General features: G+C 33.6%; 21 protein-coding genes and 2 long non-coding RNA genes across 37 annotated transcripts in view; 14 read left to right on the top strand and 9 right to left on the bottom strand.

The window, feature by feature from the left end:
• LOC140060646 (TNF receptor-associated factor 3-like) overlaps window positions 1–4471 on the top strand; it is a 14026-nt gene extending 9555 nt beyond the window's left edge. Inside the window, exons 7-10 of one of the 2 annotated variants that reach the window (XM_072106945.1) lie at window positions 497–668; window positions 1268–1587; window positions 1813–2076; window positions 2648–4471. In XM_072106945.1, the coding sequence (XP_071963046.1) occupies window positions 497–668; window positions 1268–1587; window positions 1813–2043 (723 nt within the window). In that variant the 3' untranslated portion in view covers window positions 2044–2076; window positions 2648–4471. Of the gene's footprint in view, window positions 1–496; window positions 669–1267; window positions 1588–1812 lie in introns of both variants that reach the window. The other variant, XM_072106944.1, reaches the window with a different exon arrangement.
• A 2023-nt stretch (window positions 4472–6494) lies between these two features.
• On the bottom strand, window positions 6495–52957 carry LOC140060645 (polypeptide N-acetylgalactosaminyltransferase 2-like). The gene is made up of 14 exons (XM_072106943.1): window positions 52703–52957; window positions 42550–42758; window positions 28983–29084; window positions 25438–25505; window positions 23583–23648; window positions 22886–23007; window positions 18387–18562; window positions 15903–16006; window positions 14185–14311; window positions 11649–11741; window positions 11016–11099; window positions 10453–10579; window positions 10115–10234; window positions 6495–9486 (listed from the first exon to the last, which is right to left on the bottom strand). The coding sequence occupies exons 1-14, from the start codon at window positions 52796–52798 to the stop codon at window positions 9331–9333; spliced, it is 1650 nt and encodes a 549-aa protein (XP_071963044.1). The 5' UTR covers window positions 52799–52957; the 3' UTR covers window positions 6495–9330.
• LOC140060647 (uncharacterized) lies at window positions 50529–51643 on the bottom strand. Its single transcript, XR_011847349.1, has 3 exons — window positions 51517–51643; window positions 51036–51155; window positions 50529–50845 (listed from the first exon to the last, which is right to left on the bottom strand). It is a non-coding gene; the product is annotated as an uncharacterized lncRNA (long non-coding RNA).
• Window positions 52958–54126: 1169 nt separating the features above from the next.
• Window positions 54127–90283, top strand: LOC140059764 (lysosomal-trafficking regulator-like). 7 transcript variants are annotated; one of them, XM_072105656.1, is made up of 48 exons: window positions 54127–54251; window positions 55713–55835; window positions 60364–60455; window positions 60654–60840; window positions 61847–61937; window positions 62172–64876; window positions 65223–65393; window positions 65586–65721; window positions 66713–66982; window positions 67733–67842; window positions 68139–68662; window positions 70863–70998; window positions 71339–71510; window positions 71688–71881; window positions 72041–72292; window positions 72535–72708; window positions 73008–73289; window positions 73459–73657; window positions 73814–74128; window positions 74311–74555; window positions 74737–74906; window positions 75199–75328; window positions 75926–76110; window positions 76229–76314; window positions 76603–76755; window positions 78922–78981; window positions 79133–79276; window positions 79654–79818; window positions 80073–80206; window positions 80450–80644; window positions 81076–81249; window positions 81380–81523; window positions 81620–81744; window positions 82080–82328; window positions 82441–82502; window positions 82666–82877; window positions 83182–83493; window positions 83860–84016; window positions 84190–84330; window positions 84550–84767; window positions 85159–85392; window positions 85714–85903; window positions 86246–86382; window positions 86643–86741; window positions 87115–87355; window positions 87998–88154; window positions 88344–88412; window positions 89010–90283. In XM_072105656.1, the coding sequence occupies exons 2-48, from the start codon at window positions 55737–55739 to the stop codon at window positions 89137–89139; spliced, it is 10827 nt and encodes a 3608-aa protein (XP_071961757.1). In that variant the 5' UTR covers window positions 54127–54251; window positions 55713–55736; the 3' UTR covers window positions 89140–90283. The 7 variants fall into 7 exon arrangements, with proteins under 7 accessions (XP_071961757.1, XP_071961756.1, XP_071961752.1 ...); XM_072105655.1 differs by having other exon boundaries at window positions 74308–74555; XM_072105651.1 differs by having other exon boundaries at window positions 74245–74555.
• Window positions 90284–94854: 4571 nt separating this feature from the next.
• On the bottom strand, window positions 94855–98920 carry LOC140060892 (uncharacterized). The gene is made up of 6 exons (XM_072107253.1): window positions 98914–98920; window positions 97929–98045; window positions 97478–97573; window positions 96289–96477; window positions 95623–96009; window positions 94855–95502 (listed from the first exon to the last, which is right to left on the bottom strand). Exons 1-6 carry the CDS (start codon window positions 98918–98920, stop codon window positions 95246–95248), a joined length of 1053 nt encoding a protein of 350 aa, XP_071963354.1. The 3' UTR covers window positions 94855–95245.
• Window positions 98921–99504: 584 nt separating this feature from the next.
• On the top strand, window positions 99505–107461 carry LOC140060463 (stress-induced-phosphoprotein 1-like). The gene is made up of 13 exons (XM_072106688.1): window positions 99505–99614; window positions 100243–100452; window positions 100694–100835; window positions 101215–101368; window positions 101816–101996; window positions 102769–102895; window positions 103002–103104; window positions 103417–103537; window positions 103706–103802; window positions 104092–104253; window positions 105061–105164; window positions 105522–105685; window positions 106488–107461. The coding sequence occupies exons 1-13, from the start codon at window positions 99594–99596 to the stop codon at window positions 106558–106560; spliced, it is 1659 nt and encodes a 552-aa protein (XP_071962789.1). The 5' UTR covers window positions 99505–99593; the 3' UTR covers window positions 106561–107461.
• A 2918-nt stretch (window positions 107462–110379) lies between these two features.
• LOC140060162 (2-amino-1-hydroxyethylphosphonate dioxygenase (glycine-forming)-like) lies at window positions 110380–111986 on the top strand. The gene is made up of 3 exons (XM_072106258.1): window positions 110380–110587; window positions 111133–111361; window positions 111484–111986. Exons 1-3 carry the CDS (start codon window positions 110390–110392, stop codon window positions 111708–111710), a joined length of 654 nt encoding a protein of 217 aa, XP_071962359.1. The 5' UTR covers window positions 110380–110389; the 3' UTR covers window positions 111711–111986.
• Window positions 111987–112088: 102 nt separating this feature from the next.
• On the bottom strand, window positions 112089–114205 carry LOC140060163 (acylphosphatase-1-like). Its single transcript, XM_072106259.1, has 3 exons — window positions 114042–114205; window positions 112729–112838; window positions 112089–112595 (listed from the first exon to the last, which is right to left on the bottom strand). Exons 1-3 carry the CDS (start codon window positions 114195–114197, stop codon window positions 112481–112483), a joined length of 381 nt encoding a protein of 126 aa, XP_071962360.1. The 5' UTR covers window positions 114198–114205; the 3' UTR covers window positions 112089–112480.
• Window positions 114206–114410: 205 nt separating this feature from the next.
• On the top strand, window positions 114411–135536 carry LOC140059885 (proteasome activator complex subunit 4-like). Its single transcript, XM_072105861.1, has 39 exons — window positions 114411–114793; window positions 115936–116076; window positions 116420–116536; window positions 116847–116891; window positions 117251–117400; window positions 117494–117557; window positions 117662–117736; window positions 117842–117961; window positions 118283–118372; window positions 118589–118647; window positions 118937–119143; window positions 119311–119497; window positions 119707–119861; window positions 120191–120344; window positions 120450–120548; window positions 120774–120911; window positions 121560–121775; window positions 122993–123147; window positions 123577–123672; window positions 124296–124467; window positions 124955–125053; window positions 125227–125385; window positions 125827–125955; window positions 126361–126552; window positions 127025–127164; window positions 127345–127398; window positions 127765–127894; window positions 128006–128247; window positions 128459–128528; window positions 128864–128989; window positions 129429–129581; window positions 130052–130380; window positions 130703–130923; window positions 131366–131442; window positions 131834–131962; window positions 132566–132718; window positions 132812–132965; window positions 133080–133225; window positions 133324–135536. The coding sequence occupies exons 1-39, from the start codon at window positions 114600–114602 to the stop codon at window positions 133456–133458; spliced, it is 5472 nt and encodes a 1823-aa protein (XP_071961962.1). The 5' UTR covers window positions 114411–114599; the 3' UTR covers window positions 133459–135536.
• A 611-nt stretch (window positions 135537–136147) lies between these two features.
• On the top strand, window positions 136148–145617 carry LOC140060891 (equilibrative nucleoside transporter 1-like). Its single transcript, XM_072107252.1, has 14 exons — window positions 136148–136222; window positions 138212–138360; window positions 138777–138858; window positions 141208–141341; window positions 141853–141944; window positions 142222–142272; window positions 142599–142684; window positions 142865–142913; window positions 143320–143417; window positions 143696–143815; window positions 144281–144395; window positions 144572–144657; window positions 144803–144999; window positions 145160–145617. The coding sequence occupies exons 1-14, from the start codon at window positions 136148–136150 to the stop codon at window positions 145281–145283; spliced, it is 1458 nt and encodes a 485-aa protein (XP_071963353.1). The 3' UTR covers window positions 145284–145617.
• Window positions 145618–147216: 1599 nt separating this feature from the next.
• LOC140060093 (equilibrative nucleoside transporter 1-like) lies at window positions 147217–168312 on the top strand. 2 transcript variants are annotated; one of them, XM_072106160.1, is made up of 14 exons: window positions 147217–147329; window positions 154403–154768; window positions 159554–159635; window positions 159894–160027; window positions 160870–160961; window positions 161849–161899; window positions 162280–162365; window positions 162492–162540; window positions 163340–163437; window positions 163677–163793; window positions 164157–164271; window positions 164425–164510; window positions 164863–165059; window positions 165273–168312. In XM_072106160.1, the coding sequence occupies exons 2-14, from the start codon at window positions 154482–154484 to the stop codon at window positions 165391–165393; spliced, it is 1515 nt and encodes a 504-aa protein (XP_071962261.1). In that variant the 5' UTR covers window positions 147217–147329; window positions 154403–154481; the 3' UTR covers window positions 165394–168312. The 2 variants fall into 2 exon arrangements, with proteins under 2 accessions (XP_071962261.1, XP_071962263.1); XM_072106162.1 differs by lacking the exons at window positions 147217–147329; window positions 154403–154768 and adding an exon at window positions 155484–156342 and having other exon boundaries at window positions 165273–168311.
• Window positions 168313–168540: 228 nt separating this feature from the next.
• On the top strand, window positions 168541–169810 carry LOC140061186 (uncharacterized). Its single transcript, XR_011847416.1, has 3 exons — window positions 168541–168612; window positions 169161–169315; window positions 169527–169810. It is a non-coding gene; the product is annotated as an uncharacterized lncRNA (long non-coding RNA).
• A 99-nt stretch (window positions 169811–169909) lies between these two features.
• Window positions 169910–183767, bottom strand: LOC140061184 (uncharacterized). 3 transcript variants are annotated; one of them, XM_072107674.1, is made up of 18 exons: window positions 183575–183767; window positions 183178–183254; window positions 182912–183022; window positions 182401–182649; window positions 182200–182271; window positions 181405–182020; window positions 181024–181127; window positions 179809–179943; window positions 178400–178950; window positions 178132–178297; window positions 177772–177906; window positions 173582–177535; window positions 173186–173379; window positions 172945–173108; window positions 172565–172768; window positions 172298–172379; window positions 171644–171860; window positions 169910–171391 (listed from the first exon to the last, which is right to left on the bottom strand). In XM_072107674.1, exons 1-18 carry the CDS (start codon window positions 183687–183689, stop codon window positions 171065–171067), a joined length of 7473 nt encoding a protein of 2490 aa, XP_071963775.1. In that variant the 5' UTR covers window positions 183690–183767; the 3' UTR covers window positions 169910–171064. The 3 variants fall into 3 exon arrangements, with proteins under 3 accessions (XP_071963775.1, XP_071963776.1, XP_071963777.1); XM_072107675.1 differs by having other exon boundaries at window positions 181084–181127; XM_072107676.1 differs by lacking the exon at window positions 179809–179943 and having other exon boundaries at window positions 181084–181127.
• Window positions 183768–184652: 885 nt separating this feature from the next.
• LOC140060888 (G2/M phase-specific E3 ubiquitin-protein ligase-like) lies at window positions 184653–186857 on the top strand. Its single transcript, XM_072107250.1, has 5 exons — window positions 184653–184859; window positions 184970–185071; window positions 185595–185719; window positions 186333–186501; window positions 186636–186857. Exons 1-5 carry the CDS (start codon window positions 184653–184655, stop codon window positions 186855–186857), a joined length of 825 nt encoding a protein of 274 aa, XP_071963351.1.
• Window positions 186858–187828: 971 nt separating this feature from the next.
• On the top strand, window positions 187829–214728 carry LOC140060425 (uncharacterized). 2 transcript variants are annotated; one of them, XM_072106619.1, is made up of 7 exons: window positions 187829–187865; window positions 204046–204107; window positions 208813–208924; window positions 210013–210279; window positions 210548–210637; window positions 210767–211941; window positions 213965–214728. In XM_072106619.1, the coding sequence occupies exons 1-7, from the start codon at window positions 187853–187855 to the stop codon at window positions 214073–214075; spliced, it is 1830 nt and encodes a 609-aa protein (XP_071962720.1). In that variant the 5' UTR covers window positions 187829–187852; the 3' UTR covers window positions 214076–214728. The 2 variants fall into 2 exon arrangements, with proteins under 2 accessions (XP_071962720.1, XP_071962719.1); XM_072106618.1 differs by lacking the exon at window positions 187829–187865 and adding an exon at window positions 196552–196754.
• Window positions 214729–214954: 226 nt separating this feature from the next.
• Window positions 214955–217933, bottom strand: LOC140060428 (EF-hand calcium-binding domain-containing protein 11-like). The gene is made up of 6 exons (XM_072106625.1): window positions 217757–217933; window positions 217188–217283; window positions 216955–216988; window positions 216063–216164; window positions 215588–215678; window positions 214955–215417 (listed from the first exon to the last, which is right to left on the bottom strand). Exons 1-6 carry the CDS (start codon window positions 217826–217828, stop codon window positions 215339–215341), a joined length of 474 nt encoding a protein of 157 aa, XP_071962726.1. The 5' UTR covers window positions 217829–217933; the 3' UTR covers window positions 214955–215338.
• Window positions 217934–217968: 35 nt separating this feature from the next.
• On the top strand, window positions 217969–226550 carry LOC140060427 (acid phosphatase type 7-like). 2 transcript variants are annotated; one of them, XM_072106624.1, is made up of 12 exons: window positions 217969–218076; window positions 219171–219365; window positions 219453–219632; window positions 219879–220002; window positions 220113–220181; window positions 220384–220498; window positions 220779–220883; window positions 221046–221082; window positions 221239–221306; window positions 221581–221652; window positions 221738–221875; window positions 226460–226550. In XM_072106624.1, exons 1-12 carry the CDS (start codon window positions 217980–217982, stop codon window positions 226469–226471), a joined length of 1212 nt encoding a protein of 403 aa, XP_071962725.1. In that variant the 5' UTR covers window positions 217969–217979; the 3' UTR covers window positions 226472–226550. The 2 variants fall into 2 exon arrangements, with proteins under 2 accessions (XP_071962725.1, XP_071962724.1); XM_072106623.1 differs by lacking the exon at window positions 226460–226550 and adding an exon at window positions 222037–222483.
• Window positions 223795–228328, bottom strand: LOC140060426 (acid phosphatase type 7-like). Of its 2 annotated transcripts, XM_072106620.1 has the most exons (12): window positions 228205–228328; window positions 227662–227801; window positions 226961–227158; window positions 226411–226593; window positions 226150–226273; window positions 225695–225763; window positions 225332–225554; window positions 225095–225131; window positions 224857–224924; window positions 224634–224705; window positions 224388–224525; window positions 223795–224256 (listed from the first exon to the last, which is right to left on the bottom strand). In XM_072106620.1, the coding sequence occupies exons 2-12, from the start codon at window positions 227774–227776 to the stop codon at window positions 224191–224193; spliced, it is 1293 nt and encodes a 430-aa protein (XP_071962721.1). In that variant the 5' UTR covers window positions 227777–227801; window positions 228205–228328; the 3' UTR covers window positions 223795–224190. The 2 variants fall into 2 exon arrangements, with proteins under 2 accessions (XP_071962721.1, XP_071962723.1); XM_072106622.1 differs by lacking the exons at window positions 223795–224256; window positions 225095–225131 and having other exon boundaries at window positions 224395–224525.
• A 377-nt stretch (window positions 228329–228705) lies between these two features.
• LOC140060429 (bifunctional protein GlmU-like) lies at window positions 228706–230195 on the top strand. Of its 2 annotated transcripts, none has more exons than XM_072106627.1 (4): window positions 228706–228790; window positions 229227–229379; window positions 229704–229799; window positions 229916–230195. In XM_072106627.1, the coding sequence occupies exons 1-4, from the start codon at window positions 228776–228778 to the stop codon at window positions 230078–230080; spliced, it is 429 nt and encodes a 142-aa protein (XP_071962728.1). In that variant the 5' UTR covers window positions 228706–228775; the 3' UTR covers window positions 230081–230195. The 2 variants fall into 2 exon arrangements, with proteins under 2 accessions (XP_071962728.1, XP_071962727.1); XM_072106626.1 differs by having other exon boundaries at window positions 229698–229799.
• A 95-nt stretch (window positions 230196–230290) lies between these two features.
• On the bottom strand, window positions 230291–237994 carry LOC140060423 (N-acetylated-alpha-linked acidic dipeptidase 2-like). Its single transcript, XM_072106615.1, has 17 exons — window positions 237499–237994; window positions 237104–237260; window positions 236087–236215; window positions 235815–235943; window positions 235391–235580; window positions 235208–235298; window positions 234888–234977; window positions 234197–234282; window positions 233982–234104; window positions 233520–233602; window positions 233268–233399; window positions 232884–232969; window positions 232702–232792; window positions 232098–232350; window positions 231763–231844; window positions 231479–231571; window positions 230291–230920 (listed from the first exon to the last, which is right to left on the bottom strand). Exons 1-17 carry the CDS (start codon window positions 237756–237758, stop codon window positions 230734–230736), a joined length of 2262 nt encoding a protein of 753 aa, XP_071962716.1. The 5' UTR covers window positions 237759–237994; the 3' UTR covers window positions 230291–230733.
• Window positions 237995–238078: 84 nt separating this feature from the next.
• Window positions 238079–244254, bottom strand: LOC140060424 (N-acetylated-alpha-linked acidic dipeptidase 2-like). The gene is made up of 17 exons (XM_072106617.1): window positions 244045–244254; window positions 243682–243838; window positions 243452–243580; window positions 242319–242447; window positions 241905–242094; window positions 241709–241799; window positions 241381–241470; window positions 241201–241286; window positions 240716–240838; window positions 240383–240465; window positions 240107–240238; window positions 239897–239982; window positions 239596–239686; window positions 239142–239394; window positions 238961–239042; window positions 238569–238661; window positions 238079–238478 (listed from the first exon to the last, which is right to left on the bottom strand). Exons 1-17 carry the CDS (start codon window positions 244224–244226, stop codon window positions 238283–238285), a joined length of 2193 nt encoding a protein of 730 aa, XP_071962718.1. The 5' UTR covers window positions 244227–244254; the 3' UTR covers window positions 238079–238282.
• A 2315-nt stretch (window positions 244255–246569) lies between these two features.
• LOC140060023 (putative N-acetylated-alpha-linked acidic dipeptidase) lies at window positions 246570–259481 on the top strand. The gene is made up of 17 exons (XM_072106058.1): window positions 246570–247192; window positions 248068–248236; window positions 250260–250391; window positions 251976–252104; window positions 252812–252986; window positions 253099–253189; window positions 253430–253519; window positions 254344–254429; window positions 254833–254952; window positions 255476–255558; window positions 256115–256243; window positions 256464–256546; window positions 256743–256833; window positions 256956–257199; window positions 257583–257661; window positions 257756–257854; window positions 258189–259481. Exons 1-17 carry the CDS (start codon window positions 246726–246728, stop codon window positions 258391–258393), a joined length of 2472 nt encoding a protein of 823 aa, XP_071962159.1. The 5' UTR covers window positions 246570–246725; the 3' UTR covers window positions 258394–259481.
• A 349-nt stretch (window positions 259482–259830) lies between these two features.
• On the top strand, window positions 259831–273567 carry LOC140060022 (cilia- and flagella-associated protein 61-like). The gene is made up of 24 exons (XM_072106056.1): window positions 259831–259898; window positions 260253–260419; window positions 260899–261049; window positions 261324–261400; window positions 261490–261684; window positions 262162–262294; window positions 262384–262525; window positions 262661–263038; window positions 263172–263232; window positions 263346–263409; window positions 263671–263840; window positions 264155–264263; window positions 264461–264658; window positions 264762–265046; window positions 265372–265500; window positions 265661–265788; window positions 266148–266333; window positions 266464–266720; window positions 267033–267374; window positions 267510–267639; window positions 268661–268901; window positions 271604–271705; window positions 272139–272333; window positions 272823–273567. The coding sequence occupies exons 2-24, from the start codon at window positions 260268–260270 to the stop codon at window positions 273021–273023; spliced, it is 4026 nt and encodes a 1341-aa protein (XP_071962157.1). The 5' UTR covers window positions 259831–259898; window positions 260253–260267; the 3' UTR covers window positions 273024–273567.
• The last annotated feature ends 14791 nt before the right edge of the window (window positions 273568–288358 follow it).

Below are 288358 nucleotides of genomic sequence, written 5' to 3'. Positions count from 1 at the left end.
GTTGTTATGTTAAAAGAAAATTTGTTTTGGTCGAGACATTGTAGTAGTAGATTTCACAATCTAACAAAAATCAATAAAAAAAGAAAATGATACATCATGAACAGCAGAACACTTCTTTGTTTGAATGAGAAATAATTATGTTAATGATATGTATGGGAAATTCCAGAATTAAAAAAAACCCCATTGTTTGGCTTAATAGGCCACAGGTGGCTAATGTGGTAATAGATGAAAATAGTTAATTTGGAAATTTTGTAATAGGTTAGTGCATTCAACTCAAAACAAAGGGTCCTTTATGTAATTCCTAAGCTGCAGTTTGTTATAAAAATATCTTTAATATATTGTGTAAAATGTGTCATTTTTCACAATTTTTAAATTATTTCCTCCCTTTCAATTCCATTCTCCCCGGAGTTTCATTTTCTAGATTCATTATGTCTTAAAAATCATTATTATCATTAATAACCTTTTCTGATAAACATAAAATATATTCATTTTTTAGGACCTAACAGAACGCAGATTCAATGACTTACAGAAGAAAACAGAACAATCATCCAAGGACCTGACAGAACAGATTGCAATTTTAAATGAAGAACAGAAAGATCAGCAACAATGCATAAAGGAAGTGAGTGCTAGAAGTGTGAACACAAGACAAGCTGCTGCTCCAAGAGCAGGTGAGATTATAGAGAATTTTATTTATTTTATATCAACAACATTTTACGAGTGTGGTCCATCCAGCCAAAGCTGATCATTAGGGACCCTCATAAAAATACAATATGACAAGTCATAAACATGAAACAATTAAAATAAATAGAATTTATAAAGATAAACAAAAGAAAACAATGCATAAAACAATTAGAAATAAAAAATAAATAAAAAAGAATTAAATTTAATGAATGATGATGTTGATGGTGGCAAGTTTGATGATAATGTTGTGTTTGTTTTTAATTGGAAAACTTTCAAAGATAACTGTAAGCAAACTAATTCCCATTCCTTCTTGGTGCTCTGCATAAATAAAGTCTTTAGCTCTGTCTACACTATCAAGCTAGTTTGACAAAGAAGTATGACGTGCCCAAATATGGTAGTGATAACATGATGTGTCCATATATGGGCACATTTTTGTTTGATCATGTAGACAGAGCTTTAAACAAATTGTCTTTGAGAGTGAAGTCAATAATGACTACAATGATTTTTAATAAGATATTTTAGGATGATGGGATAATGATGGTGATGAGATGGAAAAGATGATTAAATATATTCCTCTTTATTACAGATGTTAATGTCGAAACAAACATAATGAGAGTTGATATATCTGAGTTGCAATTCAAAGTGAATACATTGGAGCAAACAAGCTATGATGGTACACTATTATGGAGGATACCAAACGTTGATAGGGCAACAAGGGAGGCCATCAATGGCAAGACCAATTCACTCTATAGTCCACCATTTTATTCATCCCGCACTGGGTACAAAATGTGTTTACGATTGTACCTAAATGGTGACGGTATGGGCCGAAACACGCATGTATCGCTCTTCTTTGTTATAATGCGTGGGATGTACGACGCTCTGCTTCCGTGGCCCTTTAAACAAAATGTAAGTTTTTATAACCATTCTTCAATTTATACAAAATGTATCTTGATTTGATAAAACTGCACATACTAGAACAAACCAGAGTAAAGTCTTCTACTTAATATTGCAGAAGCATGTGTCCTCATAACATGTTAGGGTAAAAACAAAAGAGATAGTAGATTTGATTGGGGTTTTACTTGCCAATCCACATTGCAGACCAATAACAATATTTTTACTGTTTATTTGTAGGTCACTTTGATATTGTTGGATCAGGAAACTGGACAGAGAAGTTTAAGTGACTCCTTTCGTCCAGATCCTAACAGCAGCAGTTTCCAGAAGCCAAAAATTAACAGAGATATGAATGTTGCAACTGGTTGCCCGCTTTTTGTCAGTAAACAAATTCTTCGAGACCCGACTTACGTTAGAGATGATACAATGTACATTAAAGCAATTGTAGAGCAAATGCCAGTAATTTGGTAAAATGTGCCAGTTTAATTTCTAAAGTGGAATAAAGTTAGTATTAAGAAAAGATTTACTGCTGTATAATTAATTCAATTTAATATGGTAGACTGTACAACAATATCGCTTTCATTTTGCTCAATGATATGCAAATGATGTTTCTTGGTATTCCAGGTTTTTATTATCGTCTTAAAATCAGCATCCAAGCGTAAAGCCTTGTCTCCACTAGCAAGCTTCACCAAACTCCAAGTTTGCTGGTGTATATTTGCAAATTTGTCTTCTGCAGTTTGCCTAAGTTTATTAACGGTTCTACACTAGCAAACTTTGGAAGCCTTTTCTTGACAAACTTGGAGTTTGGCCAAGCTTGCAAATAAAGTTTGCTATTGTAAACTTATTCAATTTTGTTGTCTGCAGTTTGGTGTACACTAGCAAACTCTGGAAAACTAACATAAATATATTGTACCTTTTTAAAAACAAGGCCAACAGCCATAAGTCGCGTGCTAAAACGCATAGTAATACCGGACCGACAGACAGACCGACCGACATAGTGAACTAATTATTCATAATTATGTATTTTTGTCATGGAAATTAGATATAGATTTTAGATAATCTTTTTTAATTTTAGACACTCATGCAGACAGTTTGGAGGCAGTATTTAAAATTCAACTGTATTCTTATATTAAGAAATACATACCTGCTGACATTTGGGGGAATAACCAAGTCTCACTTTACCAAAAACCTGTCAAAGAAAATAAAGAAAACAACATGGTGGACTTTGTCAGTTTTTTACATTAACAATTTTGATTAAAAATGATACTGCTGCAGTTTATAAAAAATTAATGGGAAGGTAGTAAAAACATTTAATGAAATTGGTAGCATAAAGAATAGTTTGGCAGGTATGTTGACGTAGTATATATTATACATTTATTATTAAAGAAAATTGAAATATTTACGGTCCAATTTTTATTTTTTTCCGCTATGTTTTTCCAAGGAGAAAAGTCATATACTAAAAATTAAAAACAAACAAAACAACAGAAGATGGATATAAAGTTAATTCTAAAAAACGTTGTTACAGAGAAAAAACTGTTTACGTTAATGAGTTTAACAAAATTCTGATCCCAAAAATCTTGTAAACTTTTGATTGACGTTTTGAACATTGTTTTAACAAGCATTTTCGCAAACCAATCTAACCCTTAGATCTGAATCTAGACGCCCTAGTCTGAATAAGAGGCATTGTTTTCTATAAACATAATAACTTAACATAATCTCTGTATCCGACATGCTAGTAGGCGTACTGTTTACTGTCCTTATCAGTTGCATTATTATTGACGGCTACCTACAGTATTCTTAAGGCCAATTTACACTGACAAGTGGTAACGGTTAGAGGGAAAAAAAGGTATTTCTTATGACCATTTACACAAAATGCATTGTGGATGGGCAGAAACCCACTCGGGATAGAAACAGATTCTTTGAGATTTAGTATTTACCTACAGTAATCGCGCCTTTCAATAACCTTTGACATGTAAATAAACTTTCCTACCTTTTGGTAAATTCTTATCTTTCATGGACGTGGAGATATTTGAAAAAGAGAATATTGTATATCTCTGTATTAATTAATAATCTGTAAATAAATGATATGGAATATAATCAACCTTTCCAATATTGGACACATTTCAGCTGACCCAAAATGTTTGGTTTTCCGGAAAGTCTGGTTTTACTAATACAAATCGAAAAGTATTATAAAGTTTAGGGACCCTTTGGAAATTCTTGTTTTGGGTGAATTTTCTGATTTTCAGGTAATCCAGTATTTGAAGAGTTGACTGTGCACCATGTAAAAATATATAAATGTATATATTTAGTTTTTTTTTTTGAAAGGCAAGTCCTATTAATCAAAAACATTTATAACAAAAAAAAACCCTTAAAAAACATGTTAACAAAAAAAGTCTGAAAAAAATATTTGTGCATTGCAATAAACAAAAAAACATCTCGCATACCTTCTTACAGGTTGTATTTAACTGTACAGTGCTGCCAAGTTTTGTCATGGAGAAGTGGCTGGATCAATTCTGTCATGCTTAAAACTTGTTTTATACATACAGTATATAATTCAAATACATTTAAGGTTTTATGGTTGTCAATAATTTGTAGATTAGAGGTTTTGTTATTTCTTAAAGATGTATTGTCCCCCAAAAACCTGTAAAGATTAATTAAATCAGACTTTGAATAGTTTATTTTGTAGTTTAAATACAGTTAATTATCTTTGTAGAAAAAAAAATGTTTTTACTTATAAAATGACAAAATAAATGGTTAAATTCAATCAAAAATCTGCTGGTAGCCAATTTGACTATTTTTTCCCCATTAAATTACAGTTTTTTTTTCAGATAATACATTTTTTTTAAATCAATTTTTGGTCAAAGTGGATAATTTGTATGTGACATTAAAATGACATATTCATTTAAAAAAATTTAAGAATTATTTTTTTAGGGGGACAATACATCTTTAAACATTTTGTTTTGTTTTCATAGTTACCTCACTTATTTCAACATTTAAAATATTAATTGTCAATATGTTGCATAAATAAACTTTTTTTAAAGTAGTGTATGTATATAGAAAATGTTTTTAATTAAGAATTTAGATTTTAACGTTTTGTACAAAAGTGCGAATTTGTATATAAAAAGATCTTAGCAACCTATAACAACATAGGTCTATGCCAAGGTAAGTGAACATGAAGTATGTTACCTACAAAAGGCATTCATCAAAATGAATTGCATTATTTAGGTATGAATAAATGTTTGCAAAAGAAAGAAGACCTGATTGAAATAACCAATGCTGGCTACAAATTAACCAGCTGTTATATGAATTGGGTTTTACAAAACATTTGAACATTTAATATTTTAAGAGTTATTTTATATATTAGTATTATCATTTTTTTGTAGTTTTAGAACTAGATTATAAAATGCTAATTGTTAACATTGGTAAATTGTATTTAATAGAACCAATTGTTATATGAACTGAACATATTGTATTTTAATCATTTTTATGTACAGTACGTAATTCTTGTAAATGCTATTCCTTAATTGTAACAAAGAATGGAATTATAATGGAATACAAAATGTGTTGTAAATGATGTTTGATAAATAATGTATTAAAGTATTAATTAATGTAAGGTTTAAGTAGGTATACTCATCCAGTTCTATCTAAACTAGTGTATAGTTTTTAGACAAATTCTATGATACAGCAATGCATTGTAAATAAGATAGATAAAGCACTCTGTATCATATTTTGATTAGATACATTGGTAGGCACATACCATGTACTTTATTTATTTATTTTTTATTTATTTTTTTTTTTAATGTGAATTTATAAGTTCACATTTTAATTAGATACAGTGGTATATATTGTATTTGTTCTAAAAATGTTTAAATAAAACTTTCATCTTTTTAAAAAAGCATTTTTATTTTTTCACAGTTAAAAAAACATAGTTCTTTTTTTTCCCTCAACATTTCAAAAATGTTCACAATTAAAATATCTCCAATGATTCTAACTTAATGTTATCATTTATCAAGAACAAACATAAATTCATGACGTTGAGAAATCAGGAATTTTCTAAGTTGATTCTGACTTTTATCGGACATTTCATTAAGATAAGGAAATGATATACATATTACGTTGATTTCATGCTGTATAAATTCAACCATTGAAAAAATATGTATCTGGTTAATAATTAATATACATCATTAACAATTTCAGGGTAGATTTAATTTGAACAATGTTCTAATTTTAGACGATATGGTAATTGAGAAAGAACTTTTGGTTTTTAATAACCCGCATGTTTAAAGAACATAACACTGTAAATTCCCTTGTATTGTAATAATTACAGAAGTTCTTGACTTTCATTTTCAAAAATACACAATACCTTTAACATTTGAAGTTGTAAATTATACCGTATTTCCCCTTCTTTATAAATAAACACTGTAGAATTCCTACAAAGAGGAGACCTTTGAGACTGAAAGGTACTTTATAGGGGTATACCAAGGTAGTTCTATGGTAATAATGTGTTTCCTCAGTTATAAATAATAATAATAATATCTCATTAAAAAGATTCATCCGGTTGGAATTACAGATAAAATGTAATAGTTAATTATATCTCAACTTTATCAATAATTATCCTGGATTTATATAGCGCCTAATGTTGTGAAACCTCTAAACGCTGAACATTATTACCCTAGTCATGTTTTGGATCAAACATGTATGGAAACATACTCCCATAATGCAGCTAGTAATCAGCGCAAAGTTGTGTCTTGATCTAACCAGGTACCTATTTATACACCTGGGTGGAGAGAGTCAAACGTAATTAAACTATCTTGCCTAAGGATACACGCAATGCGGCGAGAGTTGGATTCGAACCCACGATCAGAAGTCCAACGTCTAAAACACTGCGCCACACATCCTCACAGTACATGTTTAAGTACGAATACAACTGACATAGCCACATTTAATTAAAATATACTCTACAGAAGTAATAATGAAATGGTGAAGATGCGAGACATAACATTAGTATAAAATGTAGTGTGAAATATTCACTGTGATATCTCTATACCTTATGAAGCACATTTATCCATTTTAAAAATGATATTCATTAACATATTTAATTACTGTTACAAATTATGTCCTTACAATCTAAATAATACAAATAAATTATATTTTTTTATTTCTTTTTTTAATAATATTAATATAGATAAATTGTAATAATACTAGCTAAAATAATTCTCACTTAAACACATACCTTTTGAAGGTGTAAATTGAATTTAAACCTCAAAAGATAAAAAACACAAATATTTCAATTAGTTAAGCAATTAATGTCCTAAAACAATATATTAATACATTTCAAAATATATATACAGAAACACTTATGTTTTTTTTAATTTATAAAATCATATGATCAATTTGCCTAATAATAAAGTGCACGTGAGTTATATAACAATACTATAAAAACCAAAAAAATGAGATATGTATTTTAAAATAACTTTTGTAAAAACAAGCTTCTACTACGCCTGTCCAAAAGTTAATTGATTGATTATGGACCAAACAATTATAGAGTGGGGGTGCTATACAATCAAGCTTTTTATATTGTTATCATTGAGGAAGTATAAACTTATTTCCTTGCTAGTTCGATCAAAGTGCACTGACCTCCGACTTCTCCCATAAACAATAACATTGAGATATAACATAGAAGCATTGACAGGTTAATGATGTGTGTGTGCAAGCGTGAATTTATGTCAAAAGCCTTCCGTATATGATACAAGTTTTAATGGCTTATGTACTATTGTACTACCAATCAGAGTGTATCATTCTTTAAGGCATACCATTCTATTCTTTGTGTGCAGCAAAGTTTTTTCAAATGGAAGGAATCACAAAAGCACTAGGCTTAAATACAACAAAATTGCAATCAACAGTAAATAAATCAAATATTGTGATAAATAATACAAAATCAATAAAACTGTGTACGAATACAGTAGAACTGTTGAGACACCCTTATCCAGGGACACCCTTATCCAGGGACACCCTTATCCAGGGACACCTTTATCCAGGGACACCTTTATCCAGGTACGCCTTTATCCAGGGATGCCCCTATCCAGGGACTCCCATATCCAGGGGCTCCCATATCCAGGGACACCCTTATCCAGGGATGCCCCTATCCAGGGACACCCTTATCCATGGACTCCCATATCCAGGGACACCCTTATCCAGGGACTTCCATATCCAGGGACACCCATATCCAGGGACACCCTTATCCAAGGACACCCTTATCCAGGGACACCCCTATCTGGGGATCAATTTGGCATCCCCTTAATATCAGTTCTACTATATTAACAATATGAACAAAAAATTATCATACAAGTTTGTTTTATGCTCTTTGATAATCTTTACCTTTCTTACTATGCTTGCCTATAGAAGAAATCAAATTTGACAAATTAAATATATTTTTGTGCCTAAATTTGTTTTATAATACTTCTTGATGACATAAGCAGTCTGAATATAAATATATATCAACTCGCTCAATACTGGACACACTTGGGAAGGTTTTCCAAAAATTGTGGTTGTCCGAATGTGTTTTTAAATGGTAACAAAAAATTGGACTTCAAGAAAAGTATGATTCTGGGAATTTGCAGTTTTCAGGGAGTCCGGTATTGAGAGGGTTGACTTTATTTACTTATGCTACATGGGTTCACACTATTAAATAAACACAGAAAATGTGTGTATCTGTTCTCTACACCATTCGCTACACCTTTGATATGATAGTTAATGCAGTACTGTTATCATAAAATTCATTTATTAAAAAAAGGTTGTAGCCAAAGGGAAATTCATAATATTAAAATCATGTTCCTCACATACACGTATTATCTTTTAAATCTTAAACCAAAATATAATCTTACTGCAGTTACAGCAGTAAAGGATTTTGTTTTGTATAACGGTGGGTGTATTTGGGATTACTTTGGTAAACAAGATTTGAAAGAACTATTATTCTGAACATTCACACTATTGTATATCGTTGTATTATAAAAGGTGGATTCATTTGCATACATTACCGTTGGTGGGTAGAGCCCTAAATGGGTTTATTTGTTCGAAAAAAGACCCCTGTAAAACATTGGCTTCTCAATTGAGTCCCAATAATAAAGTGATATGTTCTTACCAGTTTGTATATGCTTTATTTTGTACTTAAGCGCACGTTCAAAATGTAATAAATACTTAGGATCGCTTCTCTCTGGCTCCATAATCATCTATGATAACATATGAGATAAAATACATTAATTTCAGTTGATAATATTCTAAAATTAAAAATATTGACTACTTTTTATTTTAAGTTTAACATCGATGAGTTAAATCTCAGTGTTGAGATTTATGGTGAATCTCTGCAAACATCATCGAATGAAAATAAAAGCAATTGCCTCTTGGAAGTAACTATTTGCTTCAGGAATATGTCGTCTTCTGTGAATTGCGCCCTCTAGCAGTACATATCTTGCCATCTTGTGGAACATTTTATTGCATCAATAATATTTCTCCTAAATTATAGCCACAGAAAGCTGACCAATATCTTGGAATCAAATAAACACAGGAATTGACCTTTGTTCATGCAAACATCCAATACGGGCTGTAAACATTATAAATATAATTCTGATAAATTAATCTTTTTTTGTGTAAAATTTCAAAATGACGAGTTTCAAGAAATGTTTCATAATTTGTTAGTGGAGCAGCACACATTATCTCTCATCTTGGCATTCATCTCATATTTCATAATTTAAAAAAATACTATTGTTTTAAGTGATTCATGGAAAACTTCCAATTTTGTGTTAACGATGTACGATCACATTTTTGAACAACCAACGCTTGTCCTTTAGGGTTCTTACTATCAATACATAGATTACTGTTTAGGAATCGCAAATGACGATCTTGTCGCTCCCATTTCTGTTTGAAAATAAATATAAAAAAATTATATGTTATTGTAGTATTTCTTTAAAAAAATCAACTAACAGGAATAAGATTGAATTAAGTATTTTTACTATTTCGGCATATTAAATTTTTCTTTCTTTTCCCTTCCCCACAACAAAAATTTAAAAAACATATTCTGAAACTAAAAGAAGAGCACTAAATAAGACGTATGAGAAAGAGGACTGTCATGGACCTGGCAGATGACAAGGTAGACATAGAGTACTTACCTCATTCCAAGTTCTCTCTAAAAGACAATTACACATTTTTTTTTCGCTACGGTGATTGTTCGAGATCACCTACCTCATAAAATAAAGATCAAACTTCAAACAGGTATAAGTTCTTGTTTAATTTTCTTATTTTTTTTCCTCTCCCTTTTTACTCAATCTTTCCCTTTTTTCCTCCTCAACATACTACTTCTATAATACTCTATCATAGGCAAATTTTGTGATAGTGTCACATATGCATCACATGTGATGCCTGTATCATAGGCCATAAGCCTAAACATTACCTCATCATAATACAGGGTCATATGTAACACTGTATTACAGAATCTACCCAGTAATACAGGACATACAATGCCATAAAACACCAAATAACATCATACCTGGTTTTTATTTCCTGACTGGCAACCATGTAATTTTATTTCAGATCCCGGATTTTTGTCCAGTAATGTTAAACACAAATCTGCATGTTTTATAAGCTTATCTTTGGTTAAAGAAAATTCCTGCAAATAAAAAAAAAAGATTTTAGAACATACTAACCCTGCCAGTTCCCAAATTAAATCCAAATGGCTGTTTTGATCAGTGACATACTGCAGGGGGTAAAGGGGTCTGGTTTAGCACTCCTAAGGGGCCCTTCAATGCTGCTTGGTTGCATTGGGCTGCTAAATGCTGGGTGGTTGCATTGGGCTGCCATTATGCCACTTGTCTTGATTTGACTTACTTGATTTCCACCGCTATTGTGGCATTCATATACACCTATTGTTCCATCGTGTATGTGGCCTAATGTATCTATACATAAGTTGCCCTGTTGTAGAGCTCCAAATGCTATATCTGATTTATCAGGTACCCTAAAAACAAAACAAAAATAGGATAAACATTTGTTGGTTATCATCCCTATACATTGGGGCGTCAAAATGATCAATTGTACTGGGGAGGTTTTAAGGTACATTTAAACACTCTTCTGGCCCTAGTATTTTTCAACAATACCCGTATAATACCTGTATATTCTCTAGTATAATCCCATCCACTAGATTGGGCTGACTTTGAGGGTGGCCCTGGTTCAGGGAAAAAAATGATTGGCAAGCATTTATTTTAAAAAGTCATCTGAACTGGCTAGAGAGAGAGAGAGAGAGAGAGAGGCCTACATCAAGACCAAAAGTCAATACTGGGACTACACCCAGGGGTATTCCTGTTTGTGAAAGTAGGGGGTGGGATTAGACTCAAAGTGGGATTAAACCTAAGGATATACTGTATATATCTTGATAATTTAAATGTGAAACTTACCTTAATTCTGGATAGACATTTTCAAGGTACCATTTGAAAGGTTTGCAGTTTAGTTTTTTTCTTATTTCCAATCTACCTTGAATACTATAAGAACAAATTCAATCATTAATATTAGTAACCTTTTTTTATTACAACTACTACGACTACAAAATTTGAAACTGTCATCTGGTCTGATGTGTCAAAGCCCTGCCATTAGACCACTGGTTTTTATGTCACCTTTAAATTTGACTATAGTTATATCAGAGTTCTTGGTTGTATGATAGCTAGTTAAAAAAAAGGTGGAGTTAGCACTTTAAAAAAATTTCATACACACACAACAGCAAGCAACTCGCCAATTACAGGATGGATAAACTATTTTATAATTTGCTCATTTGAGGTTTAGGGAGTTGAAAGAGTCGTGAGCAACAACCCTGGCACTAGGTCAGGATTGAACCCTGGACCTTAGGATTGGAAGGCAAGCTAGTTATCACCAAGCTACAGCTCTAATACAAGCTACACTCCACTAAATTAAACACTACCATTTTCTTATTTTTTTCTTTAGTCATATATAAATTGATACTGCCATTTGTGTATACTTTCTACAGATACAGTATATTTATCTTTAGATTTTATTATAATGTAAAAACGACTTACTTTCCAAATTGTACATTACGAGCCGATGGGACAGCAGCGTAATAAAATTCTTTATAATCATCCATCCAAACTTCTGCCGCGCGTCTTGTGTTTCTATGGGAAATTAAACATTATTATTCCCCAATAAAAAAATAAAATTTAATTTTGTCATTTTTTGTGTTATGTTTTACACTTTTTTTTACACAAATGAAATCCGTTTTGCTTTTTTAAATTGGTTCTCACTGACTTGGACACAACGCAATGACATAGGCACAATGCAGGTGAGTTGACCTATCACAAAAGACAATTCTGGTGATCTTTCACGTCATGATTGACCTGGTCAAAGTACTTATGGTAGGCATACATCGTTGTCAAAGTGGGAACCGATCTTTAATGATTTTTTATTTTAAAAAACCTCTGCAAACATGTTAATGATTAAATTTGCTTATTTCTCTGAAATTCTCCAAAAAAACAGCCATTTCATCTTTTACAAAACTTAAGTAAAACTATGTTGACACGACCTTAAACATTTGTTTCATAAATAATGCTAATACTAAATTCTACTGAGCAAAATGGTTGTTGCTTAAGCTTTAAAAACTATCATATCTACATTTATTATGAATTATTATTCCTCTAAAGACCAAGGTTATGTCCACATGGACCAAAACAAGATCAAATGTACAATTAAATAATTCTGTATTCAAGTCGCAATGTAACATGATCAAAACATAGGCTATACATAATATAGATTTAACTAGAGGTAGAACGAATAAAGTCCAGTCAGGAATCCACAACATTAAGCTCTGTCTACACTATCAAACTAGTTTGACAAAGGAATCCACAACATTAAGCTCTGTCTACACTATCAAACTAGTTTGACAAAGCAAATGTGATGTGTCCCAATATGGTAGTGATATACTCAAATATAGTAGTGATATATGAGCATATCGCATTTTTTTTGTCATATAAAGTTTGATATTTTAGACAGAGCTTTAGTTTGTGAATCAGACACAAAATATAAGATTTTTTACTTGATTCCAATAAAACAGTATAGTACTGTACATTTTACTATGAGAATGAAAATTACAGTAAAAATTAAATTCATAACATCTATATACGAATCTGACACTTAATGCATACACTTTTTACATTTTAATGTAATATTTAACAAGCATTCTTTACTGGTCCACACGGATTAATGTAAAAATTAGATCTTTTCAAATAAATATTTCTAACTACCGCAATAAATTAAAAACTAAATTAATACGATACATTTGCTCTGCCTTGCACCGAAACATTCATTACAATACATTATCAACGCACACCTGATAATTATTAATAGTCAGCAAAGACATGTAATTAATGTGGAACTATATCCATCAACATGAACACATAACAAATGTCAATGGATTTATTAAACGTCAAAATAGATTATTAATTGAACACATAGACACAGAATGTGTACAACAGGTAACTCTTTAAAATAAGATATTGGTGTAGTCAACTTTGAACTACTTTAAGATGAATGACCAGTGTGTGTGAAGGCATACATCTGAGAGAATATTTGTTTATTTCTACAACCATACAATACAATACATCTAGTATCTGCCTCAGACCTCTGGTCAAGGTGGGCACTGGACGAGAGAAGCCCTTGATCAATGTTAGGACCAATCAAGGTGCTTTAAAAGTCCTGGCTTTGTTTGTATCAAACCTGTTTTAGTGGCGGTAATTATCGCTGTTGGTTTCGATTGAATAAAATAAAAAAATAAATAAAAATACTGAAATTTAAAAACCATATTGTATATATATTTATATTCCATACTTGGGCACATCACACTTTTTTTGTCAAACTAGTTTGATAGTGTAGACAGAGCTTTAAAGGCCAGGTGCGGGCAAAAAATTTCTATTGATCATACATTCCAATAATTATCGATCTATAGTTTCCCCTATGTTTCATAATTTTTGGGATTTTATTTGTGTTACACGAGCTTGTTGAAAATAAGCACTTTCATATCAGTGGGGGGATAGTTCAAATTACACAGTAAAATCTCTATTCTTTTGTACACACATTTTGTAAATAGAGAGGCATTTTAAAAAGCTATGAAAAATAAATGGTGAGGTAAAAAATGTTATCAGATGATCAAATATAGGTAATATAACTTGAATATTACATTTCTGATATTTTTATTCAACTTCAGATTTTTATTTTCATGCTATAGCAAAAATTATCCACCGTATATCCACCATCTTTTTTCACCGTCTAGGGAGTCACCAGACATGTTATTACATTAGGTTAACTACCTAACTACTGAAAAAAAGTCTTCCTGGTTTTTATGGAAGAATTTTGCCAAATTTTGTATTTGACCATATTAAGGGAAATTCATGTTTTTTCGTCTCGATTTCTGTTACAAATATTTCATTAATGTACAATTAACCAAATATTATATTTAAAATTCATGCCTGTACCTGAGCTTTAAGTGATAAAAACATTGTATTAGGCACTATCTATAAGACTATCGTTATTATTACATAGTCTGTTGTAAATTGCTCAACATACCTGGCAAAGACATTCCCACTTCCACCTGGGAATGTGTACGGATGTTGTTTACGGAAAACATGCCCTACACGACTGCACGGAATAATCTCTAATGTACCCCCACACTGCCACACACGAAATGATATTTCTATTAAAAAAAACAAACAAAAACCATTATTGTTGTTATAGTATACCTATACTTTTGAGAATTTTAACGCGATAAAAATCAAATATAATCCTTGCATTATATTCAAATCATTATATTCTGATTGAGAAGTCTAAATTCTATGTTGAATACTCCTGCACATACATTACTAATGTGCTGGGAGTAAAATGTTAAATTTAGGTTAATATGACATGTTTCCGCATCAATAAGCATCCAGAGAGGTAATTTAGGATTTAATGTGATCTCATCATCAACACATTCTACAGTAGTCTCTTCATCAATGCGTGTATTTTATGAATTAAAATTATGTTAACGCATTTTGCTATGGGATTTCTAATAAAATTAGGTATAGGGGTTTATGGGGAAAATGCCAAGATGTGGACAATTGTACAATTTGGAAATTTCTTCAAAAAATGACCGGATGACTTTGTCCAGCCATAAAGGTAATTTTCCATCAGTTTTTATAAATTACCCTATGTCTACACTATGAACCATTATCTGACAAAAAAATGTGATGTGCCCATAATATATAGACATGATAATGTCATATCAATATCATATTTAAGCATATTACTACCATTACTATTTGGCAACACCAAACCTTTTTGTCAAACTAGTTTGATAGTGTAAACAGAGCTTTAGTCCATGTAATTGGGCTGTTATCCTTTAAGAGTGGTTCTTGTATTAAACCAGCAAATAAATATTGCTTAATAATAAAATGTATTTTAAAGATTAAAAGACAATTTATATTGTTGTTAGATCAAAGGTAAATTTTGAGTAATGAATGATGATTATAATTCATTTTTATATGCATAAGAATTGCACATGTTATTTCTATTGATTTATCAGCATTATAGTGTATAATTGTTTTTGTTGTACTGCACTTTATGGATATAGATATGTAAACAAAAATTGAATTGAAGTAAATATCAAATTGACATGTAAATGTAAATAAAATAAATCAGTCATTAAAGCTCTGTTTACACTATCAAACTTATTTGACAAAAATAAATATGATGTGCCCTTATACTGTATGGACACGATGATGTCATATCACTACAATAATTGGTCATATATCGCTACAATATTTGGGCATATAACTACCACATTTGACTACCTAGTTTGATAGTGTAGACAGAGCCTTAAAACAAATTGTCATTGACTTTATACTATAACAAACAAGATATATGTATATATACCTCCTGCTGGAATGTATTCGTCAATCAACAATAAGTGAAATATAATAAATCTAAAATCAATATTGTTTTCACGGTCAACAACCATTTTATGCAGTAATGACAGTTTAGCTGTGTGAAAACAGATATCTATCATATACTATTGGAAGTAACTCATGTATGAATAAGGATGATTTACTAGGTTTTATTAATTGAAGAAGTAATATAGTCAAATTTGATAATAATACGTAAGATGATATGTATATCTGAGAATTTGATCAAATTTTGAAAAAGTGATGTGATGATACTGCAATAGATTTTATTTAGAGATATTCACATAAAAGTCTTACCAATACACCAACCTCCCATGACAATAAATTATTTGAACTAATGTTTACCTAAATTTTCACCGCCCCATATATCCATCATCATGTCGTATTTTCCGAGGTCGTCAAACCATTTTTTAGAAATTGTGAATAAACCACCTGCAATCATTGGTGTTCTGCAAGAAAATGTAAAAATAATATAAAAAATTGTATGAAAAATGTAAGAAAAATTGTTTTAAACATAAACACATAAAAAATACCTTTAAAATCATAACAAAAATAATGGATAAAGATTTACTTTTGGGACATCATTGGTGTTGAATTGTTATGGTTACAATAAAATATGTTTCTATCTAAAGCTTTGTCTACACTATCAAACTAGTTTGACAAAAAAAGTGTGATATGCCGAAATATGGTAGTGATATACCCAAATATGATAGTGATATAACATCATATGGGCACACCACATAGAGTTTGATAGTGTAGACAGAGCTTAATAAAGCTATTCACCATCACGCAGTAGCATAACACTTTAGATTAAAATTGTCAGAATATAATCTTGGCATTAAGTAGAAATACTGTTCATTGTTCAATTTTTTTAACCATCATATCATCACCAACCCAACCATCACAAGAAATCAAGTGTACACATATTGTGTTATACCTGCAACATAATATTGTACTTTAGCCTATAATACTATTATACTACTACAGTAGTACTATTATTGCTCTCTCTTATACACATACACTATACACAACAGGTGCAAACAATGTATGGCCGATAATGACCAGACTAAACATAATGTAATATAAGTAAACCCATTAAAAAAGAATCAATCATATGGTAGGCAGAATTTATGAGTTCTATGTTTCAAGTTTATTTGAATATAGATGCATTTGGAAATTTGCCATGATTAAATTGTAAGATTAATGGTATTATAGCTTGGTGTTTGTCTTGTAAGACCAAAATGCTTTGTTCAAATCATGACGGTGGTAGAACCAGTAGCATAGATCTACAGTTTCCCATATGTTCTCATGGTCAACAAAAAACTTTTAGTAAGGGGTCTAAAGCTCTGTCTACACTATCAAACTTTATGTGACAAAAAGTGTGATGTACCCATATATGGACATGATGATGTCATATCACTACCATATTTAAGCATATCAATACCATATTTGGGCACATCACTTTTAGTAGTCTACACTACAAAAGCAAATATTCAATTCTTGGCTGTAAATCTCTCTCACATCACTCGTCAATACCAAAGCTTTTTTATAACATTTGTTTTAAAAGCATATATACTGACCCTGTTAAACTGGCTATTGGACAGTTTCTGACTTAAATGAAAAAAATGAATATGGATGAAGTGAAAAAGTGCTGTCACTAATGTTTAAATGTTAGTATGATTGACTACATGACATTTCAAATGTGTTTGAATGCCAAAAGAACTAGCAAGGCAGGTACTCATTGCAATGTGGCCTATATTTTATGCAGAGATCCAAGACGCTGAATTTAATTTAACCAGAATTTTTGTCTTCTTAAGCTCTGTCTACACTATCAAACTTTATGTGACAAAAAAATGTGATATGCCAATATGGACATGATGATGTCATATCAATACCGTATTTGGGCATATTACTACCATATTTGGGCACATCACACCTTTTTTGTCAAACTAGTTTATAGTGTAGACAGAGCTTTAAACTACATCATTAAAAACTAACATTATGTGAATAACAATTTTAAACATTTTATTTTGTAAAAATAATTTCTGGTAAAATAAAAGAAAGAAATTAAATCTCCTTATGTTAATTTTGTTTAAAAATGTATAGTCCCACAAAAACATGACAAATGACAATATACTGTATCTCACAATGTACTTCATACTTTTTTCCATTGAATTGAACAACATTAATTTGGTATTTTTAAAAACTAAATATTGATTCATATTTACTATGACTTTATAGTTATTATTAAAGTCAAAATATTTACAAAATTAATAACTCACCAGAGCACATAAAATCCATCTACTAACACAATTTATTGATTAAATTAAGTATATATCATCTCAAAATAGATTTGAATTCATAGACATAAAAATTGTTTTTTTACAGTGACACTGTGACAAACAGTTTAATTTATTCAGGTGAAGAATTTGATAACAAAAATACTTTGTTGTCAAACTAGTTTGATAGTGTGGACAGAGCTTAATACAGAATAATCTTTTAAAGTATGTATCACTTTATTGTGGTTTTTATAGCAAGGATCAAAAGAATCAGATACCATTATGTTGTACAGAAGTACCAGTGGGGCCTGGGTACAACATTTGTAGGGGCTGGTATATACATCTTTTTTACACCCTGTTATTTATGAATGCATTTTCCTTTATTATGTATTATTGACAGAAATTAATAAATGGAATAATAATAATAATGAAATTGATCATAATCTTGTTTCCATAGCCTAAATTAGGTGGTGGGATTGATCTCAGGATAATACTTGAGTATTCGATTCAACTTGTTCATACCGCCTACAATATATTTAACACACAATACCTTATTGGTGCAACTGGATTTGATCGTCTAGAGTTTCTTTCCGTTGCTGTCATGTAATCCCACCGGAAGACTAGATTCCAATCAAAGCCTCCCTTCAGATCTGCAGAAGCTGCGACGTACTGGAAGGTATCCATGTTAATGACATCAATGATGGGGCTAACAACTGCTTTCCAATCCTAAAAAAGAAATTTTTGGTAGAATGTAATTTAATAGATAATATATAGAAAAAATAGATAATAGATAATAAAAACACTTGATATGATAATATAAATATATCTGGAGCAGCTTTAGAGAGAAGAAGTTTATACCAAAAAAGAAATGGTAGAATGTAATTTTATGCAATAGATAATTTAAATACTTTCATTGATGATATGAATATATAACTGGAACTGGTATTCAATGGTTTGCAGCCTTTGAAGAACTCCTCTCCCAAAATTGGAGCAGCCAGTTAACTTACCATATGGGAACCAAGCTCTGTCTACACTATCAAACTTATGTGACAAAAAAAATGTGATGTGCTCATATATGGACATGATGACATCATATCACTACCATATTTGGGCATATCACACTTTTTTGTCAAACTAGTTTGATAAAGTAGACAGAGATTTAGATACCCTAAAATAAAATAGCCAGTGATGAGTGATAATCAAAAAGCTTGTGGTTTGATGTCAACATCAGTAACGTTAATTTATTTAACATTTCAATCCTGATATCACCTTAGGCCTACACGAAATGATTATTAATCTATTATTTATACTAAATGAAGTGAATAGTTTAAATCATCTCCATAAAGGAGATACATTACATTTACAATAGCACATAAAAGTAGGTTGCACCCACTCATGTTAACCACATAAGGTTTTTAAAGATGCAAGATCCATTTAATACTAATGTACAGCAGAGAATAATTTCGCCAGTGTAGCATAAAAACAACCTTCTTGCTACAAATTCTACAATTGTGTAGCAAAATATACTATAGAAAACTATGTTTCTCGACTCAAACATCAGAAATTTTTCCCTGTACAGTATAACAATTAAGTTGTAATTTAAACATAAAGATCAATGACTTTAATTTAATTATTTAATTTTAAAATACTGTACTCCAGGCCTTGTCTTTTTAAAATTGAAGGTGTGCAACAAATTGCACTCCTCAATACAGCCAGGGGTGCTGTAGGTGTGCTGTTTGTATGTTGGTGTGTAGAAGTTTACCAAATTTAAGCGTGTTGTAAATCGCACTCCTAAAGGGCAGTTTAGGAGTGTGTTAGGCGAGTGATCGCACTCGCCTTAAAGACAAGGCCTGGTACTCTTGTAAATATGTAAAGTTATTTATCATAAATGTGCAATATTGAATAATTATTATAATATAAAATATAAGCAATTTTTAATCTTTTAGTCACTTTTTATCAAAGAATTTGTGTTGTGCTTACTGTATCTATGTTTGTGAAATTTTTTAAATTTATATATGATATTCCAGTTTTCAAAACAAATTTCTGTTAATTTTAAAAATATGGACAAATAAAGACATACATAAGACTATGATTAAATTTATAACAATACAAATAATACATAATTAAATGTGGGTGGATATAAATTCAAATTAAATTATAAACTATTATTATCATTGTGGGAATCTGGAACAATATTGTGTACTTTATTACAGCTACATCATGTCTACTATCGTTTACACAGGAAACAAATTACTGTAAGGTGATACCTTAGACAAATAAAATTAGACAAAATGATTGTTTATAGTGATTGATTTGGTATTAAACAGTCTTTATAATTGACGACATATTGACATAGCTGTGTTGTTGTTGTATCTCTGCGATTTCTACTACAAAAGGCGGTAAAGAACATTTCACTGTTTAAATATATAACTGTCAAAGCCAATTTTATATATCAATCCTAAAAAAAACAAGTTACTAAAAGAAAACACAAATGTCTCAATTTCCTAATCTCAGTAAAGCTCTGTCTACACTATCTAACTTTCTGTGAAAAAAACATGTGATATACCCAAATATAGTGATGACATAATGTCCATACAGTATATAGGCACATCACATTTTTTTTGTCAAATAAAGTTTGATAGTGTAAGGAACTTAATTTATTGTAAAATAGATATCTTTACATGATGTATAGTATTCGATAATAAATTTGAACTTGAAAGAAAAAAAGCAACAAAAAAACAAAAATTAAATCAAAAATCGAATCAAGTATTCAAAAGGCGATATATGTATTCCAAGAATATCTACTTTTCTATCATTACTCAATATACCAAGATAATTTATTCCAAAATTGATGAGATGGTAAAGAGGGGTTGCCTAATAGTAAATGGCTGGAAGGTGCCATTGACACAATAACACAAGAACGCTTACACCAGTTGATATGTTAAATTTGTTTACATAGACAATTTCTGACATATAAAGTGTTACTAAAATAAACTACATGTTGTATGCAGATTGAAGTGTTAAAATAACAGCTACCAATTAGCACTTGACAGCAAAGAGGGATGGCGTAATAATGGTAAAGGGATATCAGACTAACGCGTGAGAGGCATGGTTTGAGTAATATTTCTTGTATCATTAGGTAAGATGTATTACTCTCATTGTCACGTCCTTCAAATGGGATGTAAAGTGGAAATAACTTTTCTGTAATTCACAAGATCAATAAATATAGTATTACTGTAGTTCTTACATAGTATCACACAAGAGCAAACTAAAGCTCTGTCTACACTTTCAAACTGTAAGCTCTGTCTACACTATCAAACTGTAAGCTCTGTCTACACTATCAAACTGTAAGCTCTGTCTACACTTTCAAACTGTAAGCTCTGTCTACACTATCAAACTGTAAGCTCTGTCTACACTATCAAACTGTAAGCTCTGTCTACACTTTCAAACTGTAAGCTCTGTCTACACTTTCAAACTGTAAGCTCTGTCTACACTATCAAACTGTAAGCTCTGTCTACACTATCAAACTGTAAGCTCTGTCTACACTTTCAAACTGTAAGCTCTGTCTACACTATCAAACTGTAAGCTCTGTCTACACTATCAAACTGTAAGCTCTGTCTACACTATCAAACTGTAAGCTCTGTCTACACTATCAAACTGTAAGCTCTGTCTACACTATCAAACTGTAAGCTCTGTCTACACTTTCAAACTGTAAGCTCTGTCTACACTATCAAACTGTAAGCTCTGTCTACACTATCAAACTGTAAGCTCTGTCTACACTATCAAACTGTAAGCTCTGTCTACACTATCAAACTGTAAGCTCTGTCTACACTATCAAACTGTAAGCTCTGTCTACACTATCAAACTGTAAGCTCTGTCTACACTTTCAAACTGTAAGCTCTGTCTACACTATCAAACTGTAAGCTCTGTCTACACTATCAAACTGTAAGCTCTGTCTACACTATCAAACTGTAAGCTCTGTCTACACTTTCAAACTGTAAGCTCTGTCTACACTATCAAACTGTAAGCTCTGTCTACACTATCAAACTGTAAGCTCTGTCTACACTATCAAACTGTAAGCTCTGTCTACACTATCCAACTGTAAGCTCTGTCTACACTATCCAACTGTAAGCTCTGTCTACACTATCAAACTGTAAGCTCTGTCTACACTATCAAACTGTAAGCTCTGTCTACACTATCAAACTGTAAGCTCTGTCTACACTATCAAACTGTAAGCTCTGTCTACACTATCAAACTGTAAGCTCTGTCTACACTATCAAACTTTATGTGACAAAAAAATGTGATGTGCCCATGGACATGATGATGTCATATCACTACCATATTCAGGTATACCACTACCATATTTGGGCACATCAAACTAGTTTGATAGTGTAGACAGAGCTTTAGAGGCACATCATGCCAATGAACAGCCAAGACATTTAAAAATGAATCTAATCTCATTCATTATGCATATAATTTTATTATATGTATATCAATATAGCGAAAGATATATTTCATGTAATTAAAACGCATTGTTCTTTTTCAAACATGCTTTTTATATTTAAAATCTAGTGTTCAGTTACTGAATACATTAAATTTATATCAAGCATTTGAAAGAAAGAAAGGTGTTGTTTGGCATCGTTTGTGGTAACATGTTACTAAAATCATTTCATTTTAGGTGTTACAATCTATAAAGATTATTTTCAATAATAAATATAGACTGCAATACCAGTATGTAACAAAATATTTGTTTAATCTTTGAATATTTAATTATTCATATAAAAACAAAAATAGTTTTTATATAATTCAAATCACAAACTAATATTACAATATCATAGTATAAACAAACCAACAGTGTGTTGGTAGCCTATGATATGAGTGCCACTTACCTGGATAAAACAATATTATCCTTTCTCTCCATAGAGAGAGAACAATATTAAAAGAAGCACCCCTACCTGGAAATGGGACAATCCGCAAATTATCCTCTCTAGTATATAGAGGGAACATCATCATACCGTCATCATAATTTTTAGGCATGAGTACACTTACCTGCTGAACTCTTGAAAGGAGTGGTTCAAGCCAGTGTTGGTTGCACTCACAATGACTGTCTAGGAATGTAAGAATTTCTGCTGATGCATAGTCTGCTCCTCTCACTCGAGATCTCATTAAACCTGCAGGATACAAGAAAATAATTTTATTTTTTTATAAAAGGATTCAACAGCAAGTAACTCGCCAATTACAGGATGGATAAACTATTTAATAACTTATCATGCTTATAAACTAAGTCTCACTTGAGGCTTAGGGAGTAGAGTTGAAAGAGCCGTGCGGTACAACCTAGGTCAGAATTCTACCCTGGACTTTGGGATTGTTGGCAAGGCAAGCTATTAAGAACCTAGCTACAGCTCCACTACATTTGTTTTAAAAGTATTTTCTGAGCAAACAAGTGTGTATGGGGGAGGGGGGGGGGGGTAAGGTAAGCTGAGGTCACACAAAGGTCACCCAACTTGGCTCAATTTTCTAAGTGCTCTTAACTGTAACTCCTTTGAATCCTCTTGATAACATAAAGTAGACTGTTGTTTATGGTTATTTTATATTAATTTCCTCACAAATAAAGCAGCACAATCTAAAGGGCATGACTTTTATAGTTCTCTAAACTTGGATTTAAGAAAGGAAGATTATATTAAAATCATGATAAATGATTACAGTTATTATAATTCAATAAACATTTGATATCATTAATTCTTACCCTCCCTTCTCTCATTTCGTAATACTTTAACTTTCTCAATTTGTTGAAGCTGCTGGCCATCTTCAGCTGTAAGTAAACATAATTTAATGCATCATTAACAAGTTTGTTTTGACAGAATCTATACAATTTGTGAATTTAATTTGTTTGAAAAAAAATAACATAATAAGAATAATAATTAACTGTAGTCAGTGCTTAATGTATATTTTAATGTAATGACGTTATGTAATTAATTATGTAACACATAATTCATTACAAACTGTACACCTGAGACAACGTTAATTGTTTTAATATCATTTTTGTAGATTAAAGTTTGCATTCTTAATACATCTGTGAACATAGTACCCAATTATACTCCTGGTTGAAGGCGATAGTATGGCATGAACATAAGAAAAGGATTTGAACCTTTGACATTGTAAGCATAGGCACATATGTGGGTCAGCAAGGTAAGGGTCAAGAGTGTGATGGGTCAGAGTTCAACTAATTGATTGATTGGAATTTCCATTAAGATTGAAACATAAGGGAATTCACAGAGCGCATGTTCTACATTGTAAAAATAACATTCACATTTTAAAGATTTTGAAATATGGATTTATAATTATTAGAAAACAACATTTGTGAACATTTAATAAAATTGAAAAGTCTAAGTCATAGTGGCTTGCCTCACTTTTGGAGTTTGTTTGTTTTATATTATCATAATTAAGTCAAGATGAATCGATGCTTCTTAAACTAAACTGTATAAACGTTTGACCTTTTAAAAATTATTTTTCGCAGAAACTGTCTTTCTGGGGTTACGCTCTATAAAGTTGAATTTTAAAAAAACTTCAATACTTCAGGACATTATTTTTCCCTGAACCTACAACTAGGCTTTCTGTTTAATGCTTTATGTACCATCTAATTGGGATTTCTTTTAAAATTTAACCTTCAACTATTGATATGGTATACTGTATATTCTAAACTGAGTCTCCCTATTTTCCCCCAAAAAAAATTGCTACTACTAGTACTACAGTAGTTTAAACTGTGGTTGTTAATTTAGTTCTAGTTAAATTCTGTTGGACTGGATATAACTGTATATTTATTAATGGGATATTTCACATCAATGTAGTGTTTGACTTCATTAAAATAGATTGTTTTAGAATATCAGTTCACACAGACACTTCACAAGTACAAAGTCCGTTCATTTCAAGCTTGCTTAACACCTTTTCACACCATCATCTTGTTATTTTTCACATCTTATCTACTAATTTATTGGCTGATAAAAACAGAGAAACACTTCTCTTGCAAACAGATCTAAACTTGGAATATCATAATCGGTTAAACTGTATTTGGCATTGTTTAGCAGAGCAGACATGATGTAGTGACATTAAATTAACTGCCCGAGATAATTAGTAATTTAATCAACTTCCGTAGAAGAAGTTTAACTTCCTGTAAAATTATGTTTAAAACACAGTATATTGATGTTTAATGCTAAAATTTTAAAGAAAAGGGTACAGCAATGGAAACTCGAGAACTGAATTGAATTTTTTTTTGTTCAGAAAGAGAATTTATACAGTAAAATGTTCTGATATTCCCAAACATCTTTTTTTGTGTGATTTAGTTTAGATATCACAGTTGTATACTGGGTTGATAATAGGGGGAGGTTGTTGAACCTGGCTGTATTTTCTCTAAGTGCTTAGACTTTTTATTACGGCTGAATATTTTTTTACCAAGTCCATCATCTCTGTCTTTGTTTTGTTTATTTAATATTTATGTAAAGTTTATGTAATTGCTAATTAAGAATTTTCTTGGTTCTATTATTTTATACCTATTAAATGTTTTCTGAAATGGTTTACGATAATTGACAGACAGACAAACTTACGATCATCACTAAAATCATCAACTAGTATAATTTCTTTGATTAGATGAGGTGGGCTTCTTCGTAAAACACTATAAAAAAAACAAAGTATTATTTTTTATAAATCTTTTAATATATTTAGTGGCTGTATTTATTACATATAAATGTTATTGTTAGTTAGATGTTTACATAATTTTAAAATTATTACTGCTGTACCAGTACAAGTTGAATCATCCAACAAGAAAAAAATGTATGAGTTTATAATAAACATCATTACACAAAATTCCACAAATTGGCATCATTTATGACAAAAATCAATCCTAGTAAGAGTTGTTTTCTCGACTTAAACCTATTAAAGATAAATGACCCACATGTTGTCATAGCAACAACATTCACAATGAATAATTATCTATTTTAAGGTCCCTGCTACTATACAAGTTTAGAAGCTCAGGAAGAAGGATGTCGACGACATAATCGTAAAATAACTGGCCTACGATAATGTGACGTTAGAAAATGAAACAAATTCAACATATCTGATGTTGAAGGAATAATAATTATTACTACTTAAAAGAATAAGGCTCACTGCACTGATGCCTAAAGCTCTGTCTACACTATCATTATCAAACTCCATGAAAATGTGATGTGTCCATATGTGGACACCTGTGGTCATATTTAGGCACATCACTACCATATTTGGGCACATGTCAAACTAGTTTGATAGTGTACACGAAGACAAAACAATAATCATCTTTCATTTAAATTTATTTTTGTATAATAACTGTATGTACTGAAGAAAAGATATCCAAATAATTCTTGTGTGGAACAGAATCTTTTACAGTACTTTGACAAACATAGGAAATAATTTGGAGTGGATCTAACATAACGACGTCAGAAGATTATCTCCGACCATTTAATATAAATTATTGTTAACCTTGTAAATGCAATTCAAAACTATAAATAATACAATAAATAAAACTAATGAGTATTTCATTGAGTTTTCAATATTAGTTTGAACAATCAAATTATATTTTTATTTTGATTGGTATGCTATAAATAAAATAAAAATATTGAAAATCTAATCAAAATGATCAAAATGTTATGTGCAGCATCATTTATGGTTTAGAATTTAACCTGTATAGTAAAGTTCAAACAAATAAAAACATTTTTTCCCCAGTGAAATGACAGCTATTTGTCTAATGTACAGTATAGAACAGAAAGAAGGCAAGATTTTCAGGTCATCTTAAAGTCAAAGGTCAATTGATGATAATGTTCCCTAAGTTAATCATAATATATATTTGTGATCAATGATATTTCTGAATACCGTAGAGATTTGCTTTGAATGAAGATGCTTCAATTTATAACACAAAAATGTCTTATGTTAAACTTAAAAGCTGTATCTCAACAAACTATCTAATGGTATCATATTACAGGTATACAGTACCGTAGGTCAAATATTAAAATTCAATGTATTTTACTTTTTCATAATTATCCTAAATATGTTCATGGTTTTTAAACAAAATTTAAATTCTCATGATACTGTGCAGATGAATAAAAAATAATCAAAATATTCTGTAGGAATTGACTGACATGCAACAAACGAAAGACATCGGCATTTTCGAAATTAAATTTTTATAATAAAATACTCTAAATGGTAATTTGATGCATAGGATGAATATAACTTTAAATGATTCACTGTAATATAATGATGCAGATATATTTAAATTTTCTACAATTTACACCAAAAATGACAGTTTATACAGTATTATGTGGTTAATAAAAAGCTAATCCAGTATGTGTTCAAATTAAGGCCTACAGCACCGTGCAATTTTTTAAAGATAATAATTAATATTTTTTCTTTGTTCAATATATTATTATTAAGGGGATATTATTAAGGGGACACATTTGTGACCCGATATTTGTGACCCAATATTTTTCCCTTTAATTGAATAGTCTGAGTGTCCCCTGAATTAAAAAATCTTTTTCTTCTTGTTCTTGACATAGAAAAATATCCCCTTAATAAGGGTATCTAAAGGTAGGTTTCAATCTACTTTACTTCAATCTATTAGAACTAGTAAAGCAAGAACGCTAGGAGACCAAACCCGTTTTGATTACGACCATTCAGGAAATTACCTCACGACTTTATAGAACAAACAGTATACAGTACAGTAGGCCTAGATTAATTGAAATGATTTCTAATAAACAAATTACACAAACCAAAAGTGGTGTTGGTAGTCTATAAGTGCTAGCTTACCTGGATAAACCGACATTGGCAAGGTAAGCTAGGCACGAAATAGACTTAACAATTAGTAAAAAGAACAGACATAGACTTCAATACAGAAACCAGGACAGTTACCAGACAAATTTGAAATATGATATACTGTACTGTTGGCATGGTAACAGTATACGAAATATGTATTGAAAAAATAATATATGATGGAAACCTATGCCTTGAGGTCCCTCGAACTTTCTATAAATAAACCTTTAAAATACATATTTTATTGAAAACTGACCTTTGTACATAATACTATAATATTCAATATGTCTTACTTCAAATGCTATAGTACTTTAAGTTTAAATAATTTTAATGTGATTTTTTTATCTTGATATCTCTTTACTCAATAAAAAATCTTTTAAATATGATAGAAATATATACAGTAAAGTAAAGCTCTGTCCATAGCAAACTTTATGTGACAACAAAATGTGATGTACCCCATAATATGGACATGATGACGTCATATCACTACCATATTTGGGCACATCACACTTTTTTTGTCAAACTAGTTTCATAGTGTAGACCAAGCTTAAAGATTGGTAAACATTAGTATCCATATATCAAAATATTAATTTTATAATTGACAGAATTTTTCTACAAATGATATTACCGTACTGACGCGGGTATAAGCCCATACTCGGGTATAAGCCCACCCCCGACTTTTGACTAATTTTCATGAAAAATGAGGCACTCGGGTATAAGCCCACCCATTAATTCGAAGATCTAGTGTGTGTCGTAATACATATTTTTGTATTTGCCGATGTCCATACACCGAATACACCTACCTACCTTTGATCATAACCAAGCTAGGCTAATATACGCTAGGCCATATGAGGCCTAACGGTCCTGTTTTGTTTACACTCCATCGCGGTCGAAGATCGCTTCACACACGACGCTACATACAAGTCGCCAAAACGGAAAACCACTATTTGGTATCGGCTGCCATAAACAAGCTTATTAAATTTCTTTGGTACATTTCTATTTAACGAACATTGTATACTTGCTTTTCTGCTTGATAAATTCTTGTTCAATTGATGTTTAAAATAAGATATTCTACGATAAATTACACGAACTATAAGCTTAATTTTCCGACACTCTACACCTCGTGTATTTAGAGGCAACGTCGTACACGTGAGGGCGCTCGCTCGCATGGTGGAAATACACAGTGTGCATGTGCTGTTTTTGACAATCTGCATTTTTGGATCCTCGGGTATAAGCCCACCCCCCAAACTTGACGTGATTTCATGTTCAAGGGGGGTGGGCTTATACCCGCGTCAGTATGGTAATTGTAACTCACCTAACAACTGTTCTTAAGAGTGTTGATCTAGCTTCATTGTGAAAAGTTATAATAACACTTGTAGTTGGTAATGAATCATCATTCCATTTTTGTGATTTACATCTGAAAGCAACAAAAAATTAATTTATAGTAACAACTGTGATTACGGTAAAAGTGCATTAATTAATATTTAAACGAATAACATTTGAAGAAAGAATTAAAAACAAGGGAGGGACATTCTTCATATTGTGCATAAACTGTGGTGTTGGTACTGTAGTCTATGAGTGCCACTTTATACCTGGATAAACAAACGATGGCCCACACTCTGAAGAGAGGGTATTTTACAAAAAGAAAAAATCAAGTCGGAAACCCCTACTGCATAATGAAACCATGCACTTACCATCGCCATCAGTTCTTTTCACCAATTTTAAAATAATATAGGTTTAGCTGCAGTGTTGCTATTTTTATTTAACCTTGTCTATTTTGTGCCTAGCTTATCTGCATAAACCGACAATAGCCCATGCTCTCCAAAAGGAGGGCTTAGATACGAAAAGTTAAAAGTTTCTAGGTAAGTCCCCAACCACATACTGTACCACTGTCATCATTTTGCGACTTGACTGCGCATCATGCAAGTGTTATTTGTGTATCAAAAAAATGTTTAAGGGCTAATTTAACACGATGTCCTGTCTGTCATTCTGTCTGTAGAACCTTAATTCCACTACAAATCAAACTGCGTTGACTTAAAATGTCAAAACAATACAAAGAAATGACATAATTGCCATGTGTGTTCACTCTAATCTTGGCATGACTTCATGAAGACTGGAATCCATGTTGGGTATAATTGACAGAATTTATTTTTAGTCAGTCCGAATGCAAAGTTACTGGTGGTAAATGGTCTAAATTCATTTTTTGTCTGTCCGACTACAAAGTTACTGGTGGTAAATGGTCTAAAAATTTTTTTAGTCTGTCTGACTACAAAATTTAATACTGGTGGTGGTATTAAAATGGTCTAAATTTTTTTTTAGTCTGTCCAAATACAAAGCTACTGGTGGTATTAAAATGGTCTAAATTTTTTTTGTCTGTCCGACTACAAAGTTACTGGTGGTATTTGGTCTAAATTTTTTTAGAACCCAGACAAATGTGTATCCCCTCTTGTATTTACTACTTTAATTATAAATAATGGTTGTTGGTTGTGTTAAGGGGTTCATGGACTATACCATTTAAGAATAGGAGTATGAAATAAAAAATGGAATAGGTCTGTTTTTCTAGGCACAAACAGATGAATGTTTATATCGGTATAAAACAAATTATTATAAAAGGGTAAGAACATGTTTTATTACGTATAATAAATCATAAAGGTTGAAGGAGGATTTCTCCGAGCTTAAACATAAATGTCAAAAGTTGAAATGAATCTCTTAAAGTGAAGAATTTTGACTAATTAAACTTAACACATTTCAACACATAACAACGTATAATAAACAATTCTACATCTGAAATGTTTAGCATTCTGAAAACGTCGTTACCTTGTCGATCAAAACGCTTAATTTGTTAAAATGCTTTAAAAATCGATTAAACACGGTTGAATATAACACCTTCATTGTAGAAAATGTTAACACAGACTTTTATTTACGTCAATATTTTTTAATAAAAAGACAATAACATTTCAATGTTAATTTATAGTATTGATATTCACACAAACTTCTGACTAGTTTGGTAATGTTATTCAAAAATTAATTTGATTTGATATTACGTGGAATCTTAAACACTACAGTACGTCAAAACTGCTGAGTTAATCTATAATATAACATCCACATTCCAACTGAAATAAAAATTAAATTTTTTTATATAAAATTAGAAAAAAATCAAAGTTTAAAGACGTGTACCATCTATAAAAACAAACGACAGTAAAAACAAACCAATTTTTTTATGTTTGAAAATAGTTTCATCTGGTTTTATATAAATAATACTGTTAATACTGTTTTTTTTTTATATATATAAATGTAGTTTTAAATGCTGGTTCCAAAAATCCAAATTCCTAGGGACATGTTGATCTGTTCTTATAGACATGAGACGACATCAATATAAATTGAAAAATTATGTTTTATTTATAGAGAAGCCGACAGTGTGTAAAATAAATGTTGGTACAGTTGAATGAACAGTATGGTCATTTGGTAGTGGATTAAAACCTGCAGGAAACCAGAATCGTCTTGTACAGTAAACCTTTGTTTAAACTAATGGGTGCAGTCTTGTTCTTAGAAATTATACATTTTAGTCACTTTAATAATATACACAGTACACCATCCCATAATAAGGTTTGACGGAATGCTAAAAAAAATTAAATTCCAAATGCCGGTTTATCCAGGTAAGCAGGCACAAAAAATACGTCATTTAATATCAAATCTGCTGCTAGTTCCTAGTTTTTAAAAGAGCACCACTTTTTTTTACTTAAATTTTTTTTTAGACTTTTATCTCATTTTGTTTTGTAGCGCTTTTAATGAACACAGTGCCACCTACAAACCCTTTTGTCATCCACTCTTTAGTCTCATCCCTCGGACACCCAAATTATTAAAAAATATTTCCATTGTTTGAATTTCAAGGAGTGTCTGCCATTCAAAACGACGGTTTTATTGAAAGCAGACTTGAAACTATTAATCTAAACACATCTAACTTTCAATTAGACAAGTTTCCTTTGCACATAAATACACACAATTCAATATTTTGTCACGATCAATTGAACTAATTGAGTCACTTGTCTACTAGGACTGGTGATCTGGTTCGTCCACCATTAAGCTCTGTCTATACTACAGTATCAAACTAGTTTGACCAAAAAAGTGTGATGTGCCCAAATCTGGTATAGTGATATGCCCAAATATGGTAGTGATATGACATCATCATGTCAATATATGGGCATATTTTTATCACAAAAAGTCCAACCAGAATAACAAGCAACTGTGTCAATTCTAACACAGTGTGCTAATTCAAACTCTATCAAAGGACTTAGATAAATTAAAAGTGTTAAACTTAAAGACTATAAAACCAGGTGATTTAAGAAAATACACTATTATATTACAAACTATTGTAACTAAAGCTCTGCCAGAGGAAAAGGAAGGAAGGCAGGAAGAAGTATCCCACAAAATATAATATTATTTCAATGAATTATTTCAACCGGACAATCCTCAAATTAAAAGCTCTATTTATATATTAACGCCATTTATTTCATGTTTTCCAGTTCACTCAAGATTACACTGGCAATGCAAGTGAAATCTCAATCGTGTACAGATTAGCAAACGTTTCCCTAAATTGTAAATATTGCCTCACTTACTAGTAAGTTGGCTAGAATGCTCTACTAATGTAATTATTGATTGTGAATTATGATTATTCAACCTCCAGACACACTTCAATGACTCATTTCATAAAAAGCATGTGTTAAATGCCGTCCAAAAGTATGTATTCTGTACAGATGTAGGTTAAAACATCGTGAAATTAATTAATTAACATATACAGTACTACAGGCTATTGTCGGTTTATCGAGGTAAGCTGGGAACGAACTACACTATCCAAACTTATTACCACCTCTGGTACCACTATCAAACTAATTTGACAAAAAAAGTGTGATTTGGAAATATGGTAGTGATATGCTCAAATATGGTAGTGATATGCTCAAATATGGTAGTGATATGCTCAAATACGGTAGTGATATGCTCAAATATGGTAGTGATATGCTCAAATATGGTAGTGATATGCTCAAATATGGTAGTGATATGCTCAAATATGGTAGTGATATGACATCATCATGTCCATAATGGGCACATCACATGAAGTTTGATAGTGTAGACAGGGCTTAACTACTAGACACATCGTCAATTAATGAATGGCTGAAATGATATTATGAACCAGCATAAAAGGAGTCATGTGCACTTAATACAAACAACATTGTAAGATTCAAGATTCAAGAAATTTTATTTGTCCATAAATATGGAAATTCACTTTGCTTGGTAGATTAAAACAACAATATTGCAACAATTTAAAAACGTGCAGTATTATAACAGATTAAAAATACAAGATAAAAAGTTAAAAATACTGTTAAAAATGTAAAACTATTAAAAATTGCATTAACGTCTTACATTAGAATTAAAAATATGAATGCTATTTACAACGAAGGATTTTCTAGTTCTACAAAGATTTGCTCTTGGAGGTCGTAGCCTAATGCCTGATCTATTTAAGATATAACAGTAATGTAACGGATGAGTGGGGTCTTTCATAATATTGTTTACTTTTTTTAGAACAAATAAAGAACAAATAATTCAAAATGTCTAAGTATATTTTTAACAATAAGACTTGAATGATCTTTTCAGGATATGTACTTTTAAGTAGGAATACCTACACAAATAAAGAGTGCATACTTATTATGATTGAATTCGCAGAGAAAGCAAAGTCAATTTTACCTCCGTTCACTATTAGTATTACCAGGAAGACTTTACAAACTACCTGCTACAGTATATTACAGTTTAAAGTAATATAAAGTTTTTTCATAGCAAAACATTATTTCTTTGAATTGATCATTAAATTGACTTGCACGTTAATAGTCTCAAGGTGCAATAGCTTTAGTAATAATAAACTTGAAATTAAATTTGATCGTTCTAAGTTGTTGAGGAAAAAGCAAGGAGTTTATAACGTTGATCCTATGATAACAAAAAGATGGCTATACAGGAAGAGGTCTGAACTTAAAGAAAACAAACATTTTGAAAAAAAAAAACAGATCACACACAGACAACATAGCATGCAGGAAGTTTCATATACTCTGTGTCTGTAGGGTAGAAAAGCTTAGTGGAAGGTTGGGAATCATATGGTAAAAGATGGTAGGATTTTAAATTCTAATTTTTACAATGCTACAAAACAAGCATTTAAACAAATAAAAGAACTGTATCTTATCAGTGAAAATACTAGGTCTTCGCAAATTTTTATTAACAGATTTTGCCAAAAAAGGAAAGACAATATCAATTCAGCAACCAGACAACGTCAGACTAGGCTAGCGTATGCATAGCTATGTTTGTACGTTACCTCTCTTTATATAGGCCTACAAAACTACTGTGAGACAAGAAATTACCTGGTTTAATGTATTTAAAGTTATACATTATTTTTACAAAACGTCAACAATTGCAGGTATATTGTCTTTAAAGTGAATTCATAGAGAAGAATTCTAAGAAACTTTGTCACTTGCCAATTATATTTCCTATGTGAAATTCTATCTTACATTAGCTTATTGATTGACATGATATACAACTTAATGTCACTAATACATCAATACAAAGGTGCAGTGCAGGTTTTCAGAAACGAAATCAATGTATTTTTTTTTAAATCGAGCAGTTAGAGCTACAACAAAATTAAGGTATCATTTCAGTACTTGAGCCTATGATAAAGGGGGTCATTCTATTATATAACCAACGACAAAATGACAAAGGCGCAGTGCAGGTTTTTAGAAAGGAATCTTTTTTTTTTTAATCAAGCAGTTAGAACTACAACAAAATTAAATATAAATTTAGGTATTATTTCAATAATTAAGCCAACGATAAAGGGGTCATTTTAACCAACGACAAAATGACGCTGTTTCGGTTTTATTTACAACGACCTTTACAAGACAAAGTTTAAGGCAAATTACAATTCCTTTTCAACACAGAATGTATTGCCTATAAAATTGTCAAATTTATAATTCATAGACAACTTTTGAATATTTCATTTAATCTATGAATCTTTTGAATAAACCCAGTCAATTTGGCGGCTACATAGTTCGAAATAGTTTTAATAATTTTTTATTTTTATATTATATTCTAACGTAGAAGACTAAAAATAATAATTTGTAAACAAATTAATTGACATTTATTCTTCCCATAATTTTAAAATGGTGTATTTGTTGAATACGCAATTTTAATGTGACGCATAATGAATAAGTTATTGACTTGTTCAAAAATAGGAGTAAAAAAAAATAATTACAATTTAAAGATAGTCATTGTCAGGAAGCCAATAATAATAATTTTTTTGTCTTCTTATAAAGCAAAATCACATTTAATTATCTTTGTTAATTTATCTTTTATAAAATTTCAAAATGGCCTAAATTCAAAGTTTGATTTTTAGTCATTTTTTTTAATGTTTTGAGGGAAAAATTTATAGAGAATGTGTGGCACCGCATATTAACAGTAACCAACTACGGTAGCCATGGTTTCTACACTGTCAAAATGCAAAATGGGTTAGTTACAAAAATTAGTATTCGCATAAATACATTAAATGTGATGCAAGTACATTTTTATAATTTAATAACTGGGTTTAATAGATTCTTGGCTGAACACTAATGCAACATGACTATAGGACTGAAACCCATTTGCAAATATTATGATATCAATCACCAACTAGTCTGTGTTGAAATCCCAACGGGAATGGGTATATAAAGGGATGCTGTACATCATCCAAGAAGGGCATCAAAAATTTAGCATAGCTTAAATTAATTAATAAATTATTCAAAGAATATACACAATGAATATTCATAACGCTATTTTGAGTTTTGTTTAAGAATAAGCAATGGTGCATGAAATTAATTGTAGCTAGGCTCAAAAGTGATGACATTTCTCATTGACGATAGATACTGATAAATAGCAGGTTTCCACAAATTACAATCGCTATAGATAGCACTGTAGGCCTAAAAATGAGGTACAGTATTCACTGACTGACGACAGACCTGGTCATACCTGAATAAGCTTTATTATTCGTGTACACTTTGCTTTTGTTTCTCACTATTAAAGGCTGCGCACAAAAGAAAACAAAATAAATACAAAAATAAAGGAATGAATTATTATAATACAAAAAAAACAGAAAATTAAAAAATTCTACAAAAAGATTGTCGATTTTCATCTTGTTTTTAATTAACGAAACCATCAAGAAGGTATTTACCATCTATTTTCGAAATTTGTACAATTGGTTTGATAAAAATAATTCTATAAATGTACAATAAAGAGCGTATTATATACAAAACAACAAAGAAAGGTTGGGCTTTATTGATAAAAAGAAATTTATAATTTCAATATTATTTTCTAGGTTAACCCTACCACATTCTACCAGCATATTTCTTTATTAACAATACACATTTTATTTTATAGTCAATTTTTATTTTTTTTAAATATGTTGCTTTCAAAATAAAATATATTAGAAGCTGTGAATGATTAATATTTGATAAATAATACGCATTTCAGTAGAGTGCCTGATATAAATATTAAATTGGTAAAGTACACAAAGGCATGTATTCCTTGAAAGCTAACACAATATGAATGCTTTAACAAAGTACCGAATTGTTAAAACGTAATCAACAAGACTTCGAAAGGAATTTACTAAATTGTACGCAAAAGAGCCGCATAAATCCACATGGAAATATTATCAATTATCCATGCAAATATGTTAAATTAAAAGATCAATGTCTTATCACATCAAGACAAAAATATATTAATTAAATTTTATTTGACAGTCAATAAAAAGTCCCAAAGTTCAATCACCATCCGAATACAAATATTTACTTAAATAATTTTGGCAAATCAATCTATACAATCTGTGTCATCAACAACTACTATTACTGTAGGTTGTACTACAGTAAATCCCTGGTTCAGGCAATTCAATTATTTTTGTAGGCGACTATAATAAATGCGTTGAGCCTAAATTGGGGAAGACTGTGGAACTAACAACAATCAATTTAACAATTCATAATAATGGAAATTCAAAAGTAGCAGATCTATGCATTAAGCTAATGTTTTCTATGCAATACTGTAAAGCACTTGAAATGGCATTATCTGGTTTTAAATGGTATATCTTAAATGCCCTAATATATTTACTTTCTTTAAATTGTGCTTCAAATTAACAACATGATTAGTATGACCTCTGTACGACTTGTATAATCATCGTCTTCTACTCTTTACGCAACGAATGAATTGTAAAACACACATTCAAATTTACATCGCTGGATAAAGTTCATTTTATTGGAAAGTATAAATGACACCTGGGTGGATACACTATCACTATGAATGGTTATTATTTATGATTTAAGAGGGATAACAGATTGACATACCCCAAAGGAAATTATAATTTATATAAGTTTGTAATTATCTCAAAACTGAATGTTGAATGTCAAGGTGAAACCGTTATAAGAAAATATGAGGTGTATATGTACTGTACAGTAGGCATAATGTTAAATTCCAAAGAAGTATACGCATCATCTATATAGACTAAGTGTATTATTTAACCCAGGGTTCTTGTATAGGGAGCAAGATAAAGAAAACCTGTAGAAAAATAGGGGTAACGATTTGGTATGCACGGTTTAAGAAAGCCTAGGCCATTAAGCAGGCATATCTAGAGATGGGCCCAGCTGGCCCAGGCCTTCCCCCCCCCCCCCCACTATTTCAAAATCCTGGATATGCCATTGACGAGATCATAATTAAATAGCTAGTGTAAAAGTCTCTGTTTATCTGCATGCCAAAAACCATGTTAATCTATTTTCTCTCATTTTTGCAAAGTAGGGTTGGTGGAAGATCAAAAGTGACTTCCCTCTCACATCACAGCCTTTATAAATGAAAATTTCTACTTTTCGAGTTATATACAGTACTTGCTCTTCGAGGAGAAAGGGCTATTGTCGGTTTATCCAGGTAAGCTAGGCACGTAATAGACATGGTAATAATATTTTTGCTTTCAATGAGTTAATAATATTACACAGTACTGTATTATTATATTTAGACTTGGGATGCTTTGATCAATGAAAATATGTTAAAGAGTTTTTTTATGAATTTAATTTAGAGGAAATTCGCTTTATAGTATGACTAATGTTTGCTTAAAACAATTATGTGTTGATATAATAAAGTCTGTTCATGGTAAAAGTTAAAATTGTTACATTCCTTCCAACAAATTGAACATTATCATAAATTAGGATTACAGATCTATTAAGCATTTCATGAAATGGCCAATTAAGAACCCAATTTTCTAATCTCTTATTTAATGAGAAACAATTTTAAATAGAGATCTAAAGTCCACTATAAACAACCGATGCTCAGGAATTTTTAGACAAAAATTGCAAATTAAGGGTGGATGGCAAAACATAAATAATACTGGGTTGAAAATGGGAAGATTCTTAATAATAAGAAATAAGTTTACTACAGAATGGGCATAATTGAATTAATTTGCAAAATCATTATAATGTCCTGCAAACCTTAAGTTTATGTGAAAAAAGATTTATGTACAGTAATGGGTTAGAAGTGTACAGTTTGATATATTTTGAGGGATTATCTAGCTATCTGATTGGACGACATCAAGACTCCACTTAAAGGCATATTGACCCTTACTTAACCTGCTAACAATATACAGTAATGTTCACTTCCGATTCAGTGACTATTTTCATACAGTATGCTGTGCAGGAGTACTACGTAGTACTACTGTACACACTGCAGGAGGTGTTTTAAAAACCTGATTAAAATGTAAGAATAGGGATTTAAAATCTACCTTTTACTACTATACTATTGAAAAGCAGGTTTTAAAAATAAAACCCACTATAAGAACATTTTAAAAGCAGCTATTGTTTTTATTGTTAATAATTTCCTGAAGAAAAATAAAACTTGTCGAAATTATATATCATATGCAAACTGGACGCATTAACCACAATGCAATGCTTCTCCAAAGAGATACAGTAATATTTAATGAAATAAAAAAGGGAAAGTTTATTTAAGATAAAGAAGATAGAGGAATAGAATAATAACATAAAAGTTAAAATGCATAATTATATTAATTCTATCTATTAATACTGTGGAAAAATACAATACAAAACTATGTTTCTCAACTCAGTCAGTCAGTTTGATTAGCAATATTGCTAAACAAAATTTAAAAATGAAATTTTTCTCTGCAGTACAGAGTGATAAGTGAATAGAATTATGTTATTGAAACCAATAAATTATTGCTAAAAATAACTCTTTCTTGGAGAATTACACTATCACTTCATTTTAGTCCTATCTATCATCACTAGTATGTCAATTTGGCATTAAACGCATACATTTATAATGAAGTTGTAAAAAGGCAACAAATTTTAAAGTCACATTCTGGACAGAAGAAATATAAAACTGGAATCTAGACGAACATGAAAAAGAAAATCTTTTCTTTTATAAATGTAGAAAATAAAAGAAATTTTACGATGATTTAGAATTGCTGATATTAATAGAATATTCACAAAATATTGATATATTAATAAACTGCACTTTATATTGCTGAACTATTTTAAAAGAGAAATAATTGATATAAAAAATATTATGATTATTAAAAGTACTGTAGAATTACTATAATGTCGATTTTTGACCATATAAAAGAAATAAAATATTAAAGAATATTCACTAAAAATATTATGATTATCTAATATAATACTGTATCTCTATTGTTGTACTTAAAATCCACATAAAATGCATGGAAACTAAAAAATATTATGATTGTGTTAAATGGCCGTCATTAAATAAGAATTGCTTATGAGAGATACTTGACAAAAATAGGCTATCCTGTGAACTCAATATATGCTTTATATACAATGATTATTATGACTTTACGATTACTTTAAATGACTGATAATAAAATTTAATTTTCTTTACGACTATTGTTCGACAATATCGACTATAACGAGCCGCAGCAACAGATCTCGTTTTCTTCATTATTGTTGTAAGAGGCATTAGTATATAACTCTGAAGAATACAAATTGAAATACAATTTCTTTTTTTTTATAATAATAGAAATATAAAAGTATCCTAATTTGATGCATCAGGTTTTACTACTTGATATTAATAAATAAAATTTTAATGCGAGTATTCAAAAAAGGTAGTTCAACTGAGTATGCAATTTGTGGGGGAAGACAAAACAAAGAAGACATCAAAATGATACATGCAAGCCTACAAGATGTTAGCCTACTGTACCTACTGTAATGTACATACTGTATTCTGTCTTCTCAAGGAAATACATTAAAATATATAGTATTTCAGTACAGTAGTTCAATGGGGTACATATGTACATTGTAGGAAATCATTTGGCCAGACATAAGCAAAGTAGATTGTTCTCAGAAAAATCTGTACCTAGATTCTGAACATATTTGTATATATTTATCTATGAATTCAGAGCCTGAAGAAACCCCAATGATTGAGCAACTCTAGGTGGCAAAATATTGTGAATAATACCAGTCAGTGTACTTACTAGTGTATTATTAGATCTGTAGGAAATCTAGTGAAAATTAAGCAAAGTAACGCTAGTCATGTGGCCTAATTTTTGTCATCAGGCTAAAATTAAATGATTATGAAATATTCTTCTATAATTGTAAATTATATTTGATTTTGTAATCTGTATTTAATTTGAAACCTGAAAGGAATAAATGTTGATTTGACCTGACTTGAACTATGTGTAAAATTGTGTTTGAGCGTGCGGTCATTGATCGCACTGACCACCTCAGACCATCTAAACAACTGTCTAATCTCAATAAATTCTTGTGATTTTTCTCACCTTTTTTGTACCAAAATCTACAAATGATACAATATTATCATCATGCCTTTTGGCAATTTCTTATTAAATTACGATACAGCTCAAACGACAGACTTTGGTGATGATATTGATCTACGAATCAATTACCAAACTGACCATTCACAGGTCAACAATTCATGTACAGTAGCCTTAGTAGTGAATACAATGGATAGATACTGCAATTATATTAATTTGCCTATAATTCAGGTGTACAGTACTGTAAAAGCCTCAAACAAATTTGGATTTAATTTTCAAGCATTCAAGTTCACCATACAACTTTGGCCTTTATTGAAAAAAAAAAACACCCCGGAGATAAGCCTTTATTATATAGTAAAGAACCCAATAATAAACAATAGCTGTTAAAATCACAATACAGTAATATTACTATTTATATCACTAGGTTGTATTTAAGGCTAAGAAAGAATGCCAAACCTTTTATCTATTCATTGATCTCATCTCTGAGATTCTAAACAAACCTAAGGATAGAGTGGTTGGGATTATGTAGCAACAGTGTACTTATAGTATATTATTCAATTGTCTCTACTTTCTATACAAATAAATATCTATATCACTTGCACTGATGAAGGGCCAGTGTTGCCCAAAAGCTCTGCTACTTTTTGCTTATAATTTTATTTTGTATCTCCATTGAAATCCAGCCACTGATACATACAGCATTGCCATTATTTTCAGTAATTTGCCTAAGGATTTTAATCTCTATGTAAACTTTTATTTCAATATTCAACCAACTTAAAATGTTAATTACTTAGGTAATCTTAAAAATTGAAAGATATGTCATCAACTTAATTGAAATGTAAAATCAAGTTCAACTTGCTCGTTAATTAATTATCAATTCCTATCAGATCAGCGAGTTTACAACTCAATTGGAACCCACGTTCTCTCATTCTACCCTGGGGACAGGTTGAATGCCATTAGCATCCGTCCGTAGATAGATTAATTTTTGCTCTTTTCCGATTCTATATATCTGACCGGATGATTCGTAGCATATGGTCTTATTGGTTTAGTCTGGTCAATTTTTAATTAATAACATTTGAATCATTATGATTAATAATATATTAGAAATGAGTTCAAGGCAAGCGATTTGCAAACAAAATTTTTATTTCTATTCAAATATCAAAGTCATTAGGGATTTTATCTGAAACTGGATCTTTCACTAGTTATCTGTACAAACTATAGTTCATGGACTATACAATTTTGTGAAAAGGGGGATTCAATGAAAACTTCTACTTTTTGGGTTATATCTCCTCATCGAGGAGAAAGGCTACTGTTGGTTTATCCAGGTAAGCTAGGCACGAAATAGACTATTTTTTGCAGATAGCACAGTAACATAATGTTTCTTTCCGCAGCTTAAATTTTAGAATACCATTCTCCATATAATACCCATCTCCTCCTATACAGTAACTCCCTGGTACCATTACAATAAAGGTTTATCGCATGGGGGGGGGGGGAGCCAACGTCACGATGTGTATGTACATGATATGTTGTTTGTACGTACACATCTCAAACCCTTTACCATCATCATGCATTGTGCAATGACGTTCTTTGCGAAATCAAGCTATTTGCTATAAACCTTAATTGAACTTCTTTCCCAGATTATTTTTTTTTTATTATGATCAGTGGAAAAATGAATAATTTAATGGTTTGACAAATTAGGTTCATTTCCTGACAGGAAACAAGTGACTGAATATGGTGCCAGTACACATCTTCAATAGGTCACTTCATGTATAATAATGATCTTGAGGTTGCGAGTTGGATATCTTACTCGAGAATTACTTCGCAAGTACAGTATTCTCAATTTACTTAGTATAAAGTACAAATATTAAATGTCAGAGAGTAGGGCAAAACATACTGTATGACCAATTACTTAACACCCTGATGCAAAGCTACTCCACAGTAATTACAAACAATTACAATCACATTCAGGTGTTCTGTAGGTTTTCTGAAATCAGACCGTCAAAAAAAGACAGCAGTGATTCAGATTGATAAATTAACATGTTGAACTTACTGTGAATTTCTAGAATCAGGAACGTCCCTACTTATTGGTGTTTTATCACTTTCAACTTGGTTAAATTTATTTCGTATATAAGCATCTCCGCCCGGTTTTACTTTAGTTTTTGCTAAATACGTCTCAACGTCAAATGTCCTCCAATCGTTGTCACTGTGAAGAACTTTGCCGTTATCCCGAACACGGTCGGCAATTGGTAAGCTATAATCCTGGAGAAAAAAAAAACCAATCATGTAGGAATTGAAGATGATAACCATGTAATAAAAATGATTAACTGTGTAAAGTTACATTTATACTTGTTAGGTTTCACGGAACAGAAGACAGCGCCGTTTATTAAATAATGGAAAATCATAAGAATTACGGCACAGTCTTCCGTTCCGTGAAACTGAACAAATGTGGATGTAGCTACAGTGTGTTTGAATTTAGCAACGGATCTAAAGTACGATTTGAACCCAACACCTTTATGTTTGACAATGCAGACACTCTACCACCATAATGGTTATGCTAAAAACATTGATACATTTCCTCGTATACAGCATTAAATAATGTTATTTGAGATGTGGTGACATATGATTTATGCCGCACTTTGAAACGTTACGGTCAATCACTGTCAAGCATTACTATCAGCCTTAGAATTTAAGCACGTATCAACCTTTTGAACTTTGCATTTAAATCTTTTTTAATTCTGTTTTTGTAGTATTTTAAAGACTAGTTTTGTTTTTTTGTATCTACCTATGAATGGTATATCAAACATGGGTGAGATTGTTAAAAAAACATAGCTCCATGTATATCCCAATGACATAGTGTCTTGTTTTAACTGACTGAGTCCAACATTTTTTTTTGTAGCTACCTATATCTGTGTGAAAGGGGCTTATGGTGGTATTGAACATGGGTGGTGAGATGATGGTTAAAAAAACACATCTTCTAATCGGGTCTTAGGCTAGGAAAACAGTAGAAAGGTTAATAATCTAAACCACAACATGCTGTACTCCGATATATACAAAAAAGTAGCATTAATTTGTCATTGAAATTGTTGCAAACATTTAATCTAATCCCTAGCCCTCCTGCAAATTGCAACATTACATAGATTTCTTTGATCAACAACTTATGCTGTGCTCTTCAAATATTTGGTCTCTCAACACTGCAAACAGGTGCCAGCCATTAAAAGTACAGGTACATACATTGATACCTTAATACAAGGATCTGCTATGTACTATGTTCTGGCATTATGTTGGTTAAACATAAAGGTTAATTTAATAAACCATACAGCAGTCTACTAGCCAGACGTTACAGTACTACACAACATAAGTATAGGTTTCTATGAATGGAAGTTATGCTAAAATTGTGGTACAAAACTTTATAGCATTTGCAATCACAGTCTGTATTAAGTTCTCTCTACACTATCAACCCAGTTTGACAAAAAAAGTGTGATGTGCCCAAATATGGTAGAGTGATATTCCCAAAGGTAGTAGTGATATAACATCATCATGTCCATATATGGGTACATTACATAAAGATTGATAGTGTAGACAGAACTTTAAAAAACAGCTCTCATTACGAAAACCATGGAAAAAATTCCACCATATATTTGCAATAGTTATACAGTAGTATTATATATACAGTAATAAGGATTTAGTTTGAACTCCGTCACTAAACATTAACAAATCCTAATTATTAGATTCTGATATCTAGAATTGTAATTAATCTGGACTACTGTACTTAAGTTTAATACTAATTAGTATAGATAGGACCTGTATCATGAAAGGACCTGTAAGCATCATTCTTAGTATCTTGCAGAAAACAATCCATGGTTATGATTTATAAAACTTAGTAGCAGACTTAAATAAGTATAAATTGAAAATCTCTAAATCCAGTCTACCGGCCTAGTTTCTTTTGGTAGCAGGAGAAAACATTGACAAATGAATCGCTGTTAATGCTACAGATTTAGAGCAAGCTATGAGTGTTACTGTATGGATTGTAGATGATGAAGTTCTCTGCGGGTCTCATAATGGACCTGGATTTATACAAAGCTGTGTAATGATGAATGTACATCACACATTAAAACTGAACAAAACTTTTCAACATCTACAAGCAACAATAATAATAAACAAAAAAATATAATATTAAAGATGTATTGTCCCCCTGAAAGAATTTTTTTTTCCAATATTTTTGTTGAATAGGCCATTTTAATTGCACATAAAAGTTATTCACTTTGACCTCAATTTGGATTGAGAAAAATAATTTTTTACACGGGAAAATCGCAATTTAATGCAAAAATTAACCAACCGGAAGCTATTTGTCTGGAAGACAAATGTGTTCCGGTTTAATTTAACCCTTGACCTGAGTTAGCTCATGTAGTATATGCACGCGCACATATATATATGCGTACTGCGCATATGCTCTGACGAGGTTTAGGCGCCTACAAAACGTTCTATACTATTGTTCATGACTACTAGTTGGTTTCATTAAATACGTTCATTATTATACTCATCTCAACGTACTTGTTAATTTGTCTACGACGATACACGACACTGGCGACGAGGATACAGGCACATTTACATAGAGAGAAACGGAAGTATAATAATATTATAAAACTAGGCCTAGGCTAGCAGTTTTTGATTTTCCAACAACGGCAACCGTAACCAAGGAACCGCACAGGCTAATAACGATTCTGAGCGCCCTGAACGTACAGAGCGAAGCGCGGTAATGGCAGCGGCTAATACCAGAATTCTATTCGAGGAATTCAACGTCCAGGATGGAGACATAGATACGTATGTGGACAGGCTGGAACAATATTTTGTGGCATTAGATATCAATGACGGAGGTAAGAAAAGAGCGATATTATTGAGTAGTTTAGGAGAGACTGGATACACAACGATACGAGATTTGTGTTTTCCTGATAAACCAAGTACAAAATCGTACGATACGCTCACAACCAAGCTCAAAGAGCATTACAAACCTACTCGAATAACGATTTCTGAACGATTTATATTCAGAAATGTAAAACAGACACCGGGACAGACTATTTCTCAATTTGTATCCCATCTAAAGAAAAAGGCGATACATTGTGGTTTTGAAGGAGAGGCATTGGAAAACGCACTGCGTGATCAGTTCGTATGTGGACTAATAAGTCAGAGCATCCAAAAGAAATTATTGACAAAGAACCATACGTTCAAGGAAGCAACAGACATAGCCATAGCCTCGGAGGCAGCAACAGCGAATATGAAAAGTATGTCGCACGATGTGGACAAGCCAATCAACCACGTTACGTCTAACAGCAGGAAGTCTACGAAAACGTATCAAGCGTCAAAACAAACACGAACGCAGAAATGTGACCGCTGTGGTATGAACAATCATACAAGAGATACGTGTAAATACAAAAACGCTACATGCTTTAAATGCAACAAACAAGGACACCTAAAATCAGAATGCAGGCAGTCAAGTAAATCAACAAAACAATATAAACCTAAATCCATCAAGCAAGTAGAAGCACCGGATTACGACGAAGGTAATGACGATTTTGTAGATACAATGTTTTGCGTAGGCATTAAGCAGGACAATTCGGTACCACCAATAACGGTACAGATGCGAGTTGATGATATAGATATTGATTTTGAAGTAGATACGGGCGCAGCAGTATCGATAATTAGCTTTGACGATTACGAAAGCAAGCTTAGCCATCTACCATTAAAGTCAGTAAAACGTACACTTCACGCATACACAGGTACTAAGCTCGATATAGCAGGAGAAATTAAAGTCACCGTGAACTATAGGGGCCAGAGTAACGTTCTCCCACTGATAGTAGTGAGAACACAGCGACGAAACTCACCACCCTTGCTTGGAAGAACCTGGTTAGAAGTGATTAAGTTGGACTGGAAGTCATTATTTCCACCATCGCTTGCTCAGAATTCGGTAGAAATAGATAACGATGTCGGTCAGTCATTCAAACGGAAGTTCCCAGAAGTTTTCCGAACGGAATTAGGTACGGTTCAGGGACACAAAGCGACATTACATCTAAAAGTGAACGCAATCCCAAAATTCTGCAAAGCTCGAAATGTTCCATTTGCGCTACGCTCCGCAGTTGAGGTAGAGTTAGACAGAATGCAAAACGAAGGAGTTATTTATCCGGTAGACTTTAGTCAGTGGGCAACCCCATTGGTATGTATTCCAAAGGCCGATGGCAGGGTACGTGTCTGCGGAGATTATAAAGTAACAGTCAACCCGAGTTTAAATTGCGACCAATATCCAATTCCGACCCCAGAGGAAGTTTTCACCAAGTTGGGAGGTGGAAAGCGATTCTCTAAGATTGATTTGAAATGTGCGTACCAGCAGTTAGTACTGGAAGACGAGGCGCAAGAGTTGGTAACGATCAACACGCACCGCGGATTATATCGATACACGAGGTTACCGTTTGGTATTTCGTCCAGTCCAGCCATATGGCAGCGATTCATAGAACAGGTGATAGCAGGACTTAAAGGAACATGTGCGATCATGGACGATGTTCTTGTTACAGGTGCGTCTGATAAAGAGCATATTAGTAATCTTGAGAAACTATTTGAGAGATTTAACAAGTATGGTCTCAGAGTGAAAGCTGAGAAATGCGCGTTTGTACAAAAGGAAGTAGTCTACATGGGACGTAAGCTATCAGCAGCAGGAATTCAACCGACAAACGATAAAGTGAAAGCCATCAAGGATGCACGAGCACCACAGAATGCAACAGAACTAAGATCCTGGCTAGGACTAGTTAACTATCACGCGTCATTTATTCCACGATTATCGACGATGATACATCCTTTGAATGAGCTGTTGGGAAGCAAACCATGGTCATGGACTGTCGACTGTAGTAAAGCGTTTAACGCGGTAAAGCGAATTATTAGCGAAGACATGATGTTGACGCATTATGACCCATTAAAACCACTGGAACTATACACGGACGCATCACCATACGGAGTTGGCGCAGTCATTTGCCACGTAAACGAGAACAATATCAAAACACCGATCGCGTACGCATCGCGACGCCTGCATAAACACGAAAAGGGTTATGCACAACTAGACAAGGAAGCCCTAAGCATCATGTTTGGACTTCAAAGGTTTAGAACATACTTATACGGACGGAAATTCACGATAAGAACTGATCATAAGCCACTTGAACGCATTCTAGGACCTAAATCAGCTATTCCGACACTGGCCGCACAGAGATTACAGCGATGGGCAATCGTGCTGTCAGCGTTCGAATACGATTTAAAGTTCATTCCTGGAAAACAGAACGTAATTGCCGACGCACTCTCACGTCTCCCAATGCCATACGAAGGACAGGAAGACGATGCAGTATATAACATAGCGGGGCATACATTAGACAATTTGCCAGTCACGAGTACGAACGTACAACAGCATACCAGGAAAGACCCGCTATTGAGCAAAGTGTTATACATGGTACAGACAGGTTTATGGCAGTCAGAAAACGACGACGATCTAAAACCATTCCTACACCGAAGAGACGAATTGAGTGTAGAACAGGACTGTTTGCTGTGGGGATACAGGGTAGTGATTCCACCGAAACTCAGAGGGGCAGTTCTGGAGGAGCTTCATTGTGCTCACCCCGGAATCGTGCGTATGAAAGAGATTGCGCGAAGTCATGTCTGGTGGCCCCAGATAGATTCCGACATTGAACGATTGGTGAAGCAATGTCAAGCATGTCACCAAACACAAAGTCGACCAAGCGTAGCACCAATGATGCCCTGGATCTGGCCAAATCAGCCTTGGACACGAATACATATTGACTATGCGCAGAAAGATAAACGAGATTATCTAGTAGTGGTTGACTCATATTCGAAATGGCCAGAAGTCGTTCAGATGAACAGTACGACGAGTGCAGCGACCATTAAAGCGATGAGAGAGTTGTTCAGTAGATACGGATTGCCTGTTCAACTTGTAAGCGATAATGGACCTCAATTTGTTAGCGACGAATTTGAATTCTTCTTAAAGCAAAACGGGGTGAAACATGTAAAGGTTGCACCTTATCACGCCGCAAGCAACGGAGCAGCAGAACGAATGGTTCAATCTTTCAAAAGATCGTTAGCGGCAAGCCGAGCTAATGGGAAGGATTTCCAACAATGTTTGGACAGATTTCTTTTATCGTATCGCACAACAAAACACGCAACTACGGGACAAACGCCAGCGAAGTTATTCATGGGCCGTGAGTTGAGAACGCGAGTATCACTTTTACATCCCAGTACAGAAAACAAGGTACTTAACCAGCAGAGTGATCAGAAGCTTCATCACGACAAAACGAAAGATCTACGAGAATTTTACCCAGGTGAAATGGTATTAGTGAAAGATTTCCGACAAGAGGGAAAGTGGTGGCCAGGTACCGTGATAGAACGTACCGCTCCAAAATCATACGTAATTAGTGTTGAGGATGGCCGAGTGTGGAAAAGACACATTGACCAGTTGAAAGCGACAGACGCGGACGCTTACGCGAGTAAAACCCCTACCTTACATAGCGAGTTGGAACACAAGATTAAACAGACAGTACCAATAACGATTGCGAGCGAAACGATTGCGAACAAAGAGCAAACATCCACCAACCAACCGGTTGAAGAGGAACATAGATTGTCTTCATCGCCTGAGGTTATTCCACGACGCTCCACGCGACTTCGAAGGAAGCCAACACGACTTATCGAAGAGATATAGAACTTGTGAACAATGTTATTATTATGAACGTTAAAGTTATGTTGTTCATGTTTTTACACAAAATTATAATGGTGAGAATTACTCACATTTGTTAATTATTATGAGGAACCAAATAAGAACTATCTGGAACTATAGAAGCAGTAATTTAATCACGATGATTAACCTATTTGATTAACAAAATAATTAACGAAAGTTTATTGTGCTTATTGATATAATGTTAACGTTAAAATAAGAAAGGAGGAGTGTAGTATATGCACGCGCACATATATATATGCGTACTGCGCATATGCTCTGACGAGGTTTAGGCGCCTACAAAACGTTCTATACTATTGTTCATGACTACTAGTTGGTTTCATTAAATACGTTCATTATTATACTCATCTCAACGTACTTGTTAATTTGTCTACGACGATACACGACAGCTCATAAATATTCATATTGTATGGATACATCGTGTGGATGATGATGCTTTCCAAATCAACAGCCAACAACGATAGCAATGCGCGATGCATGCGTGCGAGAGAGTCGAGGAGTGATGCGAGACGAATCTTGAAGAAAACACGAAAACTATAGCTAGCAGAATGCTAAGTTAGAATTACAGTTGGCAACTTTGATGTTGAATCTTATTCATTTAGGTGAGTTTTTGTTTCGCTAACAGGAGAGGCCTAGCTAGGCCTAGGCCCGAATTTGCTGCTACTGTACTACTACTAGCACTGACAGTCTCGAGTAGCCTAACTGCTGCCTACTTCTGTCTCTAGAAGTAGAGTGTAGTAGGCCTAGGCAGTACACTGCTAGCTAGGGCTACAGTAGAACACCACCAGAAGGGATGTATTTTTGTTTTAATCATGATGAATTGGTTTAATTTTTAAAGATTTCAACTATCTATTCGGCAGTGAAAATAAAAAAAAAAAAAAAATCTAAATATTGTTTTGGATGTTTTACTGATGCAATATTTTTAAAATATTTTCTGTATCAAATGCAATAGGTTCAAATTAACATTCCGCAAATAAACATTTTATGCAGATATTTTGACACAAATTTCTTTTTTTTTTTAGGTTGATTGATTGAACAATAAGAGCAAGTAGTGAGAAACATAAAATGTATCGTACAGTGGCACAATTTATTGAAACGTTTCTTACTATTTAAAATAACACTTTGTAATGGATGTGAGCGATCTTAGAAGACTATAGCTGTCGTAATTACTGCCACAATCAACACATTGATAATTAGTAGACAAATTGACACAAAAAACAATACAGGAATTCAATCAGATATACTGTATATATATATTTTATTAACTCCTTTTGCACTGTAATATTTACAGTAAAATTATGAAGTGTAAGTAAATTTGAAGAATTTATCCTGTGTACTGTTGTAGTAGTTTTTTTTTTATTTATTGAATGTTATGTTTACAAAATAATATACTGTACATATAATACAAAAAAAATTATACAATATTTTACAAGCTGGACAAGAACATATTGGCCAAATGCAGCAGGAGAGTCAGAAATATTTTTCCTGCAATATCCAATCATATTCCAATACCGAGTCTATCATTGTTGTCTTTGGGTGACCTCTGTTCCAGTCTTCATCAGCTCAACGTCTTTAAAAAAAGTAAAAGCAAAGTATGAAAATCTGGAAAAAATTGATCATGCATATTTAGTGCAAAATTGGGCTAGTGAAATTGCTTACTTTGACATAGTCAAATAAGTATACTACCTTTCTATGGTAATTAAAACACATTACTTATAATGTTATAACTTATAAAAAGAGAAAATAAATATTTGACTTACTACAGTACAGAGAACATTTGTTTGTGTTGTAAAATGGCTAAGCTGGCTTTTCCCCTCTGTCTACTTGTACAGTGCTGCTGGAAGGTTCTCAATTTCAGGCTTGTATTGCAACCATTTTCCCTGAAAAATGTTTGTTTTATTTTTATCATAAAAATTAGTTAAACAAGCTTCAACTGTAAATATATATGGTACAGCAAGCTGGCTGTATTTTCGGAATGTAGCTAAGATTGATGGCATATAGCCTAGGCCAGTCTATGAAGAGTACAATGTATAGATAGGGCCTAGCTGGGCATCTTCTGCAGGGACCCGATTGTCACAGTCTGCTTGCTACTAGCCTAGTAATATGCAGCAGCATGTATTAATTATTCTAGGCCTAGCCCTGAACTGAAAAAATCCCAGGTTAAGTTAATTAATTTACCTTCCTGTTATTATTGCGTTATATATATTATTATATTTAAAATAACCGTCTAGGCCTACTTACCGACAAATTAACAGCTCAGCTTTACATATTTATACGATCAGGCCAGGGAAACCCACAGTCGAATCGCGTCGATCTCTGGTGGTGGTGTTGTACATACAACGTGCATCGTCCATTGTTAGATCAGATCTCTGCTGTGTGGATGCTCATTAACATATCATGCATATGTATGAGTTAGCTCTCCCGGCCTAATTTCTGAGCCGATGAGTTCGAAAAAATGGTAAACTTATTTTGATTTTTTTATAAGCGAAATCAATATTTTTTTCGGATTTTTTTTCGGTGGAAGTGAATAACTTTATGTTAACTACAAAACGGTCTATTCAAAATTTGATTTTTTTCATCTTTATTTTTTATTTTTTGGGGGACAATACATCTTTAATAAGAATTAAAATCCTTATACTGCTCTCCTCTTTCTATTAAAAAGTATTTAAAAATGTTAAATTTGTAGTTTAATATCATGCTTGCAATGATAACCTTCCAAACTTATTCCAGCTTATACAGTTTTTTTAAGAAGTTAAATTTAATGCAATTTTCGGATTGACTGGACACCTAAAACTGTGTTTGTGATCAGCTACTGTGTATGACTGTAGGTAATGTAAAACAGATGCAATGATTACAATTAAAGAAAAAACAAAGTTATGACAGACAAATATTTCATCTTTCTCTTGGAAGATATTTGCATTGTCTGGAAAAAGACTGACCACATGCATATGATAATAAATACAATGATTTACTTAAAATACGAATTTGAAAATGTGTAGGCCTATTTCATTTTTTAGTAGGCCTAGCCTAGATATAGTCTATTTAAATAGCATTTTATTAAATTATAAATAGCACAGTACATAAAGTTAGGTCTATGTTATTGTTACTACAGCTACACACAACATATCCTTCAACACATAAACATTCGTTTTGTTTGTTGAAAAAATGTGGGACATTATTTATTATTTTTTACGGTTTAAAGTGAAACAATCTGGAAAACAAAGGCTTTATTTTCTGTTTCATATTATAGCCTAGGGCCAGGCCTAGTCTAGTTACACTGACACAGGCCGTAACGTCAACGCCATGCACCTGTTCTATGACTTTGTGGTGTGCTGTGTATCTTGTACAGAGCCTATCTAGGTAGGCCTAGGGCCTAGGCCCTAGGCCTAAAAAAAAACAAGGAAAAGGTTGAAACTTCCAAACTTACGTTTGGCTCATCGCCAGAATTGTACATGTACACTATCATACCTAATACCCAAGCAGCTACAATTAGCAAAAGAAGACGGGATTTCCTACGAATCATGTTGTTTAAATTGCACTAAACAGAAATAAAGAATGTAATTTTTTATAGCTACGAGACTCGGTCTCCAGCCGAAGAAAACCGTGCCACTCACGGCGTCAGACCACGTCCTATTTCCGTTCAAACTTTGGCGTGACGGTAGTAGCAGCAGCAGCAGCAGCAGCAGCCTTCACACACGGACGACACGAGTGTCGCGAGAGAGTATCGTCTGCTAACTCAAAAAAGAGGGCAGTGTTTACTTTTTTGTTTCTTTGTTTATTTTTCTCCTTCCTTATTATTTTTACAACAGAAAAAAAATCTCTCTGCCTTCCACCAAAGAAATAGAACATAAATTGTCCTTCTACACAAAAAAAGATAAATAAATTCACCCGTAGGTCTGAATTAATCCTATCTATCTAGGAATATGTTGAATGAAGCCTTCCTCATAACATTTCCATTTCTGTCCAATTCTTGCTGTCCTAGTCCATGCAGCTGTTCCAATGTATGTTGATAGACCATCTCTCCACCTTCTTTTCTGTCTTCGTCTTCCTCTTTCCTACCCTTGGTTGCAATTCTGTTAATCTGTATGTCTATCTATTATCTTGAAATCTTGCCATATGCCCAGCCCTTCTCCATTTTTTCTGATGATAGTATGATTTACCCTCTGTCTCGAAGCGATAAGTTCATCATCTTTCTTTCCATTGCTCTTTGAGTGTAGTTGTAAGTTTCTGATCAAGTTCCCATGTCTCTGAACCATATGTCATATTTGATAGCACACATGGTTAAATAATTTATTTCTCAGTGACATTGGTATATTTTTGTCAGTCAGCATGTGTTTGTGTCTGCCAAAATTCATCCATCCTGCTTTTATTCTTAACAATTAATCCTATAATGTATTCCATATCACTGGACGAAGGGTGTAGCTTTTTTTGGCCAAATAATATATGCATATTAAAAAATTCATTAGTCACAAGCAGGAAACTTTAGTCAAACTACTACTAATTTGTTGTTTTCTTTTCAAACTTTTTGCTACTTAAACGACTAACCAATTTGGGAACATTTCCGATGCAATGCAACATTTTAAAAATGTGTACATCCTAATTTGTGTAGATGCGAATACGCTTTATCGTCAAAAACTTACCATTTATCCAGTAATCCTGTATAGACCAAGTGTTTTTCGTGAGAAAATAGTTAAGTATTATTATTATAACATAACGCATGCATTAAAGGCAAAAATGGCGCTCCATAACTGTTAGAGTCATTGAGTTCGTCAAAAACCAGTCTGCTGCCCTCTATAAATATTTCATAACCTTTGACACTCATAAACAAAAACTACGGAAAACACACACGAAATGATTTCCATTCATTAAATGCTGGTATCTAACCGATTAGCCAGCAAAATTATAAAAAGTGGAAAGTCATGCATGATTTATAACAAGTTTAATATATTTTAATTAGTGGAATGTATTTTCTTATCGTAAGTATTACTGTACATTTATTTAAAAAAAATAATTATGCCAAGCAGTAGCCAACCACGTCGAATGAATGACGGATCTGAAACCCTTCTTGCATATCTAGGCTAAAAGTAGGCTAGTTTAATCAGTTTTAAGGCATAGATGCCCAGAGGGTATGGATGGTAGCCAGCTAGAAGCACTACAGTGGGCCTAAGTAGGGACTACCTATTACTTATTAGGCCTAGATCTTTTTACCATGTACCAGCAGTAGCCTATACGAGGCCTACTTATAGTCTAAGCATATTTATTATTTATATATAATAATTATATAAGATAAATAGGTTCCACATTTTAACAGACTCGACTTGGTCTGTGCCTGCATGCACATATTAATATATTTCTTTCTGATTAAATTTTTTTTTTTGCAGCACGGTAGTAGATTATAATTGGCTTATTGACCATTATTTTGCTATCCATGTTTCAACATGGCAGGGTCCTCAATCTCTTACTACGAAATGTCACTAATATCTATGGAAATTTGGATAAATTATGAACATATACAGTATTTATAATAAATAGAGATATATACCATACAGATTTACATACAAAATTATGGGAAACCCCATCGCAAAACACAATATTGAACAAGTCAACGGGGCCCACGCCACAAAAAGTTCTGATTTCAATGTCCGTACAAACAGCATGATGGCCGTTTATTTTCATGCCGAGCAATATACTACACAGCTGTTGCACTCAAAAACATGTGCACAGCGTGTAAAAAGGCTGCTGAAATGTTCTATTTACGACAGAAATTACTGCCTGAATGAAATTTATTATAGCATGTTGAGAAGTGTGCACGTATAATTACTTTGTCTATTTCGTGCCTAGCTTACATGGATACACCAACATGTAGACTTTTTCTCATTTGAGGGGAGAACACAAGTAATATCATTTCTAAGACTCCCTCCAGGCCAGTGGTATCATCCGTAAACCATATGTATAATTAATTAAAGATAATGACTTTGACCATAAATTTGATAGAAAACCCTAAAAAAAATTGTTAATGATGAATAATAATATAGTAAATCGGAAGACCATATGTCTGTAAGTTAATGAGTTTTTGATTAAATTTAACTATTTATTATTTATTTTGTATTTTTGTGAGTGAAATCAGTCTTGTTAGTGAATAAAAATGGAATATATTCAAAGTTTGATTTTGACTAATCTGTATTTTTTATGTTTTGGTGGACAATGCACACTTTACAACTAAAAGCAAGTTTATTTTATAATTTATTGAAATAACATTAATTATAATAATTATGTGTAAATGCAAAGCCAATTCACGCTGTTCTAAATGTACCACCAGCAGATATTTAGCGTCAATTAAATGACCTGAAACCATAAATTGAAATTATCTCATAAAACATTGTTGACTGATTATTTTCTTTCATTTATACCAGTGGATACATTGATTTCTATTTTAGGTGCAGATTTAGTGACAAAGTAAAATGGAAGCAAAAAGTGATGAAAATCAAGTTCCGAACTTAAAGAGGAAATGGGACCAATTCGTCATCATTCCTTCAAAGAGTTCACAAGAAACGAAGAAGGTAAGATGATCATTCATTAATATTCATTCATTTCTCTTCTCGCACAAAATTCATTCGTATATTTTTCTAGGTGCGTTTATATATTCAATTTTATTTTAGTTCATGTTGATTAGTTATCAACTATCTTCGAGAAGAAATGATATCGGTTATACGTGGGGATGGTCCGACTAGACTGTCCAATTGATAGGTGGGGGTGTTCCACTAAAAAAATTCTTTTCATATATTGTCTCCCACTTGGAAAAGGGGCTAATGTCAGTTTATCCAGGTAAGCGGCACTCATAGACTACCAAGACCATTTCTGGTTTGTGTAATTCAGAGAGTTATAATAATATTATAATACTAATACAGTAATTACTAATTAATTAAATTAAACTAATTACTCCCTGGTATAATTCATTGTTATGGCATTAAGCCACTATCAACTTTATGTGACAAAAAAATGTGATGTGCCCGTATATGGACATGTTGATGTCATACCACTGCCATATTTGGGCATATCACTATCATATTTGGGCACATCACACTGGCATTATGCAGTACTATCAAAATTCCATCTTAAAATTTGCATATACAATTAATTTTCAAGGTCCATTATTGTATTAACTTTAGAAACTAATTCATTAACATTAATTAAATAGAAATAATAATATATAATAATATTGTTATCCAATTATCAAGTTTATAAAAGCAAGCTGTTACTCCGTCTTTTATAGACTAATTTAATAAGTTACTGTGAATTACTGTATCTATCTGTAAAATGATCTAGATGACAATGGTAATTACTGTATTACAAATAACTTCCTTAGTACAGTATTCCTATCATCTGAAGATACTGTACATAATATAATAATGTATGAATAGTTTATTTTCTTATCACATATTTCACCAATATCATAGGCAAATTCCATTATATAGCATCCCATGTGCATCACATGTGTCATCTGTATCATGTAAAGTGTAAGTTAAGGATGTCCATGATATACACGTAACATGTTATGATGTATCGCAGAATTTGCTTTTGCTAATGCACCAATTTGTATTTGAATTTATTAGGAAAATCATCATAAAAAAAGACAAAGTGAACATAAATTTTACTGACAATGACATTACAAATAAAACATTTAAAAAAGATTTTCCAGGATTGGCCAAAAAGCTTAATAATAGCTTATTTCCATTGAGATTATTATGTTCAACTACCAACAATCGGTTAAGTTGTGCTAAGGCTAACAATTAATTGTATGGTAAAACAAAAAACTAAATTGTTTATAAAGATTAAACATTTAAAGATGTATTGTCCCTTTGTCAAATTCCAAAAGATTTTGAAAAAAAGTGGGTCATTTTGAAGGGGAAGTATCATAATAGTTATTCATTTTCACCAAAAATAAGTCGGAAAAAAAATCATATAACTGAAATACAGACGTTTTTTGGTGCAAAAAATAACTTTGACTTCCAGTCAAAGTTTTCTATCAAAACATATCTCATAATGCAACGCGCTTATTTGGCTACTCTGTATGCATAATCATAAAACTTCCTCGCGATCTGTGTGAAAACACCTTCTCATCTGTTGTTGTAAACAATCCTAATTAGCATCATGCATAATGTATACTCATGGTTTGAAATCTTTGTTTACTTTCGCTCGGGACGATTATCCAGACGAAATGTAATCAAATTAATTTAGCTGTTAATTACGTAAAATTGTTGTTTTTGGCTCGAATTTTCGCTTAAGGTGAATAACTTTAATATTACTTTGATGTGGCCAATTTAATTTTAGAATATTTTGACCTTCATTTTTTTGTGTTTCACGGGACAATACATCTTTAAGCTTTGGTTGATAAGGTCCAACTATGGACCGTAGTAATTTATATACCCATTGTCCAACTTAAGCCTTCTGTCTAATCATGGTCTGATCATGGAGGTATAAATAGATGGTCTGATAGTGAAAAAGCCTTTTCCTTAGCTGAAAAAATGGTTTATTCACAGAAACATGAGGAAATTATCTAATCTAGTATATTTACCTAAATCAGTTGGCACTGTTTGCTTTTGTGTGAAGGAAATTGGTAGAAGGTCATGTGATACCAGTCAGCAGGCAATCAGTCATGTGACGAAATTTAAAGTTTATAAACTCTTTTTACAGTATATTGAATGTTGTGCATAAATTACTAAATATTAAAAAATGTATTAATAAAGTTGGACTTTTATATAATATTGTTCGTGTACAGTAAAGTAGAGAATTGTTTGTAGAGTATCTTTTGTAGTGTGTGTCTAACTTTTGAACCGATTGTCACTAAGATAGAACGATGACAAAAAGTATTCGGCCAGTGACTGAAGGTCAAGTCTAGGGGTCAAGTCAGGGATGGACCATCAATACCGAAGGGAAAATAGTAAAATAAACTTTGCCACGATCTACTCTACCCTAAACTTTGTGTAATAAGGATACAGCCTTGAATCTTTGTCTACAGTAGAGGGCATGTGTGTATAGTATAGGGGCCGTGCCAAATGTTGGACGTATGAAATATACTATGGTGAGTACAGTAGGTGAAATGTCATGTTCTAAAAAATTAACAGATTATGTTTATCGGTAAATTATGCATCGATAATCCTAATTGTGGAATAATAATGATTTTAACAACCCAACAATTGTATCTAGGAATGCTCCGATCAAATTCCAGATTCATATAATATTAAGTGTACAGTAAGTGTTTGCTTTATGTGCGCGTAACATGTTTACGTTTTACCGCACCATTGTAGTAAATAATGCTTGTGTATCCGGTAAAACGACTAATAATAATAATAATAATGCAGGCCGCAAAGAAGTGTGAGTAACTATAGTATGTTATAACTACCTGTATATTTTTACAAGGGGATTATACCATTTAAATTATCATGTCTGATACAAAGTCATTTCTGGTAAGGTAACCCTATGGTACAGTTGTAATTCTGTACTGGTATTCAGGCAGGCTGTATTCAGGGTTGATTTAAGCATGGACTGATTCAAGGTAGTCAGCCCTTTAAACAATAAAGTATATTTGTCTTTACTTCCATTGTGTGTTACTAATGCCTGGACTCTTTCCCTGTGGGTTGCCAAAATAATCACTGCTTACTACAGATCTCAACATTTCTATGTTTTTTTAAAAATATGTAGTAGAGCTGTAGCTTGGTGCTTAACATGCTTGCCTGCGCCTATCCCAAGTTCCAGGTTTTAATCCTGTGCTAGTGCCTAGTTTCATGACTGTTTTGCCCCGTCCATGTGTGGGAAAGAAGTGTGACACTACAGTTATTTGAAATATTTACTAATTCTGTATAAATAAAAACTTTAGAAATAAAAGTTTGTTCCTTGGATTTTTTTTTGTCTATCCTGTATTATAATAAAGAAATATTTGCATAAAAATAATTATCTTGCGTTTTGTTTTATTTTACAATTTATGAATTTTTTTTGTGTACAGAATTTCTAAAAGTTTGTGGTGCTTTACCTTTGTCAGCACACACACACTCTGTTCACTACATTCAAACTGATAAATGCTATGTTTTCTTTTGAGTAGAATGACTATTGTCATTGATATTGTCTGTTAAATAAAGTGGCTTCATTCATAAATTTCTATTCTGGGACTTTTTTTGTATTTTACCACTCAATTATACGAAGGTCATTCCGTGACCTCTAAATCCGTTTATATTTACTATGATATCACCTGAGATTACCTTGCTACTTGAGATTCGTTTAAAGGTAAAGTCTTATTTCAATGTCTGTGTTATTGTATTTTTTTTATAATTCCTGTTGACCTTTTTAGATTAAGATATTTTTCTCTCTATACTGTATATTTTTTTCAGCAATGCATTAGAAATACTATCACGTTTATACAATTATTTTAACATTGTCCATTTCCTGTATTTAACCACATTTCAGCACAACAAGCATAGCTGGCCTAGTAATTCACAAAATGATATATTTGTGGTTTTAACAATGCCTTAATTAGCAGAAAATAGATTGATATGCTTGTGCCTCTCCTCAAAATATTTGGATGGCCTGGAAAGCAAACATTCCCACTCAATTTATAGGTAGTTATTTTAGCCAGACAGTTTAAAGCTTTGTCTACACAATCAAAATGTGATGTACTCATATATAGACATGGTGATGTCATATCACTACTATATTTGAGCATATCACTACCATATTTGTACATATTACTATCATATTTGAGCACATTACTACCATATTTGAGCACATCACTTACCATATTTGAGCACATCACTACCATATTTGAGCACATCATACTTTTGTCATCAGTTTTGATTTTCAGACCCATTTGAAATACATCATATCTAATTGCCTTCTTAGCTGGATAAACCAACATTAGCCCTTTTCTCACACTGGTGAGGGGCAATTACAAAAAGAAGAATTTTTAGTGGAATACCCCTACCATATAATGTGACATTCCACCTTGTTTTTGTTTTCTTTTTTATTTTGTAATTTGTATTATGATCATTGAGAAAATCAAACATTTAAATTGAGGATTTTTACTTTCTTTTTCAGGAAAAACAGTTGTGTTTAGAAGACTTTTTACATTTATTTCTAGTCATGTCGTCAAACAAAGCAATTGATAGAGAGGATATAACTAACTTTTGGTGAGTAAAATAATTACATTGCTTTAGCCTTTTGAATTAATTTAATATTGTTTTAAAAACACAAGTTGAGGGTTCTGTTTGAGACAAGTATACTCTTTTTATACAGTAGGTAATCAATGTACCATATTTTCAATCTTGTTTTTAGATAAAACATATGATTATGTCATCTATAACTTCTGCATGTTTTCATTATTCTAGTACGGACATACCAAGTTCGTTCAACATCATGACTCGGGAGTTTATGTCGGATGTTCACGAACTAGCGACCAAAGCTCAGGCAAACAACAGTGAAGTAGATGAGAATGGGTACACAATCTTAATGCAGTATTTAATTCAAGGAAGGGGATGGCTTATACTGAACACATTGCATAATCTAGCCACTCAGGTATAGTGACCCCACCCTCCTTATCTGATACAAGGAAGGGGTTGGTTATACACAATACGTTGCGTAATCTAGCCACTCAGGTATAGTGGCCCTACCCTCCTTATCTGATACAAGGAAGGGGATGGCTTATACTCAATACGTTGCATAATCTAGCCACTCAGGTACAGTGACCCCACCCTCCTTATCTGATACAAGGAAGGGGATGGTTATATATACTCAACACATTGCATAACCTAGCCACTCAGGTATAATGACCTAGAACCTACACACATATGATGTTGTTGAAAAACTGTGTTGAAGAATTGAGGCAGAAAGTACATCCTAATGTTGCTGTGTGCGCACACAATGAATTAACTAGTCCCTAAGCCATTACAAATTAAAATCTTCCTTATATGAAGATAAAGTAATTGTAGTAGAACCCTACTTTGGGAAACCCCTATTAAGAAGACACTTTTGAATGAAACTAATATATTTTAACAATACGGCCAACCCCCTTTTAGGAGACCACCCTATATCGTAAAACACTCTATTCGGTCCTGAAGGTGTCCCTTTAATAGGAGTCTTTTTTGTTCTAAATATTCTTACATTTCTATAATGACTTGGTTTACATTCTTGTGGTCTTAAATCACCACTACTCAACTTTCATTATGTTTAAAAAATAAACACATGATCCTTCCCAGTTGGCATGATGCTATACTAGGTCACATGACAATGACAATAAACTTGGCAGCAATTCTACATAATGCAATTGTGTATATTCAATTAGGATCACTATAATGCTGTTGGTTACAACCCTTTTTTTTGGTATTGAAATATTATTTTTAATACCTAAATGATATAATTTGGAAATTAGTAAAAAACTACAGTTTATTATAATATACAGGTTTGATTTAATGTTTTATTGAGTTCAATTTTCCAGTTTGTACTGAGAATAAATAAATTCTGCCATCTTTAGTGTTGTGATACTCATTGGATGGGTATATGTATTTTATGTTTATATTTCTAGGCATTGTCATGTATAAATGTTGATCTTGGAAATCTGTTAATCACCTTATTTCAAGAAACACTCAGAGTACCACTGAAGCAGAAAGTGAATGGTAGGTTTGAATTAATCAATTCAATTCATTTAAATATATAGAGTATATTATCTAGCCCTAAAGGAATCACTAAAGTCATGTCTATTTTTTTTATGAGCAAGATATAAAAACAAACTATAAGTGTCTCGCATCGGTGTCAGCCCAAGCTCATTTTTTAGATGAGTATTTTCTAAACTAGCTTCTTTGATTGACAGTTCACAGAATACTCTTTTATATGTTATCTTTATCTTTCAGAAAAATCTTACTGGGTTCCCCACGTTAGCTGTTGTTTCCCACAGCAAAAGGGGATTCCCCATAGACGCCTAAGTTCAATCCATCAAGGCCGAAATTGTCGCAAGTTTTCATTTATGGCATCCGCTAGCTGGCAGTATGGAAGCCGAAGGAGGAAATCCCGACAGAGAAAAGGAGAGGATAGCACTGAATCAGACGGAGAAACCAGACAAAGAAGAATACCTTATGAACTATTGAAAGAACCATCGGGTCAGTTCCTGCACACATGTAAAAAAAGTAGCGTCGTTCAGCCTAATTACAAAGTGGATCAAAAAACAGGTGTGGTTCTTCTGGAAGAGACAAATGCCTTTGATCTCTGTCTGGTTTTGTTATCGCTTCTGGAGAAACTCTGTGCCAACGAGTTGCTTAGCAACACAAACAGGACTAGTCTGTCAATTGTTCTTGTGCCACAGATGATGCAGATTTTGTTGTTTCTGAAAGAGTTCAATTTTGAACAGAAAACGAGTGTAGAAGGATTCGAACTTGGTAAGGGATGGAATCAGGATGAGGTCCTGCCAACGTTACAACGATTAGTTTTTAGAGTTCTACTGAAGCTCTGCCACACTGTTGGTTCTAATGTTGATGGTGCTACTAGAATTTCATCAACAAAAACATTAACTTCTCTTTTACAAATTGCTCAGCGAATTACGAAAGAGATCGATGGATCTAAACCTTTTGAAAGCTCTTATGAAGAGACATCAGATGATGATGCCGAGGTCTTTACTGATGCCAAGCAAGAATTATCAACCAAAAATGAAACGGTTTCATTTCATTTTGTTTATCTTTCGGAAATATTACAAGGAGTGTTAGAATTAATTACGTCATTATTGCGTAATTCTACTTCTAACCATACCGTCATTACACATGTTAATGTTCTCATGCAAGAGTTTGAAAACGAGGCTGGATTTGATCTTCTTGCGAATGTGATCAAAGATCTTGATGAGTGTTTAGTTCTTGGGATAGATAAAGATGGCCAGATTAAAGATATGTTAAGAGGACTTATCAGAGGATTATCTATGATGATTACGGCACTTAAGCGAGCAAAGTTAGAATATATGCACAAAATGCAGTGCCTTAAAAGGACTCACAGGCAGTGTGATTACTCCACCTATATGCACCATCATCACAACATCTACGGCATGAGTTGTACAATTTACCAAGAACAATTACAACACGAACACGATATGCAAACTTTAAAGACGGACTTTGCAAAGAAAGAATCATTACGATCGCAAAGTCTGTCGTCAAACTTGAAATGTTGCGTTTCTCGTGTCACTGAAACTCTTCTCCAACTGTTTATGCAATCAAAATACAAGTTAGTTTTAGCAGGAATTTTATTTGCCATCGAAAACTCTGGGATTTGTTGCTGTATGACACCAGAACAGATTGTCGTACCGCTTCTGGAAAATCTTCCAAAAGTATCAGTACAGTTGAGACCATACATTTTAAGCATTGTTGCGAAACTCATTTTAGAACAGTTAGGAGGAAATGAGAAATATGATCGAGCTAGTCTTGATATGTGTGCCGAGTGTCAGGAAAGAAGAATGAAAGTTTCTTCTTCGATGTCAGAGTTGAAGACTCCAGAAGCATTTGGTTCGTCAGACAGTGCCATCAGCAGTGACGGTAGTCTTCCCGAAGATGATACTATCTTCTCAAAATGGAATTTCGTTCACATGTACAGAACTTTTCTTACTCACAAAGACCGAGTATTGGGGATACAGGTTGCGAGACATTTATACCGTTTAGTTAAACTTGGTGACTTTTCGTTGAAGCAGAGTCTTTACAGAAAGGTTTTTTTGCCATGCTTTGAGATGCATACTAAGTTAGAGCAAGACGAGATGGACGGGTCTGAGCTTGTTGGCACAGAGGTGTTAGAACACTGCTTCTGTGCATTGCCACCGCTCCTAACAACCACATCTGCACAGAGTTTGTTCTTGTACCAAGGAGGACTCAACCAGCTCTTGTACCTTCTAAGATTAGAAAATACAAGACCGTATGTCTTGAGGGTTTTTGAGGTTTTGATAATTTCAGAGAGTAGCAATCAGAACCATAAAGATAGAAGTATAGGGAAGATTACTCCAGATAACATGTCACATGAAGAAGGATTGTCCTTCTCTACCTCCTCAATTTCTGAAAGCTTAAGCAGCCTAACTTCAGAGTCAAATAATGTTATTGAAGCGTTTGTTAACGTTCTTCTTAACGTAATTCCAAAAGACGAAGAATCCAAAACAACAGATGATTTATATGATGCAGATTCACCATTAAACACCAACAGTAAACCAAGCTCTTGCTCCAGCAGTAAAACAATGACACCCGTTAACGGAAGTGAAAGCAGTTCTCAAGGAGTCCAATCCGATAACTTACTCCTCTGTCGGAGTAAGAGTCGTTTAGAACAAGCAGCAGATATTTGGCGAAGTGCTATGTATCTGTTGACCCACAGTTCTGGGTTTCAAAAGGAATTTTTCCGATGCCGTGGACCTTGGACTTCGAAATTCCTTCTGCAGGAGTCTTTGACTGCAATCGTGAAAGTAAGTCGCGATTTGGATGACATCATTGATAAAAATCCGGCAGAGGTGGACAATACACGGTTTAATATCATTCTCGACTTGCTTGGTTCAACTCTGAGTATTTGCTTAAATTCAGCAAAAGTCTTCAAAATCAGTTCAGTGGTAAGTTATTTCATTCCCAAACCTTTTACGTGAATTCAATACCAGTAGAAGGCATTACTCCCTTTCATGCTCCAGTAGGCAGTATGTTCTTTGTTGTTACGACATTACTGTCAGGGAAAAATGGCTGTGGCCATGTTACAAAATGAGTTAAAATTGCCAAAACAACATGGGCTATCTGACAACTTAACCACATAAAAGTCCTAGAAAGTAGGAAGCATTTTGCCACTTTCCCTCTGATTTCTGTGAATGTTTTCATAGTTAAGTATGACAAACTTGTTTCAGAATTTGTAACCCCCATTAAGTTGCCCATTTTAGGCTTTAATTTAATTTAATTTGTCGTATAAAGGATTTATCAACTACGAGTATCGTTCAGAGGATAAAACAGACTTTGACGGATTATGGAAATTTACATACAATCATCGGGAAATCATTGATAGAGTGCGTGTTGAACACAGCGTCACTTGCGAACCTTGACCCTCACCGCTTTCAAAACAGTCGAATGTGCTCATTATCGAAGGTAAAGTTTTTTTTAGGTCAATATTTAAAATACGTTTTGGCACACAAGGCATGTCATAGCTATATTTGTGTTGGAATGGACAAAATATAATGAAACTAATCTATTCTTACAAGTGTCTATTTCTGCCTATAGTTATTATAATACTGTATTTATATATTTGATTACTTTCAATTATACTTTTTATTTGTACAGAAGAAAAGCCGAAATACATCGTTCAAATGGGAGGACCTTTATGATGTCAGCGACTCGCCCAGTGACTCTGGCGAGGCTTGGTTCACAGGAGCAGCAGGCTATGAAGCTGATAATGAAAAGGATGATAGTCATACAGGTGAGGTCTAAGTTCAAAGGTGAAATTAATATTTTCTCATGACAACCAAAATCCTTGGTTAAAATAACTTTGCAATAATCTGAAATAATACGTTTTAAGAATTGGTATTGCAACCAGCAGTGTTGAAATATGTTTTAAATATTTATAATGAAAATCAATTTAAAAACAATTGACAAAATTCTTTTAAATAACCACATTTAAGGATAATATCACGAGTGCTGATTGGATGACAACATTTTCACAGATGTTTTCACGTACAATGTTTTTGTCAAGTTTGCATATTTAGACGATTAATTGGTATATGCTTAAAATGGAAAATATTTTTAATAGCCATGTAAAAAAATAAAATATAAAAACTAAAATATTTTAAGAAATACTTTCTACGCTGATTATTAATAATTAATAATAATTAATGTTTGGGATGTTCTTGTACCCAAATGATAGACAAGACAATACACATAGAGGACTGTTTTAAATACCTGTAGGACTATACCACAATCTAATTTTCAAATCAACAAATCACAGATTTTGATTCAGTGTAGGTAAAGACTGCTAATCAATAATTAAACCTTTTAAATCACCTTGAGAAATGCTGAATTATAATAATTTATATAAAATAAATATGAATGTTAAAACTAAATACAGATTATATCTATATAGACTTGCACTGATGAAGGGCTAGTGTTGCCCAAAAGCCCTGCTACTTTTTCTGGCTGTTTTACTCCATTGAGATCCAGCCACTGATACCCACAGCAATGTCATTATTTTCAGTAATTTACCTTTGGATTTATGTAGATTGTGAGATTGAATGTGATATATACAATTTTTTTTCAGAACTGTATTCTGTATTTCACAATGATAAAGAAAGATCATATATTTTTATTATGTGTTTTATTACCCCAAGGATCCAAGCCATGTACTGGTTGGTTCCTAATCATAAACTTATACATACACTGCGACTTACACTTCTTTGTTTGTACTGTTGTGCTAGGCGAATCATCCAAAAACAAGGACGATTATCCACAAAGTGGACGGCAACGTGCTCTTCTTTATCCAGAGGTATGCCGTATGGTTCTTGAACTCCTCGCCAATGAGGAAGATCCGGAAAGTCATGACGTATTGTGTTACGCCCTCAGCCAGTTAGTGTACATCTCCAAAGGTAGCGACTCAAATCGTGTGAAACTTTATATCGATGGAATTGGCGGTACAATATTGCGAAAGTTTACGTGGATTCTCGAAAGGAGGGATAAAAATATACAAGGTAATGTATTTTTTAAATTTTTATTTATTTTTTTTTTACATTTTCAGTAATTATTTGCTTATGAACTTTATCTTTCAATAAAAAAATCCTTGTTTAAAGACATCTTCTGTACAGAAATCAATAGAATGTTTGCTGTTGTTGAATATGCAATTTGTATGATACATATTTTAGTTAAAACTAGAAAATAAATAGCCAATCAGTTTCTTTTCTGGTTAAAATGTACCTGTTTATTTTATTTTTTTTAACGTGCAATCATTGACATAAATATGTTTACAACTTGATCAAATTTACAGAAGTTTAAAACAATTTTTTGCATCAACAATATGTGAAATATGGTACAGCAATGCTGGTATTGTTTATGATCAACACCCAATTGCAAACATGTACAAAAATTCAACCCTCAAAATTACAATTGGTTCTTTGTAATCAATATGGCAGATGGCAGTTTTTTTATTGCATTGTTTTCTGCATATTTAACACCACCAGCCTCTCTAAATAAATGCCAGTAATTTTAAAAATATTTTTTGGACTAAAAACACATTTTAGTATACTTAAATTTGTAAGCAGTAACATACGTTGTTTTTGGTTAAAATTCCTGTTTATAAAAATTTAAAATGTCCAATAAAAAATCAAGGTCATGTAATTCAATACTGAAAGTTTGTTGTACAAACAAAAATATTTGTTTAAAAAAAAATTTTTTTTATTCATTACAAAATTCAGACTATATAAATTGTGATTGTTTGTGTTTAGTCGTTCAAGATCTTTTGTTAGAGCTGTTTGCGGTTCTCGTTCAACCATACATGTCGGCCGATGAACTACGCCAGTTTCTGCACCTCTTTCAAACCGCAGATCCCCCAGTTGTAAGTTAAACAATTATTATTATTTGATAACTGTAATGTTTTTTTTATTAAATCAAAAATAATAATTTAAGTATTAATAGGCAGTAATAGTATGCACATCAAACAAACTTTAAAACTGCATTTTATTTTGCCTTTCACTTGACCTAATTCTGTTGATGGGCTTATAACTGAATTCAATATGATATTACTAATGTAGACACAGTAGAATACTGTACAACAAATGAAATCCTATATGAATTTAACATAAAGTTGAACAACATTTAGTTTTGATAAATGAGTAAAATTATTTTTTGCAGGAGTCTTTACTAAACACCTTATTGGAGGTGACAGATAGGATTATCACCCAGCCTACTCACATTCTTTGCTTCCCAGTCCATACGCATGATGTCGCACCACCAAGCTCACCTGGTATGTCCCTCTACCAGAATCCCACCAGTAACCCTATCCTAAGCCCAAGCCTAGATCCATGGAGCATAGCCCCATTAAGGTTGCCACTGCAAAACCAGCTAAACTGGCCTCCGGTAGGGAAAGGTTTTGGCTTAACGATATGGATGAGGGTAGAGGATAAGGAAGTTAAAGAAAAGTCTAGTTCGAAGCTCTCGCGAAATAGACGGACAAACAGGTCTTTTAGGAAGTCGTCTTCCGATACCGGAAAAACCGACTCTAAATCTCCGTCAACGCATAACAAGCAATCATCATATGAACAGGATGATGTGTCAACTACCAAGAACGTTCAACTTCTCCATATTGTGTCCATTGGGAATTCAGATGGATTAGTTCAAATGTGGGTTGATCCTAAATCCAGCTCATTTATTATCAGGTATGTTTTTAATATTCAAAAATATAACCAATCATAAAAACTTATTTAAAGATATATTGTCCCCTTAAAAATGCTTTCAATTTTTTTGGTTGAATATGCCACTTTAATGTCATGTAATAGTTTTTACTTTGACCAAAAACTGGAACTTTGAAATAATTTTTTTTTTACAGAAGTAAAAAACTTTATTAAAACGGCAAAATGGCCTATTTAAAGTCTGATTTATTTTTCATGTTTTTGGGGGACAATACATCTGTAATATTATTTTTTTCATTTCATCAATTAATATTTACATACACAATAAACAATTTATACAAAACAATTACGTTAAAGAGGGAGGAATTCTTTAATATAGTTTCTCTGTCACATATTTTTATGACGATTTTTTTACGAGAGTTTCGCATGTTTACTGAATTTTAATAGTTTCATATCATTGTCATATGATGCGTCATCTGGTTTCTATTGCCTCTATTAATATTTATAGTGCAAAGATATTTAATATAGTTTACACATATTTAAGATTGTCAGTAGATCTATCTCTCAGAATTACTGTAAGAATCGCAACTTACACCTAACAAAGGTTGAAGTGCCGTTTTCAAACTAGAGATCAGTAGTGAAAATATGGTAGATAGGCCAAGCCACAAAGATAGAGATAATATCTCTATGGCCTAAATAGCCAGCCTTACCGCCTACAGTAGCTCATGATAGAGATATCATATCTCTTTGGCCTAAATAGCCAGCCTACAGTAGCTCATGATAGGCCTAACCATAGAGATATCATATCTCTATGGCCTAAATAGCCAGCCTACAGTAGCTCATGTTAGGCCTAACCATAGAGATCATATCTCTATGGCCTAAATAGCCAGCCTACAGTAGCTCATGATAGGTCCAACCATAGAGATATCATATCTCTATGGCCTAAATAACCAGCCTACAGTAGCTCATGATAGGCCCAACCATAGAGATATCATATCTCTTTGGCCTAACTATCCTCTTGATTACATTTTACCCTTTTGTAGAAAAATGAAGCCCCTGTAAAAATCCTAGGCTAGTTACATTAATTAATAATATTTTTCTTTTTTTTGTAAAGTCACTTAAAGGAAACTCTTTAAACAAACGTTGATTACTATTAATTGGTGTACGTTAAATTATGAAAAAATTTTGGAAGAAAATGTATGTATCTTTAAGCCATTGAGCGCAAATAATAATAATAATAATAATACGAATTTCTAATGCGCCAATTCCAGCAGTAAGTGATCAAAGGTGCGGTGTGTGAGAGAGCTCAAATTGAAAGAAAAAGTTTTGAAGGCAGATTTAAAGGCAGTAGTAGAAGAACGGGTAGATCATTCCATAAGCAAGAGGCAGCAGAAGTAAAGGTGCTTAGGCCATCTGTTTTAGTGTTAAAAGTCAAAATGGAAAGGAGATTTTCGGAACTATGAAGTTCAACATTATGTTTGTACTTTTTTAGATAAATAAAGAATATCAAATGCAAATATGTAAATCTAATAAACACTCCACATCTATAGTAACTTTATGACATTATTAATATTAAAGCATGATACCAAACCAGATGTTATCTAAAATGTAGTCATGCTTTGATTTTTATTACGCAATAATAATTTTTTTTGTATCGTTGGCCGTTCACCATTCACACTTGCTCTACTTAGCATTTCTAAATCTTTAATTTCAATTTCTATTTATTTTCACAATATAACAACTTGTAACATGTATTATACAATAACATTATGATAAAATGGCTAGTTAATAGATAAAATTTGCATATAAATACAATGAAAAAAAAGTAGTTTAGTCAGTGGTGGGGGAGAGTCAGAAAATCAGAAAGTTTGTATCACCCCAATATATAACATTAAATAGAAAAAAAAAATATTACAATACATAAAGTAAAAACAAAATATTTAGAAAAAACAAATATATTTAATCACCTTTTTTCCGATATTAAACATAAATATATGTTTAACGTTCAGTATGTTTTTACTTAAATACAAACTTAAATACAAAATATAATAATTGAGGGAAATATCAAACATTGTGTAATTGTGATGATATTAAAAACCAAATATGTAATTGTATGTAGTATTATTATGTTTGGTAACATGTGTTCACAGAGACAGATTACCCAGACTTAATGCCGTCCTTTCACATTGGTTTCACATTCAATTTTTATCGCTATTAAATTTTATAGAGCATCGGAGACGAGGCAAAATCAATCAAAATTTCTAGCTGAAAAAGTGATAGAGGTTAACATTAATCCTAGTTACTGGCATCATGTGTCGTTGGCGTATGTGGAAAAGTTTGATGGGCTGAAAGTGGCTGGACATGTAAGTGTATTTGCTTAAAGCTCTGTCTACACTATCAAACTAGTTTGACAAAAAAATGTGTGATGTGCCCAAATATGGTAGTGATATGACATCATTATGTCCATATCACATATTTTTGTCACATAAAGTTTAATAGTGTGAACAGAGCTTAACACAGTCTCTTTTTTCTCTTTACAACCACCAGTAGTGGGACAAACAAACAATAATGGAAATACAGTAAAAGTCCTTAAGCATTCCATTAAGGGGAAACTTTTGGACCCAACAATTTCCCCTTTAGTAGAGGTATCCTATTTTAAAATAAACAATTATATTGACTAATACAGGAATGTTTTTCTTTTAGATTCAATTGATTATTGATGGTCATAATCAGTATGAAACACTATTAAGATATGAGGTATCAGGACCAGTCATTCCAGGTCCTGTTAACACATGTTGTCTGCTAGGCCACATGCTTCAGCCTAGTGCTGCCATGCCAGGCCTCTGGCAGATGGGCAATGTCCTCATTTTCAATGGTAAGATATTTTCATTCTCTACAATCCACATTTGGTCCATCTATCTTTTTAATCTTATATAATTAAAAAGAATAACTGAAATTTGGGAATATACAAAAATAAGTTTTGTATATTATTTATATTCTTTCTTTCTTCTTTATTTATCTTTTGATTATATTCTGTGTTTACTTTTTTTAGATTCACATTTAATGACTAAAGAAACATGCTTCCACCTGCACACAATGGGTCCAGATTATTACACACTCGCAGCATGTGAGGGCAGTAAACAATCTGCGATGTACAGCCGTCATATTTCGGAGGATGTGCTCAAATCGGGAATAAGTCACGATTTGTTAACAGAAGACCGAGAAATGGATCTCAGGAATCTTAGGGTAATTTTACTTTACTAAATGATTTCATTGTTTTTTGTTGCCACTCTTTCAAAGCACATGAAGGTAGGCTTTACCTTGCATTAATTGATAAGGAGTACACTGTCCTATATGGTCTGACTGATGACATAATATATAAATATTTTCTTTTAAATTTTCTAGGAATGTTTCCTGGCCTCGTTCTCACCATGTGATGGTAACATCTTCAGTTGCTACAAGGCTTCGTCTCAGACTCAAAAACCTCTTTCGTGGATGCTGTCTGGCTCAAAAACTCTGTCCAATGCCCTTCTTAAGACACCTGTTCGAGTTGAAGTGAACAAACTGTGTTCTATTGAAAGTCATGTTTACAGGGATATGCAGGCTGCTGTCCATGAGTTGGGAGGCATTTCTGTCTTCTTGTATTTGTTTGCCAGGGTAAAGTCAATTCTATGATACATCATTTTTAAGATATACACCCCTCTGAGGGAAAATGGAATAGCTCAGATTCATAGTCATAACTCATCCTCAAACAAAAATAAAAAAGTAGAGGTGTACTGTAAATTATTGCCAAAATGTAAAATTCAATATAATAAACATTATTTTCAAATCCCTTAAATACCAAATGAATAATGAAATAGTTTTTTTAAATGTTTTAAATAAAAAATCTAATTTTTCAGGTTGTTGAAAAAACAAGCGAAGGTCAGGTTCAAGCAAAAGCTCTTAAAGTTTTATTCCAATTACTCAAGGGCAGCCAGTCATTAGCCAATGATTTCAGATCAATCTCTGGACCAGCGTTGCTAGGCAAAGTTCTTATGTCATCATCTTGCATTGTGGGATATCAGGTTTTAAAGGTACTTATTGTTGGTGAATTATCATCTTTTTTAGGCATGAAGATTGATTCAGATATTGCCAGCTGCCGGTTGTGTAGACATTGGAATAGTCCCATGTGTATGGGTCTTTTAAACTCTGTCTACACTACCAAACTTTATGTGACAAACAAATGTGATGTGCCCATATATGGACATGATGATGTCATATCACTACCATATTTGGGCATACCACTACCATATTGGGCACATCAAACTAGTTTGATAGTGTAGACAGAGTTTAAGAAGTAACGATACCTTAATGATTAATGATTTTCTTCCAGATTTTACTGGATTCCTGTTGCAGTGACAGTATCCTAACATATTGTAGTTTAACAAACCAATACAATGTAAACAAAAACAGCCAGGCTGTCATTAAGTCTAACCATCTATTGGTGTACCTCATCCTGGCCTGGAAGCTGTGGGAGAATGCTGAACATGGTGTATGGGAGACGCTTTACCACGTCATAGAGGTGCTGATACGTGAAGACCACAGGCATAGGAGCTTCAACGTTGCTCAGCTTCAAAGCTTGAATATAGTGGATAAGCTTTTAATGATTATTAGGGTAAGTTTTCAAAAGCATAATTCTAATCTGTAGGTTAATGATGTTGATTGTGAGTTTGTGCAATAAAGAACATTCACTATTGTGTACATAAAGACTCAGATAGCATACAGTTGGATGTACTATAGTGTAAATGGTATTAAATATCTATAGCCATTTGCGTGTCTTACAGGAGCAAAATAATGAATCAGTAACTGTGTTTCCGGGTGCTGTGTGTTTCTCCATTGTCAACATTATCAAGGCCATCATGGGAAGCCCACCAGAGACGCACCTCATCGCCGAAGTCTGCGACTTCCTTTTAGCGGTTCATCCAGCAATACAAACATTCATCTGTCATGCGAAAGCTAGCTTCTATTTCACGCTACACACAGGTACAGTTTTGAAAAAATGTATAAATGTAGTCATCTTCTCTTTAGGAGCAAACTTAATTGTTGAAAGCTACTGCTCCACTTTAGTAGCTTGTGTGGTTTTTTTTTTTTGTGGCACAGGTGGTTTCCCAAAAATAAATCTTACTCTCTTAATTGTAGGTTTTCAACAGGATTCAAAGACAATCTTCCAACAGACTAATCCTCATTACCAACTGTACAGTGACAACTCCAATTCACTGTTGACCAGTACTCCAAGAAAGTCTTCCTTAATGCACTCTGAAAGTGTCTCAGAAACTGATAGTAGTAGTTGGGCTCGCCAGGAGTCGAATTCAGATGTGCCAGGAACACCTCCAGTAGATGTCAAAGAGAAGGAAGATACTGGCCTGGATGCAGTGGAAAATGGAGTTGAGGAAACGCAATCAAAGGTTGATGGAGATACACTGGTTTCATCATCTGATATAAAGACTCCACAAGGTAAATTTGGAGTGATTTTATTGAAGTTTAGTTTCTTAGTAATCCATTGTGTCATCTTAAATGAAAAGTTTAAAGAAAAAGCTTTTAGCTTTCCTGTGTTCTTTCTTAATTTTTAGATTTTGTTCTTGATGAATTCCTTGTCATTGCAACTCCAGATACTAACTCTGTCACCTCTTCAGTAGATCTTGATGACTCCAGCAATCTGGTGAATCGTGACAACTCCAGCTTTGACACCCTCGATGCCAGCTGTATGAAAGAGCTCCAATTGGCGCTGCTTTGTTCTGGTCTTTTGAAGCTTCTCTTTGGTGCAATCATATCAATGCCCGATGCCAGCCGTCAGAAGATCATCGGGATAATTATCAAACCAGACTTACTCCTGGTTCTTGCTCACCATGCCCATAATGATGTCAGAGTTAACATTGTTAAGGTACAGTCTCTCCTCACTCATTCATTCACTCAAAGTTTATACTTTATCTTTCATCAATCCATTTACTAATTACCCACCTTTTCGTTTTTTTCAAAAGTCCAAATACTTGGTAAATATGTTTATCCTTTCCAGTATGTTGATTGGCCAGTTACCTTAAATATATTTCTGTTATTTTACTCAGCTTTTGGAGGTGTTCTTCCTCCGAGCTGACGAAGGACAACTTGAGGCGTTTCTAAAAATGCGAGGATTTAACCTTTTAGCCAATCAGCTTCATCAATACCCAGCGACTCGGGAATTATTTGAAGCTTGTCTAACAATCACTTTTGGTAAACCAGTGGATTTAAGTCAAAGGTATGTTGTATTCTTAAAAGCGATTAAATAAATGTCTTCTGTGTTTTTCTCCTTTATTTCTTAATAATAAGAAATTCAGCATTCAGCAACGAGTATCTCGCCAATCCTCATTTGAGGCTTAGGGAGGGGAGTTGAAAAAGGCATGAGTTACAACCCTGCACTAGGTCAGGATTGAACCCCGGACCTTTGGATTAGAAGGCAAGCATGTAAACCACCAAGCTACAGCTCCACTATGTTGCTTGATCTTTGGTTAATTTTGTTTTCTTATTATTTCAATTTAAATGTCTTTCAGTTACAACCCAATGGACTTGCAAGACATTGACAACTTCCATCAGATGTCCCTCATCCCAGCTATTGCTCTTCTGGAAAACTGCGTTCATGATCCACCTCTCTGTCACAATGCAGTGTGCATGTTCTTACATGTAAGCTAAATATAATAATAATAATAGAACTTAAAACATCGTGGCAAAGATGAATCGGCTTAAAAACAATACTGTTAGAATTTGGTATTTATTTATACGGATAACCTCTTCAGTCAAAGACTGGACTCCCAGTGTGTACTAGCACACCGGGGTAACCCTCTACTCATCTCGAAAGATGTACTAGGGTCTTTAAAGTGCACATGAACTGGATGTGTACACTGGACCTATGGTTTATAGTCCTTAGACGAGAAGACTTGTTCTACCACCAGAACCATGGAGCGTGTGAGCCTCGAACCCTTGCCGATGTTATGGCTACGTACTTACGGTTCCACTGTCTTAACCGATTGGTCACTTACTCGCACCAATTCACATTTTCATAGTTTCATATTCATTTGCTTGTTTTTTTTTTCGGTTTGTTGTGTTGGGTCTCTTCCGCCTTCCTCTTTTTTTTGGTAAAGCTGACGCAACATCTTTTAGAAACTTTGCTTTGTTGTTATCTCCTCCATCTATTTGTTAGACAAATCTCCCCCTCCCTCCACCTGAATATAAATTAAAATAAAGTGAATTTGATTGTATTACAATTTATTTTTAAAATAGTTGTTTGAAGGAGTGAACACTCTGGCTGTTGTTATGTTGGAAAATGGAATTAATGAAACGTTGTGTAATGTATTGACGGCACTGTCTACTAAGCCATTGTCGCTAGGTGTTTGCAGTGAAGACTTAAAGCTTTTGATTTCTGACATCCAGCATTTTCTAACCTGCATTGTAATACGAGCATGCAGGTAAGACAAAAAAAGTATGATATAAACTAGAAGGGCACTCCAAAGAGCCCAAACCTCTGCCTAGGCAAATATGAAAGTCACAGAACATTTATAAAATTAACGTTTTATATTTATATAGCCTGAGTATTCAACAGAACATGGACTATTTTGACGATGTGATGACATTACTCAGCGGTGTAGAGCATGAGCACAACACAACTTATGGTAAGTTTCAAACTGTGATGTGCCCAAATATGGTAGTGATACGCTTAAATATGGTACTGATATGACTAAATATGGTAGTGATATGACATCATCATGTCCATATTTGGGCACATCACATTTTTTGTCACATAAAGTTTGATAATGTAGACAGAGCTTTATGGTACTATTGTAGGTTCTAACTACAACAAGAATAAATGATTCTATATCACATTTTAGGTGACCACATTTAAACATATTTTTCTATATTGCCATATATCGACTGTTTCTGATTCTGATTCCATTTCGCAGGTGAACACAGCTTTCCGGTAGAGGTGTTCCATGAAACGCAGTGTTACATCGTACGTGAGGTTTTCAGTCACATGCAGGCTACGTCCTGTCAACAGGAATCAGCTGTATCACGTGTGTGGAAGTCGTCTTTTATTAGGAGTATCAGTTATTCAGGTTTGCAATTTATTAAAGTTCAAATAACAGAAATCATTTATTTATTATTTAACAATATCAATAATAGTTTTCAACATTTTCTCATTTTGTTGTATTGTCCCTTGAAACCCAAAAAATGAAAGTCAAAATATTCTAAATTTAAATGGGCCATATCAAAGTAATATTAAAGTTATTCACTTTATGTCGAAAATTTGAGCCAAAAACAACAAGTTTACGTAATTAACAGGCAGTGGCGTATCCAGTAGGGGGGCCGGGGGCCCGGGCCCCCCCCCCTGATTTTGCGGCCGTCGGCAAACAAAGGTGCCGGGGAAAAAAATAAACTATTTATTCTGACAATAATTGCACTGTAAACATAATTCTTTTGAGTGTTTGTTTATTTACATATCATATCATCATTGATCCCTTCAGATCAACTATTTTTTATTTTCATTACATCTAACGAAACACGTAAAAAATGTGTAGCACGTACGTACGGCCGTACGCGGTAGATTGTTTACTCAAGTCTTTGACCTTACCCTAAAACCTTGTTTTTGCATGCAGTTGAGCCTCTCATGACCTGGGATTTTTATGTCTTCCTACGCTAAGAGATTATATAGTTCCACATGCCATGTGCTTTTTTGTCTAAGATATATTTATTATAAGTGCCAAAAACCCGTTTTTTTTTCTCGATATGAGGCCTTTATTATTCAAAATTTTTAAATAAAAAGCACATATACCATAAAAAATATCCATGTATTTCATTTTTGGAACAGAATATTCCGTGAGGCTCAACTACAAAACCACCATTGTGTGATATGATGTCATCGTAAGCCAATCAAAGCTGAGCTTTCTCGCGATTGGCATTGCTCACGGTTGAATGATTTAGGATTCTAGCTGATTTGATTGGTGGATGCGAATCACCCGCAGCGGAATGTTTTCTCTCGCGCGTGTACCATGAATCTCTCTGATCGTTACACAAAGTTAGAGCAATGAATTTGTCCGAATTCCGTTAAGTAAACAACTTTATATATTTTATAAGCATTTAATAACATGTTTTATTGATATTTCCAATGGTGATATATAAAATAAATTACTAAAAAACGTAATTATATGTAATTATTTTAACCAAAAATGGCGTAGTTAATAGAATTGTCGACTGCGGCTGCAAATTGTTTTACTTCTTTCGTGGCTAAAAACGATCATTTTCGGCGATGTTTTAGACCCTATATTTCGAAAACTACAAATCAGATTTTCCTAATTCTTTCTTTATTGTAATATGAATACAACATACTAACAGATAATGTTGGTTTGGTTTTAATTTTGCATCATTATCCCATATAAGACAATATGACTATGTAATCCTAGAACATATATTGATCATAGACGTCGTGTATGTACAGATAATGACACCAATTTTGTCGGCAAATTGGCAATTCCCGGCCCCCCCCCCCCCCCCAACTTCAAAATCCTGGATACGCCACTGTTAACAGGTAAATTAATTTGATTACATTTCGTCTGGAAAATCGTTGCGAGTGAAAGTAAACAAAGATTTCAAACCACGAGTATGCATTATGCATGATGCTAATTAGGATTGTTTACAACTCGTCACGGTTGAGAAGTTTTATGATTATGCATACAGAGTAGCCAAACAAGTGCGTTGCATTATGAGATATGTTTTGATCGAAAACTTTGACTAGAAGTCAAAGTAATTTTTTTAACAAAAAAATGTCTGTATTTTAGTTAAATTATTTTTTTTTCGACTAATTTTTGATGAAATTTAATATTTTGAAATTTTTTTTTTTTTTAATATTTATACTGGGCGACCTCTTCAGTCAAAGACTGGTCTCCCAGAGGGCCCAGTTATGATCAGTGGCTGTGATGTACTAATAACTATTATGATGCTTCAAAATGATCCACTTTTTGTTGAAATCTTTTTTTGGAATTGGTTAAAGGGACAATACATCTTTAACTTTTATATTTATCTTATAATAATCACATTCTAATCGGAGAAGTCACATGATATTCATATATGGTCATGCTCTACCATGCCAAGCCATGTGATGTTCATGCTGTGACCATGACAAGCAATATTATAGCCATATGATGTTCCAATATGACGACCATTTTATCTTCATTCATTTTTCATCTACTAATTCATGCTTCATTCATGTGTGTTAATTATTTCAGAACGAAAATATGAGGAATCAAAATTCCGCCAGAGGGCGCCTGTCAATAATGGACGACCAGGTCTATCATTATTTTCATTCATTCTAATATATCAGTATTCATTGTTTTTTATTTCTTTTTTGTAATGAATCAATCATCACCATACTTCCGTAGCAAGACTTAAAATTATTCCTCAGCTTTTTTAAACATATTGAACTTTTATCTTTTGTAGCAGACTTTACCAGAGGCCATGTTACACATAGCCCATCTCGAGTAAGGTCTCAATCCCAAATGATCGGTTCGTCTAAAGAAACTCTGCTAGAACCTCAGTCACAAATTGGAGGCAAGACTAAGGCAGCCCTACCTTTAAGTGAAGGTACAGGAATTTTATTTATACAGAAAATTATTTTTGTTACTACATATAATAGTGTATACTGAATTAAATTATTATTTATTTTAATTTGTGAGGCAGGGTTACATCTGTAAATGTACTTGCAGCGTAAATAAAAACTAGTAGAATAACCAATCACGAGGCTCGGTTTCTAGGAATGATTATACTTCAATTCAGTGTGATTTTTATAAGATAGATAATTATGTAATAATAAAAATGAGAATTAATTTTAAAAAGTACAATGCACTTATGCTGGAAAAACTTAAATAAGCCCAGGGGCTTTAAGGCTAGTTCCACACATATTTCTCATTGTGTACCATTATATGCAAACTTTAGTACAATTTGTTTCTTTTTTTCGACAGATCAAAGATACTCTGTCTACCTTGATACAATGTTAAGACTGCAACGCAATGAAGAGGCCAAAGGTCACAAGAAGCATATTGGCCAACAAGTCGCATCTGAACAAGATATTGTGAAAAGATTTCAACAACTTTGTAAAATTGGTGTTAATCTTTTAATCATGACAGGTAAAAAGAACGCCTATTTAAAGCTCTGTCTATCAAGCTAGTCAAAAAGTGTGATGTGCCCAAATATGGTAGTGATATGCCCAAATATAGTACTGATATGACATTATGTCCATATATGGGCACATACAGAGCATAATGAAAGAGAGAAAATAAGATGTTTTCATGAAATCACAATCATTATCTCATATTTATTATTTAATATTGAATATAATACACAAATGAAGAATTTTACTATAATTCCTCTGAATTTCTAGAACCGAAGTTAATTCTGCCAAAGTCTCCAGATGCTTTGATGTGGTCTTCAACTAAGAACCAGCTTGATACCTTCCAAGATCTGTTACTTAGTGATTTGTATTCCTTACTCGTCAACAGCCTTATATCCACTATGGTAAGTATGCTAATCGTTAGGCTCTGTCTACACTATCAAACTTTATGTGACAAAAACATGTGATGTGCCCATATATGGACATGATGTTGTCATATCACTACCATATTTGGGCATATCACTACCATATTTAGGCACATCACACTATTTTTGTCAAACTAGTTTGATAGTATAGACAAAAAGTCCTGCATTGTCCACTGCACAGTTTATGTTTGTAATCTTTTTACTATCTATCAAACTTTGTAGGAGCAAAAACGAGGAAAACGATCGCAATGGGAGAGCGTTTTGTGGTCATCACGAGACACGATACGATTACAGCTCAGCCGTTTGTTTATTCACTTGTTGTCGCCACAGCAACCACTTCACGCAAGAGTGCTCAGCTTACAAATTGCGACAAAGAAACGAGCCAAGGATTTCTTAGAATATGTCCTGCAACATGAGGTAAGATTTCATCGTGAGGTAATTTCCCGAATGATTGTGAAATCAAAACGGTACTGGGTTTGGTCTACTAGCGTTCCTGCTCACAAACATTCATCTATACATAGAAGCCTTGATGAAGAGAGTCTATCTGGTGGTGACAATAGAATGGTCCCGAGATAACAACTATACTTCAGCTTTAGTTGATAGAATATTGACATTTTTTGTTAGAAATAGAGTACACAATGTTTAACTATATTATTGGATGTAATGATCTTGTTTAGATTGGAATTCTGTAGTAGTTTATCTGTAGTCTTTAAAGTCATATTTACTGTGGTAAATGTCTCAATATTGAAGCAAGAGGTAAAATCTGTTCAACGTGCCTATTGCTTGCTCCTGGCAAGATTTGACAAATAAATATGATTATTATTTTTATTCCAAATTTCTCTTTTCAGCACAATAACTTCACCCATCTCTTCTTATATGATCTCCTAAGTAAGTACAGCTCATTTTTAAATCCGCAAGAATTACAGCTTGCACTTACCATACAAAAGATGATGGCTGCCTTAGGATTCGAACATATCCCTCCAGAAACAGAAGACAAGCGTGTATTGGATGAAGTCCATAAGGTAAGAAGAATGAGCCGTTATACACTAAATGTTCTGTTTTACGTAATCTGTGTTATATATTCTGTATGTATGCTTTAGGTGTTGGTTTTAGATATTTTATAATCAAACTACTGATTGTATTTATTTACAGAGAATGATGTTTGCGAAAAGTGAGATTCGAATTATTAAACATAAATACTTCAGGTCAAAATTATCGGCGTTAAGATCAAGAAAGATCCCGAAACAAGAGAGTATACTGAAAGAAGTGTACAATTCAGCAATGGATGTTACACAGGTAGTGAGACCATAAACTATGTATGATAATGCACTATATTTCGTTAATGGAAAAATATATATATATTACTATATTCTTCAAAATATTTCTTTGCAGAGAATTTCCTCTTATCAACATACACTACGGAAAAGGCTCTATGATCATCTACGTCACATGATAACTCGGACCCTGGATGCAAGGACAGGTTGGCAGGACATTATTCAACAACTTGCCCATGAGAGGTCAGTTTTACAATAATATTAATTGACATTTGATAATAAAATTATGCCCTGTGGTCATTAAAGCGTAAATTTAAAAAAAAATTGGTCTTTCATAATATGTGACACATAGCCTGAAGCTGTATCTACACTTTCAAACTAGTTTGGCATAAAAAGTATGATGTGCTCAAATATGGTAGTGATATGCCCAAATATGGTAGTGATATGCCCAAATATGGTAGTGATATGCCCAAATATGGTAGTGATATGCCCAAATATGGTAGTGGTATAACATCATTATGTCCATATATGGGCACTATTTGTGACTAAACAATAAAGTGTGTTGTTTTTTTTTTCAGAGCTGTTTGGTACACTCCAGATTGTTATCCCACTTCTTGGCAACTTGACCCCACCGAGGGTCCAGGTCGTGTTCGTTGTCGTCTGCAGCGATGTCATCTTGGAATCAGCGATGAGTTCATCTTGGAAGGTTCCCGAAAGAAGTCCAACACGGTTCCTGGATCTCCGCTGGAATACCTCTTTCAGGATGTCATCAATCCTTCTGATGCTGATGAACTGAAAAGAAAACTCCAAGAAAATGAACAGATTAGGTACATTTTTTGTTCTTATTTCCCTTCTATTCTATTATATTTTATGTGTACTGTACTTGCCTTTTTACAGAATAGTGTCTTAATTCAATGTACTTATTGTTTGTTTATTCAGACACACTTGTCCTTGTTTAAATGTCACACCAGCAGCTGAAACACAAGGAGAAATCTTGCTTGGTGTGTATTCTTATCATTTTATTCAATATATTAGTCTAAATTGTCTTTAGTTTATAGATACTGGAAATAAGTAGAAATTTTGTTTATTATAATCACTCATAATATGTAAGGCAATCTAGAATATTTAACTTATTTTGTGTCCTTTATTTTGATTGGTCTAAAGGTCTAAATACCATGTACTTTGTTGGAGATGAACCAATCATGGACACCAATGTAACACAAGTTGTTCTAGGAGATCGTGAAGTAATGACCCTGTCATGGCTGTATGAAGACATCAAAGAGATCCTACCTCGTTGGAACCAGTTACGTGATAATGCTGTCGAGGTGTTTCTCATAAATGGCAAAACGTTTCTTCTCTCTTTTGAAAACCAAAAGGTAGGTATTAGGTATTTCAATGTGGTATACTGTATAATACAAACATGTTGAAATTTCATGCAATAGATACATGTGAATATAGCATATGCAATTAATTGTTTATATTACAATGTTTTAATCTAAAGCTCTGTCTACACTATCAAACTTTATGTGACAAAAAAAATGTGATGTGCCCATATATGGACATGATGATGTCATATCACTACCATATTTGGACACATCACACTTATTTTGTCAAACTAGTTTAGTGTAGACAGCTTTGGGAGGCATCCATGTTAACTTTGTATTATCTCACTTATTGTAGGAAAGAGACATTGTTATTCAGAAGATGATGGCTAAAGATTTACCAAACCTTATTGAGGTCAACGACATATCACTAGTGACCCAAATATGGCGCAATGGTCAAATCACCAACTACGAATACCTTACTCAACTTAATAAGACCGCTGGACGTTCGTTTAATGATCTGATGCAGTATCCTGTGTTTCCGTTCATCCTTCGTGACTACACGAGTACGGTAATTGATTTGGAGTCGCAGGAAATATACCGTGATTTGGTCAAACCGATTTCTGTACAAACCAACGCAATGGCTTCACGCTTCGTTGAACAATACAAGGTACAATATCTCAACTTTGTAGTTCTTTAAGCTCATAAAGCTCTCTCTACACTATTAAACTAGTTTGACAAACAAAGTGTGATGTGCCCAAATATGGTAGTGATATACTTAAATATGATAGTGATATGACATCATCATGTCCATATATGGGCATATCACATTAAGTTTGATAGTTTAGACAAGGATCAATGTGCTACTTTTTCTGGAAACATGCCCCCCCCCCCCCCCCCCTTTTAAATGTTTATTTTATGTTTATATTTTGTAATGCGGATCTGCTTTCAGTACACCTTCTTATTAATATTTTGATATTATATTTATATTTCACAGTATTAATTAAATTACTTTATTGTATTATGTTATTTTCAGTTGCTGAAGGAAGAGTTTCTGAAACAAGAAAGAAATGAAGTTGAGGGCAACCTAATTGGACCATTCCACTATGGCTCACATTATTCAAATAGTGGTACAACCCTACAATACCTGGTACGGCTACCGCCATTTACCAAGATGTTTCTACAATACCAAGGTAATTAATCTTGGCCAATCCAATCAAACTTTATACATTTTAAAGGTCAAACAAGGTCAAAACACTGTAATCTTTATTCAGACAAATTACAATTTCTTGCTTCAAAAATAGTATTCTTTTGTATACTGTTTTTGTGAATGACTTTGACTGTGTTATTATTGTTATATTTTTAGACAACCACTTTGACATACCTGATCGTACATTCCACTCGGTTGAGACAGCTTGGCGCCTTTCATCCTTTCAGTCTGCCTCCGATGTCAAAGAACTTATCCCAGAATTCTTTTTCCTTCCTGAGTTTCTTGTTAATAAAGAAGGTAGGTTAAGTTTTTTTTTGGAATGTGTAGATTGTCATTAAAATGGAGTGGTGTTTAATTAAAAGGTTTCTGTATGGTGGTTTACAGTATAATTGGGAATTGTCAATAATTGAATAGTTCTTTAAATGAAGAGCATTTTTTCTACATAACCTTCAGATGAGACATGAAGATGTTGGTCAGATGTACAACATATACTATGTATATATTTTTTTCTTACAGGTTTTAACTTTGGTTGCCGACAGAATGGCGCGCGAGTTGACGATGTGACGTTGCCCATTTGGTGTCAAGGTAGTCCACGACTGTTTGTTCTCATCCACCGCCAAGCTCTAGAGTCGTCTTACGTCTCACAATTCATCAACAGTTGGATAGATCTTGTGTTTGGCTACAAACAAAAAGGAGACAGCGCTAAGGAGGCTATCAATGTCTTCCATCCGGCCGTAAGTAATTTTTCATCTAAAAAAATCATTCAGTTTCAACGTATAGCCAGATTGAATTTAATTAGTTTCCACCTAGTAATGTAAAGCTCTGTCTACATTATCAAATGTTATGTGATGTGCCCATATATGGACATGATGGTATCATATCACTACCATATTTGAGCATATCACTACTATATTTGGGCACATCACACTTTTTTTGTCAAACTAGTTTGGAGCTTGCTACAGTAAATGTAAAAATTCAAGTTGCTTCATAGTTTAATCTTTGTTTTTGATTTTTGTTTGTTGTTTTTGTTTGTTTATGGAAAGGAAAATACTATAAATAAAATGTTAAAGAAAATTAAGTTGCTTCATAGTAAAGTAATTTTTTCTAATTTTGTATTTGTTTCAGACTTATTTCGGAATTGATACAACAAAGATGGAAGATCCTCTTAAAAGGCGAGCGTTGGAAACAATGATCAAGACGTATGGTCAGACTCCTAAACAGTTGTTCCGTCAACCTCACCCGCAACGCTTTGAGCGAGAGAAACTGTCTGAAGCAGCAAGCCTGGCAGGCCTAGCACATATGGCATCTAGGAGGATGGGCGCTAAAATTATAGCACCTCCTCCCCATGAAAACACTCAGGTAATTTCTGATACAATTTAGACCTGTAGTCCATTCACATTGCCTAGCAAAACTATAGAGTTAAAGTTCTGTCTACACCATCAAACTAGTTTGACAAAAAAAGTGTGATTTTTTTTTTTTCACATAAAGTTTGATAGTGTAGACAGCTTTACCCACACCAGGGCATTATCACATGTCTTTTGTATGATGTGTGCCCCAGTGTGTGTCTGTGTAAACTCCGGAATTTTTCTAGGCAGTGTGAAAAAGATATTATAGTCAAAGTAGAGATTTAGACACAACAGCTGTTTATATAAATCCTTAACGTTTTATTCCTTCTTATAGAGCCCTGTGAGTAGTGTTGAGAACATTCGATGGGGTGGATACGTCGGATCACCAGCCCTTGGTGAGCCTGAAATACGTTTGCAACAAACCTACCCAGTACCAGCGAAACAACTTGTCCCTTTGCCTACAGGAGGCGTTTGTGGTGTATCGGCCAATCAGTGCTTACTGGTTATGTACAGTAAGGAGAAGGGTAAGTACCTACTTATGGTCTTAAGTCGTAGTACATTTTGAATTACAAAGACATAAAGTAAAGCTTTTAATTAAAAAAGTTTACTGTGTGCAAGGCTATTTAGAGTGCATGATCCAAGTTAAATTCTCTTAAGCTCTGTCTACACTATCAAACTTATATGGTAGTGATATGCCCAAATATGGTAGTGATATGACATCATCATGTCCATATATGGACATTTTTTTGTCACATAAAGTTTGATAGTGTAGACTAGGGCTAGGCCACAACAACACACATGCTTGACTGTATACTATTATTTTGACTATACTATTTATTTGATATTAATATGTGAACTTTATATAGGAGTGAGTGGCGTGAATGCTGTGGACATCAAGTGGTCTGGTATAGCTAGCTGGGATCACCCTGATGGCATCCTACGTCTGAAGCATAAACCAAAGATGGCTTCTGTCAACCTGTTACACACCAACAAGAAAGACAAGGTATGTATTTGTTTCTCATAAAATTCACATTCTTTAATTTCTTTCCAATTCTGAATTCATGATGGTAGACCAGAAAGCATACTTTGATTCAGTAATATTTTTGATGATGAGTGTACAATAATAATAATAATAATAATAATAAAGTATATTGTATGTGACAAGAAACTTGTCCTAATTATATCATATATATTATTTTTATTTTGTCATTATTGAAATTAATAAGTGTCTTTGAAATAAAATATATTTTGTTACATATTCAGATAACATGCTGTAGTTCGGTGACTGATTGCCGTCTCTTACTGACTGGATCTACCTCTGGAATTATCACAGCATACAATACCAAGTACAACCCTGACAAGGTAAATACATAAAGGTCTTTCTACACTATCAAACTAGTTTGACAAAAAAAATGTGATTTGACAAAATATGTTAGTAATATACCCAAAAGAATTGAATATTTGCTTTTGTAGTGTAGACTACTAAAAGTGATGTGCCCAAATATGGTATTGATATGCTTAAATATGATAGTGATATGACATCATCATGTCCATATATAGGCACATCACATCTTTTTTGTCACATTAAGTTTGATACTGTAGACAGAGTTTAAGATGTGCATTTGAGGATCTGGTGCTTTTTTACACTTAGCAAAGGCAATGACATAAAATTGTGGTCCGGTGTTCATATCTGGCTCTGTCTATTATTGAACCTAAATTATTTTTTTTTTCACAGCAAGCAAGCATCGAGATTGTTGGCAATAAAGTGTGCCTTTATGGCCACACTGACGTCGTGTCAAGCATTGTAATCTCGCGACCATTTAGCATCATGGTAACCACCAGTCTGGATGGAACTTGCATCATATGGGATTTGAACCGCCTTTGTTATGTTCAGTCGTTATCGGACCACAACGGGGCAGTGACCACGGCTACCATTAGCAATACTCTAGGAGATATAGCCACAGTAGCAATGCAAGGTACAATGTGACTATTAACAGATGTGGTGTGCTTCAGTACATTTTATTTAAACTGAGCCATACAAGGAAATCAAACGTCCTATCATATATCATGTGTATACAATTTTAGAATTTGCTCTCATTATTTGTCTGCAATAAGTATCACAAGTTTTTATTTTTTTTTATATTTTTATATATATATATTTTTTTTTATTGTACTTTTTATTATAATCATTTCTATATAAACCTTCTGATATTAATATTTTTATATATATACATATTTTAATATTTTTAAAATCAAAGAGCTGCATAGGCAGGAAATAAGTTAAAACTGCCTCAATATAAGTTTATTTTACGACATGTTTTGAGCAAAGAGAATTGTAACAAAGGACATATATGTCACAAAATTACATGATAAAAAAAATCAGCCAATCAATTTTTGTTTTAACTCTGAGCAAATGAATTTCTCTTTTGGAGATTAATGAAATTATTCTGATTCTGATTCTGAGTGCTATTCCAGCCTGCTGACATGATTGGAAGCTCTCACTTTCAACATGTGTAGGGTGAGAGTGGTGGTGTTTGGCTGGGTTGTGTGTGTTGTGGCTTGTACACAAGTAACATTTAATAAGTGAAAATCTGACATGCAACTTGATATTATTTCAGAATCAGGATCTTGCTCTCTTCACCTCTGGAACATCAATGGTAACCCAATTGGCAGGATCATCTGTGAGATGACCATCTTGTGTGTTGCCTTCTCCAATGCCCCCGAAGGCATCTCTGTCAACTCTTTAGCAGCTGGGTGTAGTGATGGATTGATAAGGTTTGTTAAAGCTTGGTTCCCACTAGGACACAACGCAAGGACGGAAGCGCGAGTGATTTGACATCACAAGCAATGCACTATTCAAATTCTCATTGTGTAACTTTCTTGCATGGCATCTACGTCTTTACTTTGCGTCGCTTTATTCTTGTTTTTTTTTTAATGTCCTTAATAATATTTATTTCATTACAGATTGTGGAGCACATGGGACTTGAGCCTTGTAAGAACTATCTCTTCACCTTCTATTAATCCTATTATAAGGTAAGACACATTAGTATTAGTATGCTATTGAAATATTGTGTTTGAAATTATTGCAAGGGTTGATTGATTGATTGATTGATTGATTGAAATATATATTTATACTGGGTAACCTCTTCAGTCAAAGACTTGTCTCCCAGAGGGCCCAGTTGGTGATCAGTGGCTGTGATGTACTAATACACCGGGGTAACCCCCTACTCGTCTCGAAAGATGTACTAGGTTCTTTAAAGTGCACACGAGCAAGTTGTGTACACTGGACCTACGGTTTATAGTCATTATCCGAGAAGACTCGTTCTACCACCAGAACCATGGAGCGAGTGAGCCTCGAACCCCTGCCGATGTTATGGCTACGTGATTACGGTTCCACTGTCTTAACCGCTCGGCCACTCACCCACACTATTTTGATAATAATAGAGTGGTCTGGTGGTTTAAACATGCTTTCCAATTTCAGGAGCATGGGCTCAGTTCCGGCTTGAGTTAAATACATTATAACTATTTAGTGACACAGTAGCTAGATGGTTTACCGTTCCTAGATTTTGCCTGGCATAGCACAAAAGTTGTCCTCACTCTTTCATACATATTTGTTTTTTTAATTCACAGTTTGTGCTATACAGTGGACAGCCATTACTTGTTTTCATGTGATTCTGACGGACTTGTTACAGTATGGGGGCGCAAAGATGAAAACAAAAATAGACTTCCAAAATTTGAAGCCTTTATGGGGTCAATTTAAATTTGTAAAGCATTGAAAATAATTATGAAACCGAAGATAAGAATGTTATGTTACAGATTATGATAAAATTTAACAAAATGAAGAACGTTTTGAGAATTATTTTAGAATTCTTCTAAAATTATTCTTTTCTCTTTATGAAATAAGAAGTTAAATAGAAATAAGAAATTGATTTATGTTTATGAAAAATCTTTAAATTATTGGACAATTAAGCATAAAATAATCTGTGAAGCTAACTATGATGTAGATATGATGATAGTCATTCTATTGTCATGTTTCCGCAGCCAAAACAACATTTTCAGTTAATTTTTTAACCAATAAAGTGCACATGATCAGTCATTAACAAACAACCAGATGCCCAATCAAATCGCAACAATTTGTCCTTCAGGTAAAAGGTTAATAATGATTGCATTTATCCGATTTGAGTGAGATAATTATCGGTTAATTTTTCTCTAGTGGAATCGCTTAAACCCTGTTTCCACTGGCACATTATCGATTAATTTTTGGCCGCGGAAACATGGCCTATAATAGACAATTACAAACATCTGCTTTTAAAGTAATTAATTTTTTTTTTTATTACCATATTTACTGAGGGTAGCCTATCCTGCTTCAAATGGAAACTGATCATTTAGGGCCCTCGATAAAAAAAACATAAAACTTGACAAATTGAATTTGAAATGAATTACAATATATCCAGTACATTAAAAAATACCATATCTTACCATATATACATAGTCTCGGTTTTTTTTTTTATACCTACTGTTTCTATTCTATATCACATGTTTTTTTTACTTTCCTGCATCAATATAACATCATAATTGTCATGACAACAAAACCAAGATATATTCAAAAATTAACGATAATTATTTGCTCGCGGTGCTGTTTTGAAAACTATAACTTGTTAATACGAGTTTTTTTATATTAAATATGATTATATAAATATGTATATGGAATGTATAAAGTTGTTATATTATCGATTTTTTTTGTTGTGTAAATATTGTATTAAAGAATTATTATGTATTAATATTAAATATTATTACACTGAAAACAGTAAGAATAGATGAATACAGTGTATAATGCAACTGAGTGTATATCAAGAATACATTGAACTAACAAGAAAATAAAATGAGTTCTAGGCATAAAAACATTTACTTGCTGTTTGATGTGTTGTTTGACACGAAACATTATACTACACTATCAAACTTTATGTAACAAAAAAATGTGATGTGACCATATATGGGCATGATTTTAAAATGTTTTTTTAAAGGGGCTAATTTTTCCTCAACCTGTAGACCATAACAAAAGTTTTCCAATTATTGATTGATAATGTACTTACACGATAAGAGAACTTAGTCTTAAGCTCTGTCTACACTATCAAACTTTATGTGACAAAAAAAATGTGATGTGCCCATATATAGACATGATGATGTCACTACTATATTTAGGCGTATTATTACCATATTTGGGCACATCACACCTTTTTTGTCGAACTAGTTTGATAGTGTAGACAGAGCTTTACTCTCCACAATCTTAATTTTGTTTAAAATCAGGTACACTTAACAAATGGTTCATTCTGTACAAAATAGTCTGCATGAATATCATCCACTAAATGTCTACCACTACCACGTACCAAATCACTCAGTCTACATTCAGCAGTCATCGTATTGAAAGAAAAAGACAGACACTTGTTGTAGCCCTTCATGTTGTGACTCATACAGTATTGAGAACAGAATGCAGGATTGGCCACATTGTACGCTTTCACCATTCTCTCAATAGAAACATGTTTTTGAGTAGAAGATCGATTGTATGAAACCGACACTTGATTTGTATCTACAAACAAAAATAAAAGAAAACAAAGAAAGAAATCGAACAATACTAATGATTGATGCAGATTCTACATAATTAATTAAAGTTAACTGAGGTTTGCTTTAAAGGTGGGCTCCGGGAATAACATTTCTAATCTTTTACTTTTAATATTGTCTTACATGAAAGGTGGAAATTGTGATTGGCAAAATGAATGTAAATGCCCAATGCAAGAACAAGGCTGTCAAACGTTGCCCAGCTAGGTAATTGGTGGTATTATCGGAGGAATATTTTTAATTGCGAAATTAGTCATACCAGTAGCAGATGGATATCTATACTATTTGAGAAATCAAGTAATTAATTATTTGGCCAATCACGACGCCATTGACCACCGAACTGTCGATTGTGATTGGTCAACTCAGTTGCGTTGCTAGTTGTTGCATATTTCATTTCATTTTATTTATTTATTTGACCAACAAACATAATATACAATGTAAAAAGATGAATTGGTCAGGGACTGCTAAAGTAATACGATTACTACAAGAGTCAGCAGTCCCATGATCTTAACTAAAATAAATATATAATTTTATAAACAAATAAAGTATAAAGCTGTGAGTATACAGAAAAAAAAAGAACAAATATGATATATACAAAAAAAATTGAATTAAATATAAAAAAAAAAAATAATAAGATAATTATCATGAAGGAAAGAGTCAATAGATGATAAAAGATGAGGAAAAGATTCAGTAACAGCTAATTGACGTAATGAGGAAGGTAACTGAGACCAAAACTTAAGGAAGCGGTTTATAAGAGAATTACAAAGGGTCAGAGTTCGAGAAAAGAGATGATAACAAGTTAGGTCTTCAGTATGTCTAGGATTGATAGTGACATTCTGGATGACAGAAGAGCATACAGTAAAGCCATAAAGACATTTAAAAAAAAAAGGATTTTGTTGCGACGGTTTTTAAGAGACATGAGGTTAAAAAATGTTAACCTAGTAAGATATAGACAGTCAGCAGATTTTGAAGCATTATTAGCAACACTAAAAATAAGCCCAGACATTCTGTCTGTCTTCCGAGTAACATGCATCACTTTTGTCTTCTTTGAGTTAAATGACATAGAATTACCTAATGCCCACTGGTGAATGGAATTAAGATCAGATTGAAGAATAATTGTAGAGTCGGTATCTGAATGAATGGGTCTATGAGATCATCAGCAAAGAGTACAGAAGTAGAGTTCAGAGTAGAGTTGATGTCATTGACAAATAAGTTGAATAAAAGAGGACCTAAAACGCTGCCTTGTGGGACTCCAGATGTGACCAAACCTTTCAAGGAAACGTTACCGGCAAAACGAACACTTTGGGTTCTGTGGGTTAAAAAGGATGAACTCCAATGCCACAAGGGTCCGCAAGTGTTATATTGTTGAGCGAGTTTCTTAAGTAGGAAGTCATGAGGAAGTTTATCAAAGGCCTTTGACATGTCCAAAAATACAGCATTGATGATGGGAGGTTGTGGCTTGTCAAGAATTGAGGACCAGCTATGAGAAATATTAGTTAGAAGAGTAGCACAAGATTTACCTTTTACAAAACCATGCTGGCCTTGGTACAATAGTAACAACTCTGATAAATTTGAGGAGATGGGCTTTTTTACAATTTTCTCAAGACACTTGCAGATGATTGAAGTAAGGGCAACTGGGCGATAGTTTGACAGTGGATGAACACCAGATTAAAAAATTGGAACAACTTCTGCATGTTTCCACTGGAGGGGAAGAGTTCAAGAGTTAAGAGATTGTGAGAAGTATACAGAGAATAAGAAATAGGAAAAGAAATAGCCTGAAGAAGCCAAGGTGAAAAATTATCAGGACCGGGTGAAGCAAACGATGAGAATGTAGAGAGGGTATCAGCAACATCTTTAGGAGTAAAGTCAAAGTTATCCAATGGAGGAAAGGATGGAGATTGGATATTGCAAGCAGGAGGTGTAGACGGAAGGAGATTAGGAGATTTAAAAACAGAGCAAAAGCAAAAGCATTGGCAATATCATTGGAATTTCTAAGATCTGATTAATAACATTAAATGTTTGTGAGGTAACACTTTTTAGATTTAACAAATGTCCAAAAACGTTTACGATTTAAATTTATCCAAAACTTCAGAGCTATTTCAATAAAATTATTTCATAAATTGTCTATTTAGATACGCTTGTATCGATTGATTATTAGGCCTATAATATAGCATAATAGCATGTTCTGAGCAAAACAAATTGTCCACATAAGTATTCTCAATTGCTTATATATTTCCCAGTCTGAAATTGATTTAGTTAACTTAGCTTTCTTGAAAAGTATTCTTTTCTTTTGAATCATTTCTTTTTTTATATCTTGTGTAATCCAAGGGAACTACCGTAGGGGGACTCACGAAGGAGATTTTCCAATCCTAATCAAATAAAATTTAGCTTACCCAAACTCTCGCAAGCATATGAAAATGCGGCGTCTGAACAAGATTTCCAGCCCCACTTTGGTGATTGATTTTCGCCTATAGCAGCACAGCTGTCCCACGTTACATAGGTTCCCTCTTCAAAGTTAGTGAAACTCCTGTTCTTTCCATCAACCCACTCGTTTACAGAATTCTCCTTCTTGAGACCTAACCATGCAGATTCTTATACGCCTGCCAAACGTAGGACGTCAAACAAAAAGTAATTTTTTCCATTTGAGTTGACAGTAACTAGGTGGCTAAATTTTCCGTCGCATGTTTCACGCGCAGTCCACCAATCTTCTGCCTCGTAGATGACCTTGTGGCATTTACCGTCCAGATAATATCCGAGAGACATATACACTTTTAAAAAGATAAGGTATGTATCATAAATGTTCTTATAGATCTCCTCTCTAAATCTACAAAAGGTCATCACGCTTATGACGAAAACGTCGTCGTCGCGTTTAGCACCAGCTCTATAGCTTGGTTCCCACTAGAAAGTAACGCAAGGACGTAAACGCAACGCAAGCGTGTTGACCAATGACAAGCGAGAGTTCGAATAATCCATCGCTTGTGATTGGCCAACTCACTTACGTTACATTACGTACTTGCGCTGCGTTCTAGTGGGAACCAAGCATATACAGTATTTCATGACGCTCGTGTTTCTTTGCCGATATCAAATTAGTTCGACAAAAATGTGATGTGCCTAAATATGGCAGTAGTATGCTCAAATATGGTAGTGATATGACATCATCATGTCCATATATGGGCACATCACATTGTTTTGTTACATACAGTTTGTATAGTGTAGACCGCTTTAGTGAGGTTATATGTCAACACCGATACACTGTATATGTTGTTACAATCTCTGTACATTACTGGTAGTACCGTCAACAGAGATATTTGGTAGCCATTGACATAAAGCTGGCATTCAGATTAATGCTACAAAAGGTTTATATAACTATAAACATTTTAAACATAGAGTTACCCTTTAAATTAGTTGTTGCATAATAAACGTAACAACATTGTAGGATACCTACTTGTCAAAGATAACAAAAGGAAAATGAAGACAGATCTACAGAATTGCATCAACAGAACCATCTTTGTCCACGTTTTAGAGTTTGCCAATGATACGTAGTTAAAAGTAAAGACAGATTTTGATAATGATCGTCACCAGTTTGACGGAGTCAGTTATTACAGAAAATTACCTAACATGAATATTTCATGTTGTCTTAATTGTTATAAGCTTATTAGGCGCAGCACGTACCTACAATAAAAACATAACAAAATGTATACATTCTTATCGATTTATTGTTAATTGAATATATTTAGTGAGTAACAAAGGAACCAGTACTTAAAAACTAGGGAACTCTGAATGTTTACGTGTATAATAATAACTTATGCACACAAATTAGAGCCTAAGTGGTTTTTAGTTGTAATGGTTTTACTTTTTTTTTTTTTTTAAATTCAACAACAACATTTATTTAGACTATGTGACTAAAGTGCAGGTTTCAAGGTGTTACGGCAGTTTTAGTATTAGAAACTATTTTATAGACTATTGTGTGATAAACACGGTTGCCTTATAGATGTAATAATATTGATTAATTCTTATTATAAGAATAAATATACATGTATAATTTTGTGTTTTATTTTGGATCATAGAGAAGAGTGCACAACGAGGAGACAGAAGGAAGAAGTAGGCAACCTAATAGAAACTTTTTTATAATAAACATACATTATGATTAATTGAATTATTAATATTCTAAAATCTAATTAAAGTTTAACGAAGAATAATCCTTCCTTAAATCAACATTTTGTTTAAATTTAAAAATGTTGATCTTGAATTCAGAAGGTGCAAGTTGCAAATGGCTGACTCTCTACAAAATAGTCAGCATGTACGTCATCCACTAAAGCCTCACTAGAGGCACTTAGTCTACATTCACCAGTCACTGAACTGAAAGAGAAGAAATGACATCTGCCGTCATCCATACAATACTGAGAGCAGAAAGCAGAATTGAGGACCTTATACTGCTGAATCGTATTATCAGTTGCAACATGTTTCTGAGAAATATATTTCTTATGGACGATCACTCGATTCGATACTGAAAAGAGAGAAAACAGTAAGAGATTATAAACTGCAAATGTTGTTGTCTTATTGCGAAAGAAACTCGTATTTAATGGATAAAATAAATAAGATATTGTATCTCCATCGTTGAACCTACTTGGTCTTTTGCAAACATATGCAAATGAGGTGTCTGTGCAAGATTCCCAGTTCCACTCTGGCGATTGGTTGGCGTCAATAGCAGCACAACCGGCAGACGGTTCATTGGTTACGTCTTCAAAGTTAGTGAAACTCCTGTTCTTTCCATCAACCCACTCGATTAACGAATTCTCCTTCCTCAAACCTAACCATGTAGATTTCACGCCTACCAAACTCATGACGTTAAACAAAAAATCATTTTCTGTTGTTGAGTTGACGGTGACTAGATGACTTGCGTCCGATTCTGCGTCACACTTTGTACGCGCAGTCAACCAATCACTTGTCTCATTGACAACTTTGTAACAGGTACCATCCAGATAATACCCGTTATACCTTAGAGACATATCAACTGAAACAAAAAGATAAGTTATGCATAAATTAAAAGCTGTTAATCGAACATTTCTGAGCTCTGTTTTGGTTCAAAGTTAACGTCATATTTGTTCCACGTTGTCCTAGACCTTGATTGGGATTTTAGTACACTTTTTTTTGTACACTTACCTACATATGACTTATAGGCCTACTGTCTAAATAAATTGGAAATTGCATTTCTCACTTATCACAAAAAAAAAAAACACAGAACAGATATAAAAACATAGTATAAAAATATTATAGTATAAAAATATAGTACCTGTTACACCATACACGTAGATTTCATAAAGGTGAAAAGAGCAAAGAAACGAACAATCTTCTTCTTGAAGGGATAGAAATTTCCCAAAGTGTGCTGTCTTTATATCTATATTAGCTCCCCAAAAAACCGTATCACAGATTGTGTTTTCTCGTATGTTACTCGAACTTCCAATCCGGACTGTAACGGGAACTGTTAAAAATTGTACCGAATGATGATTGAACAGATAATAATAGTATAGTAGTCTTGACACGCATTAATATGTTTTTAGAATTTTATAGAATTCCTTCTTTTTATGAATTTTTAAGAAAATAGATAGCCTACATTGCCTGATGTGTGACTTACAGTGTTAGTAAAGTTTTTTTAAATTAATTTTTTAAATTTTCGTTAATCTACACGTATTAATTAATATGTAATAATGTAATTCAATAATAATATAAAAAGTTGTTCCATCGTCTTGTTCAAATGAACGGGTTCAAATCAATTTTATCATACAATATTATTATAAAATTCAAAACAACAGCATTAGCATTTTGGTTGATTTATATTCAAGCAAGAAGTTATAACTAAATAATTTGTGATCGGCTGTTAATCGGCAAATAATACAATTTCTCCAACTAAATGATTCATTTTGTATACGTAGGCCTAACTATATATCAAATAATTATATGGTTATATCAAAGAACTTATAACACAAGAATCTCCTGTTCGTCCGAAGCGCGTAACAATTTCGAAAGGCATTGTGGGATAGAATAGAGCTAATGGGTGGCGCCATTGTTAGCCATGGAGTAGGGCGCCCGCATCAAATTAGAAAGTCAAACTCATAGAGGGGATCTGCTAATACTCTAGGGTGGGGGGGGGGGGGCGCCCAGTTTGACCTTTTAACCCTATACTTCCGATACTGTGTTTTGAATGCAAATTGAAGAACAGGAGATTCTTGTGTTATAAGTTCTTTGGTTATATATACAGGATAATTAATGTCGTCAATTATTGTAGATGTCTTTAGATTGTATATCGATTCCAATATGCATACTTAGGATTATTTTTAAACAAAGACTTCTTATGTTACTATTAGAAGGACATACCACCTCCTTATATTATATTGATATACATTGATTCGTAATTACAGTTGTGAGAGCAAAACAATTAAACATTGTGAGAAATAACTAATATAATAATATTAGCAACTTACATGATAACAGATGAGTAATTATAGCAGATATTCTGACATAGGTGATAAAGACAAATTGGGAGAATTCTAAAACGATTGCCGGATCAACTTGATAATCTATAAATTAAAGTAACATAAATTGAATAAATAATTAAGCTCTTTATTAAATTGTCTTTATTATTATTATTATTATTATTGTTAGTGTTATTGTTATTATTATTATTAGGGGCCTATTATTATTATTATTATATCAGTGACGCGTTATCGAACAATTACCATAATATACTCTTTGTATACAGTCATGTAATATATTATAAAGCTTTGTCTACACTATCAAACTTATGTGACAAAAAAATGTGATGTGCCCATATATGGACATGATGATGTCATATCACTACCATCTTTGGGCATTTCACACTTTTGTGTCACATAAAGTTTGATAGTGCAAGGTTTTAGGCTTCGTCGTTTATACCTGTGTTTGCCAGTGTTAGCTCATTTCCGTCAATGGCGAATTCTGCGTCGGTTAGGCCTCCTACATTATTGTGATAATATATACGGACATTCGTCGAATTTAATAAGTCAATAGCGTCTGTGGAAAGAATATAACATACTGGTATAAAATAAATATATGACATGCTGTGTACAACGTCTTTTGTTTTCTCTTTTACTTGTTAAGCTCCGGTTCCCACTTGGATGATAAGCGCAAAGCAAGTACGCCTAGTAGTTTGATGATGACGTTATTATTGATGATTCCCATTGCGTTGTGATTGGTCAAATTACTTGCGTTGCTTGGTTCCCAATAGAGAGACGCAGTGCAAAGGACGTAGACGACGCAACGCACGCGAGAGTTGATCATAGCGACAGTAATCCATCACTTGTGTGTAGTCAAATCACTTGATTTTCTTGTGTTGCGTCTCTAGTGGGAAGATAATCAAGTAAATGCTTGGTTCCTACTAAAGCTTGGTTCCCACTAGAACGTAACGCAAGGACGTAAACGCAACGCAAGCGTTTTAACCAATGACAGCGAAGTTATAAACAGTTAGCAATCAAAAGCGAATGGAACCAAGCTTAAGTAGGACGCAACGACGTAAAGCGTGGTTCCCACTAGAACACAACGCAGCGTGACGTATCGACACATAGAGTGCTGTATTGTGTAATCACAAGTGGTAACCGACGACGCAATAGTGCTGCAAACATCGCAGGTTTGATTTCACGAGGCGGGGCAAACACAATTATTAGAAGGGCATTGCTTACGTTGCGTAGATTGCATTACGTTGCGTCGCTAGTGGGAACCACGTTTTATTGCTTAGCATTTGCGTTGCGCCCGTCTTAGGGTAATTGCTTCAGCAAAGATATTTACTTAAGCTTGGTTCTCACTAGCGACGCAACATAACGCAACCTACGCAACGTAAGAAAACGCCTTTCCCATAATTGTGTTTGCCTGCGTGAAATCAAACCTGCCATGTTTACAGCACTGTGCGTCGATACGTCGTTGCGTTGCGTCCTAGAGTGAATGATAAAAGTAAATGCAGTATTATACTTACTTGTCGTATTCCAAGATACCAAAAGTAAAAAGAAGAAAAACTTGCAAGTCAGTATCATCAAAACCATATTTTTGTTCACGTTTTACAGTTTTCTTATACTTTTGAACAAGATCTCAAAAAGTAACCGTTTATCGGATGTTTTTTGGATAAATGATCAACAATAAGCGGAGCAGAGGCAATTATTCAAGAAAACAGTTATTCCTCTTTAAAGCGAGTTTGTATTCACTTTTTATAGCATGGTATACGTATTCACAACAAAGACTTGCAACGGTACTCAAAAGTTTTATGTAGAATAATTTATCGATTTGGGTTTATTGGTCTATTCTTTTCCTAAAGATGTTAAATATATTTAAAATAAATACAAAAATATTAATATGCACTGTTATCGATTGAATAAATGTATTACAATTGCTGATACGTTCCGCTTCAGGTTTTGGCGATTTTGGCTTTCCATACTGAACCCTGACATGTGTTTTTCCAGAAAGTTCTCGGCGCGCGGGTGGATATCAAGTTCTTTATAAAGGCTAGGCCTAGCCACACTTTCATACGAACTCCCAAGACTTCTAGCTTTAAACACTTTATAAACTACTATTATGGCTGATGAAAAAGCACAAGTAAGTGTGAAAACGGTAATTTATTTTTTGTGAAAAAGTGATGTTTTTTTCACTTTATAGACAAATAAAATGATGATCTTTTTTGTTGTGTGAATCCCCGTGTGTGCACACAGCGGCACAGACCGTTGTTTCCGCATCCGGCCATGTGTGTCGGAAATCAAAAGAATAGGCCTAGGCCCTAGACCTAGTCCAGATAGAAACCTAATTAGCCTAGCCTAGACCTACCTCAGTCTAATCATAAATCATCAATTAAATATAAAAATCAATATAACAGTTATGCTAGGTGAAAAATGAAGACATATACTAGGGGCCTATAGAAAATCATACAAAATTTTTGAAAAAAATATATGCTAGGCCTAGGCCTGCTGGGCTGGGCTAGGTACCTATCTAGGCTAGCTAGGGCTAGTTAGATCCTACTAGCTAGTAGGCCCAGGCCTATTTAAATATATCATTTAGGCTAAATTAGGCCAGTAGTAGTACTAGCCTACTTTGGTCACCAATTTTTTTCTCTACTACTTGAGTACTACTACTTCAATCTGATAAAGGTTAGGCTAGAATAATTAAATTTATTTAGATTAAATAATAAAAAATGTAATTGGTAATTTTGATTGATTTTTTTTTGTGACAGGCAGTAAAGTTAAAGAATGAGGGAAATGAAGCACAAAAGGAAGGACGTTTTAAAGATGCCATTACCAGCTATACAGAAGCCATTAAATTAGACCCTAGCAACCACGTCCTTTATAGTAATCGTTCTGCTGCCTATGCCAACATTAAACAATACGAGAAAGCATTGACAGATGCTGAAATGACAATCAAAGTAAAACCAGACTGGTCAAAGGTCAGGTGTCTTTTTATATAGTAGAACTATATATAATTAAAGGGACGCCTTTGGGACACTACAACGTTTGTTTCATTTGTTTAACCTGAAATTGTCCCCTTAGTGTATCTCCCAGTAAAGACGTTCTACTGTAGTCTAGTACACAGTGGATCAACTCAGACTGTCTTATGAAAAAAAGAGTAAAATTTGTGTGTTGACATTATTACACAGTAAAATAATAATTTGTGTATATGTTTTATAGGGTTATTCAAGAAAAGCAACGGCACTGCAATTTTTAAAACGTTACGAAGATGCAAAAGCTGTTTATACTGAAGGCCTGAAAGTTGATCCAGCCAGTGATGCATTTAAAAAAGGTCTTGAAGACTGTGATAAAGAACTAGCAGGTATTAAAATAATCTCAATATCAGTTCCACATGTTTCATATCATTTACTTAAGCTCTGTCTACAAATCACTATCAAACTAGTTTGACAAAAAAATGTGATGTGCCCAAATATGGTAATGATATGCCTAAAATTGGTAGTGCTATGACATCATCATGTCCATATATGGGCACATCACATAAAGTTTGATAGTGTAGACAGAGCTTTACAAACTCTGACAATCTTAAAAACAATGTATTATAAACAAAAGAATAAGCAAAGAAATTGATGATGATAAGTATCTCTATTGTTTTTTAGACAAATGATTTAAAAAAAATTTGGCAAACTAATTTGATAGTGTAGACAGAGCTTTAAACAATGTTATCATTTTTTTTTTCATAGCTGCAGCTGGAGCTCGATCAATGACAAATCCGTTTGGAATGCCAGGGATTGAACAGAAACTGTTGGCTAATCCCGAGACAAGAGAATGGATGAAGGATCCAGAATATTTAATGTTACTGAAATCGCTCAAAAGTGATCCCAATGCAATCGGCATGTAAGAGCTTGTTTCTTTCAACATTCCATGTCAAGTTTAAAGCTCTGTCTACAGTATCAAACTTTATGTGGACATGATGTGTCATACCATATTTGGGCACATCACACTTTTTTTGTCAAACTAGTTTTATAGTGTAGACAGACAGAGCTTGTATATTTTTTATCTGAAAGTATTTTTTTTGCCTGGCCATAATATTTATATGCCTTACACATGAAAATGATGAAAATGAAGAAAAGCCCTCTAAAGCAAATCCTAGCTATCCGATATCTCCTTCTCTGACTTGAAAAAAGTGGCCAGTTTCTTTACATTGTTTTGCTCAAATATGGTAGTGATATGACATCATCATGTCCATATATGGGCACATTACATTTTGTTGTCACATAAAGTTGATAGTGTAGACAGAGCACAAATTTACTTATATTTTTTTAAAATTTGATATATTTTTAGGAAGTTACAAGATCCTCGAGTTATGAAAACACTGAGTGTTCTACTTGGAGTTGATTTGAAGCTCGGAACTGACGCTGATATGGAAAATGACCCCAGGTCATCGGCACCAACGCCACAAAAAGCGAAGGAACCAGAAAAGATGGAAACTGACGAAAAAGAAATGGATCCAAACAAAAAGAAGGTTAGTGTAATCGCTTATATTAGAATTTGTACTACTTAAGTCTTGTTTCCCACTAGGACACAACCCAAGGACATAAGTGCGACAACGCAATTAATGTGGCCAATCAGAAGTGATGGATTATCCAACCTGTTGCCTGTCATTGGTGAACTTGCTTGCATTGCAAAGAAATTGGCCAAAACAATAAGTTGAAGTAATTAGAAAACCGCTCAGAGGATTTACAGCATAGTTAGCTACACCTACCACGTGATCTAAAGCATCATGGATTAGCATACGCTACAAATATCTCCCGTCTAAACCCTCTCTAATGTTGTGTAATACAAAGTTGCAAAACCCAAAATCGGTCATTGCAGAAACAAAATTGTGATATACTTTTGAATTTTTTTGTACAAATCACAAAATGTTTTAAATTATTTACTTAAAGATCTATTGTCCCCCTGAAAAATAATTTTTTTTTTTTTTTTTTTGTTAAAAATAATTAATTTTTTGAAATAATAGTTATTCACTTTGACCAAAAACTGCTTCGAAAACAAATTATTTACCTGAAAAAAATGTAATTTAAAGCAAAAAATACCTAAATTGTCTGTCAGACAGTGAGTTTTTGGGTAAAATTAGCTGTTTATTTTGTCTTTTTATAAGTGAAATGATTTTTTTTACTTCATTAAAACTGCAAAATTAAAAGTCCGGTTTTATTAATCTTCATTTTTCATGTTTTTGGAGGACAATACATCTTTAATAGTTATGTGTAATTTTTTATATTTAATTTTTTTTTCAGGCTTTAGACCTAAAAACTGAAGGAAATGCTGCCTACAAGAAAAAAGAATTTGATGAGGCGATTGATTTATATTCAAAAGCTATTGAGTTAGATCCTGACGAGATGACGTATCTTACCAACAGAGCTGGTATGTCGCCCTCATTTCTTTTTGATCTCTGTTCATTTTAATCATATAATTTAATCTCTTATAAAAAAATAAATAATAATTATATGAAATAAATGTCATTTTTCAGCGGTTCACTTTGAGAAGAAAGACTTTGACGCCTGTCGGACAGATTGTTTGAAGGCGGTGGAAGTGGGAAGAGAAAACAAAGCTCCGTTCAAAACAATTGCAAAGTAAAAATATTTTACTTTATTCTTAATTATTACTTATTGTATGTGACTATTTCATTTTAAAGGTTGATTATCATAAAATATTTAATTCACCAATTACATTAGAAATCAATGTTAAGCTCTGTCTACACTATCAAACTTATTATCATGGGCACATCACATTTTTTTGTGACATAAAGTCTGATAGTGTAGACAGCTTTAGTAACACGTTTTTGGCCACAACAAAAAATTATATAGGGGATTTGAACCCAAACCAATTACTAAGTAAGCACAGTAACTCATACACTGATGTATTGTTGTTATTTCTATTATAAGGGCGTTTGGACGGATAGGCAACACATACCTAAAAGAAAAAAATTACACGGAAGCATTGGTATACTTCAAGAAATCATTAACAGAACACAGAAGCGATGATATACTAAAGAAGAAACAAGAGGTACGTAAAAAGTTTAACTTTTAAGTAGACAATTAACATATTGAGTACTTTGAAAAAAAAAATTTTTAAATTCCTATCTAAAAATTATGAGATCGGATTAATGTTTAAAATGTCTTTCTGCCGTTTCCAAACATGTGAATATTATTCTCTAATGGTATTGTGTTTTAGTGTGAAAAGATTTTGAAGGATCAAGAAAGGAAGGCTTACATTAGCCCAGAATTGTCATTAGAAGCGAAAAACAAGGGAAATGACTTCTACCAGAAAGGTAAGTTATCTAAGACAGGGGTATTCTTTTGCCCTATTTATTTATTTTTAGCTGCATTATGGGAGTATGTTTCCATACGTGTTTGATCCCAAAAAATGACTGGGGTAATAATGTTTAGCGCTTAGAGGTTTCACAACATTAGGCTCTATATAAATCCAGGATATTATTATTATTATTATTTATATATTTATTGCCTAATGATGTATATACTATTGAGTTTATTGGCTTCATGACTGATGTATGTTAAATCATTAATATCTATTCTCAACTATGCTTTCTTATATTTCAGCGGACTTTCCAAGCGCCCTCAAGTGTTACGATGAAGCTATTAAGCGTAATCCCGAAGACGCTAAGATATACAGTAACCGAGCGGCAGCTTACAACAAACTGCTAGAATTTAACCGCGCTGTTAAAGACGCCAATGAATGTATACGTCTTGATCCAACGTTCAGTAAGTCTTGTGTTTGTCATGACTAAGTATTAAGTTCTGTCTACACTATCAAACTAGTTTTACAAAAAAAGTGTGATCTGCCCAAATATGGCGGTGATATGGCCAAATATAGTAGTGATATGACATCATCATGTCCATATATGGGCACTTCACACTTTTTTGTCACATAAAGTTTGATAGTGTAGACAGAGCTTAAAAAAACTAAACAAAAGAGTGTACAGTACTGTACTTAGAAATGTATTGTCCCCAAAACATGAAAAATGAAGATTGATAAAATCAGACTTTGAATAGGCCATTTTTCAGTTTTTATAAAGTCAATCACTTCTGTAGAAAAAAAAACCCAACAAATTATTTCACTTATAAAAAGTCAAAAGAAACTGTTAATTTTAACAAAAAAACCTTTTTTTTGCTTTAAAATTACATCTTTTTATCAATCCAGTTTTTGGTCAAAGTGATTAACTGTTATGTGACATTAAAATGGCATATTCAACAAAAAATGTTTTAACAATTATTTTTTTAGGGGAACAATATATCTTTAACCTTCTACTTACTAGATTTACTATCCCTGAATGCTGCCCTCTACATGACTAGGGGATTTCCCTATTGGTGATATAACTACTAAAAATAGTGGTCAAAATAACCAAGAAAAGGAAACAATTTGTTCAATGTCCCAGTCACATATACAATAGTATTCTTGATCTGTATTTTGTTTAACATTATATAAACAGGACAAAATGAAATGAATTAGAAATTATTTTTGCCAATAATGAATAACAATGGAGATGTTTTTATTTTTTGTATTTATAGTAAAAGGCTACATTCATAAAGGTAGAAACTTGATGGCAATGAAACAATGGGCGCAAGCACAGTCTGCACTGCAGAAGGCATTGGATATTGATAGTAGTAATCAGGTATGCTATAACAGTACAGATACTTAGATCGCCATAATCCTCAACTTTGTCCTGGGGTCTCCATGATTGTCCAGCAGTTAACCAAGATTATCCGGGAGTTTCTAAAATGTCAGTGGAACGTCCAAAATTTCCCATTTCTCCAGGCTAATATAAAAATGTGTAGATAGAGCCCCCCCCCCCCCCCTTATTTGATTCACTGGTATTGGTTCAGGTAACCGTCTACATAGAGACATCTGGTGGCCATTGACATAAAGTTAGATTAATGCTACGTTTGAGTGTACACAATATTTTGTTTTGGTTTTTTGAAAGGGATAACTATTTTTTATAATTCAATTTCTTTGTTTATTTTATTTTTAGGAAACAATGAATATGTTAATAACTTGTAGACAGGAGATAAATAAGGATCCAGAAGAAGTAAAGAAAAGAGCGATGGCTGACCCTGAGGTGCAAGCGATAATGAGTGACCCAGCAATGAGGATGATACTTGAACAAATGTCTCAAAATCCAGCTGCTATGAGAAAGTAAGTTTGTAAAGCTCTGTCTACGGTATCAAACTTTATGTGACAACAATGTGATGTGCCCATATATAGACATGATGATAATCACTAATATATTTAGGCGTATCACTACCATATTTGAGCACCACTACCATTAAAACCCTTTACTGTCCATGTGAACACAATCAATACATTACACATAGATGAATTGCCTCACCACTACCATTAAAACCCTTTACTGTCCATGTGAACACAATCAATACATTACACATAGATGAATTGCCTCACCACTACCATTAAAACCCTTTACTGTCCATGTGAACACAATCAATACATTACACATAGATGAATTGCCTCACCACTACCATTAAAACCCTTTACTGTCCATGTGAACACAATCAATACATTACACATAGATGAATTGCCTCACCACTACCATTAAAACCCTTTACTGTCCATGTGAACACAATCAATACATTACAAATACTATTTGTTTTTAGATGATTTTATTTACAAATGTTCTGCATCACATATGGTATAATTTATCAAATCATTTATTTCTATATGATAAAAGTTAAAATCTGTTACCTAAAGCGTGGTTCCCACTAGCGACGCAACGCAAGGACGCAACGCAACGCAAGTGAATTGACCAATCACAAGCGATGGCTTATTCGCTTGTGATTGCTAACTGTCTATAACTTCACTTGTCATTGGTTAAAACGCTTGCGTTGCGTTTACGTCCTTGCGTTACGTTCTAGTGGGAACCAAGCTTTAAAGTTAAAAATCTTGTTACAAAAATGAATTCATTTTAAAATTATTTTTGCAGTCATATGAGTAACCCTGATATTGCAAAGAAGTTGTATGTACTACAAGATGCTGGCATCATTCAGTTCCGCTGATGACCTTTACTGCGATCATAGAGGGCGTGCTACTCTTTGATGCAATACTCTGCTGACAACAAACAATATTATCAAAGAACTCACTGCTCATAACAAGACCAACATTTGTTTTTGCTGCAAGATCTCCGCATAAATATAAAACATTCTAATATTTACAAAAAGCATCATTTTGTTGCGAAGCTATCACAGCGACTATTAGTTTGTAAGCATGCTCAGATTATTGTCACGTTGCTTTGATGTTATATTCTCAAAAATCCCTATTATGTGATTCAAAATTCCATCTCAAAATGTTTTTTATATTGAAATATTTGTCATGTAGTTAAAACATCAAACAGTTAATGATATTAACATTTATGTCAAACATGAATAAAAATATATTATATTTACACAGTAGATTTTAAAGACCATCAAAACCTCATTTCCATAAAATAAAAAAAATAGAAATATAAAGGGATTAAAATTATTGATTGTAAATAGTAACAAAATAGATAATTACTGCAAGAAATGACATAACGTATTACATAACATGTGATGTTTTTTAATAAGTTAGTGATACTTAAGTCTAAACGTTCCTAAGATCAGCAAACACAAAAATAAGAAATGAGGAATTTTATAATTAAAACTAAATATGATATAATTCAGAAGAAAGTATGTACAAATTTGTGTACCCCTTTAGTGAAAAAACCCGTAAATATTACTGCATTAATTATATGTAGTTTACTGCAGTACCAATTGTACAAGTTTTGTGAAATGAAGGGTAATAATACAGACGTAGTGTAAAAGGTACTGCAGTCACTGTTGAATTTACTGCAGTAGAATAATGTATACACAGTTTTGTATTCTGGTGCATTATACAATGTAAACAGCAGGGATTATTATACATTGCTCATCAAGTCCAAAACTTTGTGTTGTCTTATTAAGTCTTACTGTCTTCAATATAATAAATTAATTGTAAAATGCAACAAAAAAGGAAAATTTGGATCAGTGCCAAGCGTTTCAATGTGGATGTTTCCATTGTATTATTGCCAGAGTTTCAGAACTTCCATAATGAATACTTAACCACTTGGTTGGGCGCTACCAAACGACGTACACGCAACGCATGAATGGTTGACCAATCACAAGCAACACTTCGTTTGATCCATTGCGTCGTGATTGGTAAAATTACTTTAGATGCGCCTACGACGTCCTAGTGTGAACCAAGCCGCATTACGCTGCGTCCAAGTAACTTAGTGAAAATCGATTATAGCGGAGAACTGTAGAAACACTGATACATTTAACTCCTGCGATACAGTAGGCCTATATCTTTTAAGTGCGTAGTTCCAATAATGATTATTAAATAGATAATCAGTTTCTATCCTGAACTGTGTCTACATATCTGTAAATGACAATTTGATTGTTTTATGCAATTGTTCGTTATTCTGAATTAGTTTCTTCAATACCGAATTTAGGAAAATCAGTATACGCCACACTACCGCCAACTTCTTGAATCGGAGGCTCATTAACGATACATTCTGCATTTGTTTCTTCTATGCTGAGTGTAAGAAAATCGGTAAACACGACAGTACCGTTTTGGCCAACCTCCTGGGTCGGAGTACTATTGATGACATGTTCGGCATTTGTTTCTTCTATCCCGAATTTAAGAGAATCGGTAGACACGACAGTACCGTTTTCGCCAACTTCCTGGATCGGAGTATTAATGACATGTTCGGCATTTGTTTCTTCTATGCCGAATTTAAGAAAATCAGTAAACACGATAGTACCGTTTTCACCAACCTCCTGGATCGGAGTATTAATGACATGTTCGGCATTTGTTTCTTCTATGCCGAATTTAAGAGAATCGGTAGCGTTTTCGCCAACCTCCTGGATCGGATGCCTATTCAAGATACCACTGTTTTCAACCAAGGCAATTGGTGGACTTGTTTCAACGTGATGTCGATCAGTATCATCGACAGAACCACTGGTTTCTTGGATGGGTATCCGAAAAGTACAGGCTGGACCACTACAAATTTCAGGGATTCTGAATTGTGTATTTTCAAATTCATTATTTTCTTCTTTATCGGCATTCATAGCTGCACAAGTAAAACAATTTCCTTTATTTTAACTTTAATTTTTTTTTAATGTTTAAGACGACAAACATGTTAAATAGATAATATGTATGTACTATTGAAGTCGAATTCTAAAACCGAAACCGTCTGCTACTGGCCTAGGTTATTTGGAATAAATCCTAATAATTAAGATCGCGGCAAAAAATAAATAAATAAATAAATAAAAGCTAAAATGATAAAACTTACCTTTAAATATACAGTACAGGATAAAGCAAGTAAAATATCAATAGGTATATACTGGCCTACTTTGAGAAAAGGACAGCCATGATACTGAAGTTATATCAAATATTTAATTGAAAATAAAATATTGAGATCCATCTGTAACGTTGGTACACTGTTTATTGGAAGCAACCATTTTCTGATTAGGTAAACGGAATAACGGAATTATTTCTTTTTAATAATATATTGAAAGGAATATTAGAATATTTTATAGATTAAGAAATTATTTGGCAAATAAAGTTGTTTTTTTTTTAATATGAATTCATTCAAAACCATTACATTTTTTAAAAAGTCATCGGACATTTTACTATTTTACCTACACTATTTACCTAACCTCCATGATCTATCTATGCCTCGTTTTCACTACAGATCGCTACTGCCGGAAAAGCGTAACTGATTTGTGTTGCATAAAAATCCTTCAGTTTTGCAAGTAAGTTTGTTGTAAAGTTGGTACACTGTTTATTGGAAGCAACCATTTTCTGATTAGGTAAACGGAATAACGGAATTATTTCTTTTTAATAATATATTGAAAGGAATATTAGAATATTTTATAGATTAAGAAATTATTTGGCAAATAAAGTTGTTTTTTTTTAATATGAATTCATTCAAAACCATAACAATAAGTTGTTTAATTAACAATGCAGAAAAGGAAACAGCGTAGAGTATGATAGCATTTGTTATCCCATGATGTCAGCAAACTGAATGAGTGAGGCGGCTAAATTGTCAAAATCACATCATCGCGTATTGTCCCTCTGAAAAATATTGTTTACATTTTTTTTGTTGAATAATGCCATTTTCACATAATATAGTTATTCACTGTGACCAAAAATTGGATCTAAACAAAATTTATTTACCTAAAAAAGTAATTTGAAGCAAGAAATGGTTAAATTGGCTGCCATACAATGTATTTTTGGTTGAATTTAACCATATTATTATGTTATTTTATAGGTAACAATTTTTTTTTCGCTTTTTTTTTCTACGGAAGTAATTAACTTTGTTAAAATTACAAAATAACCTAATTAAAGTCTCATTTAATTAATCTTCATTTTTCATGTTTTTGGGGGACAATACATCTTTAAATCTTTAGCATTTTGAGTATTAGTTATAGTAATCTTTATTTGTCTATAAAACAGCTGAAACATGTTTCAATACAATAGAATATGCAAATCGTTTCATTAAATTAATATAATGATAAATAATAAATTGTTTAATATATTGAACATTATAAATATTAAAACACCTTTAATTATTAACCAAAATTGATTTTATTATTAATAATTATTTGTTACAAAATAAAAAAAATACAAGATACATTTATAAAAAATAAATAAACAAAGTCATTCTTCTCTATCAATTTTCTCATTCTTGAACTTTATGATCAATTATCTTTTCAACCATGTAATTGTATGAAATCCTGAACAAGTGTATCAGTAATTCTTTTGTGTACTCAAGTCTAGATATCTGACTATCATTGTATCAGTGCCAATAGGCATGTCAGTCTACGCATGAACAGCCATTATTATTATATGTTTACAGTAATAAATAGGTTATTTATATTAATAATGACTTCCATAGATATTCAACGTATTTTTGAGCTGTATGAGAATTATGGTGATTCTGAGTATATAGGTGAAGCTGTATCACAGAAACAACATATGATACAATGTGCTATGTTGGCTGAAAAGGAAGGATATCCCAAACAGGTCGGTTATTATGAGCAGGGAGTTGACAACTCCCTGTTATGAGTGCGTGTTTAATTGCGTTATGGATTACTCAATATTATTTCTGGTTGATTAAGGACTTTGGTAGGCCTAAGTAACGCATGGCTGGGCAAGCTAAACATTACCAATTTTACTGATCGGTGAGACTGCTATTTGTCAATTAAAAACATTCTTCATTTTTCTAAAATGTCAACGTCAGCATGCATTAACTCCGTTTAAGAATGTTTGGAAAAACAAATCGACATTTTATGTTAGGGTTTTAAGTCTATCTCATTCACTAAAGTATTGGCGAAATCGATGTTTTGTGGCTTTTCCGCTTTTTTCGAAACAACTATTACCTTGCGACATCAAAGAATGGAGCTATAAATAACTTTTACCTTGCGACATCAAAGCATGGAGCTATAATTAAATGTATAGCTCCATGATAATAATAATATACCACATTTATATAGCGCCCTTTTCATGAAAAAAGCATGCAGAGACGCTTTACACAGATACATAAAAATTTATTATCTCAATTTTTTTAGATCGTACTGGGTGCTTTATTTCACGACATAGGCCATCTAGTCGGCATGGCCCAAGGATTGGAAGGAATGGTTACGACAGAAGGGGTGAAACTGGGAATCGTTAACCATGAGACCGTTGGAGAAACGTTTTTGTTAGATCTGGGGATTCCCCAAGAAATTGCAGCCTTCGTTCGAGGTCACGTGGATGCTAAACGCTACCTCGTATATAAAGATAAATCATATTATGAAGGTAATAGGCATATACTAATATTTTTATTCTGAAAATAAGAGATTTAGATGAAAGATTTCGCTTTAAAAATTGTACAGTATTAAGACTTATTTTATTGTTTTTTTATGACATTTATCTTATAGGTCTGAGCAGGTCTTCTAAACAAACATTGACACATCAAGGCGGTCCCATGATCGAAGAAGAAGCAAAACAGTTTGAGAAATCACCGTACTTTGATGCAATACTACGCATGCGTCGATGGGATGAGCTAGCAAAGGATCCGAATGCACACACAGAACCATTGGATAAATATAAACAACTCTGTCAGAGTTATTTAGAGCAAAGAAATACGGAAATATCTCGTATATAAGACAGGTGTAGAAAAATACTTTATACAAAAAGTAAATACTTTTAATAACTTTTAATTACATGCCGTCCAGAAAACCTAAGTAGCCCTGGATTTTTCCCAGCCTCCATGTGAAAATTACTTAAATCCTGATTCATTTTTAAACAATTTGGTGACGTTTATGTTGTTTGAATGGAAAATGTTTTAAACGGCGAGAATTTTGAATTATGATGCATACACATATTTCATTACTGTGGGAGCATACTTTTATTATACACAGCATTGATACAAACATTACATCTTATATACAATATATACAGTATACTGTAGCTTTAGATTCAAGAAACCCACTCTGAAATCTTTGTGTAATACAGTTTAACCATGGAACTATAAATTAATGTATAGTCACACAAGTCACAAATCAGTTTATTTGATCCAAAAGAAAAAAAAAAAAAATACAAAGCAAAAAATATACAAAAGGACCAGGGAGACTTCCATTAAGGCCAAAAGCCGCAAGCATGGAAGCCACCCGAACATTTTAAATAATATATAATTCTCATATACATAATATAATTAAAAAATTATAGGTCCATGCTTTAATCCTATCTGCTTGTCTGTCATAAGAATGGATTGTAGGCCTCTCCATTTTGTTAATTAATCTTCAATTCTTAGTTTTTACACTTCCAAGTTCAAGGTGGCATAGCTGTTTCTTTATAAAATGTTGGTAATATGTATAATTAACATGTTCTGTGTCTTTTTGATGTGTTTCTAGAAAGCCTTTATATCAAGGTAACTTATTTTCTTATAACAAATGCTTCATGCTTCACTCCATCTATCACTTTTTCATTTTTAAAATCAGCTTTTGTTATCACTGAATTCTTGCTGCCCTTTTCTTTCAGCCATATTTTCCTGTTAATAAAATAAACAAATAGTTTAATACATTTATTAAATAATGTGCTGTATATGATTGTTAGAATTATTAATATTTTAAGAGCCTACATTAAATAAATTAAATATTAAACAAACTTTACAACAAACCTACATTTCATTAACTTGTTCTTTATACCCTTGTACTTGTCCTTCTACTGTACCATGTCTGGTATTCCTCACCCAACCAACAAGTCCATGTTTTTGCGCTGTTCTTCTTGTGTTCTATATATTATTAAGAGAAGAAAATCACCATAGCATAGGGCACTCCACTACATTAAACTAGGCTACTCCAACTTCAAGTTACATTTTACAGTAATTTAAACTAACCAGATCTGATCATTTTGTCTGTAGGAATAAAAATATATTATTAACAAACAACTTTCTTTAAAATATTAATAAATGTCTAGGCTGGACGGACGGATAGGTTAGCAGAGGGATGGACATGTCGACAGCAGGGGGAGAGAGAGCGGCTATTAAGGTTACACTGCCACTATATACAATACACGGTTTCGATCCAAGTCGGCCCTAAACCGTCTCGGCCAAAGTCAAGTCGGCCCCAAGTCAAGTCGGCCTCAAGTCAACTCGGCCTCAAGTCAACTCGGCCTCAAGTCAACTCGGCCTCACGTCAACTCGGCCAAAAAATAATCGATCAACTCGGCCCCGTTAAAGTATGGAACGCAAAAAGTGCAAATGAAGGGGATTGATAAAATAATATTTCTTCTTTTTTTTTAACTATGAATAATTCTGACTTTTAATGAATTTTTTATTATTATTTAGATAATAATATATTATCAAAAAAAATAGGAATGATCTCACCAACTTTCCTTTAATTATTTACGTTTAATAAAATTTCGTAGCTGAGCCTCCCTGCGCGTTTGACAGCTTTTTCGATATCTACAACTGCTACGTGTTTTCGCTGACCGGGGGATTCCCATTTTTAAAAAACGCAAATCATGCACAAAAACGATGTACGATCATTTTTTCTATGGCCAAATGGTGGAACGTAGGCCTCCGTCTTCGATTTCCTAAAATACGGTACCTGCACGTGTTTTTTTGTAACACGCGGGTACTTCTTCTATTCATATCGGCAATGAGTTCATTTTTTTATATATTATATTTTTTATTTCTTCATTTTTTTTAAAACGTGGATAGTAAGAATCGTAATAATATTAAGCACTTTTTGCGTTCCATACTTTATTGTGGCCGAGTTGACCAATTAGTTTTTGGCCAAGTTGACGTGAGGCCGAGTTGACTTGAGGCCGAGTTGACGTGGGGCCGAGACGGTTTGGGGCCGACTTGCACCTGCACCACCCCAATACACACACTATACTATTACACTAGGCCTAGGCCCTGCCTAGGTGGTCTCTAGGTTGTTTGATGGCTAGCTAGTTGCAACTGTCAATTTTCTTGCAAGACTAAAGTTACCTTTCGAAAAAATACACCCTGAACTTTACCATGAATTTCAAAATTTACAGATACATATGCTTTTTGATCAGAAGATGCCATTCGAAGTCCCAAAATGTCAATGTTGTTGACAAACATTCGCGAATTAAGCGACCGAAAATAAAATTTAGTAAACATTTTCGACCTTTAGCCCTTGACATGGGTAATCTTATTTTTTTCAAATGGGGAAATGTGTATCTAGCGGTAAATGTTTTTCTTTTTTTAAATCACCTTGAGATATCGCTTTAAATTAATTTGAATATATCAATTAAATTGTTCTTTTATTATTGTAATTGTATTTGCAACAAAGTTTATATATTAGTATAAATAGTTTAAAACAAATATTGATATTTACTCTTGACTTTTAAATGGACCTGTCTAAAAATGATTCCTTTTGACGAGTCACACTATCCACTATCACAGCAGCAGCAAGGATCGAGAGAGGCCTAGAAAACGATGTGATTTTTGTATAGAAAATAGGGGAAAATATGATTTATTAAACATAAGATTATTATAAAATACACCGGAAAGTTGAGCAAAATGTCGTCTAGAAGTGACAAACTAGGATTTTCACCACAAAAAGAAATTATTTACAACAAAGTTTTACCGTATTCTGAGTCAGTGGATGAAGAATCCAACAGCCAGATTGCGGACATAAAGGCTAATTTGGCCAGATCGGTTCAGTTGAAAGAGCTTCGACCGGGCGTAGCGTACTGGACAGCAAGGCTACATACGTAAGAATAGATAGCCTAGATTAATTTGTGAATTTTGCTTTATATAGGCTTAACTAGCACTGCAGCAGTGCCTACTACTAGAGTAGTACTAGCAAAAGGACTAGACCATCTGGTAGAAGCCTAACTAACCTAAATTCTAAAACTTAAGTAAAATAAAAAAGTATGAATGATGTCTCTTATTGATTAAAAAATTAATTTGAAAGACAAGCTATGAATTGTTATTAATCTGTATTTTTAATTAGCGGTTTAGAGATACTGTAGTAGCCTAGGCCGGATTATTATATAAACTCCTAATTAAATCTAACATAAACAAAACTAAACCTAATCCTGTAAATAATCTCTCCCAATGAGCAATCTGGGCCCTACTGTATCATCTCTTGCTTGGTCCTATGATCGTTTTCTCATTCCAGAGACATGCCGACTAACTAATATTAAATAAAAAGAATACTCATTAAATTATCTGTTTCTGAGTGTATGTACCTAATTTCATTAATATTAAGCTTAAAAACATTTTAGTTATATTGTAAAAATGCATCATACAATATACAGTATGATTGATCATTTGTATTTTTTAATGTACAGATATTTAATTCTTTATTTATTATTATGACTTGCAGGAATTAAATATCTGCCAGTAATTTTGTTTACTCTACTAGTAAATAAAATATGTAAGCAATGTTTCTATTGGTGCATTGCTACTACAGGTCATTTATGAGGTCATGACTGAGCAATTTTGAAGCTCTCTAGGGTATTCCAGAATCTACATTCAGGTTTAGGATTAGAAAATTAGTGGTGCATATCAATGATAAGGACGGAATACTGTGATATTTCCAAAATAGATTGGCCTTTGTCATTAAGATATCGTAGATAATAAAGTTTTATTATGCCTCGATTGTTCCCAATAATAAAAACATAAACCCTTCGTACAAGAGTTATTGTTTATTATTATAATATAATATTTATTAAATTTTATTATTTTAAATTTGGGTCTCGGGATAATATTGTTTTATAGGTAACTTTATTTGCAGATCACATTCAATTTACTGATACTGTACGAATGGTTTATTCCTGTGTTTCCCACTCATCCACCCGACCCTCAAAATATTGTTGAAATAAAATAAAAATGATTGTCTGTTTTTCAGGTACATCAATCTGTATGGTCGAAAGTTTAGCAAAGCTGACCATTTAGCATTTATTCAGCTTTACCATGAACTCATTACGATTCCTGATCTGGAGTTTAAACTTGTTGAGAGTTTTTCAAAGACTCTAAATGTTCTTCTCAAGTATGTAAATTAAATTATTGTTTATGAATATTAAACCAAACTACTTAAATTTTATACTATCCGACTGTAGTAAACTTCTAATTACTTTACTGTTTATATTTAATGAATTTCTTTAAGCTCTGTTTACACTATCAAACTTTATGTGACAAAAAATGTGATGTGCCCATTTACTGTATGGACATGATGATGTCATATCACGACCATATTTAAACATATCACTACTTTATTGTGGCACATTTTTTTGTCAAACTAGTTTGATAGTGTAGACAGAGCTTAAGATCTCACAAACTAACTAGCAAATTCCTTGTATGCTTTAATAATATATGAGTATTCTATTTGATAGGAAACGTAATATTTTATCCAGAGACGACCTAGTATTGCCATGGCGACCACTTTACGAGTTGGTAAAGCGTATTCTTTACTCATCTTATGAACAGTTGGGAATGCAATGGATTCCAGGGTGAGTATACATGTACCACAGTCTGTGCTACTGATTATATGTATTATGACTTCATTGGTCTAAATCCTCATCCGAGGTAGTTGCTTAGCCAGACTTGCTTTCCTCTGATACCAGAACTGATTTCATTCAATGATCTTATTGGTGGCAGTTTACAACATAGTCACTGAGTTAACCAATTTTAACAAGAAAATCTGCTATTTTGTAAAGTCTACAGTAAATATTAACTATATACAGTACCTGTAGTTATGTTTGATTCTCTGTACTTTATTTTTATTGACATCCTACTAAATGTATTGTATTGTTCTTCCAGATCTATTGAAGGCTGTTTAAAGAATTTGGTACAAAGTGCAAGGGTGTAAGTTTTACAATGCCCTTTTAGGTATAATCTCATAAATAAGAATGATATAAAGTTCTATCTACACTATCAAACTTTATGTGACAACAAAATATGATATGCCCATATATGGACACCATATTTTGGCATATCACTACCAATTTTGGGCATATTACTACCATATTTAAGCACATTACACTTTTTTTGTCTAACTAGTTTCATAGTATAGACATAGCTTATACTTATAATGCATACAGTTAATAAAACAGAAAAATGAACCCAAAAAATGAAATGCGCATAATAAGACTACAAAACAGCTTTGATTCTGCCTAATGTTGTAATGAGACTAACCAAATTTAACAATTTAATATTTTTTGTAGGTATTTTTCTGATGAATCAACGCAGGAGATGCTGGATGAATGGCGCCCTCTTATGTGTCCGTTTGATTACACAATGGAGGTTGCGATAACTTACTTTGTGTCGTTCTTACCAACGACGTTACCACCAGAGAAACATCACATGGGCTTTAAGTGAGTATTCCCATTATCAGAATTTGCTGGGGAGAATTTCCAGTTGCTAAGCTTCAATTGATTTTCATCTAATAATTGTTTATTTTTTTGCAGACTTTGGATAGATGAGTTTTTACAAATTTGGGATAGTTATCATAATTCACCACAATGGGAAGGGGTAAGTATTTTACAGTAGTGACATTATAACAAAAAGTACAACATGTGAATAAAAAAAATCATACTGGTAGAGTGTCAGAATAACATATTTTGCTTATTTTTCAGACATTGTTAGAATTATTTGCAAGAGTTGCTGAAGATAACATTGGGTATATTGACTGGAAACCTTACATTGAGAAAGTTAGTATCTAGGTGTCCTAGGTTCATAGTACTATTCAAAATGTCATCTATAAACCAGTTTCAGACAAATTGACATACGTTCACTTTTTTTTATTTCTTCACTAGTTTTTGACGTGTTACTTAAGAGGTTTCAACCTGCCTGTGGGTTCAAAGAAGTTACAAGTCGCACGTCGCACAAAAGGTTACGCAAATGGTGTCATGGCAACACTCATCGCCGCAATGATGGTTGGTTTATTTTTATATTTGTCATTTTATCAAATTGAAGAATTCTAATGTTTTTTTATCAGCCCTGTTAAGTTTTGTCTACACTATCAAAGTTTATGTGAAAAAAAAAATGTGATGTGCCCGTATATGGACATGGTGATGTCATATCACTACCATATTTAAGCATATCATTACCATATTTGGGCACATCACACTTTTTTTGTCCAACTAGTTTGATAGTGTAGACAGAGCTTTAGTCTATATTGTTCATCGGTAGTAAACATGTGTCTATGATGAATTGATTATTTGTTAAGTTTAAATTCTGTTGTATCTTTTATACAGGGAAAAGATCAAGAAGCATTAACCCATCTAAAGACGTTCTTCAAAGCCGTTGAATCGTTCTTTCACCCATCAAATGCGGGAAAATTTACGGTAAGTTCAACTATCTTATTAACTACGTTTGAAAATTAACCAAAATAAATAGTGAGAATGGGTACAGTACTTCCTACATATGTTTACACACTGGAATAGCATCATGAGGTAATTTCCCGAATGATCGTAAAATCAAACGGTATTTAGTCATAAATCCGCTGACATCATATTGCCGTTGTTGTTTTAATTATATGTTTTTAATATTTATTTTGTCAGTTCAAGTTACAGCGGGTACTCCACAAAATCCCTCAAGCATTTATAAATCGTCTACACAGGTAAATCAAGTATTTTTTTAAATGATATAATATAAATCCTTTGATGTGAAATTGGGTGAATTGTTGTTCAAAATGTAATGGATAAATTTTGTATGAAAAAATCTCTTATTTTTTGGAAAACTTAATACCCCAGGGCTTCTTAAGTGAGAGTCAGTACTATCATGTACTATAGATACCACTTTATGAGATTATGAGAGAAAACAAGTTTTTTATTAAGAGGAATTTTATTGAGGGTATTTATCAGGAGACCATTTACTCATTTTAATTTTTTCACTATTTATTTATACAGAGAGCGATATGCACCTGAATCTTGGCAAAATCGTATCCCAGAAGACTACAGGCTGACTGAGAGTGATATTACGATGTTTGTAGAGGCTTTCAAACCTGTTATTTTCCTGGCTATCTTCAGTAAAATGGGACACCTTGATGCTGCTGTGGGCCTACAGTGCCTGTCACTTGTTAGACCTGAGCTTGTTATACCACAACTCCTTGAAAAGTAAATACTTTACTAAGAATGCAAACAAAATTTATTTATACTGTAATATTAGATTATATTGTATTTGGTGTGGTTTAAATTTATTTAGGGAACTTAGATTTTTATACCCTTTTTAGGAAAATCAAATCAGACCCAACAATTCTCTCATAATTATGACATCATTTCAGGACGTATGCAGCGTTGGAAACGCTCACTGAGCCACATCAACTGACTGCAACCCTGAGCTGTGTGGTATCAGTTGCACGATCCATGTTGAAGGGCCGCAAGCGGTTTCCTGAGGGCCCCACTCATGTATTGCCACTGATGATGGCGGTCTTGCCTGGCATTGATCCTAATGATTTTATCAAGTGTATGGTAAGTGCAATAAGACCAAATATCTTCTCAAAATAATATAGATTCTTAAGTTTATCTTTATTGTGTATTTTTATATATGTTAATTCACATAGAGATGCTATTACAATATACAGTGAACTTGTGAATTATCTTGACCAAGCCACTTAGATTTTGTCCCCAGTAGCCCACCATAGTTATTATGTTTAACCAGCCTTTCTATCTGCCATTAGATAACATTTCAAGCCATCTCAACGTTCGTAGCCCTGGTACCCTTAGTTGACTGTTCACAAGCTCACTTGCACTGGACGGATCTGACGGAGCAGGAACGTGAACTTTGCTCAGCGACAGCAGCATTTGAAGACTTCATCACGCTCTTTATGGAAAGGTATTTATTAAAATGTATTTCCATACACATCTGGCACTTTAAAGAAACTAGTACATCTTTTGAGACAGGTAGGGTTTCACTGGTGTACTAGTACACACAGCCTAGAAGATATTGACGGACGTCTTTCAGGCTATAGTGTGTTTTCTGCTATCATAATCCAAATCAATAAAATAAAAATAAATAACAAATTTAGTTGGTTATGAAATGTAATAAGAAATAAACATATGTTTCTAAACGCAGTCTTGAAAATTCTTAACTACAGACAAGTTTTGATTGGAAGGACACAAAATCATTACATCATCCTCATGATTATAATACATTTTTTGCAGATGTTTCATACTGATAGAGAACAGCACATTTGAACACACCACATCACAAGACTCTACTCAAGCCAAGGTGAACCGGCAGGAGAACCTTGTCGAGGTAGGGCTGGCATCCACCTTCAGTACCATGCTCAACCAGTGTTCTCCTCAAATCTATCAGGTAATTAAAGTTTGATAGTGTAGACAGAGCTTTAGTGGCTTGACTCTAAGCATTTCAATCATCTATTTTTCCCTTGGCCTTCTCATATTTTTCACTATTTTACAGGTTGCGTTGGACAAGCTGTTTCGCTACATGTCATCCCGAGTGTTTGAAACCAAAGTAGCGGGCAAAATGTTGGCAAGTTTGTGTAGATCTACTGTGAAGGTTAGTACTAAGAGAGGTCACCATTTCTAAGAAAGGTCACTATTTGAAGACCCTCTAAAATTTTGGCAATATATAATTTCCATCCTGCTCTTCATTTGATATTTCTTTGATTTCTTTCTAGTTTAGGTTTATAAAATTACTGACCTAATTTAAAAAATAAGGCTGCTGTAAAATGTGTTTTCCAGGAAGTGTTGTGGTAGTACTATTTTTATAATTTTTTTTAAGGTAAACCCAACAAAAGCACTGAGCAAGTTCATCCCTCACTGTAGCCGTATTGTGTTGTCACTGACGTCATCAGAAGAGGTACAGAATGAAGTGGAGCTTGACAATGAACTTCTATTTAACCTTCAAGTGTTGTCAGAGGTACTTGGCTTCATTCTTAGTTGTTCTTTTTATATTTATCATTAAGCTTTATATTGCCCTAATGCCTATTACCATAGTATGATGTATCGTTATATTATCATAATCATCAGTATCATTATCATCATTGTCATCATCTTAATTATCATCAGTATCATCATCGTTGTCATCGTCATCATTATCATCAGTATCATCAACATCATCATCATCAGTATCTTCATCATCTTCATCATCACTAGTATCATCATCAAAATTATCATCATTATCATTATCATCATCATCATCACTATCATCATTATCTTCATCATCATCATCTTCATCATCACTAGTATCATCATCATCATTATCATCATCATCATTATTATCATTATCACTATCATCATTATCTTCATCATCATCATCATCTTCATCATCATCATTATCATCATTATCATCATTAGTATTATAATCTTAATCATCATTGTCACTATAATAATCATTATCTCCATCTCTTTTCATCTTAATCACACATCCAAATGCCAACTTCAAGTCAATGGCTACCAGATGTCTCTGTGAGACGGTTATTTGAACTAGTACCAGTACCATTATCATCAATATTAAAGAAATTCTACAAAAATATTATTTTTTTATTGAAATGTTTCTATATTTTAGATTGTTCGCTGTGATAGTGCAGTGCTGTTAACCTACAAGAGTACAATCTTAAAGGTTCTACGCGCCACGTTACATTTAAGATGTAAACAGGGTTACCAGTTAGCTAGTACTGTACTTAAGTACTTTCTTAAGGCTATGACAATCATCTACCCTCTAGAGTATTGCAGCAATGCTGAAGGCCTAAGTAGACCTATATCAGAGTATCTCCCAATCAGGGTAAGTAGTACTGTACTCAAGTACTTTCTTAAGGCTATGACAATCATCTACCCACTAGAGTACTGCAGCAATGCTGAAGGCCTAAGTAGACCTATATCAGAGTATCTCCCAATCAGGGTAAGTAGTACTGTACTCAAGTACTTTCTTAAGGCTATGACAATCATCTACCCACTAGAGTACTGCAGCAATGCTGAAGGCCTAAGTAGACCTATATCAGAGTATCTCCCAATCAGGGTAAGTAGTACTGTACTTAAGTACTTTCTTAAGGCTATGACAATCATCTACCCACTAGAGTATTGCAGCATTGCTGAAGGCCTAAGTAGACCTATATCAGAGTATCTCCCAATCAGGGTAAGTAGTACTGTACTTAAGTACTTTCTTAAGGCTATGACAATCATCTACCCACTAGAGTATTGCAGCATTGCTGAAGGCCTAAGTAGACCTATATCAGAGTATCTCCCAATCAGGGTAAGTAGTACTGTACTCAAGTACTTTCTTAAGGGTATGACAATCATCTACCCACTAGAGTATTGCAGCATTGCTGAATGCCTAAGTAGACCTATATCAGAGTATCTCCCAATCAGGGTAAGTAGTACTGTACTTAAGTACTTTCTTAAGGCTATGACAATCATCTACCCACTAGAGTATTGCAGCATTGCTGAAGGCCTAAGTAGACCTATATCAGAGTATCTCCCAATCAGGGTAAGTAGTACTGTACTTAAGTACTTTCTTAAGGCTATGACAATCATCTACCCACTAGAGTATTGCAGCATTGCTGAAGGCCTAAGTAGACCTATATCAGAGTATCTCCCATTTAGGGTAAGTAGTACTGTACTTAAGTACTTTCTTAAGGCTATGACAATCATCTACCCACTAGAGTATTGCAGCATTGCTGAAGGCCTAAGTAGACCTATATCAGAGTATCTCCCATTTAGGGTAAGTAGAGAGCGTGACTGTGAACACATACAGAAGATAATTTTTGTTGTTGTTTATTGATTTTCCACAAATAATACATACATTTTCTTGATAAATCATTAAATATATATAAATGTGGATGGTTGTCAAAATAAATCTAGAAATAGATTTTAAGCAGAGTCCACCATTTACAAAATAGAAAAAAAATTACAATGAGATTACAGATATGTGTCTGTGGATACCTTTTATATTATTTCTCAACTTTCAACACATTATTAGTATTAATTTGCTTATTTCTATAGCATTGGGGTACAACTGGTGATGTCGAATCCCTCAACATTCAGTGGCATATTCCAACACCAAAAGGCGTAGAGGCGGCCAAAGAATTTTTTGACATTTTCTTTCATCCAGAAATTGAAAGGATTAAAGGTTTTGTTCAAGGACAGCCTCTTAACAGGTAAATTATGTTAATATACATAAATAATAATAATAAAGTTCAATTTATATAGCGCACAAAAAAAATAGTCACTGAACAATCAACAGAAAAAAAATAGCAAAAATTGATTAATGATGAAAGTGCAAAATAAAATGTGGGATTTTAGGAGTTGTTTGACTGTGGCAAGTGATTCGGCATTACTGATTGACCATTATGTGTATTGGATTGTTCAATTGAAAGAGAATAAACATAATATTATATATTACTGAGTATAATCCCAGGAAACATGGGTATGAAATTTGGGGAATATTTTATCCAAATTTAGCTTAAATTAAATTATAGACAAGCATCGGATTATACCATTGTGATATAGGGTAGTCATTTTTTAACAGTCCCTAGGTATTATTTATTTTTACCCATGAGTATAAATAGGTACCTTATTTATTTCAGAGATGAGTTGTTGCAGTCGTTGACAATCATTCTGAACACCATTGTTGGAATGGCGTTCATTCTGCCTCGATGGAACAAGGAACCATTGGCTGACGTGTAAGTTTAATATTTCATTCATTTGTTACTTTATCCATATACAAATCATACAAAAAACAAAAAGAGAAACAATTTCACCAGAAAAATAACAATATAAGCAACTTCCACAAAACCAACCTACAATATCCTAAAATACCAATTTGCACCAATGCTGGTGTAGGTTGGATTGGGAAAGTATGGTAACTATGGTTTGAATCAGATCAGACTATTGTAACTGTCATGAATTCTGTTCTTAAAACTATGTGTGCCATAGACAAAAGTAACGTTTTCTAGACTTATGTACTTGCTTCGTTTGTTTCTAGCACGATGGCGTCCACAATTTTTAAGTTATTGTCCTGAATTGTTGGGTGTTAATACTTACAGAACACAACAAGAAAATTGATATATTATTCATGTCACAAAAGTTTATTATAATAAAATCTGTCTTGCCTGTATCTTTCATACGATATATTAAATAGCATGCCCTCTGTATTCTTTTAACATGAACCAAAATATCAAGTAGTTGGACCTCTCTCTCCGAATATAGTTTTCCCTGATATATGTTGAGAAGTACTTCACTCAGTTTCTGAAGTGCTTTCGTTATTATGTTTTGTAAAATTTTGATAAATTTTTATTGAATGCAGAAATTATTCAAGAGCTGACTACAATGAGATGCATCTTACAACTGGTGTACCTGACACTGGAGGTGTGTTCAACAACACAAGAGAGGAGGTTGCAAATCTAATGAATGACCTACAAGCGTACATGTTGCAAAATCATGCCGACGATACCAAGTCAATGCTTCACATCATTGTTGTGAGTCAACAATCAATTTTATTTATGCTTGGTTCCCACTAAAGACGCAACACAAGGACGTAACCCAATGTAAGTGAGTTGACCAATCACAAGCGATGGATTATTTGAACTGTTGCTTGTCATTGGTCAACACGCTTGCGTTTACGTTTTTGATAGTGAGAACCAAGCTTTATTCACCTTTTCCAAAGTAGAAATTAAAGCTAACTGTTTTAGGTCAAATTGCCTGTTCATAGACTTATTTATAAGAAGTCTATCTAAATTTGTTAAATACGAAACTAGTGTTGGAAAATTAAAACATAATAGGTTATCTGATGAACAGAAATATTTTTGAGAGATATTTGGATAGAAATTTGCACAGATTCACAAAGCGTACATACTTTCACATTTCTCAGAGTTTTAAATTCCACCCTGTCTATTAGTTCTCAAAATGTTACGAATAATTGTTCAGTATTCTATGATTTTATCCGAAACATTTTTTTTCTTTAAGATTTACTCTAATCTTGTGTCATACTTTGGATGCAGTAAAGAAGAATACAACTCAAGAAGCCATAGTTTTGCTTTGGTCAAGCGGTCAATGGAGGACAAGGTATGAACAATTACAAACTCTGTATATGGTCAGTTTTCAACAATGATATATTTTGAATAACAATTTTTTCATTTCTTAGACATCCAACAGCGATTTACTCACCAATTATAGGATGGATAAACTATTTTATAATTTATCGTGCTTATATAAACTAAGTCTTATTTGATTTATAGCTACGAAAAAACAAGAGGCACCTGCGACCACTTCTGATTGACAGGATTTACCTTCAGCATGACTTCCGCAGGATCAACAGTAGTAAAGGACTGTATACGGCTAATGACCGGGTCATAGTTCACAACCTTGTGACCTTGTCTACAAGTCATTACAGCGTGGTAAGATATGAAGACAAATTCTCAGCAGTTTTTATTTAGGCTTATGATTGAACCCTGGACCTTGGGATTTAAAGGCAAGCATGTTAACCACCAAGCTACAGTGCCGTCGCTGTGTTTGCTTTTAATTCAATTCATATTTATAATGCTCCGAATTCTTTCCATAAATATAAGTCCTAAGGCGCAACGCTAGAACCGCTAGCACTAGTAAATTTGTTGAAATAAATATGATTTCAGATGCCTTTTAAACAAGTCTGTAGATTTTGTATCATATTATAGACCAAATATTAAAGGGCCAACTGAGACAAGTTATCTTGTAGGTTGCTCCTCATTTTTATGCTCTATATTATTTGTATGGCATTTGATGAAATATATGTTTGTTGATTTTGAATACAGTTACAGTTTTTACATTATTTATAATATTTGTTGTTGCCTTCCTTAAAGGTACGTACTAAAGCGCAGGAGGTATTGCTACAATGTTATGATTATTATAGCGCCTCAAGGCATGACACTGTAAGCAAGGTTTTAGCAGGCTTGAAGGAGGATAAGGATATTCCACATCACCAGTTTAAGGTAAAACACACTCATCATTGTCTAATTTTTTAGCAGCTTATCTTTCTGTGTACAGTCAACTGCCATATTGCGAGTTATCTCAATTTATATATTTTTTTTGCAAAATAAATTTTTTTTTAAAATTGTATTTATTAATTTTTTTTTATTTTTATTGATTTTTTTTATATATATTTTTGTTATTTATTTATTTTTTGTATGAAATTGTTTGTAACTGATATTTATTAATTGAAGGCCTTTTGTAAAAAAAATCCTTAATCCAACTTTTTTGGCAGCTATAGATTTTATTTGTGTCAGTGAATTGTTTTGATGTTTTTTTAAATATCATTAAAATCAAATTACTACAAAATAGCCTTATTCAACTGCACATAGATACTAATTACTATTATTGTTTTGTTTTCTTCATAGGGTTCTCTGTACATAATGGTAGGGCATGGTCGTCCCCCATTTGCATGTATTCACAGGTGGAAGGTGCTACATGACTCCTGGTTGGCAATCATCCAAGCTGGACACTCGGAGAAGCCATCTATAACAGCAGTTATGGACAAACTTATGGTGAAGATACAAAAACACTTCAGCACAGTTGCAGTCAACTATCAGGTAATCTAAAGCTCTGTCTACATTATAAAAAAAATGTGATTTGCCCATATATGGACATGATGATGTCATATCGCTACCATATTTCAACATATCACTACCATATTTGGGCAAATCACACTGTTTTTGTCAAACTTTGTTTTATAGTGTAGACAGAGCTTTATATCTTTCATTTATCTTTAGCTAAAACCTATTTAAAAAAGGACAGTTCATCATCAAATTGAAGAATTCTAATGTTTTTTTATCAGCCCTGTTAAGTTTCAGACCTGTAAAATACATTGCTAGTTTTATTTAATATTAATAAATATAATCTAATTTGCATATTTTCCATCTAATTTGCATAATGTCCATCTGCAGTGGAATTTATTATGTATTGCATATAATGCTACCATAATTAAATTGAGTTGCATATTTTAACCACAGGTTAGGTAAGCATAATTTGCATAGTATTCAACCTAATTTGCATATTTTTCAGGTAACTGATGAATGTTTAAAGGCCGTTGATCCACTGCTTGATTCTGCAGCGGTCCCAGCAGCAAGCAAACCTGGGCTATCACCAGATGAATTGAAAGAAGCTACGATATGGCTTGAAGGAAGGAACCAAGAAAATACTAGGTATGTATTAAGATTTCAGTAGTCTAGGATTTGAATTTGAGTGGAATAGTACTTTATTTTTAAGTATTTTGTATATCATTGCATTTTTATGTGAGTGATTGTGCCTGTCATGAATTGAAGGACCAAATAAATCTGAATCTTTATAGCTCTTATATACATTTTTTTTTCTGTTTTTTACAGGATTTATAACAATTTAGTGGAATCTCTTGTTAACCTAATTGAAGATGGTAATCTGTAAGTTATTATTTTATATTCTTATTTACGTTTTTAAAATATGAATTTATAAGTGAATACTAATGTTTTATTTTTTTAACTCTGACTAAAATAGGAAAAGAAAAATACAATGCAATTATATATTGATAATAGGTCAGAGAATGAATGCAGATGCCTGGAGAGATAAAGACAAACACCTTGTGGGCGAGCCTTAAAAAAAATAAATAAATTAAAATATTAATAAATAAATATAGAAAAAAAATAACTAAAAATATTAATAAATAAATATAAAAAAAAAATAAATAAAAAAATAAAGATACAATATTAGTGTAATCATGTGTTTTTTTCACATAATATATCAATATTCTTTTCTATTGTTTATGATAGACGTTGGAAGTTTTCCCAACTGGCACTAGGGTTTCTAGGATTGCTTATACGGACGGACATTCCATTCCCACCGAGTGGTGTTCGTCTTATGGTCAATAGTCTAGTTCACGAAGCATTAACGGTTCGCAAGGTAACTTTTTTTTAATTTTCTAGATGCCAAGATAATACTTAAAAAACAAACTTATAAAAAATAAATATAAAAACATTTCTTAATTAAACATTATGTTTTATTTCTCAATAGATTGCTATCGCTACAGTAGGTGCAATTTTAAAACAGCAAAAGCGGCCTCACAAAAAGATGGTCATAGACCCAGCTGCCCAGGCATTATCAACATCATCTGCATCAGACGGAGGATTGAACCCAGGTGTTCGTTCTGATAATACATGGCACCACTACGATTGTACACATCCACCCACCAAAGATGAATGGGAGAAGATGGTGTTTGTTGAAAAAACACACTGGGGTTATTACCAGTGGCCAAAGTAAATGTTTTGCTTGTTTTATCAACATACCACAAATAATCAAATTGCCTGGAAGTCAATGGTTTTTGCTTTAATTTTGTGGGTTTTTTTATTAACTTGATTAAAACTGTGAAATGGCCTATTCAAAATCTTTTTTTAAAATTGATTTTTATTTTTTATGTTTTTGGGGTACAATACATCTTTAAAATTCATTTATAATTAATTATTTCAGGTCATTTGAAGTATATGCACCAATGAGTGAACAGCCTAAGCTAGGAAGAAGTATAGAAGAGTTATCACCAGTAAGTATGCTCCTACTTCATTTCAAAGCCACACATTTTAACAGTTGATAAATGAATATGTTTAATAAAATATATATATACAATAAACAGAACAGGCATAGAACATGAATTCTAAACCACCTGGTGATACACTGAAATTTTAATTAATAAATAATTTATTAATAATTAACGATTAAGATAAGGAAATCTGTGAAAATAAGAATAAGTAATCACCTGGGTAGAATGCATGATACACAGAGGTAGAGCTAAATAAAATAAAACGACTTCATATTTAGTCATCATCTTGTATCGTTTTATTTTATATACAATATGTATATTTATAATATTACTTTTAGGGGGAACTTGCAATATACACAGCTTTCAGCGATGCAGATTTTGTAGAACGCTTAATACGTTTCTTGTCGCTAGAAGAACGCAAGGGAAAGGACAAATTCCAAAGTAAACGTTTCACACTCTTTAAGGTCAGTGTTATAATTGTTTGTTATTGTTTGAATATTTATACTACCTGATTGTGCATCAGGCATGACTTAAACCCAGGAACAACTGGATTTAGGCATCAATAGCACCAACCTACCACTCCATTCATTTAGTGTCTATTGAATTTTCTTTTTGTTATTTTTTTTTACGTGAGCGGTATGTGCGCTATATAAATCTATATTATTATTATTATATTGTTTGATATTACATTGTAGTTTAAGATAAAATCCATCAAGCATGTCTTGAACCCAGGAACATCTGGATTTAGGCATCAATAGCACCAACCTACCACTCCATTCATTTAGTGTATATTGAATTTTTTTTTTATTGGAGCATTATGTGCGCTCTATAATTCCATATTATTATTATTATTGTTATTAATTGTTATTGTTATTATTATAATGATACAATACTCCATTGCAGGGATTGTTTCGTAATTTTGATGATGCGTTTCTACCGGTTCTTAAGCCTCATCTTCAAAGACTCTCGGAGGACACTCAGGAAAGCAGCCAACGATGTCTTTCTGAAATTGTATCGGCTCTTATTAGAGGCTACAAGCACTGGCCATATGAAAAGGTAACGTACGGCTGAACTTGTTATATTACAATAACAAATGTATCGTGTATATAAGATCATTGGTTATCAGAGAGGTAAAAAAAAATGTGATGTGCATATATATGGACATGATGATGTCATTTCACTACCATATTTGGGCATGCCACTACCATATATGGTCACATCACACTTTTTGCATACCTTGATGGTGTAGACAAATCTTAAAGGTTCTTTCACCTATAATCTGATTCTCTTTATATCATTGCTTATTTGTTTTTAATTATTGTTATTTCATTTCCAAAAACACAAACAATTGGCCACAAGCTCTGGCAACAATACCAAAAAAAATTATCAAAGTTTATCATTGTTTTGTGTGTGTTTTATTTCATTTTTTCTGTAATCAAATAGAGGCTGATTTTTGCTTATGAGTCCAATATACAAACAAAAACGTTCGGAATAGCAACTAAAATAGATGCTGTTTATTAATATAGATTGAGAAGCTATGGGAGTTCTTAGTGCCAATTCTTCGGACAGTACTCGGTCAAATGACAGTGGAGACGATAAGAGACTGGAACACTTGCTTCACTGCCGCCAGTGAGAGCCGTGACCCTCGTAAACTCTACTGGCTGTTAGAGACACTCATGGAAAGCCCCATCAGAGGAGACGGTGGCTCGTTCAGTGATGCCAGCCGACTGTTTGTCTTACAAGGCTGTCTAATACAGCAGGAGTGGAGAGTACCAAGCCTACTTCATAGGTTGTTAGCCTACCTTGAGCAACACCTTACACACACTTATAAGAATGTACGGGATAGAGTTGGAAAGTAAGTAACTGGCCGGTGCATCTGCAGTAACATACAAATTTAGACTTGTGCATTATTTGTTTATAAAATGGGCTTATGAACTAATTTCACTTATACCTTTTTGGGTGAAGACACCTTGGCCTTGCCTAGAAAGAAGTTAAACTCATTTCTGTGCGTCTGATTGGCTACATCCTTGAACCTATGTTATAATATAATGTTAACACTGGTCAACTCCTATTCAGGGGACGCTTATTAATGACACTTTACTAGTATTTATTATATGATTACTTTATAGTTGCTCTATTAAACGCGCTAGTTAATTAAATACTCCTTTGCTTTGCAGTGTCTTGTCCTGGATTTTCCTGTTTGATTACACAATGCCTAATGGAAATGTAACTACTTCTCCACACACACAAGAATTTGCTTCCAAGTTACTACCCAGGCTAACGGCTTTAAAAAAGCTGGTGATAGAGGGTGGTGCATCAGCGAGCAACATGGAAGTGATGGAAGTGCAATCAAGTGAAGATGAAGCCAGACAAGATATAATTAAGCTTAGTAAAACAGGTACATCACATTTCTGGTCAAACTGTTCATATCAATAAGGCCATCTCAGACAGCGTTGAGAAAGTTAATCATTTTTAATGTTCTCGCAAGACTTGTCTCATCGGGATTCAGCTCAGACAGCACTGGCGAGTCAAGATGTTTTGTTAGGCTCCATCGTACAATTCTGTCTTAGTTAGCCTTAAGGCATGTGCAGGTTATTCTGACTCAATGTCATACATGATATCTAATGTGTATAAAATGTATATCATACAGTACTGCCTCTGTGGTACATTATAAGTTTAACTTGTTTTCATACTGTATTGATGCAAAAAATGACCAGGGTAATAATGTTCAGCGCTTAGAGGTTACACAACATTAGGTGCTATATAAATCCAGGATATTATTATTATTATTATTAATGTTGTAAACTTTATACACCAATAATTTACTTGTTTCAATATAGTAATGAAATGGTTGATTGGCAGTATAGGAAAAATGTTTTCGCATGTAACACCTGAAATGCTGCAGTTTTTACCAATGGTAAGTATCTTTTTGTTTTTTTCATAAATGTAGAGAGCGATTAAGACAGTGGAACCATAATCGAGGCTCACTCGCTCCATGCTTCTGGTGGTAGAACAAGTATTTTTGGATAAGGACTATAAACCATAGGTCCAGTGTATGCATATTGCTCGTGGACAGACATAATGGCCCCGTAGTTGGCTGCCGATGACACGATATGACCCTTAGGGGAGAAGAATGTTGTTCAAAAGGTGTAACATCTAAGTCCACAGCGCTCTGATCTTCATGAAATACCGCTATATAAATGTTGCACTACATTACATAGAGACTTTCAATGCTGCAGTATTTGTACAGTTTAGACCTTATACATTCAAGATTCTGTAGTAAATTTTTTACATGTATTTTTGCATAGCTTGCACCTCTAGAGACGGTAGAATCGGACGAAGAACTGAGTGAGTTAGCGTGTCTGACGTTAGCCTGCATGGCACAAAGCCTCATGCCCTCTCATATTATTCCACATGCGATAAAGGCTCTGGAACAGGTTAGTAAATGAGTAACATTTTAAAGTACATGCTTTTAGCTTACCAGTAGGCTAAAGCATGTAGAAATAACTTTCTCATTGGCTAATGCTTAGTTTAGTTCCCACAAAGACGTAATACAACGTAAGTGACCAATTACAAGCGATGGAGTATTCAAACTGTCACTTTTGTCAGTGGTCATCTTGCTTGTGTTGCGTCTCTAGTGGCTGAAAGTAAATCGTGGTTCTCACTAGCAATGCACCGCAACGTAAGAAAATTCCAATAATTGTGTTTGCCACTGCCTGCGTGAAATCAAACCTGCATATTTTGCGTCAAAGTTGGCTTCCATGGACTGACCAGGTTCACCCTGCATAGTTGGCTACACTCTGCACTTTCCAGTGTTCTTGGCTTGTATCATTGCGTGAAATCAAACTGATTTGATTTCCCGTAGCTATGTTTGCAGCACTGATGCGTTGTCGGTTCCCACTTGTGATAACACCATAAAGTACTTTGCATCGATACATCACTGCGATACGTGCTAGTGGGAACCACGCTTACACGCACTTTGGCTCACAGTAAGCAAAGAATGTGGCAACCAACATACTGACCTATGTTCTTTTTTTCAGGTTGCTATTGGTACTTCTTGGCATGGTAAATGTAGCATGCTACAATACATGCAAGTGATGATCTTCTACAACCTGTATGCCATCAGTCAGCCACAGTATGTTGAACAAATTAAGAACCTCATTGTTGGCCTACTGAAAGATGAGCGTCTTGAGGTAATTAGCATATATTCAATGTTTTCATTACTTACTTGCTTATCATTACTCCAGTTATACATATAAATGAATAGTATTATTTTACAATAACAGGTACGTGAAGCAGCCGCTACAACACTGAGTGGCCTATTTCACTGCGGATTCTTTAAGATGGACTCCCAACTCCAGAAAGACTTTGAGAAGTTATGTAAGACAAAGCTGCCTGCAAAGAGACTAAGACTTCAGGATCCACAGTTTAATGCAGAAGGTATTTACCATTCAATGAATAATACATGCAGTAGCCTAACATTCAACTTTTAACCTGTAAGTTCTCCTGACCTTTGAACTTTGACCCCTGTAATGTTTTGTCTTTTCTCTTTAGCTTTCTATTCTTCTATCATACAACGTCATGCTGGTGTACTTGGACTAAGTGCCTGCATACAATCGTGTCCGTACGATGTCCCTATCTGGATGCCACAGATCCTTATGGACTTGACTGACCATCTCCATGACCCACAGCCAATAGAGGTAAACAGTTTGTTTCATAAAGGGTTAAATATTTTATACAATAAATAACATTTAAAATAAACTTCATCTGTTAAAACTTATTTCTTATTTTCCCACAGTTAACTGTTCGAAAGACTTTCTCAGATTTTAGACGGACACACCACGACAACTGGCAGGAGCACAAGCAACAGTTTACGGATGATCAATTGGTAATTTTGACTGATCTACTTGTATCACCGTGCTATTACGCATAGGACTCAATGAAAATGCAGGTCATTCATATGACCTCATTGGTTATGCATCAATGGATAGGTCATTGACCATTTCCCATGACCTCATTGGTTATGCATCAATGGCCAATTGGTAATTTTGACTGATATACTTGTATCACCGTGCTATTATTCATAGACGTCAATGAATATGCAGGTCATTCATATGACCTCATTGGTTATGCATCAATGGCCGATTGGTAATTTTGACTGATATACTTGTATCATCATGCTATTATTCATAGACGTCAATGAATATGCAGGTCATTCACATGACCTCATTGGTTATGCATCAATGGCCAATTGGTAATTTTGACTGATATACTTGTATCATCATGCTATTATTCATAGACGTCAATGAATATGCAGGTCATTCATATGACCTCATTGGTTATGCATCAATGGCCGATTGGTAATTTTGACTGATATACTTGTATCATCATGCTATTATTCATAGACGTCAATGAATATGCAGGTCATTCATTTGACCTCATTAGTTATGCATCAATGAATTTGTTTTTATCCTATTGGTTATTATGCACTGGGTCATTGGTTGGTTATGGTTAATTTAACTCTTCCCTGACTTCGGTAAACCTTGATACCAGTTACTCATGAATATTCATGAATATGATAATCTTTGTTTTGGTTTATTGGTAAAATGTTATCATGCATTAATTAGCAAAGAGATCATTTGCTGTGATAATTTTGTATTATTTATACTTAATTTAACTCAAACTGTGTTGGGTATGGAGCGGTAACATGTTTTAAACCAATTTTATCACTTAAAAACAGTTACAATATTTAATAATTATTTTATTAATATTTATTATATTATTAAAGGTTTTAAATTACATAATTTTTTAATGTAAAACTAATAATAATGAGTAAATTTAAAGGAACTCTCATCAAATCTGCAATTACATATTAAAGAATGAAACAATGGTAAAATACTTGTTTAGGTTCTAGATAGCGATTTTGCTTAAGTAAAAAGAAACACATTTAGGCACACCTGGCGTGTCATACTTATATTTGAGAAAACATCCGCAAGCTTGTAAAGAAATGCTAAAAACAAATAATATAAACTTGGCTATGTATAGTAATATTCCAAACTATTCTGGTATGAAAACTACGCAAGGATTTGAACCTGTGCTGTTTGTCGAACAAGCTAAGCACCAATCTATAGTGCCACTACACAGTTTGGGACTTGTATGTAATGTAAACTATTATTCAGAGTACCCTGTAATGATTTAACTTGCTACTTAATATGCAGTGATATATATTTTAATCTTTGGAAACTACTACTAGAGGCGGATCCAAATGATTAATTGCAGAAGTTTGCTTGGTTTTTGGAGATATTGAGGCGAAGTGAAATAATAATACTACTGTACTATTAAAGATGTATTGTCCCCCAAAAACATGAAAAATGAAGATTAATTAAATCAGACTTGAAATAGGTTATTTTGTAGTTTTAATAAAGTGAATCACTTCCGTAGAAAAAAAAAAAAAAAATTTTGTTTTCACTTATAAAATAACATGATTAATGGTTAAATTCAACCAAAAATCCATTTGCTGGCAGCCAATTTGACTATTTTTTGCTTTAAATTCCATTTTTTTCAGGGTAAATACATTTTTGGTAATCCAATTTTTGCTCGAAGTCAATAACTATTGTGTGACATTAAAATGGCATATTAAACAAAAAAATTTTCAGGGGGACAATACATCTTTAAAGCGCACATACCACCGATGATTCTCAGTTATGAGATAATAATCGCAATTTCAAATAAATAAAGCGAATTATTTACATTTGCTAATTATTATTTGGTTGAACAATCAATCGTGTGTTGGTTGTTTATTCCTTAGAAATGATGTTTTTCTTTAGTTTGTGTTTCTAAAAAATAATTTTGTACAATTTGGCAATTTCTTTTTTATATACAATATAGATAAATCCAATATGTACTAGAACGAATACTTTCTTTTACATATTGAATTAGAAAAGAGTGTATAAAATGATTGTACAGTGTTCATTTAATAATAGAATAAAAAGTGGATTTTAAAACCGTAAACTTATCACAATGTATTACGTTTTGCCGTTTAGTTAACCTTGGCTCCCACTAGGGCCGTGTTTTCACAGCCAAAAACTAACCCATAATTAAACGATAAAAATTAACTGATAATTAACCGATAAACTGCCTGTGGAAACGGAGTTTAACCCGATTCCACTCGAGCACTAGTGGGAACTAAGCTTTATTTATTAATCTCTAGGAATTAGTTGTGGAAGAGGAGTGGTGTATGGAATCACCTTTTTTCACAACTCCATCCACCACCTCATACATCAAATCAACTAATATATTTTCGCTTGGGTAATAGAATGCTGCTAAAAGGCGTGCGTATATCGGCGCGGATGGTGGGCGTCATGCTTGTATGATGAACGGTGTCGGTTCAATCATTGTAAAGGAAGTTAGTGTACGGTTGTTTCTCATCGCTACCCAGGCTGGTGAACCCTACTCGTCATGTTTAAGAACTAAATAAACAAATTCGCATTTGCTTATGATATATATTAGCGTAAAGGGTAAGACATTATAGTGGAACTTAAGATAACAAATCAGGTTTAAACCAGATTCACTAGAATAGAACCAATGTAATCATTGCGCAACTCGGAACATTTGTTTAAACAATGATTAGGCAGTGTTTAAACAGGAGGCACATCAACCAGGACGAGGACGACGACCAGTGCGAAGTTCAAGCGAAGGTGAGTTTACTTATTAATTATAAATTCAAAATTAAGCCTTGTTCTCACTGGACTTGAAAAATTCTAAAATGAACCACGGTAGCTTTACCCAATGTCAGCAGAAGATTTGACCATCGTTCGCACTATTTTAAAGCAGTTAGTTTTACCGTAATTTTACCAAAATGTAACTGTGATTGTTAACATGCGCCCCACGTTCGGATAGGACTTTAGCTGCGTGGTTGGTTTTACTGAAACCATGATAAGCTCTACTGGCCAGGCAGTGGTTGGTAAAAGTAACTTGGTTAATTTAACCCTGTGGGAATTGTAGCAATGTTTGGATTGGACTTTTCTTGGTCACTTTAGCCGGCGACTCGGTTAATTTGACCACATTAAGTCCAGTGCCGTCGAGGCTCTAGATAAACGTTGAATGCATGGCTTGCATTTGTGTCAGCCGTTTTGCTTAAGTCGAGGTAGTTAATACCCAGTTAAGAATTGCTTAAGTGGAAAACTGAGGCTTAGTTTACCTTATTGAATGGACTTCCTCATCTAAGAGTTGCAAAAAAATACAAATATTTGATTTAGAAACTTACTTAACCTAAGCAAAATCAAAGATGATTTAATAATTGGACCCCTTGATCTCACGAACATATCACTATTTCATTTCATTTATTTATTTCACTTTACAAATATATAAATATAAAGTGGAGGAGCCTAAAAGAAAGCAAAGCTTGTGGTGAAAAGGCTCCTCAAAACAAAAACAAAAAATAAAATATAAATAAAATAACACAATTAGAAACTCCAAAAAAACAACAATTTAACTAATATCTTTTCTCTAACACATAAGTTTAACATGTTTAAAACTAAAAAAACAAGTAAAAAAAAAGATTATATAAACTATCTAAACAACCACATAAATAGAATGTCTCCTAACACTAACAGTTAAACTCTGCGCTTAAGAATTTCCATATAAATTAAACGATGAATTGTTTCTCCATTTTTAGCCTAAATCAAATGTTCTTTTTTATCGATTCATAATCTTAGGCCTGGTGTTATTTAAGCGTGGTTCCCACTAGCGACGCAACGCAAGGACGTAACGCAACGCAAGTGAATTGACCAATCACAAGCGATGGCTTATTCGCTTGTGATTGCTAACTCTCTATAACTTCGCTTGTCATTGGTTAAACCGCTTGCGTTGCGTTTACGTCCTTGCGTTACGTTCTAGTGGGAACCAAGCTTTAACTCGCTTGCGTTGCGTTTACGTCCTTGCGTTACGTTCTAGTAGGAACCAAGCTTTAGAATCAGTTTTATAAAACAGATGATGAAATTGTAAGAGAAGCGGAAATGTTATTGGAAAATGAGAGAGAGAACGAAATTCACTCTTCCCTAGAGGAAATAATAAAAAAGAACAATAGGAAATTAAAAGAAACTTGAAAAAAAAAGCACAATGATGACAGATATTGCAATTATGGCCTATACTGCTGCTAGATTAAGTTTGGTTCTCACTAGGACGCAACGTAAGGACGTAGACGCAACGCAAGCGAGTTAAAGCTTGGTTCCCACTAGAACGTAACGCAAGGACGTAAACGCAACGCAAGCGTTTTAACCAATGACAAGCGAAGTTATAGACAGTTAGCAATCACAAGCGAATAAGCCATCGCTTGTGATTGGTCAATTCACTTGCGTTGCGTTACGTCCTTGTGTTGCGTCGCTAGTGGGAACCACGCTTAAAGCGTCCTTGCGTTACGTTCTAGTGGGAACCAAGCTTTACCAATGACAAGCGACAGTTTGAATAATCCATCGCTTGTGATTGGTCAAATCCCTTGCGTTGAGTCGTTGTGTTGTGTCTCCAGAGTGAGAACCACGCATCACCATGAATCACAAAAGAGAATATTAACTATCAATCATACACCCGGTTCTGTGGCTGTCAGTAAACTCTCTGTGGAAGACTGTTGCAAGTCTATACCAGATACCTTATCTAACTGTATTAAGTACTTGTTCATAATATTTCAGATGTGTGCCGCATATGAAAATCCGTGGGTCAGGATGAATTCTACAGAAATTGAGACATTTTTGCCCCACAAGCCCACCGTGACGGATGAAAAATCTGCCATAGAGAAAGGGTTGATGTCAGAAACAACACAATCGATACCTAGAGATAGGTAAGTTGAAAAGACGGTGTGACGTCAGAAATAATGATGAGAAGATGCGTACCGTATACCAAATGTGCGTTTGCATAATAGTACATACGCATAGTAAAAAGAACATGTTGGAACGCTCTGCAATTATCATACGTACAACAAAGTGATTATTACGAAATTAGTACTTTTTCACGTAAACAGAATGATACAAAGTTTATCCGTTAACGCTTTTTAATAACGAAATACTTTAACATGTAAAAAAATTGGAGTCAAGTTTAGCTTAGGAAATTTGTCTTAAAATGGTTACAATCAAGCCGACAAGAATCAGGGGGAAAACAACGATAGGAAAAAGAAACACAAAGAATCTTGTTTAATTTCTCCTCAATAAATCACATTTCAAATTATGCTTGTACAAATTTCATTATTATTTTCGATAGATTCTATTTCGCAAAATGGATACTGATGCTTCACGGTGTTGGAACTCTTTTACCCTGGAACATGTTTACAACAGCTGAGGCAGTAAGTAGGCCTAGATAGATGACGTCATGATTAGTTTGAATAGAGATATCTTAAGTTTTAGTTGTTTTTATTTTATTTTCATTTTATTCAAACTCATTCAACAGCGGGAAACCCACCCCTTACAGAATGAAATAAACTATACCATATAAAAATATATATAAATCTTAAAATCTAGCAATACAAATTTATACAACTAGATGGTACGCTCGCTTCGCTCGCGTACCATCTAGGTCGTGCCCACAGATGGTTCTCGAATACACAGTAATTTCAGCGTAACAAAACTGGCGATTTCAAATGTACGTACCGTAGGACTATAATACATTGTCGTTTACAGAAACGAATAAATAGACACGATGATTTATGTAGTCAACTAAAATTAGCACCCTGGGAATTACTTCCGAAGGAGAAACTTATCACAAAATGAGTCCAAATTTTTGATTTGGACTCATTTAAAGAAACCCAATTTGTGTTTTGTATGTAACATTAGGGTTGAGGGATGGGAAAGCGGATAGGTACAAAGAGGAACAATTTTTAAATATATTCTTTATCCACTCAGTAACGAAATATTGTTTTCATGTTTTATAGGCCTATAAATAATATACCTCTAAATAAAGTAAAACATTTGCGATTTAATACTTTGTTAAAACTGTCACTGTCATAAGCGATTGAAATATCAAAGTACATGTCACGATACACCACTACGACGTTTATATTATTGGTAATTATTAATTAATACAAACGTTGAGAAGGAACTGTCAGTATAAAGTTTATTTGTATATAATAATGTGTTTATATATCAGTAGAGCCTAACCACAATCTCAGTAATAAAGTTTATTTGTATATATTTTTATATTACATCTAACAGTATGAACATTCACAGTAAGAAATGTTCGATTCAAATGACGACCGAAAATAGTTAATAGGTATTTACTGTATTGTCAAAGTATTGCAAGTTTATTCTCAAAGGGCCCATATATTTACCTCCGTATGTGTTAAACCAAGGGCTCATAAATTTACCTACTTGTGTTAAACCAAACTCTGGGATGTTCCATTCATCGCAAATCAATACATTTGTATAATCGTATATTAAATCTATCAAAATAGTATTTTTTTAAGAAAATCGGCCTGTCTTCAACATTATGATGCTGTACTCTAGCTGTTCAACCAGTTCTTAGCTATTAAAAACAATTATCGTAGGAGGAGATAGGAAAATGCGAAGCCTCCTCGCATTTTTGTGGCGGGTATTTTTCAAGATGGACATCCATTAGTGTACAGTACAGTGTATACCACGATCGGAAAACACCCCTATTTGGGGCAAATCGTTGAACCTAAATTCGTTTTAATCGTCAATAACTAATTACCTAACTCAATTTAATTAGTAAACATGGTTATGTCAGATGGTTAAAATCAGTACCGAAAGTATGAACCAACTTTATATACCATCGAGTAAAAATTCTATAAATTAACCGAGATTTATCGAATTTTGCCCTTACGTAAATTTATATATAGATTTTACTAATTTTATTACAAAAACAATTATAACGGTCAAAAAAGAGATCAATAGAATTATCTTTAACAACACAATTATTAAAAAGAAGACAAATACGTGAAATAAATCCATTCTTGGTAACATTTTTAACACGACAATACGGCACATAAAGAAGATTACATTTGGAATTACGAGTTGAAAAATGAAGGAAAAAATTAACGTTTCCCCATGTTTTCTTTGTCCATGGTTGAACACTCGTTTAACTAATAATATTAGTATTTTATTTGTACAATGACCGGACTGCACAGTAATTGATTTCTTACGCCACGTTTAAATTAAATGACCAGAATGGCTAATATCCGTCCGCCGTTATTTTTAATGTTGACCCGAAAAACTTTTTGTATAATATTTTTGAAAAATTGTTTAATTGTCCGACCACAGCTTACATATTACGGAAATGTTCCTTTACAATGAAAGTAAATTTTTTCTCTGATTTATATAATTTGTATTAGCCGGATTGTAAATGCTTAACTATGTCAACCAACACTATTAGGAAAGTGCAGTGTTTACAGTGATATTGTTATTGTTTTTTTACAATCCGACAGAATGGTGTCTTGGGCCAAGACACCATTCTGTCGGATTGTAAAAAAAGCAATAACAATGGGGTTGGGTTTTTTTTTTGTTATTATGTTTTCTGAAAAATAAATGAATATGAATACTGTATATGAATATGAATACTGTATATGAATATGAATACTGTATATGAATATGAATACTGTATATGAATATGAATATGCATAATTAACGTGTTTGTCGATGGATATGAGTAAGCCTAAATGTATTTTTTAAATATCGTATAGTATTTTACTGAACATAAATTTGGTGGAGTAAGCGACGAATCAACTTACAAAGAGAAGTTCTTAAGCTACCTCGGAATTGCTGCATTCACACCTACACTCATCTTTATGTTGATTTCACTCTTTACTCAACACAGGTACGTTTAGTTCAGACGTCGAGAATAACAAAAAATGAATGAAATATCATCATTATTAATATTATTTAAATTAACGCAGTGATATCATGGATAGAGTATACATAATTGTCGTTGAATGTGCGCGACCTGCGCGTCCATAAACTGGAGAGACCATCCAGTAGGCCTATCTTGTTTTTAAATCGCAAATTAAAGTTTCAATGATTTCTCTGAAAAAAAGAAAGAAACATCGCCATCTTTAATTATCTTAAATTATAATGGTCTAGGTACTACTTTATATATATTTGTATTATTGAATAATTACATTATTATTTTCATTATCACTTAATCAACACAAAAAACAATCACATTATCATGACATCATCGTTCGTTGACCACACGTAAACTTTTCGTACTGAGAATTGTGTTGTGAAACATTGTTAACAAATTAAAAACTAATAATAATATAATTACAGGTCAGTGCAATAACTGACCTTTGTATAACCTTTGGAATATGCCTATATTTAATCGGTAGAGAATCGAGATGGAAGACACCCATGTGTATAGGTTTCATAATGATACTCTCATTCGAAACTACAATACTCGCCATCTTGGATACAAGTGCATGTGAGTGCCACTGAAAACATTGTCAGCACGCACTTTTTCAGTTTGTTTTCCTCATTTTTTTAACAAAAAACTTCTGACCATTTGAAATTGTATAAAGGATGCCTCACAATTAGTTCCAGAAATGTCTATGACAATTTTGACGGTGGTGGCTAGTGGTGGTAGTGTTGAAGTTATAGTTCTGGTTTATACAGAGGAGAACGATCAGAAAGAAAAAGAAAATGTGGAAAATTTGCTGCTTCGAGCAAAACATAATTCTTTTTTTTCTTTTAATTTATAGGGCCCGAGCAATTCTTCATTATAACTATGGTGACAATAGTTGTTATAAACGGTAAGCTTATTAAACTATAACTAAAAAGTTTGTGGTACACTACAAGACTCGAGATGAGAGTTATGCATAACTACCAAAACGTCGAGATATTCTTTACTTAGAACATGATGTAGGCTATGGACCTCAAACCTGACTTTACTATAAAGTGTATATCTTATTAAACTAAATTATCACTCTACGTCAGCTTACTATAACTACTAGTAGTAAATTACTACTAAGAAATCAAGTTAATATAAAGTACTTCTCATTAGAGGATAGAGACTTCAAGTTATAAGTTTGTGATTTGTTAACTCTAATTAACAACTCTCTGGTTTAACTTTAAACAGGAGCATGCGCAGTGTATCAATCGAGTATGTTTGGGTTAGCAGCTAAGTACCCTCCGACTTACATGCAATTTCACATCACTGGTCAGGTATGTAATTATTATCTTCATCTCCATCAAAGTTAACTTTTTTCAAAAGTTTTCTTTGAGCAGAGAAAGATATTTATATAAAATCAAGAGTTCACGTTGAGGGGCACTAATTATGAAAGAATAAAATTAATAATACGACGAGAATAATCTAATACAAATACTATAATGTTGTTTTTACAGGGAGTTGGTGGTATGCTATGTGCAATATTGAACATATTGACTTTAGCAGGTAAGTGTACCGTTAAAGCGTGGTTCCACTAGCGACGCAACGCAAGGACGTAACGCAACGCAAGTGAACTGACCAATCACAAGCGATGGCTTATTCGCTTGTGATTGCTAACTCTCTATAACTTCGCTTGTCATTGGTTAAAACGCTTGCGTTGCGTTTACGTCCTTGCGTTACCGTACGTTCTAGTGGGAACCAAGCTTTATGAATAATATTATTTTGCGTATGCGTTTATTTGTTACTTATTAATTAATTCATTTATATAATTCCACTCTTGCCTGTTTACTCAAAACTATTTTAGTCCTAAACTGAAGACATTAAAAAAAGGACACCGAAATTTCGATTGTTGGAATCATACAGAAGAATAAATTTCTAACGTTTAAGCTATAGGCCTATTCTTTGTTTTCAGTTTCAGATTCTTTGCGGAACGCTGCCATTTTGTTTTTTACTTGTTCGATAATCGTCATTTTATTGTGCTTAGTGTCGTATTTTGTACTTTTAAAACTGGTAAGATTCACAATTTTGACTCAGTTAATCCGAGACAATAACGTCAGGATACTGTATTATCGTTCAACCTTATAACGGATTCAATTCCGATAATTCCAATTGTCTGTAAAAACATGCTACAAACATTATTTGAACTTTGCGTTGGTTATAGTATACTTATTTGAAACATTTTCCCATTTCTGAAGTAACCAGTTCATTTGAAGATCCTTGTTTTTTTGTTAACCATTGTTTAAAACTAATAATTAATTCATTATTATTAATTAATATTTTGTTAACAGCCAATCTCATTATACTACCTCAATCGATCAAATCAAACGTCGTGTTCTAAACTGATTGCATCAAAAGAAGACGAAGTCTATGAAAAGAAATCGCCACCATACTTACGTATCGCAAAACAGGTTAGAACAGGCTTAATATATATAATACCACTTTGCTGAAATAATTGTTTAAGGACTAGAACGAACGCAATGACGACGTACACGCAACGCAAGCGTTTTAACCAATGACAAACGAAGTTATAGACAGTTAGCAATCACAAGCGAATAAGCCATCCCTTTGTGATTGGTCAATTCACTTGCGTTGCGTTATGTCCTTGTGTTGCGTCGCTAGTGGGAACCACGCTTTAGTTTTAACAATCACAAGCGATTGATTATTTGAATTGGCGCTTGTCATTGGTCAACTCGTTTGCGTTACACTTTCGTAGGCGTAGGAACCAAGCTTTATGAGGCCCTAAGAAATATATTAGTTTACAAAGAGTTTGCTAACTACCTCATTTAGATGTTGCAATACATCCTCCAAACTTAAAACAATGACTAATGAAATGTTCGTCTAGTTTTGTTCTTTCTAATATCCTTTCTTTCTAGGTCAAAGTTCAACTTTTTAATATTTGGTTGACGTTCTTTGTTACCATAAGTATGTTTCCGGCTGTGTTAGCTTTTGTTGAATCGTCTGCACCACAGCCACACTCTCAACTACGAGGTATGTCATAGGTCATAGGTCATCTTCATTTAACTCCGTATAAATTGTCCTTGTTGATACTATTTCACTAATCTCAGATTTATGTGATTTAATGTCTTTTTGTTACCTTTTCACCGCCGTTAACTGTCTCTTTTATAGGTAACCGAAACGATTAATCGTTTTCCTTTATCTTTCAGTGACGTATTTTACTCCTGTCTGTTGTTTTCTGTTGTTCGCTATCGGTGACGCGTGTGGCAGCTTCTTCTCCGCTGTGACACAGAAGGTAACATTAACTTCGACAATAATTATCTTTAAAAATAATCAATAGGCCCCAAATGACATGAAGTTATTATTGTTATTTCCTTTAAAAAATTATGAAGACATTACTTCAAAATTGTACAAATTAAATATCTACTTTTTCTTTTTAGCCCGGGCCGAAATATACGTGGATACTGTGTATGGCAAGACTGTTGTTTTTACCACTCGTGCTTGTGTGTAATTACCGTCCTGAAACACGTACTTTACCCGTCTTCTTTTTGAATGATATGTTCTTCATTGCATTCAATGCATGTATAGCGTTTTCACACGGCTACCTTAAGTCTATTGTGATGATGCACGGACCAAGGTATGTAAGCCTACAGTAGTGTATTTCCATGACAAAATAATGTGCCATTCGTTTGCGCCTTCAGAATTTTCATTTTACTCGTTAAACTGCTGAAATATCAATAATATAAAAAAAAAAATAAATAAATTGCATTTATCATAAATTATCTTTCTTTATACAGATGTGTAAAAGATCCACAACACGCAAGTACAGCTGCGGCGATGATGGCGCTGTTCATGGTGATTGGTATCTATATGGGTGTTCAAACCTCGTTGATATTCCCATGGGCTTCTACGTTAATGTAACATAACATATGACTTTACTGTAAATGTCTTTCCGGTATTCTAAGTTTTTATTTATAAAGATAATGTAAATAAAACAAGCAATACTGTAGTTTGATAAACAACTGATTAATATTGCTATTTGGGCCTATAATGTCTTTTAAAAAATCGTATATTTTCATATAGCTTATACATTATATTAATGCAAACACAGTTCAATGCAAGAAAGTAGGTCCAATTAATGACGTTTTTTTTTTTGCCAGACATCACAATGCATGTTATGAATCTCTGAATCACTTCAGTGTTTTCGTCATTATCTATGCCTATTTTAAAACTAGGTATACATTATATATTTAAAATAAAGAGCATTTTTATTATTAATACATGTGTTTCTCCTGTTATTCAAAGATGAGATACTGTTATTGCATTAGCAATTATGCTAACTGTCTATAACTTCGCTTGTCATTGATTAAAACACTTGCGTTGCTTTTACGTCCTTACGTTACGTTCTAGTGGGAACCAAGCTTTATGCTTGGTTCCCACTAGAGACGCAACGACGTAACGCAACGTAAAGCGTGGTTCCCACTAGCAACGCAACGCAAGGACGTAAAGCAACGCAAGTGAATTGACCAATCACAAGCGATGGCTTATTCGCTTTTGATTGCTAACTGTCTATAACTTCGCTTGTCATTGGTTAAAACGCTTGCGTTGCGTTTACGTCCTTGCGTTACGTTCTAGTGGGAACCAAGCTTAAGGGATATTTAATGTGTCGCTTGTCATTGGTCAACTTGCTTACGTTGCGTCTACGTCCTTGCGTTTCGTCGAAGTGGGAACCAAGCTTAAGTGATTTGAACAATCACAAACGATGCATGGATTATTCGACCTTTCGATTGTAATTGGTTAACATTCTCTTTCGTCCTAGTGGGAACCAAATTTAAGATAAAACATGAAAGAAGTCTAGCATTCACCAATTGCTAGTTATGCATGGATGTTTTTTTTTTTTTGCGGTGGGAGAGGGGGATGAGGGTGGGGAGGTGGTTTGGGGAGGGGGATGGGGGCGAAAGGAATATGACATTTTGATAATATACTGTGTAGACCTATAATATCTCTATGTAGTGTCGACGTGCAATTATAATACTTCAGATGCCACCACCACCCTTTGGTGTCATGACGTAATTACCATACCCCAACAGCAGGTTTGCGCTTAATGAGGGCGAGTTGAAAGCGGGATGTTTGACATGATCTTGACGATACTCTCTTAGATGAAATATAGGCCTACAACTATTCCAACTGTCAGATTATAGAATATGAATCTGAACCCCACTGGGTCGAAAGCGTCTTCGCGTGCTTCGATCGAAACACCTGTAGAGGTTAATTATATAATACTATCTTATTGTATAACAATTTCTTCAATTCTATCCGCTATTTAATAATCATTTCTCCCGGACATAAGTTCCACAATTCGCTTCATCGTTTGCACTTAGTCGAATGCATGTTTGGTTCGGTAAAAGTACATTCACAATCATTCGTATATTTAACTGCAAAATTATTCATCTTGGCTGATGATTCAACAAGGTCCAGAGGAGGCTCACCTCTCCCCGAAGTTTCTCTATCTCTTTGTGCTAGCTGCGACCAACGAAAACCAAATCAATTTATTTTGGTGGGAGGCGGTTTAATTGTGAGGATTTGGGAGAAAGGTGATAATAAGTAATTTTGCAATGAATGAATTGAAAATACGTTTAATTCATAAAGGTGACAAATTAATTCGGATTCTTGTTGGATGCACAGTGCTGTGACTAAATTTGTAATGGCTGTGAAAATTAGCAGAGCCATCTGAAAATGAGTCGGATATTGCGCCCTCTCTCTTTATGAATTTAGTAAAGGATTTTTAGCGTGAAAATATCCCCCTATTCTCTAGAATGGTTGTTCCCAATTTAGTAATGGTTGTGTAATCAGCTGATAGAGAGAAGAAGAGAAATTTCGAAATTTATTATTAAGTCAGTCAATATAATACAGTGGTTTATGTAAAGAGGTGGCCGTTTAAAAACCATAACTGTGAGGTCCAATTAGGTAAGAGACACTATTTTTAATTTAGGTCTTTTATTTAGGTTTCTAGTTTACACGAAATTTATAATTACAATCACACATTGATTAGGCCTGCCTGCAGTGCGCCAGGTTGGTGGTAATTTTGACTGTCATGTTGTGTCTTTCCTCTCCGGGGGATTTTAACGTCTGTCGTGACCTGGTGGTGGACGTAGGCCTAGTAGGCTAGGGCCTAGATGTCCGTTAAAGGGTGTGTAGGCCTATATTCATATTTGTGTATTCTGTAATTAAAATTATACATACGTAATCATACATAATTAATGATAACTTACTAGCTAGGCCCTATTTCTTTTATAAAGAATAATAGTTACTGTTTATTGTTGGTGTCTTAATATTTAACAAATTATTTCCAAAAACAAAAAAATGTATACAGTAATTGCTTTGTCCCATTGATTGACGTAGCCCTACTGACTGATTGTAATAACCTTCTTACTTGCCACTGCATTAATTATACATACTAATTAAGCGAGATACGCTTTAGTACGTTCATTTAGTGGAGTAATTTTAACTACATACATGTATTGTAAACATATTATTATTTATTGATTACTGTATCTCTGTTGCATGCATATATGCTGTACTCTGCGTTTTTCTATTTTTCCTCTATGGAGCCTAGGAAATTAACAAAATTAGTCTGTCCAGAAAATTCTCTTTGCATTTAATTAATAAGCATTGTCTACACTATCAAACTAGTTCGACAAAAAAAGTGTGAAGTGCCCAAATATGGTTGTGTTATGCTTAAATATGGTAGTGATATGACATCATCATGTCCATATAATAATTATGAGCACACCACATTTTTTGTCACATCAATTTTGATAGTGTAGACAGAGCTTTAGGCCTAGGCCTATATTAATTTATAGAGAACAGTATTATTAATGTTTATGATAAATTGTATACCGTATCGTGTAAACTGCTCTCATGTTTGCCTCTCGTCGGCCGTTGTTATTGTACTTTTTATAGTTACTCGACAATCGGTACAAACAAAATAATTATTGCTAAGTGGACCCTTGTATTTTTAATATAAACTACAGAGATCATTGTCCGTTAGATGACCTTTGCAAGGGGATTTACCTCAGAAGGTCATCACGCCATGTTGACAGCTCTTTCATCGGGTCGCAGGAAACATGCGGCATAACCGTGGTATATTAATAATCCACGCTCGAACGCTCAGAGTTAACCCACGTCCTTAAATTATTATATGAATACTATTTATAGATCAAGAAGGGATTTAAAAGGAAAGTCCTCTTAAATAATAAGGCATTGAGCAGATTTCCATAGACAGGCCATTTAAACGCCTTTTCGTTCCTTTTAAGATGTATTGTCTCCCAAAAACACGTAAAATGAAGATTCATTAAATCAGACTTTAAACAATTTTGTAGTTTTAATAAAGTTAATCACTAAACTCACTCACTAAAAAATGAAAAACAAAATGATGTTTTCACTTATAAAATGACAAAATAAATCGTTAAATTCAACCAAAAAAAAAAACCCATTGAATTGCAGCAAATTGACAATTTGTTGCTTTCAATTACAGTTTTTTAGGTAAATAATTTTTTTTCGATCATATTTTTGGTCAAAGTGAACTATTATGTGACATTAAATTGGTATAATTCAACAAAAATGTTTAAGATTTATTTTTTCAGAGGAATAATATATCTTTAAACTAAAACCGATATATTTACAGCAGTCGAATCATACACGAATTACCCGAGGAAACGTTTAGTTGGCAATATTGTATATCGGGAAAATCCGGTTCTTTTTCAATAACACGGTATTATGTAATTATCATGAGAGGAGTGGTTTTCTAATCAAGATTATATTTTGTATTTTGTCTATGCCAAAAAATATTTGAAATAATTGGAGAACGATTGTTGGGGTTTTTTCAATTGGCGTATCAACTTTTTGATTGAGAATTTTTCTGTTTTTGTGTCGTTTCAAACGAATTATTACGTAATATTGCGTTAACTGCTGGTGGTTTTTGCATCTTTTATTCGTCTGTACAATGCGCCTACCGACCCGTGAGGTCTAACTATTGTTCAGGTACAACAGAAGATCGCCTGATATTTATTTTATTAATGAAACAAAATTAATAGACGTGTGGTACACCATGAAATACTGTAATTTACTTTTCCTTAAAAACCAACATGTATTGGTTGTCTGGTATTTCTACGGTTCAATCGCATTCGATTAGATCTAGTTTTCGGACCGGAACTACTTCGTGTTGGGTATGAATAATAAGTTATTAGGAGGTATAACTATACTAGCCATTTATCTTTGGATTTAAAGTACAGTTCAAACAATGCGTGTTTTTTTACTCGTCTGAGCATGCGTACTAACCGACAATTGTTGACTTTTTGTAGTGTTGTTTTCGACTTTCTTTGTTCAATCAAGATTTAACAATACATCACGATTATTCATGTAAGTGTATTGTTGTTGTTAAAATCGGCAGCAATGTGTTTTGATTCCTGTTTTGTTCTTTTAGGCCTAGTAGCCTACATTCAAATTTTAAAAAATATAGAAATGTGGTAATGTCTTAACTTATTAATTGCAATTGCGGCCATAGATATAACCAGGGAGTTGTTATTAACTCCCTGATATCACCAAGCAAAATAGGTGGTGGTTATCGATTTTTTATATGACATCATCATGTCCATGTATGGACACCTTCAAACGCCATTACCCAACAGAACTTTGTACTTCTTGTAAATTGTATTTCTCAACATTTTCAACATCAATAGGCCTTTTCTTTGAACCTATGAATTCCAAATGATTTGATTATTGTTTGTTGGTGGCGCTCTCACAAGATAATTGTTTTCTTCACACGACTTAATTTCGGAATCACGGCTCAAATTAACTCATAGTACGTTGCACTTTTCATAGAAAAGTTCAGTTTCTCTCCTGGGTTTAATTTCTATTCTGTTTAATGAACATTTTGTTACACATCATTTCCATATATAAATATTTATAATACTAACAAAGAAATACAAAATCTGACCAATTGGACGTCACGTACAACGTATCGAAAATTCAAATAATAGATTATACATTTTCACTTAAATCGTTGGTAAACGGTTTTACTAATAGCAAATAAATTCAAGGTAAAACTAATAAAGCCAACGAACTGTTATTCTTTTCTTTTTTGCACGGCCATAAATTAGATTTGTGCGAGAGAGAGAGTTGAATTTTTTTTCTTGTGAAACCACTACTTGTATTCATTTCTTTCAAATCTTTCATAAATACTAACAATGAATTTATTTTTTTTTATTATCTGTGCCCTTTATATAAACTTTATATTCAATCACTATCAAACTAGTTTATCAAAAAAAGTATTATGTCTCAAATATGGTAGTGATATACCGAAATATATTACATCATGTCCATATAGGACTATATGGGCACATCACATTTTTTTTGTCACATAAGGTTTGATGGCTTTAGTTTTAAGCTCCAGCAATTTGTGGCTATTTCGTAAGTCGGTTCATAGCCCTATAGTGATTTCACAATGTAACATTAGGCCTATTACTAATGTTAAATGAAAAGGAGGACGAGACCTGCTTCCGTTTCCTTGCACTTTTTACAACCTCGTCCCCGGTGACCACTAAGTTATTGATCTAACCTATGAGGTTATCTACACCAATTTGTAGTAAGTATCAACTACACGTGAACTTAACACTTGTATAATAGACCACATACTGAGGTGTTGCATTCAGTGCGTGGCTGCATGCCGAAGCGGACAAATATTGTTTTTTATGATACGATACATCAGTTATTATAAGGGGACTTCCTGTGTATACTATGTGTATTCCATAATCGAAGCCTGACCTTGCAGCATTCCTAGCTAATTCATCCCACTTTATTTGATGTAATTCCAACAGATGTGGGCCTATAGGATATTAATAATATTACAGGAATAATGCAATAGAAATAATAATAATTAGTATTGGACAATTATTATATGGCGCCGGTGGCAGCGCGAGTGACCACAAGGCGCCGTCTAAATGCCGAAAGGACTTGCGATTGAGCCACTCGATATAAGAAGGGTAGACGCTAACTAACATAAATGTGTAAGGAAAAATTCGGATGAACTTCGCAACAGGAATATCTTCTTTATTAACCATCTTTGTACTAGAGTTAAGCCCTGTCTAATTATCAAACTTTTTATGACAAGAAACATATGGGCACGATGATGTCATATCACTACCATAATTTAGGCACAGAGCTTTATATGATCACTTTGGCAAATATATGTACTACGTAGGCCATTGTGGCCATTAATAGTATATGAGACCATGAAGCTGTATAGCTCCATGATGTCGAGATAGTTTCACAGTATTGATGAATGTCAATTGGTGCCAAAACAGAGACAGAAAACGTGCGAGTCGAGGAGATTCGAAGAATCATACATAGTACATAAATACACGACGTCATTGCACTCTCAACACTTGCACATCGCTAAAGTGTGGTTCCCACTAGAACGCAACACAGTGACGTATTGACGCAAAGTTCTGTATTGCGTAATCACAAGTGGGAACCGACGACGCAACATTTCTGCAAACATCGCAGGTTTGATTTCACGCAGGCGGGGGCAAACATAATTATCGGAAGGGCATTTGCTTACGTTGCGTAGATTGCGTTACGTTGGGTCGTTAGTGGGAACCAAGCTTTTAGAGATGCGATAAACAACACACCACTACCACCACTTCAACTCAAATTAATTATGCATCCATTTCCACTATGTGGGGATGTTGATTTAGTCAACATTGCATGCATTGTATTCATCTATTCATGTTTGTATGTTCATTCCGCTGCGTTGTTGCGATGTAATAATAATAATATAATAATAAGATTTTTATAGCGCACATACCACTCCAGAGTGCTCAAGGCGCATAAATATGTATATAAATATTGTATAAATAATAGTAGTGTTAGGAATGGGACATCCATCTATGACAATATCCTTAAACTGTGTGGGGCTTCACAAGAAAATATTTGAATATGTTATAATCACAATCAAACCATTACCGTCAGTTTCAGTGCCTATAATAAACCGTGACCTTGAATTCTAATGAGACGTCACAACGGCCTTCTTTCCCATCACGAATCTAGAACGGAATCACACAAATTGCTTCCCATGAATTTAATTATAAATCACGCTGCTTGCAAATGGGTGTTCTTACCACCCTAAATGTTTCATACTATTTTAGGATTGTTTATATAGAGAACGTGAATTTGTCCGTAGATCGGCGGAGACTGGATCTTTAACTTGAGTTTTATAGCCTATGGAGTGCTTAAATTGAATCCTTTAAAAACCGGCGTAAACGGCGTTCCATACTAATTCTGTAGTACTAATAGGAACATCTTTCATCATGATTCAGTTCGTTTGGATTAATTTCCTATGTTAATGAAGAAAAATTATTCGGAAGTAAATTTACTCAAATTGTGTAATTTTAGAGAGAGAGAGAGCCACACACAACAACAAACTATTAAAAACGTGTTTTTGTACTAATACCGGTAGTAATTTGAATACAATGACTTGTTGTTGAACTGTTTATTTAAACGCCATGGTATTGCTCTTTATTATTATTGTTAGGTTGTTTTTTCTTTTATTGTAAAGGAACACACACTTTTGTAGATTGATGCCAACTTAGTTATAACAGTAGGATATCTTAAATATTGTAATGCACACTCACTTGAAGTATCTATTACGTATATTACTTCTGAAAAGAACTGTTGAGTTTCTCGACGTTTTGATCAATCAGAAAGTCCAGGAAACTTGGAATATAAGTGGAAATGATTTGATTTACCTTGATTTACCTTGATATTGTAATTTATACTCACTTGCATTGATAAAGGGCTAGTGTTGCCCGAAAGCTCTCTGCTAACTTTTCTGGCTGTTTTACTTTATCGTTTTGATTTAGCTTTTCGCGCTTTTTTTTGTATCTCCATTGAGATCCAGTCACTGATACCCACAGCATTGTCATTTTTTCAGTGCTTATTTTTTTTTGTATCTCCATTGAGATCCAACCACTGATACCCACAGCATTGTACTTTTTTCAGTGCTTATTTTATGTGTATCTCCATTGAGATCCAGCCACTGATACCCACAGCATTGTCATTTTTCAGTAATTTGCCTTTGGATTTAAATATTGTAATGGATATGTTGTTGCCTAATATATTTACAGTAAATACTGTGGATGAGTAGAAAGAAGTACTGTAATACATACCATATAATAGTGACGTCACTGATTAAGCGTATCAAATTAGACAAAGAGTACCATTGTCTGTCTGCATTTCTATGTAAAAATTGAAAATGAGGGGGGTTTTTTTTCAAAAAGAGAAATCAAAGTATTTCATAGTTTTCCATAATAAATCTTACAACATATTTTATTGCTTTATGTATATAGGCCTAATGAATATTAATATGTAAATAGGGTGTGGAATTTACTGGTAGAGAAATATAACGTTAGCATAGTTGTTGACGCCTCAATCAATGCACCGATTCGTCTTCCTGTAGTGCACCACAATTATGTGGGTGATCATAGAGACTAACTTAAACTGGTAGCACTAATCGACAACGATTGCGATATCGGTTACGTTATCGGTGAATTTGTTTTTACTTTTTCTGCATTGATTGAAGATTGTGGTAACTTTAACAAAGTTCAACAGCGCCGCCTATAGACAGCAACTTGATCATATTTTTTTTTGTGTTCAGTCTTGGCTTATTAAAATACGGTATTAAATGTCCTACTGTACTATACTTAATATATTAGTAATAATAAATATTCTTTGACGAAAATGACTATTTTATAATATTATTGGTATTGGTATAAAATGTGCTACTTGTTATTGTTATCTTAATTAGTAATTTCATTATGCGTTAATCTTAAGTGACGTCACAATGTTGTCTATCTTGTCATTTTATCTGTATTATAAACTCTATTCACTGGCTCTTCATGATGTGATATGAAATCTAATGTAAACATACCTTACACTGCTTTGTCGTAGTTATTACCCAACGCATGTTTGTGTTCACACAGGCTGAAACAGACGCTGAGGCTGAAAGAAGAGAGACGTTTGTAGAAAGACCAAAAGGACTAGATTACCAAAGACGTAAGCATGGGTCCAGATGGCAGTAATCAGCATCATGGTTCAGACGGGGCAATCGGGGGCCAAGTGTCTGAACACACATATGCTGACGATCATAGAGTACATCACAATGGGTATTCAGCCATGAACGAGTATAGCAACACAGAAAAGATGAACGGCTCTAGGAATGGGTACGCGGCGGTTCCTTTGACCAGTATGGAGATGGAAGTACGGGTGGAAAATGGAGAATGTTCGTCGTCAGACATGAAAAAACACAGATTGGAAAGCATTGACTTTGGAAGAACCCCGCCAGATAGGTTAGTTACTACTCAAATGTATCTTTTAAAAACTATTTGTAACGGTTGTTTGTAAAAGATATTGAATTAATCAATGCTTTGGGAGATGCTCTGGTGTTAAGGTTTCCACTAAAGGTATGGTTTTTATTTTTGGTAACATACTATTTAAATAGATTAATTAATACTGTATAATGCCATTTTCGGATCTGTTACTTAACTGTGAACGCTGTAATTTAAGCTTGGTTCCTAAACGTAGACGCAACGAAGCGACAGTTCGAATAATCCATCGCTTGTGATGTCAAATCTTGGTTCCCACTAGGACGTAACGAAAGGACGTAAGCTCAACGCAAATAATTTGACCAATAACGATAGATCATAGACTGTCGTTTGTCTGGTCACCTCGCTTGTGTTCCGCTTACGTTTCTGCGTCCTAGTGAGAAACACGATGTACGTCCATGCGTTTCGTCCTAGTGGGAAACAATTAGCTTTATAATATTGGCCTATAAAGAGCGTATAATAATGGTTGATACTGCGTGTATAAAAACAACCATTCGAGATCCGAATCATAAAAAAAAAAAAAAAATGATGAGTATTGCATAATTGTTATCTGCAGACGTATTATGTGTTGTTATCAGTAATTTGATAGGGTTTACAGAATGTTGCAACAAATTTTGAAGCTTTTGAACCTAATCAGACGTATAATTGACCCGTTGTTGTAAGTTATCACAATCTTTTCGTTCGTTTATATTTGTTCTGTCAGAAGTTTAACAAACAAAGCAAACAAGGAAAAGACAGTTCGACAATCAGATCAACAAAAAGATTATTGTAAAGCAAATAAAATCATAAAATCGACAAATTGACAACTCTAACAACATTGGTATGATATGGTGCGCCCTCTTTCACATTAGTAGACTATGTAAAGTGTACAACATTACATAAGAAAGAGAAACAAGTTTCTATGTCTTCTTTCTTGCTCTTTCTTACACCCCCACCCCCGCCCCCACCTCCCGATCATACAAGAAACACCCCTCCTTTGTATATGATAATACATTGATGTCATGTTCTGTACTAGCAACGTGCACGCTTTGGACGCAAACACCTATTACTTCAATAGCGCGCCATAATTACTTGGCTATGCTCAACGCAAACGTGTCTGTTGTACTTTAGTTGGAACCACGATGTCCGATAACTACGGAACCGTAGCCAGCGCCCTCATGTCTTCCGTATCCGCGTACCTCCCGTTAGGATGTGATTGCTAAACCTAAATTATATGGATGCCTAAATATCGGGTTACTTTTTTGAACTGGTGTCTCGAGGGAACCCTGTGACGATTTCAACTATGTACGTTTGTTCGAATCTTTCACTTGTAACGTGAGTTCACTGTACACGTTTTAGCTGGAGTAGTAACACGCAGTTATGGATAATCCAGCATTTGTTTCCAACAATTTACAATTAGAAGATGTAACTCCTCGAAATGATACAATTATCTGTCATGATGTTGAAAATGGACATGCGCTGGTGGACATCTCGAAAACTTCAAATGGAGCCGGTAAAAGAAGAATTGTTAAAAATGCGGAAAATACGTGCTCCGACAGGTATGTTGACATCATGACATGACAGTCTTTACAGAGAGTAAAATAATGTACTTATGCGGTCCTAGTAGGTTATTTAATCAGCTCATTATAGTTATGCATGCAGTCATTTTACGTACCGTTTGCCGGATAAGTAAATATGTATCATTTAATTCATTTTTGGTGAAGAACAAGTTTTGAAATCATCTTTTTACGCTTATAGACTATAGGCCTACTCATGTTAGCGAAATGACTAGTTTTAGTTACATTTATTTGTTTTTTGGTGATAGTTTATTATACTTCATTACAACAACAAAATCAATATAAATCAATTGGTATTATAATAGTGACGTCATCAGCGATACAAAATCACCGGGTATTATAATATAGGGAATACTAGTGGATTAGTTTTCAAAAATTAACGACATAAAGAGGCAAAAATACTGTATCTGAAGTCCGTGTCTTTTTGGCTCACCATTTTTATCGATGATGTCAGAGAGAAAAAAGAAGGGTGGGTAAAATATACATCGTTTTCCAGTAGAGATGCCTATTTCTGTAGGCACAGTATAGGTACTGTTTGACCTATGACCGTCCGGTCACTCAAACTTTTGTAAAAGGAATATAGTGTGGTACAGGTACAGTGTACAAACCCTTGTTTCCCTCAAACTAAACGTTGACATTGACCCCCTCCTCACCGGAATTTTTCCTGACATACTGAATTTAACTTTAGATATTTCTGCAATAAAAGTAAAAAAAGCATATGTTCTATTTATAAAAGTTTACTTGAGAAGCACCTGTCCAATAAATCTATTGTTTTAGTAATAAAATTTCTCTGAAAAACTTGACCTCATGCGAGGCAGACGATAGGTTATTTCACAAACTTCCAGAGGCTAGTAAAAGTAGAGGTTACTTTAATTAGGAGTTGAAACTTACACGACGTAAAGTAAACGTGTTACGATCATAATTCTACTTTAAAATAAATCGAATTAAAGGTGTGACGACCCTGGTAAAATTTAATATTGTAACGGTATTGCCGAGGAGCATACAGTAAAGTTGCTTAAAAGATATACAGTTTTTATCACTTGTGATTGGCTGTTCCATGCGCAGGGTTTATTAAGAGACGCAACGCAAGGAAGCAACGTAGAGTTGACTAACCAACGCGACAGTTCGAATCATTTTATCGCTTGTGATTGGTCAAGTCGTCTCTGGTGGGAACCGGAGCGTTAGAAGCATTTTGGTGTAGTCGTCACTTTGCAATTTTGGAGCGCTGCCAAACGCATTTAACGTACGTGCAATGTTGATGCCTCCATCAACTAAAATCCGAGACATCAATATTTATGTGAACTTTCATTTTATGTGCCTATACTACTACAACAAACTTCAACAATGCAATTTACAGTACAATCTCGACACAATCACCAAGTCTTCTGAAGTCGTTCTATAATGTTATCAGCAACAAGATACGTTTTCACCTTTTCCTGACCCGTTAAGGTGGTTGTACCCATGCGGCATAAATGTAATACCGAATGTATCGTGTTCCTTCCCCTTTTAGAAACAGTCTGCCCCATGGCTTAGCTTGATAATGTTTCAATGTGCATGATATCGTGGTTTCCAGGGATAAGTGTCGCAAGGAGATGAATTTCGTACCCGTAGGCTAGGGATCGATCCCGACATGACGTCGGCTAATGGCGACCTGTTGGGGACAAACTCAGGGAATTACTAATATCACATGTATTTAATAAAACGATAATCTAATCGAAATTCCTACAAATATCCTTGATGTTTGACTGATTTTCAAAGTCGAAAGCACAGTAGCAATGAAGTCGGGAATGAAGTCTAGAATCGTTTCGTTTACACGTCACTGCAAGTATCATAACACGTCACGTCGATGCTGTCTCTTTAAAGACGACAGAGGTTAGGGTTGACGAAATCGTGCCTCTTGCAACTTTTTTAATCTTTTAACTTTCGAGAAAGGACATTTATTATAAATGTCATCAACAAATTTAAAATTCAGTAAAATACAGTATGTGGATTTGAGGTATGTTTTGACAGCCTCAACTTATGGGTATCAAGTTTGTTCCATTTGATGCCACGTATCAGTAAAAAAAATGTCTAGGGTCCTAACAGCCGCGGGTCACAAGGTCCAAATGATTCATTTGACAACCATGACCTACAGAATAGGTCTACAATATATTATGTCAATTATCAGTTGACGGGTACAGTGTAATGTTCACGAAGATAAAGCTGAAACAAAAGTACAGTACATAATAACACATACTGTACTTTTTTGGTTGAAGTAGGCATACGTTTTGTTTTTGTAAACACAAGTTCATATCATATCTTTCTATACACGTACGTGTCCATGTTTTTTTTTGACGGGTTACTTCAAATATTTTAGACAGGAATTGTTTACGTCCGTCCATCCACAAACTCATACTTTGGTATAGAAACAGGCCCTATGGAACGCCAAATGTCAACTTTACACTCATTATTTCTGGACATTCCTGTTGTTGGTACATCTGTGTACAATCGTGGTACGTAATTAGTGTCGAAATATTAAACTGAAGCTATGGGTACATTTTGGAATGACGTTTTATCATTTCATGTCTCACTGGTGTTCAAAGTATTTCATTGAATGCTACAGGTTCTTGAGGTTGGTAGGGAGTCTGATTCGCGCGTGTTTTATGACGTCATCAGCTGTCTGATAAGGTATTCTCTCTGTGATTGTCGGAGTACAGGTGATCTTTATTATGACAGTTTGACAACAAACAAGTGTGCTGTGTATGGATTCACGGTGCTTTATGGAACTTTCTTATCAAACCTTTAAAGTTCCTTTCCATCTTTTCATGAATTTCCTGTTTATCATCCTCTTCACACTATTCTATTATTTTTCTTTATTATTTTTCTTTAAAATAAGCCAATAGTTTCAAAATAAATCCTAAAGCTCTGTCTACACTATCAATCTAGTTTGACAAAAAAAGTGTAATGTGCCCAAATATGGTAGTGATATACCCAAATATGGTAGTGATATACCCAAATATGGTAGTGACACACATCATGTCACATTTTATAATCAGTTTGATAGTGTATACAGCTTAGCAACTATTATTTTAAGTCAATTTGCAATTGGCATTATGCCAACAAAGTTGAATATATAATGTATTGGTATAGCCCTAATGAAATGTTTGGGTGTTTTTTTTCAAAATTTATTAGAAATGTGGTTCCCTTTTTTCAGATGGAATTTTGTGTATTGGATTATGGTGCTACATGGGGTTGGTGTACTCCTACCATGGAACATGTTTATAACAGCTGAAGGGGTAAGATTATTGCACTTTTTATTAGAAGTTATTACAAGCCGGTGGTATGCAGTGATAGTTAGCGGAAGTCTAGCTTTGTTGAAAGCCAGGTTGGGTTCAAGTCGCAGGGTGTTCAAATATTTACTACAGTACCACCACAATACTTCAATTCTCAACACAATTTTGTTGTCTGTGATTAATATTATAAAGTTGAACTAATGTCTGTTTAATTTTCTGCATAGCCATTTTTTTTAAATACTAATTTTTCTTATTTTTTAGTATTTTACGGATCATAAGTTTGGCAACCTAAGCTCCGATGTTGGATATAAAGACAAGTTTGTGAGCTACCTTGGAATTGCAGCCTTCACCCCCAATATCACACTTATGGTTATATCCCTGTTCTTCCAACACAAGTGAGTTACAAGAGTCTGTGACTCATTTCTAATATTAATAATAAGGCTCTCATTTCTATAATAGCGCGAGAGAGCTTGGTTTGACAAAAAGGCTAAAAAATAGTGGCCTGTTAGAAGAATATCCTCCAGTGGAAATAATCCCCTGGTTTAGCAATCCTAAAGGGCTCTCCAACGCTGGGTAGTTGCATTGGGGCTGCTTATGCTCTGGGGCCCCTTAAACTTTGAGGCCCCTGGGTTTAGCCAGTGAGCGCTTATGCGTTATGCCACTGGGCCCCTAACCTCTAGGGCCCCTGGGTTTAGTCAGTGAGCGCCCATAGCCGTTATGCCACTGGGCCCCTAACCTCTAGGGCCCCTGGGTTTAGTCAGTGAGCGCCCATAGCCGTTATGCCACGGGGCCCCTAACCTCTAGGGCCCCTGGGTTTAGCCAGTGAGCGCTTATGCGTTATGCCACTGGGCCCCTAACCTCTAGGGCCCCTGGGTTTAGCCAGTGAGTGCTTATGCGTTATGCCACTGGGCTCCTAACCTCTAGGGCCCCTGGGTTTAGCCAGTGAGCGCTTATGCGTTATGCCACTGGGCTCCTAACCTCTAGGGCCCCTGGGTTTAGTCAGTGAGCGCCCATAGCCGTTATGCCACTGGGCCCCTAACCTCTAGGGCCCCTGGGTTTAGCCAGTGAGCGCTCATAGCCGTTATGCCACTGGGCCCCTAACCTCTAGGCCCCCTGGGTTTAGCCAGTGAGCGCTTATAGTTGTTACGCCACTGGTCTCCTCCAGCATAATGAAACTTATTTTTTAAACAAAGATATACAGTTACTAATATTGCCAATTTCTTTTCTTTTTCTTCAGGACATCACGATGGAACATTCCTTTGTCTCTTATTATGCTGTTTTTCCTTTTTATACTGACGACCTGCCTTGCTATCATAGATACTGGCGATTGTAAGTGTTATTAAAATCAAATAAAATTATGTTTAACTACTGTATAACCTTTTGCAGGGTGGTACCTGGTAATTCTCTATTACTCACTTTTCAGTTTTTAATAATAATGATAATGTGCTTTATTTAAACACAAAAACTTGGCTCAATTAACAGGCCGTGTATAAAAAAGTTCACAAAAAGAAAAACCTTTAGTAAATCATCAACCATACTTAACATACACAACAGTTTATTTATTTATTTACACTTTGTGCTCTGTAACATTAATATATAACATTAACTTCAAAACATAAAGATGGCATTCATAAAAAAATATCCTGCAGAAAGAATACAACTGTAAATATTTACACTGAAAGATATTTGATTGATAATCTCAAGCATTGTATAGGGCCGTTTTATGGCACCATATGGTCAACTTTGGTATGAGTGGGTTAATCTATTATCTATAAGGGTGTTATTTGCCTTATATAATTCCAAAGCACTGGGTTCAAACCTAATTTTCATAAAAAGAGTGGCTATTTTTTTAAAGATGTGCGATAGTCCAGTCTAATTGCACACAAGCATGGTATAACATTAAACCTAGACTTACTGTACCTTCACAGTAAACTTAAACGCAGTGTACATTGCTATGTTTCCCGTTAACTTGTGGGTGGTGGGTGTTTTAATTCTTTTGAGTATATACATATATATATTATATTTATATCACCTGTAAGTGGGAACATTGTTTCTTGTTGGAATGTTCTTGAATAAATAAAAATATTAAAAAAATAGAATCGTTACAATCAAAACAATCATGAAATCCATTGCGTTGTTTTTTTCTATAACATATTTGATTATTTTACTTGTGTTGTAGATAGTTAGGTATTCTTTATTTTTATCTGTCTTTCCAGGGCCACGCGTCTTCTTCATGATCACAATGGCTAGTATTGTTGTAATCAACGGTAAGTTTTTAACATTTTACATTTAAAATATTAGTTTAATAGATTCAATTCATTTTTAACAAAACATATAATATACAATAGCGTAATGATACACTAGTTTGTTAATAAATAAAATTGCATATAAATGCAATTAAAAGTAGTTCAGTCATGTGGGGGAGAGTTATATAAGTCATAAAGACTTTAGGTTCGACCCACTCCAAGATATAACATTAAATCTTAAAAAAGAAAAAAAAATTACATAAACTAATAATATTTTGTTTTTGGCTATAAGTTGTTCAAGTTTTTCGTATTTAATGGGTTAAGATGGGGATGAGCTTATAACCAATTTTGTCAGTAATTTTTGCATTGTTTTATACATTTTGTTTATAATACACTCGCAGGTTGTACTGCCATCTATCAGTCAGGTATGTTTGGTATGGCTGCTCGTTTTCCATCGCGCTACATGCAAGGCTACGTCATTGGCCAGGTTAGTTCTTAAGTTTTACAAATAATAATATATAATTATGGACAGAAGAAAATATATTCAAGGACGTAGTTATCCTATAATTATTAAATCAGGAGTTAAAATTATTTAAATTATATATTTTGACAGGGGCTTGGTGGAACGTTTGTTGCAATGATCAGTATTTTATCCATTGCTGGTAAGTTTTAAATGTTAACATTTCGCATTGTATAAATATTTGTTTAACTGTCTGTTTTAAATTATGTTATTCACATATCAGAAAGTACTGGTATTGGGGAGGAATACAAATTACAAAGTGAATAGTTCCCAAAATATAGGTTACACATGTAAATTGAGTTTACAGTCTGAACACAACCCAAGATTACCTCCTGTCTTCACTTAGTGTATTTACTTTTGGCAGCGAGCCAATCATTCACGTCGATGGAATGTTCCATGTGAAGAATTTCATTCATATAATAACATGTCGTCAGCAATTTATTCTGGGAAATAATTAATAAAAGATAAATTGTGCTGTGTTGAAATGATTGTTCTTATGACTAAAGTCTGTCTACACTATCAAACTCGTTTGACAGAAAAAGTGTGATGTGCCCAAATATGGTAGTGATATTGTTAAATATGGTAGTGATATGACATCATCATGTTCATGGGCACATCACATTGTTTTGTCACATACAGTTTGATAGTGTAGACAGAGCTTAAGCAGAGTTTCTTGTTTAAAATCTTAAGCAACCGTTTAAGGTTTCATACCATTTTTAGTATAATTTTCTTTTTTGACTGGGAAAGAAAAATAAAAAAATAGATAAATATAAATAACTAGAATAATACTAATTGTAGATATATTCATTCATAATAGTGTATTTATTCAAAATCATCTTCACAGTTGAACTGAATTGCGATAGATTATTACATGGAATAAAATTTGCAACATTGTAAAAAAAAAACATAATTATCTAAACATAAAAAATGTTTATTTATAGCGGCTAAAAGTATACGGAATGCTGCTATTGGCTACTTTGCTACAGCATGCTTTGTCATAGCTCTTTGCTTCATTTCTTACAACCTGTTATTCAAATTAGTAAGTAGTACCTGTTATTCAAATTAGTAAGTAGAAAAATGGAACTATTAATTCATGGTATTTATATGCAATTTTATTTATTACTAAACTATTATTATGTTATTGTGTGTTATCATTATATTATGGAACTAAATTAAAATTGAACCTTTTATTAATATGAGTTTAAGAAATGTTAAGAATAATTGAAATGATATTCAACATATGTTTTGTGTCTAATTATGTTATATATTGTATTTTAGCAATTTTCAAAGTACTACATAGGATATGAACCTACTACTCCAGGAAATGAAGACAATGATGAAAAGACCACACCAGCAAGCCATAAGAGACCGCCGTATGGAAGAATCTTCCGAGCTGTAAGTAATTCTTATTGGTACCAACATTGTACTCTTCTGATGAGTAAACTTAATTACTTTTCACTGCAATACATTACAATAGATTCACTGCAGCAATGCATTGTTGTTAATTAATCCTTGTTAAAAAAACATTTCATATCTTCTATTAACTAAAGCCGAAGTATAGTCATGTCTTGGGACCATTCTGTAGTCGCCACCAGGTAGACTTTCTTCATCACTGCTTCTATGAATGGATGTTCTGTTAAACGCAGGAACACTAGTTGATCATACCATGGAGAATTCTTCATGATCATACCTAGTACCATTTTGATTTTACAATCACTTATATATTTTGATGGATTTTTAAATTTGAACATTTTACAGGTTGCTATGCAATTGTTTAACATATGGCTCACTTTTTTCGTGACGTTGTCTGTGTTCCCACCGATGTTAGTCCAAGTTGAGCCATCTACACCCGCGCCAAGATCGTCATTCTTTGGTAAGGTTTTAAGAATCATTATTTCGTTCACCTGGCTTACGTCACACCAGCACCTAGACTGAAAATAACCTTCAAATCAAAATTATAAATACCATATCATACACACAAATTAATATTTTTTAAATCACAGAATTCAAATGTTTTTATTTTTAGATGTATATTTCACACCAGTAACTTGTTTCTTAATGTTCAATTTCTTGGACTTCTTTGGGAGCTGTATTCCAGGATACCTGAGACCAGTAAGTATTTTCTTTAGTTCTCCAATAAAAGCTCTGTCTACACTATCAAACTAGTTGTGATGTGCCCAAATATATGCTCAAATATGGTAGTGATATAACATCATCATGTCTATATATGGGCTGATCACATTGATATTTGATAGTATAGACAGAGCTTACGACAGAATAAGGCTTCTGTTATTGTATAAGTACTGTACATAATATCAACCAATAATTGGAAAACTTTTGGGATGGCCTACGGGTTGAGGAAAAATGTGCCTCTTTAAAATTATGAATTTTGTCTTGTGTTTCCGGTGTTGTATGTACTATGCTCTTTATATACATTTACTTCAAAACCGTTCTTTTTGTTTAGCCTCCAGCTAAAGTACTGTGGATACCTGTTGCGATACGTCTTATATTTTTCCCAATCTTCATCTTTTGTAACTACCGTCCAGAGACCAGAACTTTACCCGTCTTCTTTTTAAACGACTACTTGTACATTGGGTTCGTCTTCATATTTTCGCTGTCCAATGGTTACTTGAAGACGGCTGTTATGGTTGCTGGTTCAAGGTATGGTCTTTTGTGGTGGCTGTAACTAGTATTTAAGAAAAGACACATAATGCACATTACAATTTAAAGATAGAATAACAACATAATATAGAGATAAATAACAATTTATTGTAATAAGCTAGGGAGACTAAACATTTATCCCAGTGAGCTAGGGAGCAATGACTTAAAAGATAACATATGTATTCACTTATTAAATCTGTTTTTTTTTTATAGTACTCTGAAAGATCCAAACCATGCAAGTGTTGCTGCCGCAATGATGGTCCTTTTCCTGGTACTTGGCATTTTCTGCGGGCTACAGTTCTCGCTCGTTTTCCCATACCTTGTTGAAATGTAATAATTTTTTAAAAAAACCCAGGCTGGGATTGAAAGTGACCAATCAACAGATACCTTATTGACTGTAATCAATCGAGATATCATTGTTAATGTGACATCACAACTTTATATACATGAACTCATCATTAACTTACAGTACTGTTACATATGACGTCATTGCAAGTAATGTATGACGTAAAACCACCATTGCCATTGATGACATCATCACTAGTAATGTATGACATCATACCACCATAATGATACTGTTATGTATTCATCAACATTGTTACTTAAACTAATTTTAACACATTTTAAAAAAGTTTAGAAAGAACAGTACAACAGTTTCTATGCAACAATTGTAAATATTGGTTTTACTACAAATATAAATAATATATACATTTAGAATAGGCACCTTTAATTATGAAGCACTTCTTTAATTAATTGGTTCAAGCAGCCTTGACATTTTTCAGGTGAAATAGTCAATATACCTCATCTGAAACCCAATCAGATACCTCAATAACTGATTATGGCTGACATTATACTACATTTTAAGCTGCCTTTTATTCTTTTAATCTATAGGCTTTGTCTACGCTGAACATACTGTATTCAAACGCATGAGGCTTAATTCAACATATTTACAAAAAAAAATAAGATATTGAAAACTAAATATGTTGAATTTACTGTATTCAACCATTTTAAAGATTTACAAAAACAGTTAGGCTGTCTGGAAAACGAATGTATTGAAAACTAACTATTTTGCTAAACTAACTGTTCTCAACTACAAGAGGCTCATTTCAAAAATTTACAAAAACAAACAGTTTTATAGGGTGTCTAGAAAACGAAAACCTGCAATATCCTAATTTTCTTGATCTAGAGATTTGGACTTGACACCCAGGTTAATATAATAAACTATTTTATTCGAAAATGGTAGAAAGATAAAACATTTTTCACGCTGCTGCTCTAGCCCGCTACGTCACACGAGATGACTCATTCATTAGATGAAATCAAGCAGCTTTATAGTACTACACTTTGACATTTTTGTTAAAATGGAAACTCCACTATAATTTATTGGTACCACCTGTTGAATCCAAAAACGGCTGAGAAAAGAGTCTAACGACAAATCCCAAAGCATTCTGGTATTTATGAGTCCCATGATATAATTCGCTGTCAGATAATCATTGAATTATTATCAAAACAGTCCATTGAAGTTTTTGTTTGTAATAGGATACTTGAAGTATCTAGGCGTGATGAAGTGACCCCCAGACTTGACCTTAGCAATAACAATAAGCGAGCAGCGTTTTTTGTAAGAAATATTCTTGTTTAATTTCTATTTCTCCTGTTTAGTATTACCATTCATATGAGGTGCACTTTTACGTAAAACAATTTTGAGTTTCAAAGGAATATAGTTTATTTAAAGACTAGGAATTACTATACAGAAACTAAAATGCTTCCGTGTTGACCTTCCGTGTTGACCTTCCGTGTTGACCTTCCCATGTCCCGTTACAAACATATTGATACTTGTTATTGATCAAGTGCCTTGTTATTTTTTCAAACGAGTAATTATAAATTTGATAATGCAATTTTGTTATTTAATTAGGAAATTACAGTACAATCCCACCTTCGGGACCCAACAAGGTGTGCCCTTAATAGGTGTGTCCCTTGTATAGGTGTGTCCCTTAATAGGTGTGTCCCTTGTATAGGTGTTGTTAGTAGTGTTATTTTCCCTCATGTGTTTGAAGAGTGTTCCTTTAATAGGTGTTCTACAGTGTGTTGATATTTGTAGGATATTAATTGATTTTTTTTAACGGAAAGATCGTTGTTAACAAAATCGTATTTTATTTTGTTTGGTTTATGCACTGTACATATATACAGACGTACGTAATTCTTAATTTTCAAAAGAAGAAAATTTCTGTTGAGGTTTTAGAATAGATAAAAGTGGAAAGTTTGTTAACACTGCCTAACACGGAGATCTCTGTGTTTGAAAATACAACACTTAACTTGAGACTTGACCTCTTGTTTCGCGTTTTTTAACGAAAGTTTTAGTATATATAGAAATGTTAACGGATATGTATAATAAATTTGTTTGCGCGGTTAGGAGTGTTGGGAAGGGAATGTGGGGGGAGGGGGTTGAAGGGGATGAGGCATTCGTGTCAAACTGTCAAGAAGCACCGTTAGCAAACGCCCAGCCCACCACTGGATGTAACTAAATATATAATATCTCCACCAGAATATGTGTGGATATGCAGAGTGATGTGTATTCATTTGATTACAGGCTGCATTAGTATTTAAGAAGACTGTAAAATACAATATTATTGTAAATAAGTTTTAGTTTTTAGCCCTACTGTGTGTTTCTAGCTAGTTTTATGACATTTAAATCCACAATGTTTTCGAAATCAATCGTTGAGATTAAAATTAAGTATTACTTTTAATTTAAATTTAATTGGCGACAATAATTGGCGACATGTGTATTATTATAAGATAAAAACAGATTTTTGCTTACCATGAAATGTTGCATAACAATATTTTGGCCTACTTAATTATTTTAGATCTTTTTCAATTTTATTTTGCGTAATGACTACTAACACATTAAGCTTTTGAAAATGATTGCTTATTCCTCGTTGATATTGGTAATTACGGTAATTGAAGGGCTCCTTAGGGGAATTGGCCCTCAAATGGGAATGGGGCCGAACAGTAATAGAGTTTTCCAATTGCTGGCATTTATCAATCTTTTCACTTGATATTTTTTTAACTTTTATTTCAACAATATTTTACGAGGGTGGAATTATATAAATTTTATGTTCAATTTTTCATGGTTTAAACTCTGTTTTTACAGTATTAAAATCAATTTATATGCGTTGTACGTATAGCAGTAGATTAATTACCAAAGTCATGGCATTGATTGCATTAAAAAAAAACAGGAAAATAGTTTTGTTATTCTGATTTTATTCTACAAAATGTTTGGAAAGACTGGTTAATTGGAGCTATACGTGATTAAATGAATGGAAGAACAATTTACAATTCAATTTTAAGGAAGTCCAAAGTTAATGAAAATAATTTTTTTAAACAATTATATTATGATTATGAACATATAGGGCAAAATTCCGGAATGGGTGAGTGCTAAGTTGAGCTGCTAATATGTTCTGATTCTGTCGGAAAAAATAGCGCCATCTACGATTACAATATTCTCCATCTTGAAATCCGGTCCATCACGAAAGCGCCGTTGCACAAATTTGATAAAAAGGTAAGAATTAAAGCTCGCCGCCTTCTTTAATATTAAATAGAGATATATTATTTAATGATGTACCTTTAGTGCTATATAATGTGGTCAATTTAAACGTAATTGTATCAATTTACGAGGCTAATAAAAATGCTTAGAGCCAGGCCCTGCTAGGCCTAGGCTAGTGCTAGCTAGGCTAGTTAGTAGAGTCTAGGCCTAGCCTAGCTAGCCGGCTACTCTATACCGGGACCCTCCCTCTATTTTTTAAGCGCAAGCTAGGCCTAGCCTAATTAGTAGTAGTACTAGTAGGCTAGGCCTAGGTAAGGTCTAGAATATGCATGGATTAACTACTAGCCTAGCTAGAGTCTACTACAGTGTAGATGAAGTAGGCCTAGCCTAGCCCTAGGCCTAGTACAGTATCTACCATAGAATTAGGCAAATTGTATTCAATTCAATTCCCCCAGCCCAAAAAACAATCAAATGTACACTCACTTTTGCTAGGATTATCCTCTCCATCAATCAATGTCTTGAATGCTATTTAATTTATCAAAAAACTTGTCCTTGTTTTTCAGCAAATTTATGATGTCTCGTTATGGGGAATGGAGCAGGCCTTATCCAGCAAATATATCCAATTTTTTAAAACCATATGTGCGTCATATGGGGCCGTTTTTAGCGCCAGGAATTTGCATCATTGGCTATGTTATGATCAAATGTAGTACTATTGGAAGTAAGTTGTCAAAATATAGGCCTAAAAAAGTACATACCTGTATTATTATTTTCTTTAAAAACAATTTTCCAAATAAATAAATGCTCTCAATGGCATTACTGTATTACACTTATGTGTATGAATAAAAGTTTTTTTTTCTTTTATTTGTTCATTGCAAATAAATTAATACAAACAGTAATACGTTAATTTATTATGTTTTTTTTTTTTTCAGTTGCTCAACGTAGGTCCGAAAAGGCATTAGCCAGCGAGGGACACCATTAAACCAGAGGGATAATAATATATAAATGGATTGTTGTGACTACTTCAGAAAATGGAATAACCTTAAAATCTAACCAATCAGATTGTAGCCTGTTTATCATAAAGCAGTTTAGACATGTTCAGTCACTTGTTCCAGAAATGTTTGTTGTTAACAGTTGGGTTGGAAACAGATAGCTTATGGACTTTATACAATGTATAATAGATGATTATTTCAAGAATTAAAATGTGTTAAGATCATTTTTGGTATTCGTTTTCTACACTATGTTGTTAACCATACACAGTACTTATACCTCTTTCATGTCACGTAACAAAACGCTTTACACACACCGAGAAGTCAACAGAGTGTTGGAACTTAGTGTTAGAAAATCAATCAAATTAAGTTAAAAACACTGGGGTTAAACACATAAATGCAGTTTTCCTATTCAAACATATGCTTGTGTTGTTTAGGGTCGCCTTCAGCCAAATTTATTGAAGGATGTATTGTTCCCCAAAAACATGGAAGAAAATTAACTAAAATAAACTTTGAATAGGTCATTTTGTAGTTAATCACTTCTGTAGGAAAAACCCTAAATTTTCTCTTTTTAAAAAACAAAATAAACGGTTACATTCAACCAAAAACCCATTGTCTGGCAGCCAAACCATGGGTGCTGCAATATTGATGTGAATGGGATTTATAGTCAATCTGCAACCAGAGACTTATATAGTTGTCTCAGCATCAAAGAAATTGCATTTTATTTTTTCAGGAATTTGTATGATTTATTTTCTTTTTTTTATTTTTAAATGCGCCTTGAGCACTCTGGAGTGGTATGTGCGCTATAAAAATCTTATTATTATTATTATTAACTGGAAGACTAGCCTAGCTTTATTGTAAAGCTCTGTCTACACCATCAAACTTTATGTGACAAAAAATGTTGATGTGCCCATATTATGGATATGATGAAGTCATATCACTACCATATTTGGCCACATCACACTTTCTTTATCAAACTAGTTTGATAGTGTAGACAGCTTAAGAATATTTATTTCACAAATTTCCAACCAATAAACACAAAAACAGAATATATAATAAAAATCTGTATTTAATAATGTGGCATAAAATATAACATTTTCCTTTGTACACCTAATAATATAATTGAAATATATAAATGGAAGTGATTACCCAAGAATTAATCTTGTAATTCACTATGAACCCACTGATCCCAAAAAGTACAGTACAATTAAAATAATACTATACTAGTGCATAAGAATAATCATAAAAATAATTGAATTTATTTATTTTTGATATATTTACATTCACATTTTTGACATTCATTTAATGGAAAAACTTGATATAATCCCCAAACAAAACACTATGCCAACCTTACACCATAAAGTGATACTATAAACACAAAATTAAATAATAAAATCATAATCACTGGTGGTTTAATATGAATAGTTTAATTGCAAAATACATAAATCTTGATAAAATTTAATAATTTATCAACTATATTTTTAATTGTTCAGTACTTCTTTTAGTATATTTCCCTTCTGTGGTGGTGTAGCGCTTCTCGTGTCTAACGTCGTCTTTGGGGTTACCGGTACGGCAGAGAACATCGGTACAGGTGCGATTGTTGGTTGCAAAAACCCTGGTGGCCTGTCACCGGATGATTTTGGTGCTGTGTTCCTGATGAAGGGGGATTCTTTGGGGATTGGGGCGGAGAATGGATTAAATGCTGGTGTTCGTGGTTCGTCTTTTATCATGTCCTCGACTGGTAGACGTAGTTTCTTCATTGGCGTTGATTCGGTTTCCAGGAATGAAACAAACTGTTCCATGAAAGACTAAAATGAAAAAAATACGTGTTTAATTTTAAATATGGACATGATATCATACCATATTTGGGCACATCACACTTTTTTTGTCCAACTAGTTTGATAGTGTAGACAGAGCTTAAGTTATTGGTATTGATTGATTAAATTTTATCAATTGTCAACCACTTACTTAACATCTATCTTCGTGGCATATCATATTTGATTATTTAATTTTTACTTGATGATTACTAAAAAGCAATTATTTTTCAAATTGTAACTAACCGTGTTTGCAGCTGTAGTGCGTGGGGATGGTGGCGGTGGAGTTGCTGGTTTTGACCAAAGCCCTGACAACCAGCCTTTATGTTCATGGCCTTGTGCTCCAACTCTCTGTAGTTCGCTGTCTGAGAATTCTAGAACGCTGCCTATCAACTTCAAAACTTGGGATTTCTTAGCATCGGGCGTTGTGAAATATCCAACAACTAGATTACGAATCAAAGGTCTAAAGAAAACAAACAAATATCTAGATTTTATCATTTCCAGAAATAGTGGAACAAAATACATAATAGTTTATTTAATTTTTGTTATTCAACCGTATTTGTAGAGGGAGACCCTAAACAGCATAGGCTGAAAATCAAGGGGCCCTAATGATGAGTTATGATAACTGTCTGTGTGTACACTAGAACACCGGGGTAACCCCTTACTCCTCTCGAAAGATGTACTAGGTTTTTTAAGGAGCACATGAGCCAGGTTACAGTTTTATAGTCCCTATCTGAGAAGATTTGTTCTACCACCAGAACCATGAAGCGAGTGAGGCTCGAACCCTTGCCGACATTATAGCTAGTTATTACTGTTCCACCGTCTTAACCACTTAGCCACTTGCTATATATTATACCATGGTATACATTGAATTTCTATCTTCTTATATATGCAACTTACTTGTCTACTTTGGAGCCATTCATTGTGTTGAAATCTATCAATTTCTGGTGATACTCCTCCGCTTGCTCTTCTTTCTTATACACTACAAAAAATGTAAATAATATTCAATATCATTCATGTCTTTGTCGATATTTATGCTTTCAGTTTTCTCAACTGTAAATTTAATTGTTAACCATTTCCCCATATTCACTTTGGAAGAGTGTATCACAGATTCATGTTCAATTTTTTTCTTCAATTTGAAAAGAAATAAGCAATATATTATTGTACCTTCTTCTTTTAATTTCTTGATTAACTCCTCTTTGTTATCAAGTTGTTCATTCAAGCGCATCGCACCATTCAGAGCTTCTTTGGTCTCTTCAAGTTTGTTTTTAAGTTCATCATTCTGCTTAAGTAATAATTGAGCCGCTCTCTCTTTGTCTCTTGCTCTTTTTTGATGCTGCTCAATTTCTGTCTGCATCACAGCATCTTTTTCTGATAAGGAAAACAAAAATAAATCGTCATAAACTCGCATTCAAAGATAAAAAAATAGGTAGTACATTATAGTCATCACCTTTTATGATATTAGAAGGCTGGTAGAGGTGTTCTTTTCTCCCCTGCGAGTGTTGTGTACACCCCTGGCCCAAGTAAAAGCAAGCAGGTTTGCTTACCTTGTTGGAACTGCTCCAATACCATCTCTAGATTGGCCATCGAGTCTGCATACTGTTGTATTTGCTCATGAGCTGCTGCCAACTGGATATGAGCGTCTTCCTTCTGAGCAGTTATTGCGTGCAGTTGGTCAAGTAAGCTCTCAATCTGAGCAGTGGCTTCAAAACTAAACAAAGTGATTGTGTTAGCATCTGATTTTATACTACAGTACAATTTCACAAATCTTTGATCTTGATCACTTACCTTGCTTTTTGAACATCAGTAGAGCTTGATATGGCTCTCTCCTCTGCTACTGCTATGCGGTTTCTTAGCTCTTTTTCACGTTCCTCTGCCTGCAGCGCATCTCTCGTATACGAATCTTCCATTTCAATGAGATGGTTTCGCAAGCGACTTAATTCTTTTTCTAATCGTTGATTCTTTTCACTTATTGTTTGAACCTAAAGTTTGAATTTAAAAATAAATGAAATAGAAAATTTATTCATTATTAGAGAGCAACCAAAACACTTTGATGTTTCAATTCATTTGATCAAGAAACACTATTAAAGAAAAAGAATGTACATATCTTGGATAAAATAATTAGTATTTTAGAAACTAACAAAAATATTTCATGCTTTTATGTATATAAAAGATAATGCATACTTGTTGCTGTACTGAGCCCATCTCAGCTTGTTTTGTCTGCAACGCCAACAGAACTTGATCTCTCTCTTGCTGGAATAAAGCAGCCTGCTTCTGCATTGCTTCAGTCTCCCTTAAAAGATCCTGCATCTGTCCGTGGTTATTACTATCATCATCTACCAGCTTTCGTAGAGTTGCGGACTTCTCTTTCAAAGTTGTGATTTCAAAGTTTTTCTCTTGAATCTCAGCTGACATTCGGTTGCAGACGTCTTGAATCTGGCGGCACTCCGCATCCTTGTTATGAATAGCATGTTGAAGATTCAAGTTCTCTTTTTTATGACCTTCGACCTCTAGACGGAAACCTTCTAACTCAAATTGTAAGGTCTCTTTCTGTTTTATCAATGTTTGCAACTCGATTTCTCTGGCCTTTAAGTGGTTTCTAACTTCATGTAGTTCTTGTGATCTATTCTGTGTCATACTATCTTTATCCATTAAAGCCTGATTCTGAATATCAATTTGCTCTTTCAACATTGCTATATCATCAGATTTCTTCTTAATATCATGAGTTTTTTCTTTAAATTTTACATTCAAATCTTGTAAATATACTTTTTCTTCACTCAGTTCATTTTCTAAACATTTGATAATTTCCTGCATATTTGTCATGTCTTCTAGTTTCTCTTTTAAGGATTCTATTTCCTCTTCTTTTGCTTTAAGTTCAGCTGCATCAACAGAATTGGTTTCAAGAGGTAAACTTGAGGTTACATTAATCGGAGGAGAAGCACTATCTAATTGGTCAACATTTTCTACAACATTATTTCCTTGAGCTAAACTTTTATTAAGTTCATCTACTACTTTTCTGAGTTCAATAATCTCTATTTCTTTTTCTTTAAGAGCACTTGAGATTATACTTTGATTTTCTGATTCAAAAAGAGATGCAGAAAGCTTTGATTCGAGATCTTTCTTAACATTCTCAATTTCCAAGTAACTGCCATTTAAATTACTGAAATCGTTTTCCAATGAAGAAAACGACAATCTACGTTTTTCTAGATCATCTTGAAGTTGTATGACCAAATTGTTTTTATCTTCAAGTTCAAATTTAATTGTTGATAACTCCAATTCTTTTTGCTGAGAGTCTTTTGTTAATTCCTGTACCTGAAGTTTAGTGCTGCTGTGATTTTGGTTCTCTGTTGAAATAATACCAGCAAGTCTTTGTACTTCTTCATAATATGCAAGACTTTCTTGATGCTTCTGATGAATACTGACAACTAGCTGATCTCTTTCTTCAATGAGCACTGTATTTGACTTTTGCAAATTACTATTTTCCATCACAAGATTTGATACATCGCTGGTTTTTTCAGGATTCTGTGTTTGCAATACTTGTAAAAGAGATTCATTTTTTAATTTCAACGCTTCAATTTCTAAATCTTTGTCTTGAACCAGTCTAGATAAATTCTGTAAAGCTTCTTTTCTCATGTCATTATTTGGTCCTTTCATTTTTTCTACCATATTGTGATTGTCTTCCATAGCTTTATCTAAGGCATTTTTATCTGTGGAAACAACTCTAAGAAGTCTATGAACTTCATTCTTTAAATTACTACACTCCCTTGTCTTCTCATTTAAAACCGTCATCATCTGGTTTCGTTCTGCTTCAAATGTCTTCACTTGCATCTGTGCTTTATGAAGATCAACCAGTACACTGTTACCCATAACTGATTTTGATTTCTCATCTAGTAGATTAGTTAGCACTGACACTTTTTCTTTTAAGCCTGAAATCTCTCTTTCTCTTTCTTTGATGATCTTTTCAAATTGTTTTTCATTGTCACTAAGTCCTGATTGGTCTTTGGTTCCATTGGATATAACTTGAAGATGGGCTGTTGTCTGTAACTCGAGGATATCTTTTTGTTTATCTTGTAACTCTCTTTTCAGAATCTCATTTTCTTCTATCAACTTCTGGATGTCATCGTCCTTTTCCTTTACAAGTTTATCCATGCGGAATTTAACTTGAGATAGGTTATCGTCTTTGATTTGCAGTTCTCTTGATATGTTTTCCAGTTTTTCAGTTGAGGTTGTTAAAATTGATTCCATCGTTACAATTTGATTTTCAAATTCATCTTTAGTATTATCTAAAATTTGGTCTTTATTTGCAAGATCCCTGGCTGCTTCATCAACTTGGTTTAATAACTCATTTCTTTCTTCTTCTTTCTTCAATAATGTTTCTTTGTAAACATCAATGTCTTGTGTTAGTTGTTGAAGTTTCTTCTGTAATCCATTTATTTCTGCCTCTTTTTCTAATACAATTGAGTTATTCAGGCTGCCATCTTCTTCAAAGGAATCCAGAATTTGATTTCTTGAATTTAGTTGTTCATTCATTTCAATAAATTCTTTTTCTTTCTCTTGTAATAGTTCTTTAAGATCTTCTGCCATCTGTCTTGAGTCATTCAAACTATCTTGTTGTCCTTCAAATTGCTCTTTTGCACCCATCATTTCATTTTGAATTTTTAACAATTCAGAATTCTTAACCTTTACTTCAATTCGCAATGTTTCAACTTCAGATTCTAATTCTGTAATAATTCCCAATGTTTGATTTTCTCTAATTTCACGTTCGGGAGTTGCTTGTAATTTTCTTTGAGCTTCAAGAAGTTCAGTATTCAACATCTTCTTTTCTTCTTCATACTTCTCTACAATCTCTTCTAACTGTTGCTTCTGTTCTTTCACACTTACGCCTTCTGTCAACTTTGTTTTCTGTTTTTCGACAGTATTTTGAAGAAATAAATTTTCTCCAGCCAAACTCTTAATGTCCTCTTCTTTTTCTTTAAGTACATCCGATAATTTCTTGTTGTTTTCAAGAGTAGATGTCAGCATATCGTTCGTTTCTTGAAGATCTTGTGACATTTCTGCTAATTGATTTTCTAACTCTTCAACCTTAGTTTCTTTCTGATACTTCGATTGTACAAGATGATGTTTTTCAACTTCTCCAGCATCAGTTCCGTCTTTACTTTCAGAAATTTCATTCATTGCAACTTCAAATTGTTTAGATTTGTTGAGCAGATCACTTTTCAATGTTTCATTTTCAGTTTGAGTGATTTCAAGGTCCATCTCAAGATTAGAAACAACTTTTTGGAGATCATCTTTTGATGTAGAGAGACTTTGAAGTTTATCTCCACTTTCTACTAATGAGACATTTAGCCTATCTTTCTCTTGAACAATCTCTACAAGTTCAGCATCAAGTGCTTCTATCTTATCATTAAGAAACGAAATTTCTTTTTCTTTATCAGATACCATTTCCACTCTTTCACTCAATTCTTTGTGTAGTTTAGACAATTCCTCATTTAATTTGTCAAGTCTGTCCTCAGATTCTTTTTCGTTTTTTCTCTCTTCTTTTAGTTGGAATATTTTTTCTTGAAGATTTCTAGTTGTTTCTTCCATGATTTTCTTAGAACTCTCAGTTTCAATAGACAAGACCTTTTGTTCCTGAAGTTCTTGTTGAAGTGAGGCTAATTCGCTGGTTTTATTTGCACATTCTTCCTCCAAATGCTGTTGTTTAATCCTTTCTTCGCTTAATTTGTTAGTTAAATCTTCAATTTCTTTTATTTGATTTTCGTTTGTGTTTGTTCTTTGATTAGCTTCTCCCAACTGTTTTTTTGCAGTAAACATTTCTGAAGTGAGATTTTCGACTTGTTTTGCAAGATCATCTCTTGCTAAAACAACTTGCGAGATTGCATCTTGATGTTGCTGGTCCAGCTCCTCAATAGCCTTTTGCTGATCAATTCTTTCCCGAGTGATTTCAACTAACTGTTGTTTATCTTTTTCATTTTCTACTTTATGTTTCTTAATTTCTGTTTGCAGGCTTTCAATATTGCTTAAATACTCTTTTAGTTGAGTAGTCATTTTCATATTTTCTTCTTCTAAATTATCAATTATTTCAGTTTGTTCGCTAAAGCTCAGAGATAGTTCCTTAGACTGCTCCTTAGAAATATTCTGTAAAAGAAAAACACAAACTTGTTTGCAATTAAATTAAAGGTAATTTTGTCACAAACGTAATTTAACTGGTTATACAGTACAGCAGATATGGACTAATTTATTCTATAGGTTATACATCATGTACATGCGCATCATGCTTTAGTGATTAGTGTAATTTAAAAAAAAAAACTTAACATAATTTTAGAAAGGTTAATACAACTAAATTAAAATATTTCTTGTACAATTTTGTTTACCTGAGTTTCTTGCAAACTTTCATTTTCTGATTGTAAGCTAGTATATTTGTCTTCTAATGCTGAAAGTTCAGTTTTAAGTTGGCTCATTTGTTCTTGTAGTTTGTCTTGCTTTTCGTTTTCAACTTGGAGTAGCCCCTGAAAAACAAAACCAGAAACCCAATTTATATGCATGTGTTTTTGAGCAGTGCCATAAAAACAAAACCAGAAACCCAATTTTTATGCATGTGTAAAATTCAGAATGAAGACCTCTGTGTAGCGGGACATATGGTTTAATAAGTTCATGAAGATAACGTTGAGCAGTGCCATAAAGACACTTATTGGAAAAAATTGCAATTTTGTGAAAACTCTGTAACTTCTCACCTCTTGAGCAGTGATGTTCTGCTTCATCTGCATATCTTTCTCTTTCATCTGTGCTCTCATATGGACAACAACATCCTCCAGAGCTTGTTTCTCCATCGTCCAATCAGCTTGAAACATTTCAAACTGTTCAATTTGTTGTTGAATGACATGGGCAGCTTCTGGAAATCTATATTGATAAAGATAACAAACAAAATTAAGTATACAGTCAATTAAAAAAAGTTGTTTTAATTTAAAATGTACTTTAGTACATTAGAGATATCTGTAATACCTTTGTTTCATAGAAGTGAACATGATGGAATCATCATACTCTCCATCAAAGCTAATAGAATCTGACCCTTCCACCAATCTACGCTCTCCATCGCTACTAGCATCCATGGTTTCGACGCCAGTCTTGGCAGACTCTCCAGTTTCTGTGCTTGAGTCGGAAGGAGATCTGGGGCGTTTATACTGTATGTGCTGCACAACATGTTCCTCAAGAGGCGGCCTAGCAACACTTTCGGTTTCACTGTCCAGTCCAGCTTGAGAATTGAACAACTCATCTCTATGAAGATTCTGTTTAAGTTGAACAATCAGATTTTCACATTCCTTCTTATCCCCAGCAAGGGATGAACACGACTGGTTAAGATCCGACACTTCGTTTTCTAGTTTTACAACCTGTTCGCGTAGCAACTGGTTCTCTACTTCCAGAGTGTCCACAAGTTCAGAAGTAAGATCTTGCATTTCGGTGTCACCAAGATCTCCTATCATTCCAGATGTTTCAGATTTCATCTGAGAACTGGCTGCATGGAGGCTAGCAACAGCACTCTTACTTTCAGATACCTGAAGAAAAAAAGACTTTATTTTAGTATTCTAAATTCTCATTTGTAATTTCATTTTATGTATTTTGCTTTGCTTTGTTCGTCAATTTTTCATGGAAGTGAATTAACCTATTAAAGCATCAACATTTTCTGTGGTCTAGTGGTTAAGACTCTGGTCTTGTATGCGAGAGATCATAGGTTCAAATCTTGTTGGAGAACAGAGATCTTTCTTTCAAATAGATTATTTTTTTATCTTAATTTGTATACTGTTATGAATCAACCTATTAAAGCATCAACATTTTCTGTGGTCTAGTGGTTAAGACTCTGGTCTTGTATGCGAGAGATCATAGGTTCAAATCTCGTTGGAGAACAGAGATCTTTCTTTCAAATAGATTATTTTTTTATCTTAATTTGTATACTCTTATGAATCAACCTATTAAAGCATCAACATTTTCTGTGGTCTAGTGGTCAAGACTCTGGTCTTGTATGCGAGAGATCATAGGTTCAAATCTTGTTGGAGAACAGAGATGTTTCTTTCAAATAGATTATTTTGTTATCTTAATTTGTATACCGTTATGAATTAACCTATAACATTTTCTGTGGTCTAGTGGTCAAGACTCTGGTCTTGTGTGTGAGAGATCATAGGTTCAAATCTCGTTGGAGAACAGAAATCTTTCTATCAAATAGAATATTTTTTTAAATCTTAGTTTGTGTACTATTATTGATTATATTTATGAATATTATTTTCTTTTAATACTGTTTATATTTGAAATCCAATAAGATTTATTTATTATGCTTTTATTATGATGTGCGATACACATTATTACTGAGACATATATTAATTTATCTGCGGTCTGTGTTGTCAGTCACTGCTGCATACCTGCTCCCCAATGTCTATCATCTTATTAACGATGACTTGTTTTTCTCTCAGTAGTTTTGTACGCCTAATCATGGCGTTACTACTAAATTTATTTCTAGCATGTCTCAGCTCTTGTCTCATTGTACTTGTACTAACCTGAAAAATATCAATACATTAGAACATGGGTTATAGACAGATTTAAAAAAAAGGAAAAAGATTTAAAATATGCCTACTATTTTTAAGCTGACGAAGATTGTGTTGGAGTTTTAACAATCAATCAACAATTTGGATTTAAAATATTAAACAATTTGGAAATGTTTAATATTGTTAATTTGCAGTTTTAATGGTTTTATTTTATTATTCGTAGGTTGCATAGTTATCTGTAGAAATTAATGCTATGCAAAATTATGTTAATGTAGATAATGCTATGGTAGTGTAAAAACCGGTTGATGGTATATTAAGTATTAAAAAATCATGCTAATGTTAATAATGTGTCATCATTACATGCAGGCATGTTTAACTAAAATTATAGTATGGAAGATGCGCATTCTGCAAGCTAAATATTATCACGGCAATCAGATAGAATATTGATATTATGATAAATATTTTAAATAAACTTTAATCATATTTAATTTACATAAATCAACAAGCAAAGAAAAGTTTAAATAAGGTGTTTAGCACAGGCAGCATTTTCAACTGCAGATAAGAACTAGTATTTACCAATCAATGACAAGTATAGACATCACATGATATTTTAATTACCAATCAATGATCAGTGTAGGCATCATGTGATCCTGTCTAATAAGGTTTGTCAAAGCACAATCAGATAAAAGAAATAATTTGCAAGGTAATTTGGTATGTTGATAAAATAACATTAATATTTTTTATTTTACCCAACAAAAGACATTACATGCAATTTTTATAAACAATTTTCTTCATTAAAAAAAATATAATTTCCCATTAAATACTGTAAATAACACATGCCTAGATTTTCAGTTCAAAAAAGAAATTTTGTTGACTTGCAATTTAAAGTTATATATAATAATATAAAGATAGTATAAAAGTTAATCCATGGTATAAGGTTAGAAAAGTCAATAAAGAAAATGGTTTAAAGAGGTTAAAGGTTACTGGCAGGTCAGAGGTTACATGAATGAGGTTAAAGGTCGATGCTATTTCTACTTCTGCAGAGACCATGCTGCTTGCTTCATATAAAGCAAGCAAATAAGCAAACTGTACATGACTAGCATCCAGTGCAGCCAATAATCTTTGTTTAGTAGTGTACAAGTCTTCTCGCACCTTATCATTATCTCCACGTAGCTCATCCAATTCATCTTCTTGAACTAGTAAAAAGAAGAGACACAATCAGTTTAAATATTTGTTAGATTTGTATAACACTATCGTACTTATCTCTTTGTTTTATTAAAAGTGTGAATATTTGTCTTTGTTAGAAATGTTCACACTTAACTATTGTACAGTGAGTGATCAACCAATCACCACATTCTGTATGTTTTTCAGCAACAGCAAAATTCCAATTAATAGTGCATGAAGCATCTTAGAGCTAAAGTACAATACACTATTCAATGTAACCTCATTATAATATTTCAAGCTTTTTCTGACCTTTGACCTTATCTTGAAGCGTATGAAGCTTACTGTTAACCAACTGCATTTCTTGTTCTTTACTCTCTGCAGACTGTTCAAGTTTTCTTTTATCTCCCTTTATATTTGCATTTTCCGTTTGTAAAGTGTTCAATTTCTCCCTCAAATCCTTCTTTTCTTTTCGGAACTGCTCATTATCATTAAACAAAGCATTTTTCTCTGTTTGTATGGCTTCTAATTGTCTATTAAGAACTTGCAACGTTCTTGCTTTCTCCTTTTCAACCAGTCTTGTTTGTTCAAGATCAACTTTTAGCCGTTTATTCGACTCTTCTAAATGTTGTCTATCTTTCCGTAATTTCTGCAAGGAATGTTGAGATTCTCGTAATTCACTCTGTAACCGATCAACGTCCATTATACTTGACGGACTGGAGGGTGAGTGAATCGGTGACGAGTGTGGCGTGCTACCCCCTGATGATGATCCTTCGTCTTGTAAAAGATCTAATCTATCCTGAAGGTCTTTTAGTTCTAATTTATGTTGCCGTTTAATATTTGATTGTTTTTGTATGTGGGCGTCTTGTAGAATTGACAGTTCATGTTGATGGTTGTCTACTTCTTTTTCTAATTGATTTTCAAGTTCCTGCAAAAAACATCATAAAATAAAAATAACATTCTGGCCTATATGGATTGAGTACAGTAAAATGTGCATAGTAGCTTGGATATTGTATATCAAGTATTTCACTAACATTACTAATACATACAATAAAAACCGTATTTACGGTTATATACAATGTTAGTTTAAAACCACAGCAGGCTTACCTTTATTCGATCATGTAAACTAAATTCATCTATACTTGTGTTTTCATCGTCACCGCCAATTTTAAAATTAGACTGAAATGCAATCACAATCTATTGTTAATTTCACAACACACAGTACCAATAGACCAAGTACAAAGTACCAATAGACAAGTACACAGTACCAATAGACCAAGTAAACATGTAGAAAATTGAATTACTAACTTTTTCTGAATGAGCACCATGTAGTCGTCTCATCTTGTCACATTCTGCCTGCAGTCTTGTAACCTCTTTGGACAGACGGTTGATCTCATGTTGAGAGGAGATGACATCGTCAAAGTCATGACTATCAGGAATCTTAGATCCAGATAAAGAACTTGTGGAAGTACTAGTTGTCATTGTTGGTGACATTGTCATCATTGAATGGAAATTCTCCATTTCATGTTGTCTCTGCTTTAGCTCTTTTAGTTCATCCTTTACAGCAAAGCGAAAGAATATAAATAGTGCATATTAACTGATGATATCATGTGCTATCAATGAATAAAGTTAACGATGACTACAACAATAACTACTACAATGTAAAGATTGCAACAATGCTATAAAGATGACATTGATGGAAACAATGACAGGAGACAGTAATACAATACTATAGGCCTACATGCATTATTTAAATTTATTCAAATACTCATATTTATTGCTTAGTTGCTTTAGAAATAATAATAAGCATTATACAAACTTGTTTTTCATGCAGGACATTTCTGTACTGCTGAGATATTGTGTTAATTTGTAGTTCCGATGATTCTGCCTTCTCTTCAAGTTCTCTATTGATTAAATTCAGTCTTTCATTCTATAGTAGAAAGGAAGCATTCAAAAATAATAATAATAATAATAATAATAATAATATTTAAATAATGTTTTACTACACACAGCTTCAATAATGGCTGATTAAAGTATTGATTATCAAAACAGTATTGACTATTTGTTATACTTATTCACACTTACTTCTTGCTTTTGGGCTATCACTAATGCATCCAATTCTCGTATTTTATCTTGAAAAACTTTCAGTTCTGCACCTTGATCTGTACAGAAAAAAAAAGATAAATCAGTTCTGTAAATTTTGTTTTAATAAATAGGACCTCTATCTAGCTAGCCTATAATAGGCTTGCTAGGCCTAGTGGTAAGATATTTATTTGTTTGTATAATAGTAGGCCGAATTTTTAAATTATAAATAATTAATAATATATATTCTTATTAATAATTTATGATAGACCTAGAGCTAGGCCTAGCTAGGCCTAGTTATATATAGGTCCGCCTACACCCCCCTTCTTGACTCGGTCATCAATGTACTGTACCCTCCCTATTAGCCTAAACCAACTGTTTATTTTGGTCTCAAACTCACCACTGACTTCTTCAGTTCCCTCTGTCAAAACATCCCTTGTGAAGCTAGCAACACTGCTCAATTGCCCACTTACAGAACCTGTTAGATTCTTTATATTATCTCCAAACCAATCCATGTTACTAAAACGTTTATTTAAAGTAAAATATAATACAATTTCCTTTCATTATGTACAGGAAAAAACTGATCACTTCGACGATTACATTGCCAACTGGACTATTGTACGTAGTCTCCGTGATAGAGACGGATACGTCATTTTTGGTGATGTGTATCGTTTACGTAAATTCGATTTACTTCCGAGTGGCTGCGATTCAATTTTGAGACTAATGTAATAATTTTATGTTAAGAGGGCGGCATTGTTCAACCATGTTTTTTTTTTGTGTAAAACGTCATCAAAATTGATCAACAATTTGTTACGTCACGTAACCGGCGGTAAAATGTCGAAGCTTCAAATCAAATTAAAAATATGATTTTTAAAAAACCGTTGCATGTATTTTGCAGTGAAAAGGAAAGATTTTCATAGAAAATAAATACTATAAATTGAATTCAGTGAATATGATATGAACATTATTGGGATATCCCATTATTGTGTAAGTAAAGAAAGTAATGTAGGCCTCTAGCTAGGCCTAGCCTAGTAGTAGGGCTATAAGGCTAGGGCCTACTAGTAACTAGCCTAGGCTTGTGAATTTAAATGTTGCAGAATTGAAGGAGGCGCGCGTAGTACTCTAGTAGGGCAGCCGGGTTGCCTACTACGTACTGTACTAGCTAGGGAGGCTGGGCCTAGCCGTAAAAAATTAACGAACGCTCGATCGATTGTAAGTTATAGCTAGGGCCAAGCCCAGGGTTAGGCGAACTAGGCCTGATCCCAAAGATTTCATATGCCCTTGTAAAGTGAGGCAGGATCAGATAGGCTAGGCCTCCTAGCCTAGCCTCTACTAGCTAGGCTAGTTAGTAGGCCTACTAGTGCATGTTCTTTATAATAAAAATTTGCGTTTAAAAAGTACTAAAATAACTTAATAAGTAAAACTTAAAATAATGATCTTCATCTTTCAGACATTAATAATTTAATAATAATCAAACAATGGCTGGCAGGGAAGAAACTGAAAGTGTAACCAAGAAGAAAGATCCTAGCATGACATCAAAGAAGAGCCTTGAACGGTTAAGGCAAGCAGGAGTACCCGACGGTGGTAATTGTTTGTACTGCCACAATAACAATGATGATGAGTTGAAAGTTGGTAGGCTGTTAAAAGATCGTGCAAGTGGTATTACAATTCATCATTATTGCTTGGTAATTATTTTCAAATTTTCTTTTTTCTCAAATTAGTGAGCATGGTAAAAAATTAATAATGTGAAATGCTAAATTACATAATTATATTTTGTTTTCATTTCAAATTATAGCTATTTGCCAGTGGACTATCTCAAAGAGGTAGAGGAAGGCAAGGTATCGAAGGCTTTCTACCTGACGATATAATTCAGGAATTTAGAAGAGCTAAAAGGCTTGTAAGTTATACATTGTACACATCAATTACTAGTGAGAAACAATTTAATTAACGATTGCTACATCGGATGGTCAATTCCAATAGTAATCAAAGCTCAAAACATGACCTAGGGAACCTTCCCCTCTTTACAAAATTAGCCAGCTGTTTTAGCCCCGTCATTATTGCTACTGTCCGAAAACTGGACCGTTGACCATAGAGTCAATCTCATGTTGCTGTCTTCTAGTTCATCCTCTAATTCTGTTCCTTCCTATATTTAATGGACTCTAGTATTTCTAATTCTCAGGTAGTTCCTTATTGAATAGTTTCTTAAGCTTGGTTCCCACTAGAACGTAACGCAAGGACGTAAACGCAACGCAAGCGTTTTAACCAATGACAAGCGAAGTTATAGACAGTCAGCAATCACAAGCGAATAAGCCATCGCTTGTGATTGGTCAATTCACTTGCGTTGCGTTACGTCCTTGTGTTGCGTCGCTAGTGGGAACCACACTTTAGATATCATAATAAATCATTGATTTGTTATTTAGGCATGTAGGTACTGTACAAATAGAGGCGCTACGATTGGTTGTGTCGTTAAACGTTGTCCAATGACATTTCACTTCCACTGTGGCCTGGCTAATGGAAGTCTGTCACAGTTTTTTGGTAACTTCAAGTAAGTGTAGTAATATCTAAAGCTCTGTCTACACTATCAAACTTTATGTGACAAGAAAATGTGATGTGCCCATATATGGACACGGAGATATAACTACCATATTTGGACATATCACTATCATATTTGGTATTTCGATAGTGTAGACAGAGCTTAAAAACAGAAGCATATAGAGTATCAAGGTGCTGACGTCACGGCAGTGGGTGGCGCTGCGTGATTGCTAGCGCAACCAAAAATGCGTGCCTGAGTGACTCCAAGGTCACCAATGGTTTAGAATAGGCTTATTGAAGTAGTCATTTTAAAACATAATAATTTTCAATAAAAACAAACTAAAATTTCAAAAGATCACTAAATGTTTGTTTTTAATAATCTATTTATTCTTCAACTACAGTTTAAGTTTAAAAAAATCAAGCCAAGATACATAATTTTATAGAAATACAGATCTTTACAACATAGTAGCGTTGAATGCATTTTTTGGTTGGCTAGCAACCATGCAGCACTCTCTATCGTTGTGACGTCACACCGTGATACTCTATATGCTGCGATATTCAATATTTTGTGATTTACCAAAAGATGTTTATGTTTGAAACTATGTTTGTATTTATCTGTTGAACAGTTCATATTGTTTGGAGCATCGTCCACATCAAGAGACAGATCTGAGCTGTGGAAGTCCAAGTAAAATTGAATGCCCTATATGCTTCTGTGATGTACCATGTGAAACCAATCTTAATGTCCTGAAGACACCTTGTTGTAATAGCACATGGTTACATAGAGAGTGCGTACAGGTTAGTAGATTCACTCTCATAGGTTAATTTGGTGTTAATTCATTATTTGTCCTATATTATTAGTTTATTAATTGATTATAAAAATATTAAATCATAAACATTGTCAATTTCAGTATTTTTTTAAATCTTTTCAGCGCCAAGCGATAAGTTCGGGTTATTTCTTTCGTTGTCCGGTCTGCAACAACAAGAAAGAATTTGAAGTTGAAATGAAGATGTTTGGCATCTACATTCCTGAACAAGATGCTTCGTGGGAACGTGAAGATGGAGCATATCAGGAGCTCTTAGAACGGCATAATGAGTGTAACGCTGACAAATGCCTTTGTCCTGACGGCCGATTTTTTTGCAAGGGAAAGTAAGTTATTTCTATAGTACATACAGTAGAACCTGTGTTTTACGTTCCCTTGATTTTACGTACGCTTAAAATAACCGATGACGTCATCATTTTCTTACATTGAGGGCGCAATTTAACAACAACAAAGCACACAAAGCCACAATCATGGCTGCTGTGTGTGGAATTCTGCTGTGTGTTTGAGTCAAGCTACGCACGTGCATTTAAGCAGCGACTGTTTTTATTGATAGAAAATACAAGAACATTGATATTTTACACTTTATTTAAACATCTCACAGCCTGTATATACTGTACAGTACTGTACTTTTCTATTAGGCCTCACATCTTGCTAGCCTGGCCTGAATAGTCTAGGCAAGGCCTAGCTAGTGACAACCTGCATGCTGTTCAATAAAGTAGACAAACAGGGTAGCCTTTATAGCTACGATCTCTACGTATTTGGCGTCAATTTAAGGTCAACCTTGATTTTACGAATCCTTTGTTTTACGTACGCCTTTCGGTCCCGTACCGTACGTAAAATGGAGGTTCTACTGTAGTAATAGTCTGGATTTTCATCTACCTTATTTTTTACTTTTAAACTCTATTGATAATTACAGTTGTATCTCCCAATACCAGACACCCTTGAACTGGCCTATTTTCTGAAGTTCTTTTTTATACCATCACTATCATGTTTTCTGGAAGTGAAAAGAGATTCCAAGTTTGAAACAAATTTCCTAAATATCACATGCATAATCATCTGTAACTGTTTATGGAAATAGCTAAATTAGTGGACATGCAGATGTAATCTTAAATTCCGAATGTGTTTTTAATGGTGAAAAGAGAATTTGGTACCTTTTAGACCTTCAAGAAAAGTCTGTTTTTTTTAGAGTTGAGAGAGTTCATTTATTTTTTATTAGGCAATGGTCGATAGTATTATGTGATCTGTGTGGTTCGCAAGGTTGCCATGTAAAGTGTGGTGGATTGAAGAATAAATCAAAGGATTGGGCCTGTTGGATATGCCGTACGATGGTTGGCTCAGGTAAATATTTTTTAATAGTTGCATTATTTTGTTTTTTTATTGCTTTAGCAAAATAAATAACTTTCTTTCTGCAAAACAATTATTTAGTTTATGGGTGGAAGAGCGGAAGCATACATAATTAACATTCAATCTGATTTGTATTGTTAGATATTGATGCACTGTATAACTTTACATACTTCCTTAAATTTCATTTTGAAAATTAAACGTTTCTCTAATAGAAGTGGGCTCAAAGAGTATGAAATCTACAACATTTACTAAAAAACAGTTAAATGGAAGACCATATAAGATGAAGCTACAGGGGAAACCCTTAAGAACACCATTACCTTCCAACAGCTTGGTGAAATTATTCAAGGACGATGACCAACCATTCAGTTTTTCTCTATCTGAAGGCTTGCCAGCTGCTAGGAAGGCTGCAGGAGTGCATCTTCCAGTAGTGACTATGCATCCACTAACCTGGCAAGAGATCATAGAGCATGGATGTTCTGATCAACTTCTTTCCATTAATCTGCTTAGGAAATCGTCTAGGTCATGTAGATTAGAGATACCTCCAATGATTTATAAAGAGCTTGATGAGATAATTAACAAGAGGAAAAGTGCTAGTGACTCAGACGAACCACCATTGATTACGAGAATGCATAAGCGACCTTGTTTAAGCCTTTCGCCAGAGACAAAGGATCAACACAAACCACTGAAAAAAATAAAATTATTTCAAAGTAAATTGTTTAATGTCACTGAGAAGAATGAAGTATTTGAAGAACCAAATATCAAAACTTGTCTGAGTACTAGTAGTAGTTTATCGGATGTATTTAGCCAAAGTGAAATCTTCATATCAAGTGATGAAGATAACGTTGATGAAGATTTGTTACATAAGCCAGTATTTCCAAAAGATGTAAAACTTGAACGTCAAGTAGACGAAATAAGGTCATTTGATCATCAGAAGCTATCGGAAACTTCTGAAGAAGACACTTCTGATAGTGTAAAAGTGTTTCTTTGTGAGAAGCATAAAAGGACAACTGGCGATTTCATAAAGAGTTGTAAGCCAATTATTTTAAATGATGTGCCTGTAAAACTTGAACATCAGAAAGACAAATCTATTTCAGTCAGTCAACAGAAACTGTCAGAAATTTTTGATAGAGAGACTTATCTTAATATAAATAGCATTGACCCATTTCAAAGTCTTTGTAAGAAACATAAAAGAACTGGTGATCTGGTAAGTAGCTATAACCAAACACATAACAAAACACTTCCGAGTGAGGTGGAACATCCAAAAGATGAAGGCAGTTTTGTCGGCCATCATAAGCAGTCCAAAACGTCAGATGATGGCATCGCTCATGATGTGAATGTTCCAACAAGCTTTTGTAAGAAGCGCCAATGCGATGTGGATTTTGACCCAGTTCTTTTACACAATGAGAAACTGGAACATCAAAATGACAAAGTAATGTCTGTCTATCATGCAAAGGTCACAGAAGCTTCTATTGATGTGAACAGCATGACAAATTCAGTTTTTTGTGAGAAGCATAAGAAGAAAACTTCGGATTTGATCAGTAGTGATGAGAAGGTAATTCCAAAGAATATGATACGCAAGAATAGCAAAGATGACAAAAGTTGTGTCAGTTATCAGCAGTCATATGTCGAATCGGAGATTCAAACAGATGATTACAACTCGCCTGTTAGAAGAAATACGCTCAAGAGTTTTTACGCTGATGTGTCAACTGATCTTCTATCAATGTTAGAAGATGAAGGATGTTCAGAATATAAAATTACAAAACGTGAGGAATCCACTAATCCAGATGACAAAAATAAAAAGTCTTTAATCAGAAAAGGTAAAAAATCAAAGCAAATGAAAAGGGTAAAAAGTCAGTCAAATCTAGTTCAGGCAACTTTAAAAAATTATTTTACTACTTCAGAAAGTTCGTCTGCTGATGAATTGGCGCCATTTGAAATTCGGTGTTCACCTCGTTTCAAACCACCAAATAGGAGAGTCACAAGAACTTCCCAACGTAAACAAAATTATACTTTTACGTCAACTGAATATAACAAGAAAAAGCAAAAGAGTAGTAATGGACGACGAAGAAGGCACAAGAATAAAAAGAAGATGGAAAAAACGCCTACAATAGATTTACACCAATATCTTATAAAGTGTCTTCCGAATTCCACTTTGGAAAAACCGTCTGAAAATGATTGTACACAGGTTAATTTATTGAATTCACAATTATTGTTATCATCAAGTAATAGACGTTTGAAAGAAATGAAGACAAGAAAAATAGATGGATCAGTAAACCGGAGTAGAAGTAAATATGCAAAAATACCGACTGTGAAGATAAATGAAGAAAAACTAGAAGAATCTGGAAAAGGAGGACGAGGAAGCTTGAGGAAATGTAAGATAGAATCATCCTTGAAGAAAAAGAGAAGAGAAAACAAGAAAGAAATCACAAAAATGAAAGGGGAAAGACCAACAGAAAATGAAAAAGCACAGTATTCGAAGAAAAACGAAACAAACATGGATGAATCCACAACAATTAAGGAAAAAAGACCACCGGAGTTAAAAACAACAAAGTATTTGAAGGAACAAGAAGAAAACATGGAGAAATCAACAAAAATGAAGAGAAAAAGAACATTGGAGGATAAAACAGCAAATAATTTGAAGGAAAAAGAAGAAAAAAACATGGAGAAATCGACAAAATTGGAAGAAGAAAGACTAACAGAAGATGAAAAAGAACAGCATTTGAAGGAAAAAGAAGAAAACATGGGGAAATCAACTAAAATGAAGGAAAAAAGATCAACGGAAGATGAAACAGCAAAGTGTTTGAAAGAAAAAAAAGACATGGGAAAATCAACAAAAATGAAGGGGAAAAGACCAACGGAAGATGAAACAGCAAAGTATTTGAAGGGAAAGGAAGAAAACATGGGAAAATCAACAAAAATAGAAGAAGAAAGACCAACAGAAGATGAAAAAGCACAGTATTCGATGAAAAACGAAACAAACATGGATGAATTCACAACAATTAAGAAAAAAAGACCACCGGAGGTTAAAACAGCAAAGTATTTTAAAAACATGGAGAAATCAACAAAAATGAAGGGGAAAAGACCAACGGAAGATGAAACAGCAAAGTATTTAAAAGAAAAAGAAGACATGGGAAAATCAACAAAAATGAAAGGTAAAAGATCAAGAAAAGATGAAAGAAAGAAGCATGTTATAAACATTACAAAGTATCTCAAGTTCACACCAAACAATGATTTGAAATCTGCTTTTAATCATTCACAGTCATCCTCATCAAGAAAACATTTTCCAACATGTATTGCCTATAAAAAATGCAATTGTGCCAATGAAGAAGGAAACGTATTACCAAGTATTTGGTCTGGAACTAGAGATAAGCTTTTGGAAAGTGTTGAGGTCAATTCGGTTTCTATGAAAAACAAACGTACTTCGTATGAAATTAGTTCTGAATCAACAAAAAGCAACAATGTTATTGACTTGACGCAAAATGTCGACAATGAAATTACACAGAAAACACCAGAAAGAGAATCTAGGTCACATGCTCATCTTAACAGTTGCACATTATCTTCAGTAAAAGAGAAGAAACCACCAAGCTCAAGGTCCAAACGCAACTTGAGTGTCACAAACTATTCGTCAGGTGACCACAATTTGACACGCCTTCATTCAACACCACGGGCTACACCGGTTCAGTATTTGAGAAGAAAATTAAAGATGGAAGATCTATGTAAATAATCGTATACTAGCCTAATAAAGGGCAATTTACACAGACGAGCGGTAACGGTAATACAAATATAGAATCTATGTTATTTCTTATGACCATTTATAATAACAATACCTGTAATTTTATTCGGCAAAAGTTCTTAAAAGTATGTTTTACATTTCATCTTGCCAGGAGCAAGTATAATAGGCATAAGCCCAAACAGAAAACTGCTCTTACTCCATTATTACTTATAAAATACAAAATAACAAAACTAAGTAGTACAAAATTAAAAACAAAACAAAGTTATAATGAGATACACCAATTAAAAATAAGCTGCATTGAATAAACAATTACAACTTAATATTTTTTTGTCAAATGTTTGGTGAGTTGGGCTTTAAAGTCTGAAATTGTAACACATTGCTACACACACACATAACGCAGAGCGGACAGGCGGTTTCTGCTCAGGATAGACAAAGATTCTACGTGGACAAGCTACGCGGTTTTCCGCTTAAGCTCGGTTCCACTAGCTACGCAACGCAAGGACGTAAGCACAACGTAAGTGATTTGACCAATCAAAAGCAATGAAGTATTCAAACAGTGGCTTGTCATTGGTCAACACGCTTGCGTTACGTTTACGTCTTTGCGTTACGTCCTAATGGGAACCAAGCTTTACCGTTCTTCTGTGTAAATTGCCTTTAACGTCGTAAAACATGAAGTTACGTTCGTCTCCAGCAATTGGTAGACGAAAGCTGTAACTCTGTTTTGAATCTGTAATTTCTTAGTTTTAATGAAGTGTAAATACATTTTTCTATGTAGAAATAAACATTCTATATTAAAGTAAATGAATTCGGCCGAATTTGGTTCCAAACCGAATCGGCCATGAGAGACACCATTCCAATGATTCCATAATAATGATTTCAAAATTAGGAAGATGATATTTGTTTATAGTATATTATAGTTTCTTACAGAATAGCTTGTGTAAAATGTCGTTATATTGCAAATATTCTCCATGATTTATTACAATTTAGTAGTGCTCAGTTTAAAAACTGCAATTTATTATTGTTTATATACAGATTCAGCACTTGCTTTAAGGAGTTTATTAAAGAAAATCCATTAATCTTAAAAAACGTAAAATCGGTGTAATTCTGATAAACATATTTACAATTAATGTATAGTTTAATGTATAGTTTGTATAGAATAACACTAATGTACATACATTTAGCATTTTTATCCGATTTTCGATATTGTATTTATAATATGTCCAGTTCCATAAGCAACTTCTGTAATACTTTCACATATGTATCACATGTGACTGGGTATCAATCCTATAAACCTAACCGTAACATAATACATGCACAACATGTGATACATATGTGCCTCTGTATTACAGGAGCTGCCATGATATACTGTGTATATATATATAGCCTATTATTTTTGTTAAATCTTGGTTCCCACTAGAACGTAACGCAAGGACGTAAACGCAACGCAAGCGTTTTAACCAATGACAAGCGAAGTTATAGACAGTTAGCAATCACAAGCGAATAAGCCATCGCTTGTGATTGGTCAATTCACTTGCGTTGCGTTACGTCCTTGCGTTGCGTCGCTAGTGGGAACCACGCTTTACAAGGGTTTCCTTTGACGTACTCGTGTATAAATATTGATGAATGTTAGACGAAATTTATTAAACCGCGTTTGGTGTTTTGCTTGTATGGGAAACAAAAACGTAGTTGCTCTGAAATATTTTACCAGACAGCACTGACATTGGGCAACGTTGCTGTTTTTGAGGTGGCATGTACTGTATATATAATATACATTTTCTTGCACGAATTTGTGTTTGTGTTATATTATAGTCCGGTGTTTAAAAGACCGGGTGTATCTAAATTGTAAATATAATGGTAAAATGGACATTGTTAATAATGCTGCCTTAACCAAATGAAAATATCTCGCGGCCATTAATAGTTATAAATATGACACTGCCTTCAGTAAACTCTCTCTGGGTTGTACTAATTATCAATTTTTATTTGTGTTACAGTCAGGCGTTTAAAAGACCGAGTGTATCTAAATTGTAAATATAATGGTAAAATGGACATTGTTAATATTGCTGCCTTAACCAAATGAAAATATCTCGCGGCCTTTAATAATTATAAATATGACACTGCCTACTTCAGTAAACTCTGGGCCGGTTGTGATAATTATGTTTATAGAAATATTCTGAATCTGAACACGTTTTAATTAAATGATTGAAACTTAGAACGTTTTGAATCTCTAAAAAGGTTTTTGTAGAGTTGACTTTAGCAGTCCTTATGTAAACATTTATTTTTGTAAAATGAGATAAAAACTAAATGGATACTGTATTTTAAATACTGTACTGTACAAGGAATTGGAGAAATTATTCTAAATCAAATAATTGTTCGTTATACTTTGCCTCTAAATCAGAGTCGCCCAGACTAACGTACTTTTATTTCTTATATTGATTTGTATTGTTTAAGGTTTGCATGGCGAAATATATATTGTACAGTATGCCACGATATTTACTGTACTTCTGAACAAACACAAATCTGTCGAGTTTCTCGCCGTTTCGATCAATATACTTTGATCGTCCTCAAGAGTAAGAATGCAGACAGTTCAAAACGGCATTCTCACTCCTGAGAACGATCACATATTTTCAAAACTAAATATAATATACCGGTACGTGGTGTAGGCATGTACCGATAACTTCTACAGGTATTAACATTTTGATTTGATTTTCAAATCTATTGATTAAACCATTCAACAGACATACTAATAATTTGTTATTTATTATTATTTAACCGTATTTGTGAGAACATGATTGATAGATTATTTTGTTTTAAGCTGATTCAATAAAAAGGGAACATCTACCACAGATGTCATTAAAATAAGCGCCAAACTAAACTCGAGCGGGTTATAATATTGTTATGAGGAGCGCCATCTCTAATTGTCTTTAATATGTTGCGTAAACGTCCAGTCCAAAAATTAAAGAAAAATTTTTTTTAGCAAATCACGTACGGAAATTCGCAAAAACTGCGGATTTGCCTCCTCTCCTCAAACCAATGACAATAATCGGTCGTTAAATTATGATTTTTGTTTTCTTCGCAAAGTGTCTGGGGGGTCACTTTTTCCCTCACCACAGTTTGTTGTTCTCGTTGACTGCACACATCACCAATCGGCTATACCACCTTCACAATACTTTATAATTGCTTTATACGGTAATCTATCATTCTAAGCATGATTAAAATGATATTTTTACACAACGGTTTGTTAATTTTCCAATATGAAACGCAAGTTACCTCCGGGGATAACTATAAACTCATGGCTTGTTTAATATCAAACATGCATTGAGAGGTAATAAAAACAATGTTAAGTAGGCCGCTGTTGATCGAATGTTCAGTTGATCGTTAGTGGCACGCGGAAAACGCGTACTAATACCGATACGCGCTCTTCAACTCTTGTGCGTTTTTATGATACGTATTTCCGTTGGTCAACGTTGTAGACTGGACATTACGATTACAAAATTATAATGAACCTGTCTCAATTAAATAGCAAGAACAAACGCATGCGCCAACCAAACCTTATAATCCCAACAAAGGGTCGATGTAGGCCTACTCAAATGTATATAGGCGTGGCGGCGTTTACTAGTACCATAAACTTTGGCACGCATTAGTAATGTTTGTTAGTGTGGTGATTTAATTTCTAATTTAAGTTCTATGAAATTCATAATTTGTAACATATTATCATACAAATCTTGTCGAGTTTATTGCTCGTATAATGTGTTAATATTAAACAGTATAACGTCATTAATATAATCAGTGTGATACAGAATCGAATATATCCCTCTCTTGACTATTAGCAATGCAAAGATCTGATTAAAAGCTCGTTATCAGCAATTACACAAATTGAACGTTAACTTAACATGAATTTGATTATATTTGTGTGTGTGCGATGGTAATGTTAAAGATGTATTGAACAAATAATTCTTTAAAAAATTGTTGTTGAATATTCCATTTTAATGTAACATAATAGTTACTTTTTTTGACCAAAAATTGGATCGAAAAAAAAGTATTTAAATTGTCAAATTGGCTGCCAGCCAATGGATTTACTTTTGTCATTTTATAAGTGAAAACATTTTTTTTTCCATGGAAGTGAACTTTATTAAAACTACAAAATAACATATTCAAAGTCTGATTTAATTAATCTTCATTTTTCATGTTTTTGGGGGACAATACATCTTTAAGCTCTGTCTACCTATCAAATTTTATGTATGATTTGCCCATATATGGAAATGATGATGTCATATCACTACCATATTTAGACATAGCACTACCATATTTAGGCATAGCACTACCATATTTGGCCACAGCACACTTTTTTGTCAAACTATAAGTGTGATAGTGAGACAGAGCTTTAAGATGAATTTAGTCGATCTGATAGATTATTTGGCCTGTTGTTGAGTAAAATAGACGAGGCTGCAACATACTAGACTTAAGTATGTAGTTTTTTTTATGGGGTTTCCGTCGGCATTTCGATTTTTGTTTAAATGTTAATTGTTTATGTACCGTAACATAGCTACCTGAATCATATCTGTATCACTTTATGTTTATTTTCTACATCCACCATAGCAATAATAACAATGTTCCAAGTATCTCACAAGAATTTACCAAGCTAAATAATAGTACAGTTTAGTTTTATTGTACACATTGTTCACTAACGACAAACATCGTTAACAAAACAAAATGTTTAATACTAATAATTTATTCCCGTTTGAAATTTGAAATTAGGCCCTATATATAGTAATTAATAATTATTATTATTGTGACGTCATTTTAATATCGAATTATATCAAATGGTTGTCATAGAAACTCATAACAGATGAGGGTCACTGTTATATTAAAATACTATATTATCCGCCGATTGGACAAGACGCATTTATGTGTGTTTCTTGCAACAATGTGTTGTCATGCGCAGAAGTATGTTTCTTGATTGGAATCAATATTATAGTCCTCATTTGAACGATTACGACTCTGCCATTCTGACGCGTACATTTGCGACGACGGATATTTATACCGTATAAGTCACGTATAGTACTATTAGTAGCCGATATACAGGACTTTTAATATGCATTTGCCAAGTACAACATCGGTTTTACTTTTTGTTGGCGTTTTAACTATCACGGGTAAGTTAATATTATTCATTAACCGCCGAGATGCGTGTTTGAATATTCATACAGTTATATGGAATACGAAAGTTAAATATTATCTGAAATGTTTAGACAGAATACATAGGCTAGTATGGAAGAAACTTATATCTTTCTTAAATAAACGTGTGGTTTTTCTTAATATTTACGCAAAAGCGATCGATGAGCACGTTCTGTGAGAATTAATTGAAGTTTGTATTGACATTGTTGCAAGTAATTAAAAGGAGAGAAGAATATTTGGCTGGCTAGTGGTTTGTAATTACGTAACAAATTAATTACTACCTGCGAGATAATAAAATTAATGCATCAGAGGGTAATACATCATCAGGTGGTACGGGAAAAAGGTTTTTTTGTTCTTGATGTTAATCGGTACGTCATAGTAATGAAGTATTATAAAACCAACCAACCAAGAACACGTAGACATACATTTGTTGACCGGTCATTCTCTTGTACAGCTCCATACTAAAGCTTGGTTCCCACTAGAACGTAACGCAAGGACGTAAACGCAACGCAAGCGTTTTAACCAATGACAAGCGAAGTTATAGACAGTTAGCAATCACAAGCGAATAAGCCATCGCTTGTGATTGGTCAATTCACTTGCGTTGCGTTACGTCCTTGTGTTGCGTCGCTAGTGGGAACCACGCTTTATGAAATACTCTTTCACAATCATTCAAGAATGCCAATTATATTAACATCTTCAAACAGTTGCTGAAAACCCATCTCTTTCGCATAGCATATGAAATGACGTAATTTCCATCTAGTTCGTAGCGCGTTAAAGCCTCGTTCCCACCAGAACGTAACGCAAGGACGTAAACGCAACGCAAGCGTTTTAACCAATGACAAGTGAAGTTATAGACAGTTAGCAATCACAAGCGAATAAGCCATCGCTTGTGATTTGGTCAATTCACTTGCGTTGCGTTACGTCCTTGTGTTGCGTCGCTAGTGGGAACCACGCTTAAGAGACAATTTAATTTGATTAGGCGCTATAAAAAGGACAATTATTATTAATAATAATGATTTTTATAGCTTCAATTTCAATTTGTTATTTCAAATATCGTTTGAAATATTTGAAAGCTGGTGTTTAGGGGACGACGGATTTGAGGGAGTGGGGTGGGGTGGGTGGGGGGGGGGGAGGATGCGTAATGAATTTAGGGTTCTAGTGGAAGCTAATATATGACAGGTCCATTTTCAGCACAACAGCATAACACAGAGACCAGTAATGCCTAATTTTACAAAGGGAATGGTAACAGAAAAGAAGATATTTTGCAATTATCAATTGGCATTGTAAGGTAGCTCCTAAAAATAGAATATATATATATATATATATATATATATATATGTCTATAATGACGTCTATTGTGTAATTTAGCCCATGCATGGTAAAATTATGTAATTTTATTATGTAATGCAATTTCCACAAGAAAGCGTGAGTCTTAGAATATTGGATAATGACTTTTCGAATACACGTCACACTGGGTAAAGGTGTAGGGTCTCTAACCAGAGACATTGCCCAATTTCTGAAAGCTAGAGATTGCTGCGCGGTTATCCAAATTAAACAACCTTTAAGTATAAAATTATCAATTCACTTAATCTATCGTATTCGTTTTCCTATCCCCAATCCTGTTCCTTACAAACATTCATATAAGATGTACTGAATGCAAAGAACTCATTCCACATAATTTCACGTAATTAAGTAGTTTGATCACGTGCTCGATGAGTCACGGCGCACTACAAATTTGTCATACCAAATGACGAATTATTACTAACCTTTTATCTTTAATTTGAAGAAGAGTATTATTAAGCTCTGTCTGCACTATCAAATTTTATGTGATGTGCCCATATATGGACAGGATAGATGTTGTCATATCACTACCATATTTAGGCACATTACACTTTTTTTGTTTGATAGTGTAGACAGAGCTTTAGAATAATAACATAAAAAAAAAGGAAAGAGCACTTTTCTTATTATAAAGAAACTGGAACCTTGGCCATCGGAGTGGTCTTGTTTTTAGTCGGTCGGTTGGTCGGTTGGTAAACACTAACTCAAATTTGCGCACGCGATCGACTGCAGCCATGTATATGGCCTTGTTTAATATACTTACAGTGTATATATTGACATATGTATGCAACTCTAACGCTAAAGATATATTGCTAGTTTAAATATCTATATATTGTTGTTTTTAATAGGCTTGTTGACGACTTAATGTCAACATTTTTATTTCTACTAACCAACCTTCGGTCTGTACGCTTGTTATTCATGTTTGCCATTCATCGTACATAATCCAATACAGACGTGTTGATTGAAAATATTAATTACGCCGTCAAATTATTTTATTACCACCCGGTTCGTGCTCGAATAATTGAACATTGGATTTGTATGTGTATATGAAGTAATATAATCCTATGACTTAACGTTGCTCCTCCGGCATTAGCAATATTTAACAACATTTTCTAATATACTTGTTCAAGTCTATCGCCTAATTTATCACCGGTCACAATCAATATTAAGTGTAATTAAAAATAAGCGTACTATAACATTATTGTGCTTTTTGAATAATAGTCTATTCTCATGATAACCTTAAATAACCTAAACCGTAGCTTAAAGTTGTGTAAATTAACTTGCTACTACGTAAATATAATGTGCTACACGTAAACGTATGCTACACGTCTAGGGTCTGCTTCTCGCAAATGTAGCATGTCTATGACATTATTGTGTATTCTTGAATAACAGTCTATTTCAGGATAACCTTAACTAACCTGGACTGTACTTAGATTTGTGTGCTACATGTAAAATTAACTTGCTACATTGCGTAAATATAATGTGCCACACGTGAACGTATGCTACACGTCTGCTTCTCGTAAATGTAGCATGTCTTAGTACGTAGTGTGCATAATAATGTTTGTATGAAACATGGTGTGCTACATGTAAATATATGTGCCACACGTAAACGTATGCTACACGTCTAGGGTCTGTTTCTCGTAAATGTAGCATGTCTTAGTACGGTAGTGTGCATATGGCCATTTGTGTAGAAAACATTGTGTGCTACACGTAAGTATTAGTGAGCTACACGTAAGTATTAGTGTGCTACACGTAAGTATTAGTGTGCTACACGTAAGTATTAGTGTGCTACACGTAAGTATTAGTGAGCTACACGTAAGTATTAGTGTGCTACACGTAAGTATTAGTGTGCTACACGTGAGTATTAGTGTTCTACACGTAAGTATTAGTGTGCTACACGTAATAATTAGTGTGCTACACGTAAGTATTAGTGTGCTACACGTAGTCATGTGGTACAGATAAAACAATATTTTATTTTTAATAGCTATATTATAGTAGCCTGATCCTCGTACTTAGTAGACCGGGAATGCGCATGTCCCATGACGTAAACATCGTGTGCTACTAAGTCATCAACCTTCTACACGAAAGTGTGCCCGCACGTAAACTCAGTGTGCTACAGGCAAAACTAGTCTAGTCTTCGTAGACAGTATTATTATATACAGTGGTACGTGTGTATGTGTGACCAAGGCATCTGTGTGCTCCCGCAAATAGATTGTGCGACCCTTAAACTATACTTACATACACGGAACGTATACGGTATGGTATCCGTAACAGTAAATCGCGCCGACGTAAACGTGGTGTACTATGCGTAATAATTGTATAAACTGACGACATGGCCTTAAAGTGACCCTTCAATGCTCTAGGCAACTGTACGTAGGCACATCAGCGTATTCAACCTGCTTTTGGTCTTAGTTAAACAAGATGTACTACATGTTCGGCTTTGCGATAAGTCTCTGTGACATTTCGATTCATCTTATATACAGTGCATTAAGTCAGTTTAACAACGCCGTGCTTACAACTATGTAATATATACTGATAATGCTATGTTTTTTATACCTATAATATTCTTCATCATGCATTCTACGACTACATTCGACTGATGATGAGAATATGTTTTAATGTATATCAAAATACGGAGAGGAAATATATACGTTGATTTGTATTTGTGAACGTACGTAATGCCAGGTGTACATCCATCATCTAGGCTTACATTATTAATATACATTTCAAATAAAAAATGGTTACAATGGTCAATTCGTTAAAGCTCGACATAAAGACGTTTTTATCTAAACTGTAAAATCATCAAAAATATTACGATTTTTTTAATGGCATGGGCACATAATAAGGAAGGATACAATGCAATACAATGATCATAAATATGATATTATATTATAACATAGTCTGTGCCGAACACAGGAACGTGATTGGACGAAATGGTGACCACTGATCCGAGAGGATCAAAATTGATATATCGCGTCTGACGTCACAAGATAAGCATTATCTTAGGATTATATTTTCCCTCGATATATATTATTTCCGTTGATAAAAATAAAATTCTCTCGGAGATGTCTAATATTATATTTCACCCATAGGCAGGTAATGTCTGTATAATTGTCCCTTCTAGATTGTATCCAAGCATTGTATGTCGTTACCCTATCTAGACGATATATCCAAGAATTGTATGTTAACAATCAAAGTGTGTTTATAACCAATCGAGTATGCAACAGGCGTCCGCAAGTTGCCACTAGCACGATCGATGTTATTTAAACACAAGCCGAATATAAGGCGTTACTTCGTTGTACATGGCGAAGGTTAATTCTTTATTATACATCAGATCTGTATACTGTATAGATATCGACCCAATCTACATAAAAAAGGAAAGTTTACTCTAAGACATTGGCTTCTCATGGTTGTACATGGTTAATATGCCTATTAAATACGCGCCATTTCGTCATCTTCAAAGACGTCAAATTATTGGCTGAACCTCACTCCCCTCACAGATCTTGTTTATTTATTTATTTTTAAATCATTTTCTAATAAATTTTGTACATAGGTATACTATATCATACTAAAAATGTATGAAATGAATTCAATCTCAAGTTCAAATCTAAACTCATCCCGTCCCCCACTTAAGCCTCAATTCACTGACATTACACAATGATTACGAGCAAGTGGCGGCCAATCCGAATTGTCGCTTGTGATTGGTCGAATTAATTGCATAATCAAATGCAAATACGGGATTGCACCTGGGTATGCGATTATTCAACGTTTTTTGTGTTACCCATTTACTTTTGTTATCTCAAGTAAACAGTCTCATGTAAGCAAACAGCTATTACAGGGAGGTGGTAGGCCTAATAAGATTCCGACTGAAGCGTAAGCCTACTAAGAAGCCAGCATTATTGTCGTCACATTAAGGTGTGCTTTTGAAAGAAAAATGCAATGAGGTGGGTTTTTGTTAGGCCTAGGTAGACTTGCCTTAAGTATTTAGTTATTGCTTTTTATGTTAGTCGATATTTGTCTGAAAATACTAAGGTTACGAGCTCAAGTTGTATACGTATGAAACGCCATATGTGCAGAATCATCATGAGGGCCTATCTTTTTACTGTTAAAATTAAGTAAACACTCCGCCTAGAACCTAGACTAACGCCTAGCAGAGAATTAATTAAGTAATTTCGCTCTCCCTGCGCCTAAGCATACGCAGGTAGACATGCGAGTGTTACAATAGTATCTCTTGGGCCTTGTTAAGAGTCTGGATGGTTATACTTAGTTTATCATTATTTCACGTACTTATCTTATATGTCAATGTATGCGATAAATAAATACATGTCCGTTCTTGGAAACAAAAGCAATTAAAACAATTCAGACTATTATCCCTGGTGCAATATTTGCGTGGTCAATGCACCAAATTATAAATACTTTTGTTATAGTTTAACACCTGAGACGAGTAGTAATTATTACTCATGGTTTTCGACAAAATGTGTGCTACGCACAAACGCTGACGCTGTGATAACTGTACAACGTTGACCATATACAATTGATTAATTATACAGTGGGGAATTCAGGTGGCTGTTCTTAAGGCGCGCGCTCAATATTGAGGTTTATTATAATAATGGCAGATTATAACAAAGGATTAATGATAAAAAAAATATGAGATTATGAGATTAACAAAGGTTGGGTAAGCTACAACAGAAATAACACACTCCACGCATATTTACTATTAGCGGTTATTCAATTCAATTATGGTTTATTATTTGCAGAATAATCTGAATTGCGCCAAATTTACATTATACAGTTATATAAAAAGCATAACAACATTTTTAAATTTCAACTGACTATGGCATTTGGCAGTATTTTCCTGTGTCATTTAGGGACACATCTTACACTGTATCACAAAATATGTCTGTGAGAAATACTCACAGTTACATGATTTGCATTTTCTCGTTTTAACAATTAACATCTAATATATTGATAAGTTTAGGCATACCACCTTCGACGAAGGCATGATTGAGGAGGAGAGCACGATTAATTATAGCTACGTTGATTACAATACTACCGTTGAATGGATTTTCTAATTGTGGAAACCATATGTGGTAGACCTTCGAATTATATTAGTGTTTATTGAAAATGCACATATTACCGGATATGTATTTATACGCCACGTTTGTCTTATTATACGCTGAAAGCTTTACTTGAAGATCAGACTGTATTTAAAGTATGATCATAATAGCGCATAATTTTGACGATATAAACTACAGCTCTGTCTACTATCAAACTTTATGTGACAAAAAAATGTGATGTACCCAAATATGGACATGATGATATCATATCACTACCATATTTAAGCATACTGACGTATTACTACCATAATTTGATATTTGACTTGTACATCACATTTTTGTCACATAAAGCCTGATCAGGGAGTTGTTATTAGTAACAACTCCCTGGCCTGATAGTGTAGACAGAGCTCAACAACTTTGTTAAATTAAAACATTAAAAAAAATCCTGGTACCATTCCTGGTAGCAGATCAAAGTTGTATTGTTGCCGAGAACATTTTTGTTATAACACAATGAAGAATTGAGATATAAAATTAATCGGTATCGTTGTTTCCAAATGTGGTGATCTTTTGTATGCCTACACAATGACAAATTATATTATAATCTGACAAAATTAAATACAAAGTATAAATATAAATTAATGTGAAAACAATTTCATCTCAACAATGTTGTCTCGGGTATTTGGTAAAATCATGAGCCTATCTAATGTATAGGTTCATAAATTTATTAACAAAAAATAAAAGTGAACTTAGCTTCGGGTACCACTACAACAGCCTGACGTTTAGTCTGTGTATACAGTACAGTACATTACATTTTGTTTTATACTTATCGTATTTTATGATTGAAATGAAATTTAATAATGATTTGTTTTTTTAGGATATGGGAAACCAGTATCTGAACCGGAAGGAGTTGCGGAAGGCACTGACACGACAGATGCGGTAAGCTATGTTTCATGTTTTTCATTATACATTACTCATAATTGAGGATTTCTAGGGCCATCTAAGTTCAGTTCACGTTACACGATAAATGTACATACTATAGCCTTAAAAGCATTTAACGAATTACCGTAGATATGCATAATAACATAGAAAGTTTGATAAATTTGTGACGAATTCTTTATGTTGTTAATCAATCATGCGTGACAGCCTAATGTAATTTTTAACTTAAAAGGGGAGCATAATTATATTATATAAAAGGGTTATTATATCATATAAAAAGGTTATTAATTAAAGGAAAGCCATCTGTTTATATTACAAATTAATGAATTGGTGACTTCAGTACACAATGTACGTTGTGCAATATATCGTGACTATTGTATCTCAACAATTGATTAATGTATGTATTGGGCCTAATTTTCCGAATGTCGGAGTTAACATTTGAAGAATTTAATTGCAAGATTCCGAGTGTATAAGGCTATTGTTAGCTATTCAAATGCTAAACATGAACTATTGTTTTAACGTAGAACAGTACTCTGTGTTTGAGATAAATTGAGCTCCGCCCACTTCTCTTCTCTCTATCCTGAACTCCAGCATATTAAACTCAAATCAGAGTGTTTTGTACATTTATTATAACGTCTGATGGTAAGCTTGGAGTGGGGTAGAAATTGGTATTTATGAGTTTAAGGAAGGGACATTATGCTACAAAACTGCTCTTTATGGTTTCGTTTCTGTGTTGCCTACATTTTAAAAGGTTCTAGTTCAAATCGTCAGCTGCGTTGTAGGCCTATCAATACATTATACGTCTTGCCTTTATGTGACAAGGATTTATGTTTGTAGAGAAGGCTTTGCATAAAATTCCTCTTACAGCAATTTCTCAACAGTAACGGACCCTTATATGACTAGGATCTGACAAGTTACATTAATTGCATAGGATTGATCATGGGTTTTCGCAATCTAATAAGTGCTTAAAAACCACGATATAGAAATATTATTTCTGAAACTCGAGTCAGAATACGAATAGAAGGGGGTTTTTATACTTGCCTGAATCCAGTCGATTCGAGTATCATATCTAGTGAAAATAATCATTCTGCAGTATCGTGTCTTCTGACGGAAACAGGCTTAGGCCCTATACTAAGTAATACTCTCACTATAAAACTGACTAGCCCACAGTACCCCATGGGATGAAGATTGTTGTAAGAAAGAGCACAATCAACATACCGCTCTATAGTCTGGGTTCCAGACGGACCTAATATTAGTAAAAATATAAATATTTTGGCACATACGTATACTATACTTGAGGTTGTATTTTCAGACAAAAATCGAAACGTCGACTGGTGGACTAAAATAAAAAAGACAATAAATACAGACTTGGGGCAAGTCTAGATACCGCTCGAGTAGGCCTAATGCATTTTAATTATTACAATAAAAATTCTACTTGAATAATTCCTATCATAATCCGACGACTGATTATCTTCATTATTACTCATAACATCGTTAAAAAGTGGTTTACGATTCTAAGTAGATAGACTTCGAGCGATTTATACTCTAATTATTCAGGCCTCCTATCATTTAAATACATTCTGCTTACTTTTTAACCTGCAATTATTATGTTTAAAAAGAAAAAGAATAAACCTTTATTCTTTCACTGTTATTGGCAGAAAAAATTAGCGTATATGTTAAAACATTTTCCCCGAGAAAACAGTGGTGTATAATATTATAATTGTTGAGGTTTCCTACCATTTAAATACATTCTGCCTACTTTTAAATCTGATTATATGAAATTATTATGGTTAATATAAAAGAATAAACCTTAGGCCTATATATTATTCTTCAACTGCTATATTGGCAGAAAATAGCAAGAAATTACACGCTGAAACATTTTCCCTGCGAAAACAGCGGTATTATAATATTATATAACATATATATATATTAATAGAATATTTTTACAATTCATGAATAAGCCATGGTAAATGAAAGGGTTATTGTTCTTTTTTAGCACAAAATCACTAAAACGCTGCTGATTCATATACATTTACAGTTATTATTAAGTAACAGCGGTGTTAGAAAAGACACTCAATTACTCGAGAAAATTGTACGAATTAGCGGGAAACTGATTCTGAATAATACATACATAAATTACTTATTTTCCAAGGATGGAACGCTTAACAGAATTCCTGGTTAGAATATGTTTTATATCGATTTATGATATTTTCGAAAGAAGAAGAAGCAGAAAAGGAGACGTTTGGTGGATAAACGAGGACAACCCCCTTGAAAATGCACGAGGATATCATCAATAAGTTAATGAGAGATTTAAAAAAGCCAGGTTTTGCCGTGCCAACTAAACACACCCAACCCCTCCCATTCATTGTTATCCCTTGGAAATTATTGGTCAGTTGCGTTTTTTATTTATCAATACAGTATTATGTTTTATTAAACTTGTGTCGATCGTCGGCCTGTCTGTCATATATTCTTATACGTTGGATGTGATTACTATTTATTGTTGTCAAATGGAAAACCAGAATAATTTAAGAATATATTTACTTAAGGTCATAGGATGGCATAATTAATTTCTGTGCGCATTTTTTTAGCGTTGGACGCAGTGCATTTTGCTTTTGCGTTTGCGTTGATAACTTAACTCGTCCCAAATGGCGAGTTTAAATCTAGTTTTAAGCTCTCTCTACACTATCATACTAATTTGACCAAAGGGAAAATATGATGTGCCCAAATATGGTAGTGGTATGCTTTAATATGGTAGTGGGATATGACATCATCGTGTCCATATATGGGCACATCACATATAACATATAATCACTATCATTTCATATATTTTCAAATAAAATTTGACAGTGTAGACAGAGCTTTCATTACATTAGGATATTCATACAAAGAACAAGTAATGATTAATCTATGCAAAGAAATAGGTTATATTCACGAAGATGACACCTCACATAGTGATAAAGAATGGGATTAAGCATATCAACATATATAGTATGAAATTATTATGCCTAATATAACGAATATTATGGGCGGCCATTAAAGTCAAAATGTGTAGCAAAAGAACGCTGTACAGGCCGTACAATAAAAGTACAGTTAACAACCGAATACATCATAGAAAACGGAACATAAATTAGGATACATTTTATTATAACGCATCTTATTGTATGATTCTGTTTATATATAAATCAATAAATATAATACTGTGCATATTGAATGGTAAAATAGGCTAGTTCTGAATAACAACATTTTAATGAGTGAGTGAATCATGATTATGAATACTAAAACAATTAATTAAATGAAGAAAAGGCAACGACTGAGTGATAGATGCGTCTAATATACAACATTGTCAACAATTATGACCAATGGCTCATCAAGAAAAAACCATGACAGTTTTCTAGGCCAATGTCAAAACATCAGCTAATGTAGTGAATGACTGGATGTGGCAGCAGAACCAGTCATCGCGACTAATTGATAAGCTGACGAGACATTTGGAAAACATATTAGAGGCCTAAAAGCTAGCTAGAAGCTTTCATCTATAAGTAACGTGATACACGATTTATGTCTATTATTAAAGTAGAATTTATAGTATGAAAGTAATATTACATATAAAATGAAAAAACAAAATATTCTCACTCAATAAATCAATCAATAAATCAATCAATAAATCAATCAATCAATTAATCAATAACATTTATTTCTTTTTCTTTTTCAAGGTAACAAAAATAAAAATGTTGACATATATAATAAAGACGCAAAGCAAAGCAATACAATTTGAAGGTCTCCTACTGAGATATCGTCTGCCGGCCTCCCGCACTGAACGATTCTGCTCTCCTTCCTTTCTCCTACTGAGATATCGTCTGCCGGCCTCCCGCACTGAACGATATCTTCTCTCCTTCCTTTCTCCTACTGAGATATCGTCTGCCGGCCTCCCGCACTGAACGATATCTTCTCTCCTTCCTTCTCCACAAGCCATTACACTTTTTAACAACAATTACAAACGATGATAATTATGAGAAATATACTGTAAATAGTTTGCATTTTATTGTTTATATAGCTAAAATTTATTATAGCTATTATGTTTATTGAATATAGCTCTGCTAACTTTTCTGGCTGTTTTACTTTATCGTTTTGATTTAGCTTTTCGCTTCTTTTTTTTGTATCTTCATTGAGATCCGGCCACTAATACCCACAGCATTGTCATTTTTTTCAGTAATTTGCCTTTGGATTTATACATATTATATATATAAAAACACATTAGGCAATGAACATTAATTCGAAACCGCCCGGTGATATACATATATCCAATAAGTTTTATTGTAATTTCAATTGTATTGTAATTGCTGTTCTGTAATTTTTAATGCAAGCAATGGAATTTCCAGAAATGGATTAGATTAAAGTTTGAATCTTGAATCTTTAAGAAAAACATCATATTGATGTTTAATTTAACGTACAGAAACAAAACAAAACAGACAGACAGACAAGAAAACAAACAAGCAAAGCATAAAAAGACTATTAATATCATGGAAGCACAGAAAACAAAAATAAATGTATTTGTTCCTTTTTTCGCGATATTGCAATTTATTTTTGGAGTAGGATTTATTTTAGTTTAAAATAAAATTGTTTTCCCTGCTAAAATGTTCTAAATACAATAGGCCTAAAGAAGAAAGTAAGAAATAATTGACATTATTATTACATTTTCTTCTTTTAGAAATTGAACAATTGCGCTGCTGATGTCATAAGATTGATAGCACAGCAGGAAAAATCACACCAAATGGACCTCTCGGGTGTAAGTGAAGAGTGTCTTGAAATGGTAAACGGAGGTAAGATTTTGAAATGAATTAAATTATCGAAATACGGTACCATTATCATCATCATCTGCATCCTTTGCATTCTGTTATCATGGATCCGTGTTGTCATCAATAATCATCAGAAATTCCAAATAATAGTTATTATCCGAACCGTCTTTTGATAGGTCCAATCCTACGTTACGCGGCGTCCTTGCGTTGCGTTGTTAAAGCTTGGTTCCCACTAGAACGTAACGCAAGGACGTAAACGCAACGCAAGCGTTTCAACCAATGACAAGCGAAGTTATAGACAGTTAGCAATCACAAGCGAATAAGCCATCGCTTGTGATTGGTCAATTCACTTGCGTTGCGTTACGTCCTTGTGTTGCGTCGCTAGTGGGAACCACGCTTTAGAGCCATATATATGGCTCTGGCGTTGTTGAAGCATGGTGGTCGGTGAACTACGCTTATTCGTCACGCAGTCGTTGACGTACGCTTGTTTCCTACAACCACGCAACGCAGGGACGTAAGAGCAACGCAAGCGAGTTGACCCTGATAGTTCAAAACAATCTATCGCTTGTCATTTATCAAATTGCTTACGTTTGCGTTACGTCCTAGTTGGAACCAAGCTTTATTTTTACTACCGCCGTGTTTCTCAACACTGGTGTTAAGCCTCCTACATTATCAAAACCATTCTTGTAATACATCATATTTCTGTTGCATAAGTATGTGCACATTTGACAGTTGGCTTTAACATCACTGCAATCGATATGCCATAAGGATTAGAGTTTCATCTAAACCAGTATCATGTTGAATTCTAAAAGCTATTTCAATCAGGAATGTAACATAACAATGAAAATAAAATCAATATTACATAACATTTTATAACAGCTCTTATAAAACGGTTTACAAATGTTTGTTTCAGATTCAGAATATAATTTAGCGGCGTATTATTAATTTATAGTCTTCAAAAATTAATCAAAAATTGTTCTCTAGTCAATTCACTTCACAATTTGTAAACGTATTTTGGGCAAAGTCAGCAGGACCACAATGTCAGCAAACTGGAACACCTATAAGATATTTTCTTATTATTTGTTAATGATGTTACGGCACTTTCTTTGCAGCAATGAAATACGTAAAAGAATTGGGCGATAGTTCGCCTTCCGTCGTTCAGAGCAAAAGGAATAAGGATGAAGGTAGTGGAGACGGTGCTCTTGCAGAAGGAGAGAGCAGTGTTAGTGGATGGCTACCAGATTCGGGCGAATGGAAGAACACTGTAGATAATGTCCTGTATCATCTATTAAAAGCTTTGGAGTTTGAACATCAGAAGCTTCAGAAAACTTTGAAATGGGTCGCAGAACTTCAAAACAACCAGAATCAGTTGGCCAAAGGTGATTGGATGAAAATATAATTTGTATTCTGTATATTATTATAGATACCTTTATTATAGATACATTTAAATTACACGTATGCCTTACATAAGAATAAAGTAAATAATGGTAAAATATCAATTGTAATAACGCATGACTGATGAACTATGAACTATGCAGCGAGTCATATCAGCAACAATCTTATTTAACAGTAAAATGTTGATTCAAACAACAATTATAAAAAGGGAACTTATTTATTATTTGTCTCAATGTCTCAAATTTTCTACAGGTAAAGATCTGATACCTGGTGAAATGTTGGAACAAAATGACGTCACGAAACAAAATAATAGAGGACAAGAAAAAACTCCAGCTGATCGAAGTAAGTTAACAAGTTAGTCATCTTATTCCCGATTGCTTTGGCCATATTGCATCTGTCTTATGTATTACATCACTTATGGAAAAATATAACTGGTCTTGTAACCTAAATTTATATTGCTATATATTTCAGTGAAGGACTTTTACAACGAGTTAAAACCGGGTGAATTTCGTGGACTGAAAAACAAACCCTCATCATTTACGTGGAATAATAAACAAGAGCTTATAAATGGAGATTCAGCAAGTGACGAGGAATATGATGAAGAATCAGCCAGTGAGATTCCTGCAGAAGATACCGATGATGCTAACTTAGAAGACTCCGCAAGTGAAACACCGGCAGAAGATAGGCCTACCGATGACGCTAACATAGAAGATTCAGCAAGTGAAACACCGGCAGAAGATACCGATGACGCTAACATAGAAGATTCCGCAAGTGAAACACCGGCAGAACAAAATAAATTACAAGGAGAGGAAACTGATGGAGAAGATTCCGCCAGTGAAACGCCTGCAGAAGATTCCGCCAGTGAAACGCCTGCAGAAGACACCGAAGAAGTTGACGACAGTGAGAATACAGAAGATGGAATTGATAGGGACGATTCTGCGAGTGAAACACCAGCAGAGGAAAATGGAGAAGATTCTGCGAGTGAAATACCAGCAGAGGAAAATGGAGAAGATTCTGCCAGCGAAACACCAGCAGAACAAAATGAAGGTGATTCTGCGAGTGAAATCCCAGCAGAGGAAAGTGGAGAAGACTCTGCCAGCGAAACACCAGCAGAGGAAAATGTAGAAGACTCTGCCAGCGAAACATCAGCAGAGGAAAATGGCGAAGATTCTGCGAGTGAAATACCAGCAGAAAAAAATAGAGAAGAATCTGCCAGCGAAACACCAGCAGAGGAGAATGAAGAAGATTCTGCCAGCGAAATACCAGGAGAGGAAAATGGAGAAGACTCTGCCAGCGAAACACCAGCAGAGGAAAATGGGAATGATTCTGCGAGTGAAATACCAGCAGAAGAAAAGCATATGGCAATGAATACACATAACTTTGGAAGTAAAGGAAGATCTAATAGAATCAGCAATAACTTTCAAACAAACCAAAAAATAAAAGAAAATAATAATTTTGAAAAGACTGGTGATAATTTAATACGAGAAGGTAATGAGAACAATGAATTTTACGATGATGTAAAAAGACAACCTGAGGTTGTACTTAAAGACGAACAAGTAGACGACAACCAAGATTCGTCATCATTTTCATCTGACAACGAAGAAGAAAACGAACAAGATCTTTCGGGAAGTAATGAAAACATAAAGGTAAGATTAAGTATTAATACAAATCGTAGTGATGATATCAAAGGAGCTTGACGGCCAAACAATACAAAAGCTCAAAAGCTATAGTAACCATGGAGAGAAACCGTTCAATATGGCTGCAGCAATCGACCAATCAGATTGAACAGTTTGCAGTACTGCGCATGCGTTAAATAGATAATCGGTACAATCTTACTTTAAAGATGTATTGTCCCCCTGAAAAAATAAATTTTTACAATTTGTTTGTTGAATATGCCATTTTAATGTCACATAATAGTTATTCACTTTCACCAAAAATCGAGAAAAAAAATTATTTACCTGAAAAAACTGTAATTTGGAGCAAAAAATAGTCAAATTGGCTGCCAGCCAATGGGTTTTTGATTGAATTTAACTGTTTATTTTGTCATTTTATAAGTGAAAACATTATTTTTTCTGGATATTTTTCTACGGAAGTAATTAACTTTGTTAAAATTACAAAATGGCATATTCGAGGTTTGATTTTAATAATCTTCATTTTTCATGTTTTTGTGGAGACAATACATCTTTAATGTAAAATTCTTCAATTAACTGTGTGCTGGTGGTTTCAAACCGCGTTCCGAAGGATTAGGCTTGGTTCGTAAGCGCAACTCAAGCGAGGAACAATTTCAAGCGACAGGTTGAATATAATATATTGATTGCGATTGGTCAAATAGCTTACCTTGCGCTTACGTCATTGCGTTGCGTCTCCAAAGTGTGAGCCAAGCTCCCAAGATATTTCCGGTATTATTACCATTTCGTAGATGGGTACACTATCAGCTATTTTTAACAATATTATTTTCTAATTAATATAGCTAAACTTTCGGTGACCGATAGAACTTAATATACTAAAAATAAATATTGAACTTGACGCATGAAATAGACACCTAAGGCGTGTAACAATGTACACATGTTATTATACTGTAATTGAGCCGTTTTCTTGATAATAGAAAATTTGCAATTTTGCAAAAAAAAAACAAACTGTGAATCGCCAAATTGGTTCTGTCGATTGTCGGATCGAATGTCGGGCAATGTTCTTTGCATCGGACATTTCTAAATGGCAACGAAACTTGATATTTCAAATTAAACTGCTCCTTTGTAATAATTAATATTACTTGTAAATAACATATTTATAAATATATTTTTGAATTTACAAAACATCAAGATATTAAACATAATACAAATTAATTTAAAGAAACATATAATATTTGTTTCATTTTGTATGCGTGGATTGAGGAGGCTAGGCCTATACCAGGGAAAAGTGAAATTGCATTATCTTCCCTGCCTGTACAATGCTTTTAAAGGCCAGGTGCGGGCAAAAAATTTCTATTGATCATACATTCCAATAATTATCGATCTATAGTTTCCCCTATGCTTCATAATTTTTGGGATTTTATTTGTGTTACACGAGTTTGTTGAAAATAAGCACTTTCTTATCAGTGGGGGGATAGTTCAAATTACACAGTAAAATATCTATTCGTTTGTGTACACACATTTTGTAAATAGAGAGGCATTTTAAAAAGCTATGAAAAATAAACGGTGTGGTAAAAACTTCAAAATTTATTTTCATGCTATAGCAAAATTATCCACATCTTTTTTCACCGTCTAGGGAGTCACCAGACATGTTATACATTAGGTTAACTACCTAACTACTGAAAAAAAGTCTTCCTGGTTTTTATGGAAGAATTTTGCCAAAGTTTGTATTTGACCATATTAAGTGAAATTCATGTTTTTTCGTCTCGATTTCTGTTACAAATATTTGATTTATGTACAATTAACCAAATATTAAATTTAAAATTCATGCCTGTACCTAAGCTTTAAATTTATATCTGGCGATAGGGCCTCTATACAGAGATTTGACTTCAAGATTGACTGGGCAAGTGATTGATTCAGTCAGCCTCATTGGTTTATTGTAAGATCGGATTGACTTTTTGAAAGATTATCTGATTTATCATAGCAAGAATTAAGAGACTGTCATTGGTTGATTTACTGTTGCTTTATTGCTATGTTACAGGACACGGTCGTAAATGAATTGAAGGGCCTTCGGAGTGGAAATAACCAGGAATCCAAGAAGATGATAGTGGACGCACTCAAGAAGTTGTCAATGAAAAAAACACAAACTTAGAGAGGCCTACTGAAATGAGAATGCATACAAGTGACGTCATCAAGTGACTTAAAATAAAAATAAACGGACAATATCATTAAACAGATGAAAATGACGTCAGAAGAAACCGAAATATGTGCGATTCAAAATATCAGATGAAAAATATAAACAATCATGTGATTCATCGGACTATATCTGTGTGACAAAACAAATCACATAAATAAAGCATAAATGCCCATAAGAGTCTGAAAATATACAAAAATAATATGTATTCTTATGTATTAGCTTTTTTTAAACTAGAACTTAATTGTTTTATGTATATTTTTCTTATTTATCTGTCTCGTATTATTCCATTCCAGCACCATTATTATACGCTCTCGGAAATTAAACACAGTTTTTAAGTTGATTTAAAATTATCAAAGTTTCAAGTTGTGATTTGGAATTTCGTTTGTGCTTCTAAATTATATAAGTTATTATAGTATGGACGTACACGCGACGCAATAATTTTGACCAATCACAGGCGACAGTTAGGACGATCAGTCGTTTGTAATTGGTGGTTGCAAAGCGGGTTTATATGTTAAGTATTACTGTACGGTTTATTACACACGTTACGAAAATGTAAAGTATGTTTATATTGTCAATTATTGAACAGAGAATAAATATAATACATGTATTCTGTTACTGTCTGTGTATTTTAGTATGAAAGTAGGCGGGGCTTAACCTATAAGGCGGGGCTTAACCTATAAGGCGGGGCTTAACCTATAAGGCGGGGCTTAACCTATTAAGCAGGGCTAGAAATAAATAGAACCAGCCGATTATAAATAATTTTAATCAATGCCATCCGTTTCAAGCTCTCCTTGTTTAAATTTAAGTCATAGTAAACATACTGAAAATGACATTTTCTTTATTTATTGAATACATTATATTATATATACAGTACACTAAAAATACACCAACCATTTGGTTGAACCTACGCTGTTCACTTTGTAGGGAAGGGAAGGTGGTGTTCACCCTTTTTTTTCCCATAAATACAAGATTCTAGTCACTAGTTTTAGAAAGGGTTCATGTCTTTAATACTTGTGTCCACATGACTAATTTTCAGTAGTAAAATAAAGTACAGCATGTAAAAACTGATAATAGAAACCATTCTAAAGCTCTGTCCACACTATCAAACTTTATGTGACAACAAAATGTGATGTGCCCATATATGGACATGTTGATGACATATTTGGACTACTACAGTTCATCGGCAAGATTCGTCTTTCAGTTTTACAAATGACCATTTCAGTCGCCAACATGAAATTGCATCATAAATTCAAAATCTTTGTAGCTGACCCTTCCATCGCCATCTCGGTCAATCTCACTAAAAAAACGAGTTGTCATTTATAAATTTTGAAAAAAAGCTAAGAAATATGGCAATTTGTCAATGGTATTTTATTCAGTATTCAACGACTACTATGTTATGTTGTGAAAAAGAGAAAATGTCTTTTTTGTCGCATAAATTGAATGCAAAATACAAGTAACACAACATACCTGAAAACCGAATGTATTCGATGAGTTGGAATGTGTGGAGCCACTTCTGAAAATACTCTTTGGAGATCCACGGCATTGATAAAACCTTTACCTAATAATAAAAACAATTATTATTATAACAATGATATTAAATAGCAAAATAATTAAACTTGATGACTGAGAGTAGCTACATTCATTTTAATTTTGTTTTAATTGGGCATAACAAAATACAAGTAGCCGCCAATGGCTAAATTACACAATCTCAATATATTACCAGTAGAATTTAACAAGTGTAAAGCTCTGTCTACACTATCAAACTTTATGTGACAAAAAAATGTGGTGATTAAAGATTATGGACATGTCATATCACTACCATATTTAAGCATATCACTACCATATTTGTACACATCACACTTTTTTTGTCAAACTAGTTTGATAGTGTAGACAGAGCTTTATACAAAGTGAAAACATTATTTTAAATATTAAGTGTACTTACACTGCATATCAAAGGTCATAAAAATCTGGCGTATCTCGTCATCGTTATCTCTGTCTTGCAGCTTAGGTAGCATGATCTCAATAAAGCCTTGTAAAGTTATCCCTACAAGACATCGAGTAGATTAAATGTACGTTTGACCAAAGCTAAAGTCATTACACTATTCATACAGTAATACTGTACTTATAGTGTACTGCTTAAATTTAATTTAAAATACAATAAGGTATAATTAATTTATTAAATATATGTAATTTATTCAGAGCGGTTTGTTCGCATAACCTGATATAGAGCTTTTGTTTAAATAGAAATTTCGAAATTTATGTTCTGTTTACGACAGCATTTACGAGGCAAGATAAATGAATAAAATGTAGGGTAAAAACCTGAAAAAAAAATGTTGTTTCATTGTTAGGACAGTATGTGTTACTCGAATGTAAATTGATTTTTAATTTAATAATGCTGTGTGTGGGCATTTCAAATTAATTGAGAGAAAGAGACTGATGGTTTCAACTAGTATAATAATAATTTTTATTATGCATTCAGAAAGATATTAATCCAAAATTATTACTATCGATTATTAATAACAAGGTATTATCAGAGAATCAGACTGTACTCCTCGGGCAATTAAAACTAGCATAGAATATTTTCCAAAGAAAAATAGATAGGTAGATAGAGATTTGATCAATGTGGGAAATATTGAGATATTGAAACAGACAACGTGGAAGTATGCGACGCGCAACCGAGTATGCAATTCACCGTCCACATGCATACAAGAAAATTCTGCGGACCGTTGTTAAACAGGCAACAAGATTTGGTTGATTTAAGCATCGTAGGGTGGATGTCTCTGACTGGCGCGATGCTATTTCGAAAGCTCCCTATTATCAGTTGATCTGATTACCTTTGTTGCAGCCAAGGATTTCATCAACTTCAAACTAATAAAAAATACAAAATTAACATTAAAATATATTAAAAATATTATTGGTGGTTTTTTTTGTCTTTTCATAATCAACCAGTCTTATCCTATATATATACAATTACAAGAACTTTATATTTTAACTGCAAGGACAGTTACATTTGTAATGTCAATTTTAAGGTAGCTATGTTAGTAGCTAAAATGGATTTTTGTTATACCTTTGAGGGTTTATAACCAAGAAGTGATAAAACGGCAACTTTGACATCCTGGCGATCAAGAAACCCTTTTTGGCTGTCATCAGATTCAAAGAACACCTATGTTTAATACAAAAATACATGTCAATTGGTTTTTTAATAATTATATCCATTACTTTGGCTACTAAAGGTATGCTAATTTTAGAGGGCACTAATTTAGTTTTAGAGGGCGCTAAATTAACTAATAAATATATCGGCGGTCGGTTGTGTTGAAAGATAGACTAGGCCTATAGGCCTACTATTCATTATAACTTTGCTTTGCCTATTTATGGTGTACAGTATTATTATAAATATTTAAAATATATTTTTAGCATTAGCATTTCAAAAACAAACGTGGCTAGGTTGTTTCCCTACCACAATGAGGTACAGTCTATTTTTATATATCCATTCGCATTAGTTAGAGTAGGCTTAATAACTAGGCACTACCGGCCTTACTTAAAGTTATAAGATGGTCCGAACGCTATTTAGTTAGGCCTAGGCCCTAGCCCTAGGCCAGGAGAGGGCCTAGCTTCAATTGTGAACTATTTACTGACCTGTTTCAACAAGTGGAGTTGTTCTTGATTAACACGGGTTGGAGAAATCCCATTAATGTTGGGATTACTCATTTAAATCTTGTATTAATTTTAAATTTCACAAATTTTGTGTGCCGCGATCATTGAACATTTTTAAAAACCAAAACAAACTCAATCAAGCGAGACGAGAACGTGTACTTGTTTGAGGGCGTTTCTTTACATTTTGTTTGTAGTAAAAAGTAACATGTTGATAATACTGCTTGTTTTTGTAAATTATTTTATTTTATCTGATTGCAAAGCAGATGATGTTTATCCTGAACAAATTCACCTGTCTTTTACAAGTAAGTAATTTTCCACGGGAGGAAAGGCAAGGCATAATTATTAATATAGGCACCGTTATGTGTGATGAGCCTAAGAAAGGCCTAGGTACTAAGGTAGGGAGGGTTGTGACTCATTTTCACCCATTCCGCCTCCTATAAAATCGACCGGAAGGATTTGTGAAGGGTAAAAAGGAAAGGTTAATTCCATAATACAGTAAAAAACAAGGCACTGCAATTTTCGTGTCATATTAATTCTTTAAATGGATCAGTCTTCATCAATTTTGATTTAATAATAATTAATGTAATAAATTAATTTAGTTTTTAAATTTGTTAGTCTATCTTTTTACAAAGAAGAGCCTCAGATACCTTTTTCAGTGGTTGTTGGTTGTAGAGGTTGCCAGTTTATTTATTCATTCAGGCTTATCGCCTGACTTTATTTACTTTAAGTTTAGGCCTCTGGTCCCTAGTAATTAACAAACTAATAATTATATTGAAAAATAAAGCAATTTATGGTCACAAGATAAATGAATTAATTAATTTCGTTCTCTAAGCAAAACATATATCTTAACTTACATGATAAATTCGGATAGATTATCAATAATTTTTGGATCCTGTGATGACATTAAACGACAGAATTTGGATTTTCAAAAAATAAAGAAGGTATAAATTTTTTTCTGATTTCCTTGTAACGAGAGCAAACCGTAACAAAATGATATTCATCTTCAACTTCATTTATATTACATATTTTACATAGCCTATTATTGCTGCGCTCTATTCTTTTCCATTGGTCCAGTAGTGGACCCCATCTAAAGTTTCTCAGTAGGCCTACAATGCGCGTGTTGCATAATACTAGCGACATCAATCACATATTTTGGAAGATCTGCTACTACACTAGTGATTAGTCAAATTATTTGCGTTCATTACTATTTTAGTAAAACCAAGACACAACTTTGCGCTGATTACTAGCTGCATTATTGTAGGAGTATATGTTTCCATACGTGTTTGATCTAAAAAATGACCAGGGTAATAATGTGCAGCGCATTGAGAACTTGCTTATATGCGCTATATAAGAATGAACTATTATTATTATTAATAATGAAAACCTTTTTTTATAGATAAAGTTAACGAGATGATGGTGACATGGAGTACCATGATAGATACGATACCAGTAGTCGAGTATGGCCAAGATTTAAAGCTAAACAAAAACGCAACAGGAATGACTACAACATTTGTAGACGGAGGAATAATGAAAAGAGTGCAATATATACATCGGGTCAAATTGACTGCGCTTGAACCAGATAAAGCATACTGTATGTGACAATTGTTTTCTATTTTGAAATATCTAGTATAATTTCTGATTTTTGCTACACACTACAAACAAATTTATTTATTTTTAGTTTACCATTGTGGAGGACCATCAGGATGGAGTCAAATATTTTGGTTTCACAGCCAACCTATCAAAAGTTGGAGTCCAAAATTTGCAGTTTATGGTGATTTAGGAAACGCTAATGCCCGGTCAATGATGAGGCTTCAACGTGAGACACAGAGTGGACTCTATGATGCTGTGCTCCATGTGGGTAGGTAAATAATGATGTTGAAAATAATAACTATTAGTTACTCTTAAGCTCTGTCTACACTATCAAACTAGTTTGACAAAATATGATAGTGATATCCTTAAATATGGAAGTGATATGACATCACATTTTTTTTGTCAAACTAGTGATAGTGTAGACAGAGCTTTATATTGATTTGAATATTTTATGTTGAATATATCCTTGAAATTCAATGTGATTTTTTGTATTTATTTCTTTTCCTTAAATTAGGTGATATTGCATATGACTTAGATTCCCGGAACGGGAAGGTAGGAAATGATTTTATGCGTCAGATAGAAGCTATTGCCGCTTATGTTCCGTACATGACGTGTGTTGGGAACCATGAACAAAAATAGTAAGTTGTCCACCTCTGACATATGAACCTATGAATGACCTATGAACTAACACCTGTACAATGAATGCTCAACCCACTTAATTAATTTGTATATTTTGATTTATTTGCAGTAATTTTTCCAATTACAAGAATCGTTTTACTATGCCAATGTACGAAAAAACTGAGAACTTGTGGTTTAGGTAAGGTACTTTACATCTTCAATTCAGTTTTAAAACAATTATTTCATACATCGGTTTAAATCTTGGAAAATACAATGCAAAAGAAAATGAGTTTAAGTTTAGTGCTTTGTTTAACAATTATTAGGCTTGCCACATCCCTATTTCAAAATCTTGTTGTTTTGTTAAAACATGTGGTTAATGTGCTATCAATTATTTGTTGTAGTTGGAACATAGGTCCTGCTCATATTATATCGTTCTCCACTGAGGTAATCTTCTACCAAGATTATGGTGAATTTCTCATTGATGAACAGTTTCAATGGCTTGAACAAGACCTAAAGGTGATTAGTTTATGCTCAACTTGTCCGCCATAATCTGAATGTTATTCAAGAATAATGATAAATTTAAAAAAAATTCAGAAACAAAACTAAAATGTTGTCATGAAAACAATTTAATCAGTGATTAAAAAAGTACAGGATACTTAAACAATGCATAGTAAAAGAAATAACAAAACTGAAAATAATGTACAGTATATGATAATAATAACAAGAAAAGACCTTTATTTGGTAATACTATATTTATTTAGACTTTTAATAGTTTGTTTTTTATTCCCCCAAACAGGAAGCTAATAAGAATCGCAAGAACCAGCCATGGATCATCACAATAGGTCATAGGCCAATGTATTGTTCAGGTTATGGTCTGGATTGTCACAAAAGAGAAACCTTGGTAATATATTTTGTTATGTTTAGTATATATTTTTTTAGTATATTTGGTTATGTTTTAGTATATTTAGACGAACATTTTTAAAGACCTAATTTCTAAAAGTTAAGTTTTATGTGAATTTTCTTCGTGCTCTGTTTCTATAAATCTGAATTTGATTATTTTTAGATAAGAGGAGCTTTTGAAGATCTATTTTACAAGTATGGTAAGTAGACAATTTAATTTCTTAATTTAATTTTCATAAGAAAAAAATTAAGTAATATTACTGTATATGCTTATTGTAAGTAAAGATATGATGTAATCTTTTTACATAATAAAACACAATAATGTTGCAGTTTTCACATTTTTTTCCTTATTCTAGGAGTTGATCTTGAGATATATGGCCATGAACATGCATATGAACGAATGTATCCAGTCTATAATAATACAGTGAGTGTATTAATACAAGTCAATTGTAGTGTTTGAAAGCTCTGCTAGTCTTTTCTCACCAGTCACTTTGCAACGGTATTGCTACTTTCTTAGTGAGAGTAGCTTTAGACATGGAATATTTTGCTCACCTCCCATTGAAATAACTAACTTTATTTTAAACTACAGTCATATTAGTTTTATTCCATCTTTGTATTTGTATATATTTGAATTTGAAATAGTGTCTTAACAAGTTTTGCTAGTCTTCTCTTACCAGTCAGTCTTTGCATTTGTTTAGGTGTACAATGGAAGCTACGAAAATCCATATACTAACCCTGGCGCACCTGTTCATATAATAACCGGTTCACCTGTAAGTATCATCTTACAAAGGAAATGAATTGCATATTTAAATCCACAATTAGCATAAGGGCTGTAATGTTTTGTGTTTTTTGTAGGGAAACCGGGAACTAATAACACCGCTTAAAATACGCAAGATGGACTGGGATGCTTTCCGATCAAGGGACTATGGTTACAGCAGAATGCATGTCATCAACGAAACGCACCTTTACTTTGAGCAAGTATCGGATAATCAGGTAAATAAAGCAATGGGGCGGGGGGTTTGAGAAAAATTGGGGAGGGGGAGGAGGAAGATCGTAGTACTTCTGCTTGGAAATAATTAGGTACTAAAAACTAGATATATAATGACAAATATATAAGTTAATGAATATGTTTTTTATTTTTTGTTGTATTTTAGGATGGAAAAGTTATAGATAACATGATGATAGTCAAAGACAGACATGGATTATACGAATAATAAGTTCAGGGGTCATTATCAGGCTGCCAGGGTCAAATCAGGTCATTTTTCTGCCTTTCAGATCTGCAGTGGGAGTATTATTGTAGTACTTTAGTCTTCCATATTTTATCTTCTCTTTTCAAAATAAGCCAATGGTCTTGGTGTTATAAAGGAATCCACAGGCAGCTTTTTGAGGTTATAGGTACTTCTACTACTAGTATTATATTAATAGGTACTTCTACTACTAGTATTATATTAATAGGTACTTCTACTACTAGTATTATATTAATAGGTACTTCTACTACTAGTATTATATTAATAGGTACTTCTACTACTAGTATTATATTAATAGGTACTTCTACTACTAGTATTATATTAATAGGTACTTCTACTACTAGTATTATATTAATAGGTACTTCTACTACTAGTATTATATTAATAGGTGCTTCTACTACTAGTATTATATTAATAGGTGCTTCTACTACTAGTATTATATTAATAGGTACTTCTACTACTAGTATTATATTAATAGGTACTTCTACTACTAGTATTATATTAATAGGTACTTCTACTACTAGTATTATATTTATAGGTACTTCTACTACTAGTATTATATTAATAGGTACTTCTACTACTAGTATTATATTAATAGGTACTTCTACTACTAGTATTATATTAATAGGTACTTCTACTACTAGTATTATATTAATAGGTGCTTCTACTACTAGTATTATATTAATAGGTACTTCTACTACTAGTATTATATTAATAGGTACTTCTACTACTAGTATTATATTAATAGGTACTTCTACTACTAGTATTATATTTATAGGTACTTCTACTACTAGTATTATATTAATAGGTACTTCTACTACTAGTATTATATTTATAGGTACTTTATATGTATACATTTTAATAGGAAATGTATATAATATATATATTTTTTATATACACAGAAAATATTTTAACCTTACTATATTTCAGGGAATTTAACGACTGAAATTGTCTATTTTAAGCAAGATACAATGCAATAGTATATGTTTGTTAGTTTATATCCTGTCACCATACTTTTTAAATATAAAAGGCACTAATTGAAATAGGCCTCTTCTAATAGCAGCTGCCAGGGCAATATGAAAAATAGTGCCCACTGAGCCACAGTACTTCCAAAATTTGTGTAAATTGCTTTATATTAAAGTTAATTTTAATTTTTTCGCCTTTGCAATACAGTTATCGGTGTGGGCGAGTATAATTTGAAAATTTTTTTTCTGAGTCATCTGAAATATGAAGTGAGAACATCTGAAAGGTGTTGTCATTTGTTTTAAATGTTTAGTACCAAGAAGTTTTGAAATCTCTTATTGTGTAACAAAAAATATATTTTTGCTGCATTAGTTAGTGTTACTATATAAAATAATATGTAGAAAGACAATTGTTTCTCTATAATTTATTTGGCATTTGTTAGTACACTACCTGTATTGCTTTCATTTACAATATTTAATAATTAGTAAAACTTACAAATGATACATATACTGTATTTCCTGCATATTATAACATTGCATTAAAAAAACTTTTAAAACAGTTAATTGGCAATTATTTATACATAAACTGAATCTGAATCATATTTGATTACACTATTTACATTAAAATGTACGTACAGTACTATTACATTATACAGTGCATACATTGACGTAACATTGCAATTATAAGTATTTCAGTTGATTTAGATTCTTGATTAATAATAATTAAAACTACTATTATCACCATTTCAGTATTAGTAATTACAACAATTATTTTATTAAATTCTTAAATTTCCTTTATACAATTCATACATTGACGTAAAACGGTAATATTATATAAAAAAGATATTTCAGTTGATTTAGATTCTTAATTAATATTTTAAAAAGATTTTATTTATTTTTTCACCCATTATTCTATCGCTATTTCAGTATTAGTAGTTACGAAACATTTATTTAATTACAGAATTTGATAAATTGTTAATAAAAATATTAACATTATCCACCCTTCTACTCCTCAGCTGCTGCATTAAAAAAAATTCTAAAAATACAATTATCAATTTTGATAATTTATTGTATAAAATTGTCATTAAAAAAAACATAATTAATCCGAGCCGTAAGGTCCATGTTTGTGCTTTATTACCCAGAAGTCATCAATCACCTTCCCGCCCTGTAATTAGAAAACGAAATTCAAAGGTATAAATAATAATAACATTTATAAAAAAACAACACAATTTTTTTTTCTAGACAAAAACTATTTTTTAGGTCAAAATTTCAGAAATAATTTTTACGGATTCATACCTGATCATCTGATATTTGCTGGAAGTGAGCATGCGTCTTGTTCGTCACGGTCATTGTCAAATAGCCATAATCTCGGGAACGAAACCCATCCCATGGAGCTGGTACTGGAGTGAATTTATCGGGCAATTCTCTACAACCCTGAAAATCAAGTTATTTCTATTAAATGGGGCAGGGGTTAACTTTTTTAAATAACTTTGCGACTTTGAGATTGTATTGTAACTTGGTGAATGGAAACAATATACTTACCGCAGAACCAGCTACTACGTGCACGGGTGCGTTGGGGTTTGTATAGGGGGCGCTAGCACTACCGTTGAACACCTGTAAATGTAAATATTAACTTTGAATGTAATCTGACTTTCTGTGTTCACATGCAACTGTTGACATACAGGAACAAAACAAACATACTTTACCAAAACATCTATTATAATTGTACGCCAAAGAATATTAATGGGGATTCTATCTATCATACCTTTCCTTTGTATACAGGTAAAAGCCTCTCATAGGTGTGTTCATGTGCCCAGAACTCAATATCCACACCTGAAGAAATTAAAATATAAGGGTTGAAATATAAGTTCAGTTTTATACTCTTGCAATCAATAATACAGTATTACCATGTAAGGGGTGTGGCCTAACAGGACAGCTTTGGTGTTCAATACAGAAAGCGATCTTCACAATCTTTTATGTTCGCATAATATTGACATACATACCACTGTCATAAAACAGTTCCTCAAACTGATCCCTTATCTGTAAAAACAAATTCAAATTAAAACTGAAACAGGAATATTTCAATGCAAATAATTGAATCTTTTGTTTAGATTAATTTGATTATTGGAGACTTTGTAGACAGACCAAAATATTTCATGATATCACAATAGTGTCATAAAAATAATATTTTACTTATGCATGCATTGCTAATGAAAGAAAATAAATGAAACTGTACTAACAATGTTGTAACGTTTCGAACAATCATCCCCATCAGTGTCGGTGCAGTACATTGGCCGATGAGCCATCGTGATGACCCAGGGTCGTTCAGCTCGATTCTTATTGGCTGCTTTAAGGTCTTGTTTGAGCCAGTTCAATTGATGTGTGATTAAAAACAGTCCGTATTGAAAGTAGTAGTAAACCTCAGTTGAGAAAACAATGATATGTGCTGGACCAATATCCCAACTAATTATAATATAAAACACAAAGACATATTAATATTAATATTAATATTATTGATTGGTATTGATCAATGAATGAAGGGAATGATTAACAGACAATCGGATGGAAGTAGATAAAACAATTAATAACTGAGTTTACAGTACCTGTACCATAGATTCGCTGTTTCTGCAAAATTTGGCATTGTGAATCGATTTTTGTAATGTGAAAAGTTGCTGAAAAAAAACCCCATATATATGTGATACAATATTGTATGTACCAACTAAAATAACTAACCCATTCACGGTGCAAAAAAAGCTCACATTATATCCTTGGGTATAATCCCACTTCGGGTTTAATCCCACCCCCTACTTTAAGACTGGCATATCCCTGGGGATATAGTACCAGTATTTACTTTTGGTCTGGATGTAGGCCTCTCTCTCTCTCTATCCAGTTCATATCAGCTTTTACAAGAAATGCTTTACCAATAATTTTTTCCCCGGGTATAGTTCTACCCCCAAAGTTGTCACAATTTTGTGTTCTAGTAGGTGGATATGGTATTACTTAACATTCCTCATTGTTTTTTTTTAGTTTTAAATTAAAACTGCAAAGAGAGACTCACTAAGATGCTTCATGATTGCCTACCGCCGTCATGTACGGTACATACGCTGCTACTGATTCTATTTGACGCATAAACATGTCTCCAACTCGCCCATTATCCTCCTCCAATTCATATGCAAAGTCGCCTTAAATAACAAAATATATTCAAAAGTCATCAAATCAATTTATAAACATTCTAAGCAAATACTTATTATTATTATTAATCTTTGTGTGTTTTGTTGCTCTTCTGACATTCCTTTTGTCAATTTTTTTTATTACTTACCAATATGAAATACAGTGTCATACATTCCTTTCTGTACTTCCTCTTGTAGTCGACTCAGTGACTGTGCATTCTCGTTTCCCAAGTCGCCATACATAGCGAATCGAGGACTCCAGTCTGTGGTATTTGGAAAAGCCTTAAAAAAGAATAGAGGACTCCATCCGTCTTCACTTCCGCAATGATAATCTGGAATTTGTAAATTTGTTTATTAATAATTTTGAATAATAATAATAAATATTATTTCATAAATTGAAATTATAAAAATAATATTTATTTTTTAAATATTTTTTTATCACTAAAAATCTATTATTGAAACCTTAAGCATTTGTGAGTTATTATAAAATTATCAAATTACATATTCATTTATTCATAATTACATATTCATTTATTCATAATTACATATTCATTTATTCATAATTACATATTCATTTATTCATAATTACATTCAATTTTATATCATGAATATTAAATATATTTTTTAAAAATACTGTATAAATGATTTGAATTTAATGTGCGATGATATTGTGTGTAAAAATAAAACTAAAATACTTACAATACATTTGTGCAGGGCTCAGTCCAGTTAGCTTGACCCTGTGGATGAACTGTGACCTTTTCTCAGGTCCACCGTCGACGAATATACTACTAGTTCCCTTGGCAACTAAATTCAGTGTGATATTTTTGCCGAACCTTACCAGCGATGCCTTTGTATCGTTGACTGTGCTCCACGTAACCATCATCTCACCCGCATTTCCTAGTAACAATTTTTTTTAATTAATAAAATAAAACTTAATTTTTTTCTGCAAATTCTTATTATAGTTATGCATATTTATACTGATAGCTATCTGTCTAGCGTTTAAATTGATTTCATTTCGATTTGTAATTCAAAATTATTAATTTATAAATCACACTTTGGTACATGATTAAGAGAGGTCACGCAATATTGAATTAATTTATAATAAACATAATTTATGATTATTGATATATTTTTTTTAAATAAATGTAAATCTTGAAACAATAGAGGAATTACAAAACAACTGATTAGTGCTTAAAACTATATTTATTTATTTGTTTCTATTTAAAAATAAATTCTAAAAACAAGGAGTGTATAGATAAATAAATGAAGCTCTGTCTACAAATTAATGTGACAACAAAATGTGATGTTTCCATATATGGACTTGATATTTGGACATATTCACTACCATATTTGGGAACATCACACTCTTTTTGATAGTGTAAACAGAGCTTAAAACACACCTGTAGCAGATAAGTGTATTTGTTCAGGTTGCAATTGAATGTGATGAACATCAGAACTATAACAAACAGTACAACTAAGAAGGATGGGGAGGAGCAAACCATTTAATACTTCCATTATTTTAGATTCGCAGCACACCAATCTAAATTATTATAAAACATGTAAATAAAATGTCATAAATAACACTAACAGTATTCTAATATATTTTTTAAATATATTTTAATTATTATTTAGTCCAATCCAGGTTTTCACAAAAGAAATTCAAAACAATTTGAATAAATGTAAAAAAACAGTGACCCACACTGCTATAACATAAACAAGCCTACAGGCTACGTGCAGCTTACTGAAACTGTGTGTGTAGGCCCAGGCAGTGTGGGTATAGTAAGTACTATATACGACTACAGTCAGTACTAGGCCTAGTCAGTACTACTACTAGGCCTAGTTAGTAGTAGTAGTAGACTAGGTAGGCCTTGTGGCTAAGCCCGTTTTTATTCTTTCTATTCTAGCGTAGTAATGACTTAGGCCTAGGCTAACAAAGACCTTACCTATACGCCTAAGTTAAAGTAAACAAATCACAAACACAGAGATTTCCACCATTCAGTGAGTGGCTGTTTTTGGAAGTCCCGATCGCTCGCACAAAAAAAAACAACAGTGAATTTGTTTTGATGGTACCCGTTTTGATCACCTGATACATGTAAGGCACGTGATTAAACAAGGGACATCCCCAAGCTGGAGGTATATATGGATAGCCGTTTTCAAACTTTTGAAATGTTCTCTTTTTTATTTATCTATGGGGCGCAGATAACGTCATCAGCCAGACATTATGTTGACATTAGTAATTTCTTGGTAGATTATTATAACTACTAACACCTACTGAAGAAAAATATATACAATTATCAAATTTCTAATATTATATGTACACTCTTTGTTTTGGCAAATTTTGTGTTTATTATACAAAATTGCAAAATGGCTTCCGCGCGCCATACTTTTAGAAAAAAGAACATTGTGAGGTTCCAAAACGGCTATTTCAACACAACTTTACCGATCTACTGACAACGTCTTACGTAACATTGATTTTAGCAGCGGCAAAAGTTGAAATATTTCAAGACCATAAATATGAATTCTTCTGCTGTAAGTAAAGGAAAATAATTTTGTTTTGTAGAACACGTTTTACAGGCCAGTACTAGCGCCAGTCTAGCCGCCCCTAGGCTAGATTATTAGATACCTGACTAAGAATAAGATAGGCCTAGCTTAGTGCAGGGAGATGTAAAATAATTATTTTACATCTCCCTGCTTTAGTGTAAGTAAAGTAGTGACTGGGTGTGGTGTGGGGTGGGGGGTGCTTCTAATGGTATAAAAATAATACGGTACATGTTATTTGCTAGATAGTATCACATGTTTAATCATTAATTGCATATAGGCCTAGGCCTATGCAATTTTTAACATTTTTATATCGACTAGGTGGGCCTAGATTTAAATTATAGTGACGTGTGACACCATTATTGCAAGAGTTGAGTTCGTGGTGAAGTTCTAATAATTAATTTTGTTCATCTTTAATATTCCTAAGCTTACGTGCTATGCCCTGAGACTGGTACCAGGCGAGGACATTATAAAACGGCTCAAGTTGTTCTTAACTGAAAATAACCTGAAGGCCGCCTTTATAGTTTCTTGTGTAGGAAGTACCAAATTCACAAAGCTACGCACTGCTAATTCTACGACTGTGAGTATGAAAGGGCATTATTTATCATAAAGTTCTGTCTACACTATCAAACTTTATCTGACAACAAAAATGTGATGTGCCCATATATGGATACGATGACGTCATATCACTACCATATATGGGCATATCAGACTTTTTTGTCAAACTTGTTTGACAGTAGATAGAGGTTAGACTACTAGCCAAATAAAACAAGTTCCACATCCTCATCCCCAAAACAAAACAACAAAACAATTAACTAATAATTGATTTCTTTTTTATATTTATACTTTTAATATGGTACTATTTGATTTGTGTTTTATCATTATTTTTCCTTTTCAGGTGAAGACCTTTTCCAAACCTCATGAGATTGTGTCATTGTCAGGAACTCTTTCGCAAGATGGATTCCATCTTCATGCTTCTATATCAGATGAAAATTCTATGGTACGCCAAAGACACTATTGAAATAAAACTTTTTCCTATATAGTCCTAGTTGAATAGTAATTTTATAAACAAAAGATCATCAACTCTTTGTTTAATTTGGTTTTAATTGATGATAGGTATTTGGAGGTCACGTGATGGAAGTCATGGAGACGTATACAACTATAGAGCTCGTGATTGGTGAACTCAACAGCCTGAAATTTACAAGAGAATTTGACTCGAATTCTGGATACAAGGAGCTTGTCATACGAAACAGAGAACACTTATCTACAACAGATACATAATGACATTGTTGTGAGTTAAAAACACTAAAATTGCTATTTCAAATATCTGTTTTATAGACATTGCAACAAGATAAGGTGATATGCCCAAAGAGGTTGTATAATAAACAACAACCATTTTGTGGAGACTTCGCTCTCGTCTAGTTCACTCTATAGTTAATTATATAACCTCTTTGTGGTATTACATGCTGTACAAACAATTCCAAGACAATATACTGTACAACAAAAATCTGATTTTATTTCCTAAATTTCTACTATCTTAATATTATAATTGTAAAAGTGATTAACTAACACCAGAGTTTTGTTTTAAAACGTCTCTTCAGTTTTGACGGCTGAGATACGGAAAAGGAGCTGGTCTGAGGTTAATATTGTATCTCCCAAAATAGGCCTTAAACATGCACAAATTATTAGAAGGGTAAATCGCAAAATCTTTTTTTAATTTGACAGTGTAGACAGAGCTTTATACAGTGAAGCATTCTTTTGTAGTTTGTTTTTATTCCATCTGTACCATATACTTAAGCTCTGTCTACACTATCAAACTTTATGTGACAGAAAAATGTAAAGTGCCTATATATGGACATGATGATAATATCATATCACTACCATATTTGGGCACATCACACATTGATAGTGTAGACAGAGCTTTCAAGAATTTTCTAAAATTCTGTGACATCTTTGAGTGTGCTTGCTGCAGATTGGATCATGAATGCCACAGTGGCCATGTGCTCTTTGACACCTTCCCATCTCTGTTCCTTGTTGGGGTCAAAATCAATGCGGTACATGCTGTCACGAATCCCCGGGAAAGGCGTGCCACCGTGTAACGCAGGCGAGAATACGACATGTCTATGAAATAAAAAGAACAATATTATAGAAATACATGTAGTTTAATTTAACCTGTTACGATCCTATGGCGGATATGCCACCCTGAAAAAGGTAATATTGAAGTGTGCGTGGTCATCATGATTTGATAAAACCAAAGCCGAAGGCTTTACCTCACTGGTTAACCCTCTTGTTTAATACTAGCGTCGAATTTCTTGTTGTTGATGGTTGGGTTTTGAAATAAAATAAATTATGTGTTTCTGGATTTCCCACTGCCGTTAATATTGTTCACCATAAATGATAATTTGATAAATGATAATTTGTGCTGTAGCATTGTATTACAAAATATCAAACCAAAAGAGTACAGAGTTTAATAATAATAGTGTTTAATATAAACAAAAATGATGTATGATTAAAATAACGATTGTGAAAATAGTTTCTCGAAACATGTCAAGACATTTTAAGGCAGTTTGCCTATTTATCAAATGCCTCACAATAGTGAAAACAATTGTAACAACAATTTTTCGACGATAATATTTATTGTTCCAAATGGCGTACACAGTCATACAATAATAGTTTTACCTCATAAATTTGCGTCCGGGCAAGCCAAGTGGGTCGATGAACGACCTCTCAAACAACATAATTTGGTCATTGACTTTACGGATAGCAAGTAAACTGAAAAGCATAAATATGAACATATTTTAATTATTTAAAATAAACTCCGTGAATCGGTGTCATAAAACTGCCTTGACATTTACGTACTTGTGAAAAATGTTTATAGGATTATGAAGCAGATTGAAGATGTATTGTTTTGTTTGTTATGAAACAAATCTTGCGTTTTTTTATATTGATACAGGAAAACTCACTCCGATGTGTCCATATTTTGTGTTTTATCTTCAAAAGTTGCTGCGATTACCGTCAAATTGTTTATGGCCGACATAATAGCGTCTACAATTAAAAATAAAACAATTAAAAATTACATAATTATTTTGATTGATTTTTATTTCATATTGTAAAATGTGCGTATAGGGCCTAAGTCATATCAGGAGCTTTCGATTCACGACAGCTGTCGACCTCCATCGACCGATAACCGTCGACCGATAGCCGTCGACCGACAGCCGTCGACGGACAGCGACTGACCTACAGTAAGTTAAATTCTAGTAGTAGTAGGTGGACGATAATCAGTAATACAGTAATTTACCAAATGTAATTCCATTCTTGTTCATCTCGGTTTCATAGAGCTCCCTAACTGCCTCCATGCCCCTCAGTATTTTGTCCGCGTAGTACACACCATCGAATGGCACTATTGCCGAGTCTGCGAACTCCCGTCCCAGCTCCGTCCATACACGCGCTACGGCTTGGTGACGCTTAAAGTCCCAGTCGAGAAACGTTTTAACGTAATAAAACGTAGAGTAGGCGGAGTGATATACGGGATGTGAAGAAAGACCAAGATCCTAAAGAGAATATCGTATAGAGTAAGTAATCTTGACAAAAATAAGTTCTGTTATTCAACAGTTTCTTATCTATTGTTTGACACAAGCCAAAGAGTGACTACGTCGAACGGGACGTTAAATCGTGTGCACAGAAGGTTGCGAAAACAATAAAGAGATCACTGCTACGGGACGTGTGCTTGCCACAAAAATATTAAGTTTCCAATCGCCAATCGCACATCTGGGTAGCACCAAAGATTTCAAAGCACTACCACTACTAAAGTTTGCTACTAATGTTGTAGTGATAGTCTGATTCAAATGTGCAAGAGGTATAACATTAGTGTGAACATGAGGTGCGAATACATGGTTACTCACAGTAGGATATCGCCAACGGACGTCTGCCGCAGGTATTCCTAAACGATATGTATACGGTTTGTAATCGCTGCCAGAACCAAGGTTTCGTACACTAAGGAAAACGTAAGAAAACAAACATTAAGTAACCAAATCAAACAATATTGACACATAAAAGCTAAAACCATAATTAGGATATTTCTTACTATGGTTCGTTGTCGTATGTGGAGCTTTCATCTTTTGCAAGCCAGTGGTCGTACGTTGTATCGTATTCTGGATCAGGGGATGGGACCTTTTTAGGAGAAATAATATCACAAAAGTAAACAAGGATTATTACGGTCGTGATTGTACTGGAGCAATGTTCTTTACTCTCGTTGCCTCGTCTTTAAATGGGACGTTAAACCACATAAGGTCGTAAAAAAAATCTACTATTCGACAGAACAGGATACCCTCGATATGTTGCAAATGTGGTGCACGTTATTAGGATGAGCGCGACTCTGCACTACAATACCGCTATCTACTTGTTAAAGGATACTCGTACTACTTACAATGACTATTAAAAAAAATCAATAGATACAATGTAGGCCTACCTTCTTAGTGGCAGCAATTATTGCTTTCTTTAGAGATGGAGTTGTTTTTCCTTGAAACGTGTAGTTTCCCGTTACAGCAGAATCAACATTGAAATACACCACCGTCCTGTCGGCTAAGATTTTCTGGAAATCCTGTAAAATAAACATAATGTATGTATGACTTTCGGTTGCTGTGTCGTGCATGGGTCCTACAAGCGAGGATTGTCTAGTCAAATTTGGCCTGGCTTTGGAAGAATAACAGTCCAAACTGACCTCTAGAAACTCGGTGGAACCAAGTAGACCAGGTTCTTCTGCTGCCCAACTGCAAAAGATGATTGTTCTTCGTGGTATCCAGCCTGAAATTAAATAAAAGTAACAGCAAATATACATTTGTGTTGTTGGTTTGCTTCTCTGTCTCAAGAATGTTGTTGTAAAAGTCCGTCAGCCTATTTTATTTCTAAAATGTCTGTCTTGTCAGCGTGATGTTTAGTACATTTAAATCTAATCTCTTCACTTACACCACCACCCTTAAACCACCATTATGCCTGTAACTAGGTCTAGTTAAAACGTGGTTCCCACTAGAACGCAACACAAAGTGGGAACCGACGACGCAATACTGCTGCAAGCACATCAGGTTTGATTTCACGCAGGCGGGGGCAAGCACAATTGTTAGAAGGGCATTTGCTTACGTCGCTAGTGGGAACCAAGCTTTAGGCATTGTCACCGTAACCATACCATGTTTCTTGTGCAAGTTTCCAAAAGATCTTGTCATTTCTAGCAAAGCAGACGTTCCACTGGATGGATCAATGGCGCCAAACACCCAGGCATCACGATGGTTTCCCATAAGCACATACCTGTCTAATTAGCAAATATTAACATTATTTTATGCATTGTCATGTGTCATGTTAGTTGCTTATTTTTAAGTATCATGTGATCACAGTAATACTCACCTGGTTCGACATTTCCTTTGATCATGCCGATGACATTGTACACGGGTCGATTCTCTTTAATTGCAATAACCTCTAATTTAATTTTCCTGCAAGATTATAAGCTCAAACTTAATCGTATAAAATAGGACTATTTAGGAACAACATTGTCAAAACTAAAGCTTGGTTCCCACTATAACGTAACGCAAGGACGTAAACGCAACGCAAGCGTTTTAACCAATGACAAGCGAACTTATAGACAGTTAGCAATCACAAGCGAATAAGCCATCGCTTGTGATTTGTCAATTCACTTGCGTTGCGTTACGTCCTTGCGTTGCGTCGCTAGTGGGAACCACGCTTAAAGCGCAACATGTATAGCAGCCTGAATACAATAGAAACCCTATTAAAGGGACATTTTTCTGTGAGACAAACAAGAGGCAATAGAAGTTTAACACTACGGTCTACACAGTCTATTCAGAGGGAACCCCTACTAAGGGGACATCCCTACTAAAGGACACTTAGGCCTATCTGTAAAGTGAACGAAGAGCAGTATGTTTTACAGTTAACCCCCTATTCAGAGACGACCATTTTTTTCCCGAATGTGCCCCCTTAATATATGTTCTAATGTACCCTTTTTATTCTAAGGCTGACGTCACTATTTTGGAAGTCGGTAATAAAATTACTTCTTTTCAGAATGGATTAAAAAAAATCTTACCTATTTACTTTTTTAAGAGTTGGACCAAATCGGTACGTAACATTTAGTGCTCCTTTCCAACTGTCAGGAACTTCGTCTCCGTCCATTTCTCTATTACGACATTTTGTAACCGTCAATGTCATTTTAAATAAATAAATTACATGCATGGATGTATTCATATTTAAATTACATATGTAAATTTAACTTGGCAACCTGAGAACGGATCACCATCATACTAATACTTGTGTCTTTATAAGTTTATTTTACGCCAAACTACTTCATCAACAATTACCGAATTTATTATATGTTATATTTTGTTTTTATTATGTTTATGCAATTACCTTAATAACATTTCTGCGTCGTCTGCGCATATCGGATGGACGGGGATTGTGGGTAATTCTGCGTGTTTTTCCGTTTGTCGATAAGCGTAATCTATATGTAATATAACATTATAAAGATTTGGAAAACACATAATAGTATAGGCCTACAATTATTGGTGATTTATATAGTGTACATTAGCTTACCGTTGGCGGGAAATCCAGGTGTCAACGGATCACCCTTTGCATCGCTAACCCACACGTTGCCTCGTTGAGCACCCGTCCGGGGTAACCACCATGAATTAGGGTAACCCCCTAATGTGTCGCCTGGTGAATAGTTGTCGGGATCAGAAAAGAGAATGACCCCAATTGCACCAGCCTTTTCGGCATTTTTCACCTGTTATTAAGAAGAAACATTAGTAAATACCCGAATAATGTGTACCGTACTTATATAAATAAAAAGTACAATTTGACGATTTGCCCTCACCGCTTCCACTTCATAAAGCCGGTTTTCTACTAATAACTAGGCGAATTTGTTCGCGCGAATCGAAAGCGTCAGCTTATAGGCCTACGCGTATTCATTCATTCATGTTTCCATCTTCCAAATTCCTCTCTACGCAGTGTACATTACCTTTGTTCCTCGAAAACCTTTTGCGAATTTAGCGATGACAATTTTTCCTGTGATATTGATTTCTGGCTTATTATCCGCCAGATAAATGAAGTCCTCCTCACGGCCAAAATTCACGTACACTAATTCGCCCTGTTAATTTAACAAGAAAACAATGTCTTAAATAATCATAATCAGTCGACAAATTGTATTATTTTTGCGACGTTTTCGGAAAGCATTTTTTAATTTGAGCGAGTTATATTGTTTCATTTCTCGTCAATGACGTCATACTGTACCTCAACATTTCCACTTGCACAATACGCATTAAAGGGTGGGAGCACTTCGGAGTTTTCATCTTCTGGCCTTAAAACATCTTCATGATCTCGTGTACTGAAGATCACCGTGTTGTCTTCTAAGATGTGTACCTTCAAAAGAACACATTCTTATTTCAAAATTACTACAATGTTGAGACACAACATGCCTTTTCTGCGGTAATGATTACGCTATATGTTTGTCATCGTTAGCTAAACGCCTATGTGTCATGCATGTAGTGTATAGAAAAAGCCACAGACGTTGACACATACGCATGCATCACAACTCCGCATGCGTTCCATGTAAACGTAGTCTCATCAAATGTAACCTACGTTAAAATGTAGACTGCACGCATCGCAACCCCGAATGCGCACCGATGCAGTCCGCACTCGCACAACTAAAGCTTGGCACAATCACACAGACGCAACGCAAGCGAATTGACCAATGACAAGCGACGAATAATCCATTATTTGTGATTCAAATCGCTTGCGTTACGTCCTATAGTGAAAGTAAGCTTTACACTCGTTTTTGTGCGTTGAGGAAATAGTGTTATGCCTACCTCTCTCTGTGCTTATTTACGCTCAAGGACCTATTTTAAATTTTTCGGAGGACATTTTACAATATAGCTAATCCCTTGGTTGACATTCAGTGTATTTATACAACCATCGATAACATGAAGAGTAAATACCGTACGTATTGTATTGTTACCTACATAATCGAAACCAGAGTTCATAGGTAGCCTAATCATACTTAGCCTACAAGCCCATATAGATGAAATCAGAAATGTAAATTTACTAAAAGTTAAAGAGAGATAGTCCCACTATTTTTACTTTCTAAATTATAGATTAATTCTTGAACAACTTCAAGATTCTAGAAACTCTTCCAGTACTACTGTACTTCTAGATGGTTATACGTTTTATATTTCGTATTTTCCACGACTATTTAGTATGTTTGTTATTTATGCTGTTTGTACAAGAGATATAACATAATTGGTTGACTACCTTGTTGGGGTTATTGATGTCAGGATAGGCTAGATACGGGGTGTATGAATGTATTTGAACATCGTCTAGGCCTTGCTGCAGCCATACACTCTTGATGTATTCGGCGTTTTCTTTTTCAGCTAATGTGCCACCAACATGTGGACGTTTTGAAAAATATCTAAAAACAAATTTAGCTTTTTTACGATTGCAAAATTCAATAGAACCTTTATTAGAAGGAGCAATAGGGACAATAGAACACTTTTGGGAGGACCCAAAACAATGTACCCTTTATAATGATACTAGGAGTGACTATCAAGTTATAACCTTAATTACCCCTGAATAGAAGGGTTTCACTCTAGTATTAGTAGCAATAGGCCTACAATATCCTCAAATACAAACTTAAATTTAGAACCTACTTCAGATTTTCTTCGATTTTGGCAGCGTCAATATTATCCATCAACGTTTTTGATACCCATTCATGATCTGTCTGGTCGCCTACCTGAGGGTCTGATGCACTTCGTAGTGTTTCAGGAAACGTAAGGTACCCGATAAGAAGCCCGATACCTACACAAACCACTCCCAGGCAGACGGTAAAAATAACGAAATGCCGCGTAACAAAGTTCGTGTTCTTGTTGTTGCCATCAACAATGGCAACGCCGTCAAAGTCGTCTTTCATGTTGAAATCTTCGTTTACGCGTAGGCCTTTTATACCTATTTCGTTTGTTAACTCAGATTATCTAAACCACAGTATTTGACCCTGTGTAGACCCAGGTCATACTCTACTGCTACTCTGCTATACCAATAAGCGGTACCCCGTCGATTAGGCGCGAAAATATCATGACGTTTATTTTACTATCTTGTAGCCAATCAGAATCAAGTTTTTTTTTAGTATTACCATGATGGTAGGTTATATACACTATACATAGGCCTAATATAAAATTGATTTAGTACGACATTAATAGGTGTAAGGTCGATGTTTAAGACCAGATATTGTGATTGAAGTTGCCGACTTTTATTTCAGTATCCTGGAATCCATAATTATAATATACCAACATATATCTTAATCCTAAGTTATCGCATCGCTGTTGCGATAAAAATGTTAGATAGTACACATTTATGGGCGCACTTATACCAGTATATTTCAATGTTTGATATGTTTTGGCAAAATCTACGTTATTAATTACAACTGAGCAATCGATCCTAGTATTCAGTGACGTCTTTAAGAGTACTGGCAGCTGATTGGATCATAAAGGCTACGACTGCCATATGTTCACGTACTGCGTCCCATCTGCCATCTTGATCTGGATCTTCGTCGATGCGGTAAAGACCGTCAAGGAGGCCCGGGAACGCGTCGCCTGCGTAGTAGTTCTTGCTACTCGGAGCAAAGACAACGTGCCTAGAAAAAAATGAAATATAATCAAACTATACATTGTTTAGTACCGTAATTTGTCAGCGTAAAACGTCGTTTACGTTTGGAAAAACTTACTTGAGAAACTTTCGATCAGGTAAACCAAGTGGGTCTATGAACGCCCTCTCGAATAACATCAGTTGATCATTCACCTTTCGAACTGCAAGAATACTGTGAAAGTATAAATTGATGAAAGTTCACTCAAAATGTAATTCAATCTGTTGTGAAATATTCGAAATGTCAGTTGAGAAAGGGTATATTAGATCGGTACTTCTTCTTGTATCTAAGTCTAGTTGCAAACGTTGATAATAACCTTTGCGTTCCTTGTTGGTTGAATGGACTTACTGATAGCCAGACAATCTGAAATACCTCCTTTCTTTCTTTAAAAAATGGCATTACAAAATGTTTCATCATATATATTTGTCTCCTCGATAATTCAACAAAAACTTGAGTTGTACTTAAATACTCACTCAGACAAGTCCATGTCCTTAACGTTTGCGTGGAAATCTGTGGCTACATTTGTCAGATTATCGACTGCTGAAAACATGGCATCTATACAAAAAAAAGAATAGCAGAGCATATTTTTTAATTAAGATTTTATTCGAGCTTGAATTTATGAAAATATTCTAGCGTATGTTCTTTTTTTCTTACCAAATGTAATTCCATGCTCATTAATGTTATCTCCGTACAAACTTTGAATAGAATTGATTGATCTACGAATTTCTTTAACATAATCCACACAGTCAATTGGCAAGATAGTGGTGTCTGCGAAATCGCGCGCAACTTCTGTCCACACACGGGCTACTGCCTGGTGACGCTTGAAGTCCCAGTCGAGAAACGATTTGACGAGATAAAACGTTTCGTAGACTGAATGATACACTGGATACGACGATAATGACAGCCTCTTTTAAATATAAAAACAACAGATTATATGATATTAAAGCTGGAAACAATTGAATATATACTTGAACAATGATTAGGCTTATAGATACTTTTTATTTATTTATACAGGATTACACAATCAGGTAAAAGAAACCTGTTTTGCATTGTGGTCCTGTCTTAAATACAAACAAATCAGGAAAAAAAAACAGATACATATACATACGGGATCAAATGTCCACAAAATATCGGTTCCAGGAATTCCAATCCGGTACATAAAAGGAGCAAAATCGCTTCCAGAACCCAAATAACCTATACTGTGATCAAGAATAAAACAAGAAATGACATGAATAGATGACGTAATTTGGTAGATTAATGTGCCAACCACATGTACTAACTTCATACTGTGAAACTTCTCCTTTAAAATGCCCCTACATGGTTTTAACACTAGAATAAAGACCTTTCTATGGAAATCCCTGCTATGCCCCCCGAAGTTGTCCTCTTATATACCCTGTAGGCCTACTTACTATGGAAGCGTTGGTTCATCGTAATCTGCATTGCGTTTTAGCCAGAGATCAAATGTTGACGAAAAACCATCGTCTGGCGATGGTACCTATGTAGATTTGGAAAAATAAATTGTTTAACGCATCATCAACATAGTTATTTATGTTCTTTCTTTCTTTTGCGTTTGAAGTAACGCGTTTTGTCAAATATAAACGGATAGTAAGTAGTAGTACCTTCTTTGCAGCATTAAACAGTGCTTTCTTGAGTGATGGGCTTGATTTCATTTGGAGTGTGTAGTTACCAGTTACTGCTGAATCAACGTTGATGTAGACCACACCTCTTTCGGATAACACTCGCTGAAAGTCCTAAAAACAAACAAAAAAGAAATTTAAAACAACAATTATTGTCTAATGGCAATTGACCACAGTGTTGAGTTGATGTATTTAATACTGGCGATACTGTAGGCCTATCGTTTATGGAATGATGATGATCGATCGAATATTATATACCTCTACATATTCAGTTGAGCCAAGTAGGCCGTATTCTTCCGCGGCCCAACTGCAGAAAAGTATGGAGCGTCTTGGTCGCCAATCTGAAACATAACAACAATGAGATCCTCTTATTAACCTATTAAATCACTTCAGGTGTAAATAAGATAATACATAACTAGCACAGCGGGAGAGAACAATGTCGTATCTTTGGACTTTTCCACAGTTTTGGTGACTTTGTCATGAATTGAGATGTCTTTGTGGTCGTCTATTATCCTGCCAATCCACATCTAGAGCACCATAACCACTGGCCGACGTGTGCTATGAATCAATAAACTATAATATTATACTAACCACCAGTTTTAAGAAGGTTCCCAAAAGCACTGGTGACCTCCATCATAGCTGCGCTGCCACTCGATGGATCGATCGCTCCATAAACCCATGCGTCCCGATGGTTTCCGAGGATGACGTAACGATCTTAAAACAAGAAACAACAACATGCTTAGGCTCTGTCTACACTATCAAACTAGTTTAACAAAGAAAGTGTGATGTGTCCAAATATGGTAGTGATATGCCCAAATATGGAAGTGATATGACATCATTATTTCTATATATGGGCACATCACATTTTGTTGTCACACAAAGTTTGATAGTGTAGACAGAGCTTTACAACATATTTACTTATTTAATTTTAATAGATAGATGGATGTGTTTGAGAAGCATTAGTAGAATCGTTTCATCTTATTTATTCATAATATGTTTCATAGATCAGTGACATGTAAATGTTAGCATAATCTAATTTGTATAATAGTGTTAATCTTAATTCCCCTAACGTTTACCTGGTTCAACGCTTCCTTTGATCATGCCGACAACATTGTACACCGTTCGAACTTCCTTCTTTGATAACACTTTCAATTTAATTTTTCTGTCATAGAATTTAAACAAAAAATATTACTTTAGCATGCAAACAAGGTAAACTGAATTTTTAATGTATCTTTATGAATCTACTCGAAATTTACCTATTTGGATTTTTGAAAGTTTGCCCAAACTTGTAGGTAACATTTAATTTCCCTCTCCATTCTTCGGGAACATCTTCCCCATCAAGTTCCCTGTAAAAAAAAGAAAATCTTAGAAGAGTGGAGTTGACAAACTTTAGCAAACTAAAGAAAACAAGTTTGCAGAATTCGAAACTGGCAAACATTTGTTCGTAAACTCGAGTAAATTTTGAGTTGAGTAAACTTTGACAAACTGAAGAACAATAGTTTACAGAAGTCTACACTGCAACATTAAACAGAGCTGTCAGTAAATCCGTACGACTGCATAATACAAAATATTAAGTGTACGTACCTTAGAAGTTTCTCAGCATCGTCATATCCTATCGGGTGTACTGGTATTTTAGTCAATGCGGTCTTCTCGTCCGATAATCGGTACGCGTAATCTAAGAATACAAATTACAAATTTCTTTTTTTATGGTAGAGCTGACAGAATATGATAATTATTACACAAATGTGTATGTTATTTGATTGTAGTTTAGTAAACATACCGTTAGCTGGAAACCCGGGTGTCAATGGGTCACCCTTTGCGTCACTAACGAACACGTTTCCACGTTGTGCACCTGATCCTGGTAGCCACCAATCGTTGGGGTAAACATCCTTCGCTTCCTCTGATGCGTAATCGTCTGGGTCAGAGTAGAGAATTACCCCTTTAGCTCCAGCCGCTTCGGCAAGCTGCACCTGAGTCGAAGATGTATATAAATAGTTGATATATATCACCTCAATTAGAAATTATTTCTTCAGAATTGTTTAAGACTTTTGGTTGAATAGATTAGGTTTGGTAAATTACCAGTTTACGTTTCAGAGGTCAAAGAAACGTATTATATTATTCTATATAGCAAGTACAAAAACAGACTTAGTGACAATATATGCAGTAGGTGTATTTTGTAACAAATTAAGTTTACCTTGCTTCCTCTGAATATCTTTCCATATCTAGCAATTACCAGTTTGCCTTTGAGGTCTATATTACTATGATTCTTCTCCAAGTATTCAAAATCTTCAGCTCTCGCGTAGTTTACGTAAACGAGATCACCCTGTGAAAAATGGAATAATACATTAAAGACATAAATAAATTGTGAAGATTTTAATAGAATCGTTGCTTTAGGTTTGCAATATGCAGGTAGAAAATGCATTTGTGTTTAATTCTGTGTTTTCTTATGTCTACACTAGATAAATTAACTTTAGTTTGCAAACTTGGAGTTTAGGAAGAAACATTTTCAAAAGTTTGCTTGTGTAAAGCAGTTGACAACCATCTGAAAACTACATAAAACAATTAGTTTGTAGACGTCTACGATGACAAACACGAACCAAATCTTGAGTTTGACAGTAAAGGTTTTTAAAAGTTTAGTGTAGACCAGTTGACAATTTTCTTCAAACTGCAGAAAACTAGTTTGCAAAAGGTAGGCAGTGTCACCAACAAAGCCTGTATATTTTAAATAGTGTTAGATCAGACACTACAAACTTGTTGAAACAGTGCAAGCGAACTCAGAAAGTTTGCTAGTGTGCATTCACATTGGAAATTATGTGTTGTGTTATATGAAAGGTCTCATTAGAAATACTAAGATAGCATCACATATAATTGGTTGTACGGTTAATGATTTAAAATATCTTTATGAAAAACAAGGCCTAAGTAAATTAAGTAAAATTTTAGAAGATAAGAAACATCCATTACATATGAGATTTTATAAGAACAAGTCAGGCCGGTTACGGGCTTCTAGAGCTGATACGTCAAGAAACCGACTGTCTTTTGTACCAAATTCAACTCATATTTTTAACTCAAAAATTGTTAGATCATAATAGCGCACATGCAATATATATTTTTAAGTTTTACAGTTGATGGATGTTTTAATTAATGTTTTTAAATTGTAAATTTGTTCTATTATGATGTAATTGTGAATGTTTTACCATATTTTTCTGTCGAGGAAAACAATTTTTCCATGTACATTTTCTATATATGGAACAAATAAAGATTTGATTTGATTTAATGGTATGATGTTGTTGGTAATACGAGAAAGAAGTATAACCGGTTGATACTAACCTCGACTGTACCCTGGGCAGAATAGGCGTTGAAAGGTGGTACTATGTCAGGATTGTCATCTTCAGGTCTTAATACATCCTCGTGCTCTCGCGTACGGAATATCTCAACATCATTTTCCAGAATCGACACCTAAGATTTTAACAAATTCACAAATAATGTATTACTTCAACCAGGGAGGGATCTAATTAATCGATGACTAAATAGATTAAAATATTCAAATTTGAACCTACCATATTTGGATTGTCTGTATCGGGGTATGACAAGTAGACATTGTAAGGAACTAGCTTGGCGTTGTCCATTCCTTGTTCAATCCATTTATCCCGAACATATTGCGCATTTTCTTTCTCTGCTGGTGTCCCAGCAAGATGAGGTCGGGAAGAAAAATATCTATAAAATCGATAGGAAAAGAATCCATCAGTGTTTTATTTTGCTGCTCCTATCTAGATGACTGTCAATGATCAGTTAATATATACCTAGTGAAAGCTGCGGAATCGGGGTACAATTACCAGGGAGATATGAAATATTTGTTTTACATCTCCCTGCAATTACAATATACTTCCGATTAGTGGCGATAAAAGAAAAAAGCAACCTACTTTAGATATTCTTCGATATTTTCAGCAACTATCGAATTCATCAACTTGTCTGAGACCCAGTCAGCGCCATTACTGCCATCGCCATACTCGATACACTCTGGGCTACGTAAAGTTTCAGGAAAAGTTAAGAATGCAAAGAGCAAACCAATTCCTAGGCCTAGAAGTCCTACACATGCAAACATAAGATAAAGATTTCGCCTGCCATAACGAGATTTTCCCGTAGAGTTGTTAGAATCTGAAGCAAAAGCTTCAGACATGTTGTGGTAATGTAGCTCTACCTAAATTATATTGTTATACAGTAGCAGCAGTAGCAAGTCAATATGAATCAATGTAAATCAACCTTTGAACCAACATATTTGTTGTAGATAACATGTTTTGTGTCTACTGGAGATTTTGATTGACCTGTAAATATGATTTCTAGTAATAATCAGCTAATTGCCATTGATAGCATGAATTGTATATCGATTATCTATATATAAGTATTTTAATCTTTTTGTTGTGGTCGCACCCGCCAGTAGTACACCCAACCAAAAAGTCTTAGGAATTCTATTAGGCCTATATGTTCTATTGTCTTTGAGCTACATTGATTGATTGAAATATTGATTGAAATATATATTTATACTGGGTAACCTCTTCAGTCAAAGACTGGTCTCCCAGAGGGCCCAGTTGGGGATCAGTGGCTGTGATGTACCAATACACCGGGGTACCCCCTACTCGTCTCGAAAGATGTACTAGGTTCTTTAAAGTGCACACGAGCTAGTTGTGTACACTGGACCTACGGTTTATAGTCCTTATCCGAGAAGACTCGTTCTACCACCAGAACCATGGAGTGAGTGAGCCTCGAACCCTTGCCGATGTAATTACGGTTCCACTGTCTAAAGCTTGGTTCCCACTAGAACGTAACGCAAGGACGTAAACGCAACGCAAGCGTTTTAACCAATGACAAGCGAAGTTATAGACAGTTAGCAATCACAAGCGAATAAGCCATCGTTTGTGATTGGTCAATTCACTTGCGTTTCGTTACGTCCTTGTGTTGCGTCGCTAGTTGGGAACCACGCTTTAACCGCTCGGCCACTCACTCACTCACTCACTCACTCACTCACTCACTCACTCACTCACTCACTCACTCACTCACTCACTCACTCACTCACTCACTCACTCACTCACTCACTCACTCACATACATTGTATTGAGTATCCAAGTAAATCCGGGGCTTTCGATTGCGACCATTTAGGACATTGTGCATTGTCTACATACGTCTGTATATAGGCCTATAATCCACGCGCCAAAACCGTGTCGAGGACGAATCGTTTTAGGAAGCCCGTCGTCTTATGCCTCCCCGCATGCTCAGAATGAATTACATGACGCAACTAGTTCATAATGTCCTAGGTCGTCCTAAATCAAACGCTCCCTATTTGTACCTAGTACTCGAAATGTATCCGTTCTTAGGCCTATATAGTGATTGGTTAAACATTCGCACATTTCCGTTTTATATATAAGTTTTACGTATATATTAGTTATATACGTCATATCGTGGATATAAGTGAAATACGTGTATGACGTGTGTTTGACGCAATCAAGTCGTATTTGGTCTATCGATATTTTGCGTCAGAAAGAGCAAATTACGTCAATATTTTCAAGTTTATATGCTTAAGTATACGACGTCGGTCGTGCCTTACAATGAGGCTTCATGTCATCATTGAAATGTAGTCGTCTCATCGCAAAAAAAAAAATGATTAAATGATCCAACGATACGTCAACTGATGTTGAGGAGATCACTCGGCCTTCAGTTGTTAATTCCAATTATATTTTAAAAGAGCATACTTAACCGTGCATTTATGTTTTATGAATTAACACATTTTGAAACGACGTAGAAAGAAGTAGGTCAAACTATACAGCATATGTACACATTTACAGACCAGCACATGTAGGTTTAACATAAAATACTGTTTAAAACCCGATAATTGGTGTTTATGACTATAACATTACATGCGTTTGTATTTGCGTCGCCTTTATCATAAACGCGTTAACAACCGTGTGATGCGTCAGTTCTTTCATTTTTATGTGTGTACTGTTTCTTACTTGTGTTGACCTTTTATGTTTTGGAAATTATAGGATATATAAAAAGGACTTTCACTTTATGTTACCACTGGGGGTCATTTTGCTGTTTAATTTTTCCTAGGCCTATTAGGCCTATATTAAATTTCGATATGCCATATTTCAATTTATTTTAAGTTATTAATTGAACTATGATTGAGAGGCAATTATTAATAACGCAAGCATTTGGATGACTTCACTTATGTTCACCAAATACGATAAATTTACGTGTTTTAGTCTTGCCATGAAAGATAAGTTTATTTTTAAAACTACATATATACTCATAGCGCAATCGACATAGTGAATCATATCGTCTGCTAAAACGGTTGTCTGCCTGACACGTCCTCGTCCAATCAGAGCGCTCAAATACTACTCCCAAATACCCTTCATCTGGTCTCTTCTGAGTATTATTGGAGAATTAAATCATTTGAGAAGCATGTATATTGTAGCCTACTACTAGATATGACATTAGCGTAGTGTTAATTTGTGTGTTATAATCTGAAAACTGTAATAATCAATTGTGTGTTTAATTGTGTTTTAAAATTGATACTTTTTCCTACTGGTGATTACAAAACCTGAACAAAATGACGAAGGAAAATGTGCCCGTAGCGAACGATAAAATGGACAAACCGGAGAAAACTGTGAAAGTGAAGCATCTACCTACAAAGGAGAACAAGAAAAACAAGAAAACTCAGCAAAATAAGTTACTAAATGGGTCGAATAATGTCTGCCGATTACGGCCAACTAACTTTTTGTTGGGTTTGTTCATCGTTGGAGTCACTTGCATTGTTATTGGGTTTGGTTTAGGCTACGTGACTGCACCCAAGCCGCTACCCCCATTGTATCTAAATGTCCCTTGTCCCACGTTAGAAATGATGCCTACACCGATACCAAAACTAGCGGAGACGGCGACTCCTACAAATACGCCTACTACTACCCCGACTCCGCCGCCGACAACCACACCACCACCGGTAACCACAGAAGAGCCTAGGGATATAACTGGTGAATTGATCGATTTAATAAAAGCAGACAATATCAAGGATATATTTCAGTAAGTACATTAATGATATCAATAGATATATCAACAGTCTCTATAAGTCGTAGACAGTCCGCTGGTCAGTTAATCACATTTAGTTTAAAATTACAATTTTTCAATTAATGTGTAATACCCGTAGTAAAATAACAAATGTTATCAAATACCTGTCACGAATGACGGAATTTATCGTAGATCGCTCGCGTATAATATTAACATTTTAAACCAAAAAATATTTTAAAATAACTTAATGTATTATATATTCATTCTTTTACTTTATACATCCACTTGTTTTGCCCCGTTCCACCTAGTTGGACAGATTACGTAATAGTATTTGTCCACATGCATTTTGCATTATGAGCGTATCTGTAATGAGATTGTATACTTAAAGCTCTGTCTACACTATCAAACTTTACGAATCGATGTAGGCCTACCCAAATATAATACGGATGTTCTTAAATACGGTAGTGATATGACATCATGTCCATATATGGGCACATCACATTTTTTGCAACATAAAGTTTGTTAGTGTAGACAGAGCTTTAGCCATTTAGACATCAACAGTTCCCACAATGATCATGTTGGTTATAATGGAACTGGAAGACATGGCTGTGTGTGAACCATACTCGTTAAAAAAAATGTACTATATTTCTTAAAGTGTACAATTATTTGTACGCTAGACCTACAGTCTTATAATAGTCCCGGACCGAGAAGAATTGTTCTGCCGCCACCAGAACCATGAAGCGAGTGAGCCTCGAACCCTTGTCGATATTATATTATTGCTAGCTATGTAGGCCTACAGTCACTAACTCGGTTTACACATACACAGTAGCCATTGTTTTCAACAGTACATTTTCTTTATATCTGTAAAAGTACATCTTTTCTTAATTTAGACGAATAACCAGTGGAACGAGAAATCCAGGTACTTACACAGGAAAAGAAATTGCCGAGTGGATTCGCAATAACTGGGAAAACCAAGGTTTTGATTCGTCAAAAGTTCATTCCTATGACGTCACAATATCAAAGCCAAAGGTCGACGTCGGCGATAAACCTTCTAGTCGTGTAATGTATAATTTTAGTATGATTTATTATATGGGCCTAATTATATAATTTATACTATTTTTTATTTGCATTTCATTGCTTTGTTTCTCAAAACTTTCCTTTCGAACTTAATTTTGCTTCTTTTCCGTTTTACATTATTTAATTTTTTTTTTTTTGCTGCATAATTGTGAATAAACGTTTTAATTTACCGTGCTATATATACAGCATACCAATCACCCGAATTATGATTATTGAATTTGAAATAATGAATGTACTTTAAGTTCGTTTGGTTACAAGAGAACAACCTAGTTCTGTCTAAACTAATTGGGTTGATCCTTGCATACAACAATACTGATTATTTTGGTGACACGGATTAATAATGGCGCGGCGTTTTACGTCACAGACCTGACGACCAAGCAACACAAATTTCTAGGCCTTGTCATCATGAACTGTTTATCAAGTACCTAGTATTTACCTCGCCACCGGCTGTCCCGTGGGCCTCGCAGGACATGATTCATTTTAGTTAGGCCTACTGAATGTGTGCACAATATTTTCTCTTCAGTAAACTCAGCTTTATTATTTCTTTGTAAACTTGATTGTTTTATGAAATGCATTTCTCTTGAGAATTTTTGAAATTGAGTTTTCTCCTTTTCGCGAGTACAGAGAATTAAAGAAAATGAGTCAATTTCGTCTTTAATTAAAATTAATTAAACATGTAATTTGGCTGTAAATAGTTGTCCAAGTGCTTATACGGATAAGGAATGTAACACTATGTAATTAATATTTATTATATATTGAGAGAATTAAGCTTACCGACAGGGGAAATATATATGTATTATCTGTAAATTCGACAGGATAGATTCCAAACCGCCCAATGATACATACTGAAATATGTTCGTACATACTGCTTCGAAGTTTATTTCAACTGTACTGGAAATTAATAACAAGACACAAGATCGTGTATTCTCAATTGTACTTAGTATGTAAAGTAGTACAAATTACGTCAGAGTAGGGCAAACATCTGACCAATGACATAGATCACCAAAAAAAAGGATATTAAGAAGAAGAAAGTTTAAATAGATTCATACATAGGCAACATGGTTGTACCGTAGTACGTCACAGATACAGAGACAGAACTTGGTTCTCAATAGAGCGCAACGCAAAGACGTAAGCGCAACGTAAGTGATTTGACCAATCACAATCGATGGATTATCCGAACCGTCGCATGTCATTATTCAACTCGCTTGCGTTGCACGCACTTAGATTCTTGCGTTGCATCCTATTGGGAACCAAGTCTAAGCACCCAGGCTTCTGATATTTTTCCAGAAATTAGGATTCCTTAAAGTATTGAACGAGTTTAAAAAAGAAATAAAAAAAAATCTTCGAGAGAAAAAAAAAACAAACAAAAATCAGGTGTTTATAAAAGCGAAAAATATGTTTTAAATTAAAAGGTATAATTCAGAAAAGCAGAGGATTTCTAAATTTGTACATGATAATAATCAAATGGAGTTCAGGTTGAAGTGTAGTGTACCATACAGGAATATACAAACTATACCCTTATCTGAATATCCCCAGGGGTCGCGATCAGTTTATACTATAAGTATATTCTCAATATTACAAAGTCACCAAACATCCTCTCCTAATCCTTCTAATCTGCTTTCATTTTCTCTTTTATTTTCTTGCTTTCTTCCGAAATTTAATGAGATTGGGTCAGTCAAGAATGTCACGTGTTCTTTCCGCATTATAGTTTACCCAAAGAGCAAATTGGTTATGTTAAGCTATGTCATGATTTTGTTTAAATATGTCGTCGTCACTAATTTATCAATCAAAAGTAACATGTATTTCTCATAACAATAGAGTACAAACGATAATTTGATTAACCAAGAGAGTCAAGATCCAACAAATGAAAGCTTTTGAGAGGCAGCCCATAAACTGAAAAAGAAAAATAGACAACAGGGGAACCGGAATCGGGACAATTTACTATGTATACTTATGTTTGCCGTTTTCATAATTATTAATATATATATATTTGTATAAATTATAGGTATCCCTTTGGTATGGGAATGATGAAGTATGGAAGTCGAGCGGAGAATCAATGCCGTCCGGCTTAACAGGTCTTGCAATTAACAGCGGTACACCTCCTTTTAACGCATACTCAGTATCTGGTGTCAAACAGGTTAGATCTGGTTTACTCTGGTTTAACCTCTGTCTACACTATCAAACTTTATGTGACAAAAATGTGATATGCCCATATATGGACATGATGATGTCATATCACTACCATATTTAAGGATATCGCTACCATATTTGATTACATCACACTTTTTTTGACAAACTAGCTTTAGTTTATATTCAGAGGCCCTATTTAATTCCAATGAAATACACAACAAGTAAGAATACAGAAGAAAATACCAATAATAATTATAATAATACAGGATTACTATAAGTCTAATAGTCAAAATAAATGAATTATATTATTTGGGCACATCACTAGTTTGATACAGTATAGTGTGGACAGAGCTTTCGATGCGATCGCATTCTGGGAACGAAATATTACCATTGTAAAATCTAAAGCACTGTCTACACTATCAAACTAGTTTGACAAAATATGAAGGATTTTCTCAAATAATAATGGTAGTGATGATGTTATCGTGTCCATATATGGGAACATCACATAAGGTTTGATAGTGTAGACAGAGCTTAAGAATACGGTATGAATACGTTTTGAGAAAATGTTTTTAGTTTGTGGACAATTTTGATTTGTTAAATTTAAAAATATATTTAATTTTGTCGTAAATTGTTTGCATTTATAATATCTCGAAATTCAAAATTCAAATCGATTCAACGAACTTTATTATCCAAATCTGGATTCACTTCAAAATGTATAATTGGAGTTTTGGTATTTAGTTTTCCATTCTCATCATAAATGAAGACAAATCGAAAACATTAATCCACCAACAATAATTAACTTTCTCCTGGTGGTAATCTCTTTCAGATTGAGGCAGAAAGAACAATCCATAAAATAAAATCAGTCCATTATCACTCACATACATTAATATCCTACGCCATAATTTATGATGATCGTATTCAACCTCTGCCTTTAATAAAATCAAATGGGTTTTCAAACACGAGTTTCCTAGTAATGTATTTATAATTTTCATACAATTTATATAATGTGTTTAAAATTATACAACTTTTCCGTTTGAAATGTCATCCAACCATGAATATCCGCCATTTTATTAAAGTGTAATCACATTTATGCCATATAAGGACATAATTTTTATTTGCTTAGCTTTTACTACTCTGTACATAATCCACGAAATTGTTACCTGATTTTACAGTGTTTTTACCAGGATGAACATAGGTTTTATAGATTGTCTTATCAACTATTCCGATATGTATAGTCCATTATTTTGATTGATACATAGAAAAACCAATGTAATTTATAATGATATAAAAACTAAAGTACTGTAAAATATCACACGTAACGTAAACCGTACGTAACGTAAGATTTGGTTAAGATTTTATATTTCACTTTTGTTCATGTATTTAGTTTTTTTAAATAATTATTGCAACAGACATCTGGATAATAAATTAATTAATGCAATTATTATTGGAATTTTGTAAATTTAAATCGAAAACAGTAAACATTGATAGAATACATTACCGGATAGGCCTACCTATTATTCACTTCACTGATTTGAACTGAACGTTTAATTTCCAACAATTACAGGTTTCGTTTTACATACTTTATTAACAGGGAAATATTATGTACGTGAATTATGCACGAGAGGAAGATTTTAATTACATCCAGAGAAAATATGGAAATCGAATAAAGGAGAACACGATGTTTATAGCAAGATTAGGCAAAATATCTATCAGAGATAAGGTTGGTAGTGTTGAGTACATAGAGCAACCAAATTGGATCACTTTGAGTTGATTCTCTTGTTTGTATAATACATATATGGTTGAGTTAGATAAAGACTAGAATGTGTAAAAAGAAAAATTATCTATCAGAGATAAGGTTGGTAATGTTGAATCCATAGAGCAACCAAATTGGACCACGTTTGAGTTGATTCTGTTGTTTGTATAATACATATATGGTTGAGTTAGATAAAGACTAGAATGTGTGAAAAGAAAAATTATCTATCAGAGATAAGGTTGGTAATGTTGAATCCATAGAGCAACCAAATTGGATCACGTTTGAGTTGTATAGAGTTGATTCTCTTGTTTGTATAATACATATATGGTTGAGTTAGATAAAGGCTGGAATGTGTAAAAAGAAAAAATGTCTATCAGATATAAGGTTGGTAATGTTGAGTCCATAGAGCAACCATGGTGGATCAATTTTATGTTGATTCTCTTGGCCTATGATAATACCTATATGGTTGAGTTAGATATTAAACGGTAAATGGTTTCAGTGAAGATGATACATTTATGACGACCTGACAATTTTAGGGGTCAGAGGTCAGAATGGTGATCACTTCAGATTTCTTAATCATCTAGCCTTATTATGTGCAACTCCTCCTTTTACACAATCCTTCATCAGAGATGGATGTGAAACCCTTTTAGTAATAGCATTTTTCTTAAACACAGGTGAAGAATAGTGAAATGAACCGAGGTATCGGTCTAATCATGTATCAAGATTATGCCGAACACACAGAATATACACCAGATGCTTACTGGCCTAACCCATCGATTATCTCAAGAGAAACGTTGCTGTCCCCCGACTACGCTGGCGACCCCTCCACACCGGGACTACCCTCCATAGGTAAAGTGAACACGTTTGTATCTATAGGCCTAAAAAACGAAATTGGTTTATATAATCGCAATTATTTTAAAAAACGTAGAATAAATTGTTACCTTATTTTTATTATATCCAGCCGGAGCATATCGTATTAATAATACGGACATTGAATTACCCAGAATTCCTTCAACAATAATAAGTGCACAAGATGCAAAGTATATTTTAAGGTAATTTTTCTGCAGATTTTTAATTTCATCTTCGCATATAATACTTATGTACTTTTCTAATTTTGTTCAATCTTGATTCAGACTTTGACGTAACCACATCCCAATTGATTTGATCAATCACGACGCGACGGACCATCCAAACTGTCGCTTTTGATTTGGTCAGTGTGTTGCGTCAAAGTGACAACTAAACATTAAGTTTAAAAAATGATCATAACAGTTTTAGTTTTATTAATTTTATAGCCAAGTAAGTGGACCAAAAGTTCCCAAGTTCTTTAAAGGAGAGATGAGCGTTAAGTACCGTATTGGTCTGGGGTTTACCGAAAGTAGTTTGTAAGTATTGCATGACGTCACAGCACGTGTTTATCGTCGTCATCATCATCATTTTCAAACTAATGTTCATGATTTTTCATCTTCTTTTTATCAACTTCTTTATCATCATTTTCAGAATCTTTATCAACTTCTTCATCATCATCTTTAGCAACTTATATCATCATTTTCAGTATCTTTATCACCATTTTCAGTGTCTTTATCACCATCTTCTTTATAATTTATTTAGTTTCAGCTTTTACTTATAAATTTAACAAAAAAAAATGTCTCCGTTACGATTTTATAATTTATTCATAACACACATTAAAGGGTCTTAAGCTCTGTCTACACTATTAAACTTTATGTGACAAAAAATGTTAGGTGCCTATATATAAACATGATGATGTCATATCACTACCATATTTGGGCACATCACACTTTTTTTGTCTAGTTTGGTAGTTTAGACAGAGCTTTATAATTGTTATCTTATTTTAAAATCTCCACTAAATCCCTTTTTTTCTAGAAATAATGTATTCTTACATTGTTACTGACATTCTTAATTTCAAACAAATTTTTATCTAATTAAAATAATGATTTGTTATTTAAAAAATGATTGCTCCTAGAAACATGACAAATGTAGTCAATGGAACACTCCATTACTTTCATCCTATGTATTAATTTAAAATGTGATGTGCCCTTATATGGACATGATGTCATATCACTACCATATTTGGGCACATCGCCTTATATTGCATAACTTAATAATTATTGGAAGTGTTTTATGTAACCTGGATTTAATATACTTTACACGTTTTGACAACTCTCTTGTTACTGACATGTTTTAATAGATTTGCCAAACTTGAAGTGAGAAATAGGTTAGAAGTGGCTACAATACAAAACGTGGTTGCTACCATAAAAGGAAGTATCGAACCAGGTGAGAGTAATATATATGTTGCAATCGATTAATCTAGCAAAAACCAGGGAAGAGTGAATCATTCTTCTTCCCTGCTAAAACATATTTTATTAATTATTTATGCAGTGTGTCCGAGGCTACTTCATTCATTAGACAAGATATCAATATGTTGAGCAAACTTCCAATTCATGAATACTTTGCTGTTCAATTCCAAATAATAATTGTTGCATTTGATTTCTTCAGTAAGATATCAATATTTTGAGCAAACTTTCCAATTCCTGGATACACTTTCCAATTCCTGGATACACTTTCCAATTCCTGAATACACTTTCCAATTTCTGAATACACTTTCCAATTCCTGAATACACTTTCCAATTCCTGAATACACTTTTATGTTCAATCCCAAATAATTTAATTTCTTCAGATCGGTTTGTTGTGATTGGAGCAAATAGGGACGCATGGTTAAATGATGCGTCGACTAGCGGAAGCCGTACAGCAACTCTTCTAACAGTCTCACAAGCATTCGCAGACTTGGTGAAAACAGGTAAAACCAAAGCCTAGCCATTGAATAATGGCGCAAAATCACAGACGACAAAGTATTTGTCATCAATTGTGTGTCCTGTCTCTATTCCAGACTGATGAATGTTGGTCATGTTTTTCTCAAGCCTACAAAAAATAGAATGAAATTATAAAATAACTTTTTGCCTTGATTGTTACCAAGAACATGTGTTTTCCAACATTAGGCGTTGAGTACGTAACTAAAATATGATAAACTGCTATTCTAAAAGTCATTCATAAAAAAAATACCTTGACATTTGTAAGAATTCGGTTTCTCAATAAATATGTTTGAACAAGTGTAACACATTTTACAAATTTAGGTTAGGGCACATCGATTGAATGTGCGTACGTAGTGGTGTGTGACAGAGTACGTGCTTGTACGACTTGACTTTATTTAGTACATGGTCACAGTTGACCGATTTGCGCGCTTACAGTTCAGTGACGAACCACGTGGGATTTAGACCGTTTAAAATGTAATGTTTTGTCACGTGGTCTTCTATTTTGATTAGGTTGGAGACCGAGGAGAACAATCGTGTTTTGTAGCTGGGATGCTGAAATATACGGACAGATTGGATCTACAGAATTCACCGAAGTATGTTTAATAATTCAGTGATATTTACTGGCCAAGCGATATCTTATCTCAAAAGTAGCAGCGTTGGTCACGTACGTCTGTTGCTGTCTTGGGCGACAACGTGCTAGCAAGTTTGGCTTGGCTTAGCTTTCATTCATAAGTGTTAAAAAATTAATTTGGTTTTACAATTTCTTCAAAACAAAACTGCCTTGAACTTTATAATAACCTACAATATATATCACCCATATATAATTACATATTCATGTAGTTAAATATATATAATTTCCCTTTGTATTTTTATATGTCATTGGTTTTTTTAAATAAAGATACCGAGATGATAGGCCTATACATAATATTGAATTAACTCATTCCACCGCTGAACAGGAGATCGACTATAATATAAGACTACAAAAACGTTTTATATTCACAAAGAATAATATGACATTGGAATCGTTGATGAAATACATTAACATTTTATCTTAAAGTTTAGAACCCACTTCATTTGTCTTTTCGATGTCCTAACTGACAACTTTTTTTCTCTCTTAAAACTTACATTTTTTATTGTTCTATTTTCTAGCAATTTCGGACTGTTTTGAATGACCGAGCTGTAACGTACATTAATATCAATTCTGTGAAAGGAAATTTTACGTTAGATGTCAGAGCCTCTCCTTTACTACGTGACGTCATATTTAACTCTACAGAAAAGGTAATATTTGTTCTTCTTCTTCTATTTGTTTTCCGTTTACTTCGAACGAAATATTGAATAAGGTAACATACTTTTGTCGAGAAGATATAGAAACGTACCGTAAAGGATAAACGTATTGAAAAACGTAATAGAAAAACGTGATAGAAAAAACTTCTTCTTGTTTATATTTTCAAAACAATTTTGTTTCTTTGTTATACATTTCTCATTTATTATTTTTTAGATAAAAGATCCGGACGGTCTGTATGACAACATGTTCGAGCTGTGGCATGATAGATTTTCTGATTCTTCAACTGGACTTCCTAAGTACGTAGTTTTAGAGACTTTTAACTTAAAAGTTGAACAATTTAAGCGATTATTTTTATTCCTTCTTGGCTTAACCACGTAAAATGCTTTAATCGCACTAAAAACAGATAATAATCTATGAATGATTTTGCCAGAATATACTAGAAATAGTATTTAGTTTAGAATACGCACAATAAGTACACTTTTTAAACTATAGAATGAAGACGCTGCGTGCTGATAATGACGTCAACACATTTGTAAACCGACTCGGTATTCCGTCAATGGACGTAGCTTACGCTAATGATGATGTAAGTTAATATTATCAACATTTTCCGTCAAACCACGTTTCGTTTTACGTATGGTATACCGTAAAAATAGTGACGTTACGTTATCAACACAGCATTACAAACCTATTACATTTCTGTTATAGTTTTCAGAGGTTCCCGTTTCACGAACGTTACACGACACGTTTAGTTACGTCAGTAAGTTTATTGACCCGACGTTTTCGCTTCATAAAACGTTATCGGAAACGTTATGTGAACTAGTACGCGTTATTGCCGACTCCAGCCTTATTCCGTTTGACGTCACAACATACGCACGACAGATTGAAGAAAATTTGGCAATTCTTAGATCTAGGTATGGAGAGGAATTCTATGCACAAGGCGTGAAGATCGGTGAGTACTTATTTGGAAGATTACCATGCACTGTTTGTCTTTAAAAAAAAATGACACACGTTTGCTTCAATATTTTGCATTCAAATAGCTGCAGACAATAATATACGTGACAACATTCACATCCTTGCTGCATTCACATCCGCCACTTCGCCGACAGGACATTTTACCGACAGGTCATTAGGCCGACAGGACGTTTCGCCGACAGGAGGTGATTTCGCCGGCAGGACATTTTGTCGAAAAACATTTTTCCGACAGAAAATTGGCCGACAGACAATTGACCGACAGACTTTTGCCCGACAGACACTCGACCGACAGACACTCGACCGACAGACAATTGATAGTTACTTCTTTAAAACACAAACAAACTTTTTGCGTTTTTTCAGAATATCTTCAGGAAAGTGTCGCTAATTTCAGCAAGGCAGCATCGGAGTTTCAAGAACAAATCACAGAACTGCCATTTAAGTAAGTACGTCAGACCACCACCACTTTCATGGTCATCATTTACACCAATTGTTGGCCTTTTGATAATAAATTTATTTATTTTATCTTTCTACAGCATTAGTGATATTCCATTACGAATCATAAACGATCAGCTACTCGGACTTGAACGAGCTATGACATATCCACGTGGGTTACCAGGGAGAGAACAGATTACGTAAGTGTTCATCCGGGTCTACTCATCATTTTAATTTTGACGGTCAAATTTACCCAACAAAAGTTATCAATAATTGCATGGTCCACGAAGCCAAATTAAGCGGGTATATTAACTGAACTTGACGGGCCAAATGCTGATTACAATAACTGTCTACACTAACTAGTTTGATGTGCCCATATATGGTAGTGATATACCTAAATATGGTAGTTCTATCCAAATATGGTAGTTATATGACATCCTTATGTCCGTATATGGGCACATTTTTTTTGTCACATAAAGTTTGATAGTGTAGACTGAGCTTAAGTTCTTTCGAATCGTTTTATTTTTGTTACAGGCACCTGATCTTGGGTTACCCTGACGATGGTAAGACGTCAAATAACGGTGGATTTCCTGGATTGAAAGACGCCCTGGCAGGCATTGAGGACGCTGAAGACATCCCAGCAAGGTGGCGCACCGTTAAGCATCACATGTCTGTCATTACGCACGTCATTAATTCTGCAACTGACATTATTCGTGATGTGACGTTATTCATGTTTTGAACAGACGATTGTTTATAGGCCTATTTTGAACATTTTTCTGATGATGTATTGAAGCGAACTTAACTAAGAGTGTTATTTTGACTGAAAAATGGTAAAGTAATATGTGTATGTTTAAAGTTTCGCCGGCTGGCCGGGAAACTTTTACGGCGTGTACGTGACGTCATCAATAAGCCTCCGATCAGATGACCTGACGTCATTTTGGTCCGGTAGATTGAAACTGTGTTTTAAAATAATAAAAAAAACATTTTGTACAAATGTCTTTTACGTGACTCTGTTTTAATATATCTAGACTTTATTAGCTTAGAAATTAGATTTTAACGACTTTGAATTTGAACTTTTGATTGTAATATGTTTATCCGTATTATTACGGATGGTGATTTTCTGAAGGAATTGACATTAAAACAATACTATTATGCATCTCCACATTTTCAAATCTGTAGAGAACATTTTCATATTTGTGTGTGTTTGATATTATGTGTGTAAAATGATTGAATAATCTGTGAATAAGTATAGACTAATTACGTATGACGTACCCGCTTAAGATGTTATATGCCTACATTTGTTAAATTCTAAAATCACAAATTTTTCAACAAGATTTGAGCCTATTATCAAACTAGTTTGACAAAAAATGTACGTGTGATGTGCCCGAATATTGTAGTGGTGACCAAATATGGTAGTGATATGACATCATCATGTCCATATATGGGCACGTCATTTTTTTTCACATAAAGTTTGATAGTGTAAACAGGGCTTTAGCTTTAGTGATCCAATTGGCAAACATTTTATAATAATAATAATGTAATTTTGAATATGTCTGGCTACTAAAAGTGGAAGTCATACAAAAAATAATAATTTGTTCACATTCAATTAAACAGATAGGCCCTATCGGTAGTCCTGCTTTGTGGAATTATTGCCTTCGTTGCTAAATGTTAAATTAAATACTTGAATTTGAACGTTATCTGCCTAGCAATAAAGTTGTAAATATATTTGAATTTGTACTAGTAATACTAATAATAATATACACTGATTTTATAAATCGTTATACATTTTTGCTTTCTGCATTCTTGCATCATAGGACCTGAATAAACAGTGCATAGTGAACTTAGTGTTGTTTTGACTTTTATTTGTTTATTGTAAGATTTTTGACAGCAATTTAAGCGAAATGAAAATGCATAATATTGTCGCCTATTATAATTAAATTAGAAAGTTCTTGATAATATTTATTTTTAAACTTTGTTTAATTATGCTAGTATTAATTGTACCAGTAAGCTATGCCTTTAGCCACCACGGTAATACTTAATAATATTAATTATTAAACTTAAATATTATATTATATCAATTATCATCGTATATTAAATTTCATTGGAAATGTCGTTGTAATCACTCATGCGTACGATACACATGAACTGTGACCTTTAATGTATATCGTTGCCATAGAATCAATGGCGGTTGTATTTTAAAAGCCACTTTACAAATACTGTTAAAAGGACGAAAATCACCTTACGGTAAGTGTGTTTGAATAAATAAGGTTATACAACTTATACTAATCATGTATGCAGATATAATAGCGTTATTTAAATTCACCTTTGTAAGCTTAACTTACCAATTTAATAACCACAAATCGACGAATGTTAGGCCGGTCAGCGTTCTGAAATCAGGGTTGACAAAGGTGGTTTGGTGCCGTTCAACCCGCTGAGCATCTGCTTGCTAGCTTCGTTTCTCCCTAGAGTAGGCCACAGGACACTGTGCATAGGTCCTAGGCTACCTAGGCACTAAGCTTAGTTAGTCTAGGGCCTAGTAGGTACTTCTGACTAAATAATTAATAATGTGATGTGATTTATGTTTTTTTTTTCAAACAGGAAAAAGAAAACAACATGGCTGCGTCGGCTGTTTTGAAGTCTGCCAATGGGTCAGGTGAAGTAATAAATGCTCGACGAACAGAATCACTTGATGCAGCAAACATTATTAAACTTGTTTCACCGTCTACAGAACAATTATTCGGCAGAGTTAACATTGTTCACTTAATGTAAGTCTCTAACCTTTTCAAAGGGTCAACAGTCAGAGGTCAAAAGAAGTTGTCCATAGTAACAATAAACTTAAACACTCAATTAAAAAATCTTATCTACTATATAATGCACTTGTCAATTGTATGACCCACTATATGACCCCCGGGAGAGGTGCGTCATTTGTCCGATGTGCGTCATACTTTTGAATACCATGACGCACCCGTGCGTCAAAAAGGTGACTTACCTTTAGGTGACCATGACGCACCCATTTTGACGCACTGTGACCATGTTGTTTATGATATGGTGGGTGGTAAAGTGACGGACATTGACACACCTTGTTCATTGATGTGACGTACCATCTAGGTTTTTTGACGCACCCCTGTGTCAGTAAGTATTTGTAAATGACACATCCATGACGCACCTCTCCCGGGGGTCGTATAGTGGGTCATACAATTGACAAGTGCATAAGATTGAACTATAAATTTTTTTGTTTTCACAGCGAAAAGTCTGTACTTGCTGTGACGTTGAACAACGAACGTGAAGAAGTGTTAGCCCATGCTGCATTCTTTGACTATCCTAACTTGCCTGATGTTGATCAAAGCAAATGGCAGCAATGGCTCAATGCAGAATATGATACAGAGAAAGCTACGGTAATTTACTTTTCAAAATGTTTTCAAAATATCTTATTGTGACCAGTTTATTTTAGGTGTGGTAGGCTGTTGAATATATCATAAGTTGAAACTAAATTCGCCGCTGTGATGCAACTGAACGAACACAAAATGATTGGTCGCTCAAAAAAGTCATCAGCTATAGGAATTTTTATATATTTTGTCTTTACATGGACTGAATGAATATTTCTGTATACTGGGTTCAAATCTTCTTAATTCAAGTAAATTCAATCAAATCAATCTCTTTTTTTTGCAGCCTTTAAACACACTATTTATGCATTACTTTGTGTCAAAGGGTGACTTTTCTCATGGCAGTGCTAAAGAAATTATCAGGTAAGAATTATTCATCACTAAGACTTATAAGTAATTATTTATATTTTGCCTCTATGATTTATTATATATTTTGTTTAAAATGTTTGCAGGACTGTTTTCAATGCTGTTCCTGATATCCATTTCATTTTCCTGGTGGTGCCTGGAGGAGTTTACCCTGACCTGGCATTGGCTGATTTGTTTATCCCAATGGATCGCAAAGATGGCGCTAAACCGTCTGAGAAGTGTGCCGTGTTTGTTTGTCATCGACACACAATGTGTCCTGTTTTATACACAAGAAAAGCAAGGTAAGAAACAAAAACTCTTTACTTTCCTAAATGCCCAGTTATCGCAATGATGCATTTGTGCTGGGTGGAAGAATGCTTTTTAAGGTAATACCCAGCTATTCTCAGCTCAACTTTATTACCTATCAAACTAAATAAGATCACATCTTGTTATTTAAATATTTTTATATAGTTTATTATATATCATTGTTGTTACTTTGGGAGTACGAAACCTGAACTCTTGTTATAGTGATTAGGTTCACTTTTAGGTTCCTGCCTACTCCCTTAGTTTCTGTGTTTTTGTTTGTTTGTATCTGGTTTTTGGCAATAAATAATAATAATAATAATAATAATTAATACATTTTGCATCCTAGCCTAAAATTTTTGTTCATGTTGAAATTAGCACAAAAACAAATTTTTTTGACTTGGCAAAAACTAAAAAAAAAACATTGAATATTGATACTGTTATAACTGTATCACGTTTAATTGTTTCTTTATTAGAGTTGAAGATCACGATGACCTGACCCCAATCTTTAACAGACAGAGTGACATGCTGGGGACAACCTACGGCAATTACTTTCTGGCAGAGTTGATAGAGGCGCAAGATGAAAATCACCATGCCCTTATTGTTGAGGTCTTTATTTATTTTTTATTACATAATTTATTCATTTTTACTGATTTTGCATATTTACATACAATAACACGTGCCCTTTCTTTTTAAAGATGGAAGACACAGCTGTTGGGTTTATGAGTATTGCGAATGAGGTGAACGTTGAGGTACTCAACTCTTGTTTTGAACTGGTTCCATTCCACGGTCTTCGTAAACCGCACCCTGACGATGTACTACGACCACCTACCCCACCAGGTCAGTCACTTACCTTTTCACCATTCTATCAGCACTGTGTAACTTACTGGTGGTTGCATAGCATTCTTGTTCTGTGTGCAGGTGTTTGTCCCAGTGTTCTGCATTGTGAAAGTAATAATCTGGTCTAATTCACAGATGAACCAACTCCCGTTGTGGAGGATGAACTAGGTAGCAAGGCCAACTCAGAGAAGTCTCAATCAAGGACAAGTTCAATGGCCTCTATCAAAAAAGGAGAAGAAACTTCTTCAGGTAGGCCTGGCAGTGGTACAAAGACAATCTCTCAGCAAGCAAGGCCTGGCAGTGGTACGAAGACAGTCTCGCAGCAAGCCAGGCCTGGCAGTGGTGCAAAGACAGTCTCGCAGCAAGCCAGGCCTGGCAGTGGTGCAAAGACAGGTTCTCAGCAAGATAGACCTCTCAGTGGTACAAAAGAGGGTTCTCAGCAAACCAGGCCTGCCAGTGGTGGAAAGACAGTCTCGCAACAAGCCACTCCTCGTTCTAAGTCAATTTCAAGAGGTAGAAATCATTTTTTAACTTTTGATTTTCTGTTTCTGTTAGTTTACTTTAGTTTACCTAACCCTCCTCTCTTCCCTTCTTTTAGAAGAGACATAGGTTTCATTAAAAAGTTTGTTTATCTGTTTACTTCTAGGCAGTGGTGCCACAACAAAAGCGTCAGTACAACAGAAGCTCAGTGATGTTCATATGGACGGGTAGGAACTTATCATGTCATTTCATATTATTATCTAAATTGAATTTTATATGAAGATATAATATTAGTAGTCGAAATTTATGATTCTAATTTGAATGGTCTTTTTTTTTCTAGTGGTACTCCAGCACCAAGCGATGTAGGTGATGCTGCATCAGTCCACTCAGAGACTTCTTCAAAGGTGAGACGGCTTTCTATTTGTTTTCTATAAAAACTACTAGAACTTATATGCAAAGTTATCACTGCAGCAATCCCAACAGACATCCAATCTGAAGCAAGTAGTGGAGCTGTCTTGTCTTGTCTTCCAATCTCAGGATCCAAAGTTAAATCCTGACCTGGTGACAGGGTGTTTCGACTCCACTCCCTAAGCATCAAATGACAGCTACTTTCTAATCAGTTGGTTAGAAATGTTGACGATTTGGTTTCATTTTTTTCTTTATAGAAATCCGGTAGATCTGTGACAGATGCTGCCGATGAGCCTATGATATCAAGAGAAAGCAGCATACTGGGGGATGAGGTGCAACCAGAGGTCGTGTTTGAACCGGTGTTTGCAGGAGAATCAAATGCATTCTGTATTCAATTGTTCTGTATAGATGAACAATATGAAATGAGGTAAGACGTTTGGTCCTCATTTTCATTGTTAGAATATATTTGATCGTCTTTCAAATCTTGAAAAATCCACAATTTAGGATGAGGATTAATTTCATATATTTATATAAAAGCTCTGTCTACACTATCAAACTAGTTTGACAAAAGAAGAGTGATGTGCCCAAATATGATAGTGATATGACATCATCATGTCCATATATGGACACATCACATTTTGTCACATAAATATTGTATAATCATATTGTAGACAGAGCTTAACACAATATGAAAAAAATATACCGTTTTTAGAGACAATTAAATAATGTCTAATTTTTTAGGTCTCTGGATTTCCTACCACTTGCATTTTCCTTGTTTCCTGATAAAGATTTTTGTGTGATAACTGTGCCCCATTTGGTTCCTGAGTTTCCACTTCTGCAGAGTTTTGTGGTAAGAACAAGTTTAATACTTTTAAATACATGTACAGATAACATAATAATATATAACAATATAATATAAGTAGTTAATTCCAATTTGTCAACATCTGACATTTTGGAAAGAAGTGAAGCATTTAAAAATAGAAATGCCATGATTTTTCACTATTTCTATTTTAATAAATTAAATCATGTTTTTCTTTTAATTTGAAGCGAGCTACCCCCAAATGTCCAAGCACGCTGCCTCAAGAGTTGTACATCTTCAACAGATCTGGTATTCTACAATCGTTCAATGTACGACCTATATGTGTTACTGATAGAAATAACGTTGAAACGCTTGTTGAAAATATTGAAAACAAAGAAGCGATTTTGGCTGATTTTGATCAGTTCAATCGTGCAAGACGGGATGATGTAAGTATGACCTCATACCATTATTATTTTGTTAACGAAAAATTTATTTCATTGGACATATTAGCAATTTATTAAATATAAAATAAATTTTTTCTTTCTTTAGGATGGAACGCCAATCCAGGCATTTGTGGGCGAGTGCGAAGGCCAAATCGTGAGCATTGCCATAACTCGCAGTGAAGAGGACATCGAATACGTCCGTTCACACTACAATATTGAAGACTTCATCTACTATAACCATCATCGTCGTGATGAACATGCTCATCTCTATCATTTTACGATGAATCCGATATTCCAGCATTACACAAAGCATATGTTGAAGGAAGTGCTCCGGCAGTCTCATCGATCGTGTCTGTATTATCCGGTTTTTCCTCCTTATTCCGTCTCAAAGGTACAGAAAGTTTTGTCTGACATATTCTAAGTTCTAGTATAGTTTAAAGCTCCGTCCACACTATCAAACTAGTTTGACAAAAAAAAGTGTGATGTGCCCAAATTAGTAGTGCTATACTCAAATATGGTAGTGATATGACATCATCATGTCCATATATGGGTACATCACATTTTTAGTCACAGACAGAGCTTTGGACTAATGTAACAATGTTATCTTTGTTTTCTTTGTTTTTAAATTCTTATGTTTATTGCATTTATGTAATTATATTATTATTTTTAGAAATAAATTGAAATTGAATTGAAATTATGTTTTTCTCTACTTACAGGGATCTGCACGGCATTCTCTTGTTACATGCTTAAATTACATGGTGCCGGTTCGATCTCGTCGTCAAATAATTTACCCATTGGAAAGACTTGGTGGTAATGCACCCTCAGAACGTGTTATCAAAGAACAGGTATACCAGCTTTTTATTTCATCAAAAAAATGAAATGATTCTGGGTTTGAGAAATATTTTTCCTGGAATATTTTATTTTTTTGGTTACAAAAATCATACAATGCTGTATTTATAATGTTGCATGATGGCATTACAAATCTCTTTAAATAACTTTTTCTAGGAGAAGTATGCTTTGAATCACATAAACCGGAAACTGACCCTTGAACCAAAGGTGACCATTAACGCTCGTATTGTCATCGTTGGATCGTCAGATGTCAGCATCTCATTTTTGGAGACTCTTGCTTTCTGGTATTTAACTTTTAATTTAATATATTCAGGCCAATTTACACAGACGGGTGGTAACAGTAAGCTGAAAACCGCGTAGCTTGTTCACATAGATTCTCTATCTATCCTGAGCGGAAACACCTGTTCGATCTGCTGTATGTGTTAATCGTCATAAGGAATAACATAGATTCTATATTATTTATTACCGTTATCGCTCGTCTGTGTAAATTGGCCTTTACAGTTGTTTTCTTTTCCTGTAGTAGTAATACACACCAAATATCGGTTATTATCAAATAGGTTGATTATCATCACTACTTTTACAGTATGCATAATATAGAAATAAACTGAATTAATTTTTAAATTTTGGTTATGTATTTTTTCAGTCCTCATTTGCGGTTCAACAACCTTGTGTTGATCTCTCCACATGGCCTGCCTGGAGACAACACTCCCGACGATGTCGTGTCAAGCTTCCTCTCAACGCCTCATAACTACACACAGAATGAGTTGGCACAAATATCACTGCGAACCTGGGTGAATGTTGTCAATGCTAAGATGATTGCAATCGATAGGTATTGATTATTGATTATTGATTTATATAAGAAATATGTTTGATTTTTGTCCATGTATAAATAAACCCTACAAGATATACAAATATTAGATAGAATATCACATCTTTTTGAAATTTTACTTTTTCCACAGAGCCAGCAAATATGTGAAAGTGACAGGAGGTGCAAAGGTCCCGTACGACCACCTTGTGATTGCGACCGGCCAGCAGTACCAAACAACCGCCCCCACAGGTGTAGACATCACAAAACTGACAGCGAATAATGAACTGACATGTAATCCAAACCGGCAATACACTGGCAGAGTTCCAAGAAACGTACTTCTGGTGAACGATGAACATGATGCGAGGGTGGCTATTAATTGGTTGAGAAAGAACTTCATCACAACAGAAGGTAGGAGGTTTACTTTTTTTAATTTATTTAATAATTTATCAAAGTAATGTAGAATAACATAAACTTTGCTCACTTTTACTGTATGACATAAAACCTTTGTGCTCAAAAGCACTTAAGTAAGTAAGTTTTTATTCAAATAAGCTTATTTTTAACAAAATAAATGGAAAAAAACAGCTAGTCCCAAGAAAGAACAAAGAACAGAGCGCCTAACAATACTTAGTAATTAATTAAATAGAAAAGTTTAAGTTGACATTTAAATAGAGGTGCCGAATTCGCTCCTCCTCGAATAAAAATAATTGTTATTTTCTGTAGGTAATGCTATTGTATACGGATCCAGCCTAGACGCATACACTACAGTGCAATCATTACTAAAGTTAGGCACCCCAGGAAGTCGCATACACTTTGTACACCCTCCGCCCAACTATGAACCCACTTGCTTCAACAACAAACAAATCGAAACAGCCGTCAGTGATGCCTTAGCTGCCGAAGGGGTCCATGTGCATTATGGGTACTATCTTGCTCAATGGAATGATGGGAAGAGTATCGAGGAAGTTTACTGCGCTTCTTTTACATCTGACGCAAAGCCATTAAAACTTGAATGTTCTGTGTTCTTCTGTTTCAATAGGAAAGCTGTTGATTTCGACGCTTTTAAAGGTTTGTATTTAGAAATTCATGTCCTAGAGATCTTTACAAATTATATTTCTAATTAGAGGGTTCACTAATAAGCTTAATATAAAACAAAAACCTTATTTATATTACCTTAAAAACTTTATTAACTTTTTTTGACAGCTATCAATGACAGTTGCCTTGTATTTGATGGACGACTTGTAATCGATGCCAACTTCCACACCAATGATTTGTCCATCCGAGCGGCCGGTCCAATCACAAAGTTCCAACGTAAATACCATATGGACCAATGGTAAGGTTACCGTTTCACTCTTTAATATAATTATACTAAGCCTTTGTTATAGAGTATGGAGTGGTTAAGACACTTGACTGTCATACAGGGAGACCCGGGTTCAATTCCCGACAACTACCAGTCCAATCAGCTGTAAATGAGTATCTGGTTGAAAAATACTGGGGAGGATGAGGAAATGAACTGGCCCCTCTACCACATAATGCCGTGGCTTAGTACAATGAGCTCCTAATAGCTCATTCCCCTTTGTGCAGAAAGAACACGGGAGTCATCTTTATAGGCCTATGATGTGAGAGGTTCCAATAGAGAGCTTAGGAACTAAATTAAATCGGCCATTATCATCAACCATGCCATATTGTCAAAAATCAATTCATGTCTTCAAGTATGTATTCTTCTGATTGATTATATTGATTGATATTGATTGATAGATGCTGCCTCAGCATTTTCTTTCTTAAAATAATTCATAATGATACAGAAATGTGCTAGTATTACATGTCAATTGATTGACCTTTTGGTACCATGAGAAGCACGTACAATATTGCTTAGATGTCACTCTGCCCTCTTGCAAGTTTTATGTAATTTCTGTGTTCTGTAATAGGCAATCAGAAATTTTGTTACAAATGCTCTTTTTATTGAACAAATTGAAATTAGCAGTTTATCAGAAATGGCATTGAATGTGATACTAGTTTGTGTTTTTGCAAAATATTTCATGTTTAATTAACTATCAATATTTTTATTTATTTTGGCTTTATACATTGTAATATTCCCTTGCAATTGTAATTTGCAGAAATAAATTTGCTGTTAAATTAAATTGTTTTTTTTCTTCTACATCAACAAGATAGTGTTTGGCAATGAAATTACAAATGATGTTTTATTCAATGTTTTGGTTTTATGCTTGCAATAGTAATACTGTATATTAAACCATGGAGTCCATGGTGAAACATACTGTAAATACTATTTCTACAAAAATAAATAAATAAGGGATTATAAAAATTGAGTTCTTCATATACACTTTTTCTTGCAGGACACAGAGTAACTTTAACTCGCGAGAAGTAGGTCAATTGCTGGCGTCCACAATGCTACGATTATTTGACCCAACCGTTGAGAATTACACAGAGCCACCAGAAGAAAGTATGAACCTGATACCAATGTACCACAGTAGTAAGGTTCAAGCCGCAATACTTCCAGGAGGTCTCAACTATCTTCACTTCACAAAACCAAACTTAAATGAACCGTTGGAAAAAATGATGACACAGCAAAACTATGTAAGTTAATAAACAAATATTTTATCCAAAAAAAAAAAGTTTTGCTTCATTTTATTATGTATTTCTCTTCCCTTAAGCTCTGTCTACACTATCACACTAGTTTGACACAAAAATGTGATGTGGCCAAATATGGTACTGATATGACATCGTTGTGTCCATATAGGCACATCATTTTGTCAAATAACGTTTGATAGTGTAGTCAGAGCTTAAGATAAATTATGAATATAGTTCTCTGTTTGAACTTTTCTTGTTTACATGCTACAGTACTTTTCCTGCACAATTTACATTTTCATGCACTATTAACATCTGAATTTAACCGTTAAACTACTAGACTCAATCAACCCAGACGTGGCTCTTTTATCCACCATAAAAACCCATTCACTGTTATTCATTTTCAAATAACCCATTACTCCAGTCATGAAACTCAAAAACCATATTTATTTAAAACTTCATTGATACCAATACCCTTGACAGTAGGCTATATTAACCCACCATTCCACCCATGAACAAACAGTGAGAGTCTTAAATATTATTACCTCACAGGTACTGATTTAATTTGATTTTTTTGGAAATAGAAGGTACTGTACCCTTCCAACTTACATATTAATACCGAGTTTATATTCAGTTAGCCTCTTAAGATGCCTTAAGCTCTGTCTACACTATCAAACTTTATGTGAAAAAAAATGTGATGTGCCCATTATGGACATGATGATGTCATATCACTACCATATTTGGGCACATCACCCTTTTTTTTGTCAAACTAGCTTTAGTTTACAGTATATTCAGAGAATTCCAATTAAATACACAAAAAGAAAAAATATATTAAAGAAGAAAATACAAATATACAGGATTACTATAAGTCCAATAGTCAAAATAAATGAATTATACATTCAGAACATAACCAGGAATAATATTGAAGATAATTATAACGAAATGAACTCTGTCACCTTACCGTGAACATTAACGACTTTGCATATGTAAAGTTGAACGCAATTATCTACATCCAATGGAATAAAGAATGGTTGGATGGTTTGTTTAACTGCAATAGCACCCAGTGGAAATGCAATCAAATAACTTAGAAATAGAGATCCCAACTCAGGGGACCAAACCCAGGAGAGATATCTGCAAAACAGGTTTACATGATTATAAACTATATTATGCTGAAATTGATATTTATATTTAGTATAAGTAGTACTTTTGCTTATTTTATTTTTTATTGAGATCCAGCCACTGATACCCACAGTATTGTCATTTTTTCAGTAATTTTATTTTATTTTTTTTATATATAAGTACAAATTTCTTGGTAATTTTATATAGATATTGGTTTTAAAAACATTTGTTTGTGTTGTCTCACACATTTGTAGCATACATACTACAATTTCTTTACATTTGTTATACTATGAAAATGTATTAATCCGATTTAACAAGAAATTAGGACGGTGTAAAATGTCATTCTATGTTAAATACGCCTGTAATTCAAAAAACGAAAATCGAATTCACTCATTACTTTTTTTTTATCTGCGTCTAAGAACACTTCATGTCAAAATGCAAGCCGGACACAAACTCAATACTTTGTTTAATCAATACAAATGACATCAAACATACTTGAAAAATTAATTTTGTTGCAAAGTGTGTTTGCGGATGATGTTGACATTCAGTATCATGCTTTAATGTCCTTAGGACGTAAGATAATCATCGCAAATGTTTTATGACGGCCTTGAGCATTTCTTATACTTGCACTTCAAAATATTTTGTAAGATTCTTCTATTCTGACACAAAGTTAAGAGAATCTAGAATAGAAGATAAATACCTTCTTTAAAGGTAAAAATAAATAAATGTAAACAATTAAATTGAAATTAGAATACAAGAACTATTTACTATCTAGATATGATGATCGTTAAATAAGTATTTTCATAAGACCAGCTAAGACCGCATAAAGTTATTAAATAGAAATTAGAATTGTAGCTTTGTTTTTTTTAATATTTTATTATAATTTATGTAATCTTTAATATATTGGGGTGAGTCTTCCTGAATTATCTGACTCTCTCTGACTGAACTACTTTTTTTTTAATGCAAAACTGCAAATATGCACAAAAATATATAAACCTCTATTCAATGGACATCCCGAGACAATATCCCATGAGATATATGGGATAGGTTATACACTACGTCCAACCTCTATTCAATGGACATCCCGAGACAATATCCCATGAGATATATGGGATAGGTTATACACTACGTCCAACCTCTATTCAATGGACATCCCGAGACAATATCCCATGAGATATATGGGATAGGTTATACACTACGTCCAACCTCTATTCAATGGACATCCCGAGACAATATCCCATGAGATATATGGGATAGGTTATACACTACGTCCAACCTCTATTCAATGGACATCCCGAGACAATATCCCATGAGATATATGGGATAGGTTATACACTACGTCCAACCTCTATTCAATGGACATCCCGAGACAATATCCCATGAGATATATGGGATAGGTTATACACTACGTCCAACCTCTATTCAATGGACATCCCGAGACAATATCCCATGAGATATATGGGATAGGTTATACACTACGTCCAACCTCTATTGATAGACCTATTCATTCTACTGTAATTATAATACAGTAATAGGTATTTTTTAAATGAAATTCAAAGAGAGTTTGTAACTGTTTTATGTATTTTGTATAGGGGCGTGAGTTGGTCACTGGAACCGCTGATGGACCTGGATATTTCCGTGTTCATATCAACAAATACAGTAGTATAGAAACAATAACATGTCTTACGAAACAGGTTAGTGGAAGTTAACTCCAATAATTAAAACATTAAAACCATTACACATGAATCAAGAAGCTGTTATAGTGTTTAAACATCCTCTTATGTCAAATGTATAAAGCTAGCTGTCTACACTATCAAACTTTATTTGACAACAAATATGATGTGCCCATAATATAGACATGAAGATGTAATATCACTACTGTATTTGGGCACATCACACTCTTTTTGTCAAACTTATTGTCAAACTAATTTGATAGAGTAGACAGAGTTTTGTGAATGCTTTGTACAGTATTCAAGGCAAGTATTTCAATAATAATAATTTGATCAAAATCTGTATTTAGAGGTACATAAATATAAAATAAAACATAAAAACAAATCGTGGAAAGCGGAATGACGGAAAATGTTTAAGAGAGAGAAATATGAAATAAAGTTTTATATTATATTTCAGGCAATCGATACCAGCAATTTACTATGTCTGTACAACGTTCATGAGCGTATGCTTAACAACATGGTATCGCGCTTTGATGAAGGACTCATTGCTGATTTTTTCAGTTTCTTCCGTGAAACATGGAGCTTAGCTGTTTTCCACGATCGCTTCCCAGACTTTAGACAAGAGGTTAGAGAACTACTTGTACAAAAACCGGTAAGTCTTGATTATGATAACATTTAAATGTAAGCTCTGTCTACACTATCAAACTAGTTTGACAAAAAAATATGATGTGCCCAAATATGGTAGTGATATGTTTAAATATGGTAGTGATATGTCCATATATGGGCACATCACATACAATTTGATAGTGTAGACAGAGCTTTAGGTGTCTATATTCTGCACTATTTCTTGATCACCGGTGGTAGACGTTCTTCCATTCCTTTATGGTAGTGTACTGAGATATTTTTCATATTTGTATGCACACAATATGGCCTGCTTAATGTCACAAGATAAGGCTATTACAGTAATAAGCATCTTACTTCAAGGGATTACTAAAGCCTTGTCTACACTACCAACCACTACATGACAAAATAATGTGTTGTGCCCATACATGGAAATGATGATGTCACATCAATACCATATTTAAACATATCACTACCATATTTGGGCACATCACAGAGAGTTAATGCTTTTTTATTTCAGGCTGAAGATGTGATAGCGTTGGAAGAGAAAGTTCGTCAATTAATTGACCAAGATCTTGAACTGGACAAGCAAGATCGTCAGTACCTCGCCAACGAGTTCGGCGACGGAGGTAGCAAACGCGCGGTTGAGACACGGCTTCTTAGTTTCCTTAGCTATAACTATTACCATTTACCCGTGTATGCCAAGCCAGGAATGGTCTAATCAAATAAAAGTAATCCACTGGTTTCAAATTTATACATATGTAAAGTAAAAATATGTTATATTTACAAAAGGATATCTCTGTATAACGTTATGTAACAATATATTGTGTATAAAAGCGGAAAACCTGTAGTTATGTAATAGCTATGAGTTAAAACCAATGCTAGTTTTATTAAAGGACAATTTAAGTAGATTTTATTCAACCCCTACAATAGAGGTTCTAAAATATCAAATAATTTTGTGTATATATATATATATATATGGTAACTTTATTCCAAAAAATGTAACAAAACCATGCACTGTGGATTTACAAAATCTGATACGTTCTTATATGCATGTATCCTACGTCAACAACAAAAAATATAAAATAACGTAAAAATAAAGATTCAAAATAACAAAAGCCACTTATTTCTGTTGCTGGCAATCTCACGCAAATTAATTAGGTCGTATGAAACCCATTAATGTAAATAAACAACACAACAACAATTAGGAATGAATACCTAGTAGAACTTAAAAGAAATGAATAAAGAATTAATTCCAAAATTCATATCTCTGTAATATTATCCCTTTAATAGTTGTAAAAATAGCTGTACATATTGTAGGGCAATAATAGTACAGGGATTCTTTTAGAAAAATTGCCAAAATATCGGGTTTTTAAAATTCAAATATTATGCGATAAAATTGCTCCATATGATCATATATTGCTTTATCATCATCTTATAGTACCATAGACACCAGTTATGTTGAAAAATAAAAGGGTAGAAAATTGGCCATTTAAAAAAAAATCCCTGTACTAATAGTACAGAGATTTTTTTCGAAAAATTGCCAAAATATCAGGTTTTTAAAATTCAATTATTATGCAATAAAATTGCTCCATATGATCATATATTGCTTTATCATCATCTTTTAGTACCATAGACACCAGTTATGTTGAAAAATAAAAGGGTAGAAAATTTGCCATTTTTGAAAAAATCCCTGTAGGCCTACTATAGGCCTGTACTATAGTACAGGGAAATTTCCGAAAAATGGCCGATTTTCGACCCTTTTATTTTTTAACATAAATAGTTACTATTGCATAATAAACATGCGCAGAGACGAATAATAGGTTCTGCGCATGTCAATTGTGCTATGTTAACCAGTTTTGACATAAATGGTTACTATAGTATAATAAACATGCGCAGAGGCGAATAATGGGTTCTGCGCATGTCAATTGTGCTATAGTAACCAGTTTTATCGAAAAATAAAAAGGTCGAAAATTAGCCATTTTTCGAAAAAATTCCTGTACTATAGTACAGGGAAATTTCCGAAAAATGGCCGATTTTTGACTGTTATTTTTTAACATAAATGGTTACTATTGCATAATAAACATGCGCATAGACGAATAATGGGTTCTGCGCATGTCAATTGTGCTATGTTAATCAGTTTTGACATAAATAGTTACTATTGCATAATAAACATGCGCAGAGGCGAATAATGGGTTCTGCGCATGTCAAATGTGCTATAGTAACTAGTTTTGACATAAATGGTTACTATTGCATAATAAACAAGCGCAGATACGAATAAAAGGTTCTGCGCATGTCAATTGTGCTATGGTAACCAGTTTTGACATAAATGGTTACTATAGTATAATAAACATTATAGTACCATAGACACCAGTTATGTTGAAAAATAAAAGGGTAGAAAATTGGCCATTTAAAAAAAAATCCCTGTACTATAGTACAGGGATTTTTTTCGAAAAATTGCCAAAATATCAGGTTTTTAAAATTCAATTATTATGCGATAAAATTGCTCCATATGATCATATATTGCTTTATCATCATCTTATAGTACCATAGACACCAGTTATGTTGAAAACTAAAAGGGTAGAAAATTGGCCATTTTAAAAAAAATCCCTGTACTAATAGTACAGAGATTTTTTTCGAAAAATTTCCAAAATATCAGGTTTTTAAAATTCAATTATTATGCAATAAAATTGCTTTTATTTTTTAACATAAATAGTTACTATTGCATAATAAACATGCGCAGAGACGAATAATAGGTTCTGCGCATGTCAATTGTGCTATGTTAACCAGTTTTGACATAAATGGTTACTATAGTATAATAAACATGCGCAGAGCCAAATAATGGGTTCTGCGCATGTCAATTGTGCTATAGTAACCAGTTTTATCGAAAAATAAAAAGGTCGAAAATTAGCCATTTTTTGAAAAAATTCCTGTACTATAGTACAGGGAAATTTCCGAAAAATTGCCGATTTTTGACTCTGTTATTTTTTAACATAAATGGTTACTATTGCATAATAAACATGCGCATAGACGAATAATGGGTTCTGCGCATGTCAATTGTGCTATGTTAATCAGTTTTGACATAAATAGTTACTATTGCATAATAAACATGCGCAGAGGCGAATAATGGGTTCTGCGCATGTCAAATGTGCTATAGTAACCAGTTTTGACATAAATGGTTACTATAGTATAATAAACATGCGCAGAGGCGAATAATGGGTTCTGCGCATGTCAATTGTGCTATAGTAACCAGTTTTATCAAAAAATAAAAAGGTCGAAAATTAGCCATTTTTTGAAAAAATTCCTGTACTATAGTACAGGGAAATTTCCGAAAAATGGCCGATTTTTGACTCTGTTATTTTTTAACATAAATGGTTACTATTGTATAATAAACATGCGCATAGACGAATAATGGGTTCTGCGCATGTCAATTGTGCTATGTTAATCAGTTTTGACATAAATAGTTACTATTGCATAATAAACATACGCAGAGGCGAATAATGGGTTCTGCGCATGTCAAATGTGCTATAGTAACCAGTTTTGACATAAATGGTTACTATAGTATAATAAACATGCGCAGAGGCGAATAATGGGTTCTGCGCAGGTCAATTGTGCTATAGTAACCAGTTTTATCGAAAAATAAAAAGGCCGAAAATTTGCCATTTTTTGAAAAATCCCTGTACTATAGTACAGGAAAAAAATTTTTTAACATAAATAGTTACTATTCCATAATAAACATGTGCAGAGACGAATAATAGGTTCTGCGCATGTCATTATCTGAGTGCTTTTATATACATTTGCACATGCTCAGATCGTTTTTTGTGTTTCTGCCTAAGTCAGCTGTGTGACTTAGGCAATTAAGGAGAGGAGACTCATGATTTTTTAAATAAAATAAGAAATACATTTTTATAATATATTTTTTAACCCATTTGTTACAAATTCTTTATCTTTTATTGCTACTTTCCTTTTCTAAAATCATCAGTGTTAATTTTAATCTGAAGAGCTGATGCCATTAAATTTTGTTACTTAAAGGTAGCATTTTTTGTATATAGATGATATGGATAGCTTCATAACAAAAGTGTCTAAGTAATAATTTTTTTTTCCTGCATAACTCACTGCTTATATCAATATACTATATTTTTTGTGTTCCTGCGTAAGTCAGCTGTGTGACTTAGGCAATTAAGGAGAGCTGACTTATGATCTGCCTAACTCACTGCTTATATCAAATACTATATTTTTCGTGTTTTCTGCCTAAGTCAGCTGTGTGACCTAGGCAATTAAGGAGAGCTGACTTATGATCAGCCTAACTCACTGCTTATATCATTATACTGCCCTCTGTACATTATCTGAGTGCTTTTATATACATTTGCACATGCTCAGATCGTTTTTTGTGTTTCTGCCTAAGTCAGCTGTGTGACTTAGGCAATTAAGGAGAGGAGACTCATGATTTTTTAAATAAAATAAGAAATACATTTTGATAGTATATTTGTTAACCCATTTGTTACAAATTCTTTCTCTTTTATTGCTACTTTCCTTTTCTAAAATCATCAGTGTTAATTTTAATCCGAAGAGCTGATGCTATTAAATTTTGTTACTTAAAGGTAGCATTTTTTGTATATAGATGATATCGACAGCCTCATAACAAAAGTGTCTAAGTCATAATTTTGTTTTTGTTTTTCTGCCTAACTCACTGCTTATATCAATATACTATATTTTTTGTGTTTCTGCCTAAGTCATAGTACAAGGATTTTTTCCAAAAATAGTCATTTTTCGACCCCTTTATTTTTCGATAAAACTGTAACTATAAGGTGATGATAAAGCAATATATGATCATATAGAGCAATTTTATAGCATAATAATTGAATTTTAAAAACTTGATATTTTTGCCATTTTTTGAAAAAATCCCTGTACTATCTGTGTGACTTAGGCAATTAAGGAGAGCTGACTTATGATCTGCCTAACTCACTGCTTATATCAATATACTATATTTTTTGTGTTTCTGCCTAAGTCAGCTGTGTGACTTAGGCAATGTAAGGAGAGCTGACTTATGATCTGCCTAACTCACTGCTTATATCAAATACTATATTTTTCGTGTTTTCTGCCTAAGTCAGCTGTGTGACTTAGGCAATTAAGGAGAGCTGACTTATGATCTGCCTAACTCACTGCTTATATCATTATACTGCCCTCTGTACATTATCTGAGTGCTTTTATATACATTTGCACATGCTCAGATCGTTTTTTGTGTTTCTGCCTAAGTCAGCTGTGTGACTTAGGCAATTAAGGAGAAGAGACTCATGATTTTTTAAATAAAATAAGAAATACATTTTTATAGTATATTTGTTTACCCATTTGTTACAAATTCTTTCTCTTTTATTGCTACTTTCTTTTTCTAAAATCATCAGTGTTAATTTTAATCTGAAGAGTTGATGCTATTAAATTTTGTTATTTAAAGGTAGCATTTTTTGTATATAGATGATATCGACAGCCTCATAACAAAAGTGTCTAAGTCATAATTTTGTTTTTGTTTTTCTGCCTAACTCACTGATTATATCAATATACTATATTTTTTGTGTTTCTGCCTAAAGTCATAGTACAAGGATTTTTTCCAAAAATAGTCATTTTTCGACCCTTTTATTTTTCGATAAAACTGGTGTCTATGGTACTATAAGGTGATGATAAAGCAATATATGATCATATAGAGCAATGTTATGGCATAATAATTGAATTTTAAAAACTTGATATTTTGGCCATTTTGGAAAAAATCCCTGTACTATCTGTGTGACTTAGGCAATTAAGGAGAGCTGACTTATGATCTGCCTAACTCACTGCTTATATCAATATACTATATTTTTCGTGTTTTCTGCCTAAGTCAGCTGTGTGACTTAGGCAATTAAGGAGAGCTGACTTATGATCTGCCTAACTCACTGCTTATATCAATATACTATATTTTTCGTGTTTCTGCCTAAGTCAGCTGTGTGACTTAGGCAATTAAGGAGAGCTGACTTATAATCTGCCTAACTCACTGCTTATATCATTATACTGCCCTCTGTACATTATCTGAGTGCTTTTATATACATTTGCACATGCTCAGATCGTTTTTTGTGTTTCTGCCTAAGTCAGCTGTGTGACTTAGGCAATTAAGGAGAGGAGACTCATGATTTTTTAAATAAAATAAGAATTACATTTTTATAGTATATTTTTTAACCCATTAGTTACAAATTCTTTCTCTTTTATTGCTACTTTCCTTTTCTAAAATCATCAGTGTTAATTTTAATCCGAAGAGCTGATGCTATTAAATTTTGTTAGTTAAAGGTAGCATTTTTTGTATATAAATGATATCGACAGCCTCATAACAAAAGTGTCAAAGTCATAATTTTGTTTTTGTTTTTCTGCCTAACTCACTGCTTATATCAATATACTATATTGTTTGTGTTTCTGCCTAAGTCAACTGTGTGACTTAGGCAATTAAGGAGAGCTGACTTATGATCTGCCTAACTCACTGCTTAAATCAATATACTATATTTTTCGTGTTTCTGCCTAAGTCAGCTGTGTGACTTAGGCAATTAAGGAAAGCTAACTTATGATCTGCCTAACTCATTGCTTATATCAATATACTATATTTATCGTGTTTCTGCCTAAGTCGGCTGTGTGACTTAGGCAATTAAGGAGAGCTGACTTATGATCTGCCTAACTCACTGCTTATATCAATATACTATATTTTTCGTGTTTCTGCCTAAGTCAGCTGTGTGACTTAGGCAATTAAGGAGAGCTGACTTATGATCTGCCTAACTCACTGCTTATATCATTATACTGCCCTCTGTACATTATCTGAGTGCTTTTATATACATTTGCACATGCTCAGATCGTTTTTTGTGTTTCTGCCTAAGTCAGCTGTGTGACTTAGGCAATTAAGGAGAGGAGACTCATGTTTTTTTAATAAAATAAGAAATACATTTTTTATAGTATATTTTTTAACCCATTTGTTACAAATTCTTTCTCTTTTATTGCTACTTTCCTTTTCTAAAATCATCAGTGTTAATTTTAATCCGAAGAGCTGATGCTATTAAATTTTGTTACTTAAAGGTAGCATTTTTTGTATATAAATGATATCGACAGCCTCAAAACAAAAGTGTCAAAGTCATAATTTTGTTTTTGTTTTTCTGCCTAACTCACTGCTTATATCAATATACTATATTGTTTGTGTTTCTGCCTAAGTCAACTGTGTGACTTAGGCAATTAAGGAGAGCTGACTTATGATCTGCCTAACTCACTGCTTAAATCAATATACTATATTTTTCGTGTTTCTGCCTAAGTCAGCTGTGTGACTTAGGCAATTAAGGAAAGCTAACTTATGATCTGCCTAACTCATTGCTTATATCAATATACTATATTTATCGTGTTTCTGCCTAAGTCAGCTGTGTGACTTAGGCAATTAAGGAGAGCTGACTTATGATCTGCCTAACTCACTGCTTATATCAATATACTATATTTTTTGTGTTTCTGCCTAAGTCATAGTACAAGGATTTTTTCCAAAAATAGTCATTTTTCGACCCCTTTATTTTTCGATAAAACTGGTACTATAAGGTGATGATAAAGCAATATATGATCATATAGAGCAATTTTATAGCATAATAATTGAATTTTAAAAACTTGATATTTTGGCCATTTTTTGAAAAAATCCCTGTACTATCTGTGTGACTTAGGCAATTAAGGAGAGCTGACTTATGATCTGCCTAACTCACTGCTTATATCAATATACTATATTTTTTGTGTTTCTGCCTAAGTCAGCTGTGTGACTTAGGCAATGTAAGGAGAGCTGACTTATGATCTGCCTAACTCACTGCTTATATCAAATACTATATTTTTCGTGTTTTCTGCCTAAGTCAGCTGTGTGACTTAGGCAATTAAGGAGAGCTGACTTATGATCTGCCTAACTCACTGCTTATATCATTATACTGCCCTCTGTACATTATCTGAGTGCTTTTATATACATTTGCACATGCTCAGATCGTTTTTTGTGTTTCTGCCTAAGTCAGCTGTGTGACTTAGGCAATTAAGGAGAAGAGACTCATGATTTTTTAAATAAAATAAGAAATACATTTTTATAGTATATTTGTTTACCCATTTGTTACAAATTCTTTCTCTTTTATTGCTACTTTCTTTTTCTAAAATCATCAGTGTTAATTTTAATCTGAAGAGTTGATGCTATTAAATTTTGTTATTTAAAGGTAGCATTTTTTGTATATAGATGATATCGACAGCCTCATAACAAAAGTGTCTAAGTCATAATTTTGTTTTTGTTTTTCTGCCTAACTCACTGATTATATCAATATACTATATTTTTTGTGTTTCTGCCTAAAGTCATAGTACAAGGATTTTTTCCAAAAATAGTCATTTTTCGACCCTTTTATTTTTCGATAAAACTGGTGTCTATGGTACTATAAGGTGATGATAAAGCAATATATGATCATATAGAGCAATGTTATTGCATAATAATTGAATTTTAAAAACTTGATATTTTGGCCATTTTGGAAAAAATCCCTGTACTATCTGTGTGACTTAGGCAATTAAGGAGAGCTGACTTATGATCTGCCTAACTCACTGCTTATATCAATATACTATATTTTTCGTGTTTTCTGCCTAAGTCAGCTGTGTGACTTAGGCAATTAAGGAGAGCTGACTTATGATCTGCCTAACTCACTGCTTATATCAATATACTATATTTTTCGTGTTTCTGCCTAAGTCAGCTGTGTGACTTAGGCAATTAAGGAGAGCTGACTTATAATCTGCCTAACTCACTGCTTATATCATTATACTGCCCTCTGTACATTATCTGAGTGCTTTTATATACATTTGCACATGCTCAGATCGTTTTTTGTGTTTCTGCCTAAGTCAGCTGTGTGACTTAGGCAATTAAGGAGAGGAGACTCATGATTTTTTAAATAAAATAAGAAATACATTTTTATAGTATATTTTTTAACCCATTTGTTACAAATTCTTTCTCTTTTATTGCTACTTTCCTTTTCGAAAATCATCAGTGTTAATTTTAATCCGAAGAGCTGATGCTATTAAATTTTGTTACTTAAAGGTAGCATTTTTTGTATATAAATGATATCGACAGCCTCATAACAAAAGTGTCAAAGTCATAATTTTGTTTTTGTTTTTCTGCCTAACTCACTGCTTATATCAATATACTATATTGTTTGTGTTTCTGCCTAAGTCAACTGTGTGACTTAGGCAATTAAGGAGAGCTGACTTATGATCTGCCTAACTCACTGCTTAAATCAATATACTATATTTTTCGTGTTTCTGCCTAAGTCAGCTGTGTGACTTAGGCAATTAAGGAAAGCTAACTTATGATCTGCCTAACTCATTGCTTATATCAATATACTATATTTATCGTGTTTCTGCCTAAGTCAGCTGTGTGACTTAGGCAATTAAGGAGAGCTGACTTATGATCTGCCTAACTCACTGCTTATATCAATATACTATATTTTTCGTGTTTCTGCCTAAGTCAGCTGTGTGACTTAGGCAATTAAGGAGAGCTGACTTATAATCTGCCTAACTCACTGCTTATATCATTATACTGCCCTCTGTACATTATCTGAGTGCTTTTATATACATTTGCACATGCTCAGATCGTTTTTTGTGTTTCTGCCTAAGTCAGCTGTGTGACTTAGGCAATTAAGGAGAGGAGACTCATGATTTTTTAAATAAAATAAGAAATACATTTTGATAGTATATTTTTTAACCCATTTGTTACAAATTCTTTCTCTTTTATTGCTACTTTCCTTTTCTAAAATCATCAGTGTTAATTTTAATCCGAAGAGCTGATGCTATTAAATTTTGTTACTTAAAGGTAGGATTTTTTGTATATAGATGATATCGACAGCCTCATAACAAAAGTGTCTAAGTCATAATTTTGTTTTTGTTTTTCTGCCTAACTCACTGCTTATATCAATATACTATATTTTTTGTGTTTCTGCCTAAGTCATAGTACAAGGATTTTTTCCAAAAAAAGTCATTTTTCGACCCTTTTATTTTTCGATAAAACTGGTACTATAAGGTGATGATAAAGCAATATATGATCATATAGAGCAATTTTATAGCATAATAATTGAATTTTAAAAACTTGATATTTTGGCCATTTTTTGAAAAAATCCCTGTACTATCTGTGTGACTTAGGCAATTAAGGAGAGCTGACTTATGATCTGCCTAACTCACTGCTTATATCAATATACTATATTTTTTGTGTTTCTGCCTAAGTCAGCTGTGTGACTTAGGCAATTAAGGAGAGCTGACTTATGATCTGCCTAACTCACTGCTTATATCAAATACTATATTTTTCGTGTTTTCTGCCTAAGTCAGCTGTGTGACTTAGGCAATTAACGAGAGCTGACTTATGATCTGCCTAACTCACTGCTTATATCATTATACTGCCCTCTGTACATTATCTGAGTGCTTTTATATACATTTGCACATGCTCAGATCGTTTTTTGTGTTTCTGCCTAAGTCAGCTGTGTGACTTAGGCAATTAAGGAGAGGAGACTCATTATTTTTTAAATAAAATAAGAAAATACATTTTTATAGTATATTTTTTAACCCATTTGTTACAAATTCTTTCTCTTTTATTGCTACTTTCTTTTTCTAAAATCATCAGTGTTAATTTTAATCTGAAGAGTTGATGTTATTAAATTTTGTTACTTAAAGGTAGCATTTTTTTTGTATATAGATGATATCAACAGCCTCATAACAAAAGTGTATAAGTCATAATTTTTGTTTTGTTTTTCTGCCTAACTCACTGCTTATATCAATATACTATATTTTTTGTGTTTCTGCCTAAAGTCATAGTAAAAGGATTTTTTCTAAAAATGGCCATTTTTCGACCCTTTTATTTTTCGACAAAACTGGTGTCTATGGTACTATAAGGTGATGATAAAGCAATATATGATCATATAGAGCAATTTTATAACATAATAATTGAATTTTAAAAACTTGATTTTTTGGCCATTTTTGGAAAAAATCCCTGTACTATCTGTGTGACTTAGGCAATTAAGGAGAGCTGATTTATGATCTGCCTAACTCACTGCTTATATCAATATACTATATTTTTTGTGTTTCTGCCTAAGTCAGCTGTGTGACTTAGGCAATTAAGGAGAGCTGACTTATTATCTGCCTAATTCACTGCTTATATCAAATACTATATTTTTAGTGTTTTCTGCCTAAGTCAGCTGTGTGACTTAGGCAATTAAGGAGAGCTGACTTATGATCTGCCTAACTCACTGCTTATATCAATATACTATATTTTTCGTGTTTCTTCCTAAGTCAGCTGTGTGACTTAGGCAATTAAGGAGAGCTGACTTATAATCTGCCTAACTCACTGCTTATATCATTATACTGCCCTCTGTACATTATCTGAGTGCTTTTATATACATTTGCACATGCTCAGATCGTTTTTTGTGTTTCTGCCTAAGTCAGCTGTGTGACTTAGGCAATTAAGGAGAGGAGACTCATGATTTTTTAAATAAAATAAGAAATACATTTTTATAGTATATTTTTTAACCCATTTGTTACAAATTCTTTCTCTTTTATTGCTACTTTCCTTTTCTAAAATCATCAGTGTTAATTTTAATCCGAAGAGCTGATGCTATTAAATTTTGTTACTTAAAGGTAGCATTTTTTGTATATAAATGATATCGACAGCCTCATAACAAAAGTGTCAAAGTCATAATTTTGTTTTTGTTTTTCTGCCTAACTCACTGCTTATATCAATATACTATATTGTTTGTGTTTCTGCCTAAGTCATAGTACAAGGATTTTTTCCAAAAATGGCAATTTTTGCGACCCTTTTATTTTTCGATAAAACCGGTGTTTATGGTACTTTAAGGTGATGATAAAGCAATATATGATCATATAGAGAAATTTTATATCATAATGATTGAATTTAAAAAAACTTGATATTTTGGCCATTTTTCGACCCTTTTATTTTTCGATAAAACTGGTGTCTATAGTACTACAAGGTGATGATAAAGCAATATATGATCATATAGAGCAATTTTATAGCATAATAATTGAATTTTAAAAACTTGATATTTTGGCTATTTTTGGAAAAAATCCCTGTACTATCTGTGTGACTTAGGCAATTAAGGAGAGCTGACTTATGATCTGCCGAACTCACTGCTTATATCAATATACTATTATATATTTGTTGTGTTTCTGCCTAAGTCAGCTGTGTGACTTAGGCAATTAAGGAGAGCTGACTTATGATCTGCCTAACTCACTGCGTATATCAAATACTATATTTTTCGTGTTTTCTGCCTAAGTCAGCTGTGTGACTTAGGCAATTAAGGAGAGCTGACTTATGATCTGCCTAACTCACTGCTTATATCATTATACTGCCCTCTGTACATTATCTGAGTGCTTTTATATACATTTGCACATGCTCAGATCGTTTTTTGTGTTTCTGCCTAAGTCAGCTGTGTGACTTAGGCAATTAAGAAGAGGAGACTCATGATTTTTTAAATAAAATAAGAAATACATTTTTATAGTATATTTGTTAACCCATTTGTTACAAATTCTTTCTCTTTTATTGCTACTTTCCTTTTCTAAAATCATCAGTGTTAATTTTAATCCGAAGAGCTGATGCTATTAAATTTTGTTACTTAAAGGTAGCATTTTTTGTATATAGATGATATCGACAGCCTCATAACAAAAGTGTCTAAGTCATAATTTTGTTTTTGTTTTTCTGCCTAACTCACTGCTTATATCAATATACTATATTTTTTGTGTTTCTGCCTAAGTCATAGTACAAGGGTTTTTTCCAAAAATAGTCATTTTTCGACCCTTTTATTTTTCGATAAAACTGGTGTCTATGGTACTATAAGGTGATGATAAAGCAATATATGATCATATAGAGCAATTTTATAGCATAATAATTGAATTTTAAAAACTTGATATTTTGGCCATTTTTTGAAAAAATCCCTGTACTATCTGTGTGACTTAAGCAATTAAGGAGAGCTGACTTATGATCTGCCTAACTCACTGCTTATATCAATATACTATATTTTTTGTGTTTCTGCCTAAGTCAGCTGTATGACTTAGGCAATTAAGGAGAGCTGACTTATGATCTGCCTAACTCACTGCTTATATCAAATACTATATTTTTCGTGTTTTCTGCCTAAGTCAGCTGTGTGACTTAAGCAATTAAGGAGAGCTGACTTATGATCTGCCTAACTCACTGCTTATATCATTATACTGCCCTCTGTACATTATCTGAGTGCTTTTATATACATTTGTACATGCTCAGATCGTTTTTTTGTGTTTTTGCCTAAGTCAGCTGTGTGACTTAGGCAATTAAAAAGAGGAGACTCATGATTTTTTAAATAAAATAAGAAATACATTTTTATAGTATATTTTTTAACCCATTTGTTACAAATTCCTTCTCTTTTATTGCTACTTTCTTTTTCTAAAATCATCAGTGTTAATTTTAATCTGAAGAGTTGATGCTATTAAATTTTGTTACTTAAAGGTAGCATTTTTTTTGTATATAGATGATATCAACAGCCTCATAACAAAAGTGTATAAGTCATAATTTTTGTTTTGTTTTTCTGCCTAACTCACTGCTTATATCAATATACTATATTTTTTGTGTTTCTGCCTAAAGTCATAGTAAAAGGATTTTTTCTAAAAATGGCCATTTTTCGACCCTTTTATTTTTCGATAAAACTGGTGTCTATGGTACTATAAGGTGTAAAGCAATATATGATCATATAGAGCAATTTTATAACATAATAATTGAATTTTAAAAACTTGATATTTTGGCCATTTTTGGAAAAAATCCCTGTACTATCTGTGTGACTTAGGCAATTAAGGAGAGCTGATTTATGATCTGCCTAACTCACTGCTTATATCAATATACTATATTTTTTGTGTTTCTGCCTAAGTCAGCTGTGTGACTTAGGCAATTAAGGAGAGCTGACTTGTGATCTGCTTAACTCACTGCTTATATCAATATACTATATTTTTCGTGTTTCTGCCTAAGTCAGCTGTGTGACTTAGGCAATTAAGGAGAGCTGACTTATGATCTGCCTAACTCACTGCTTATATCATTATTATACTGCCCTCTGTACATTATCTGAGTGCTTTTATATACATTTGCACATGCTCAGATCGTTTTTTGTGTTTCTGCCTAAGTCAGCTGTGTGACTTAGGCAATTAAGGAGAGGAGACTCATGATTTTTTAAATAAAATAAGAAATACATTTTTATAGTATATTTTTTAACCCATTTGTTACAAATTCTTTCTCTTTTATTGCTACTTTCTTTTTCTAAAATCATCAGTGTTAATTTTAATCTGAAGAGTTGATGCTATTAAATTTTGTTACTTAAAGGTAGCATTTTTTTTGTATATAGATGATATCAACAGCCTCATAACAAAGTGTATAAGTCATAATTTTTGTTTTGTTTTTCTGCCTAACTCACTGCTTATATCAATATACTATATTTTTTGTGTTTCTGCCTAAAGTCATAGTAAAAGGATTTTTTCTAAAAATGGCCATTTTTCGACCCTTGTCTATGGTACTATAAGGTGATGATAAAGCAATATATGATCATATAGAGCAATTTTATAACATAATAATTGAATTTTAAAAACTTGATATTTTGGCCATTTTTCGAAAAAATCCCTGTACTATCTGTGTGACTTAGGCAATTAAGGAGAGCTGATTCATAATCTGCCTAACTCACTGCTTATATCAATATACTATATTTTTTGTGTTTCTGCCTAAGTCAGCTGTGTGACTTAGGCAATTAAGGAGAGCCGACTTATTATCTGCCTAACTCACTGCTTATATCAAATACTATATTTTTCGTGTTTTCTGCCTAAGTCAGCTGTGTGACTTAGGCAATTAAGGAGAGCTGACTTATGATCTGCCTAACTCACTCTTATATCATTATACTGCCCTCTGTACATTATCTGAGTGCTTTTATATACATTTGCACATGCTCAGATCGTTTTTTGTGTTTCTGCCTAAGTCAGCTGTGTGACTTAGGCAATTAAGGAGAGAGGAGATTCATGATTTTTTAAATAAAATAAGAAATTCATTTTATAGTATATTTTTTAACCCATTTGTTACAAATTCTTTCTCTTTTATTGCTACTTTCCTTTTCTAAAATCATCAGTGTTAATTTTAATCTGAAGAGCTGATGCTATTAAATTTTGTTACTTAAAGGTAGCATTTTTTGTATATAGATGATATTGACAGCCTCATAACAAAAGTGTCTAAGTGATAATTTTTGTTTTGTTTTTCTGTCTAACTCACTGCTTATATCAATATACTATATTTTTTGTGTTTCTGCCTAAGTCATAGTACAAGGATTTTTTCCAAAAATGACCATTTTTCGACCCTTTTATTTTTCGATAAAACTAGTTTCTATTGTACTATAAGGTGATGATAAAGCAATATATGATTATATAGAGCAGTTTTATAGCATAATAATTGAATTTTAAAAGCTTGATATTTTGGCCATTTTTGGAAAAAATCCCTGTACTATAGTACAAGGATTTTTTCTAACAAGGCCAACAGCCATAAGTCGCCTGCTAATGTCAATTGTGCTATGGTAACCAGTTTTGACATATATGGTTACTATAGCATAATAAACATGCGCAGAGGCGAATAATGGGTTCTTTCAATTGTGCTATAGTAACCAGTTTTATCGAAAAATAAAAAGGTCGAAAATTGGCCATTTTTTGAAAAAATCCCTGTACTATAGTACAGAGATTTTTTCGAAAAATTCCCAAAATATAAGGTTTTTAAAATTCAATTATTATACGATAAAATTGCTCCATATGATCATATATTGCTTTACCAATATCTTATAGTACTATAGACACCAGTTATCTCGAAAAATAAAAGGGTCGACAATTTTTTTTAAAAACTCTGTAGGCCTATAGTAAAGGGATTTTTTTAGAAAATTGCTCCATATGATCATATATTGCTTTACCAATATCTTATAGTGCCATAGACACCAGTTATGTTGAAAAATAAAAGGGTGAAAA

The sequence above is a fragment of the Antedon mediterranea genome, chromosome 10, assembly GCF_964355755.1.
Source record: "Antedon mediterranea chromosome 10, ecAntMedi1.1, whole genome shotgun sequence".
NCBI lineage: Eukaryota > Metazoa > Echinodermata > Crinoidea > Comatulida > Antedonidae > Antedon > Antedon mediterranea.
This window is presented reverse-complemented; position numbering and strand designations above follow the sequence as displayed.

Coding starts and splice junctions, on each gene's coding strand:
- LOC140060645 (XM_072106943.1), bottom strand. CDS start 52,798: ATGATTCGTAGGAAATCCCGTCTTCTTTTGCTAATTGTAGCTGCTTGG. Junction 18,563..22,885: donor TCCTTTCAAGAGTTCAGCAG/GTAAGTGTACTC, acceptor TTTCTTTTTTAG/GATTGGAAAGCAGTTGTTAG. Junction 16,007..18,386: donor AATCCAGTTGCACCAATAAG/GTATTGTGTGTT, acceptor ATTTTCTTGCAG/AACACCAATGATTGCAGGTG.
- LOC140059764 (XM_072105651.1), top strand. CDS start 55,737: ATGGAAGCAAAAAGTGATGAAAATCAAGTTCCGAACTTAAAGAGGAAA. Junction 76,756..78,921: donor TAGGAGTATCAGTTATTCAG/GTTTGCAATTTA, acceptor TAATTATTTCAG/AACGAAAATATGAGGAATCA. Junction 81,745..82,079: donor CAACAACTTGCCCATGAGAG/GTCAGTTTTACA, acceptor TTTTTTTTTCAG/AGCTGTTTGGTACACTCCAG.
- LOC140060892 (XM_072107253.1), bottom strand. Junction 96,010..96,288: donor CTACGTGTATGGTGTAACAG/GTACTATATTTT, acceptor TTTTTGTTTCAG/TTGATATGTCTCTAAGGTAT. Junction 95,503..95,622: donor ATATGTTTGCAAAAGACCAA/GTAGGTTCAACG, acceptor CTCTCTTTTCAG/TATCGAATCGAGTGATCGTC.
- LOC140060463 (XM_072106688.1), top strand. CDS start 99,594: ATGGCTGATGAAAAAGCACAA. Junction 102,896..103,001: donor GTATCTTACCAACAGAGCTG/GTATGTCGCCCT, acceptor GTCATTTTTCAG/CGGTTCACTTTGAGAAGAAA. Junction 103,105..103,416: donor CCGTTCAAAACAATTGCAAA/GTAAAAATATTT, acceptor TTCTATTATAAG/GGCGTTTGGACGGATAGGCA.
- LOC140060162 (XM_072106258.1), top strand. CDS start 110,390: ATGAACAGCCATTATTATTATATGTTTACAGTAATAAATAGGTTATTT. Junction 110,588..111,132: donor AGGAAGGATATCCCAAACAG/GTCGGTTATTAT, acceptor CAATTTTTTTAG/ATCGTACTGGGTGCTTTATT. Junction 111,362..111,483: donor AGATAAATCATATTATGAAG/GTAATAGGCATA, acceptor TTTATCTTATAG/GTCTGAGCAGGTCTTCTAAA.
- LOC140060163 (XM_072106259.1), bottom strand. CDS start 114,197: ATGTTTACTAAATTTTATTTTCGGTCGCTTAATTCGCGAATGTTTGTC. Junction 112,839..114,041: donor AGGGTGTATTTTTTCGAAAG/GTAACTTTAGTC, acceptor AATAATATATAG/AACACAAGAAGAACAGCGCA. Junction 112,596..112,728: donor AAAGAACAAGTTAATGAAAT/GTAGGTTTGTTG, acceptor TTTTATTAACAG/GAAAATATGGCTGAAAGAAA.
- LOC140059885 (XM_072105861.1), top strand. CDS start 114,600: ATGTCGTCTAGAAGTGACAAACTAGGATTTTCACCACAAAAAGAAATT. Junction 118,648..118,936: donor TTTATAAATCGTCTACACAG/GTAAATCAAGTA, acceptor TTATTTATACAG/AGAGCGATATGCACCTGAAT. Junction 124,468..124,954: donor CAATGCTTCACATCATTGTT/GTGAGTCAACAA, acceptor TTTTTCTTTAAG/ATTTACTCTAATCTTGTGTC.
- LOC140060891 (XM_072107252.1), top strand. CDS start 136,148: ATGATTAGGCAGTGTTTAAACAGGAGGCACATCAACCAGGACGAGGAC. Junction 142,685..142,864: donor AATTTCACATCACTGGTCAG/GTATGTAATTAT, acceptor TTGTTTTTACAG/GGAGTTGGTGGTATGCTATG. Junction 142,914..143,319: donor GAACATATTGACTTTAGCAG/GTAAGTGTACCG, acceptor CTTTGTTTTCAG/TTTCAGATTCTTTGCGGAAC.
- LOC140060093 (XM_072106160.1), top strand. CDS start 154,482: ATGGGTCCAGATGGCAGTAATCAGCATCATGGTTCAGACGGGGCAATC. Junction 154,769..159,553: donor GGAAGAACCCCGCCAGATAG/GTTAGTTACTAC, acceptor CCCTTTTTTCAG/ATGGAATTTTGTGTATTGGA. Junction 163,438..163,676: donor ACAACCTGTTATTCAAATTA/GTAAGTAGTACC, acceptor ATTGTATTTTAG/CAATTTTCAAAGTACTACAT.
- LOC140061184 (XM_072107674.1), bottom strand. CDS start 183,689: ATGGATTGGTTTGGAGATAATATAAAGAATCTAACAGGTTCTGTAAGT. Junction 173,380..173,581: donor TGGGCTCAGTACAGCAACAA/GTATGCATTATC, acceptor TTCAAACTTTAG/GTTCAAACAATAAGTGAAAA. Junction 173,109..173,185: donor ACTGATGTTCAAAAAGCAAG/GTAAGTGATCAA, acceptor CACTTTGTTTAG/TTTTGAAGCCACTGCTCAGA.
- LOC140060888 (XM_072107250.1), top strand. CDS start 184,653: ATGGCTGGCAGGGAAGAAACTGAAAGTGTAACCAAGAAGAAAGATCCT. Junction 185,720..186,332: donor CAGTTTTTTGGTAACTTCAA/GTAAGTGTAGTA, acceptor TCTGTTGAACAG/TTCATATTGTTTGGAGCATC. Junction 186,502..186,635: donor TACATAGAGAGTGCGTACAG/GTTAGTAGATTC, acceptor AAATCTTTTCAG/CGCCAAGCGATAAGTTCGGG.
- LOC140060425 (XM_072106618.1), top strand. CDS start 196,697: ATGCATTTGCCAAGTACAACATCGGTTTTACTTTTTGTTGGCGTTTTA. Junction 204,108..208,812: donor GCACTGACACGACAGATGCG/GTAAGCTATGTT, acceptor TTCTTCTTTTAG/AAATTGAACAATTGCGCTGC. Junction 210,280..210,547: donor CCAGAATCAGTTGGCCAAAG/GTGATTGGATGA, acceptor AATTTTCTACAG/GTAAAGATCTGATACCTGGT.
- LOC140060428 (XM_072106625.1), bottom strand. CDS start 217,828: ATGAGTAATCCCAACATTAATGGGATTTCTCCAACCCGTGTTAATCAA. Junction 217,284..217,756: donor AACTCCACTTGTTGAAACAG/GTCAGTAAATAG, acceptor TATTAAACATAG/GTGTTCTTTGAATCTGATGA. Junction 215,418..215,587: donor CGAATACATTCGGTTTTCAG/GTATGTTGTGTT, acceptor TCGTTTTTTTAG/TGAGATTGACCGAGATGGCG.
- LOC140060427 (XM_072106623.1), top strand. CDS start 217,980: ATGTTGATAATACTGCTTGTTTTTGTAAATTATTTTATTTTATCTGAT. Junction 220,003..220,112: donor GGGAACCATGAACAAAAATA/GTAAGTTGTCCA, acceptor ATTTATTTGCAG/TAATTTTTCCAATTACAAGA. Junction 221,653..221,737: donor ATATAATAACCGGTTCACCT/GTAAGTATCATC, acceptor TGTTTTTTGTAG/GGAAACCGGGAACTAATAAC.
- LOC140060426 (XM_072106620.1), bottom strand. CDS start 227,776: ATGGAAGTATTAAATGGTTTGCTCCTCCCCATCCTTCTTAGTTGTACT. Junction 227,159..227,661: donor AATACACTTATCTGCTACAG/GTGTGTTTTAAG, acceptor AATTGTTACTAG/GAAATGCGGGTGAGATGATG. Junction 226,274..226,410: donor TGACACTGTATTTCATATTG/GTAAGTAATAAA, acceptor TTGTTATTTAAG/GCGACTTTGCATATGAATTG.
- LOC140060429 (XM_072106626.1), top strand. Junction 229,380..229,697: donor GCACTGCTAATTCTACGACT/GTGAGTATGAAA, acceptor TTTCCTTTTCAG/GTGAAGACCTTTTCCAAACC. Junction 229,800..229,915: donor TATCAGATGAAAATTCTATG/GTACGCCAAAGA, acceptor AATTGATGATAG/GTATTTGGAGGTCACGTGAT.
- LOC140060423 (XM_072106615.1), bottom strand. CDS start 237,758: ATGAAAGACGACTTTGACGGCGTTGCCATTGTTGATGGCAACAACAAG. Junction 237,261..237,498: donor AAAATCGAAGAAAATCTGAA/GTAGGTTCTAAA, acceptor ATTTGTTTTTAG/ATATTTTTCAAAACGTCCAC. Junction 232,793..232,883: donor ACATACGACAACGAACCATA/GTAAGAAATATC, acceptor CGTTTTCCTTAG/TGTACGAAACCTTGGTTCTG.
- LOC140060424 (XM_072106617.1), bottom strand. CDS start 244,226: ATGTTTGCATGTGTAGGACTTCTAGGCCTAGGAATTGGTTTGCTCTTT. Junction 243,839..244,044: donor AATATCGAAGAATATCTAAA/GTAGGTTGCTTT, acceptor TCGATTTTATAG/ATATTTTTCTTCCCGACCTC. Junction 242,448..243,451: donor CTGCCCAGGGTACAGTCGAG/GTTAGTATCAAC, acceptor CATTTTTCACAG/GGTGATCTCGTTTACGTAAA.
- LOC140060023 (XM_072106058.1), top strand. CDS start 246,726: ATGACGAAGGAAAATGTGCCCGTAGCGAACGATAAAATGGACAAACCG. Junction 254,953..255,475: donor CGCAGACTTGGTGAAAACAG/GTAAAACCAAAG, acceptor TATTTTGATTAG/GTTGGAGACCGAGGAGAACA. Junction 256,834..256,955: donor TAGCTTACGCTAATGATGAT/GTAAGTTAATAT, acceptor TTTCTGTTATAG/TTTTCAGAGGTTCCCGTTTC.
- LOC140060022 (XM_072106056.1), top strand. CDS start 260,268: ATGGCTGCGTCGGCTGTTTTGAAGTCTGCCAATGGGTCAGGTGAAGTA. Junction 260,420..260,898: donor GTTAACATTGTTCACTTAAT/GTAAGTCTCTAA, acceptor TTGTTTTCACAG/CGAAAAGTCTGTACTTGCTG. Junction 262,526..262,660: donor ACGACCACCTACCCCACCAG/GTCAGTCACTTA, acceptor TCTAATTCACAG/ATGAACCAACTCCCGTTGTG.